Source organism: Sorex fumeus, unplaced genomic scaffold (genome assembly GCF_029834395.1).
Source record: "Sorex fumeus unplaced genomic scaffold, SorFum_2.1 ptg000100l, whole genome shotgun sequence".
NCBI lineage: Eukaryota > Metazoa > Chordata > Mammalia > Eulipotyphla > Soricidae > Sorex > Sorex fumeus.
The window spans coordinates 6,822,524-7,110,881 of NW_026606157.1; the positions used below are offsets into that span (position 1 = coordinate 6,822,524).

General features: G+C 43.3%; 2 protein-coding genes across 2 annotated transcripts; one reads left to right on the plus strand and one right to left on the minus strand.

Moving 5' to 3' along the window:
• Positions 1–53,857: 53,857 nt before the first annotated feature.
• Positions 53,858–228,163, minus strand: ST8SIA1 (ST8 alpha-N-acetyl-neuraminide alpha-2,8-sialyltransferase 1). Its single transcript, XM_056134579.1, has 5 exons — positions 227,380–228,163; positions 178,140–178,284; positions 131,193–131,302; positions 125,956–126,048; positions 53,858–54,758 (listed from the first exon to the last, which is right to left on the minus strand). The coding sequence occupies exons 1-5, from the start codon at positions 227,613–227,615 to the stop codon at positions 54,272–54,274; spliced, it is 1,071 nt and encodes a 356-aa protein (XP_055990554.1). The 5' UTR covers positions 227,616–228,163; the 3' UTR covers positions 53,858–54,271.
• On the plus strand, positions 227,827–238,786 carry LOC130042426 (serine/arginine repetitive matrix protein 1-like). Its single transcript, XM_056134599.1, has 6 exons — positions 227,827–228,254; positions 228,811–229,060; positions 233,272–233,389; positions 234,148–234,157; positions 234,306–234,342; positions 238,475–238,786. Exons 1-6 carry the CDS (start codon positions 227,827–227,829, stop codon positions 238,784–238,786), a joined length of 1,155 nt encoding a protein of 384 aa, XP_055990574.1.
• Positions 238,787–288,358: the final 49,572 nt, after the last annotated feature.

Genomic DNA, 288,358 nt, shown 5'->3' on the forward strand with positions numbered 1-288,358 from the left:
TTCATTTTACACAAAGAAACACATTTTTATCTTTTTTTTCTTTTTAGGTCACACTCAGTGATGCTCAGGGGTTCCTCCTGGTTCTGCACTCAAAAATTACTCCTGACAGTGCTTGGGGGACCATCGGGGATGCCAGGGATCGAACTCAGATCGACCGTGTGCAAGGCAAATGTCCTATCACTGCACTATCTCTCCAGTCCCGGAAAACCATTTAAAAGAGATCATACAGTCAGGTGTTATTTACCAACTGAAAACTGTTTGAGAAATGCACCCTTAGGTGGTTTTGTCCCTAAGGTGAACATGATAGTGATAAGGTGAACAAACTGAGATGGTCCCACTTACACACTAGGCTGCATGTGTGTGCCACTGTCTGTGGCTGGAACCACTGTCTGTGGCTTGTTCTTGGCCAAATATTGTTAACCGATGCACACCTGCTTACAAGGACTGTACCAGCAGCTTCTGCAGCTTGAAATGCTCTTCTCTGCTACCATCCGCCTCTAGCTCCCCTGACCCCCCGAACATGCGGGGTTTTCCGTGCAGAATTCCTGCAAGTCTGTGAAGTTCACTCATCTCCCTTTCATTAACTCTCTGAGTCACATGCAGTTGAACTGCTCCTTCCTTTATACATCTCTGAAGTGACACGCACGCTCTTTCTTCTACCGGAGCATTTGCCCAGGTCTCAAGTTGTCCTTGCTCTTTTTTTTCATGCATTCCTTCTCCTTGAAGACAGACTGACTCTTATTTCATTATTTTATTGGGGGTGGGGGGAACCCTGCTGGGGGCCACCCAGGAAGTACTCAGGAATCCTGGATGTGCCAAGCAAATCTCAGACAACTGGGTCTGCCGTACTGGACTTATCTGGGTCTCCAAAGCTGCATCTGACAATGCTCAGGGGACGTTGGGACACAGGAACCTGGGTTCCATTCCTGCATCCCAACGTCCCCTGAGCATTGACTTTGACTGAACATTTTTCCATTGATCAAATGCTGCCTTTGCACAGTTACTCTGTATTTGCATGCAAAAATAAGATTCAGGGGACTGACAGATGGTACAGTGGTTGTGACTACGCAAAGGCAGCATCTGAACAATGGGAAAATGTTCAGTCAAAGTCACAGAGGTGAGAGCTTGTCCCCAGGAAACCGGGAAGGAACCCAGGCCTTGCTTAGATGAGACAAATGAAGACTCAGTGCCAACATTAGAGACAATTATGTACTGCCACCGAAAAGTCGAATTCTGTGTAGAAGATAGTTTGTAAATCTCCCTGAACAGTTTAATTCAGACCCACTTTCCATTTGTTTCACTGCAACATCAATGAGGTAAGCATTCTGTACACTTACGGTTGAAAAAATACTTAGGATTCAAGCATTGCTCTCATTTGCATTATATGTTTTAAATTTAAGACTATGGAGGTTATACTGTTGGTAAGTGTTAAGGATTTATCATTGTAATATTCATATTTGTGACTCACAGAAGTGACATTCATATTATTTTAACAAAATATCTATGTTTGTTCTGATCAAGAAGAGAGATGAGTTTCATGCTGCAGAACAGGATCTCACGGCAATGGCTTCCACTTCTTCGATTCCAGTGTCCAGGCATGAATCCGTACAGTGGAGGCCTTATATATGCTCGTTTATATATGGGGTATATTAAACCTCTGACCCAAGAATCTTACAAGTATCACAAATTACTCTCTAAGCCATCACATAAGTTTAAGGCAAAATGTATTTACAGCAGTACCCTAGAACCTCAGCTTTCCAGAGTGCAGTTACCATGTGAAAATATTACAACCAGATCCTGGGATATCCATACTCACTTCATTTTAATTTTAATGTTTTTAAATCATTTTTCTATGTGATACCAATGCTCTTGGATCTCCAATGGTGTCTAGTTTGTAAATTAAGTGCTCTCACAGCACACGTAAGCAGAAAGAAAGGTGTATGGGGGATGGTTAAGGGCACCTGTGGGGTGCCTTGGATCAGAGCCCTTGCAGGTAAGGGGATGGGAGGTGAGGGGAGGCTGCACTCAGACCGCTAACACATTAAGTATTTGGAGTGTTCTGGAAGCAACATTTAATTCCTCAGGTAGCAACACTTTCCAGCAAAAGAGATGTATGGTTTTATTTGTTCTCAAAACGCATTTGGAGGTAACTATGTGAACTCTTCCACTTGGAAGGACAGCTGGGGTCAGACTCAGAGTCAGGAGAGAACTCAAGTGCCCACGCAAGGCCAAGGGATCTCAAGTCTTAGCTGCAGGGTCCACACTACACACACGTATGGATGCACACATGGCTGGAAATGGCAACTGGCTGTTAGATGTTACATATCCCAGCTACCTCTCAAAACCAAAAATAATACAGACTTGTGATTTCCCACAGATTGATATTGTAAACACAAGGAATTTTTAGAAATTAGGCATAAGCTAAAATTATCTACGGTTTCTGTTAGAACAGAAGAAAGAGTATTCACAAATCAATCATCTTCTATTAATTGAACAAACACTATCATTATCACCAATACAAAGTGTGAAGAGAGCTTTACAATGCTATAGATATTATGCCTACTGCATATATAAACATCTCTATGTCCTCGTGAATAAACCAGAATCCATGAAGTTGAGTTCTAATTTCTCACAGCAAACCCTTTGGCTTGCTAGTTTCAAACTGTGTAATGTCATCACAAGGAGCTTTAAGGTTACTTTTACTTCCCATGGGAAAAATATGAAAAATAAATGTTTTGCAAAATTTATCACTATGTTTACAACACAGAAATTCACCTTTCCAGAGCTGGTTTTGGCAGCACATCTGAGTGTAGATACACAGAAGACACAGAAAGTCATCGCAGGGACCAAGAAAAGACACACGCTTGTCTGAGGAATCTCATCTTTTAAAAACCAATAAACAAAAAGTAATAGATCTTACCAGACTTGGGATAGGACACCAGAAACACATCATCTTCTCTTGCACTGAACGAATCCAGGGAATTCAGAAGTTCTTCTGAAGACACAGTAGGAAAGAGGACACCCTTAAACTCATGGAGAACACTTGTCTGCTTGTGGGATGACATATCTCATCAAATCAAAGAGCGAACCGACTGATTTGTCAAATTCACCTTTACCCAAGACACAGAGCTGTAGAGTCCTGGATTTTAATCCTAACTCAGAGGTGATGTCCTTATATAATTACTGAACTGGCACTCTAACTTGAAGACCATATATCTATATATCTATAAAGAGACATAAACGCACACACACACACACACACACACACACATATATGTATATTGACCGCCTGCAATTCTTCATGAGTAACTCTGAAATCATCATTAAGTCAAAGTCTACTGGGAAAAGTCTTAACTGAATTTTGCTGATAATATGTTACAAAATACTTCCTCTAATTTAATATTAATGATATTACACACAAAACTATAAAGTTGACAGACTATAATTAATATATGAAGGAACTAAAGCTAATCAAATCCTTGGGCCTAATAAGGAAAGACCTTTAAGCAAGGAAGAGATATAATTAATTATACATGGAAGAGATTAGGGGAAAAAACGGACTTCTCCCTGTTCCTATTAATACACGGTATAGAAAGTTGCTAATATTACATTTCAGAACCAGGAAAGGAATGATGTAAGAAGTTGCAAGTTTTTCTGGAAACCAGCAGACAAAGCTGTGAAAAAACCTTACAGGAAATAATTTAGGGATGATAACATAGTAATCAGGAAATACAGGCCAAAAAAGAGATATTGAACTTTGATATACGTGGGAACTTTTCTGTGCAATAAACTCTTGTCTGAGTAATGGCTAGCTTGTGTCACCTATATTGTTAAATTCTGATATGAAGTACCTGATTACTTCAGTAAACCACAGTTGGATGTTTTGTTTGTCTATCAAAAAAAAGGACACCAACGAGGAAATGATACACATTTTAACTGAGTACAAAAAAGTGAAAATCAAATATCAATGAAAGATATAAATAGTACTGTCAGAAATAAAATTTAGAGTGATCACACATATAGAAAAACCTAGACTCTATAAATAAATGATCAGAGCAGAAGCAAATTGAGCATGGTTGGTGGATTGTAAAATCAATTCATGAAATAAATTGTAATTTTGTATCCTAGCAACGCCAACTGAAAAGCGAAATTTGAAAGACAGCACTATTTAAATAATATCAAAAATTCCCTAGAAATATGTCTAACGAATGAAAATTGTTAAAGGTACTGTAAACTGCATCTTGGTCTTGTAGTTGGCGAAGGACAGGCAGGCGTTACGAATACTTTTCCCGGCTTCTGCCACATCTACCAGCACTTCTGCTCTTCTCTCTTTGAGGTCTTCCTTGATCGCATCTCTGCACTGCTTTGCAAGCTCGGACGTTAGCTTGCGGTTGCCTGAGGCATGCGCCAAACCATGCTGGCGAATAAGCTCAAGAGTTTTCGAAGACAGGCATTTTTTTGTGGCTCTCTCTTGGCGTTCCTCGCACAATTATGGAGGTGCTGAACCAGTCGATTGCATTCCTCATCAATGTTGTCAACAATGGCATCTTCCCATGTTGCCACAATAGTGCCAAAGAGCTCCCAGTTGGTGGTCGTTCTGGGAGTTCTCTTTTTGAGCTTTGCAGCGCTTTCTCCCCGCTCTGTGAAGTAGAGTTTTGCACAAAAGAGACAGTGGTCCGATCCCGTTCGGAATTTTGGGACAACAGCGACATCCGTCAGGCAAAACCGTCGATTGAATATGATGTGGTCTATTTCGTTGTGGAATCGTCCACCGGGAGACTCCCATGTCCAACGTTTAGATTCTGCCTTCTGGAACTCTGAATTACCTTGGATGGTCTTGGTCGACTTGATGAACTCAGACAGTCTCTCACCCTGTTCATTCCATTCTAGGCCATGGGTCCCGATGTGAAGTTCTTCGGCTGATCTTCTCAGTCCTATCTTGGCATTAAAATCGCCCACAATGATCTTGTAGAAGGTGTGGTCTTCTTTATAGAACTTCTCGAGCTTCATGTAGAACTTCTCGATTTCTCTTTCACCATAATGAGATGTTGGTGTGTAGACAACGAAGATAGAAACTGCAGGCAGTGAGCCACATCTATTCAAATGTAAACGTCCGATTCGGGTTGCTAGGCATTCGAATGAATCAATGCTCATGGCCAAGTTTGTGTTGACAAGGACACTGACGCCTCCGACACCTCTTTTATCGCATGTTCCGAGGAAAAATTCTTCTCCAGTGTTGAAAAGGCATGGTGAGACTCATGCCTTCTTGTCTCAGTCAGACCAATGATGTCGTACTTGACCTTTCGCGCTTGTACCATCAGGTCCTCGATGGATGCATCTGATGCTAGCATACGTGCATTGAAAGTACAGACGATCATTTTTGTCTTCCTTCATTGTGGCAGCCTAGTTCGGCCTTGAGATTTTATCAGCCTCTCCTTTCTCATCCTTCTCAGTGCTGCCATGTCGGTGAAGCCTTCAGGGTCAGGTTAATGAGACCAGTTGTAGTTACTGGTTTGGCATATCGAATACACAACAAGACCAAGATGACAGCCCTCTGACGTCCTGATGGGTCTATCACATCCTCCAGAACGGCAATGGAGAAGATTATCCATGACTTCTACTCAAATCTCTTTGAAAGCCATGTCCACTTGCCGACATACCAAATTCCACAGGATGGATATGTCGTTCCCAACGTTCTCCCTTCTGAAATCCAACACGCCATTTCGTCAGTAAAGAAGCGAACAGCACCCGGCCCAGACAAGGTCAGACCTGAACACCTAAAGAACTTGCCGTCAGTACTCATCAATACACTGGCTCGGCTCTTCACATGTTACCTGTCTGAACGCAAGGTTCCGTCCCAATGGAAAACCAGCAGGACTGTACTACTGTTCAAGAAGGGAGACATCCATGAAGTTGGCAACTATCGCCCGATCTGCCTATTGTCTGTCATCTACAAGTTGTTCACTCGAGTCGTCCTAAATAGGATTGGCAGAACACTAGATGAAGGATAACCATGTGAGCAAGCCAGGTTCTGCAAAGGATTCAGCACGATCGACCATATCCACATGATAACCAAGCTCATTGAGGTTTCTCGGGAGTTCAAGATGCCGCTCTATCTAACGTTCATTGATTTAAAGAAGGCCTTTGATTCTGTTGAGACGGAAGCGGTCATTGAAGCGCTAGCCAATCAGGGCATTCAAGCCCAATACATTAGGATCCTCCATGAGCTGTATTGCGGATTCACTACTAGGATCTCACCATTCTACAAGGAGGTGATCATTGATGTCAAGAGAGGGGTTCGGCAGGGTGATACCATTTCACCGAAACTCTTCAGTGCCACCCTCGAGAATATCATGCGACGACTGGAATGGGAAGGAATGGGAGTGAACATAGATGGTCAGCAACTACACCACCTCTGCTTTGTTGATGACATTGTTTTAATAACACCAAACATCAGCCAAGCGGCACAAATGCTGGCCGACTTTGACCGTGAGTGTGAAAAGGTAGGACTACAGCTGAATCTTACGAAGACAATGTTTATGAGAAACTGCCTTGTTCCTGACGCCCCATTCGCTCTCAAAAGAATGACCATCTCAGAATGCAACAGCTATGTGTACCTAGGTCGAGAAGTCAACATGACAAATGACCTGGCACCCGAGCTGTGCAGGAGGAAGAGAGCAGCTTGGAATGCCTTCAAGAGTGTCAAAGAAATAGCTAAGAGGATGAAGAACCTCTGGCTCTGGGCACATCTCTTTGATTCCACTGTTCTTCCTGCATTAACATATGCCTCAGAGACCTAGGCCCTACGGAAACAGGATGAGAACGCTATTCGGGTCTCCCAAAGAGGAATTGAAAGAGCTATGCTTGGAATATCCCGTTTCACTCAAATGAGAGAAAGAATCCGGAGTTCCGACATCCATCGACAATCAAGAATCAGGGATGCTCTCTCGTTTGCCAAGGTGTCAAAAATCAGATGGACTGGTCACATAATGAGATTTAAAGATGACCGCTGGACTAGAGCTGTTACTGACTGGATTCCACAGGATGTCAAAAGACCACGTGGCCACCCACCTACCAGATGGTCAGACTTCTTCATGAAGATCATGAATGATCGGTTTGAGGCTCTTCATGTTCCTAGAGCGAACAGACACCATTGGGCTACACTAGCACACGACAGGGACAAATGGAGACATTACTGGCGCCTGCTCAAGCAAACCGACGATTAACGGGAAGTTAAGTGATTAAGTGACTGTAAACTGCATAAGTATTAATAGGACTAGTTAAAGAAGGTCTAAATAATTGGGGAAATATGCAATATTCTTGAATCAGATAATTCAATATCAGAAAATGTAAAAATTCTCCTTATTGATCTGTACATTTAATTTGATCAGATTGCCAACAGGTGTGTGTGTGTGTGTGTGTGTGTGTGTGTGTGTGTGTGTGTGTAAACTGACAAACATTTAAATGCAAAAGACACCAGGTTAGCCAAGGAAACCTTAAAGCAGAATAAAGATATAAGATATAGATGATCAGATTTGAAGATGTTATTTATTTATTTATTTATTTATTTATTTATTTGCTTTTCGGGTCACAGCCGGTGATGCATAGGGGTTTCTCCTGGCTCATGCACTCAGGAACCACTCCTGGCGGTGCTCAGGGGACCATATGGGGTGTGGGGAATCGAACCTGGGTCAGCCGCGTGCAAGGAAAACGCCCTCCTGCTGTGCTATTGCTCCAGCCCTGAAGGTGTACTTTAAACGTGGCCTGAGTCCAGGGCTGTAACTGATGTGACAGAATGGTAGGACAGAGGACGCACACTGAGAAAACCCACTTGATTCAGGATAAAGTAGAAGTCAAAGAGGAAAACAAAGGTCATTAATGAATGGTGTTCCTGCAACTAGATATATTTCAGGGAACAAGAAGTACAATAAACAAAGGAAAAAAATCAAGATAGTTCCTAGAATTTGAAAAGAAAGGAGTCTCTCTTTTCAGAAGGCAAAGGAGAATATCTTCATAATAGAAAGTCAATTAATTTCTTATGCTACCCAAAATTACTACCATTAAAGAAAAACATGTATAATTGGACTTAATTAAACTAAAAGACTCCTTCTAGTAAAAGTAACCACTAAAGGAGCAAAATAAAGTCACGGGCTGGAGGAAAAGACCATAATACATATTGAACACTGTACTCATTTCTAGACCCTTTAAAGAACTCCTATTGATAAGAAAATAGCAACAAAAATAACAAAAGACCTGTAAATAACTTTGAAAAATTGTTCAACATCATCAGTTTTGAAGAAATTTAAATTAAAATTAACCTTTCAAGGGGCCTTCCAGAAAGCTGACCTAAGGACTTCTGTGGACCCTATATTCTCTGATGAAAAACAGCCATGGAGGGTGGTATTTGTTTCTAAAATAAAATAAAACAAAATACATGAAGAAAACAGGTATCACAATCTCAAGAAACATTCATAATAAGCAATACAAAAGAGAGTATGGGGGAGATTGTCTGCCATAGAGGGAGAGGGAGGGGTGCGATGGGGATGGAGGATACTGGGAACCTTGGTAGTGGGAGATGAGCACTGGTGGAGGGTTGGGTGACTTATCATTGTATGACTGAAACTCAGAACTCAGACAGTCTCTCACCCTGTTCGTTCCATTCTAGGCCATGGGTTCCGATGTGAAGTTCTTCAGCTGATCTTCTCGGTCCTATCTTGGCATTAAAATCACCCACAATGATCTTGTAGAAGGTGTGGTCTTCTTTATAGAACTTCTCTAGCTCCATGTAGAACTTCTCGATTTCTCTTTCATCATAATGAGATGTTGGTGCGTAGACAACGAAGATAGAAACTGCAGGCAGTGAGCCACATCTATTCAAATGTAAACGTCCGATTCGGGTTGTTAGGCATTCGAATGAATCAATGCTCTTGGCCAAGTTTGTGTTGACAAGGACACCGACGCCTCCAACACCTCTTTTATCGCATGTTCCGAGGAACAATTCTTCTCCAGTGTCGAAAACGGCATGGTGAGATTCGTGTCTTCTTGTCTCGGTCGAACAATGATGTCGTACTTGATCATTCGCGCTTGTACCATCAGGTCCTCGATGGATGCATCTGATGCTAGCGTACGTGCATTGAAAGTACAGACGATCATTTTTGTCTTCCTTCGTTGTGGCAGCCTAGGTCGGCCTTGAGATTTTGTCGGCCTCTCCTTTCTCATCCTTCTCAGTGCTGCCATGTCGGTGAAGCCTTCAGGGTCAGGTGAATGAGACCAGTTGTAGTTACTGGTTTTGGCATATCGAATACACAGCGGATAGCTTGCCAGGCTCTTCCGTGCGGGCGGAATACTCTCGGTAGCTTGCCAGTCTTTCCGAGAGGTATAGAGGCTTTTGGGGTGACCTCTAATTACCCTTGTAGGTGTTACCATATTTGAACCCTATCAAATATGGTACGACAATTCCAGAAGACGGGTATTTAGTGTCTTATGATGTGTCGCGAGGCCGCTTGCGGCCGCGCGGGTCCGGAAAGCATCCTGGAGTGTGGCGACGGCTGGGTAGTGGAAGTACTGGTAGATGCGGCAGAAGCTGGGAAAAGTATTCGTAATGCCCGCCTGTCCTTCGCCAACTATAAGACCAAGATGACTGCCCTCCGACGTCCTGATGGATCCATCACATCCTCCAGAACGGCAATGGAGAAGATTATCCATGACTTCTACTCAAATCTCTTCTATAGCCATGTCCACTTGCCGACATACCAAATTCCACAGGATGGGTATGTCGTTCCCAACGTTCTCCCTTCCGAAATCCGACACGCCATTTTGTCAGTAAAGAAGCAAACAGCACCCGGCCCAGACAAGGTCAGACCTGAACACCTGAAGAACCTGCCGTCAGTACTCATCAATACACTGGCTCGGCTCTTCACTCGCTACCTGTCTGAATGCAAGGTTCCATCTCAATGGAAAACCAGCAGGACCGTACTACTGTTCAAGAAGGGAGACATCCATGACATTGGCAACTATCGCCCGATCTGCCTATTGTCTGTCATCTACAAGTTGTTCACTCGAGTCATCCTGAATAGGATTGGCAGAACACTAGATGAAGGACAACCATGTGAGCAAGCAGGGTTCCGCAAAGGATTCAGCACCATCGACCATATCCACACGATAACCAAACTCATTGAGGTTTCTCGGGAGTTCAAGATGCCGCTCTGCTTAACGTTCATTGATTTAAAGAAGGCCTTTGATTCTGTTGAGACGGAAGCGGTCATTGAAGCCCTAGCCAATCAGGGCATTCAAGCCCAATACATCAGGATCCTCCGTGAGCTGTATTGCGGATTCACTACCAGGATCTCACCATTCTACAAAGAAGTGATCGTTGATGTCAAGAGAGGGGTGCGGCAGGGTGATACCATTTCACCAAAACTCTTCAGTGCCACCCTCGAGAACATCATGCGACGACTGGAATGGGAAGGAATGGGAGTGAAGATAGATGGTCGGCAACTACACCACCTCCGCTTTGCTGATGACATTGTTTTAATAACACCAAACATCAGCCAAGCGGCACAAATGCTGGCCGATTTTGACCGTGAGTGTGGAAAGGTAGGACTACAGCTGAATCTTACGAAGACAATGTTTATGAGAAACAGCCTTGTTCCTGACGCCCCATTCGCTCTCAATGGAACGACCATCTCCGAATGCAACAGCTATGTGTACCTAGGTCGAGAGGTCAACATGACAAATGACCTGGCACCCGAACTGCGCAGGAGGAAGAGAGCGGCTTGGAACGCCTTCAAGAACGTCGAAGAAATAGCTAAGAGGACGAAGAACCTCCGGCTCCGGGCACATCTCTTTGATTCCACTGTTCTTCCTGCATTAACATATGCCTCAGAGACCTGGGCCCTACGCAAACAAGATGAGAACGCCATTCAGGTCTCCCAAAGAAGAATAGAAAGAGCTATGCTTGGAATATCACGTTTCACTGAAATGAGAGAAAGAATCCGGAGTTCTGACATCCGTCGACGATCAAGGATCAGGGACACTGTCTCATTTGCCAAGGTGTCGAAAATCAGATGGGCTGGTCACGTAATGAGATTTAAAGACGACCGTTGGACTAGAGCTGTTACTGATTGGATTCCACGGGATGTCAAGAGACCGCGTGGCCGCCCACCTACCAGATGGTCAGACTTCTTTGTCAAGGTCATGAACGATCGGTTTGAGGCCCTCCATGTTCCCGGAGCGAACAGATGCCATTGGGCTACACTAGCACGCGACAGGGACAAATGGAGACGTTACTGGCGCCCGCTCGAGCAAATCGACGACTAACGGGAAGTTAAGTGATTAAGTGATTAAGTGACTGAAACTCAAACAGGAAAGCTTCATAACTGTATCTCACAGGGATAAAATAATAATAATAAAAATAATAAAATCAACATTCTGAAAAAAAAAGTAATGTGGAATTCATGCCCAATTCAATCAGCTTATCAATGGCTGAATAAATAGCAGTCCTCCTACATTATTAAAAAAAAAAGTCTATAACAAATGAAGAAACATCTGGGAACATGGGAGCATATTCCTGAGAACAGGAAGTGCACCCCCCACTGCCCCAACCTGGTTAAGCACTGAAGCTCTGAAACTCAAAGGTAGGGCCAGCAGGATGGACCTTCCTCTCCCGGGGATTCTAAGTATCAACCAGGAAAAGACCATGTTCCCAGAAACACCTTCCCGGGATCGCCCTTCGAGGAACTGCCTGGGCAGAACAGCATTACTCAACCCTTGCAGTTCCGCTCTGAAGAGGCTGAGGTCCAGGTGATCTTGCAGGGCGCTGGGCTCTTCTCCTCCCTTCCTGGCTGGAGGCTCTCCTTGTTCAAGACGCTCAGAACACTGTGGGCTCGACTCAGCTTGTTCCTAGGCCGGAAGCTCCACACTAGGACAGACTAAACGAGACCATTTAACTGCATGAAGACTCAGAAGACTGAGAGGGAAGTACCTGACCCAGGGACTCCACATTTCCAACCTGTTTCTGTTAGGATGGAAATTTGTGATCTGTGTCTTTGGTTTTATAATTGACTTACAGAATGTACTTACATTTTTTTCTTTCTCTCTCTCTCTCTCTCTTTTTTTTTTTTACTGAATCACTGTGAGAGAGACACTTACAAAGCTGTTCATGATTAGGTTTTAGTCATACAGTGTTCCAACACCCATCCCTCTACCAGTGTATATTCCCCAGCACCAATGTCCCCAGGTTCCCTCCCATCACCCCCACTCTCTACTCCCCCAGCCTGCTTTATGGTAGGGGCTTTTCTTTCCTTCCCTCCTTCCCCCCTCTCCTTCTCTCTCTCTCTCTCTCTCTCTCTCTCTCTCTCTCTCTCTCTGTCTGTCTCTCCACCCCCCAAACCCTTCCATACTGAAAGGTTGTCATAACCCTTTACTTATTTTTCACACTTAGTTCTTGTCCAATGTGATCACTTTCAGCTGTTATTGTCATACTGTTCGCTTCTCTATAAGATGTACTTTAAAGAGATGATTTGGCTTGTGGGTGGGAAGTTTTAAAAAGATGCTCACTCTGTCTGCACTGGGGATGAAATTCCCTGTTCCAGGCCAAGAAAATGCTGATTTTGGGGAAACTCTCTGTAACCACACGGAGAAAAGGCCATCATGTGTGTGTATTCCCACACTGCTTGAGCGTGAAGCAAAGTGAAGATGAGTTTGCAGTAGTGATTAGAAATGCAGGCTCTTGGACCCCTGTGCTTCGCGTGGGATGAAAGTCCCTTCTCGGAATATAGCCCAGTGGTTGAGTGACTGCATTATATTACATTCGTGGGTGGTTTGTTGCTAAACCAACCTAATATTCATAAATTTGATCATGTCATGTGAGTTTTTATCTGCCTGGTCTCTGTTTTTTTTTCTTTTTGGGTCACACCCGGCAATGCACAGGGGTTACTCCTGGCTCATGCACTCAGGAATTACTCCTGGCAGTGCTCAGGGAACCATATGGGATGCTGGAAATCGAACCCGGATCTGCCGAGTGCAAGGCAAATGCCCTACCCACTGTGCTATCGCTCCAGCCTCTATCTGCCTGGTCTCTGAAACAGAGACTGTGGTGGAATGATTTCCTGGACAGCTTTTTGTGGGCATCTGCTTACCCTGAAGGGTGGGAGTGGGGAAAGGGATGAGGAGCTCATTCCTCTATTCTCTCACTGACCCTGTCACCACCTCCCACCCCTCACAGTCAGCCCACTCCGGTCCCCAATCTCCTGATTTCCTGCAGGCACGTGATGAGAGGGCACCTGGGCACAGGCCTTGCAAAACTCGCCATGCCTGAGGCATGTACTAAATTCCACATCAGGTCGCTAATCCTTAGGGCAGCCCGGAGGGAGCGCAGGATTACTTTTATGTTACAGATGAGTGAACTGAGGCCATTTAAGTAAAGCAGGCTGCCAAGAGACTTCAGACTTCATTTAAGTTCTTTAAAAACAGATGACCCTCGAAGAAGGATCTCAGCTTATTCTTAAGCCATTTGGCTTTATTCACAGGCATGATTTACTTTTGTGATAGCATTATAAAGAATAAAGAAGGATTTTAGATTTCATTTTGAAAAAAAAAATGAGCAGAGAGGGCAGGAAGGGAGGAAAGGAATGGTTTGAGTTAGAAATGGAGGGCTCTCCAATTTCCACAGGAGCTACAGGTGAGAGGCAAGGGACCCTGAGGAGTTGGTAATGTTCCTTGCATTCTCGAGTATCGCTGTGAGTCTGTGAAAATGAGTCTGTGCTCAGGATGGCAGCAGAATGAGATGAATATTGAAACAGTCCTGCTGGTTTCAGACACAGAGAGTTGAGTGTACTCGAGCATCTTCAGAATTTCAGTAACTGGGTTCGAAGAAGAAAACTCCAGGGGAAAAAGCAGAGTGGTCAGTAGAACAATGCAGATCTTTCCTCACTGTTATGGCAACAAGCAACGTGTTCGGATCTTTTACATTTGGCATCAGCATAAGTGGATGGACATTACAAATTCGGATAAGAGAACAGTTGTAATTCCGATGGTTTGCTGCTTTCTCTCTGGAGTGATGTCAATGCTTGAGATAGGATTGTGTGCACCAAGTTTGAATTCAGCTTTGTCTTCGAGGTTGAGGGTTTGGCTGAGATCCTGGGATCATCAAGTTTCAGGGCTACGAAGGCTTCAGGGTCATAATCATATACAGAGGGCAACGGTTCTAACTCTGAGCCTGAGAAAGTTCATTTTATATTTTTAAAGAAAACTAACACAAGAAGCATTTGTTTTTTTTTTTCAATTTTAGAATGCAGTCTATGGATCTACTGAATATGCTTAAAATAGGTTTTATCAAAGAAATTAGAAGACTGAAAAAAATAGAACAAAATCTCTTTCACCATTTTACTACCCCAAGGCATGAGAAGATCCTACATACCTTCTAAAGTTTCTACCTATGAATACTGTAATACATTTAGATTTATCAAATTGCAATTATCTTTGTAATCTGTTTGACAAAACTATAAACATTTATCATTGTACATATGGAAGAGAGTACAATCTTTGGTGCAAGCTTACTTTGTTGCGTTTGAGAGATTTATGTTGTGTAATGATATATATTTGTTTCTAGTTTTTTTCCGCCCTGAGAAACGATTCTTTGAAAGGATGGGCAAAGTATGTGTGTTGGCATTTCTTCAAAGGAGATATACAAAAGAACAATAAGTACATGCAACTGACTCAATCTCTGAACGCTCAGTGAAAAGCAAATCAAACTTCAAATCAGAGTTAACGTCACAGCACTGGGTGGCTAGAAGCTAGCTGGAGAACAAATGTTGGCAACTTCTGGGGAACTAAGAACACCCACACCCAACAACTGCCAGACACCACCAGTGGGCCCATACCATTGTTTTAAAATTTGGCAGTTCCTGGGGCTGGAGCGATAGCACAGCGGGGAGGGCATTTGCCTTGTACGCGGCCGACCCGGGTTCAATTCCCAGCATCCCATATGCTCCCCTGAGCACCGCCAGGAGTAATTCCTGAGTGCAGAGCCAGGACCAACCCCTGTGCATTGCCGGGTGTGACCCAAAAAGCAAAAAAAAAAAAAAAAAAAAAAAGATTGTCAGTTCCTTAAAAATTACCCATCTCTTGGGTAGGGCATTTGTCTTGCATTCAGCCGACCTGGCCAACCCAAGTTCAATTCCTCCGCCCCTCTCAGAGAGCCCGGCAAGCTACCAAGAGTATCTCGCCCGCACGGCAAAGCCTGGCAAGCTCCCCGTGACGTATTCGATATGCCAAACACAGTAATAACAAGTCTCACAATGGAGACGTTACTGGGCCCTCTAGAGCAAATCGATGAACAATGGGAGAACAGTGCGACAGTGCAGACAGTGCTATTAATTTCTATCACTACTGTAACACAGTACTGCAAGAAGAATGTCCTTTGACATACCTAATTGGCACCAGGGGTCACTCCTGGCTCCATGCTCGGAACCATATGTGGTGCTGGGGATCAAATTGGGATCTGGCTGCAAGCAAGGCAAGTACCTTACCTCCTGGCTGATCTCCAAATAGAGAGTCTTAAAGCAACATGAATTTGTTGCATTTTAATTCTGGAGAGCAGAGGTTCTAACACAGGTGTTGCTTGTGTGGGTTCCGGGGAGGGTTTGATTTTGTTTGCCTTTTTCTAATTTCCCCATCGTGAAAGGAGCTTCTAACTAAATTTGTGTCATTTCCCTTCTGCATTTGTGACCACATGACTTTCTTGGTCACTTCCACCCTCTTATTTCCCTTTAATGAAGCCCCTTGGTTAAACTGGGGATTTCCAGATGCTTCAGTATTATTTCCTCATTTTGTTAGGGTCCAGAGTCGACCACCCCTCAAGGACAGAGAACAGAGTTGATAATGTAAATTACATAGCGAGGTTTATTGTTCCAGCTAGCTGGGGTCCAAGTACCCACCCGGCACAGCGGGTTTCAACAAGGACCTTGAGCACTAGATTCAGCAAGTTCTTATACTTTCATTTTAGCAGGTAGGCATTACTCAGACATTTTCTATTACCTATAGAGTACATATTTTTTGGCCTGCATCATCCAGTCCACACCTGACAGTTACATTCCGGAAACCTAATTTCATTCCAGGGATATAATTTTTTTTAATTTAGATTAAATTTATTACAGATTTCATTGTGACAGAAATTAGAATGTAAGTAATGTCTCCCACTTAGTACATCACAGCAAAATACATCTAATGTTTGTTTGTTTTAGTCTTGGTGAGATCAACTTCAAAAACTACTTTTTTTTTTGGTAACATTTTGTTTTAAGAGGGATACTGGAGACCGTGGTAGTGGGAAATGGGCACTGGTGGAGGGATGGGTATTTGATCATTGTATAATTGAAACACAAACACAAAATTTGTAGATCTACAACTGTACCTCATGGTGTCTCACTAATAAAAATTAAAAAATAAAATAAACAATTGAAGAAATAAAAATAAAATAAAGTAAAATAAACACACTGAAAAAAAAAAGAATGACAGTAAACGGAGACCTAATTTTTGACGACCATCTGGTTTTTCCACTTTTCTTGTTCCTGGAAGACGCCTAACTCACGCAGAGGTCACAAAGCCTGATATGACAGTTCTCCTGCTAAGCGGGTCCTAACAATCTCAATTACCTGGAACTGGAGAGATAATAAAGTGGGAAAGGTACTTGCCCCCATGCAGCTGACAGACCCCAGTTCGATCCCTGGCATCAAACATGGTCTTCTGAGCATTGCTGGAAATAAGCCATGAACAACACTTGGTGTGGCTCCAAACCCACCCACCCCACCCCCCAAAAAATAAAGATAGCCTCCTCAAAGTCCTTCTGGTCATACACGGTAACACAGAACCAGTCTCTGTAGATTAGGTTAAATGATAGACCTCTCTTAGGGGCTATCTACTACACCACAAATGGAGTATTATTTAGCAACAAAAGGGAGTTAAGAACTAATACTTGTTTCAACATGAATAAACATGCTATGTAAAAGAAACCACACAAAATCACATATTCTATGCTTTCATTAAAACAGACACTTCAGGCACCTGAGAACTCGTTCCTCACACTTGATCACATCCTCTACGTGTAGGAGGCATGGACTCAATCCCCAGCATCACATGGGCCCCTTGAGCACTGCTGGGAGCAGTCTCCAAGCACAAAGCTGGGAGTAGGCCCTGAGCAGTGCAGGGTATACAGCCTCCAAAACTTAATCACTTAATCACTTAACTTCCCGTTAGTCGTCGATTTGCTCGAGCGGGCGCCAGTAACGTCTCCATTTGTCCCTGTCGTGTGCTAGTGTAGCCCAATGGCATCTGTTCGCTCCGGGAACATGAAGGGCCTCAAACCGATCGTTCATGATCTTCACGAAGAAGTCTGACCATCTGGAAGGTGGGCGGCCATGCGGTCTTTTGACATCCCGTGGAATCCAGTCGGTAACAGCTCTAGTCCAGCGGTCGTCTTTAAATCTCATTACGTGACCAGCCCATCTGATTTTCGACACCTTGGCAAATGAGACAGCGTCCCTGATCCTTGATCGTCGATGGATGTCAGAACTCCGGATTCTTTCTCTCATTTGAGTGAAACGTGATATTCGAAGCATAGCTCTTTCTATTCTTCTTTGGGAGACCTGAAAAGCGTTCTCATCTTGTTTGCATAGGGCCCAGGTCTCTGAGGCATATGTTAATGCAGGAAGAACAGTGGAATCAAAGAGATGTGCCTGGAGCCGGAGGTTCTTCGTCCTCTTAGCTATTTCTTCGACGTTCTTGAAGGCGTTCCAAGCTGCTCTCTTCCTCCTGCACAGCTCGGGTGCCAGGTCATTTGTCATGTTGACCTCTCGACCTAGGTACACATAGCTGTTGCATTTGGAGATGGTCGTTCCATTGAGAGCGAATGGGGCGTCAGGAACAAGGCTGTTTCTCATAAACATTGTCTTCGTAAGATTCAGCTGTAGTCCTACCTTTCCACACTCACGGTCAAAGTTGGCCAGCATTTGTGCCGCTTGGCTGATGTTTGGTGTTATTAAAACAATGTCATCAACAAAGCGGAGGTGGTGTAGTTGCCTACCATCTATCTTCACTCCCATTCCTTCCCATTCCAGTCGTCACATGATGTTCTCGAGGGTGGCACTGAAGAGTTTCGGTGAAATGGTATCACCCTGCCGCACCCCTCTCTTGACGTCAACGATCACTTCTTTGTAGAATGGTGAGATCCTGGTAGTGAATCCGCAATACAGCTCACGGAGGATCCTGATGTATTGGGCTTGAATGCCCTGATTGGCTAGGGCTTCAATGACCGCTTCCGTCTCAACAGAATCAAAGGCCTTCTTTAAATCAATGAACGTTAAACAGAGCGGCATCTTGAACTCCCGAGAAACCTCAATGAGCTTGGTTATCGTGTGGATATGGTCGATGGTGCTGAATCCTTTGCAGAACCCTGCTTGCTCGCACGGTTGTCCTTCATCTAGTGTTCTGCCAATCCTATTTAGGATGACTCGAGTGAACAACTTGTAGATGACAGACAATAGGCAGATCGGGCGATAGTTGCCAATGTCATGGATGTCTCCCTTCTTGAACAGTAGTACGGTCCTGCTGGTTTTCCATTGGGACGGAACCTTGCATTCAGACAGGTAGTGAGTGAAGAGCCGAGCCAGTGTATTGATGAGTACTGACGGCAGGTTCTTCAGGTGTTCAGGTCTGACCTTGTCTGGGTCGGGTGCTGTTTGTTTCTTTACCGACGAAATGGCGTGTCGGATTTTGGAAGGGAGAACGTTGGGAACGACATATCCATCCTGTGGAATTTGGTATGTTGGCAAGTGGACATGGCTATCGAAGAGATTTGAGTAGAAGTCATGGATAATCTTCTCCACTGCCATTCTGAAGGATGTGATGGATCCATCAGGACGTCGGAGGGAAGTCATCTTGGTCTTATAGTTGGTGAAGGACAGGCGGGCCTTACGAATACTTTTCCCGGCTTCTGCCGCATCTACCAGTACTTCTGCTCTTCTCTCTTTGAGGTCTTCCTTGATCGCATCTCTGCACTGCTTTGCGAGCTCAGACGTTAACTTGCGGTTGCCTGAGGCGTGCGCCAAACCACGCTGACGAATTAGCTCAAGAGTTTTCGAAGATAGGCGATTTTTTGTGGCTATCTCTCTCTTGTCTCCAATGGAGACGTTACTGGGCCCGCTCGAGCAAATCTCTCTCTTGGCGTTCCTCGCACATTCATGGAGGTGCTGAACCAGTCGATCGTATTCCTCGTCAATGTTGTCAACAATGGCATCTTCCCATGTTGCCGCAATAGTACCAAAGAGTTCCCAGTTGGTGGTCATTCTGGGAGTTCTCTTTTTGAACTTTGCAGCCCTTTCTCCCCACTCTGTGAAGTAGAATTTTGCATGAAGGAGACGGTTGTCCGATCACGTTCAAAATTTTCAAACCTTCTACAAGATCATTGTGGGTGATTTTAATGCCAAAATAGGACCGAGAAGATCAGCTGAAGAACTTCACATCAGGACCCATGGCCTAGAATGGAACGAACAGGGTGAGAGACTGTCTGAGTTCATCATGTCGACCAAGACCATTCATGGTAACTCACAGTTCCAGAAGGCAGAATCTAAATGATCGACATGGGAGTCTCCCGGTGGACGATTCCACAACGAAATAGACCACATCATATTCAATCGATGGTTTTGCCTGACTGATGTTGCTGCCTCCAAAACAGAAAACAAAAATAAAACAATTTCAGAATACAGCTAGCAAGGTTGGTTGAAAATTTAGGGTGTGTGTGTAACTGGTTTAAGGTTTATTTCTTTGAGGCTATCAAAGTTCTTCCAAAATTTGTTGTGATGGTGCTGAAATGTCCTGTGAAGGTTCTGCTGTGTGGAGCCTGGGGCTGTGCACTCTAAGTGGGGAAGGATGGTGTGTGTGTGGTTCTGCCTATACGAGTTTCCCACGGAAACCAACTTACAGCCGTTCGGCTGGACCTGCCCCCTGCTAGGCAAATGCCAAAATGAGTGGCACGAAGGGGAAGCAAACAGGCTGATCTTCAACCATTGAGGATACATGACCTGTGCCTCTGTTCACGTCCAAGTGGCTCTTCAAGAAAGGTGACATTGTGGATGTAAAGGCGACAGCACGGTTCTGGAGGTTTTCGGCTGCCGGTGTTCTGCTTGGGGCGGGGAGGTAAACTATGAAGTTGTAGGAAAAGCTGGCATCTTGCCTTTTATTACAACATGGATGGAGCCAGACGTTGGTATATGCTTAGCAAACCCTCAGGCAAAGACTTAATGTCCCCAAGGTGACATTTTCATAAATTTTCTTCTACGGAAATATTTTTTGATCATCCTATTAGTCATTTATTTTTTTAATATAATTTATTTCTTTGTTGTTACTGTGTCTGGCATATCGAATACTCTTGGTAGCTTGCCGGGCTCTCCGAGAGGGGCGGAGGAATCGAACTCGGGTCGGCCATGTTGGCTGCTTGTAAGGCGAACGCCCTACCCGCTGTGCTATCGCTCCAGCCCCTCTCGGAGAGCCCGGCAAGCTACCGAGAGTATTCCATATGCCAGACACAGTAACAACAAAGTCTCCAATGGAGACGTTACTGGGCCCGCTCGAGCAAATCGACGATCAACGGGAGGGCCTTTACTTTTACTTTTTAATTTATTTCTTTATTGAATCACTGTGGGAAAAGTTACAGAGCTTTCGGGTTTAGGTCTCAGTCATGTAAGTATCAAACACATTTCCCTTTACCAACACTTATTTTTAACCGCGAACCCCAATAGAACCCCACCTCCCACCCCTCCCAATTCCTGTGAGGCAGATGAGTTCTAGTTAATACTCTATCTACTTTGACTAGATACATTGTTTTGATAGAAGATGCACAATTATTGTTTAGAGTTTATGACCCCCCCCCAATTAGATATGCTGAAACAGCGTTGTGAAATGATTTGCTTTCTACACCTTGGTTTAAGAATAAAATGATGTCGCGGATTTGGATTTCTGCTGTTTTACTTATTAACCCTGGAAGTATTTCTATTAAAAGTTAGATAGTTAAGAGATTGGTTTCTGTGCTCTGGAGTCGTGGCCGTGCCGGAGAGCCGCTCATGGTGGGCAGCTGGCGACCTCGGTCGGGCATGAAGGACGGCCCAGAACGCCTCCCTTCCCATGAGGTCCCTGCCGCCCCCAGCCGCGGCTCAAACCTGCTGTCCACAAGGCTCCCGTGCGGCCGCCATCTTTCTTTCCAGAGAGGAGCGGGCGGGTCGTATTAGTCATTTAGAGGTCACAAGCAATGTAAAATAAATTACTGTTGGCATGCTGTGGGGGCAGGCTTTGAGGTTATTGGGAAAACGAGGACAATGGTGGACGGAAGGTGACAGTAGTGGTGGGATTGGGGTTGGAATATTGAATGCCTTGAACAAACCGTCATGGACAACTTTGCAAAACACGAAGTTTAAATGAAGTAGGGGGATAAAAAAGTAAGTTTGGCTTAGAGTCACTGGGTAACTGAAGAATTGGACATGTGTTTCCATGCCCGGGATTTTGTACCAGAAGGTGAGGGGTATATATAAAAAAATGCAGTGAAGAGCTGGAACACCATAGTACACCAGGGAGGGTAATTGCCTTGCACATGGCTACGCCATGTTCTATCCCTGGCATCCCATATGGTCCCCCGAGCCAACCAGGAGTGATCCCTGAGTGCAAAGCCAGGAAAAAGCCCAGCTGGGTGTGGGTAAAGAACCAAATCAAAGACAAAAATGCAACAACTGTCTACAGAAATACTGAGCTTAGGGAAAGAGGGCATCTGCTTTCTTCTTCCGAGATTCTGGTGAGGGAACTGCATGGTGAGCTCAGGGTCAAACAGGGTGTGGGAAGTAAGGGCACCCGAGGCGAGCGAGCTGAGACCCAGTGGGAAAGGGTCACACGAGTCCCACATCAGAAAGTGCTAAGGGGCATAGATATTCGTGGCCATGGGCCTCAGCACAGCAGCATTTCCCTGTTTTCCTTAAGAACGCTTTCTGGGGTTGGAGCAATAGCACAGCGGGTAGGGAGTTTGCCTTGCACGCGGCCGAACAAGGTTCAATTCCCAGCATCCCATATGGTCCCCCGAGCACTGCCAGGAGTAATTCCTGAGTGCAGAGCCCGAAGTAATCCTTGAGCATCGCCGGGTGCAACCCAAAAAGAAAAAAAAAATCAACACTTTCTGAAGCAAAGTGGCTTTAAGGTGCGTGCTGGGAAACCCACCAATATCGTTTCTTACCTGGGCCAGCTTAACCTCGCAGATGGCTGTACTTTCTCGGGGGCTCCTTCTGCATCAGAGAGACACACACACCAGACTTCCCTTTGGAAAGAGACAAATTACCAGCAAATAACAAGTGGGAGAAGATAACATACAAAGCACACAGCTGGGGGAGTTCCAGAGTGGCTGGGCAGTTTGGCAGAGGGTTCTCTGAGAAGAACCCGTCTATCTGGGTTGAACATGGATGGTTGCTTGAATCGGCGAAAAGCAGCCCACCTCCAGTAGGGAACAGGGGAAGCGGCGAAGGCAGCTTTGACACCACTAACGTGGCCTTCATACCTGGAGGCTTCTCGGTTGATAAGGAGGCAGTGACGGTACATGGAGATTTCTTCTAATCTGCTTACGTTCAGGTACTACTTTTCTCTCATGGAGAGTTTTGTTACCTTTGAAGTATAAGAAGGCTTCTGACAAACACGGAATTACAGGAGCTTGGGGTGTGTGTGTGAGGGGTGACGGGAAGGAACCTGAGGACACTGGTGCTGAGAAATGTACACTGATGGAGGGATGGGTGTGGTTTACTGCACTGTACCTTCATGAGGCTATTATAATTATTGAGGAAAGTGTTTCAGTAGCAAGAACCCAACAAAGATGAATGTAACACTCTAGATGAGTGTGTGTGCATGTGTGCATGTGTGTGGGTGCATGTGTATGTGTATGTGTTTAAGATAAGGCAGGTCTTAAACATCGATTCTGAAATTATGTGATACATCACAGAACTGACAGAGGAACCCAGGTGTGTGGGACCCGGGGCTGAGATCTCCAAGCCTGCACAGTTTGGGACTGGACCTGCCAGTAACTAGACAGTTACACCCACCAACTGCCGTGTTACTCCAACAACGGCCAGGATCCAGAGATTATCACACTCAGCTCCCGGAAGCGCACGGCCGCGTGACATCTTACCATCTCATTCCTACTTTGGACAAACTGGCAGGCTACCAAATGTAACCTGCCCACACGGCAGAGTCTGGCAAACTCCCCGTGGCGTACCCAATATGCCAAATACCAGTAACAATGATGGGTCTCATTCTCCTAACCCTGAAAAAGCCTTGAATATGGCACTTTTAAAAAAAATCTCAGGGCTAGGACGAAGAAGACGTTACTGGCACCTGCTCGAGGCAATCGATGAACAACAGGATGGTTGTGATCCTGATCGTGATCACTCATCTTTATTTTTTTCTTGTGTTTGTGTGTGTGTGTGTGTGTGCGCGCGCGCCTGTGTGTGTGTGCGTGTATCAGCTTCTTTATTCATGTGCTCTTTAGCCCTTTGGCACTTGATTTGTTTCTAGATATTGGCTGTTATAAATAATACTTCAATAAACATTGGACTATAAATAACTTTTTTGAAATATTGTTTTTGGGTCCTGGTGGTAGATGTACTTGGATTGATTCGATGTCTGGACTTTTGCATCACTCATCTTTATTAACCATTAAAGGCCTTTAAGATCAGAAATCTGATTAGGAGCTTTTACATAAATAATACAAAACTAGTGGAAATCTCGTGTAATTACGTTGGGGTTTTTCTTACTAATGTTGTTTATGGCTGTTCTCAAGGGCTGCCTATACCCTTATTTTCTCTGCTCTCAGTGACTTCCACCTCCTGCCCCACATCACTCAGGTGTGACCTTTCTCTCCGCCCAATAAAGAACCCTCTCAGAAGGCAAACAAGCGGTGATTCCTGCCTATGTCAGGGATGTATTTCCTTCCTGAGCTGTTGATTCAGAGAGAGGCTGTTTGCCGATGAGATTCAGCCCTGGAGACTCTCTTGAGGGTGTTTCACCTTCATACCGAAATTGAATTGCTTTTCTTCTTTTAAATCTCACATATGTGTCGATTAATAGCTACCAAGAATCTCATGACAAATACAAAGTACTGCAGCTACTGATTTGAGATCCCAATTACAAATTTCCGTTGAGTTTGCTCTACTGCCTCAGTTTTGGTTGTACACCTCTCTCTCTTTCTCTCTTCCTTCCTTCCTTCCTTCCTTCTTTCCTTCCTTCCTCTCTTTCTCCTGAAATGCAGTGCTCATACCCAATGAATTTAGTGCTAAATGAAACTTCATAGATGCCACTTCATATTCTACCCCCATGGCAGAGGAGATGAGGGGGATCATCCCTTTAACAAAAACCCAACCCCGAGCTTGGGATAGTTCCCTGGGCAAAAATAGCATAGGTCTGACAAACAAAGGGAGAGCAGAATTGCACCCAGGAAAGAAAAGAATAAATTACAGGACAAGGAAAACGTGCTCAGGAAAAAATCAGAATCAAAACAATTTAGGGTCTTCTAGATGTAAGGTGCAACATGAACAAAAATAGAATAGGAAGCTGTCATGATCTACTGAAAGGGTGTCTACCCATTGGCTGTGTGAAATATCCCAGTTTCTGCTCTTAATGTACCCACTGAATTTTGGCATGTTGACTAACAGTTCTTAATGTTTCTGTCAACTTGAATAACTCTTTATGTTGGGAAAGAGTGTGGGAGAGCAATATTGTATTGAATCGGAAAAGATAAGATGGCAGAGGTCAATGACCAGGTCCAATCATTAGAGCCGGAACCCTTGACAAATTATGAAGCCAGGGGAGAAAGAAAGAAAGAAAGAAAGAAAGAAAGAAAGAAAGAAAGAAAGAAAGAAAGAAAGAAAGAAAGAAGTGACGGAGGGAGAGAAGGAGGGAGGGAGGGAGGGAGGGAGGGAGGGAGGGAGGGAGGGAGGGAGGGAGGGAGGGAGGGAGGAAAGAAAGAGAGTACGTTCTTCCCCTTTCCTCCTCTGACAGAGCCCTTTCAACACTTACTCAGAATATGCTCAGTGGGAAAGAAGGACTCACACCTTTTTGAACAGGTACATGAACTCTAATACCCCAAGGTAGAAAGGAGATTTCTAAGGAAGATAATAATCCTTGTCAAAGAAAGTTTATGGAATTTATTTGATAGTAAAGTTAGAATTCAAGAATATGACTCGGTGGGGTTCCTGCTAACTCTACAGTTCTGACACTATCAGAGCTCTTAGTAGGAGAGACTAAGAACAGTCGCAACATAAAGAACATTTTCCTTCAAATCAGGGTAAATTTGGCTTTATTTATAATTGCTATATGTTCAGGTCACCCAGCCTGCAAATACAAATAAGGCTACATTAAAATAAATCTTATTTCTTTCTCTCATCTGTCTTAAGGAAACTACCAGCATCTTCTTCCTCTTCAATACAAATGTGTGCAGGTCTTGATTCCATTTGGATGAAATTCTAGATGACACTGAGCTAATCTACAGTGTAAGAAGGCAGGTTGGTGGTTGCCTGGAGCCCAGATTTGGGGGGAATGTGCTGAAAAAGAGATGAGAAACCCTTCAGATAAGATAACATAGTCTCTCTAAGCAAAAGGTAGTGTCCTGTGAGCTTAAGATTGAGTTCCATTACTGCTTCTGAAGTCGATGTCAATGAAAGTTATTTTTTAAAAACTATATGAAGATAAGTTTCCTCCTTAGTAAGGACACGGCACACCAACCTAACAGAACTACATAAAGTTAAACAAAGTTTTCATTCTAATCCTTTTCTATTTTTTTTTGAGGTAACACGGTCATAACCCTGTGTTTATTGTATGTTCCTGCACCTCCACCACCACTGAAGTGCCAAACAATCTCCATCATTGCCCTATGCCGGCCTCTTCCTTCTGCTACCTCACCCGCTATACAACCACTTGGAAACCTCAAGGGTTGTTGTCCCTGGATACTGTCCATTTCCTTGCTTTGCTTCTTTAAATACCACATATAAGTGAGAGCAACTCGCATTTGTCTCTTTTCCCACTTCTCCTAATAGTCTTTTCTCTAAATCCATCCATGTTATTAAAAAAGGCAAGAATAGGAGAGAATAGTAATAAGACTAAGACCAGTTGCAACATACAGAACATTTTCCTTCAAATCAGGGTAAATTTAGCTTTATTTATAATTGCTATATGTTCAGGTCACCCAGCCTGCAAATACAAATAGGGCTACATTAAAATAAATCTTATTTCTTTCTCTCATCTATCCTAAGGATACTATCAGCATCTTCTTCCTCTTTAATACAAATGTGTGCAGGTCTTGATTCCATTTGAATGAAATTCTAGATGACACTGAGCTAATCTACTTTTCCCACTTCTCCTAATAGTCTTTTCTCTAATCCATCCATGTTATAGAAAAAGGCAAGATTCCATCTTTTCTTACAGCTACAGAATTTCTGCTGTGCATCTATACGACAACTTCTTTATTTACTCATCTTGTCATTGGCTATTCGGGTTGCTGCCAAATGTTGGCTGCCGGAGACAGGACTGCGAACATAGGTGTGCATCTATAGTGTCACGTTAATGTTATTTTTTTTCTTGGGATAGATGCCAAGGAGTGGAATAGTGGGGTCATATGAAAGTTCTACTATGAATTTTCTGAAACTTTGCCATACTGTTTTCATAGAGTATAAACTAGAGCCATTTCCACAACACAAAAGTGAACCTGGGGTCCCTTTTCTCTTCTGCCTAACCAGCATCGGTTGTTTTGTACTGTTTGACATAGGCTATTTTCACAGGAGTGAAGTGATATCTAATTTCCAGTTTTCTTTGCATTTTCCTGATAATTAAGGATGATATACTCCTTTTCTGTTATCTGCTGGCTATCTTGTTTGTCTTCTTGCAGAAAACATCTATTCACAAGATACCATTTTTCACCTGCCACCTGGATGGCAAGTTCAAAAGTCTGACAACACACTCTACTGGTGAGGTCAAGGGTAAATGGGCATTTAGACTGTTTGAGAAATAAACAATGGTTCAATCCTACAGCGGGAAATCTTATGCTTTTTAGTACCAAATTGTCAGAACATGCAGCAGTCTTGCCAAAAACTGCATTAGCTGAATCTAAGCATCCCGGATATTAAACAGATCCAAATTCAGAGACACTGACTTAAATGTTTGAAATATTTCTATTTGAAAGATGAAGATGTCAGAAGAATCATTTCAGAGTTAGATGAGACATGGATTCTGGAATAGGAAAAGAGAAATTGCTATAAAGGGTATTTCTGAGGTAATTGATCAAATTTGAACATGAACTCACATTAGATAATCGTATTATATGAACATTAAATTTCTTAAATCATTTTCATTCTATGGTTATGTTGGAAAATGTCCTTGTTAAGAGATAAATATTGATTACAATGTCTAAAACTTATTCTCCAATGTTTTCATGGTAATCATAAACATAGTGGTTGGAGAGATAAATAAAGCAAATCTGGTCTATGGCAAAACATTCATGTCTGATGATTGACTTTGAGTAAGAGTTGCATGGGAAGCCAATTTTCACAACCTTTTGAGTTCAGTGGTTCTTTGCAATTTTTAAAAAATGGAAATAAAGAAAATAACTTTCTCAGTGGCTTTCCCTTCTAAGAAGGAAATCCAGAGCTAGGAAAGCTGAGAATTCCTGCTTAGTTTTGCTTTGGGATTCTAGAACTGAATAGACCTCTGAACTCCTAGACTTCAAAATGAACTGTACCTCCCATCTAGAGTGATACCTTTCAACCATCATTGTCATAATGGTACCTTATCTATCCCAACTGCCATCTCTTCTTGAGGCAGACTTTCAACTGTGGACAAATGCTCCTGGCCATTTTTTCCCTACTGTCCTTGGGTGTTAGTCTCATACTGTTTATTTATATCCCACAAATGCGTGAAATCATCCATGTCTGTCCCTCTCTTTCAGACTCATTTCCCTCAGCATGATACTCTTCAAGTCTATGCATTTATAAGCAAATTTTATGACTTCATTTTTTAAAGTTTTATTTTTTTTAACTTTTTAATCGAATCACTGTGAGATACATCCTTACAAAGTGTTCATGATTGGATTTCAGTCATACAGTACTCCAACACCCATCCCTCCACCAGTGTAACCAGTGTATATTTCCCCTGTCCCCAGGTTCCCTCTCATCACCCCCAACCCCCGACCCCCTGTCTGCCTCTATGGCAGGCACTTTTCTTCTCTCTCACCTTTTGGGCATGGTTTGACTTCATTTTCCCCCCAAGAGTTGTATAATATTAACATTGTGTAAATGTACAATAGTTTCTTCCCAGTATCCCCCAACACCTTCCTTCCTTCCTCCCTCCCCCCCTTCCTTCCTTCCTTCCTTCCTTCCTTCCTTCCTTCCTTCCTTCCTTCCTTCTTTCCTTCCTTCCTTGGACACTTGGGTTATTTCCAGATTCTGGCTCTTGTGAACGGTGCTGCAATTAAGAGCATGTAATGTGTTCTGAGAGTGGAGAAAAGATGGCCTCTCGGTAACTATCTTGCAAATCATAATACTTGAAAGGAGAGAGAGGGAGAGAGAGAAAGAGAAGGAGAAGGAGGAGGAAGAGGAGGAAGAAGAGGAAGAAGAGGAAGAGAGGGAGAAGGAGAAGGAGGAGGAGAAAGAGAAGGAGAAGGAGGAGAAGGAGGAGGAGGAGGAGGAAAAAGAGAAGGAGAAGGAGAAGGAGGAGAAGAAGGAGAAGGAAGGAAGGAAGGAAGGAAGGAAGGAAGGAAGGAAGGAAGGAAGGAAGGAAGGAAGGAAGGAAGGTGTGGGGGGATACTGGGGGTACTGGCAGTGGGAAATGTACAGTAGTGGAGGGATGGGTGTTGGAACTTTGTATAACTAAAACCTGATAATAAAAGCTTTATAATTGTATCTCATAGTGATTCTGAACAAAAGGTGTGTGTGTGTATGGAGCGGGGGACAACTCTAACTTCTGTTGATCGTGTTGGGGCCAGAAATTAAGTCCTGGCCTCAGACTGGGTGGGACACGGCAGGATGGCATCTGTGCTGGGTGGGGAATGAGGTTGGCACTGCAGTGCCCGTGCGGTTCTGTTCTATTTGCCTCCCCGACACTGAGGGCTGTGAACCTTCTGCCCTTGGTGACAACCTAGAAACCACCAGCGAGCAGGAGGAAGGAAATTCTGGGGGGAAAGAAAGGACTCACAATTCATCTTGGATTTGGGATGGGCGATTTCACTAGTCTACAGGATTCGGGCGTTATATAAGAGACACGGGGGGAATCCCCAAGAAAGAAGACAGGGACTGGAGCTAAAGTCCAGTGGGCAACGTGCCCGCTGGCTTGAGGCTGACCTAGGTTTGATCTTGGCACCCCGTATTGTCTCCTGAGCTCTTCCAGGAGAGATTCCTAATCACAGGACTGTGTGTGCCCCCAAACAAAGATTGAAAAAAAGAAAGAAGAGACAGAGGAAGATTGCATGCTCTTCTCTCCTGGAAGGGAGCATAACATGATGCTCGCCATAACCATGCCACTGGACCCTGTGCCAGGCTTTTTCACTGGGAGCGCCTCAGAGGGGGGCGGGTGAGAGCTCCCCTGCCCCAAGGAATCCAGACCCGGCAGCCAAAAACCTCCAGAACCCAACCACCGCCATGCTCATGACCGCTCCCCCACATGCTTGGGGCGAGCCTCACACAAGAGTGAACCTGTTTCTGGACCGAGTGGCCACATTTGCGGCAACACACATAATAAGATACAACTTACCCATACTCCAAGAGTACCACACCACATCTGATGGGGTTCAAATAGCAGGCAAACAATCATAGAGGGAAATATATATGTATATACATATATTTACAGATATATATATATGTATATATGAAAGTTCACAAGGCTCAACCTTTAACAACATGTTAGTGATATCCTAAAGAAGGTCTTAATGGCCCCTGCCAAAATAGAACAATCTTCACACTCTCCTCTATGGATACTTTTTTGTAGCATTTTCAGCATTTTTTTCATAGCAAACAATACGGAATATATTATTTTGGTTCTGCTTTGGGGCAGGGATTGGGGTTTGGGATGGAAAACATCCCAAATATGATGGCAGAAAGGTGTAATGGTGGTGGGATTGGTGTTTGAATATTAAAATAATCAAATATCGTGAACTACCTTATAAAATTAAAAACAAGGAAGAGACAGAAGGAAAGGAAGAGAGGCTCTGTGAAGAGAGGCAGGAGGGGAGAGGGCAGAGGCCAACTGTGAGGTGCAGCCCCTGCACCCCATCCAGGACCCCCGACTCCTGTGCCCTTCAAGAGATAATCTGGTCTCTTGGGAAGGGCCCGCTAAGGGACATACTTACACCTTTGCCAAGTCAGAGAGAAGGAACTGATCCGGGCGCTGGTTCACTACCCTGCACTTGGGCACATTTCTCTGCTCTAGTTCTCAAGCGTTGCCTCTTGTCTCTCCTCATTTTGAATCTTCTACCATCATCTCTCCCAAGCCAAGTGCCAGTCTCCTTCAGGCCAGGCAATGGCCTGAATGTTCTTTCCCTCAACATGTTCGGCCGGATGTCCAGCAATTGATACCCAAGAATGTTGGGTGAGTGGACAACAACATGACAGAAATGTCAGCCCCTGTGATGCTTTCCTGACAGTCTGTGTTAGAGCTGCCTTGGGTGCACAAAGCAGAGTCTGGGGGTGGGGCTCATAGGTGAAAATTTTTTTCGAGGAAGGAGCCCCAAGTCACTCGCTTCATCCCCATTCTTGCCTTCCTGAGCTTTCTGTTGTAGTCAACCCAGGGGCAGGGCCAGTTTCAGAACCCAGAGCTCGACTCCTGCTCAGATGCCTCCCAGACCCTTTAGCTCTCATCCACTTTTGGAGGGCAGCATGCCTGACTCTAAGAGATGTCCTCTCCCAGGCTGGCACTTCTGAAGTCAAACTGCACCCTACCATTAGCAGATGTCTCTGCTATCCCTCAGAGCTATGCAGTGATCAGAACAAATTTTCTTTCCTAAACACATCTATTTGCAAACTCCACGACAGCAATTCTCAGTGTCCCTTCAGTGGAGTGATGGGCAAAGTTGGTAGCATTTTTGTCATTAAATATCTCTAAGGGTATAAAGGGCTAGACTAACTATTAAATATCAGTAGACACATAAATACACCCGGATAGATAAGTAGACAGTTAGATGGAGCTATTCTTTGCCATTAATGCCTGGAGCTATTGTATATGCAAAAGGTAGAAAGATTATGCAACAGCGTATAACTTGATTTGTGTACACTGATGATATTTTGGGGGGAAATACAAATTCCATATTACACAGCAAAACAACTTCCTTTGCCACAAGAGCCAAGAAGGAAAGATTCTAGAAATCAGGGTTGTGTTCTTTTACTAAGCATCATACAAGCACATTGGTTGTCGCTTGCCACGAAATGTAATCGGATGCAGGGAAAAGAGTCCCTCTGAATGGATGAAAGGAGCTCAAGGTGATGAGCATTGACAGGACCCGTTCCTGAGCTGTGAAATATTATCAATATGACGTTAATACAGCAGCACCTTCCCAATAATGTGTAATAAAGGGAGTTTGCTCTTAATGATACATGATTTGTTTAAGGGAAAAAAATGAAAATAGCAAACTGAAAACTTTAAGGTTTTCAAAGTCATTCATTCACCTCAAAATCATATTTTTATTTTAAAGGTGCTGCTTAACTCAGTGTTAAAGGTGTTCAAGATATCATGATCCCAAACAGGGAAGCATATCACTATGAAAAAATTGTAGAATTACTACTTAAGATTATTTTCGTGCATTTAATTTCACAGCATTCCATGGTCTAAGAGATCTCCAAAAATGAATTGCATCACGATCACGACCATCCTGTTATTCGTCAATTGCCTCGAGCAGGCCCCAGTAATGTGTCCTTTATCCTAGCCCTGAGATTTTTTAAAAAGTGCCATGTTCAAGGCTCTTTCAGAGTTAGGAGAATGAGATCCATCATTGTTACTGGTATTTGGCATATTCGGTACGCCACGGGGAGTTTGCCAGATTCTGCCATGTAGGCAGGCTACATTCGGTAGCCTGCCAGTCTGTCCAAAGTAGGAATGAGATCATAAGATGTCGCGAGGCCACGAATGCGGCCGTGCACTTCCAGGAGTTGGGTTTTATAGTCTCTGAGTCTTGGCCATTGATGGGATTACACGGCGCCAGGGGGCCAGTTGGTAGGTGTGACCCCTGCTTACTGGAATTTGGTGGATCTGGGTGGAGGATGCTCAGCCCCAATCCAACTAGGCTTGGAGATCTCAGTACCGGGACCCGCATGCCTTTGTTCCTCTGCCAGTACCTTCATGTGTGCAGAGAGTGGTCTCAGCATGGTGGTGGCTGATTCTGGAGGTCTTTGGCTGCTGGAGCCCTGGTCAGGGTGGGGAGGGAAACTCAACCCGCTCCCTTCCAAGGGGCCCTGGCAGGAGACTGGCAAAAAAATCACTGTCACCGTCCTCCTGTTGTTCATCGATTTGCTCAAGTGGACCCAGTAACGTCTCCATTTTGAGACTCGTTGTTACTGTGTTTGGCATATTGAATATACTCTTGGTAGCTTGCCGTTCGAACCCAGCTCAGCCGGGCTGGCTGTGTGCAAGGCAAACGCCCTACCGCTGTGCTATCTCTCCAGCGCTTGCCATATACTGGCAAAAAATAAAAGGCAAAAAATAAATGAACAAGTAATGGTTCAATTAATAGTGGAGTGGCTAAAAGTCATGGGGGGATTCATGTTCAACAGCTTTAAGTCATCCAAAAGCAATTTGACTTTTAATGCATTTTGTGCACATGTGACTTAATTAAGTTCGTTGACAAATGGAGCAAACTGAAACAGGCCTGCAGACGAATGGAATAGAATTGAATATTCTGTCACAGACCCCCAAATATATGACCACTTAAACTTTGACAAAGGAGCAAGAAATGTGAAGTGGAACAAGGAAAGCCTCTTTATAAAGTGGTGTTGGGTAAACTGGATAGCTACCTGCAAAAAAATTAAATATGACCTCTGTCTAATACCAGGCACAAAAGTCAGATCAAAGTGGATCAAAGACCTCAATATCGGACATGAATCCATAAGGTACATAAAGGAAAGTGTAGGCAGAACTGTCACAACATTGAAGCTAAAAGCAACTTTGAGGATGAAATAGCACTGACCATGTAAATGGAAGCAAACATAAACAAATGGGACTTACATCAAACTAAGAAGCTAGGCACTTCAAAAGAACCAGTCACCAAAATACAGAAAGAGCCCATAAATAGAAAAGAATATTTACCCAATACCCATCTGATAAGGGATTAATATCCAAGATATACAAGACACTAGTAGAATTGTACAAGAAAAAAACTTCCAACCCCATCAAAAAGAAATGAACAGAAGTTTCCTCAAAAAAGAAATACAAATGGCCAAAAGGTACATGAAAAAATGCTCCACATCGCTAGCCATCAGGGAGATGCAAATCAAAACAACAATGAGATATCATCTCACACCACAGAGACTGGCACACATTCAAAAGAACAAAAGCAACCAGAGCTGGTGTGGATGTGGGGAAAAAGGGATGCTCTTTCACTCTTGGTGGAAATTCCCACTAGTCCAGCCTTTCTGGAAAACAATATGGACAGTCTTTCAAAAACTAGAAATTGTGCTTTCATATGACCCCGCAATACCACTTCTGGGAATATATCCCAAGGATGAAAAAAAAGCACAGTAGAAATGATATCTGTACCTATATGTTCATTGCAGCACTGTTCACAATAGCCAAAATCTGGAAACAACCCAAGTGCCCTAGAACAGATGACTGGTTAGAGAAACTCTGGTACATCTACACAATGGAATACTATGCAGCTGTCAGGAGAGATGAAGTCATGAACTTTGCTTATAAATGGATAGACATGGAGAGTATCATGCTAAGTGAAATGAGTGAGAAAGAGAGGGACAGACAGAAAAGGATTGCACGCATTTGTGGAGTATAAAACAACATAACATGAGACTGACACCTAAGGATAGTAGATACACGGGACAGAGAGATTGCTCCATAGCTGGAAGCCTGCCTCATGAGCAAAGGGGAGAAGGCAACTGAAATAGAGAAGGGATTGCTAAGAAAATGATGGCTTGAAGAACTGGTCTGGATGGGAGATGTGTACAGAAAGTAGATAAAGGACCAAACATGATAACCTCTTAGTATCTGTATTGCAAACCATAATGCCAAAAAGTAGAGAGAGATTATGGGGAATCATGTCTGCCATGGAGGCAGGGGGAGGGTGGGAAAGGAAGGTTATACCAGGGATATTGGTGGTGGGGAATGTGCACTGGTGGAGGGATGGGTGTTTGATCATTCTGTGATTGTAACCCAAACACGTAACTATCTCATGGTGATTCAATAAAATTTTTTTTAAAAAATGGAGCAAACTGAGTGTCTTAACTATTCTTTACTCTTTCATTTCTCTCATATAAATGACAACTCAAGTTATACAACAAACTCCATTTTAGGGACAAGAACATTTATATGATATTAAGTCTGTTTATGAATATAAAGCATTTTAAGCATCTTTCAATAAATCGAATAATTACTTCATAAAATACACGTTTTTGGGGATCAATAGGGTTGTTGTTGTTTTGTTATTGTAGACTGCCTTTTAGAATCCATTTTCTAGTTACTTAATACTAGTCATATAAAAATATAATATGTTGTCCTATAGGGATGTGGTTATTGTACTAAATTTATGGACTACTTTTACAAATTTGTCAAAACTGTAGTAGGCAAATTACAGATAATTTTTGATTTTCTATTATATTCAAAAGAATTTCATTTTCTTCTTTAGTTACTTTTATTTTCATTTTGTACCATCTAGGTTCCAGGGACACATTGAATCATATCACATCCTACTTTCAGGCTTTATTTTTGAAGGCATGCTTCTAATGTTTCACCACTTAGAATGTCTTTTGCTGTACTGTCTTTTAAAAAGATAGTATTAAAAAGGTTTAAGAAAATTATCTTCTACTCTTAATTGAACAGGATTTTTTTAAAAGGATGTGACAAATTTTTTCATCATGAGTTTTCTTCACCTACTGACATACTCATAAGACATTGTTCCTAAAATATCCTGTGATACGTAATATCCTCTCATTGATGCCTCATTGTATTAGGGAATAAATTCAACTTCATCCATCAACAGGATGATAGAATCTTCCTCAACTTGCTATATCTGATAGCATAGCTTCAAGATATATTACATTTACAAAACTCCAATTTGGCAAGTCCATCACAAAGTAGAATTTGTCCTATAACAAAGACTCTGGAACCTTTATTTATTTATTTAATTAAATTCTTTATTTATTTCTATTAGTACCAAATATGTTTATCATGAAACACTGTCACAAACAAACACTGTGCTCCTGTTGTTCGTTGATTTGCTCGAGCGGGCCCAGTAACATCTCCATTTTTGAGACTTGTTGCTACTGGTTTGGCATATTGAATACGTCATGGGTAGCTTGCCAGGCTTTGCCGCACGGGCAAGATACTCTCGGTAGCTTGCTGGGCTCCCCAAGAGGGGCAGAGGAATCGAACCTGGCTCAGCCAGGCTGGCTGCACACAAGGCAAACGCCCTACCTCTGTGCTATCGCTCCAGCCCGGCTCTGGAACCTTTAAATTAGTAGTTGTTGCAGTAACATTTGACCTCTCTTTCACAAAGACAACTTGCCTTAATTTCCTATGCACTGCCTGCGGCTGTATCCACTCCTGAGTGCCTTTCTTTTATTCCTCTAAAGCGTCCATACAGTCACAACCTACTCTTCCTGGTCCAGTTAGTTCCAGCCTAAATCCCGCCTTCTCCTGGATGAATCCAATGTGATTATGTGATGCTTTCACTGTTTAAATTTCTCGATCACTTTATTTTTTTCAGGAGCACAGAAGACTTAAAACAGAAGAAAGGAAAGAGATAAAAATAAGAAAATTGAACTATTAAAGAGAAAACTTATGAGCCACAGAAATAGCCAATTGGCTGAGCACACGACAATGCACAGGTGGGAAGCCAAGATGTGTCCTCAGCACCGTGTGGTCCCTGAGCACTGTCGGGTGTGACCCCAAGGCAATAAGAAATCTTACACCATGCTACCCCCATCCCCACCCAACCCCAGATGATTTTGCAAAGAACAAAACAACTGCTGGACTTTATCAAGGCTTACTATGAGCAAATAAAAATACATAAACTAAAGCATCCAGAAATAAAAGTGTAGATACCACTAGGGATCTTAGATAAACTAAACTGACATTAACAGAATAGCATTAACAATTTGATGCTGAGAAATTAGAAACATGAGACAAACCTGAATTAGTCATTAAAATTCTTTGAAAGGAATACCTGGGTCCAGATGGTTTTACTAAAGAGTTCTATCAACCATTTAGTGAAGAAATTATACAACCCCTAGAAAAACTATTTGGTAAAGTCAAGGAAACTATTTTATGGAGTCAGAGTTACCCCAATATCAAAGCCAAACAAACATATTCCCAGGAAAGTAAACAAACCAATATTCACCACACATTCTAACTAAAATATTGGCAAAACAAAGCAACATAGGAAAGTAGATTTTCCTATAATGATTCAAGGTTGGTTTGATATCTTAAAATGGATTGAAAATATCACACCAATAGATAAAAGAAAATAAAGGTAATTACCTTGATGCACAAAAATGCATGTTACTAGCAAAGTCGTTCATGATAACTTGTGAAACTAAGAATAGAAATCAAACTTCTCCTTCATTTAAAAGGCATATGCAAAATACTACAGTGTGTAATTCACACAAAAGGGGGCACAGTACACAGCGGTGGTGGCTCTATCTCTCCCGCCGCTGCGTTCGGTAGTCTCACCCTTCTCCCATCCCAGGGAGGTGGATGGCGATGGTCAGGCGGAGGAAGGAAATGAGGGCCAGGCTGGTTGGTATTAGTCACAGTTTATTCCAGTCCTCTCTCCATCCACACCAGTCTCTCTTGTCTATCTCTCTCCCCCTATGCCCAATCTACAGTATCATATCTCTCTCCATGAGGAATTGGGGGAACAATTACACATAAGTGCGGTCACAATCAATAGGGGTAGAAATCTTAGCCTCAGGGAAAGCCGCTCCTAGGACAGATCCTTTCTCAGCAGGAGGACCCACCCTAGAGCAGAATCCCAAGGGTGTGTCTCTCCTCTCCTTGTCCGACAAGCATATAAGCATATATAATATAAATCATTTTGTATGGATACAGTAAGAAATATCTTAAACTTATAGAATTGCTCTCCTAGGGCCATCTCGATCTCAGACTACAGTGCTCAGGCCAGATAGTCTTTCCCACCCCTAGCAGGATCCTAGTCTTGTCGTTACCTTGGATCATGACAGCATTTGTCCATGATCAAACTCTTAACTTATAGTTAAGAATCGTGGCACTTTGGCCTGGCCCATTTCGCTGCCAGGGTAGCTCACTGCTTGCCCTGGGTCCATTCAGTCCCTCGTCGGGACCCTGCTTTTGGGGTGTTAGGAACTAAGGGCAACTGAGGCTTAAGTCGAGAAAGATGCCCGGGAGTGAATAATATTCAAGGCCAATCAAATCCTAAATTACAAAGCATGATGTTAACGGTCTTCCTGTATCTATACAAAAAGGATATTGCTTTAAAGTAAGCTGTTCATAAGGCATAAGGAGAGGAGAAAGGCAATATTTCACTCATACATATAAAATCATAGATTTCTGGGAAACTGATCTTACAAATTAACAGAGTCTGATTAAGGGGAAAGCTGATTAACTGGGTAGGGAGGAGAGCATAGGGAAGACTGTTTACAGATAAACACAATGGAATGGAAGTGCCTCAGGAGCACTGTGATGGGTGTAACCAGATGAACCTAAGCTTCTTGTGGAAGAAGGACAAAGCAATGTCACCCTACTCTATAGTGTCTGAAAGATGCCATGTTTAAGACTAGGATCAATGTAAAGATACACATTTCAATTTAAAGTTGTTCTCATAGTTTTGGCCAGCTCTCTGGGATAGGAATAAGAAATTAAAAGTATACTTAGGGAAATAAATAAATGTGTATTTACAGGTCCTCATTCTCCTGACCCTGAAAGAGCCCCCAATATGTCATTGGGCTACACTAGCACGTGACAGGGACGAATGGAGACGTTACTGGCGCCCGCTTGAGCAAATTGATGAATAACGGGGTGATAGTGATAGTGATTTACAGGTACTGTCAAAAGCATCTCCATGGAAAGACATGAACTTTATCAAAATAAATTTTTTGTTTTCAAGAGATATGAAAATGAAGACATGATTAATAATTAATAAAAAATTTTCAAAATATTGTATCTGAAAAAGAATATGTGTAGAAAAATATTTTAAATACAGTAACTCGATAATAAAAGACCACCTAACATCCTAACATGCAATGCAAAATATTTTAACAGCTTTTTAACTAACCATATATCTAATGTATGTCTAATAAGCACAAAAAATACTCAATATAATTAGACAGTAAGAAAATGAAAGTTAAAACTATAAAGGGATCATGAATCACGACCATCCTGTTATTCGTCGATTGCCTCGAGCAGGCCCCAGTAACGTCTCCTTCATCCTAGCCCTGAGATTTTCAAGAAAGTGCTATATTCAAGGCTCTTTAGGAGAATGAGACCCATCATTGTTACTGGTATTTGGCATATTGGGTACCCCACGGGGAGTTTGCCAGACTCTGCCGTGTGGGCAGTTTACATTCGGTAGCCTGCCAGTTTGTCCAAAGAAGGAATGAGATAATAAGATGTCATAATAAGATGTCTGGTTTTTATAGTCTCTGAGTCTTGGCCTTTGATGGGATTACACGGCGCCAAGGGGCCAGTTGGTGGGTGTGACCACCGCCTACTGGAATTTGGAGGATGTGGGTGGAGGATGCTCAGCCCCCATCCGAGTAGGCTTGGAGATCTCAGGCCTGGGACCCGCTTGCCTTTGTTCCTCTGCCCGTACCTTCATGTGTGTGGAGAGTGGTCTCAGCATGGTGGTGACTGGTCCTGGAGGTCTTCGGCTGCCGGAGCCCTGGTTGAGCTGGGAGGACAGCTCAACCCACTCCCCTCCAAGAGGCCCCAGCGAGGACAGCCAGGCGCGGGGGCAGGAGACTGCACTGTTTTCTTCCGGGAGCTGGTTTTTATAGTCTCTGAGTCTTGGCCATTGATGGGATTACCCGTGTAATAAAGGGATATCATAATATATTTCCCAAAATGAATAGTTCTAAAAAGACAAGAATTACAAAGTGGCGTTGAAGATCTAAAGAGTCATACATGTATGATGGGTGGTATAAAATAGTATAACTACTTTGCAAAATAACCTTAGTTTATTTATTTATTTATTTATTTATTTATTTTGCTTTTTGAATCACAAGCCCTACCCATTGTGCTATTGCAACCTTAGTTATTTTTTATTTTTTTATTTTATTTATTTTATTCATTTTTTATTAGTGAGATACCATGAGGTACAGTTGTAGACTTACAAATTTTGTGCTTGGGTTTCAGTTATACAATGATCAGATACCCGTCCCTCCAGCAGTGTGCATTTTCCACCACCACGGGTCCCAGTATCCCTCTCACCCCCCATTCCCCCATCCCACCCTGCCTATGTAGCAGGGCATTCCCCTCTGTTCTCTCTCTCCTTTCGGGTGTTGTGGTTTGCAAAAGAAACATTGAGTGGCAATCATGTTTGGTCTATAGTATACTTTCAGCATGCTTCTCCCATCCTGGGAGGATCCTCCCAACACCCTTTTTTGGGTGCTCCCTTCTCTATCTGAGCTCCCCTTTCCCCTAGCATGTGTGGCTGACCTCCAAGTCATGGAGCAAACCTCCTGGTACTAATCTCGGCCACTCTTGGGTGTTAGTCTCCTATTTTGTTACTTTATGTTCCCCAGATGAATGCAATCCTTCTGTGTCTATCCCTTTCTTTCTGACTCATTTCGCTTAACATGATACTTTCCATGTAGTACTACTTGTATGTAAATTTCATGACTTCATCTTTTCTAACAGCTACATAGTACTCCACTGTGTAGATGTACCAAAGTTTCTTTAACCAGTTATCTGTTGTGGGGCACTCGGGTTTTTTCCAGAATCTGGCTATTATAAAGAGTGCTGCAATGAACAAACAAGTGCAGATGTCACTATACTTTTTTGCCTCTCTGGGATATATTCCCAGGAGTGGTATTGCTGGGTCAAATGGGAATTCAACTTCTAAATTTTTTGAGAATCGTCCATACTGTTTTCCAAAAGGGCTGAACCAGTCAGCATTCCCACCAGCAGTGAAGGAGGCTCCCTTTCTCGCCACATCCATGCCAGCACCAGTGCAACCTTAGTCATTTTTTAATGGAAAGTCTTACCCACATGAACAAGCAATCTCTGCGTGAATGTTTATAGAAACATTATTCAAAGTTGTTAAACACTGAAACCAACACAAATTTCAAACAACCGGGAATTAGCAAAAGAAGGTAAGCGCATATAAGAGGTTACTATTCTGCAATAAAAAGCAACAAACTACTGATGTATGCAATGGAGTTACCTCAAAAACATTATGCAAAATGAAAGAGCCAGAGACTCAAAACCATACAATTTATTATTACATGTATAAAAATAACACTTCTAATACTCGTCCCCCAATGTTTGCTGTTTTCAATTTATAGTCATTACCTGATCCAAACCCAACTCCAGACAACCATGAATTTGCTTTATTCTCTAAAATTTTCTCTTTTTTCAAAATTATTATAAACTGAAAATAGAAAGCTGGAGGAGAACACTATAAATGTTAGAAAATTGGACTCTGGTAATGATTTCCCAACTATTAATTTCATTCAAAGTCTCTAATCTATTTACAATGGCTAAATTGTATGATGAAGACACTATCTCCAAATAAAGCTACTAAAAATTCATTAGCAACCCAATTTTGATGCAACTAAAGTAGAATGTTCCTCCCCTGCCCCAGATCTTGGATGGTCTGTGTATTAAACAGCAGCAGCAATTGGGTGACTAGCAAGTGGCAGAGGAAACTGGGAAAATCATGAGGTGCAACAATGGTTTATGTGGTCTCACACCTCTCTCCCCATCCCAGCAGACACCACTCTTGTGGGAAATCGTTATCTCAAATGGTTAACTCAAGAGCTCACACCATCTTACACATTCTGACAGTATCTAGACCCAGGAACACTAATACTGCTAAATTCAAATCCTCGGCCAAAGTGTGGAAACTCAAAGATGAAGAGAAGGAAGGAAGGAAGGAAGGAAGGAAGGAAGGAAGGAAGGAAGGAAGGGAGGGAGGGAGGGAGGGAGGGAGGGAGGGAGGGAGGGAGAAAGAAAGAAAGAAAGAAAGAAAGAAAGAAAGAAAGAAAGAAAGAAAGAGAGAAAGAGAGAAAGAAAGAAACCCTGAAAGACATTAGAGGATGAAGAAAAGTGAACAGCACACATAACACAATGATAATGGTTTCAGCGAAATCCTCGTCAAACACCAGGCAAGGCAGAAGACAACAGAATGACATGTTTGAAACGCTAAATGTAAAAACTGTCAAGCAAGAATTCTATCTATGGCAAAACACAATTCAGAAGTGAAGATGAACTATAGACATTTGTACACATATAAAAGATGAGAGAATTTTCTGTCAGCACTTAAAACTTAAAACATTTCTTCTGGCTGTAAACGAAGGCTATCAGTGCCACAGGACAGGTTATAAAGCATGAAATGAGGACGTGGAGATAAAGAGGCGAACTGTAGCACTGTAGCACTGTCCTCCCGTTGTTCATCGATTTGCTCAAGTGGGCACCAGTAACTTCTCCATTGTGAGACTTGTTACTGTTTTGGGCATATCGAATATGCCATGGGGAGGGGTACTTTCCAGGCTCTGCCATGCAGGCGGGATACTCTCGGTAGCTTGCCGGGCTCTCCTAGAGGGACGAGGGACGAGGGACGGAGGAATTGAATCCAGGTTGGCCACATGCAAGGCAAACACCCTACCCGCTGTGCTATCATAGAGGCAAACATATATTTTAGTAACCTAATTTCCTTGAAATATGACTGCATATTTAAAGCCACTACAATATTGTGGGGTTTGTAAAATATAGGAACATACGTGATGTTATGACATTTGGACAGTTATTCCAATATACTATAAATGGGAAGCTTATAAGCAACACATTGATTTCTCATATTTCTTTTTTTTTTCTTTTTGGGTCACACCCGGCAATGCACAGGGGTTACTCCTGGCTCATGCACTCAGGAATTACTCCTAACAGTGCTTGGGGGACCATATGGGGTACTGGGAATCAAACCCAGGTTGGTCATGTGCAAGGCAAACACCCTACTCACTGTACTATCACTCCAGCCCCTGTCACATTTCTGTAGGCTGGAAATTCAAGATACAAATGCAGACTTGGCCGAGTTCTGGCGTGAGAGCTCTTGTAGGTTCTAATTCTTTGTGTATCCTCTCATAGTGGAGAGCAGAGAGAAGAAACCCATTCTCTGGTGACCTATGGGTACAACTTCCATGCGGGAATGTTCTACCTTCATGTCCTCATCTATTCCCAATTCCCTCTCAAAAGTCTCGCCTCCTAATAGCATCACATTGGGGGAGAATTTCATCTTCTGGATTTAGGGTTCCTACAGCTGGGAAGCTACAAGGGTCCAGGATCCCCAAGCACCCTGAGGTCCCCAGCACCACTGGCCTGGAGCAGTAAACCATCTGGCCCAGAGAGCTGGGTTGAGTATCACTTCAGTGGTCCCTGGATGCCGTAAGCCCTGCTTGGGAGCCCAAACAGACAAGAAAGGTCTATATCCTGCAAAGGCTCCTGGCTCTGGCGGCAGGAGGAAGTTGAGGTGCTGGGATGGAAGAGGAAAGGCACTGAGTCAAGACAGAGAGCCCCAGTTCTTTAGAGAGACCTGAGGAATTACCGGCAGGTGTGCTGAGCTAAGAATGTGAACAGGTACAGGAGAGGACTGAGTCCTTGCCCACAACTGGTCGAGCAAACCAATACACTGTGGACAAATTTAATGCAGAGCGTCTCCCCATGAGGATGGCCAGACAAGGCCTTTCCTTGCCTCTGGTCAGTTGGGAAGGCTCCGAGAGCTGTGTGCTGGGTGAGAGTTAGATTTCTCGGTGCAATGTAATTCCTAACACAACTGCAGGGAACATCATGCTAAACTACAGAACTGATGGGAGGAAAAGGGCACAGCCTATTCATAGGCTTTCACACTTCTTTTTCTGTAACTGTCAAGAGTGAAAAGAGAATAACAACGAGGACATACTTGACCTAGTAAACACTTTCAGTTCACTGCTGCCTGTGAGGCCAGAATATATGTCCTTCTGAAGTACTCCAGGAAACTGGGCCAGAAATCAAGCTTCAGCGTGTTTCAAAACATTTCAATCATATAGTTTATGTTTTGATTATAACAGAATTCAGTTAGAGATAATAAAAAGTATGTAAATACTGTAGAGATTTGAAAAAGATCTCAAAAACCCAAGGGTTCAGAAAGAATTGAAAGGTAATTAGAATATCTGTCACTGTTCTCCCATTGTTCATCGATTTGCTCGAGCGGGCCCAGTAACGTCTCCATCATGAGATTTCTTGTTACTGTGTTCGGCATATTGAATACATCATAGGTAGCTTGCCAGGCTTTGCTGTGCGGGCGAGATATTCTCGGTAGCTTGCCAGGGTCTCTGAGAGGGGTGAAGGAATCCAACCCGGCTCGGCCAGGCTGGCTGCATGCAAGGCAAATGCCCTACCGCTGTGCTATCACTCCAGCCCAATTAGAATATACTTTCAATTAAACACTAGTAAAAGCTGAATAGATAATTTGTGGGAGCCACTCTTTTATCCCTTGAGGGGTCCCCATAATCAAATATTCCATGAATCAAATATCTGACTATTGTAAATATTGGTCAAGACCCCAAACATACATGTTGTAAAATGGTAACTTCAGTTTCTCTCAAATGGGTCCTTGAAATGAGTCTCTCTTAGACTCTGTCAGGTTTCTGTAAGGCAATATCTTCTAGATCAGTCTATCTCTAATGTTTTACATTATTCCTTCACCAATGGTTTTTAGATATATATCTGTAGACATATAGACTGCTACTCATGTAATAAATAAAGTTGTTTTGCTCTCTAGAAGCAATTTTTGCTGTTTGTTGGGGAGCTATCACTCCTGCTGAGAAAAAATGGTCAACATGTGATCGTGCTATAGAGTAACACTGCTTTCACAGGCATAAGTGCCTTTTCATATTTCTTTTCCTGTAAATGGTGCAATGTAATTTCCCTTGGTCAAAATGGAGGTTTCATGTTGTATATGGCACCAAGATAGTAACTAGAGCATCCCAGGAAATTCAAAGATGGAAGTGCCTGCTGAAGTTTGAGGACAGAAAAAGCAAACCCCAGACACGTCTTCTCCAAGGATCCATGCCGGAGCTTAGTGGTATAATGCATACTTCACATGTATGTAGGGACAAATGCCAGGATCCAAAAGAGAAGAAAAGAAAAGAATGACAACAACAAAGGACTATCAAAGTTCCACTGGGGATAAATGAGTGTACATTCCAGGATCAAATATACTGATAATAAGTTCACTCAGTTAAGGGATTTATCATGCTATTTTCTTCTTAACCTTTAGAACAAAATGCACCGAATGGATACAGTTCTCAGTCACACTTCTAACCAATGAGTCTCAAAACAGTGATTTACCTAGCAAGCAGTGGAATCAAGCTACCTTCTCCCAGTACTGTGGGTTTGAGCAAGAATAGCAAGGGTCTGAGCTGAGTCCTTAGGAAACGAGGCTATACCTAGGGGTCAACAACCCACCTGGTGAGACAGTGATTATATTAGACTCACCAAATCAAATGGGTACTCAGGTCTCATTCTTCTTGGACCTCTTTCCCTCCAGAGATTGGGGTCTTCTTGATCGAGGTTCACCTGGACCAATCAGTAAACTCTTGACTGCCTTGTACTCTTTTCCCCCCAATTTGACCTTTTTATTAAAATAAACATCTCAAGTAAATAAAAGTAAAAGTAAAGGCCCTCCCGTTGATCATCGATTTGCTCGAGCGGGCCCAGTAACATCTCCATTGGAGACTTTGTTGTTACTGTGTCTGGCATATCGAATACATCACGGAGAGCTTGCCAGGCTCTGCCGTGAGGGCGAGATACTCTCGGTAGCTTGCTGGGCTCTCCGAAAGGGGCGGAGAAATCGAACTTGGGTCGGCCATGTTGGCTGCATGCAAGGCAAACGCCCTACCGCTGTGCTATCGCTCCAGCCCAAGTATTTTGCATAAACATTTTTGTTTTGTTTTGGGGTCACATCTAACAGTGCTCAGGGATTATTCATGGATCTGTGCTCAGGGATCACTCCTAACAGGGCTCAGGGGATCATATAAGGTGCCAGGGATTGAATCTGGGCCAGACTCATGCAAGGTAAGTGCCCTACTCCCTGTGCTATCTCTCTGGTCCTCTATAAATATGTTTTTATAGCACAGCGGTAGGGTGTTTGCCTTGCACGCAGCCAACATGGCCGACCCGAGTTCGATTCCTCCGCCCCCTCGGAGAGCCCGGCAAGCTACCGAGAGTATCTCGCCCGCACGGCAGAGCCTGGCAAGCTCCCCGGGACGTATTCGATAAGCCAAACACAGTAACAACAAAATCTCCAATGGAGACGTTACTGGGCCCGCTCGTGCAAATCGATGATCAACGGGAGGGCCTTTACTTTACTTTACTTTCACTTATTTATTTACTTATTAGTGAAACACCATGAGGTACAGTTGTAGATGTACATATTTTTGTGTTTGGGTTTCAGATTGTACTCTAACTTTTGATTGCATCATCATAAAAGTTCCCAAATGTTGAAACTAATCTTTTTTGTGTGTGTGCCATATCTGGTGATGCTCAGGGGCTACTGTCACGAGAGGTCACTCCTGGTGGTGAACAGGGAACTGTGATTGTGGGGAAGGAACCTAAGGCACAGATCCATGGGCAAAGCATTCAAACAAGGTCTTTGAACCATCTCCTCAGTCCTGAGGCTGCTTTTAAATTCGTGTGACCTCAACTTCATCCCATGGTCTCTAGAGCATCACAAAGGATTTTGCAAGATCCAAATCAATCTTGTTGCATCTGTAGTTCCTCACGTTGTCAACTGTCTGACTCTACATCCAAAATAAAGAGTTCAAGCAAAAAGACCATCTGTGACTTATAATTACCCTCTTTTAGGTTGAGGAGTAATTCTTGAGTAATTAATGCCTTGGGATCCTTAATATCTATTTTTGATGCTTAAATTGAAACAAAGTAGAACAGCAGTGTTCAGTAGAATCTAGATTTTTTTTTAAAACTTAATGATAGTTGGTTAAGTCTGTTTTCTCTGAAAAGGTTAGGGTAACCCACGATAGAATTTTTGTTCAACTTCCTCCACCTCCCGACAAATGATTCAGCTAAATACCATGAAGATCTAACATTAAGTATTAGAATGTCCTTTCCTAAAATAGCCACAGCCTAAAAGAATGTCATGTGAGAATGAAGTCAGGAGATTCATCAGATCTCTGAAAGTACCCTGATCAAATTCTGAGGAGAAAAGTCTCAGAAAGGAGGGGCCAAGGTTACTTCCTGGACCAATTACTCCCTCTCGCAGATCTCAGCCAACCCGGGGAAATGGGAGTTTGAAGCAGTTATCTAAATAATTCAGACAAGAAGGCACATTTTGGCTTCTGAAAGTCACCCAGACAAGAAGAATGAGAATATGAATATTTCCTATTTTGTTAGGAATTTACTGAAATATTTCTAGGACACCACGCTGATGTACATTGACTCACTTCCAAAAGGACACATTCCACTGCTTCAAAAAGAAGGCTCATGTACATAATCACATTAAATTAATGCTCAATTTTTTTTCTGATTTACTCTGCCCGACAGAGAGTGCCTTTCACTGTAGATGCGGACCAGGGGTACTCTCATGGTCTATTCATAGCGTTTGTAATTCTGCATTTCTAAAATAATTTTCTCCCCAAGCAGTATGACCTTTCATCTGGAAGGAAAGAAATATGTAGCTGATAAGATACAAAACAAAGGAACAACAGAAAAATTAAACAATTACTGACAGGCATCCAGAAGAAAAAAAAAAGGACTCCACAAGCTATTTTAAAAAATCCTTTTATTCACAGGGTGCATTTCCAAATATACTCCAAGTAAGGGAGGTAGAAATGGAGAGTTACTGAAACCTTCTCACTAACAGCCATAATTACAATGAACACACCAAAGAAGAAGACATGTTTTTACAGCAAACCTCCGCTCACCGCTCTGTCTTTCGACTCTGTGGAAAGAAACAACTCAGCAGTAGCAACAGGCAGAGATATTGGTTTTCAAGTCACACTTGGAAAAGTACCAATTAGCTTTTTCTTCTTACCTGTTACATTTTGTATGAAACTTAAAAAAAAGATGTAGTAGAATTGAAGAGCACAGATTTTTCCCTCTACTTCCTGCCACGACAGAGGGATTTTAGTATAAAGTCACTTCAAAGGCGATTTCAATTTTATAGTCAGATGGAAAATCTGTTTTCAGAACCCCCGTTGCCACAGACTGGCAGTCAGACTCTAAGGCTCACGACTATTTGCTTGTTCTATGATCCCCTTACCTCTAGCCTCTGCAAACTTGATCCTGAAAAAGATGGCATATGTGAGAAAGAACATAAGTGCAGAGTCAAGGAGACAATAGGAGCTTCTCCTGCCTCCGTCTGTGCCGTGCGGTGACCGGAACGCTAGTGACAGTCCAGACTTCTGAAGAATGAGCAAACTTTCCAGCAGGCTACCCTCGTCTGTTTTCTGCTCTCCCACCCCACATCTCGGCTTCTAATACACCCACCTCCCACAAATCACCCAGACTATAAATGGTTCAGATTATGACAGGGTATCTAGTGACCCACCACCCAGAAAGCCATGGGGACTCTTTTTTTTTTCCTCTTTGGGTCACACCCAGAGATACACCGGAGTTACTCCTGGCTCTGCACTCAGAAATTACTCCTGGTGGTGCTCAAGGGACCATATGGGTTGCTGGGAATTGAACTCGGGTCGGCCGCTTGCAAGGTAAAAGCCCTCCCCGCTGTGTTATTGCTCCAGCCCCTGGGGACTCGTTCTTGACATTGAATGAAGAACAGAAATGAACCGATTCCTAGTTTCCTCACAGGCTGGGCTTTGCTGGAAAAAACGGTCTTAATCTTGGCATCCTCCCTGCGGTTCACACCTAAGGAACTCTCAGCGAGAAGGTTGGACTACGTCGACAAAGGATATTTACAGACTTGTATCAGATATTTCCAAGGCCTAGTACTATTGTGAACTTGAATAAAGCGCTCACACTCTAGACATTGATAGCTCTTGCTGATGAGAAAGATATACCGTGGGACAGAAACAGCTTCACAGTGACAGAAGACATGAAAGAGAGACAGCAGGAAGGAAGAGACAAGCCAGAAAAAAGTTAAGGCACCCTCTGCCGTGGTGCTTCCCCGGCTCAGACATCTTTCACTTTGCAGTGGGCATACAGAAGGCAAGGCAGGTGGGCATGAGTGTACGGGACGGACACAGGGGGAAACGCATTGAGGGCCGCCCAAGGCAACATCATAAGTCGCCTAGAGCTTGCTAACTCACCGTGCTGTGCTTAGCACGTGGTAACCTCTCCACAGAGAGGCAGGGTCAAGTGACACTTCTTCCCACTGCCACCTCATTGCAAGTGGAGACTGGAATAACGGTGTTCCTGTGGCAGTAAGTGTCAAGGCGGAGAGGAGGGCTTGGAAGATGAGTGTGTCTGCTCATCCAGGCTCAGACTTGGAGGCAACTGCCCCCTGGGGAGAGAGGGAGGAGGGAGCCATCCATGCGGCCACATCAGACTGCAGAGGGCGAACAGGTGACTCTCGGTCTGCTTCCTGGAGTGTCTTCCTGTCTACACTTCCTCTCCTGTTTTTTCCTCACTAGCCATATCATCGACGTGACTCTTGGTTTCCTTTGACATGTTTTTAAGAGCTTCTATTCCGGGCTGCACTCAAGGACAATGTGCTCTGTGCACTCTTCTGAGTGACAATAAAAGTCTCCACCCAGCAGTTCTGCCCAGTTAAAGCCCTGCTCTGATCTCCCTTCTTTGCAGTCTGGCTACATCTCAACGCCCACAAACACTTCCTGCCCCACTGAATGACAATTTGTTATTCCTTTGACTTTTGCAGAGGAAAACAGACATATCTATTTTCAGACAATCTCCTGATTTTACTCTCCTCTGGGGAGCATACCTGTTTTGTACGCTTATTGATATCATGTGAAGCAAAGGCTTTTCAAATATTTGCAGAAAAATCCCATTATCCCATAATCAATACATCTGGATATCATACAATAAAACTTCCAGATAGCTTTGCATCATTGGTTTTTAGGCCACAGCTTAAGAACAGGATGAGAAAGGATTTTTAGCACAACACAGCAATCAATAAGAACATAAAGGAGGTAAATGTGTGACCCTCAATGAAATATGACTCCCATTTCTGTCACATGAATGCCCATTGGTAATTATAAGCCAATTTACAATAAATGATGTGTTCCTTATTTGTCAGAGAGTGAAGTCAGAATGTTGGCACCAGAAAGAAGGAAGTAAGAAGGAAATGGAAGCCCGTATTTTTGTTTTTTCCTTGCTGCAGTGAGAAGCAGAGACTTCCTGTTTGAGTGAGTTTCCCATTCCCAGAAGCTCATTCAATCTCTCACCTCTGGGATGTATTTTAGAAATTCAAAATCCAAGCACAGGCAGTAGGTAAATCCAATAGTATTTTTGTTTTTGTGAGAGGGAGGAAGAAAAAGGGCTATAGCAATTGTATATTCATCGAAATCTCCTGCCATTTATGGAATACAAATATTGCAGTGTTTAACCCAATATACTGGTGCCCTTACTTAGGGGTTTACAGACTCAAGTCTTCAGGATTCCTACAAGTGAGTCTCCAGGGGTTTCAAAGAAGCCATAGAGAAATTGGTGGACTATTTGCTATCTCCCTAGATTTAAGGACTCAGGAGACCTAGCTGCATGGGGCAAAGCTTCACTTTTCAGAACACAGAACACTGAGGATGACAGTTATGTGAGGGACCAGACCTCTGTCACAGGACACCCAGATCTCAGCCCACACCGAAGCAAAAGGGTTTAAGGCAGCACACAGTATGACATTGCTCTGCGAATTTCCACCCCCGATCTCTAGTTGCATGGCTGACCACTACCCTGTGGTCGGTACCAGGTCAGTGCCTGGAGGCCCTTCTCAGAGCTGTGCTGAGCACAGTAGAACCAGGAAGTGTCCATTCCACTGCCTCCCTCTCCCAGCATAGATGGACCGACAGAGCCAGGCCTGCAGCGATAGGTCCTGCTGACTGAGGGTCTCCATCTGCTTCATCCTTTGCTGCGCTCACCAAAAGCCACAGCATGTGAGCACTGACCTACTCTCCCTGGGAGAGGTGGATAAACAGATTACTTCAGTCATAAAAAGAAAAAGACGAGAGGAAGCGTGTGAGCCTGACTGGGAGAGCTTCAGGTCTTGCCCATGGTGCTGTCTCAAGCCGTGCAAGACAGAATGTTCCATGGATCCCTGGGCTCAGCTGGAGTGACTGCCCGGCCCCAACCCACAGCCCAGGTCTGACACCTATTCCTGCGCGTGCTTGTCCTCAGGTTCCCAGAAAACTTTCTACAACTTCTGTGGAGCTTTACTAGGTACTACTGGGTTCTGTGGGAATGTTTTTTGACACAACACAGTAAGAATTTTCTAGGGCTGTGCATGTGGCTCTGTGGGAGAGAACAGGCCTTGCATTTGTGAGGCCCGGAGACCTATGCCCCCACTGAGTAGCCCCCGAGCACTGCTGGTTGTGGTCACAGCAATGACAGGATTTCCTGTCATGTCCCGTGAGTCCTCACTTACTTTCCTCTGAGGTTTCTCCTAATGAGGATTTGTTGATATTTCTCAAAGCCAGATTTTTAAAACATGAATTAGACTGTTTTTTTTTTTTGAGAGGAGGTTGTAATGGAACAATAGAATGAACATAGCTGCTGACAAGAATGTTACTGATGCGAATTCATACTTGAAAGTATCTCTAATGATTTCAGTAAAGTGTTTGACTAATTAAAAAAATATTAGAGGGGTTGGAGAGATAGTACAGCAGGTAAGGCGCTTGCCTTGCTCGTGGCCTAGCCAGGTTTGATCCCTGGCATCCAAATGGCCTCCTGAGCACCAACAGGAGTGACTCCTGAGTGCAGAGCCAGGAGTAAGCCCTGAGCATCACTGAGTGTAACCCCCAACCCCAAACAAAACAAAATTTAAAAAATCCATGCTCTTCCTGCATGCTCTTGGATGATGAGGATGATTCCAGAAAGGTTCTCACTTGTGAAGACAATACTTGAGTGAGAATAGATGCTCCACACACAGCACACAGCCCACACCTATGTTTACATCCATTTATTTATCTAGCCTCAGACAGAGGTGTTGTTCCTATAATATACTGCCAGGTGCGAAGGCAACATCCTTATCAACTGTTGTCAGATGGCAGAGACATATGTAAGGAAAGAAAACTGGCACCGCCTAAGACTCATTCGGTTTCACGCAGGGCATCGCTCCCTCGGCTCCAGAGATGCTGCAGCTTCTGACCCTGTTCGTAACTGAAAGCTTCATGGATCCCTGGTCCCAATCCACGGATACTAGTAGCATCCTTCACATTGTGGTAATAAAAATGTCTCCAGTCACTGCCAGATGACACCAGGAGAGGGGAGGGGAATACACTAGTTGGAAAATCACTGGATTAGTAAACATTAATTGGGGGAATTTCTGAACTGTCTGTTAGAAGTCACAAATTTACAGACTAAACATTGTACAAATACTCTGGGTAAATCAATCCCTGGAATTAACAAGAAAATAATTCCAGATATCGCTTTCAATGGAATCGCAAAGCTTGAGCTTTATGGAGCTCATGAACTACACCTGAACAAATTTGGCAATTAAAATACTAACCTGACTGACACTTTTTATTAACACTGTACGGTGTTTGCTTATTCTTTTACATTTTTGCTTAAGTGTACGGGCAAAAATATTTTTTCCTTTGTACAGATAATTTCCAAATAATGACTGCTCAAAAGAGAAAATATATTCAGGGCTGTGTTCATGATCTTTCACCCAGATCACTCATATGATAGTCTCGTGACATTTTTGCTGTCATATAGGATCCAAACAGCAAATCAGTTCAACACAGAACTGATAATCTCTAATTCTAAACTTTTTAATTGTTAATATAACCCATGTTAAGTCAGAATTAACTGCTGATTTATATAGTCATCTCAATATTCAATCTTAGAAACTGCCTCTTCAACAATGCATACTTTCCCCCCAAAAGTTTTGTTATCCTGACCCCCACACCCCCTACCTCACACAATTCCATTTCTGGGTCTCACTGCAACAATGTTGGGATAGCTTGTGTTGCGAGGAATTTAACCTGAATCTTCTTACTGAGCTCACCAAGCTATCAGTTTTCACTGATTTGATTTTAAGTTAACCCACCACAAAAATTATACTTACTCTACATGGTATACCAAGCTTCTACCATTGGGGGAAAAATGAAGCTGAACTTCTGGGTACAGTTTACCTCTATTTGGTCATATTTAATAAACGGGAATTCTAGAACCTCCATGGAGCCTTAGGCATCTTTGAGGCACAAGAAGAATAATCACTCCTCCCTTTCCCTTCCACGTGATCACACCGGGCTGCTTCTAATTCCTGTCAGTCATGCTCTTGCAGTGAGTCGAGGCTGAAGTCACAACATTCCTACATCACTTCATTCCTACTAAGAAGGTGTACAGCGACTTGATCAAGTGCCCTGACTGGCAGACACCATGTCTGTGTGACCTAAGGTCAACAAAGAGCCCACTCGAAAAAACAGTGGGGATCGAAATGAACCAAGCAATTCTACTCATTCTGGGGAGCTGCCATGGGGAAAGGCTCATCGTACATGCTGGTCTGGGCGTTATGAGCAGAAAGCTGGACTGTTTTATATTAAGGTGGAGCAGAGAGTACATAATACATTTGTAAGCTCTCGACGCTGGCTGCGGAGTTTTACTGAAGCAGGGCACATGGGTTCAGCTCTTACACTTGCATGGGGACGAGCTTTGTGGAAATGCGCCTGCTTACACATGTGTAGGCACATGCTTCCTCATGGAGGGAAGAAACCAGGCTAGGCAGAAAGGAGAGGTGTCTTCCAGACTGCCTTCCAGACTAAACTCGACGACATTGTGCTTTTACTTCATCTCGACATGGAATCATGAAGACAATTATGCCAATCTGCAAAAGTGATGATACACTCACGCGTGTAATCTTTTTTTTTTGCACTAAATTAATAATGCAAATTAGGCTTTACCTAATGCAGATTTGAACTGAGTTTATGTCCTAAATCATGAAGAGAAGGAAAGTGGCTCATGTTATTCCAGACTAAGAATCAACACAATCTAAATTCAACAATGTTTCACATTATCTAAGGGGACTTGACAGAAGTGGGGGAAGCAATTCTTATTTAACACGTAGAAAGGAGGGGACTATAGATAACATAGACGTGGCTCAACAAATCACAATGATCAGCCATAGCATTTTGTATTCATAGTATTCTGGAAGGGATTTTAAAAATCTACCCCATCGCATACTCACTGCCCCGAAATAGGGCAAAAATAAATATATATTTTAAAACCTATGGTTCTAATGCCAGTCTTAATAAGACAGTTTTTTTTTAAAAAAAAAACAAATTTAATCCAGTTTGTGTTGATGATCAAAATACATTTTGCCTCGCACTGGCATTTCTTGTGATTACGTACTTTGATCAGTCCCTCAGCTACAACAACCAGAGTTCCATCTTGCTTACAAGTGGCACCTTCTAGATCTGAACCATGTAAAAATTCTTTACCATCATCATTTCATCAGCATTTCACTGGCTACGAAGTCAATGTTTTATAAAATAGTTCTTAGGCTGCTGCATTTCTTGCTTGTTCTCCAAGTCAACATGAAAAGTCGAGTTTCCCATTTTCTTCGACCTTGTTTTTTCAAGTGGCCCATGTCAATCCATGAAGCAACTTGACCGTCTCCTTTGGACTCATGTAGAAAATCTAACAAAAATATCCTGGCTCAGTTCTTTCTTCTTCCATTTTATCCCTAGGAAGTGGGCTGGAGCGAGGCATCCCCACACGGACCAAGCTGCATTCGTAGCGCACCGATTTTATGAAGATACCAGAGTTGGAGAAATTCCTCGGGCATGGCGTGGAAGCCAGAGAAGGGCAAGACGTTATCGTAGTAGTGGTGGCTGATGGGCTGCTCGAGCATATTCACAGAGAAGGGCCAGAAGCCGTAGATGGCCACCTCTTCACAGAGGCCCAGAGCTGCGCTCACCAGGAAGAGTCCCGTGGACAGGCGCTTGGCATGGATTCCCCTATTCTTCCAGAATTTTCCAATGCTACGCAGAAAGTTGGGGTTGGCGAACAGCACTGTTTGATTGGCACCAACATCAGACAGTGTATAATAAACCCGGAGGGATGGCTCTGTTCCCGTCTTCATAGAAAAGGCAGGCATGTAGATGTAACTGTGGTTATAAATTTTCATGTTGTCCACAAATGTCTTTCTGGACCACAGTAAGTTCTGAAACCTATTAAAGAGAAAAAAGAGACTCAATGAACGCGAAGAACTTCAAAATCCATTCTGGTTTTTTTTTCTTTCTTATGACACTGATACCTCCCATCATCTCAGCAAGAAACGAGGAAAAACATTTCACATTTACTTAAAATTCTCTTTGTACTTATGAATCATTTCTTATGCAAGTAACCTGGCTTTTCCCCAGTCAATCTTAAACTCAGGATCCCTTGGAATGCTCTAACATTATTCATTTTGTTTTCATTCAGTATTTATTTGTCAGGAATGTAAAATTAGTTTAATACTCATGAATTCGGAGAGGTTGTTGTTTGGGCAGAACTTTGATGAAAGTCACTTGTGTGGTCTGACACAAACTCAGACCTAGTTTCCTCATTTGCAAATCAAAGGAACCACTTTTAAGTACCTTCTTTCTGGGATTCTATGAATATGCAGATTAGCCTATTACTTCTAGAAAATGATACTGAGAAACCCTCATTTAGCTGTTTCAAAAAATCCTTTATTTTTGCTCCTTCATTTTGGATTATACAAAGAGAAGATGCCCCAGTTCAGATGTTATTCATCTGACACTGGTGACATGTATCTTATCTGTCAAGTATTTCAGAATTAAAAATTTAATTGCCTGGCTTTTTGTCTCAAGAAATTTAAGTACAATTTATTCTTTTTTTTAAAACTTTTTTGCTTCTTGGGTCACACCCGGCAATGCACAGGGGTTTCTCCTGGCTCATACACTCAGAAATTACTCCTGGCGGTGCTCAGGGGACCATATGGGACACTGGGAATCGAACCCGGGTCGGCCACGTGCAAGGCAAATGCCCTACCCGCTGTGCTATCTCTCCAGCCCCCCAAGAAATTTAAGTACAATTTAGAATAGAAAACAAAACGGGAAAAAAGGTGGGGACTGGAGTGATAGCACAGCGGTTAGGGCATTTGCCTTGCATGTGGTCGACCCGGGTTCGATTCCAGGCATCCCTGAGCACGGCCAGGAGTAATTCCTGAGTGCAGAGCAAGGAATAGCCCCTGTGAATTCCCAGTGCATTTTCTCAAAAAGAAAAAAAAAACTCCAAGTGAATACAATATGATGCTCTACATATTACACTGATATTTGTTATTTGATTTTTAAAAGAAACTACCATGAAATGTAAATGGAATAATTATTCTGCCTAGGAAGAGGTAGAAGGTTGGCCAAAATGTGCTCAGAAGGGATGGCAGGGAATATCCTCCTTGTGGGGAAGTGGAGAAATGGGAAGAAGAGCCAGCCAACCAGAGGACCCAGCTAACCTGCCAGAACCAGGGACAAGGCAGTGCCCCTGATTACATGGGGCAGGAGAGCTATGCAGTGGTGCTGGTGCTGTGATGGTTTCTCATTTGTTCAGACTTCACTCTGTTCAGGGGGAACAGTCAGAGCAGTCAGCCTTTAGAGCACTTGCTACTTGAATAATAAATATTTTACATTTGTTTCGTAGTTGGTTTGTGTTAAAACAATAACAACAACAACAGAAAAAAACAGCTCACATAGGTTAGGTGAGTTTGAGGTGGAGAGAGAGGCTGATGGTCTGGGGACCAGCTGAAAAGTTGTCAACAAGCTCAAGTGGAGAGCACTCTAGAACTTGTTCTACTAAGGGGAACAGCCTAGCTCAAGTTAGATGAGGGGCAGGAGCAGCTGCTAAGAATGGAATGGAGTCCCCATTAGCAGAGGCAGGTCTGGCCTGTCTCTTCGGCAGGGCTCCATATTAACATGTGCCAGCGTCATTTGGAATACACAGATCCACAGGATTCTATGTGGCCGTCAGCATCAGTTACTGTCTGCCAGGTAAGGTGTGTTTCTCAGTCTAAGGAAGGGCAATGTCTCATTTTCTCTCATTTTCTCCATTGATCCAGCAGTCTGCTTTAGTAAATCTCCCCTGGGTCTGACAATTTGAGACACAATAGCAAGGTTTTTTCTCGTCTTTTATCCTAGCAGCAACCACAAAGACACATAAATTCCTGCTTTCTCATCTCCAAAGCACTCTGCTCAGCCATTCTCTGATTCTTTCCCGTGCCCATGAAGAGCTCCTGCTGTCTTGCTAATACACACATGCTCTCTCCCTCATGCAGACACTTTTGCAGGCAATGTTTACTTCATTTGAACCTTGGTTCTCAACCTGCAGTGAGAACGACTTGGTCTCACAGTTCCTGAATGCTGAGAATGATCTCAGGAGCTCAGTCTTTTATGCAGTTCCCAGGGGACTCTGGTGCAGGTGTCCAGGAAACAGTTCTCAGAAGAGCAAACACTTTGTTCCCTGAATATCCATTTCTTTACATCCTCAACTGGTCCCAATTCTAGGAGGAAGAGGTACTCACTCTTCCCATCTGTGATTGGGAGCAAGGTGATTCTCTTGCTTCAAAGGAATCGTGCTCTGAAGGGGGCTCTCCTGTCTTTGGGACATTCTCTGCCCCCCATCTCTCCAGTCTTCTGACCACGGTTAGGCCTTAATTTGAGCCTTCTGCTATGTGCCTCTGGGTGGATCCCAGAGTCATGTGCTGTCCCTCTCTCTTTTTACCAGCCACATCCTAGAGCAGTCAGTGTACCTGACAGCTTGTCTTTACTGTTTCCACTTGCTCCCACTGTTGTGTGGAACGGCTCCTATGCCACAGGGCCCTGCTGGCTGTGGAGACGGTCTCTGTCGTCCTTGTGGAGAGCAGACTAATGAGAATGACAGCCAATCAAACCTTGGCTATGGAGCTTCTGCACCCAGTCTTCAAGCACAGCGATTATTCTTGGAAAGGGTAGTCTTCCATCTTGAGTTTTATTTGGAAAAGGATACACATCTTACATTTATCATGGCTTGAACTTCACTGACGGCTAAAGAACAAAGCTGTATGTTCCATTTTATTATTTGACCTATTCCATTCTTCAACAAATGACCTTATTTGGAAAGCTAACTTGGGGCCAGGAGATAGCTCATGAGGGTAGAGCACACGAGTCTCCCATGTACGCAGCTCCTAGTCTGACCGCCAGTATCACATCACTGGGCATTGCTTGAATGGTTCTGAGCATTGCAGGCCTGGCCCATGTGGACCCCAGCACCGAGTTTCCCAATGCCCCAACAGTACTGCTGGCGTGAGCACCCAACAGTCAAGACAAATCCTGGATCTGGCCCAGGGCCCGTGAAGCACTCCCCAGGGACGCCCCCCCCCCCCAAAGCAGAATTTCATTAAATCATTGTGGAAAACATGCTACAATTTCAGCTGTATCTTTTTTTTTTAATTTTTATTAGTGAGACACCATGAGGTACAGTTGTAGACTTACAAATTTTTGTGCTTGGATTTCAATTATACAATGATCAAATACCCATCCCTCCACCAGTGCCCATTTCCCACCACCACGGACCCAGTATCCCTCCCACCCCCCCATGCCCCCATCCAACCCTGCCTCTGTGGCAGGGAATTCCCTTTTGTTCTCTCTCTCCTTTTGGGTGTTGTGGTTTGCACAAGAGGCATTGAGTGGCAATCAAGTTTGGTCTATAGTCTACTTTCAGCATGCTTCTCCCATCCTGGGAGGATCCTCCAAACACCCTCCACTTGGTGTTCCCCTTTCTATCTGAATTGTCCTTTCCCCTAGAATACCCGGCTGGCCTCTAAGTTATGGAGTAATCCTCCTGGTGCTGATCTCAGCTATTCTTGGGTATTAATCTCATACTTTGTTACTTTATATCCCCCAGATGAATGCAATCTTTCTATGTCTATCCCTCTCTTTCTGACTCATTTCGCTTAGCATGATACTTTCCATGTTGTACCACTTGTATGTAAAGTTCATGACTTCATCTTTTCTAAGAGCTACATAGTACTCCACTGTGTAGATGTACCAAAGTTTCTTTAACCAGTCATCTGTTCTTGGGCATTCATGTTTTTTCCAAATTCTGGCTATTGTAAAGAGTGATTTCAGCAGTATCTTGATCAAGAATTTGATACGGTAACTTTATATTTTATTGAATGATTACAGAATTATTCTTGAATTGTATGCAAACATCTCTCATTCTTAGGTTCTTGGCAAAGCTCACCTTGAATGTGCAACTATGAGTTTTGCACTAACAGATTCCTTTTTGCTCATAGCACAGCGGGTAGTGCATTTGCCTTGCACGCGGCCAACACGGCCGACCCGAGTTCGATTCCTCCGCCCCTCTCGGAGAGCCCGGCAAGCTACCGAGAGTACTCGATATGCCAGACACAGTAACAACAAAGTCTCCAATGGAGACGTTACTGGGCCCGCTCGAGCAAATCGACGATCAACGGGAGGGCCTTTACCTTTACCTTTTATGCATCATCCGGGTGAAGTTCTGCCTACAAATCAAGACCCTGCTGTAGCGTTTCCTCTTTCCTCCAAAGTCAGCTCTCAACAGTCTTTCTTGCGTGCTTCACCGTAACTCACTATTTGCTTTTTAATTGAATCACTGTGAGATACAAAGCTACAAAGCTGTTTGTGATCAGGTTTCAGTCATACAATTTCCAACACCCATCCCTCCATCAGTGCATCAGTTTACATTTCACACCACCAATGTCCCCCTTTCCCCTCCTCAGCCCCTGCCCCCTGCCTGTCTCTATGGCAGGCACTTTCCTTCTCTCTCTCTCTCTTCTCTCTCTCCCCACCTTTGGGGATTATGGTTTGCAGTACAGGTACTGAGAGGTTATCCTGTTTGTTCCTTTACCTATTGCAGCACACAGTTCTTACCAGAGTGATTATTTCCGATGATCTTTGTCATAGTGGTCCCTTCTCTATCCCAACTGCCTTTTCCCTAAGCATTTGAAGCAGGCTTCCAACCACTGACTGATCCTCCTGGCCCTTGTTTCTACAGTCCTTGGGTACTGATCTCATTATGTAACTCACTATTTCTCCCTTGAAGACACAGGAGAAGTCTTATCCATCTTTAATTTGTATAACCTAATTGTAGAATGTGTAAGAATAAGACTATTAATAATAATTTAAAAAGTCAATCAGCCAATGAATACTTAAAACAATAAATTACATACATAATGAAATAGGCATGAAACATAAAAAATACATCAATAAAACAAGAGCCAAAGGCACAAAAATATAGCAATTTTATAAATTAATTTACGTAATAAGAAAAAGTTGATAAAATTTAAATTAGTTAATAATTCAAGCTCTCTAGATAATTGTTTGGAAATTTGAAGGAGAATAGATTCATGTCCAATAAAAAATTTACCTCAAGGTAAGACAGATAAGTGATTAAAGTCTACATTATAAGAAAAACTAGAGAAAACAATGAAGAACTGAGGCATTTGCAACAACTCTCCAAAGGAAAATATTGACAAAATGGATTAGGTCAACATGTGAAATGTTACAACCATAATCAATGAGCTGGAACACAAAGGGAATAGCTAAAAAAAAACCATTTTCAGCCAATCCAGCCAATGAGCAGCTAATATTGACAAAATCAATCTAAACAGAACAAAATATTGACAAACACACAATGTACCAAGAATTACAATGGATAAGAATGTTAAAATGTTCAACTCCAAGCTGCCAGTGAACAGGATGGTAAAGTTAAGGTGTGCTCTCTGTCCTATAGGAAGCCTTTTGGAATGAGAGAGATGTCTTGAAATTCACCCTGACAAGAGAAGATGAACTCTCGGTGCATGTGGGCTGTCCCTGGAAAATGAGGAGTCTAGTGGGAAAACAGGGTACACAGGAACCTGAGGAGCACTTGCCAACTTCTGCCCAGGCAGGGGACACTGCGGTAGGCCCGGAAGGTTCCTGTTGAGACCAGGGAGAAGCAGGGACATTTTGGCAGGGAGAACTCCAACCCTGCACTGGGTTTTCTCACCGTCAGTGGGAGCCTGCAGGCACCAAGGCACTGCCATGGCATTTACCAATAACGGCATTTGGAACTCACCCCAAGGAAGTCCCCTCCTGCTACTTTCTTAGCTTTCCTGGGCCCTCACAAAGTTTTCCACCGCCAACAAGAACAAACCATCTCTTCCAGAGAGGGACACCCCAAAATGCAGGTCAGAGAACCAGACAGAAGGAGGAAAATAGCGAGGGGACACAGACCATTCAGAAGAAAATCTGCGGAAAAGTTCTATTTCATTTGTTTAGAAATCTGAAAATACACAAATCCACCAACGAGGTAGGAGGCTATAAAAAGAAAAAAGAACATTCAGGTAATTGAGAGAACTACTGGCATTTAAAACATATAATAACAGGTGGCTTCTTATAAGAGAAAAACATACTCCACATATGGCAGGCCTAGAAAGTCACCAGTTAAGAGTCTGGAGAGAGAAAAAGAGTTCCTGAAAGGATGTCTCCACACCATAAAAGAGGTGCCAGGGTAGGCAAACCTGGAAGCACTACCGGAAACTCTAGTTCCAGCGGAAACCTGGGGAATGAGCAGCCGTTGCCGGGAAGGCCTTTGTTTACTGAGGAAACACTGAAAGTCGCATTGGATACTAATACCTAGTGACAGAATTTCCAACTCAGAGGCGAATGGGGCTAGGGGGCCCCAGGAAGGACTGAGCCCTGATGGGACCGTGGCAGAGCTGCCCAGAGAGGTGGATGCATAGGAGGGCAGGTGCTGTGGGAAGGACCTAAGGCAGAGAAGCTCTGAATTTGCACCAGACATTCAAGGATTTAAAAAAAGAAAAGAAAAAACCATAGATGCATTTTAAAATGTAATTAGGCATGCTGCTTTAAAGTGAAGGCCCTCCCGTTGATCGTCGATTTGCTCGAGCGGGCCCAGTAACGTCTCCATTGGAGACTTTGTTGTTACTGTGTCTGGCATATCAAATACTCTCGGTAGCTTGCCGGGCTCTCCGAGAGGGGCGGAGGAATCGAACTTGGGTCGGCCATGTTGGCCGCGTGTAAGGCGAACGCCCTACCTGCTGTGCTATCGCTCCAGCTTTAAAGTGAAATAAGAGGAAAATCAGCTGGAGAAGTCTTGGAACAACATCATTTAGGGGAGCATTGAGTCAGGAAATTGCTGCTTTCTATTTTAAGTGCTGTCATACTATTTGATTTTTTAAAACCACGTACATGCATTATTTTGGTTAAAATAAAAATTAAAAACTGCAATCAGGAAAACAGAGCAATTTATAGTCATCAACTGAATACCACGACCAAAAGTCAATAAGTACTATGTACCAACAAAAGTAGTTTCAAAATACATACAGCAAAGGTCTGAATTCAGATAGACAGGGAAATGCTAATCAAAACAAAATTAGGTATCATCTAATAAACTGAGAACATATATATCAAAGAGCACAGAGACAACCAGTGATGTTTACGAAATGCGGACAGGCAATTTCATCCACTACTGGTGGCAATGTTGTCTTCGATGGAAAATGGCATAGAGGCATCTCAAAAAATTAAGAATAGTTTCCTGCTCATGGATTGGGAGAATTAACATTGTAAAAATGGCAATACTCCCCAAAACAGATTCAATGCGGTCCCTATAAGAATACCCATAACATTTTTCAAAGAAATTGATCAAACACTTCTGAAATTCATATGGAACAATAAACCCCCACGAATAGCTAAAGCAATTATTGGAAAGAAGATGGGAAGCTCCATCTTCTCCAACTTGACACTGCATTATAAAGCAATAGTATTAAAACGGCATGGCATTGGAATAAAGACAGACTTGCAGACCAACGAGTCAGGAATAGAGATAAATATCCTAACACATACCCTCAAGTATATTATCATTTAATCTTCGATAAGAGAGCAAGAAATATGAAGTGAACCTAGGAGAGCCTCTTTAGCAAGTGGTGCTGGGAAAACCGGACAGCTACATGCAAAAAAAATGAATTCAGACCTTTAGCTAATGCCATGCACAAAAGTCAGATCAAAATGGATTAAAGACCTCAAGATTGGACTCAAATTCATAAGGTTAATGGAAGAAAATGTAGGCAAGATTCTCCATGATATTAAGACTAAAAATATCTTCAAAGCTGAAACTCCACTGACCGAAGATAAACAAATGGGACTACATTAAACTGAGAAGCTTCTGTCCCTCAAAAGAAACAATGACCAAGATACAAAGACAGTCTATGGAATGAGAAAGGTTATTCACTAAATACCCTTCTAATAAGGGGTTACTATCAAAGATATACGAGGCATGGGTAGACCTTTAAAAGAAAAAAACAACCAACCCCACCCACGACTTGCCTATAAATGGATGAACATGAAGGATATAATGCTGGGTAAAATGAGTCAGAAGGAGAGGGACAGATATAGAATGACTGCATTCATTTGTGGTATATATATAGTAGACGACTAATGTCCATGGCCAGGGAAAACAGGGGCTAGGAGAACTGGTCAATGGTTGGAACCAACCACAACTGTATGTGGGGCAGAGGGTATGACAATAATAATTGGAAATGATCACACTGGACAAGAACTGAGTGCTAAAAGTAGGTAAAGGGATATACTTGACAACCCTTCAGTGTCTATATTGCAAACCACAATGCCCAAAAGGAGGGGAGAAGAGGAAGGGAGGGAGGAGGAGAGAGAGAAAGGGGGGGGAGGAGAATAAGAAGGAGGAGGAAGAGGAAGAGGAAGAGGAAGAGAAGGAAGACAACGATGATGATGATGATGATGATGATGATGACGACAACGATGACAACGACAACGAAGATGACGAATGATGATGACAACTGCCATAGAGGCAGGCTGGGAAAGGGGGGAGGGCATGATGGGAGGGAACCTGGGGACACTGGTGCCACATTGGTGGAGAGATGGGTGTTGAAACACGTATGTCTGAAACCTAATCATGAACAGCTTTGTAAGGGTCTATCCCACAGTGATTCAATAAAAACAAAATCTTCAAAAAAATTTTTTTAAATAGGCTTCCCATATAAACCTTAAAATCCACTTCTGGGCATCTATTTCCAAGAAGTTAAGATATTAACATGACAAAATAGATGGGAGGGGCATCTGGACAGCTTGGAAACCCCCTTTCCCCAAATTCAAATCGCTGTTTAAAGATACTAAAATTCTGAAAATAAACAAACAAAAATTATTGAACTAATGTGACAAAGGGGTCAGAGCGATAGTCCAGTGGGTAATGGTGTTTTCACTGCATGCCAACAACCTGGGTTCGATTTCTTTCACCTTACATCGTCCTGAGAGCAGGACCATTATAGTCCTGCCAGGAATAATTCCTGAGTGCAGAGACAAGTAACCTTTGAGCACCACCAGGTGTGGCTCCCTGACAACAAACAAAAAAAGAAAAGAAACCAAAATGAGCCAGAGACATCTGCGGTCCTACGTTCACTGCAGCACTATGCACAACAGCTAGAATCTGGAAGACACCGAAGTGCCTGAGAAGAGACGACTGGATAGAGAAACTCTGCTACATAGACATAATGGAATACTACTTGGCCATAAGGAAAGATGAAGTCGTGAAATTTGCTGACAAGCGGATGGGTCTCAGTACTATGCTGAGAGAAAGGAGCCAGTGGGAGAGGGTCAGATCCTGAATGATCCCACGCATGTGTGAGATGCAAAGAAACATAGCAGGGAATCACCCAAAGATAACAGAAATGAAGAGCAGGAGATCTGGTCCTTACCAGGGGAGAGGGGATGTGCCACTGGTCAGGGAAGGGGCCACAACACCACTGATAGAGGGAAGTGGTCACTCTAGACCAGGATAAGGCGCTGAGATGGGGGAATGTGACAGGCATGATGGCCTATCAGTAACAGTATTGTAAAGTGAAGACCCTAAAAGGTGGAAATAAAAGGAAAAAGGAAAAAGAAAAAAAGTGCCTGTCTCTGTGTGTGTGTGGGGGGGGGGGTGGGTGGGTAGGTGGGAGGGAAACCGGGGACACTGGTGGAGGAACGTGGACACTGGTGAAGGGATTGGTGCCGGAACACTGTACCCGGTAAGTCAATCATGAGTAACTTTGCAACTCTGTAATTCATGGCGGTTTGGTGAAAAGCAAATCAACAGGCCAGCAGGCCTGTGTCTCCCCTTCATGAATGGGATCCTGTGCTCACTCCCAGCACCATACCCTCCCTCACCCCCCAGCAATGCCAGGAATGGCCCTGCAACAGGAATGACAGCAGAAGGGCCACACGCTTTCCAGACACCTGACCAGCTGGCAAAAAAAAAAAAAAAAGAATAGGAAAAGATGCTTCACATCATTTGTCTTCAAGGAAATGAAAACGAAAACAGTAATGGGACTCAGATATATATTTAGGAGAATGGCAAAATCCAGGATGCTGAAATCACCCCATGCAGGTGAGGATGTGGAATACCAAGAACTTCACTCACCTCTGCTGGCATTACAAAATGAGTCATTTTGACAGAAAGTTTGGCATTTTTCACAAAATTAAACATACTCTGATCATGTGATCCAGTCATCATGCTCTTTGATATTTACATGAAGGAGTTGAAAATATACTCACACAAACACCCCCAACACACATGCTAATAGTGACTCTATTCAAACTGCCAGACTTGGAAGCAACCACGTTGATGTCCTTCAGTAGATGAATGGATAAAGAAGCCATGTAGTATTCATAAACAGTATCTAATTAAGCACTAAAAATAAACGAGAGACCAGAGAGACAGTCCAGGAGTTAAGGCACGTGCCTTGCATGTGGCCAGCCTGATTTGGTCCCCTACACCACATGCTTGCCTGAGCCTCACAGAAGCTGCAGCCTTGAGGCCGTGAGCCCACTGTGTATGGCCTGGAAGGCGTCTGAGCACTGAAGGGAGGTTGAGTACTTGCCAGTACCACAGGGCCCAAGAAGCACTGTATCCTTGGATTGGACCAAGCCACACTGGCTAAGAACCACTGAGAATGGTTCCAGGGCTCCCAGAAAATAAAATAAAAAGATACGGAGGAACCCAGAATGCATATTACTAAGTGAAAGATGTGTATCAGTCAAAGAAACCAATCTGAAAAGGCAACAAGCTATATATTATCCGGGAAAAAGTGACAGATCAATAAGTAACTACCAGGGGTTCTGAAGAAAGGAAAATAAATTTTGGCAAAGCTCAGAGGACTTTTGGAGCAGTAAGATGCTCTATCTGCTACTAAAATAACAGATTCATGTCAGTACACATTTGACCAAAGAGTGTACAATACCAAGAGAGCACCCTTAGATGAAATAAGGATTCTGGGTGATTTCTATATATATCCTTAAAACCTGAAAATTTTCTTTCTCTTCCTCCTTTGCTTTCCTTCTCTGCATTTCCTAGATCTCTGTCCTGTGTTCACAATCTCTTCTCCAGAAGTCCTTGTGTCCAGTCTCATTGCTTTAAATATCATCCATTGTTGGGCTGGAGAGATAGTACAGCAGGTAGGGCACTAGCTTTGCATGAGACCTACCAGCGTTCAACCCCTGGCATCCCATCTGGTCACTCAAGCCCCAGTAGGAGAGATCCCTGAGCCAGGAGTAAAACCTGAGCACAGTCAGGCATGGCCAAAAAGACAAAACCCAAAACAACACAAACTAAATACCATCCATTGTATATGGGTCCCCCAAACCAAATTTTCAGTGCTGACTTTTAAATGCTGGCCTCATTTAGCCAAGAACTTTACCTACATGTCTTGTGAGTTCTTCAAATTTAATACAAATTAATAAAATAAATCTGAATTCGACTCCCTAATGTGGGGAGAATATGGAGGTGAACATTCCTCTTCCAGCCTCATGTGGGTAACATGTCTCCATTCAACCAACTATTTGGCTCAGAAACCCAATAAAAATCTGAATTACCAACTTTCCCTCATACCACTTATCATTCATCATCAATTTTCCATAAAACTTACCTGAACTTGAAAAATGCTCAACAGATTCTGGAAGGACACTGGTAGTAGGGGTAACAGGTTCTGAGTCATACAAGCCATGGTATTAACACAGACAAAACCACTAGAGACTCAAAACCAAAAGCCACGGACAAGAGTCACAGTAAAATTTGGGGATATGCTATCACCTCAGTTCCAAAATACAGACACAGACTGTGGTCTCAAAATTTATGTTCCACTGTAACAAGCAAGGGATTCAGATGAGGCTCATTTTAACTCTGGGACTGAAAGTAGACAAACTGAAGATAAAAAAAAAAATCACAAAATAGAAAACTAGAGTAAAACAATGATTTCTCTTGTAACAACAGCAAACTGTCCAAACACCTTGAAAAAAAAAACCCTAAAAAATAACACTGATCTTCAATTAAATAAAAAAATTATAAAAAAAACATATTAGTGGATAATGAATACTGAATGATTTATCCCCAAATAAATTTATAGGTTTAATGAAACTTAAAAATTCCACCATTAATTTATAATTTACTTGCTGATCCTAAAATTCACATGGCAGGCAAATCAAAAGCTATTCCGAAGGTAAGTTCAGATAAAGGGACTATCCAATGGGGGAGGGGCCCTCAAGGATATAGCAGAAGCCCTGCCTGCCTGTGTGTGACTGGTTTGACTCCCACATTGCAGTAACAGAATGACCAGGGAAGAGGTCTTATCTCACCAAACACCAACATTAATGATAAATCTAAATACCAGGATGTAGTTAATGAAGAAAAATGCCGAAAGGTTACACTTGGAGCTGAAGCAGCAGTTACCCCTGGGCAGAGGCTATTTGAGGGGGAGGCAGAGTGAGAGGACATGTCAGCCTTATCGGGACATGTTCAGGGCACCATATGCGATTCCAGGGATCAAATCCAGATCAACTGCATGCAAGGCACATGCCCTCCCCGCTGTACTATCTGGCCCCATTATCGGGAATGTTTTCATCCTTTAGAAGTTGAATATATTTATATGGCACAGTGTTAAAAATGTCCTTTTTAAAGGTCAGCCTCCTTAAGAATGGCATAAATGCCAAGCCAAACTCAAATAATGAACGTTTCTCTTTTGCTCTTTTCAATGCAATTTAGGATTTTTTAGTGTATTCTTTTCGGTTTTTACATATTTATACTATCTCTGCTTTATACTATACATTTGAGAGGACAATCACTGTTCGAGTTATCTCAAACATACCATTAAAAAAAGGTCACTTCTTTTAACACAATATTTGATCTGATTTCTTTTCCCTGTAAGAACTTCACTGGAATATTTCCCTTTTTCCTTTCTGTTGAACTGTCTCAGTGGTTTTTCAGTGGCTAACTCACTTCCTCCTATTATTTACCTGCTTCACTAGTACCTGGATCATTTGCCATTCACCCTTGTCGCTGTCACTTCCCTCTCTCTCTCTCTCTCTCTCTCTCTCTCTCTCTCTCTCTCTCTCTCTCTGCCTAGCTGTTTGTTTGCCCAGCTCTTGCTTTGTTTTCCTGTCCTGCATGTTTATTTTGTGCTGCTTTACAATATTTCCCTCCTCCAAACTGTCTCTTCCGTGACAAATTTTACCGGATCACAACAATGCTACACATTCATCTAATCTACTCAGGCAAAATTTTAAAATATGACCCAAGGATGCAATTTTGCCTAATGGGAGCTCTCAATCTAGACTGGGAACATTGCCAAGAGGAGAGACGCTAAGCCAGACCTTCGGAGACACTTTATCTTCAAGTGAATTTCAAGCTTGGGTACAAGTTAAGGACATGAAGGGAGAGGATGAGGGAAAAAACATTTTTGGCAGAAAGAGCTTCGGGATCAAAGGCAGGGAAGTGAGAGAGGAAACCCAAACAATTACACAGAAGGGCCAGAGGAACTAGAAGTGGGGCTAGCTTGCAGCACAGAGGACAGACAAACGCCTTTTCCCTGACTAGAGACTAATTAGCACAATGCGGGAGGGGAGCCCTGTGGGTCTTAAACTGGGGCAGAGGAGGAAGGGGAAACCCACAAAGGCGACTGAGAGAGCAGGTCTGATCTTCCGCAGGACTGGCGTACAGGTTAGTGTCCATTCTAAAGCTATTCTGTACCAGCACAATGTGTATTCCTGCTGTGAGAGAGCTTGTGAAACCAACTCAGAGAAATTAGAAAGAGAATTCAGGAGCTTTAGAAAAGATTCTAGTTCTTGCCTTGCTTTTCCCTCCCGCACTCACAAGTGTAAAGATCCTGAGAATCTTCACATTTTGCCCTTCCCCAAAGCCTCTCCCTTATTTAGGCTTGCAGGAGACTCACCGAGGAAAGAAATCACTGGTCAAGAAACCAAAACCAAGCTGCTTCGCTGTTCTAATCTTACACCGTAAACGTTTTGTCTTAGGAGCCTGCATGCAAGACGGCTGTTTTGACGTGTGCCTGTCACCCTTCACCTGTCTAGCTCGGGGTCAATAAGAAAACTTGATTGAGTAAAACTCTTTTTCTCAATCTGTTGCCATGTCTCTTGACTGATGGACCTTCAAACGGCAGAGGAGTGTGACTAGCAAGTTCCGAATTTGGTGACTTGGACTTCAGGTAACTCCTATCACTATATTTGTAATAAAGTGTAAGAAAGTGGCCTACAGGGAGAGAGAATTCTCCGTTTTGGAGAGGAGAGCTATGGACATGAATCACCCAGAAGAGAAGTTTCACACAAGTCCAAGCTATGTACTTACTGTAACAGGGAGAGGTAGCAAGAATGAACAAAGGATATGCTCATGGGAAAAGGTATGATAAGGAATAAGAAGAGTTTCATTACAGAGAGCTTTTATTTATTTATTTATTTATTTATTTATTTATTTGGGGGAGTGGGTATATTTGGTTGTAGTTTTGTTTTGTTTGGGGACCACACAGTCTGTGCTCAGGGTTTACTCCTGGCTCTGTGCTCAGGGATCACTTCTGGTGGTGCTTAAAGAAACCAGAGGAAGTGCTGGAGATCAAATTATGGTTGGCAGCATGCCAGGCATGCGACTTAGCCCCTTTACGCTCTCTCTGGCTCACAGAAAAAATAATGAAACAGCACTGACCAAGCAAGTGGAAACAGAGAGAAACAAATGGAACTATCTTAAACTAGGAAGCTTCTGCACCTCAAAAGAAACAGTGACCAGAATACAAAGACAGTCTGCAGAATGGGAAAGGATATTCACCCAATACCCCTCTGATAAGGGGTTACTATCAAGGATATACAAGACACTTTACAAGAAGAAAACATCCAATCCCATCAGAAAATGGACTGATGAAATGAGCAGAAACTTTTTCAAAGAAGAAATCTGAAGGGCCAAAAGGCAGACAAAAAAAAAATGTTCTTCATCACTGATCATCAGGGAGATGCAGATCAAAACAACAATGAGGTATCATCTCACATTGCAGAGACTGGCCCACATCCAAAAGAACAAAAGCAACTGATGTTTGCTTGGGTATGGGGAGAAAGGGACTCTCCACTGCTGATGGGAATGCCGACTGGTTCAGCCTTTTTGGAAAACAATATGGACATTTCTCAAAAAACTAGAAATTGAACTCCCATTTGACCCAGCAATATCACTCCTGGTAATATATCCTGGAGATGCAAAAAAATACAGTAGAAATAACATCTGCACTTGTATGTTCATTGCAGCACTTTTTACAATAGCCAGAATCTGGAAAAAGAAACTGAGTTCCCAAGAATAGATGACTAGTTAAAGAAACTGTGGTACATCTACACAATGGAATACCATGCAGCTGTTAGAAAAGATAAAATCATGATATTTGCATATAAGTGAATTGACATGGAGAGTATCATGCTAAGTGAAATGAGTCAGAGAGAGAGAGAGGAACAGACATAGAATGACTGCACTCATTTGTGGAACATAAAGTAACATAATGGGAGACTAACACTTCAGAATAATAGAGATAAGGGCCAGGAGGATTGCTCCACAGCCTTGAAAACTGGCCTCACATGCTGGAGGAAAAGGCAGCTGGGATAGAGAAGGGACCACTCAGTAAATGATATTTGAATGGCTCGCTCAGGATGGGAGATGCATGCTGATAGTAGACTATGGACCAAACATGATGGCCACTTACTAACGCTATTGCAAACCATAACAACCAAAAGGAGAGAGTAAAAGGGAAAGTGCCTGCCACAGAGGCGGGTGGCGGGAGAGGGATACTGGGAACATTGATGGTAGAGAATGGGCACTGGTGGAGGGATGGGTACTCGATCATTGAATGACTGAAACATAATCATGGATGTTTGTAAGTCTGTAACTGTATCTCATTGTGATTCTTTTTTAAAAAAAAAAGAAAAAAAGAGTTGGTGAAGTTTATCAACAGCGGCAAATGCTAAGGAAAGATCACGGGAAATCAAGCCAGAAAATTAGACTTGAAAATTTAGCAACATCCAAGTTAAGAAGCATATGATATTTGTGCAAAATCAATCTGAAGTAGATAGTCAGGCTGGGGGTGGGGTGGGGGGGGTGCTTGGTAATGAAATTCAGGAAGCCAAAAAGAAAAAAAAAAGAAAAATCAAGGGACTTGGGAGTTATCCTGCCATTGGCCGGAAGCCAGTTCAAAATCAAAGCCTAGAACCCACCAGGAGACAATTCAGCAGGAACAAAGATTCCCAATAAGACTCTGAATGAAGGAGACTGCCAGCATTCGAAGTCCTTTTCCTTGGCAGTGTACTTGTACAGAGAGCTCTACTCAGAGAGGCTGAGAAGCACCCTGCAGAAGCAGCTTCCGCTTCTTTCTGGAGCCACCCACATCCACACTCTGACTGTGGACACTTCTTTTACTTTATGAGACTCTCTCCTCTTTCATGTTCTTAGTATGACTGTACTGCTTCACTATCAGTCTTGTCCTGAGATTATTTTCTGGGGGAATACACAAAGAGCCTGGAGCTGAGTGGAGGATGAGACTGACTTCTTCTCCCAAGAAGAGCATACCCGGGCTTCAACCAGAAAATGGGGAGTCCCCGAAAATCAGCAAGAAGAACCAGCAAGAAGAACTCTATGTGAAATGACGGGTCTTGGGTCAAGCCTGGCAGAACCATCGTGTCCTCGCCTTATAGGAGCCTATGCTGACTCTCCCAGGGCTGGCCTCCCAGGACACTGGCATCGTTGTGGAGAACCAGGAAGGAGTAACGTGACATAACACACTACTGCATTTACTTCCTGCAGCTGTGACTCCCCTTTACACTTCAATACTGCACTGGCAACAACTCAACATCAAGATGGAGAATTTCACTGGTATAGGGGTCAGTTTAGGAAAATAGGTAAGGAGCCAGGTGTAAAGCAAAAGTGTTGTGTTGTACATGTCCCACCCAAAGAATTTTAAATTAAAAAACAAAGATAGGAATAGCCAAGCAAACACAACTATGCAGGTAGGTTTGACCGACTACTTTGACACAAAACTGGCTTTGTGTCAAGACACAAAAAATGTCTGGTGAAATCGCAAATCCCTTTGGAGTAGATGAAAGATAATGTAGTTTATGGTGTCTTGCTTCTTTTTGACACGAATGATAATTTGGGATAATAATCTGAAGACTGGGCTGGTGAGACAGCAAAGAACAACTCTGAATCTAGTTCAATTCCTGGCACCACATTATCTCCCCAAATCACTGGGTGTTTTCCCCCCACACACACCAGCAGTGGTCCCAGTAACCACAAGAGCCCTGTGCCCTCAGGCCCTAGCAGCCGGCCCTCCAGTCCAAGTGGTTAAGAAATTCCAGTAGTCCTGATGTACCCCCAGGCCCCCACAAAAGAATCAGATCCACAAATTAAAAAAATATTGACAAATTCTATTTATTACTCATACTTAACCGTGGTTTCCACCATGGTTATCCACATGGTATAACTCTGCAAGAGGGCCAGACCTCTTTTCTGCTGTTGAGAATACTGAAGATCAGTGATTCAGAGTAGGAGAAAGTCAACTCTGAATTTCAGATCAAAGCTCAGTATCACTTTGATTTAAAATCCAATTTTACTGATTAGCTTTAACTAAGTGGAAGAGTATCTCTTTCTGTCCAGCAAGAATTCATTCACCTGTGATTGAATTCTACACCTTCTCACCATCTCAAGAACCTGGTCCTTGTGGTCCTCTGTATTATCACTATCTTAATCATTTCCCTTTTATTAAATCCTTTTCCCCACATGCAGAAAAATCTCCCCAAATGATATGAAGCAACAACAAAAATGTTGCCCAAGGAGCAACTTTAGTTATTTCCTGATATTTTTCCTTCCATACATAGATTCTAACCTCTCATCTTAAGTCTTTCATATCTAGAGTAAAATTTTGTTCATTTTCATTCACTAAGTCCAAGCTTAAATTAGTCACGGAGTAGAAAACGTTATTTTAAGATAGACACCCCAAACCTCCTTGTCAAAAAAGAATTCCCTCTGTTCAGATACAGGGGGTGCTTTGGTTGTTCTGGGTGAAATTCTAAGAGAAGGGGAGCAGAAGGGAATGAAGTGATAACTTAGCCTCTGACACATGTTAGTGTTTGATCAGTATATGGGGGATCAGGGGGAGCCAAAGTGTGAGATGAAGGGGGAAAGAGAATAGAATGCAGATCAATAACAACATCCTGGAGGCCGGAGGCTAGAGGCAATGTAACAAGTGGCATATTCTCAGTAATGGCGTGGTTGCTAAGAACAGAATTCTAACGTTCAAGTATCATACTCACTACTATATACAGTATCTCTCCTCTCTTATCAAATCTATACAATTTTTGACATGTACTTATTGGTTTGGGGATGGTATTCTGGAAAAATCAGGGGAAGGAAACTAATTCACATCTACCTGAGGTGGAGTAGAGATGGGAGCAGTACCAGAGGTAAGACGAGACTGAAGTAAACCAAAGGCTAACAAAGAAAATGGGGAACTGTAATAACCAAGGATGAAGGATCATGTACACTTAGACATATCTAGGTTCCCCAAATTTCTAAGAGCACAAAGAACTGTCTAGCAGAAAGAGGAATTCGAGTATATCTGAGAACACCTACAGGCAGAGGCTGACCTCTACACACATCTAAAATCATACTAATGACTCCTAGTCTGATTCCAGTCCAGCCTCAACACTGCAAAACAGCAAGCCAGAACAGCTTTACAGTTAAGAGTGTAGACTTTGAAGCCCTAACTCCTAGATTTGAATCTCATATCTAAAATTAACAGTGTGAGTTTGGTTAAGTTTCTTTAGATGTATGCGCTTCCATTTCCTCAACAGTTAAATTGCAATTTAGCTGGATCTAGCTCAGATGCAGTTGGTTGATGCACCAGGAGAGAGAAAAGGGGTGGCCACAGAGTGGAAGAGGAACAGGTAGCTACGACAGAGTCACCTCCCTTCTGGCGACTGATCATGATACTGCTGGTGATGCTTATACCCAGGGAGGTCAGAACCGGTCGAGTTTGCATTAGTTGTGTACCGTGTGGGCAGTAAGGTCCCGTTAGCCCCAGTAATGCAATCACGCTTTACCTGAGCCCCACTTGATAAGTACATCTGAGGAGCTGATACCTGCCACCCAGGTTTTGGGGAGCTGTGATTCTCAGACTACGGGAAGGAAGGTTATGCTCTTCGCAGAGAAATCAAGGTCAGTCCCAAACTTTACTTGAGGTCCAGGTCCTTGTGTTTCATCACAGAAAGGATTTTCAGGTGAAGACAAAGAGGAGCGCAAAAGAGTTTTGTTCTAGAGAGAGCACAGCATTCTTCAGAGGGGACTCTTTAGAGGAGAAGACCCTACCATGGAAGAAAGAGATTACGCACTCAAAGGAAGGTGCCAATAAATCCAGAATGGAATGCCCCGAGCTGGTTTGAAAGGCTAATAGTACAGATTTTTTCCCAGACTTCCTTCTGTTTGGACTCAGGGTCATTTCTAGGGAATTGTCAAATAGAAGGATTCCTTATAGTTATGGTAATCTTTCATTCTCTCAGTCCTATTAGTGTATCATTCCTGTATCATTCAATCATCTCCAAATGTGGTCCAGCATTTCTCCTGAGCTGGCAGCAAGAAGAATCCATTTTAGGATGCATCTTTTTTCCAAAAAATTATATGCTTTATGGAATTTTGTCTATTCACATACTCTTTTTGTGTTGTGGCCTGGGAACTTCAATGTTGTGGGGCTCCCCTTCCTACTTGACAGTTGACCTCAACTATAGGAATGAAACAAAGTATTTAGAAATTATCTGATAATAGTAAGCATACAATAGGCATTACAATTTATTATTTTAACCAAAAAGACCACTATTTATTTCCATTTCATTCAAATACTCAACATTTGTTGAGCATCTATTACGTGGTAGGCACTATCACTACAAAAAATATCACAAACTATATATACTATATATACAAAATCTTGGTCTTGTGGGATTTTCATTTGTGTGAGAAGAGAAATGACAAAAAGTAACAAATGACAAATGTGCCTGAAGAAAATAAACTAGAATAATTTGGAAAAGAAAGAATAGAGATGCCTATTCAGATTTGCTAAAACCTTTAGCAGAGGCCTAAATAAAAAGAGGAACAAATCCTAAAGGTAAAAGTGGGCATAGTCCATTCAAAATCTATCACAACAATGGCAGAGCCATCCATCAAGGACTCAAACGCATCATAAACAGATTCTCCCTTTCATGAAACATCCTACTCCAACTGGCCATGAAATTCTCTTGAATCTATACTTTCTTTTTTTAGGTTCTTCCTTCCTTCCTTCCTTCCTTCCTTCCTTCCTTCCTTCCTTCTTTCCTTCCTTCCTTCCTTCCTTTTTTTTTCTTTATTTCTTTCTAATTTTTATTAGTGAAACACCATGAGGTACAGTTGTAGACTTACAAGTTTTTGTGCTTGGGTTTCAGTTATACAATGATCAAGTGCCCATCCCTCCACCAGTGCCCATTTTCTAACACCACGGGTCCCAGTATACCTCCCACCCCCATGCCCCCATCCCACCCTGCCTCTGTGGCAGGGCATTCCCTTTTGTTCTCTCTCTCTCCTTTTGGGTTCTGTGGTTTTCAGGAGAGGCATTGAGTGGCAATCATGTTTGGTCTAGAGTCTACTTTCAGCATGCTTCTCCCATCCTGAAAGGATCCTTCCACACCCTTTATTTGGTGCTCCCTTCTCTATCTGAGCTCCCTTTTCCCCTAGCATGTGTGGCTGGCCTCCAAGCCACGGAGCAAAATTCCTGGTACTAATCTCGGCCACTCTTGGGTGTTAGTCTCCTATTTTGTTACTTTATATTCCCCAGATGAATGCAATATTTCTATGTCTGCCCCTCTCTTTCTGACTCATTTCACACTTAGCATGATACTTTCCATGTAGTACCACTTGTATGTAAATTTTATGACTTCATCTTTTCTAACAGCTATACAGTACTCCATTGTGTAGATGTTCCAAAGTTTCTTTAACCAGTTATCTGTTCTCAGGCACTTGGGTTTTTTCCAGATTTTGGCAATTGTGAACAGTGTAGCAATGAACATAGAAGTGAAGATGTCATTTCGACTGTACTTTTTTGCCTCTCTGGGATATATTCCCAGGAGTGCTATTGCTGGGTCAAATGGGAGCTCAATTTCTAATTTTTGGAGAATCGTCCATACTGTTTTCCAAAAGGGCTGAACCAGTCAGCATTCCCACCAGCAGTGAAGGAGAGACCCTTTCTCGCCACATCCATGTCAACACCGGTTGCTTTTGTTCGTTCGGATGTGGGCCAGTCTCTGTGGTGTGAGATGGTATCTCGTTTTGATCTGCATCTCCCTGATGTAGAGCATTAGTAATGTAGAGCATTTTCTCATGTGCCTTTTAGCCATTCAGATTCTTTTTTGAAAAAGTTTCTGTTCATTTCATCACCCCATTTTTTGATGGGGTTGGATGTTTTCTTCTTGTGGAGTTCAACCAGTACATTGTATATCCTTGATATCAACCCCTTATCAGATGGATATTGGGTGAATATCCTTTTCCATTCTGTAGATTGTCTCTGTATTCTGGTCACTCTATCTTTTGAGGTGCAGAAGCGTCTTAACTTAAGATAGTTCCATTTGTTTCTCTCTGTTTCCACTTGGTTGGTCAGTGGAGTGTCATCTAATCTCTACTGGTTACTAGTTTTAACACATGGTTACTCTACTGGACAAAAACAGTGACATATTGACATGTGTGCACTAAAAGCCTTTTATTCTTCCTCCAGGACATGCAGAAGATTGGCTTCCCAGACTTCCTCATGGTATGCAGATACACGTGATTAGAACCAGTCTTTAGGAGACACTTTTGTATGATACTCCTAGGACTGCAGCATAAAATCTCCGTTCAAATTCCAATAGCCACTCTAGTCCTCCCATATCAGCATAAAGGATCAAGGGAGTTGTGGCCTGAGAAAAATGGTGAAGAAGGTTAGGTCTACAAATGACAGAACCGAACAAAACTTTACCCTTTCGCCATATACCCTCAAATTGTGAGTGAGAAGATTTCACTGCTTTAAATCCTCAAAGTAAGGGTGGTTGGTGACAGTAGTGAAACCACCCTAATTAACGCATTTCCTCAAGGTCACAATTTTATTTCAGATCATCATCACTGATCTGTATTGTTAAGGACACACAACTGATCCTCAATCTTCAAAACATACTTCTTAAAACTCCCAAGTCAGTGTTTTTTTTAATAATATTTCTTTCTTTTTACCTTTTTCCACCTTTTTTTCTTTTTGTGTCATATTCAGTGGTTCTCAGGGGTTACTCCTGGCTCTGCACTCAGCAATTACTCGTGGTGGTGCTTGGGGGACCATCTGGGACACCAAGGATGGAACCTGGGTCAGCCGTGTGTATTGTACTACCCATTGTACTATACTGATCTGGCCCCCAGCAAGTCAGTGTTAAGCCAGAATTTGACCAGAACACCCTCCACCAAGGCAGAGTTCTTCAGTGATCTTTCCTCATCTAAAGTTCAAGCAATCTGGATATTGAAGTTCTTCCAGATATCCAACTATCTACAAGAGAGAGAGAGAGAGAGAGAGAGAGAGAGAGAGAGAGAGAGAGAGAGAGAGATCAAAGAGCAGAGCATGTTTTACATGCACTCGGGCTAGGGTTTGACCACCAGCATCTCATGATCTGCAGGGTACTGCAGGGAGTGAACCCTAGGCAGAGGGCTGGGAGGAGCTCTCAGCACCACCAGCATAGTTCAAAACCCAATACTTGGTGTTCCTCAAGTCAGTTATGTATATCCATGACTCTCCTCTGTCTCATGCAACAGTCCTGGTGGCATGGCTAATTCCTACTAAATTTATCTTAAAAACTTTTTTTAAAACCACCTAAGGTATTTATCACTTGTTATGTGATTGTCTCTTTAATTCTTATAGCTCCTTTATCAAATTCCTTAAGAATATGTTAATACTTCTTTATCTCTGTGTTTCTAAAGCAATGTCTGACAAAGTGTGGATATTTATTGCTGAATGAATAAACACACAAGAAAAGAAAGCAATCTCTAACCACCTTTCTCAAAAAGTGCAATGAAATAATTCTAAGTTATGCTAAAGAAAACATAAAACAAACATTTTTTTCAGGAATACCGAGACAATATTAAAAGATAGTTTTAACTGCCTTGATATATATTTTTTCGCCACACCCAATTCTGTACAGGGATGATTCAAGGCTCATGCTCAGGGATCATTCCTGGTGAGGCTGCAGGGACCATAGGAGGTTGCAGGGATCAAATCTGGGCTGGCTTCATGCAAGGTAAACAACCTACGTGCTATCTTTCTGGCTCCACCTTGACATTTGTTCACTAATTTTGTGCAAATTATTCCCCTACCTTAAACAGAAAAGATACAATTAGGACTTGAACAGCATTCTTAAACATAAGACAGTTATTAGACATTCCTGTAAACAATATGGAAATGTCTGACAAACATCAAACCTCTGTGAATCATATCAGCATTTTGAATGTTAGGAAACATTTAGAAAAATCTTTTTTTTTTGCAAGGCAAATACAATTGTGCTTATTATTTATAGGTATTTTTGTTTTGAGGCCACACCTGGTGGTGTTCAGGGATTCTTTCTGGCTCTTCACTCAAGGATCACCCCTGGCAGTGCTTGGAGAACTATATGGGGTGCTGGAGATTGAACCTGAGTCAATAAGACCAGTGCCTTACCCAATTTATAGCCTCCACTTAGTGGTTTTTTTTTTTTTTATCAGAGTTGGTGTTCTCCCTTTATTCTCTCTCAGAATAGCAATAATATATTTCTCTAAACCTCAATATAAAATTCAAAGCAAAATGAACGTTAGACCATATACTAACTCATTTTCAGATAAAATAAAATGAAGTATATTCTGACCTGTGGAATATCACTGTTTAAGTAAAAAAAAAAAGAAAAGTATTGCAATTTTGGCATAAGACATTTGTATTTTAAAAAGCAGAATGCATTTTAGAAGTTACTGATGTCACCATGTTTGCAACAAAAATTCTAATGCAAATGAAGTTTCCAATGTGGCTTCCAATTACAGAGATTACAGAGAGGGTACTTTCAGCCTCTTCCACAAGCAAATTGCAACCCTGAACAACCTGCTTTATCATCATGCCTCAATTACCTTATCGGAAGTAAATGGAATAATAAAAAGCAACATAATCACCCTCATAACTATTAGTACCACCACTCTCATCACCACCATCATCTTCACTATCACAGCCACCACCATTATTCCCATTTCCAACAACATTATCAGCAATTTCATTTTTTCTCTCCTCTCTGCAAAAGCAAATAAGGCTAAATGATTCTTAAAGAATCCAGAGAAATTAACACTGTCTTGAGGAAGTTAAGATAAAGAGAAAAAGCACTTTCTAGGCAGGGTATTTCTGGCTGTATCACACAGACATTGTGCAGTACTACGGTGACAGTAATAAATGTTACTTGTCATTTTTTTGTTACTTTGTAAAAAAATTTTTTTTTAATAACGAGACTGATAGTCCAAACTGTCAGAGGAAAGAATAAGAAAGAATAATTGCAGAGTTTTTTTTTTAAATAAGGTGAGTTTTATGTAACTTGGTCAGTGATTTATTTACAGCTAAGAGAGAATATCAAAGAATCTCTTATACAATTAAAAAAATAAAGTTAAAAATAAGAGAAGATATTTTTTAAAAATGAAACATTTCAAATGGGTATTATAAAATTCTTCATCTCTATTTTACCATAAAATTTCAGCTTTATCCTCTTTAACAAGTGATGCTGGGAAAACTGGAGAGCTACATGTAAAAAAATAATGAACTCTAACCTCTACCTAATGCCATGCATAAAAATCAGAACAAAATGGATTAAAGACCTCAACATCAGACCTGAATCCATAAGATACACGGAAGAAAACATAGGCAAAATCCTCCACAACACTGAAGCTCAAGGCATCTTCAAAGCAAGTGGAAGCAAAAATTAGCAAATGGGACTACATTAAACTAAGAAGCTTCTGCACCTCAAAAGAAACAGTTACCGAGATACAAAGACAGCCCATGGAATTGAAAAAACTATTTACCTGATACTCATGTGATAAGGGGTTAATATCAAAGATATACAAGGCACTGGTAGAAATTTGCAAGAAAAAAAAAAAACACCCAACTCCATCAAAAAATGGGAAGGATAAATAAACAGAAACTTCCTCAAAAAAGAAATCTGAATGGCCAAAAGGCACATTAAAAAAATTGCTCTACATCACTAATCACCAGGGAGATTAAATCAAAATAACAATGAGATATCATCTCATGCAAACATACAAATGAACAAGAACAACCAGTGCTGGTGTGGATGAAGGGAGAAAGGGACTCTCATTTATTGCTGGTGGGAATGCCAACTGGTCGAACTTTTTTGGAAAACAGTATGGACATTCCTCAAAAATCTAGAATTTGAGCTCCCGTTTGACCCAGCAATACCACTTCTGGGAATATACTAAGGGAGTGCATAGACACACAGCAGAAACACCATCTGCACTTTTATATGTTCATTGCAGCCCTATTCACAATAGCCAGAAGCTGGAAGCAAACTGAATGCCTGAGAATAGACATATGGATAAAGAAACTATGGTACATCTACAGAATGGAATACTACACAGTTGTTAAGGAAAAAATGAGGTCATGAAATCTATCTACAGGTGGACAGACTTGGAGAGTATCATGCTGAATGAAATGAGTCAGAAGGAGAGGGATAGATACAGAATGATTGCATTTTTTTGGTGGGATATTTAAAAAAACAGTATGACACTAATACCCAATGCTAGGGAAAATGGGCCAGGTGGACGGGTCAATGGTTGGCTAATGGTGTGGAAGGTGGAGGGTAGTTAAGATAGGGGAGGATCCATTATGACAATATTAGTTAGAAATAATCATTCTGGACAAAAACTAAGTCTTGAAAGCAGATAAAAGGATATACATGATAACCTTCCAGCTCTGATTTGCAAACCATAATGCCTAAAATGAGAGTGAAAAAGAAAGAGAGTGAGGGAGGGAAGAAAGGTGCCTGCCATAGAAGCAGGCTGGGGTGGGGAGTGGCTTGAAGGGGTAGGAGGGAAACTGGGGACAACGGTGTTGGGAAATTACCATGGTGGAGGGATGGTGTTCGAACAGTGTATGGCTGAAACACAACCATGAACAATTTTGTAATGCTCTATCTCACAGTAATTCAATAAAAAATTTAGCTTTATAACTTATTAGTGGAGCAAGGTGGTTTTATTGAAATAAATTTAGTTAGAAAGATGTGAAGTGAGAGAAAAAACAGAGAACACAGATTTCTCCATTGTTGGAGTACACGGAGCTTAGGTTTATCAGATTGTATCCATCACAGTGCTCCCGAGTCACTCCCATTACTTTGTCTGTCTGTAACCTCTTCTATGCTCTCTTGCCCAACCAATTTGTAAGGTCTCATCCTGCTTAGACACTGAAGCTGTACTGTAAGTTAATATTGTCTTTCTCCTCTTCTTATGTCTTTTGAGCAGTTTATCTTAATGCAATGTCCTTTTGTATAGATACAGGAAGACAATTAATTAACATTATGCTTTATAACTTAGGAATTGATTGGCTTTGAATATTATTCACTCCTGGGCATCTGCCTTCTCAACTTAAGCCTCAGTTGCCCTCACTTCTTAGCACCCCAAGGGCAGGGTCCCGACGTGGGACTGGATGGAACCAGGGCAAGCCGGTAAGTTATGTGCTACCCTGGCATCGCGATGGGCCAGGCCAAGGTGCCACGATTCTTAACTATAAGTTAAGAGTTTGATCATAGGCAAATGATGTCATGATCCAAAAGTAACGACGAGACTAGGGTCCTGCTGCTAGGAATAGGAAAGATATCTTGGCTGAGCACTGCAGTCTGAGATCGAGATGGCCCTAGGAGAGCAATTCTATAAGCTCAAAGTATTTCTTACTGTGTCCATACGAAATGATTAATATTATGTATGCTTATATGTTGTTTGGACAAGGAGAGGAGAAACACGTCCTAGAAGCAGTTTTCTGTGTGTCCTGACTAGCTTGGATGAGACTGCTTTTTTGGAGATGTAGATTCCAAGCTCTAGCAGACTGGTCTTTGTTGTGCTAATCTAAGTGCTTGTAGCTTGTGAAAAGGTGAGGCCAGGATTACTGGCCTGCGGATGTAAGGAAACAATGTATGTTTGCCACCTCAATGTTCTTTCTGTAACTCCTTTTGATGACATCGTTATATTGCGCCCTTTAGAGGTACTATGATCTATATAAGGGAGATTTCAGGGCTCTCTGGGGGGACACGTGCATCAGAGAACCTGGGAAGATGGGGCTGAAGACAGAAGCGGAGAGAACAAAGGCGCACGTGCTTGAGGATTCCTGAGGCCTCCATGACATACATCTCTTCCATGTAATAAACGGCTACTAAGACCAACTAGCTTGGCCTCGTTTCCTTCCTTCGCCTGACCATCACCATCGACCTCCCTGGAGTGGGGAAATGGCCAGACTGCCGGCCTTTTTATTTTTTGTGTGTTTACACACTCCATAAAGGAGAAAAGCAGATGAGATAGATACATGTTTAAGAGAGATCACGGACTTGAAAAAACAAGCCAATATTATAAGTTAAAACAATCAAAACTTTGAGTTTATTTTTAATTGATTTTATTAAATTTAAACTTTCATTTTCATTTCATTTCATCATCCTGTTAATCGTCGATTGCCTCGAGCAGGCCCCAGTAACGTCACTTTCATCCTAGCCCTGACATTATATTCACGGCTCTTTAGGAGAATGAGACCCATCATTGGGTCCCATAATTTAAACTTAGCATGTAATAAAAATTTTACTACACTCGTCTTATTCTAGTATCATATTTATTTAACATTTTAACGTATTTCACTATTCAATCTTTAAGTTTTTTCCAGTTAAATCTAAATCATGCAGAGTTTTCATTTTGTTATATATTCAGAATCAGAATCCTTTTTTTGGACTATTTTCTATTGAAAGGCTAGTACATAACTTTATTTTTTTGTGTAACAAATTCTAACTCAGCAAAAAAATCCAGGAAGGAAAAGAAGGCAGGTGCTTTTCCCCTAGAATCTAGGCTCCCAGGAAGGGCTGTGGTCAACTGGATTGCAGCAGGAGAGTGTGAGAGCAAGAACAGCTGACATCACTCCGGGGACCCTGTGGAAACCTAAGTGAGCTGGCAGACTGCGTGCTGGCTACTAGAAATCAGAGAACAATCAGAGAAGACTTCTTGATGCCAATGTTCTTAACTGAGGGGTGAGGGGTGTAGCTCACACTTCCTTCCACGGCTGAAACCCTGGGTTACATCCCCAGCACCAATGTTCCTCCCACCCACACACAAAAATTGTCATCATGAACTAATTATTTACAAACACCAAAATCCAAGAGAGTGCACTTGATAAGAACGCAAGTAGGAGTAGCTCATTACTCTGCCACTGTCCCTTACTATCACTGCAGGTTGTCCCAAAAGACCCACGACTTACTGCAAACAGTGGTCATAAATATTTGTGTGGTAAATGTATGCCCATACAGAGAGATCTTTTCAGCAGAATCAACTACAAACTCAACTTTCACATTCTAATTCATGTTGAATATGATCATCATTGGAGTAGTAGCGTGTCAAGCTCACCAAATTTGTCCTACTTCTGAAGATCAAATCAGGATTGGTTTGTGTATAATCACATCATGTCAGATCTAAAACTATGAATGGAAAGGCTTTCATGGGAATTAAACACTTAAATTCTACACAATGAGCCTCCAAAACCTTGGAAATGACAATCAACCTTAAAAGCACACATTCAAGAACAAAAGAGGAAAATACAGTGCTGGGTTTCCACCTGAGGTGGGTTTTATTCAAATAGACAATGCATGAGTTGAATAGGTTTTCTTCAAGCTATACTTTCTCCCTCTTTTCAAAAGAAAAATACATATGTGATCATCTTAGAAATAAAGATAAACATAAAAGAATTGTGTCTGCCATAAAGTACAAAACTGATAAATGAATATTAAATGAAAGAAAGAAGAGAAAGCAATAATCACACAATTTCACCATCCATAACTGATCTCCACTATATACCGATTTCCATTTTTCTCACACAACTCACACGTGGAAAAGTCCAGCTTTCCCCCCACCTACAGTGAGCTGTTTTAATTTCATTATAACTGTCTCATTTTTATCAATGGCGGAAAAAAGTCATGGCTTTTGTCAATTAAAAGTGATTCAGCATCAGCCAGAGAAATGGTTCAATGCACATCTTACAAATTTGAAGCACTGTATTAAATACCATCTTTAAAAAAATTAATTCAGTATCTTTTCAAGTGAAAAAGTCTAGGGCAAATATTCCTTTCATTTAGGTGAAGCCAACACCCCCTCTCAGAAGTTCTCTCCTCTTCCTTTTGGAGGGTTAAAAAAATTTTTTTAAGAGGGCTCTTGAGGCTGTTTCTAATGGCTATGTCTTGTCCTTGGGGTCCAGCACCACTGTTTAAAGAACTGTTATCTCTGGCTCTTTGGGATATCACAACTGATAATAATATTCAAGTCTATGTCCTACTCTATCACCCAATAGATAACTCTTCTGTTCCCAGCCTTCGATCCCCTCCCTATCAGTACTTTTGAGTACTTTCGTAGTTACCAACAGAAACTCAGAAATATCATGATTTCCAAAGTACCATGTATAAGCTGTGGTGAAATGCTATTACTTAATGCCTTCCCACACACTCATTAAATGTCATTTGACACCAACATCACTACACCTAAGTAGCGGATCTTCTTAAAGTGTCCTTTCAGACACACACGCTGCTCTTTTACACCGGCCCAGCCTAACTGTTCAGTATGCACCATCATTTGGGGAAGAAGAAAAGGAGTGGGGTTGGAGGGAAAAGAAAGAAAAAAGAGGAGACAAAAGAATAGGAAATGCAGGGACATGAGGATGAGGAAATGAACAAAACAGACTGCCAAAAACAAATGGAAACAACATCAATCTAAAGCTTGTGTGACTGTTTCAGTACTATTCAGTAAAGTCTGGGATACAATCTTCTCTTTTTCTTAGGCTTGCTTTGGCTATCATAGGAGTTTTATGGTTTTGTATACATCTTAAAAGAATTTGTTCCATGTCACTGGAAAATACCATGGAAACTGTATTGCATCTGTAAATTACTTTAGGTAATATGGTCATTATAATAATGTTGACTCCTAAGTGCAGAGTCAGGAATAAGTCCTGAATACCTCCAGGTGCAGGCCCCAAAAACCTCCCGCCACCACACACACACACCAAAAAATGGGGAGGGAACAGAAAATTCCTCAAAGATAATGTAAAAATAATCACTTAATCACTTAACTTCCCGTTAGTCGTCGATTTGCTCGAGCGGGCGCCAGTAACATCTCCATTTGTCCCTGTTGCGTGCTAGTGTAGCCCAATGGCATCTGTTCGCTCTGGGAACATGAAGAGCCTCAAACCGATCGTTCATGATCTTCATGAAGAAGTCTGACCATCTGGTAAGTGGGCGGCCACGTGAACTTTTGACATCCTGTGCAATCCAGTCAGTAACAGCTCTAGTCCAGCGGTCATCTTTAAATCTCATTACGTGACCAGCCCATCTGATTTTTGACACCTTGGGAAATGAAACAGCGTCCCTGATTCTTGATTGTCGACGGATGTCGGAACTCCGGATTCTTTCTCTCATTTGAGTGAAACGTGATATTCCAAGCATAGCTCTTTCTATTCTTCTTTGGGAGACCCGAATAGCGTTCTCATCTTGTTTGCGTAGAGCCCAGGTCTCTGAGGCATATGTTAATGCAGGAAGAACAGTGGAATCAAAGAGATGTGCCCGGAGCCGGAGGTTCTTCATCCTCTTAGCTATTTCTTTGACGTTCTTGAAGGCTTTCCAAGCCACTCTCTTCCTCCTGCGCAGCTCGGGTGCCAGGTCATTTGTCATGTTGACTTCTCGACCTAGGTACACATAGCTGTTGCATTCGGAGATGGTCGTTCCATTGAGAGCGAATGGGGTGTCAGGAACGAGGCTGTTTCTCATAAATATTGTCTTCGTAAGATTCAGCTGTAGTCCTACCTTTCCACACTCACGGTCAAAGTCGGCCAGCATTTGTGCCGCTTGGCTGATGTTTGGTGTTATTAAAACAATGTCATCAGCAAAGCGGAGGTGGTGTAGTTGCCGACCATCTATCTTCACTCCCATTCCTTCCCATTCCAGTCGTCGCATGATGTTCTCGAGGGTGGCACTGAAGAGTTTCGGTGAAATGGTATCACCCTGCCGCACCCCTCTCTTGACATCAACGATCACTTCTTTGTAGAATGGTGAGATCCTGGTAGTGAATCCGCAATACGGCTCACGGAGGATCTTGATGTATTGGGCTTGAATGCCCTGATTGGCTAGGGCTTCAATGACCGCTTCCGTCTCAACAGAATCAAAGGCCTTCTTTAACTCAATGAACGTTAAACAGAGCGGCATCTTGAACTCCCAAGAAACCTTAATGAGTTTGGTTATTGTGTGGATATGGTCGATGGTGCTGAATCCATTGCGGAACCCGGCTTGCTCGCATGGTTGTCCTTCATCTAGTGTTCTGCCAATCCTATTTAGGATGACTCGAGTGAACAACTTGTAGATGACAGACAATAGGCAGATAGGGCGATAGTTGCCAATGTCATGGATGTCTCCTTTCTTGAACAGTAGTATGGTCCTGCTGGTTTTCCATTGGGATGGAACCTTGCATTTAGACAGGTAGCGAGTGAAGAGCCGAGCCAGTGTATTGATGAGTACTGACGGCAAGTTCTTCAGGTGTTCAGGTCTGACCTTGTCTTGGCCAGGTGCTGTTTCTTTACCGACGAAATGGCGTGTCGGATTTCGGAAGGGAGAACGACATATCCATCCTGTGGAATTTGGTATGTCAGCAAGTGGACATGGCTATTGAAGAGATTTGAGTAGAAGTCATGGATAATCTTCTCTATTGCCGTTCTGGAGGATGTGATGGATCCATCAGGACGTCGGAGGGCAGTCATCTTGGTCTTGTAGTTGGCGAAGGACAGGCGGGCATAACGAATACTTTTCCCAGCTTCTGCCGCATCTACCAGTACTTCTGCTCTTCTCTCTTTGAGGTCTTCCTTGATCGCATCTCTGCACTGCTTTGTGAGCTCGGACGTTAGCTTGCGGTTGCCCGAGGCATGTGCCAAACCACGCTGGCGAATTAGCTCAAGAGTTTTTGAAGACAGGCGTTTTTTTTGTGGCTATCTCTCTCTTGGCGTTCCTTGCACATTCATGGATGTGCTGAACCAGTCGATCGTATTCCTCATCAATGTTTTCAACAATGGCATCTTCCCATGTTGCCGCAATAGTGCCAAAGAGTTCCCAGTTGGTGGTCGTTCTGGGAGTTCTCTTTTTGAACTTTGCAGCCCTTTCTCCCCGCTCTGTGAAGTAGAATTTTGCACGAAGGAGACGGTGGTCCAATCCCGTTCAAAATTTTGGGACAACAGCGACATCAGTCAGGCAAAACCTTCGATTGAATATGATGTGGTCTATTTTGTTGTGGAATCGTCCACCGGGAGACTCCCATGTCCAACGTTTAGATTCTGCCTTCTGGAATGTGAGTTACCATGGATGGTCTTGGTCGACATGATGAACTCAGACAGTCTCTCACCCTGTTCGTTCCATTCTAGGCCATGGGTCCCGATGTGAAGTTCTTCAGCTGATCTTCTCGGTCCTATCTTGGCATTAAAATCACCCACGATGATCTTGTAGAAGGTGTGGTCTTCTTTATAGAACTTCTCCAGCTCCATGTAGAACTTCTCGATTTCTCTTTCATCATAATGAGATGTTGGTGCATAGACTACGAAGATAGAAACTGCAGGCAGTGAGCCACATCTATTCAAATGTAAACATCTGATTCGGGTTGTTAGGCATTCGAATGAATCAATGCTCATGGCCAAGTTTGTGTTGACAAGGACACCGACGCCTCCGACACCTCTTTTATCGCATGTTCCGAGGAACAATTCTTCTCCAGTGTTGAAAACGGCATGGTGAGATTCGTGCCTTCTTGTCTCGGTCAGACCAATGATGTCATACTTGATCATTCGCGCTTGTACCATCAGGTCCTCGATGGATGCATCTGATGCTAGCGTACGTGCATTGAAAGTACAGACGATCATTTTTGTCTTCCTTCGTTGTGGCAGCCTAGTTCGGCCTTGAGATTTTGTCGGCCTCTCTTTTCTCATCCTTCTCATGCTGCCATGTCGGTGAAGCCTTCAGGGTCAGGTGAATGAGACCAGTTGTAGTTACTGGTTTTGGCATATCGAATACACAACGGATAGCTTGCCAGGCTCTTCTGTGCGGGCGGAATACTCTCGGTAGCTTGCCAGTCTTTCCGAGAGGGATAGAGGCTTTTGGGGTGACTTCTAATCACCCTTGTAGGTGTTACCATATTTGAGCCCTATCAAATATGGTACGAGAATTCCGGAAGAGGGGTATTTAGTGTCTTATGATGTGTTGCGCAGCCGCTTTGCAGCCGCGTGGGTCCGGAAAGCATCCTGGAGTGTGGCGACGGCTGGGTAGTGGAGGTAGTGTCAAAAATAATCAGCAGGCACATAAAAAAAATTCATCACTCATTATCAAGGAATGCAAATGTAAACAATAAAGAGTTATCATCTCACATCAGTAGGAATAGTTTATATTAAAAAAATCTGGAAACAGTTAAACTCTGGTAGGAATTTAGCAAAAATGAAAATCACATTCATGGCTGATGGGCTGTTGCTTTGTTAGCTTCTTTGGAAAGCAATTTGATGACTTCTCCAAATATTTTTTTAATTTTTATTAGTGAGACACCATGAGGTACAGTTGTAGACTTACAAATTTTTGTGCTTGGGTTTCAATCATACAATGATCAAATACCTATCCCTCCACCAGTGCCCACTTCCCACCACCACAGATCCCAGCATCCCTCCCACCCCCCATCCCCCCCATCCCACTCTGCCTCTGTGGCAGGGCATTCCCTTTTGTTCTCTATTTCTCTTCTTTGGGTCCTGTGGTTTGCTAAAGAGGCAATGAATGACAATCATGTTTGTCTACTTTCATCATGCTTCTCCCATCCTGGGAGGATCCTCCCAACGTCCTTTATTTGGTGCTCCCTTCTCCATCTGAGCTCCCCCCTCCCCTAGCATGTGCGACCAGCCTCCAAGCGATGGAGCAAAATTCCTGGTACTAATCTCGGCCATTCTTGGGCATTAGTCTCCTAATTTTTAAGAAAACAACTTCCACTTGAACCCATAATTCCATTATTGACCTCCTACTCGAAGAACATCACTCTGGAAAGACACACATGCACTGCAAGATTAATCACAACAGCCAAGAACTGGGATCAACGCAAATGTCACAACAGAAGAGTAGCAATATACACGTGGAATTCTATCCAGCTATGAGAAAGGCCAAAATCTGGCAGTTGTGACTTGGTTGGAACTGGGGAGAGTCGTGCTAAATGAAGTGAGATAGAAAAAGACAAACACTGGATTGCTCTTCAAGCCTGTGTTCTCCCTTGAACCTGAATCTTGCTTGCTTGTCTCTTTGCTTGCCCTTTCAAATTCATGTTCCCTCTTGAATATGTACTCCTTTTCCTTCTCCTTACCTCACACCTTTTTGTTTCGCTCCACAAAAAAACTATCCTGCTTGACAGAAACTCAGACACATACACACACACACACACACACACACACACACACACACACACAGCGAGCGAGAGAGAGAGAGAGAGAGAGGTGGCACATGGTCTTCACTTGCCAAGTTAAAGAAACAAAACAAGAGACATTTGCAGAGTTAAAGAGACAAAAGAAGAGGTTAGGCAATTTCCAGGGGAAACCACCTTGCGATATGGATGGTTAATTGAGCTAAGCTCTGAGGATGCTTATGGGGGGGGGGGAGACATGGAACTCTGGGTGGGTACAGTATAGCAGTACTGCAAATATGAAACATAATATTGTACTAATGTAAAAGAACTTGAAAAATTCTAATTGAATCCCCGTGACGTATACAGTCACAAAGTTGTTCATGTTTGAGTTTCAACATGTTTCCCACCACCGATGTCCCCAGTTTCTAAAAAATAATATGCAGAATACTCTTTTAATGTTACAGACTCCAGTCACTGTCACTGTCCTCCCGTTGTTCATCGATTTGCTCGAGCGGGCCCAGTAACGTCTCCAACATGAGACTTGTTGTTACTGTGTTTGGCATATTGAATTTGTCACGAGTAGCTTGCCAGGCTCTCCGAGAGGGGTGGAGGAATCGAACCCGGCACGGCCGGGCTGGCTGCGTGCAAGGCAAATGCCCTACCGCTGTGCTACTGCTCCAGCCCACAGACTCCAGTACCTAAAAGAATTATTTTAAAAGTCGAGTGATATGGAATCTGAGATACAATGTAAGAAAAGGAACAAAAATTCCTTTTACTATCACTAATCCTATCACCAGTCCCATTATCCTCCGCATGAACAATGAGAGGGAAATACCAAGGAGAGAGGAGGTGAGAAGGCACATCTCATTTTCTCCTTCTGACTTCAAAGACTAATTATACACACGTTTTATCTCACCTCCAATTCTTTCAAATCACGAACTGCAAACAACCCCAAAGAAACCTCAGTAGATTGCAAAACCGTTGTGCTAGGTAGAAACAGAACCCAGGAGTTAATTATATTACAGCTGTTGAAAACAGAACATCTATTTTCGCTTCAGATTGTGATTCAAGTGTTAGGGAATTGCATCAGCTTTTAAAGTAAATTGTTTTCCCTACTTACACCTATATTAGGTGCAGGACAAATAGCAATTTCTTCTATTCCGGTCTTCAGCCACTGTCCGCTTATGCTGAAAAGTATTTTGAGCCACAAACTGTATATGTTATCTGAGGCCAACATTGGTTCTTCTTTCACTAAGATGTAGTTAATGTCATTACTTTTACCCACTATTCAAAAGTGGAAACAAAAGTAAAAAAAATTCAATAGTGCATATATTATGGAAGTATTACTAATGGTAGAATAAATTGATAAGTTATATTAAGAATGAATCTGTTGATGGAGTTTAAATGTTACTGTTTTGATTTTATTCAAACACGTTTGTCTACATATACCTTCCACCTTGACCCTGAAGCAGTTTCTAATGATGAGATTAAGAAGTTAAATGAGAGAGAAAACACTGAAGAATTTATGACTTTTGTCACAACTGATCAACGGTAAAAGTTGATTAAAATACTGCTGAAATTTTAATTAGAAATAGTCTATGTCAAGTATCTTTAAAAAACACACACACACCAGTTGAATGAACAGGTTTGAATAAAGAAGATAGCCCTGCCAAGTGTGGGCAATATTTAAGTTGTAAGAGGATATGAATAAAACAATAAAGAGGGTCAATGCTCGTTAACCAGGAAAGACCATCATATATTGTATCTTTGGCTTTAATTTTTCTTTTATTATACTCTTAGTTTATGACTAATAAATAAAATTAGCTTCTACAATAAAAGTAAGCATATTTCAACATATGAAATTAGTTTAAATATTAAAATTATGTAGCTATGATCACTAATTTTATGTCAATATGATTGGGTCATGAGGTGCTTGGACACTTGGTTAAGTATTGGGTAAGTATTATTTCTGCTGACATCTGTGAGAGATTTTTTTCCAGGCAAAACCACCATTTGAACCTCTATTGCAAACCACAACACCCAAAAGGAAAAGACAGAGAGCAAAAGGGAATGCCCCACCACAGAGGTGGGGTAGGGTGGAGGGAACAGGGTGGGAGAGGGGGGAGGGATGCTGGGATCACTGGTGGTGGAAAAAGGGCAACTGGTGGAGGGATGGATACTTGACCATTTTATGACTGAACTGCAAGCACAGAAGTTTGTAGGTCTGTAACTGTACCTCACAGTGATTCACTAATAAAAAAATAAATCAATAAAATAAAAGACAAGTATCTTTAAAAAAAAAAACACCATTTGATTGAATAGGTTTGAATAAAGAGTGCCCTGCCAAATGGCAACATTTAAGTTGTAAGAGGATATGAACAAAACAATAAAGAGGGATAATTCACTCTTTCATGGATTCCTTGCGCTAAAACCTCAGTCTTAGTACTTTGGGGCTGGAATTTATACCATCAGATCTTTGGATTTGTAACAGAATTCATACCACTGGTTTTCCTGGTTGTCAGTCCTTCAGACTGGGATTAGAATGAAACCATCAGCTTTTCAGAGTATTCATTCAGCTTACAGAAAGCAGATCCAGCTTACAGGACCATGAAGCTTCCATAACTGCCTAAGATAATTCTATCTACCCTACTCATCCTATTTGGCTGGAGAATCCTAACTACGTAAGTACAACTATCTGAATATCATGTATAATATATGATATATATACAAATTATAATGTGTATAATTATTCTTGTTTACATACTCTCAGTAGCTTGCCAGGCTCTCCGAGAGGGGTGGAGGAATCGAACTCGGGTCAGCCATGTTGGCTGCGTGCAAGGCAAATGCCCTACCCACTGTGCTATCACTCCACCGTGACGTATTCAATATGCCAAACACAGTAACAAGTCTCACAATGTTACTGGGCCCGCTCAAGCACATCGACGAACAATGGGAGGACCGTGACCGTGACTGTTACATAAGACAAACACATAGATACAACATTTATATCAAAGTCTAAACTGTGGTGCCAATCATATATTAGTAGTCACAATCTAAGGCTGCTGTGAAAAAACTAAATTTAGGGAGAAGTAAAGTCTCTTCTGTTATGTGTTAAATTCTAATATAATTTTTTAAAGAAACAACAATGGATACTTATCTTCTGTTCATTCATTTTACAAATTCCTGCCATCTATTTAATAAAGACTTGCTTGTCTTGAAAGGAGATAATTAAAATTAATTTAGAACATTGTAGAAAATATGAAAAGTATTCTTTCCTAAAAGACAATCTCTCATAGTCTCATGCAAATTTTGAACATACTGGCATATTTCCTTAGAGTGTTTTGTCTCCTGCATATTTTACACAGGTGATCATATGCTAAGTACACTACTTCATACTTTTTGTAAAAATGTTTCACGAATCACGACCATCCTGTTATTCGTCGATTGCCTCGAGCAGGCCCCAGTAACGTCTCCTTCATCCTAGCCCTGAGATTTTCAAGAAAGTGCTATATTCAAGGCTCTTTAGGAGAATGAAACCCATCATTGTTACTGGTATTTGGCATATTGGGTACACCACGGGGAGTTTGCCAGACTCTGCCGTGTGGGCAGGTTACATTCGGTAGCCTGCCAGTTTGTCCAAAGAAGGAATGAGATAATAAGATGTCATAATAAGATGTCTGGTTTTTATAGTCTCTGAGTCTTGGCCGTTGATGGGATTACACGGCACCAGGGGGCCAGTTGGTGGGTGTTTAATAAAAGTATTTTCAAAGTCATATAAAGTCACTAAATATATTTCCTCTAGTTTGGACATTTGGGACGGAGAGTAGATGGACGGGATCACACATCTCCATCCCACCCCCTCTCCCGCTTCCTCTATTAAAAACTTCATTCCCAAGCTTCTTTCTAGTGAGGATGCGGGTTCAGCCAACACGTGTGTCTTGAATTTTGAATTGAGAATTCTGAATTCTAAAAGATAAAGACAGACTGGAGCAGATAGTACAGTAGATATGGCACTTGCCTTGCATGTGGCCAACCTAGATTCAATCCCTGGCACCACATATGATCCCCTAAGTCCTGCCAGGAGTAATTCTGAGCCCAGGGTCAGGCAAAGTCCTGAGCACTGCTGGGTGTGCTTTCCACTCCTCCCCTCCCACACACAAAATAATGAAAGAGAAATACAAGAGGGGTCTTTTATTAGAGTCAGATGGAGGAAGCAGTGGCCTCTGGTTTTTGGATCCAGAAAGTTCTACAGTGTGGCTGGTGGAGCTGTTCTCTGCTCCCAGTGCTCCATTACCCTCCCCACAACTCGAAAATCCATTTGCATGAATCCCTTTCTGCTTAAAGAGCTAGAATGATTTATACTCTCTGCAACAAAAGCTCCACTTGGAATAGTTCTAATTGTTTAAGGTGAGCCTTCATTCTTTAACACCATTCTTAGCTTTGGACTTCACTTCAAGGTTGTTGCTTTTAGAGTGACTCTTAGAAGTGTTATTAATAATATAAAAGGTAAGATCGTTTTTAAGATTCTTGATACGTGTCAATTCTTTTGTTTTTCCAGAAGAAAGGTTGTATTAATTTACTCTACGATGAGATATATATCATAATTATCTTTTATTTTTGCTCCTTTAAAAATAGCTCGCTGCTCAGTATAAGTGTACTTGCTTATTAATATGGCTGATACTTATTCATCCCATGAGCCATTTCCTATTTACTCCATTGTCGTTCCTCCACCTCCCTACCCAATTATCTCCCAACTGTAATAGTGTTCACATCTATTTACATACCATTTATGAATATGTAAAAGATTTGCCCCTTTTTATACCGAATGCACTTTTTCCAACTTACTGTCAGATTTTTTCATTTCGCTCCTGCTTTTGCAAAGAGCAAATGTTAACTTGTTTTAAGTGTAATGTATAAATCATCCATTATTGCTTCTAATAGTAGCATTTCATCTTCAGGGGAAAAGTAAGTATTCACATAATTGCTTTTTTCCTGTGTGGTCTGTTTCTAACATTTTAAGTGGTAATCCTTATACTGGATGAAACAATGATCTCACCAAGTCTATGTCCACCCAGGACCTCTGCAACATTATTCGGAAATAGGGTCTCTGAGATATAATAGGTTAAAACTAGGTGACAGCAGATTAGGATGGTCACCGATACAATGATTGGTGTTCTTATAAAAAGAGAAGATGGACACAGACACACTCAGGGATGTCTGTGACAGACAAATGTCAAGGACAGACGGGTATGATATGTCTATACAAGCCATTGAAGGCCAAACAAAGTTGCTAGTGTGCAACACTAAGGAACGAGAGAGTGGCCTTCACTGATCACTGTGCCTCTGGAGTTGTGAGAGTGATGGCAGTGTGAAGAAACCAATGCACTGAGTATATCACTGACTTTGACTTATGGTTTGGAGTGAAAGTGATGAGGTATTTTCTCGAAGTGTATGTTAATGGGTCTAGCTAGCCCTCGAAGTCTGTGAGAACCAGCCGTGCACATTTCCAAGCTCCTCAAAGATATAGCACAATGGCAGCCTGACCAGCCAGGGGAGAAGTCAGTACACACACCAGCGTGGGTGAACTCTGCCAAATAGTCCTTTTCCCCCTCACTCCCCTCAGTGGATTTGAAACCCACTACCAGCAAGCCACAGCATTTTAAGTCCCCTACTTCAGGACTTCACTATTAATTTCTTAGTTCTGAGTAGTTGGTTCTCAGCCACAGTACATAGATACGTGGCAGACCATATATAGTCAAGTAATTCAAGAAAGGCAGGTGAGATATTTTCTGAGCTCATATATCATATATAAGTGATAACTTGTATGGATAAAATTCTGCTCTTCAAATCTCTGTAGCTGTGGTGTTATTTCTCCTCAAGATTAATGACATGGAGAGGTCTTGAAGCTGCCTGGATTCTTACTCCTTTATACATATCCTGTTTTTCTGACAGATGTTTGTTGGATTTTTCTTTCTTTTGTTCTGGGGCCACACCTGGTGGTGCTCAGGAGATGCTCCTGGCTCTGTGCTCATGAAATCACTCCTAGTCCATTCAGAGGACCATAGGGGATACTGGGGATCGAACCTGGGTAGTAAAACACTGCTTTACTATTGCTCTGGCCCCTGGACTTCTCTCTTTATCCTAGAATATGCCTAAATGTGGGTCTTAATATCCATTTTATCTAGAATGTAGTTAAGTTTCATTGTTTTTCCCCCTCTTTGGACCAGGTACTGTTTCAATTAAGCTTATTCTTTTTCTTACTGATCTTATGATTATTTTATTCTTTCCTACCTCTCCTTCAGTAGCTCTTAAAGTATAGTTGAGAGGTATTTCTCTGCTGCATCATATTTTCCTACCGTTATATCTCTAGAATTTTGTCTCTCTACATTATTTTCTTTCCTAATAGTCCAGAGATCTTTTAATTTTTTTTAAATGGGTCTCAGGAACGTGAACATGAGCCTGGAGTCCAAGGTCACAAAGTTCCGCATTACCTGGTTCTGTGGGGCTTCACTCATGTGAGAGGCTCGGCCCGACCGTCCAGAAAGCTGCCTGGAGCAAACTCTTTGTGTTCCTGGAATGAGCAGATGCCATGGGCTATACCAGCACGCAACAGGGACGAATGGAGACATTACTGGTGCCCGCTTGAGCAAATCGATGATCAACTGGATGACAAGTGATACAAGTGATACAAATATGTCTCACCCCCTGAACTCACAGGAAAGGGCCCACAGCTCAGGCTCCTCCCACTGCTTCTCAGACATCCGCTGCTCTGGGGAAAACAGGCTGGCACTTCAGTTGAACCCAAGTTCCTTTCTCTTTGACTTCATTTTTTTTCTGATGCTTTTCCTTCACACATTTCAAGACGCTACTTCAACTCTTACGGGGCTGGAGAGACATTACAGTGGGCAGGGCATCTGCCTTGCATGCAGCCAACCCAGGTTTGATCCCCGGCATCCCATATAGTCTCCTGCGCCCCGCCAGGAGTGATTCCTGCGTACACAGTCAGGAGTAACCCCTGAGCATTGCCGGATGTGGCCCCCAAACAAAACAAAAAAGATGTTACTTCAACTCTTACAGTGCATAATATGGCCCATACAAACATGAAATCTCTTGGCTAGAATCTTGCCCTTGTTCATTTACGACAAGGCCATGCTGAGTAACACCACAGACTCTTCCAGTTTACGCTGCAAGAACACTTGTGGGGGCTTCCTTTGTGAGCACAGTATCACCTTTATGTCCACAATATCACCTTTCTTGTAGAGCCACATGTGGCCAAAGGAACCAATCTCATGCTTCTTTTCAACAGATCTAGAGGACACACACAAGGTGCCGCACCTCTTCCTGTTTTGATCATTTTGACAATTATTAGAAGATGGCAGTTCCTGCTGAAAGCACTCCCTACATCCTGAAAGCTGATACGTTACAGGCTCTTCTTTCTGCACTCTTAACTCTGCTCCCTGCCTCATGCAGTGAGAAGTGTATTGCTTTCTGTGCACTTGCTAGCTCACAGACAGATCCCCTTCCGCTTCCACTCTCCACCCCTCTGTTCCCTTAAACAGGCTAAGCAGAGTTCAATAATTTGGGGATTTTCTATATCTCTGCCAGAGGGTGTAGGAAAAAAGCTTGAGTCATCATCTTTGCCTCTTTCTTCCCAGATTTCTGTGCTATTCTGGTTCTGCAGGCTTAGTTTAGGACTGTGACTCTCAACTCAACTCCCTCTTCATTGTAGTTAATTAATTCTCTGAAGATCCTGGCATTTGATTTTTTTCTTATTCCTATTTTTCAGTTCTTCTGTAGATTTTTTTTAACCTATGATGATTCAATGAAAAAACGTTGGAATTAGAGCATCTTGCCAAAATGGTACAACTTCAGTTACTTTTTTAAAGACTCTGTGTCAAGCACTCTGTCTGAAGGGCACTGGGAACCAAGAGCCTTTGGAGAGTTCTGCTTTTGAGAGGACCAATGAGGAGCAGGTCATCTATAGCAGGCACTGCCCGTGTGCAGGGGTGCTGAGAGTATGGTCTCAAGAGTAGGGAAAATGCTGAGCTGTGTAAATGGGAGAAAGTGATCAGGGCTAATAGCCCTAGACTTTATTTAGAAATTAATGGGAACTAAAAAGATTGGCACTCATCACGAGGAACAAAAATCAATGTTGACATGGATACAGGGAAAAAGGGACCCTCATTCACTGCTTGTGTTGAATGTTGACTGGTCTAGCCTTTTTGGAAAAAAAGATGGACATTCCAGAAACAAGAAACAGGAGGAGGAAACAGGGTCTCAAGCAGAAAAAATTTCAAGGGAGCAGAAAGCAATAGTGTTAATTGTTGCAGAAATCACACAATAAAAGGACAACTAGTCACAAACGTCAATCTTCTATTCTTTCAACTCATTTTCAAATATTTAATTACTAATGAGAACTATTAATTAACTATGTTCAAAGAAATAAAAACAAAGGTTCTTACACAGTAATGCTAAGCTTTCATCTGAAACCTTTCCATCTGATGAGAATTTCTGTCATAAAATCTTTGGTTTCTAGGGGCTGGAGTGATAGCACAGTGGCTATGGCATTTGCCTTGCACGCGGTCCAACCCGTGTTCAATTCCCAGCATCCCATATGGTCCCCCAAGCACACGGCCAAGAGTAATTCCTGAGTTCATGAACCAGGAGTAACCCCTGTGCATCGCTGGGTGTGACCCAAAAAGCAAAAAATAATAATAATAATAATAATAATAATAATAATAAAATCTTTGGTTTCTGGGATTTTTAGTGTGTTTCAAATGTGAAAATGAGGAAATTTCTTAAGTTTCCAAATGTAAAAATTTATTTTTCAAATATAAGTATTCAAGTGCATAATTATAATACTGCATATTCTTTTCCAAAGACCTATATCTTACTGGAGATCTTAACTTGATGCTACAACTGTTTCCCACCATCACCCCTATCACTAATATCCCTCAACTTCTAGACAAGAGGAAATAAAGAATTTATCAAATCAATGAATATGAGTTAATTGCCCCTGGGAGAAAGGGAATTACATAAAACAACTTGCAAAGAAGGAAACAAAAAGTTGAATTGTAAAGCCAAGGTTATATGAGGAAAAAAATGCATGAAAAGAGAATAAGGAATGACCAGGTATGGGTAAATTTATTTTACGCTAGTGAAACTAGCTTTACTGCTTATACTGAGTTGCTGTGTTCTACAAATAGCAAACCAGTTGGGGAGGGAGTAGCGGCAGCATAGAGATAGTATAGCAGGTATTTTAAATTTAATATTCATATGAGAGTCTCCTGCCTCCGTGCCTGGTTGTCCTCACCGGGGTCCCTTGGAGGAGGGCGGGTTGAGTTTCCCTCTCCGCCCTGAGCAGAGCCCCAACAGCTGAAGACCTCCGGGACCCAGCCAAAGCCATGCTGGACCTCTCTCCACACGCTTGGATAAGGAACCGGCAGAGGAACCCAGGTGTGCAGGACCCGGGGTGAGATCTCCAAGCCTGCTCAGTTCGGGACTGGGCCTCCTCCACCCAGCTCCCCCACCTTCCAGTAGCTAGACAGTTACACCCACCAACTGCCGTTTAACCCCATCAAAGGCCAGGATCCAGAGACTATACAACCAAGCTCCCGAAAGCTTGGACCTCTTATTCTCTAGTTCTCACTCTCAGAGAACCTGGCAGGCTACTGGGAGTATCATAACCCCCGACATGCCTGACTGGGAACACCTGTAAAGGTGATTAGAGGCTGCCCCAAAAGCCTTTATCCATCTCGGAGAGCCTGGCAAGCTACCAAGAGTATCCCGCCCGCACGGCAGAGCCTGACAAGCTACCCGTGGCATATGCGATATGTCAAAAACAGGAACAATGAATGGTTCTCACTCCCCTGACCCCCAATATGTCATCAGGCTACACTTGCACGTGACAGGGACGAATGGAGAGGTTACTGGGCCTGCTCGAGCAAACTGAAGAACAACAGGGTGATGAGATTTATATACATTGGTTAAGCTATGAGTTAGTTATATGAGTCTGGAGATCAAAGAGTAGGTATAGTACAAAATTAGAAGGTATGGAAGCATAGAGAATAAAGACACGAGAATAGAAAACATACTGTTAGAATCAACAAACAGAAAGGAAAAATTAATGGATATATTTCTATCCACTACAATGTCTCTAGGTTTAGGAAATGTGAAAAAGCTATTCACTTGACTTGGAAGTTAAGTGAACACATGAAATAAGAAAAAAAGGATGACAGAATGTACCACAAGATGCTATTTGGTCAAGCAATGCAAGAACTTAGCAGACTACTGTGGCCAAAACTGTAGAGTTACAGAAATAACTCAAGAAAATGTTCCAAACGAGAAGTCATGAACTTATAGACTGAAAAGTTCCACTGGGTGCTAACACAGCAAATGAAAGTAGGCCAGTAACACTGTGAGAGAGTAAGCATCAGAGACTATGCTGTTTCTCAAAGACATACTTCTCATAATTTCTCACCACCACTTCCCTTGGTGCTTTCCTGCCTCCCACTCTTAAAGGATGTTTCCAAATACTGTGTTTGACTGAACAGGACCAATTACAGACTGAAGGGAGAACAAACCAGAGGCCCCCTGAGACACTTCCCGAAGCTTATACCCCCAAGACATCTCTTGTCCTTCAAGAAGAACAACACCCCAAGCCCTCTGAAGAGATTTTTGAAGTGTATCATACTCTACTCTTGTTGACTCACTTCTCACAGTTTTCTTCTAACTTACTTACTTCCCCACTAACCGTCAAGAAACCATTACCCCCAGCCTGAAATGGTTTTGGGAGACAAGAGGTCTACCATCTTCTCAGGCTGATAAGAATATGAACATATCTGTGAGGTTTTTTGTTTTTGTTTATCCTTACACAGACTACCATTTTGAATACAGGCCTTCAGGTGATTAAGTACCCACCTAGGATTTGGTAATGAATTCTGGTGATCCTGATGGGACGGCTGTGCATGAGGTTGACCTGTTCCCCATGGCTCTAAGCCACAGGCCAGGGCTTACCTGTCCATGTCACTGGGAGTAGTACAGATTGCCTTTAGCTGTGCTGTCATCAACTGAAGTCTAGCCAACCCCACAGGGGATGTCTGGGGAAAGCTGAGGGACAGCTGCTAAGACCAATGTGCCTTGGGGACTCTCCCTTTCCTTCCCTTCATGCTAGTGACCCTCAAAGCTATGTTGATACATAAAAAAATGACTTGGAAAATACCAAATCATACATGTTATAGGTAAAATCTCATGCAAGTAAAATGTCTTTTCTATGAATTTCTGGGTCCTTGTCATATCAACCTACTCTTTTCGATTGGCCATACCTCCCTAACATCTACACTGGGTCCCACAAAGGATCTAGATGGGCCTGGAGTAGACTGCAATGTCATTCTGGCTTCAACATAGGAGGGTTTAAGGCTCCAAAAAGAAATCTAACAAAAGAAATCTAGCTATATTAACCATAAGCACTGCCATATGGGAAAGAATCTGATCTGAAGTAAAGTAAAGGCCCTCCCGTTGATCATCGATTTGCTCGAGCGGGCCCAGTAACGTCTCCATTGGAGACTTTGTTGTTACTGTGTCTGGCATATCGAATACTCTCGGTAGCTTGCCGGGCTCTTGGAGAGGGGCGGAGGAATCGAACTCGGGTCGGCCATGTTGGCTGCGTGCAAGGCAAATGCCCTACCGCTGTGCTATCGCTCCAGCCCGATCTGAAGTAGGAAATGTAATTAGCCTCCCATCTTGTCCTTCCCAGACTCAGAAGAACTCTGTGGGCTTAAGAAAATTAAAACAGATTGGCTGAGGCCTGTAGTATGGAGGCCCTAATAGTAATATGTAGTGTGACAGCTTTTCCCTGGGAGAAGCCATCTTGTACCGGGCTGTTACTGTATCTTTAAGATCACCCACAAGATCCTTTTCAACATGCAGCCTTTGCCATACATGAAAAGGACCCAGGCCTGGGCCCTTGTCTACATAATACTCATCAATGGAGACTGACTCTTAAGTAAGTGGCTCCGGAGCCCTGAGAGACCATTTAGAACTTGGTCTTAAAATCCCTTAATGAAAAATTCCAGCAAACTAAAAGAATTCGTAAGATTATAACTGTTCCTCCTATACATGTGCAAAAATAACCAATAAACTTCATTTGATCCAACTTAATTTCTTACTCTAATTATTTGGTATATGGCAGAGCCTGGCAAGCTCCCCGTGGCGTATTTGATATGTCAAAAAACAGTAACAAGTCTCACAATGGAGACGTTACTGGTGCCTGCTCAAGCAAATCGATGAGCAACGGGAGGACAGTGCCACAGTGCTACATATATATGTAGATACATATATGTGTGTGTGTGTGTGTGTGTGTGTGTCCACAGCCAAATTATTTGGTATAATAGAGGTGAAGTAGGGAGAAAAATGTGTTTTCAGTAATATGCATTTTGCAGAACTCAAGATTCCAGTCTACTTATAAAGTAGAATAATCCTGACTTTTTTTAGACTGTCTGGTTATGATTTTCTGAACTAAGTTTCCAATTTTTTTCTTTTTAAGTTATACTGATCGAGTACTTATACTTTCATTTTTTAAAAAGATTATATAAGAGCATATGAACTGGAATAGAGAGCTTGATGTAGACTCCAGAAATAACCACAGTGATTATACTTGGACAAAATTTGCGATGCTTGTCTGCATATCTAAGGACACTGCAACCTAGGAGAACTTGCCATATGAAGATGTCATTATTTATATCTAGGAATAATTCTTGACTAAGAGGTCTCTGAACTCCCAGTAGAATTTTTGGTATACATCCATTTTAATCTTTTGTTTTTATCTCTATAGAACAATTGTTCCAAATTCACTCACAACTCTTTAATTGAATTAGTCTAATACTGGTCCAAGACATTGACTCTAGAAAATAACAGAACCGATTAACCAATTAATTAAGTTATGAAACTTCTGAAGAGTGTGGGACTCTAGGGAGCAAAATTTTTTTCACCATAAAATATGTCATGGGATAAAGGTTACATTCATGGGAGGATGCTGGATGGGAGGAATATTTTCTCCATTAGGTCAGTTTGTCCGATGTCAACATTCCCCCTCATCTAACCCCATTCAGTATAAAATATCCATGCCATTGTAGATGCCCCATTTCTCACAATATTACAACTATGAACACTGACAGTCGAGATTAAAACTAAAAGGAGGAGTAAGGATCACCTGACTGAAACAAATACAGCCTGTTATTTTAAGGGGAATAAGATTGAATCTATAAACCTGTATTTTTTGTTTTGTTTTGAGTTTGGACCTATGTCAGCAGTGTTCAGGGCTTACTCTGGTCTGCACTCAGGGATCACTCCTGGCAGACTCAGGACTCAGGAGGACAATATGTGGTGCTGGAGGTTGAGCCTCGGTCAGCAGCGCACAAAGCTAGTACCATCCACTGTACTATCACTCCGGCTCTTAAACCTACTTTGTTAAACATCAGTGGGAATCTAGTTCATATTAAAATGCATCTTGAGACTAGGGATATTGGAAAACTTCCCCAAAACAGGACTCCCCGCCCCCCCCCCCGCCCTATCTGTTTTTCAACAAAAATGGACAAAGAGTTATTTCTCCCATCACATCAACCTCCTTCATTCAAAATTATCACACTACCCTAATTTCCCAGGAAGCAGTCAGAGAGAATTTGGTACCCACATTTCCACAGAAACGGAAGGCACTGACCAGGGGGAATTGTAAGTAAGCAAGCATTGAAGACTCCATCCTATTCCTCACAAATGTATGCCTTATAATCTCCCATCCCCTTTGCTCTTTCCTTCCTCCCAACAAGAAAATATGTCCTTGAACCTTGTGTAGTTGATATTTAATGAGGTCGAATTATAGGTGGAAATGGGAAAAGGCAAACGAGGCCCTCAGAGAAACTTTCTGATGCTTATCATATCCAAAGAGTCCTCCTCATCAGAGAAGAGCCAATACCAGGTGTTCTGGAAAGATTCCTGAACGTTTCCCGCCTCCTTCCTCCTGCTGACCAACTTCCCACAATTGTCTTGGAACGTTCTTCTCCACATGGTCTATAGAGACTACTTATCCTGAGAGCAAGATGGCATGGAGGGACAACACACCATCTTCTCAGGTTTCTAGTACCTGAATAAAAACTCTCTCTCTCTCTCTCTCTCTTTTGCACAGCTCTGCTTCTTGGGCCTTCAAGTGGCGAGCATCTAAACTTGGGTTCAGTACCAATAAGGTGCAATTTTTCAAAGTATTAAGGATGTGTTGCAGGGAGAGGGAGGAAGATCCACAGAGTAAATGGAATAGCGGTTTGGAATGCAGAGAGTGCTAGAAATCCAGGTTATGAAAAAAAGCTACAATCAGAATGCCATCAATTTTTTTCAAAAGTAACACTGAAACCCAAACACCAGAGGAGAATATTCAAAGTGCTTAAGAAAAGGACTTTCAAACTGGACATAAAATCCTAACCGAACTATGACTCAAGTAAAGAGTAAATAAAGACAATTTCAAACAAGCAAGATCTCAAAACATTTGCTCCCTTGTACCTTCCCCCTGGGAAATATTGGGTAACATGTGCAAAAGATAAGAAAAACAATCCAAGAAGGATAAAACATCTGTGTGAATTTGAAGACATAGTAAAAGTAAAATGCTAAAGGGAGATTCCAGGGTAACTATTTTTCTTTATGCTGTGGAATTACCATTTAAACTAACTGCTACAATTCTGGAAGTTTTATTATAAAAGGGAACACTTACAAAAATACAGATGGAGTAAGTCACACATTAACTTTAGACAAAAGAGATTGGGATCCAGGAACAAGAGCACAGGCATTTCCTCTTCATGAATTCTATTTTCTCAGCAAAGAAGGAAGCAAAGAAGGAACCTGTGAGGAATGGACCGGAGAAGTGTTGGGGCATGAGAGAAGATCTGGTATAATTACTTGAAAATGGAAGAGTGACTAACTAGAGCAGTGCTCTGGGCTTGCCTAGCAATTCGGAATGGCACATGATCGAGTTGGCCAACTCCCATCTCTTTGCACTGATAGACACGGCTAATTGGAGGTGAGGGACATATAGAAAGTGCAGAAATAATTCAGTGAAGGAAAAGAGAATATGAAATATAGACTATGATTCATGAGTCTGTGTGGCTACTAATCAGAGTATGGTCAATTCCATAGGAGATTTTTAAGACGCTTGTCCTTGCTGGTTTTGTGCACAGGTATGTGTCCTATGAAGATCCAGAAATGAAATCGCATAGTAGAAAATTAAGTTAGCAAGATTATAGATCTATAAAAGTTCTGATTAGCAGCAGCGCTGTTACAAATCACACTGAGGAAGTGGCTTGAAGTAGAGATGAGAACTCAGCCTCATTTGGAGGAAATAATATGGAAGATTTAAAGTTCATGACCTCACAGTTGAAAAAAATAAGATAATTTACTGTGATAATTGACTACAACGACGTATGTGATAATAGAAGCAGAACACCTGATTAGGGTTAACTTATCCTGGCAAGGATCAATCACCTTTTATTTTGATAGAAAATTGATAGGAGTTAGTTTAAAGCTAATTTGGTGATGAGAGGATTCAGTTTTACATGGATGAAAAATAACAACCAGAAAATAGAAAATGTGGTGAAATACATTTTAGTAAAAATGTTTCCTGTATTAACACATACAGTGGTTTGTGGTTTACTGTGTTTAAATAGCAATTCTGTCACTTTCTGTGGTGTTCTCTTTTTGAATGTTTATCGAATTTCTAGTTATTTTTTCTGATCTCTTACAATATAGTATCACAAAGGAGTTAAATCAGGAGCTTTACCCAATTATTTCTAGGTAAATCCTCCCTTTACTTTTAAGTGGTAGACTCATTATCTGTCTCTTGGAGTTATCTCTTCTCTTCTGACGAAGCTGGTTGGTAGTTTTTCTTTTTGGTTGTTTTTCTAGTCTTAAGGCCACAACTAGTGATGCTCATGGCAGAGCCTGGCAAGCTACCCGTGATGTATTCAATATGCCAAACACAGTAACAACAAAGTCTCCAATGGAGACGTTACTGGGCCCGCTCGAGCAAATCGATGAACAACGGGAGGACAGTGACAGTGACAGTGATGCTCAGTGGTTACTCCTGGCTCTGAGTGGAGGAATTACTCCTGGCCTCACTAGGGGAGAATATGGGATGACAGGGTTTGAATCCGGGTTGGTCACGCGCACTGCAAGCACCATACCCACTGTATCATCTTGCCCCACTTTTTTTTTTAATGTGTCGCTCTCCTAAAAATACCAAATTTCTTTTATGTTTGTTTGTTGGTATTTGTGGGTGGGCGAGGGCTATACCCAGTAGTACTTGGGGCTTACTCCTGGCTCTATGCTCAGAGGCCACTCTTAGCAGTGCCTAGGGGACCATAGGTGGTGCCACGGATTGGTCACTTGACAAGCAAGAGTCTCACTTTTGGACTATCTCTTTGGTGCCCTCAATTCATTCTTATCTGATCATTTTTATTTCTGAGTTAACTGGTGGACACTGTCTATTTAAAATGAATTCTATTTCATTAAATCTAAGATGGTATCATGTTATTTATCAATAATAACATGAAAAAAACATTGCCAATAAAACCGACTGTGCAATAGTTCAATGAATAACTTTGCACTGGGGACCTCTCGCCTCTGACATGACTTTCATCCATTCTAAGCAACTGGGTGATCTTTTCTACCTTGTTATAGACATAAATTATTTTGTAAACTCTTAACAGCCACTTGTAATACAACTTCATTGTCTTCTGACTAGTTTGTTATTATTTTGTGGCTTTACAAGAAAAGCAGATTTGCTTCCATAATTTTACCACTTTCTTCCCCCCAAATTTCACTTCCACTGAGAAATAAAACGGCACAGGGGTAGCCCTCACTCTGGGTGCTCTTACTTAGTCAATGCTGGATGTGTCTCAGCTTGTAACAGGCCAAGGGTAGCTGTGCAGGTAGCTCATTCTCAATGTTAAAATATAAAACTCTGCATGTACATTTCATGGTCACAAAGTTTGTAATATTTACTTGTTGGCATCCACTCCTTCTACTGACCCCTTCCTTAGGTAGAAGAAGCAGTTCCTATCTGTCTGTAACAAAGTTACGGTTTTCCCTTGTCAATAATTTGCAGCATAGACTGGTTTTTGAAATGTTTGTCCTCCTTGGTGGTTGTGTGATGGTGTATGTCCTACAGAGATCTGGAAATAAAAGCTAATAGTAGAAATTTAAATTAGCAAGACTGCAGATCCACAAAAGGTTCTGATTAACAACAAAAAGATTTCTACTAAATACCACAATTCAGAAATATAAATATGTGGAGATGTTATTACATCTTGATGTAATCCCATCAACAGCCAAGACCCAGAGACTATAAAACCCTGCTCCCGGAAGAGAACAGCTCAGTCTCCTGCCTCCGCGCCTGGCTGTCGCGCGACATCTTATTATCTAGTTCTTACTCTGGACATCCTGGCAGGCTACCGAAAGTATTCTGCCCAGACAGCAGAGTCTAGCAAACTCCCCGTGGCGTATTCCATATGCCAAAACCCAGTAACAATGATGGGTCTCATTCTCCTGACCCTGAAAGAGCCTGGAATGTGGCACTTTTTAAATTCTCAGGGCTAGGACGAAGGAGACATTACTGGGGCCTGCTCGAGGCAATCGATGAACAATGGGATAACAGAGATACAGTGATACAGTTATTACAGTTCAAGTTGGAATGTAAATATGATTCAATAAAAATAGGTAACTTATTTAAAACTGTTTCACTCAACATATAATCAAAACTCCAGTTTCTATGTACAAAACTGAATTCTATTTAATCCATGTCTTTCCTATTCCCCAGCATAATTAAAAATAAAATTTTAAAATAAAGTAATTCTCACAGATTACAGAAATATTCAGCCCCTACTAACAACCACTACCACCTTATCCTTATGCATGAGGACAATTAGTGAAGTTCATTAATAGAGGAACCACATGCAATCACTGACTACTTAATCAACTCCATGAAATGGCTCACAGCTGGATCACTGCCACCTTGCCCCCAGACACAAAGAAGGAGTCCGGTAGAATAATCAGCTCATTTCAGATTTTACATGGAAAGTTGCCCCTCAAAGTTAATCTGGGGCACAAACGCTTCAGCAGTAACAAGATATCTTTGGAAGTTAAGAGGATGTCTCTACAAAAGAGTCATGCAGGCAGTACAAATGGGGCACTCTCCAGGTCTCCGCTGAACCTTCCTGGGGGATTACATTTTTCAGAGTTCTCTCTGCTCATGAAGAGCTATCACTGGGAGCACAAGCCCTACTGCCCCCAGACAGAACAGTCCTTTACCAGTTACACACACGTGCAAACAGCATCATACACAGAAACATAGATGTATCAGAATCTGAACAGAGAGAAAAGGACCGAAGGGAAGGGGCCGAGAGGAAATCGGCTCAGCTACTGAAGAGCAATTTACAGTGACAGTGAACATTTCTACTCCTTTTTCACCAGCCTATGAAAGGTTCACAGATTTTCCTCCTATCCCTCTTGAAGGAGATTTTCACCTCCTCCCCCTTCTTTATCTCTTCTCTTCTGGCCCATCCCAACAGCCGTACTCTACAATTCGGATCCAACAAAAGAACTGACTCCAAGCCCCGAGTCTCTCCCTGGTCCCCGGAAGTTAACAGAAATGACTGTGCAATACACACAACACTCTTTTCAAAGTATCTTGATTTCTTTATCCAATCGTCTGTTCTCGGGCATTTGGGTTGTTTCCAGATTGGGGTTATTGTGGATAGTGCTGCAGTGAACATTGGAGTATACAGATGTCTTTTCTGCATTGTGATTTTGATCCCCTGATGTACATTCCAAGAAGCAGAGTTGCTGGAGCAAATGGGAGCTCAATTCCTAGTGTTCTGAGGAATGGACATATTGTTTTACAGAAAGGTTAGGCAAACTGACACTGCTCTAGATGTAAAGAAGGATCCCTCTGCCCAAACCCCGCATCCACAACAACACTGGTTGTTTTTGTTCTTTTTGTGGTGTGCTTTTACAGTGGAATATCACTTGCCCATAAGAAAAGACGAAATAAAGCAATCTGATGCTACATACATGATCTAAAGAGTATCTTGTCGAGTGAAGTTAGTCAGAGGGAGAGAGACTAACACAGAATTATCTCTCTCATATGTGGGATATGAGAAACACAGTTTGGGAAAAGCCAATGCCCAAAGACAAGAGAAACCAAAGAACATAAGAACCAATCTTCAGTAGCAAGCTCAACACTTTGCCAAGAAGGAGTAGGGGGACCAGACAGGGAAAAGAACACTACGACAGTGGTGGAGAGAAAGGGTCACTTGAGGAGAAGAGGGTACTGAGAGGTGGTAAAGTGTTAAGCATGAAACCCTATCAGTAACAGCAGTGTAAACCACAGCACCTTGTTTATGTTTAAAGTGCACGGCATAGAGGCGGGCTGGTGATTTGGGGGAGGGGGAAACTGGGGACGCTGGTGTGGAACACGGCATACAGGAAATCTAAACATGAGTAACTTTGTAATTCATGGTGACTATGTAATAAAAATGAATAATAATAAAAAGAATCCTGGTGCTGACCACTCTCTTCCTACCATGCAGAATGAGGCTGAGTAACCGTCTAGAGCACACAGTGCCATCCTACCATTTGCAGGAATCTTTGTGCACTTTTTTCCTGCCACTGAAACTGAAACTCATGGACATTCTGCTGATCATGTACCGCAAGAGTGAAAATTTAAAAGGAGGGCTGGTGAGAGGGGAGGTCAGAGAAAGTGAACACAACAGAAAGTCAAATATTTCATAAGTATTGACCCAGGGGTCCCAATAAGATGCGTCGATATAAATCCTGTTTTCGAAAGATTCTTAGTGGCATCCCTACAGGGTTCGAGACAGTGTTTCCTCTCTGGAGTACAGCAGCACAATACCATGAAAATGTAGGCCATTTCAATATTTATTTATTAATCCCTCTAAGAGTGATATCTGATCTGATCAGAACTTCAGGAGCGAAGGAAAGAAGAAACAAGTGGGTACTGCTCCGGGAACCCCCCGGGGTGGGTTCCTTTGCCAGACTCGCTTCCCCTGGTCCCTAAACAAAGGAAGTGGAAAGGTGCAGAGAATATTCTGGCTTTCTGAACCCAGAACCTAAAATCTGGGAACCAATTAACCTGATTTAGATCTGAAAAATTTGTCACAGTTATGTAAGTATCACGCACACATATTGGGGGTTCATTCATCTTATCTCTCCTACTAACAAGGCAGCTGCATTGTCAAAATGAGTTACTATAAGGGGAAAAACATACAATAGCAAAAGTTTGCTTTTATTATGATTTTTTTCCTAATATAAAATTTTGCAACAACTTTGGAAAATGCTGACTATATCCTTAGAGACTGTCTATGCATTTAACTTAATAAATGGAAACACTGGCATTTATACATATTTTTATATAACGTGAAAATTTATTATTCATTAGAAATTCATACACATTATCCCCTTGATGCAGATATATCATAAAATTTACTCTGAAACAATCTGCAGATGATTTGCACATAATTGCAAACGAATGCAAATAATTTGCATTTATCAACTTGTATTTAATCAGCTTTGGCTTTTTGTTTCCTAGTTTTGTTCTGAGCCATTCTTCTGTAGATTTTTGTTGCCATCGTTCCTTCTTTACACTGGACATACTCAGACTTAAGGTGAAGCCACCAGGGACTAAGACTTGGGCTCTTCAGGCAGGGTTCAGTTCCCTTTGAATGGGTAAAGGGTAAGGATCATGGTTGGAGGGCTTTATTTTCTAAAGATGCCCACAAGGACATATCCTGTTACCCACACTCCTCTGACAACACGATTCTGATATGCTGCCCACCAAGTTAGATCTGTCCTTGAGCTCTTTCCTCTCCTGAACCTGGCAGATGAGGGAGCTTTGTGACTGCTCCAAACAACAGAATATGAGGGAACTGACACAATGTCGGAAAAGCTTGGCATACAGTACTCCAAGAGAAAACAGACGTGTAGTGAGTTGCCTTTTTAACTGGGGCCACTGCTCAAAAAAACAGCTCTTCCAGGGGCTGGAGTGATAGCACAGAGAGTAGGGCATTTGCCTTGCACACGGCCGACCCGGGTTCGATTCCCAGCATCCCATATGGTCCCCTGAGCACCGCCGGAGTGATTCCTGACTGCAGAGCCTGGAGTAACCCCTGAGCATCACTGGGTGTGACCCAAAAAGCAAAATAACAAACAAACAAACAAAACCACAGCTCTTCCAATAGTATGGAAGCAGGGTGAACCTGTTTGGATTGAGCAGTGGCCCTTTCAAAACAGAGAAACTCAAAGCCTTACAGGTTTGGTGACAGAACAGCTTGACTTAGGACATATAGTTCCTAGCTCCAGTCCCTGAAGTTTACCCGTGTTTGTTATTAAGAGAAAGACTGGCAAATGGAGAATGTTAACAGACCTCAGGAAAGTTAATGAATGCATGGAACCAATGGGCCCTTTACAACTGGCACTGCCCAATTTGGCTATGATTCCAAAACAGTGGAACATTATTATAATTGACTTAAAAGATTGTTTTTATACCATCCCTTTACGGGAAGAAGATAGAGAAAATTTTGCTTTTACTGTGGATTCCTTGAATAATGAACTTCCCAATAAAATATATCAGTGGACTGTCCTGCAGCAAGGGATGATGAACAGTCCTACAATATGCTAATACTTTGTTAATCAACCATTGGGTGTAATATCACTGTATCACTGTCACTGTCATTCCGTTGTTCATCGATTTACTTGAGTGGGCACCAGTAACAATTCATCCCAGCCCTGAGGTTTTAGCAACCTCTCCTTACTCGTCTTTCCAAATGATTGGAGGCTCTTTCAGGGTCAGGGGAATGAGACCTGTTATTGTTACTATTTTTGGCATATTGAATATGCCATGAGTAGCTTGCCGGACTCTGCCACATTGGATGTAATGAGGGCACAATATCCTGAAGTCAAAATCATTTGTTATATGGATGATATCTTGATCACTGCTGCACCTCAGAACAATTTGCAGAAAGTTTGTGAAGATGTGATTCATGAATTAGAATCTTGTGGTCTAGAAATTGCAGGGCATAAAATTCAGCTTCAGTTTCCTTGGGAATTTGGGGGATAAATAATATGGGAGAGTAAGATGACACCACAGAAAGTCCAAATTTGGAGAGATAATTTGAAAACTTTAAATGACTTTCAAGAATTACTAGGAAATATAAACTGGCTATGGCCTTCTCTGGGCATTCTAACTCATGCCCTGCAAAATCTGTTTCCTACTCTGGAAAGTGACACGTCTCTAAAAAGCCTGAGACAGCTTAACCCCGAAGCTGAACGTGAATTAGACCTGATTGAGGAAATCGTTAGCAAAACTCAACTAGATAGGATAGATTCTTCGGAAGCTTTAAGTTTGATAGTGTTGCATACTTCACATTCTCCCCCTGGAATACTGATACAAGGCAATAATATTGTGGAATGGAGTTTTTTGCCTATCAAGTCTACAAAATTGTTCACTTATATATCTAAAACATCTCAGATAATTCTCAAAGGAAGAAAAAGAACTAGGCATAAATGGGAATGACTCTATTGAAATTGTCTACCATTAACCAACGAACAAATCAAAGCGTTGTGGGAATTTGATGAGGACTGGCAAATTGCTTGCACAAATTATTTAGGTAAAATCCATAACAGGTTTCCAAAACAAGAAGATGTTTCAATTTCTTTCTTAAGTCCACCAATTGGATCTGGCCTAGCATTATAAGAACTGAACCTATTGAATCAGCAGTTACATTTTTTTACAGATACTACCAAGGAAGGAAAGGCTGCTTAAACTGATATGCAAAATAATAAAGTTTTACAAACTCCATATAATTCAGTTCAAAAGAATGAACTGTTTGCAATTATTTCCCTTCTACAAGATTACTCAGAGCCAGTTAATATCGTGACAGGTTTAGTAATATGTGCTGAAGATTCTCACACTTTACATCATCAAAATGCCACTGCCTTAAAAAGACAATATACAAATGTACCTCATGGTGTTTCGCTAATAAAATAAACAAACACTGTCCTCCCATTGTTCATTGATTTGCTCGAGCGGGTCCAGTAATGTCTCCATTTTTTTTTGAGACTTGTTGTTACTGTGTTTGGCATATTGAATACATCACGGGTAGCTTGCCAGGCTCTGCTCGAGGGGGCCCAGTAACGTCTCCATTGTGAGACTTGTTGTTACTGTGTTCGGCATATCAAATACATCCGGGGGAGCTTGTCAGGCTTTGCCATGTGGGCGAGATACTCTCAGTAGCTGGCAGGGCTCTCCAAGAGGGGTGGAGGAATTGAACCCGGCTCGCCTGGGCTAGCTGCATGCAAGGCAAATGCCCTACCACTGTGCTATAGCTCCATAAATAAATAATAAAGATGTAGATTTAAGCAAAATAAATAAATAAATAAATAAATAAAAAGACAATATACTCTTACCTGGAAACAAGCTAGAGCCACCTTTAGGCAATGTACTACTTGTCAAGCAATTAATACAGCTCATATGCCTCTGGGGACTAATCCTTGAGGCATGATGCCTGTTGAAATCTGGCAAATGGATGTAACTATTGTTCCTATTGAACAAAAGTATGTTCATCAATCTACAGACACTTATTCTCATTTCCTATGGTCTACTTCGAGAAAGCAGGAGCAGGAATTACCCATTTACTAGAGGCCTTTGCAGTCATGGGTGTCCCTAAAACCATCAACACTAATAACACACCCATCTACTCTTCTGCCAAAATGCGTGCCTTTTTTTCTGCCTATAATGTCACGCATATTACTGGTATTCCTTACAATAGTACAGGACAAGCGATAATCGAGAGAGCTAATCGCTCCCTGAAAGAGATGTTGCTTAAACAAAAAGGGGGAGTATCTATGGATACTCTAAAACAACAGATTTCTCGAGCCTTATTTACTTTAATTTTTTTAAATAATGTCAAGAACAAGGTCATACCAGTAGAAAAACATGGGGAAAATCACTCATGTCAAAAGAATTTACTTTCCCCAATTGCAAAAAGCACCGAAAAACCCAGACACACAAAAAGAAAGGTCCTGTATAAAGACATGACTTCTGGTGAATGGATACTGGGAATAGCGGAAAGGTGGGGGCGAGGTTTCTCTTTTATCTCCACAAAGAACACTTCTGGTGCCCTACAAAAAAAAGCTTAAACTTCTCCATGAATTCCAACAAGAGAAGACAAATGAGACAGCTGCAAAAAGGGATGAAGAAACTCCGGATTAATCATCAGGACCTGGACCAAAACAAATCTCCCCGACACGGACGCTTTCCGACTACACAGCAAGCAACAACACTGATCTGGGGAAACATCAAAGCCCTGACCAGCCGTGCTGAGGAGGTTTTACACACACCAACACACAGAAAACCCCCGAGGCTCTCTTCCTAGCCTTCATATCTCTCCTGACATTGCAGGTAAATGCCTCCCCCCAAAGTCTAACATACTGGGCTTACATTCCAAACCCCTTTTACTGAGGGGCGTCTCCTGGTAGGACAAAGTAATACCTGTTTATAATAATGAAATCTCTTGGCTGCCTGGCCTGCATGATAATTGTGGGCTGCTCAAGCCTGAGGAAGAAGGGACCATTTTTCCTGAATATGAGACAGGGGTTGAAGGAACATCTATCTGCATTGGAGCAGGGAACCATTGCCTACAATTGGTCAAACAATCCTGGCCGATATCATATTTTTCAAATGATGAGCCTAAACAACATAGTCTATCAAGGCTAACAACTGGGAGCTTTAGAACCTTTGGATCAACTTGCACATCCAGCCCAGCCATACCTCTGTGTAAAGCAGAGATTACAAATGACTTGCACCATTGGGTTTCCTGGAAAAACTGTAGGGGATCGCATGCATATCTGTATATTTATGATCCCATTAAAGTTATAGATTGGAGCCCTAAAAGTTATGTTTTTCAGATGAATGAGAAAAGAATTTAAAAAGGGCGTGATTTGGGGCTGGAGAGAGAGCACAGCGGGTAGGGCGTTTGCCTTGCACTCGGCCAACCCAGGTTCGATTCCCAGCATTCCATATGGTCGCCTGAGCACCACCAGGAGTAACTCCTGAGTGCAGAGCCAGGAGTAACCCCTGTGCATCGCCAGGTGTGACCCAAAAAGCAAAAAAAAACAAAAGGCGTGATTTGGTGATACAAGAATAACCGATATGTGGAAGGAGGGTCACGACTCCCTTTATTGGGCAGATGAGGGATTTGCCATCCCCCCAGAACCCTCCCAGCCAGGTTTTGCAAAACAAATTCATCTTCGGAAAATTGGCTCAGCTCTACCTGAACTCATCTCTTGGCAGGGTGGCCAAAGTAAGAATAGTACTATGGATGTGATATATTTTGACAAGGACTCAACCTGCCCTGTCTTAGCTTGTGTACCTCTTCCTTCTGTGATCTTGAAAGGGAAAATTAATTGGGATAGGCATGAAGGAGTTATTTCTTGCAGAAATTGTTCTATGAATACTTGTATTAATCCTTCTATGAAACTCCTAGAAGGAGAGAGTTTATATTTTCTCAGAGCCCGAGTAGGTGTCTGGATGCCAGTGACTCTTCCTCAACCATGGGAAGAGAACCCAACAATGGGAGCACTTCACCAGCTTGTCCATCTCTCCCGACGGACTAAGAGATTCCTGGGTCTGCTCATCACTGCTATTATAGGGATCATCACAGTGACGGCAATGGCAACGGAGGGCAGTGTGGCCCTGTACACAGACAGTCGAATTCATTCAAAAGTGGCATGAGAATTTTGAAAAATTATGGACTGCTCAAAGACATATTGACTCTGAACTGCAGGCTGAATTAGCTGATGTTACACAAACTGTTATTTTGCTTGGAGACCAGTTAGCTAGTCTCCGCCGATAAATGTCTCTGAAATATGATTGGAATACTACTTCGTTTTGTATAACCCCTGTACCATATAATGAAACTGAGTTTCCTTGGGATAAGGTTAAGAAACATCTTTTAACACATAAAAATATTACAGCTAAGATTCTGGACTTGCAAAGTAAAATACACGGTACCTTTAAAGACCATCTTCCTAACTTGGGACCTCCAAAAATATAGCAAGGAATTTCTCATGGTCTAAGCTCCCTCAACCCTGTATCTAGCATCAAGAAATTGATGGGGGAATCTGTAGGAATGGGTGTTCTGCTACTTGTATTGACCATTATGTGTTTGATGTTTTATTGGGAGTTTAAGCAGTACAAAACTAGAAGCCAGCGTAAAGAGGGGGCCCAATTTGCTATGACGGCTAAAATTTGCCCTAAACAAAAAAGGGGAAGATGTTGGTGCTAAGCCAGGACATTAGGATGAGCCTCTGCACACTGCCCTGCAAGCAGGAAGCAGAACCGAGGCCCCACTTCTCACTAAGTGGGCCACCTAAAAACTTGTGAGTCCGATGACCTGGAGAAGTACAGCATGCTCTCCTACGCCCGCCTAGTCATACATTATCTTGGCAGTACAAGGCAGCAACTTCCCCCTCTTATACATCCTTAATCTGGATTGACCTTCAAGTATCAGTATGAGCCTTCTCTTTGCCCTGTGTGTAACCAACCACAAGAATGTGTCCAGTTCTATATCTTCCTCTAATGCTTTTAATCATAACAACATAGCTTTGACAAGACAATGAATATCCCGATATTCCTTTGATGAATGCTTATACTATAACTGTTTGTACTCTCGTTAGTCTTTCTCTGTGATGAAATCATTAGGCTATAACAGATAAAAAATAGAATAAAAGGAGGCCTTTGGCAGTCGGTAGAGACAGATTGAGCCTTGGCCCTCTGCATTCTTTCCATTCCTCTCATGTGTCTTGTCTCCATGCCTCCGACCAATTGATCAATCACTTCATGCAACACACAAAGTCACTTCTGATGTGGAAGTTCAAAATGCCATGAACTTCTACTGGGTTTTGTTAGGTGCTAGCTCTGAGGGACGTCAGCTACACCAGAGTTCTTCCACTTATTTACACTTGTGGGCTGGCCCTGTTCTGCCAATCAGTCCACAATCAAAATTGTAAAGTTGTAATGAGGGTGGCAGACCAGTGGTTTTCTGCCTTCTAGCACCTGTGGACTAGCACTTGTCAGCGGGTCTATGGTTGAAGAACACTGAGCGACACAGGCTAGCCTGCAGCAGCTCACAAGGAGAGCTCTGAGACCAAACGGAGAAAGAGGGTGGCCCGGCCGGGGGGGCGGGGGGGAGGCTGCTCCAGCCTTCATCAACTCCATCGTACTCCAGCCACCATCTCACAAGTGTATCCTGCATTTCTGACCACAGAAACTGAAAGCCACAAGGAGAGCTGGTGCTGCTGTGGAAGACAGCAGAGTGGGTTGCTGCAGAGCACCGAGTAACTGGGATGCGAGTTCTTTCTTCAGCATGTAGAGCTGTGTTACAGTATTTTCGCTGTATCTTCTGCTCTGACAGCACCTCCTATATAAAGATGACGTCTAATTATTCCTATTTATGCAGATGACGGGGCTGGAGTGATAGCACAGCGGTAGGGTGTTTGCCTTGCACATAGCCAATATGGCCAACCCGAGTTCGATTTCTCTGCCCCTCTCGGAGAGCCCAGCAAGCCACCGAGAGTATCTCGCCCGCACGGCAGAGCCTGGCAAGCTCCCCGTGATGGATTCGATATGGCAAACACAGTAACAAGGGTCACAATGGAGACATTACTGGGCCCGCTCGAGCAAATCGATGAACAACGGGAGGACCGTGACCGTGACCGTGATACAGATGACGTTGTTTAGGCTTAGTCATGGACTTATCAATTTCTTTGCAGATGTTCCCTCCAAAGTAATTCTCCTTTTCTGAGAGGCAATTCTTTAGAATTTCTTTCAGAGAAGGCCCTGGATGTTAAGTCATCTCTATGACCATATTTCTGAAACTGTTTTGGATTCTGAAAACAATTTCTCATCCGCTTACTGGAAATTTCTGTATCAATAACTTCTTCCTGGCACTTTGAAGATACTTTGCCGCTGCTTTTGACTCCGACTCATACTGCTGAGAACTGCCTGCTTTTGTTCTGCCCTCCTTTCTAGCACCCTTTCTCTCAGGCAGCTTTTAAAAGTTTCGATTTTACTAAAATGGCCTAGATTTATACTTTACAAAAATTTCATTGATCGCGTTTGACATTGTTTATAGTTCCTGTACTTATGACTCCATTAATCTTTTTAACATTAATATTTTTCCTCTGACCAGGGTTCCAGACCCTGCCACCACTATCCCACGAGCCTTTCTCACTTTTCCCACCTTCTCCTTTCTCTGTACTGTTGAACATGTCTCATAGGATACTGTTTCTATTGGGGATTATCTAATCCCTTTGTTTCTTTACATGCCACATGTAAGATCACCTGGTATTTATCTTTTACTTTCTGATTCGCAACACTCCAATTCCATTCCCGTTGCAGCAAAATGCAAAATTTTATCTTTCTTCATAAATGAACAGTATTCCATTACACACATCATTAAGAAATCCACTCACCTGAGTTGGGCACCTGAGCTATTTCTAGATCCTGGCTACTGTGATGAACAGAGGTGTACAGGTGTCTCTTTAGATTAATGTTTTTGTACCCTTGGGGTAGATACCCAGGAGTGGAGCACAGGATCAGAAGGAAATTTCAGCAGTGTCTAAGTTGTTTTCCCCAGAAGCAGAGCCAGATCACAGAACCACCAGTGGTGAGGGAGAGTTCCCTTTCCACCACAACCCCACCAGCACTTAGCATTTCCGGTCTTTGACATACTGACTTTACTCGCTGGTGTGAGGTGATTTCCCATCATTTTGATCTGCATTTCCTTGATAATCAATTATGATAAACATATTTTTGTATGTTACATATTTTCTGCACATGCCTGTTGGCATGTGTATGTCTTCTCTGAGAAAATGTCTGTTAACATCCCCTCTCCATTTTTATTATGGCTGTTTTGTTGAGCCTTCAGACTACTTTACATCTCTTGGATATTAGTCCTTTATCTGATGTATTGTGTACGAATATTTTCTCCCAATCAGTTAGCTATCTTTTTATTTTAGGTCTCATTTCTTTCACAGTGAAGAAGTTTTATAGTTGGATGTAGTCTTCATTGTTCCTGCTTTTGTTTTCTCTGCCAATGAGGTTGTATCACTGAAGATTCATTCCTCTGAGGCCAAGATCTTGGAGGATCTTGCTTATGTGTTCTTCAATATACTTATGGTGGCAGATTTTATATTAACCTTTTATTATTTGTGGGGGTGAGTGATGGATTGGAGACATACCTGCCAGTGCTCAGGACTTACTCCTGGCTTTGTACTCAGGGATCACTCCCAGCAATGATCAGGGGACCATATCTGATATCAGAGATGAAACTTGGGTTGGCTGCATACAGGGCAAGAGCTTTACCCCCTTACTATACAGCCCTTTCTGCCAGTCTTCTGGGAAAGAGATTACCCTGGCTCTGCCTGGTATTGAGGAATTGCAAAATAAACAGCAGCCAAGCAGCAGGCTTGGGTTTTAAGAGAAAAGAGAAAAGAGACCTGATATGACCTGCTCGCTCATTCCTACATCTCGACCTCCATGTGTCACACGGAGACACACATTCAGATTTTCCTGCTGATCTGGGGGCTGCAAACATAATTATTTCAAAATTTTGACCCTGAACAATCACTTGTTCAATTATATATTGAACTCTTGTTAAGGGCAAGTGGGCAACTGAGTTCAAAGCTACTGAAAAACTGAAAACTAAAATGTCAGAACTCTCATCATGCTACTCTTACAAACCATGCTCCTGTAAAATCCATCCAGGGTCAGTGAATTTTTAAACTTTTTACCAGTGTTAAAGCCATGATACAACCTCATTGGCAGAGAAAACAAAAGCAGGAACAATGAAGACTACATCCAACTAAAAAGCTTCTTCACTGTGAAAGAAATGAGACCTAAAATAAAAAGATAGATAACTGATTGGGAGAAAATATTTGTACACAATACATCTCCCTGCCCTGAGCAGAGCCCCGGCAGCTGAAGACCTCCGGTTCCAGTCACAACCATGCTTAAGACCACTCTCCACATGTTCGGACGAGCCTCACATATGAAGGAACTGGCAGAGGAACCCAGGTGTGCAGGACCCAGAGCTTAGATCTCCAAGCCTGCTCGGATCGGGACTGGGCCTCCTCCACCCAGATCCCCCATCTTCCAGTATGTAAGCGTTACACCCACCAAATGCCCCCAGTGCCGTGTAATCCCATCAATGGCCAAGACCCAGAGACTATAAAACCCAGCTCCCGGAAGCGCACGGCCGCATTTGCAGCCGTGTGACATCTTATTATCTAGTCCTTACTCTGGAGAACCTGGCAGGCTACTGAAAGTATCCTGCCCGCACAGCAGAGTCTGGCAAACTCCCCGTGGGTATATGCAATATGACAAAAACGAGTAACAGTGATGGGTCTCATTCTCCTGACCCTGAAAGAGCCTCGGATGTGGCACTTTCTAAAATCTCAGGGCTAGGACAAAGGAGACATTACTGGTGCCTGCTCAAGGAAATCGATGAACAACAGGATGACAGTGATACAGACAGAGAAAGCCATGGTAATTCTAGCTTTAAAAAAATTCCTGAATGGAGCCAGGGAGCTGGCTCAAAGGGCGGGGCTCATGTTTTGTATGCAGGAGGGCCAGATCTGACCGCCAGAGGCACACATTTCCCAAGCACTATGGGAGTGGCCCCTGAGCACTGTCAAGTCTGCCTTCCAGATTTAAAGAAATCAGTCAGTAATGTTTAAAAACTACAAGTACACACATACACCCACATCCATGGAATTTAAAGGAGGCACAGCCATGTTCATGTGCCTCTAGGGCCAGTCTCAGCGATTCTCAGGAAACTAAGCTAGCAATTCATTGTGAGGGCTGGAAGATGCAGTGCCACTTGGGTCCTGAGGTGGCACAGATTACCAGCATCTGCCAGAGGTGCTTCGGGGCCTCTGGAATCACACCTGGAAGTATCTGTGGTATCCCTAAACCCCCTCCACAGAGCCCAAAACCACAGGCATGTCTGTTGACTGGGAGTAACTTCACAGTTTGAAACATGTCTCATTCAACTCTACCCCAGAGTTGATTCAAAAATTAATTTTTGAATGAGCACTTCTGTAAACTTGTTTCCTGTAAAACTCATGTTTCTCTCTTCCTTTACCATAAATTTCCAAATTCCCAACTTCTTCACATACCATAAAACTCGTTTACTCAAAACTCTTCTAACAGTCTAAATGATTACCTCACTTGCAAATCTTATTTTCATAATCTTCACTTTTCCACTTTACAGAAGAAAAACATGCCCCCTGTTATCCCAGCTGATACAACAATGCACTGTCTCAGAGTAAAAAAACTGTCCCAGAGTGTAAAAACCACAAAGCCATCAAAAAAAAATTTCAAGATATAGATTCTGAGGAATAAAATAGATCTTTATAAGAAACAGAAACATGCTGAATCCTATCTTATCCAAGGGACAAACTTTTGGCAACTCCTCTCTGTTATTTATACAGAACAATTAGAATTCAGAAGTGAGATCATAATTTGGGGTCATGTTTTAGCATTTACTTGAATTAGAAGGTAGTCAGCCTTTTTCTGACAAGTCAATTCAATGAATTAATCTGACAATAAGAATTGTATATTATGAGGGCATGTAAATGATACTTCTAATATTCTGACAATAAAAGGTAAAAGGTAAAGGCCCTCCCGTTGATCGTCGATTTGCTCGAGCGGGCCCAGTAACATCTCCATTGGAGACTTTGTTGTTACTGTGTCTGGCATATCGAATACTCTCGGTAGCTTGCCGGGCTCTCCGAGAGGGGCGGAGGAATCAAACTCGGGTCGGCCATGTTGGCCGCTTGTAAGGCGAACGCCCTACCCGCTGTGCTATCGCTCCAGCCCATTCTGACAATATATTTAAAATATATGTTCTCTCTGGGTTTTATAAATTATAAAACCCAGCTCCCAGAAGAGAACAGCACAGAATCTTCTGCCCCTGCGCCCGGCTGTCCTCACCAGGGCCTTTTGGAGGGGGGCGGGTTGAGTCTCCCTCCTCCCCCTCCCCAGCAGAGCCCGGCAGTCGAAGATCTCCAGAACCAGCCACAACTATGCTGAGACCACTTTCCACACGCATGAAGGTACCAGCATGCGGGTCCTGGGCTGAGATCTCCAAGCTTGCTCGGATCGGGGCTGAGCATCCTCCACCCAGATCCTCCATCTTCCAGTAGGTAGGGGTCACACCCACCATCTGACCCCCAGCGCTGTGTAATCCCATCAACAGCCAAGACCCAGAGACTATAAAACCCAGCTTTTGGAAGCTTCCGACATCTTTATTATCTCATTCTTACTTTGGACAACCTGGCAGGCTACCGAATGTAACCTGCCTATACTGCAGAGTCTGGCAAACTCCCCGTGGCGTACCCAATATGCCAAACACCAGTAACAATGATGGGTCCCATTCTCCTAACCCTGAAAGAGCCTTGAATATGGCACTTTTTAAAATCTCAGGACTAGGGCGAAGGAGACATTACTGGTGCTGGCTCGGGGCAATCGACGAACAACAGGATGATCGTGATCGTGATATGTTCCCTCTAAAATGAACTGAATGTATATACCACAAAACAGCTTAACAATACTTCCAAATTAGAAAACTTTGAAATTATCAAAGAATCAATAACAGATTTCAAAGGGCATCTGAACAAATATGCTAGAAGCAGAATGCTGATAAAGGGCAACTAACCCATAGAATAAGTCCAGCAACAAAAGGAAGAAGACAACCGCCATCAATATGAAGATCCAGATTCTCCTGCTACGTTAGAACCACCTGTCCTCTCCAATCCCATGAAAATGCCGCCAAAAGACAATTGTGACTTGACAGCAAAGCCCTAGACAGCTTTTAAAAACCTTGTGTCCTGGGCACCCTAATTCATCTTGTTCTGGATTCTGTCAAAAAGAATACACTTCCTACCCACTCAACAAGGTGAGTTAAGAGGGCAGCTCTCACATTAAGTGTTCTTATCCTCAAAGTCAGGGAGAAGGAAACTTCTGGAGGTGATGAATATGTTTACTACCTTAATTGTGGTGCCAGTTATCACAAATAGTGACTCGAGCCCAAACTCATCAGAAACTTGTATGCTTTAAACATGCGCAGGCTTTGTATTTTTAGTGACATCCTATATATCCCCATAAGTGTGCTTAAACAAATGCACTCTTCTTAGAAAGAATCCCTAGACCAAAATGGAAAACAAACGTGATTGGGGGCTTCCACATGTCAACAAGCCATTCTCAGGGACCAGGTACTCGCCCCACCCCCCAAGATCACCCTACACCCGAGGGAATCTGACCAACCAGCTATACATCAGAGGTTGCGACAACTCGACCTCAGGTTAACCTGCTAAACCAGCTCACAGAACTCAGAAAATCCATTTATTCACTAGATCAGCACTTTATTAAAGGATGTAACTCAGGAACAGCCAGACAGAGATGTATGGGGCAGGGTCTGGGGAGATGACACAGACCTTCCACGCCCTCTCTGGGAGACTCTGCCCAGTTCTTTGTTTGCCAACTTGGAAACTCCCACCCTCATCCCAATAACTTGCCATCTGCAAGTGAACTTGATTTCCATTTTATCTCTTTTCCAGTGAAGGCCTAGGGGTAGAACTTCCAACCTTCCGAGAGAGAGAGAGAGAGAGAGAGAGAGAGAGAGAGAGAGAGAGAGAGAGAAAATTCTGACTTTGGAATCAAATGTTGTTTCTATAAGAAATCAGCTTTAGGTGCTTCCAAAGTCACCTCATTCACATCACAAACGACACCTTTATTATTCTCAACACTGAGAAAATTCTAAGGATTTAGGGAACTGTGATCATTTACTATGAATAAAGACCAAATATGCCTATGTTTTCCCTTAGAAATCACAGTATCAGCTGGGACTGGAGCAATAATATAGTGGGTTGGGTGCTTGCCTTGCATGTGGCTGACCTGAGTTCAATCCCCAGCATACCAAAGGGTCCCCAGGCACTGCCACAAGTAATGTAATCCCTAAGAACAAAGCCAAAAGTACGCCCCGAGCACAGTATGGTTTCCCCCAAAACAAACAAACAAATAAAAAATAACCGCAGTATCACAAGTCTAAATAATTTATCATAAGCAAGAGTATATCCATCTCCTTCTTACTATGAATTTCTTCTAAATACATCAAGAAATGTTACCTCCTCTAATCTTATTTTTGCTACCATAAATATGTTTCTCTCACATACAGACATATACTTTTTGCCTCTCATAAATATATTTATTTATTCAAACTTGTTTTATCTTGATACTGATACATTTTCTAAGAGAATTTTGTAGTGAAAACTCCTAGTGCCTTTAAATCTCAAAGAAATATTTTAATAAGAATCAAGACTTTGGAGAACATCTATGAGAATTCATGAAACTTATCATCTCTACTATACATCTTTGCTCAATAAATTTATTTTTCAGTCACACCAAAGTTCAAGACACTGCAAAAATCTTGGGTTTGCATGGTTTTGAAATGACGCTACAAGGAATGAATGAAGTTATCAAATAGAATAATCCATATAGAAAGAGTCTCTCCCATTTTAAAAAATAATTTCTAAACTGTAAAATATGAATATGTACCTATTGCTCCAGCCCATGCATATGTATGATATGTGTAATTATCTTAAATAACTTTTTTCATTAAAAATTCATTTATGGAATTGTTCTATTACTTGTTAATCCATGCTCTGTTTTGTGTTTGTTTGTTTGGGGTCACACCCAGTGGTGATCAGGACTTACTCCTGGCTCTGTGTTCAGGGGTCACTCCTGGCAGAGCTAGTGGAACTATATAGGGTGCCAGAGATCAAACTGGGTCAGCAGCATGCAGGGCAAGTGCCCTATCCTCTGTACTATTGCTCTGGTCCTCTAAAGCATTTAAACCTTAACATTTATAAAAGTGCCGTGTAATCCCATCAACGGCCAAGACCCAGAGACTATAAAACCCAGCTTCCGGAAGCACGCGGCCACATTTGCAGCCGTGCGAGATCTTATTATCTAGTTCTTACTTATTATCTAGTTAAACCGAAAGTATCCTGCCCACAGCTGAGTCTGGCAAACTCCCCATGGCGTATTCAATATGCCAAAACCCAGTAACAATGATGGGTCTCATTCTCCTCACCCTGAAAGAGTCTCAAATGTGGCACTTTCTATAATCTCAGGGCTAGGACGAAGGAGATGTTACTGGTGTCTGCTCGAGGAAACTGATGAACAACAGGATGACAATGATACAGTGATTTATAAAAGTATTTGGAATATAGAAATAAAAAAATTTTATTGCGTTGGGTAAAGGGAAACAATCATATTAATGAGACACAAGCTCTAAATAGTAGCTGCACAGGGGAGTGTAAAGACGGTGGCAGGCTTCTCTTCCCACAGAGACCGAGTCCCTGTCTACAACGTACAATCCATGGAGAAACAGCTGAGAGCTCGGTGGACGGCTTTATCAACTAGAGACTCACACCCCAGAATGTCCCACAGCAGCTGCCAAGATTTCTAGAACTGATACTAGAGCAAGAATTTTCCATCTGTTTTCTCAACTGATTGAATGCAATGAAACATCTTATAATATCATATGACTGTCTATTTCTGTGCATTCTGGCGATGCTTCATTTTCATGTGCATACATATATGTATATACATATATATGCTGATTATCAGTGAATCATTGCATTCTGGGAATGCCATTATTTTCATATCCATATACATAAACACATATACATATATGTGCATGTATGTATGCAGTGGATCATTCTATTCTTTTTTTCTTACCTATTAACAAAACTGATATTCATTCCATTCACCTATCAATGCCAATCAATGAGTTGTGAGTGAAACCAATAAATCTGCAAGTAGTATTAATGAGTAAGCAGGACACTGTGCTGCTTTCGTGAGCAAAACAATGGGTCCTTGTGTTTTCTCTCCTCTCTCTACAGAAAATAAACAGAATTCCAGAGCAAGCCGGAAATAGTGTTTGGATCTCCATAATTGTATTCATTTATTTAAAATTCCCTCCATCATACTTCCTGGCTGTACAGATGACTTTGTTTCCCAAATGGAACTGTGCTCACTGTCTTTAAGACACTAAATATTACAAAGTGTTTTCTCTTTCACTCTTCCCAAACTTAAGTGATAAAGTGATAAACCCTTACCTTTGTCGAATTATGCTGGGGTTAGCCGTCACTAAGTGACTTTTGGATCCAACATCTTTGGTGTATTCACTTGACAAGGGCGGGAGATTGCATCTAAAAAAAAAAAAGAACAAGAACAAACATTTTAGAGTGGCTTACCTAGGTATTAAATTGAAGCAGGCATGATGGATTGGAAGTTTACTAAGTCTAGCTCAGTTCATAAGTAACTTCTTATTACCTCTCCCCGGGGTTTAATAGACATTCGCTGACTAACTTTCAGCAATTTCAAAATGCTATCATAAAAATTTGTTTTGGAAGAAATATAAAGACAGCCAGAAAGGTAAACGAGCTACAAAAGAAAAGAAATAAAACTAAAATGAATTCATCCCATTCAAAATATTTGTTGAAGTGATGGGACCAGCAGAAATTAGAACTCAAGAGTGTGGTTTCTAAAAACAGTGACAACCAGGGACCCCAAGATGTCCTAAGGGGCCACAGATGAAAAGAACATAGATGGAGGGCACGTCACAAGAGCAGGGGGCCAAGCAGTAGGACAGGGCGAACTCAGGAAGGAAATTAGGTCAAAAGAGGTTGAGAAGCATTGGCCTAGAGGACAAAGGATCCACCATGTTTTCTGCATATCCACATACCCCAAACCACAGAGAGAATTAAATTTGCTCTTTTTTACATTTTCCTTTCCCAAGTTCTAAGGACATATTCAGGGCAAATTCTCAGAGGAGAAATTAGGACAAGATCATAATATGAAAATGGAAACTCTACATTTTATTTGGCGTTTTCATTAATAATAATAAATGCACATTGAATTTTAATTATATGCTATTTACATTACATTATATTCTTGAACTTTTGAATTCTCTTATGCAGATGACCAACGTACGTGTTAACTACGGTGAAGGCATAATGACTGTCATGTAGAGAATTGCAATAATTATCCACCATCCCAGTTCAGCCAAGGAAAAGAGCACAGGTAATATTTCTCTGGGGACAGAAATGGCTACCCTTTCCTTCCTTCACACAATCACCCTCACTCTGGCTGTTTCCCTTGGCTACAATGTTTCCTAAGTCTTTATAAAGGAAAATATGGCCAATCCAAATCCTATGGCTTTCTGCCAGCAGACATTGGGCAAGTAAATTCATCAACCTGGCCTCAGTTTCCCCAGTAGGCAAAATAAGAGTTATGGCTTTTCTTCTCTAACGAGGTACTTGTATGATTAAAAGGAGAAATGCAAGAAAAATTCTCACCTTGATAACAGCACAAAAGTTCAAGAATATAATGTAATGTAAATAGCATATAATTACAATTCAACGTACATTTATTATTATTTATGAAAACTCCAAATAAAATCTAGAGTTTCCATTTTCATATTATGATCATGTCCTAATTTCTCCTCTGAGAGTATCTCTCTCTTCAGTCCTACCACTTCAGGGCATATCTAACTCTTTATTTTTCCAACAAGCAAAATGATCGTTTGCGGAGAAAGGTATCTTCCAGATAGCCAGGGCCTTGTGAGTTTCCCAGGTGAGTTTTTATGATTATCATAAATAATTTCTTCTTCATAAATTATTTTTAAATTTACTATCATAACAAGTCTCAATGGAGACGTTACTGGGCCCGCTAGAGCAAACTGATGAACGGGAGGACAGTGACAGTGACAGTGATTATCATATTAATTTTCCTAAAGCGACACTGTAGTAAAACGTGATGTAAGTTTCATATGTGCACCACTATATCTCTCAACTGTGAAATCTTCCTACAAATCTTCCCCAGGGCACAGACCTCTCCCTGCATCCACTCAGCTGATCAGCCGAGGCTCCCCAATGCGGTTTCACATGTACCCTATGACTCATATCAGACCGTTTCAGAGCATCCTGGGTAGAAACTCATCTCTGTTGATTTGGAATCTTCCTTTCACCTATACTCTGGTAATGAGCTACTGAAGCTTAATTGGTAAGCCAATGAGTGACTTAACCGTCTGCATTGAGACCAAACACAAGGGGGTAGGGTGGGAATCCCAGGCAGAGCAAGTTGTAAGCTTAACCTTGAGAGGCCTGCAGTGTGGGGAGGCACCGGATCTCATGTGGTTCTGAGGATCCTCTTGAGGAGGTGAGCTGAACCCCAAATACCACACTCGCCCAGAAGTGGCACTGACAGTCTTGTGATTTAACTGATCTTGGCAGAGATAAAGCTGGTGCACAGGAAAAGACCAAGGCTAAATACTGAACATTTGGCACCTAAAAGGCTTTGATCTTTTTTTTAACCTGAAAATTTTAGTTTATTCTTTTTTTTCCTCCTATTTTCTTTATTTCAACATAGTTTTTTTTCCCATTTATGTCCTTTTTTTTTATTAGTGAATCACCGTGAGGCACAGTTACAGACTAACAAACTTCCATGCTTGCATTTCAGTCATACAATGGTCGAGTATCCATCCCTCCACCAGTGCCCTTTTTCCAGCACCAATGGTCCCAGCATCCCTCTCACCATCCCCACCCATCCTCCCTCCCCCCACTCCGCCTCTGTGGTAGGGTAAAAGAGTTCTGATCTTGATCCATTGTAAAATGGAAATGAACCAAGCTATATTCAAACCTAAACTCTGATATTGTCAGTTGAGTAGACTCATCCTGTTTTCACCTTTATTCAATGAAATTAAGTTGGCTTTCATGGTTCAATACTTTGTTTACCATGTGGTTCATGGAGGGAAATTCATGGCTCTTAAATCATGGAGCCATTCATACTTAGAACCCAAAAGTAAGAGTTCAAGAAAAACAGGTGAATAATGACTGCCAAATAAAGGCTTACACCACTTCAGGGCTGGAATGATAGTCCAGTGGACAGGGCATTTGTCCTGCATGTAGCTGACCCGGGTTTAGTCCCAGGCATCATATATGAACACGCTGACTACTGCCAGGAGTGATCCCTGAGCTCAGAGCTAGAAGCCCTGAATACTGCTGGGTATAGCCATAAAACACTTGATCACACTTGATCACTTAACTTCCCGTTAATCATCGATTTGCTCGAGCGGGCGCCAATAATGTCTCCATTCGTCCCTGTCACATGCTAGTATAGCCCAATGGAATCTGTTTGTTCTAGGAACACGAAGAGCCTCAAATCGAGGTTCTTTTTTTGTTTGTTTTTGTGTGGCCATAAAACAAAACAAAACAAAAAAGAGATGTTACAGGTATTTTTCAATGCATCTGCATTTCTGGGGGAAAAAATGACATGTTTTAGTATTAAAATCTGCCCGAATGGGCTGGAGCACTAATATAGCAGGTAAGGCACTTGCCTTATATGCAGCTGACCTGAGTTTGGTCCCTGGCACCCCAGAGGGTCCTCTGAATCCACCAGATCTGAACCCTGAGCACAGAGCTAGGAGTAACCCCTGAGCACTACCGAGTGTGCCCCCCCAAACAAAAAAAAAAACAGAACAAAAATATGTCTTAAGTTCTGAGTAAACTTTCTCTTCAAGTGTACAGGTGTCCCCTGCAGTGTTTCCTTTCCCAGAAAGTGGGGGGCACAACAGAGCTTCCTCCTGGCTCTACACTTAGGGACCACTGCTAGTGGGGCTTAGCGAGGGCCGGTGGACTCTGGGCTGCCTCGGCCCAGCCCCTCCTAGGCCTTGACTCATTCCTTGTGGAAATGAACACTGGAGCACTGTTGCACAGTCCTCCCGTTGTTCGCCGATTTGCTCGAGCAGGCCCAGTACCGTCTCAATTGTGAGACTTGTTGTTACTGTGTTTGGCATATCGAATACATCATGGGTAGCTTGCCAGGCTTTGCTGTGCAAGCTAGATACGCTAGGTAGTTTGCCAGGCTCCCTGAGAGGGGCCGAGGAAGTGAACCTGGGTCCTGGGTCAGCCAGGCCGGCTGCATGCAAGGCAAACACCCTATGGGTGTGCTATTGCTCCAGGCAATCTATTAAAAAAAAAGTTCTTTATTTAATTTTTTTTTTATTTTTAGGTCACACCTGGAGATGCTCAGGGGTTACTCCTGGCTCTGCACTCAGGAATTATCCCTGGCAGTGCTGGGGAACCATATGGGATGCTGGGAATGGGCACTGGTGGAGGGATGGGTGTTTGATCATTGTACAACTGAAACCCAAGCACAAAATTTGTAAATCTACAACTGTACCTCATGGTGTTTCACTAACAAAAAACTTTTAAAAATATGTAAATGATGGAGAATGGGCACTGGTGGAGGGATGGGTACTGGATCATTGTATAACTGAAACCCAAGCACAAAAACTTGTAAGTTACAACTGTACCTCATGGTGTTTCACTAATAAAAATTTTTAAAAAACTGAGATCAGTAGCAAATCCTTTCCCTCCTTGGCTCAGCTTTCAGCCTCAGCTTTCTCAGCGACGGGCCTTCTAACACCTGGTTGGCAGTCATTTCCATTTCAGTGAGACCATGCTCCCTCCTTGGCTCAATCTTCCCGAGAGCCGCAAAGTAATCCCAGACTTCTGTTTCACAACCCTCAGAGAAGCTAACCTCTGAGCATCCTTAGAAAAGCTGAAAATGGAAATCCAAGCTCAGCCGCACTCTGGCCTCTTCTCTGCTCCTGTACTCTTCGGCGGACTGCATCCTTCTCCCTTCTCCACATAATCCCAAACCTGCATGTGTCCCCTCATTCCTGTCCTCTGTGTCATCATCACCAGAAGTGAGGCGGGTGCCGCCCAGTCAGACAGCTCCTACCCTTGGCTGGAAGCGCCTTCTCATTCCTTTAATGCCAAAGTCTGCAGAAGTCTCTGGTTGACCCTGGGACTCTCTGAAGCTTCCTCTTTACTCAAAACTCACCCCTGCTTTGCTCTCCTACTTCTTCCTAGACACGCACAGCTCAAATCCCTTGCTACCTACAGATGCTTTTGTGAGAAATTTATAAAAAAGAGTAGCATGAAGTGAATAAATTAAATGTGTTTTCATAAAGTTAGTCCTTTTTCAAAAAAAAAAAAGTTTTTGGCCTGAAAGGGTCATCTGAAATAAAACGAGTGTTTCCATTTTTTTTTGGGGGGGGGGGACATTCTCCAAGATCTAAGCTCTGTACTTCCTCAGGCTTGTTCCTTTGTGCCCCCACAAGCCCCCGCCAAAACCCACTACCAAACTCACTTGTGTGTGAACTTGGAAGGAATAAGGAGCTGCTACAAACGATTAATCCCAAGTGAGTGGTTTCCAAAGGCCCCGGGCTCTTGGGAGGGGTGAGGGAAGGAGAGGGGGCGAGGCCCAGCCAGGGGTGCGCTCTTACCGCATGACAAAATCGGCTTCATCTATTTGCCGGCCACAGCCACTGTTCTTCAGAATCCCACCATTCCCCACCACAGCACATTTCTTCAAGGGCAGCTGGAATGGGGTTGCCTAGCAACAGAAAACAAGGCGGGTTTTCACTGAAGAGAATAGACAAGTGCTCACAAAATCGTTGTTACAGTCCAGCCCTTGGCTGAATTTGCTTGAAGTCTGAGCAGAGTAAAAAGAGACAGGAAGCTGCTAAGAGGTTTGTAAGGAATGAACTAGCCTCTTCTTTGAAAATTAAAACAAATTAAGGCTTGACATGTATTTAAATATATAGATTTCTTTTTCTGTGTCAAATGGACCATGCAACCAGCAGAAAATGTCCTCCAGAAAAACAAAAATCTTCGAGCTAATCCCAGATTTATTATTTTGTATGGACATACTGCCAGAGCCTGGACCCCAAATCTCACACATGCAAACACACACTCAACCACTGAGTCACATTCCCATCCCCAGAGAATTCATTTTAAAGGCCCTCAGCTGGGAACAAACTCAAATCTATTCCATTCCCCCCACTGGAATACAATCAATTTCATTCACTCATTTATATACTCGGTCACTCAACTAACGAGTGCTGTCCTACGCTACATGTTGGGGACAAACACGAAAGCACAGATTTCACGGGTGAACACAGATTCTCATGTAACATTCTAACACGATGCTGGAATCTCCCGTCTGCCCACATGCTTGAAGCTGTGCTGGATCCCAGGGAACGGCGATGAGATGATGCCAGTCAGGAACGCTCTCTCTCTCACTCGAAGCAAAACTTAAAGTGCAGGATTTTGCCAAGCAGAGAATGCAGTATAAATAAGGCACAGGCGCTGCTGAGGGCAAATCTATGTTTATAAGCCAATGAACACCTCAGTGGTCTGTCTGGAACTCCAGAGGCGCCAGCGGTAACGGTGCAGGAGCAGACAGCCCGTGACCTTCGCCAACTGCACAACACACGGTAAAGAAAACGCTCAGTGTGCCCGAGCGTTCCCTGAAGGGCTATTTATAGAACCAGGGACAAGCACAGTCTGAGGTAGCCCTGAGGATAAAATGTGTCATTCCCTCTCTTTTCCTTGAGTCAGCAAGAGTCACCAAGCTCAGAATTTCCTGCCTGTTAAAACAATGCAGAGTCGCTGGAATTCTCTGAGTAAAGACCTTGCATCTGTGTAACGTGGAGCGGGGGAAACTCTATGGTATTGAGCGGGCCATGCTAGCCCAAACCTGCAGCAAATGATAAGTACTATCACCAAAAAACTCAGTGGAATAAGTACATGAATATCAGTGGAATAAGTACATGAATATATGTCACGGGGACCAGACATAGGCATAAAGTAATTAAACCGTGAAAGAAAAAAAAGATTCCAGGAGTCCATGAGGCCACTGGTTGCTGAAGAGAATTTCACTTCCTTTGGAGAGCTTTCCAAAGCAGAGCTTTGAAAATATAGCCGATGAAGACACGGCATTTAGGGGTAATGTGTGGGCATTTGCCAACATGAGTACAAGCAATTCAGGCCCATAAGCCCCACAGCAAAGACAGGCAAAAACAAACCCTGCCAGATGCCCAGGATGACCCAGAATATCCATGACATCTTTCTGCAGTCCCTCTGGACAGAAGGACGTGAACTCAACCCTAGAAACACACTTGTCAGATCTAGAATTCAGTAGGTGTGACTCCATTCACCGCCCAAGCTGGCTGCTCACTTATTCCACAAGGGGACTAAGTGCAATGAGAGCCAGGTACTGTCCTGGGTGATAGGGACCAACGCATGATCCTGCCACCCAGGGATTCTACTGAGGAACTGAATGACAGAGAGAGGCACAAACCATCAGCCTGTCGGGTGGGGACATGGCTGTGGAGAGAAATAAATTGGGGGCAGACTCTGGCACTAAGGATCAGGACAGGTTTGGAAGGGGGATGGCCACTTCCCCAAGATGGTCAGGGCACAACTCCTGACAGGCACACACACAAGTCCCTGCAGGAGCTGCAGCAGTGTGTGTGTGAGTGTGTGTGTGTGTGTGTGTGTGTGTGCACCAGGAGGAACCACAATGCAAAGATGGGAAAGGGAACACTTCAGGACTCTGAGAGGGAGGCAAAGATTCGCTGTGTCTGCAGCTCAACTAAGCAGAGAAGTAGGAGAGACTTGAGAACTAGCCAGTGAGAGAATACACCAGAGTCACTGTCACTGTCACTGTCCTCCCACTGTTCATCAATCTGCAGGCACCAGTAATGTCTCCATTGTGAGAGTTGTTGTTACTGTTTTTGGCATATGGAATACGTCACGGGGAGCTAGCCAGGCTTTGCCATGCGGATGGGATACTCTCGGTAGCTTGCCAGGCTTTCTGAGAGGGGCAGAGGAATCGAACCCAGGTCTACTGCGTGAAAGGCAAATGCCCTACCCACTATGCTATTGCTCCAGCCCAGTGAGAGAATGGAAAACCCATTTCCTGGGGTCTTGCGAGGTATTACAAAGACATTGTTTTTCCTCAAGAGGAGACTCGAGTCAATGTAGGATGAGCAAAGGAATGACATTATGTCAGGCTGGCTTAGTCAGTGCCAATACCTCAATACGCTGTACAATGTCATGGGGAGAAGACACTGGCCCAGCTGTGTCAGTCTCCGCTACCAACTGACTAGAGGTTTTGTGGCTTGGCCTGTGATGATATCAGTGGGGCTAGTGAGAACAAAGTAGATTCTGCAGATTTGTAGGTGAAAAAGATGACTCAGGATGCTGAAGGAAGGGTAAGACGGCAAAAAGACGAGTCAGAAATGACGCCCAAGATCTGGCTTCAACGGTTACTGGAATGGGGAAGGTTACAAGAGGCACAGGTCTGGAGCTCAACTTTATATTTGTAAAATACAAGATGCCCAGTATACATTTAAGTGGCAACTAACTGCCCAGCAGCACCTGAATAGACGAGAATGTAGCAAGGAAACTTGTATTTCCTGGAGCTACGAAGGTGGATGCGATCAGCAGACAAAGGGTCCTTAAACTCAGGAGACTAGATGGTGAGTGAAGACAGAAAGGGAGAGGCGGAAGTCTGAATCCCATATCACTCCAACCAGAAGAACAGAAAATGGCAAAGAGACAAAAACGGTGTAGTTGATGAGCAAACTGGAAACTGAGTTTTAAAGAAAGGTGTACAGAAGGAGAGAAATACACATGGAGTCCAAAAGCACTGTGGTAACAGATTAAGTAGGCACATACTTAAAACTGGGCCAGATTTAGCAGCACAGAGATGGCTGGTTACCTAAACTAGGACACGTTTTGTCGAGTAGTGCTGACAGAAGCCTGACTAGTTCAGTGAGTTCTACGTCCCTATTCTTTGCCTATTTGTATGCAGTTTATTTTTAAAGGTGGTTCACTCATCCCCCCAACTAATATTTCTATCAATCACAATCACAACCATCCTGTTATTCGTTGATTGCCTCGAGCAGGCCCCAGTAACGTCTCCTTCGTCCTAGCCCTGAGATATTTTAGAAAGTGCCATATTCAAGGCTCTTTCAGAGTTAGGAGAATGAGACCCATCATTGTTACTGGTATTTGGCATATTGGGTACACCACGGGGAGTTTGCCAGACTCTGCCGTGTGGGCAGGTTACATTCGGTGGCTTGCCAGTTTGTCCAAAGTAGGAATGAGATGATAAGATGTCGCACGGCCACGAATGCGGCTGCACGCTTCCAGGAACTGGGTTTTATAGTCTCTGAGTTTTGGCCGTTGAGGGGATTACACGGCGCCAGGGGGCCAGTTGGTGGGTGTGACCCCCGCCTACTGGAATTTGGAGGATCTGGGTGGAGGATGCTCAGCCCCGATCTGAGTAAGCTTGGAGATATCAGCCCTGGGACCCGCGTGGCTTTGTTCCTCTGCCGGTACCTTCATGTGTGCGGAGAGTGGTCTCAGCATGGTGGTGGCTGGTTCTGGAGGTCTTTGGCTGCCGGAGCCCTGGTCGGGGCAGGGAGGAAAACTCAACCTGCTCCCCTCCAAGAGGTCCCGATGAGGACAGCCAGGTGCGGGGGCAGGAGACTCTGCGCTGTTCTCTTCCGGGAGCTGGGTTTTATAGTCTCTGAGTCTTGGCCGTTGATGGGATTACACGGCTGTCAGGGGGCCAGTTGGTGGGTGTGACCCCCGCCTACTGGAATTTGGAGGATCTGGGTGGAGGATGCTCTTCCCCGATCTTAGTAGGCTTGGAGATCTCAGCCCCGGGACCCACGTGGCTTTGTTCCTCTGCCGGTACCTTCATGTGTGCGGAGAGTGGTCTCAGTAAACTAATATTTACTAGTGTGATTTTGAAAACTAATATTTACTAGTGTGATTTTGAAAAATCCAATTTTAATTTGGCTTGTTGTCAGAATTTCTGGGTAGTGTGCAATTTTCTGTTTTGCTTTGGGGACCCTGGGGGCGCTCTGGGTTGACCACTAGCTCTGTGCTTCGGGTTACTTGCAGCTGTGCTCGGGAAACGAAAGATAGGGGGATCAGGTCTCGTGAATGCAAAGAACCGTTATGCTCTTTTCAGCTAGAGTGAGTTCCATTTTTTGAAATTTTTCATTTTTCAAATTGAGTCACTGTGACAGAGAACTGTAAAGCTGTCCATGATTGCATTTCAGTCATACAGTGTCCTGACACCCATCCCTCCACCAGTGTTATTTCCCAGCACCAGTGTCTCCAGTTCCCCTCCCACCCCTTCAAGCCACCCCCCACCTCTTCCTGCCACCACTCCCCACACCCCTTCCTGCCTCTGGCAGACACCTCTCTTCTCTCCGGAGTGAGGTTCTTGAAACCGATTAACTGGCAACACCAGGTTTTCAAGTAAAATTCTGAGGCCCCTCAAAACAGATCTGGGAACAGCAGCAGCAACAGGTACCTGGTGCAAACTTCCAGAGCACAGGAAAATGTTTACATAGGGGATGGAGGTGGGAGTAGGGGGCGGAGAACAGGGCAGGCAGTGGGACCTGCTTTTCTACTTCTTGTCCCTGAAATGGGGATCCACCCACCCATCCATCCTCCTTTCCTCTCATTCCTGTCCCTTTCCTAGCAGAGTTCACTAACTTTTTCAAGAAACTCAGGTTCCGAGCGTTTCCCCTGTTGGGAGCATACAACACACAAAGGACTTTTCATTGTCTATTCCACAAGAATGTTATAATTTGGCAAGAAGCATTTTTCACTAGCCTTTCTCTTCAAATGTATCTCCAAGCACAGATGCAAGAAAATGTCTACTGGTCTCAATACACTCCTGCTAACCTTAAAAATGTGTCTCCTTTCAAATACAAGTGAAAATGTGTTTCAAATGTTTCTCCTGCACTGGTGCAAGAAAATATCTACTGATCTTAGTACTACTCCTGCTAACGGAAAAATTATTGCTCTGGGGACTGGAGAGATAGTACAGAAGCCCCAAGAACTGTCAGCATCACCCTCAAACAGGCAAAACAAAAATCCACTATATATTAAAGGATGGATTAGGCAGACTAATTATGGTGATGAATTCAAAACATTGTTGAACCACTAATGCATCCCATGGATCCTGGCCCAAAATTCTGCACCAATCACTGTTCTATGTATTAATAACCATCTTCCTAAGACCTGGATTATATTATATTAAAACCATCTGGACTCAGGTTTTGTTTTTCTAACCCCTAAACATTCAACGCCTCCATGGGAAATCAGACCTGACAGTTACTATCCCATCTGTCTCTCAGGGTGGCTACGAGAATTAAAACAAGGTGAGGTATAAACAGAAAACTCTAAAATTCTATGTTGTGCCATCAATTCATTGCTGTACCCTGAAATTTTTTTTATTCTCTGGGGGGAAGTCCTACTTTGCCCTTATAACATATAGTCTTTTTTTGTGAATAAGATAATTTTGATTTCAAAGATTTACTCCTGGTTCTGTGCTCAAAGGTCATTCTTGGCAGTGCTCGAGAAATCATATGCAGGGCCAGGTATCAAACCAGGTTCGGCTGCATGCAAGGCTCTGTACTAACCGCTGGAGTATCTCTTCAGGCCCATTTTATTGTCTGATACGTTTGCAGTGATTCTTCACTATACACCGCCAAAGTGTCACTAATGCTCCACTCCTTTCCCAAGGCTCTTTCTCTCCAATTCTCCTCTTCGCCACACAGAGTAGTGGGTTCTGCAATTCCCATCAAAATTCCCAAGACAATCTTCAATGCACTGTAGCGCTGTAGCGCTGTCCGCCTGTTCTTCGTGGATTTGCTCCAGCGGGCACCAGTAATGTCTCTATTGTGAGACTTGTTACTATTTTTGGCACATCGAATACGCCACGGGGAGCTTGCCAGGCTCTGCCGTGCAGGCGGGATACTCTCGGTAGCTTGCCAGGCTCTCCGAGAGGGACAGAGGAATCGAACCCGGCTCAGCGGTGTGCAAGGCAAACGCCCTACCTGCTGTGCTATCGCTCCAGCCCAATCTTCAATGCATAGAACAAAAACATCAAAAATGTATATGGAACCATGAAACTCCCAGACTGACCAATGCAATTCCGAGAAATAAAAAGATGGAAGGAATTAAAATCCTTGATCTTAAACTATACCTCAAAGCTAGAGCAATCAACACTGCATGGTACTGGACTAAAGACTAAAACTGATGAAATGAAATTGAGAGCTGGACATGAACTCTTTGGAACTCTTGGATGTATGTATGGACTGTTAATCCACAACAATCTCCACTTGCTTAATGAAGTGAAAAAGGAAAGCCTGTCCAAGAGACAGTGTTGAGAGAGAGGGCGTGCACCCTATCTCATACCATGTACAAAGGTTGATTCAAAATGCACTGAAAACCTCAGTTTCCAACTTGAATCTATTAAATACACCAAGCAGAACAGAATTCTCCATGATACTGACTTCAGAAGAAACTTCAATGAGATGACCCCATTCTCTCTCTCTCTCTCTCTCTCTCTCTCTCTCTCCTCTCTCTCTCTCTCTCTCTCTCTCTCTCTCTCTCACACACACACACACACACACACAGTAGAAATAAACAAATGGAGTCATGTCAAACTTGTTACAAGCAGTTGTGGGGAGGAAAAAAAAGAAAGAGACAGACCAGACTTGACATATGGATAGCAAAGAAGTGCCTTGGGTACTGAGTGCAGTAACTTTGTACATTAAAACTTTGTATATAAAAACCACAAAATTACCACTATTGTAGCCACAATGGGCTGGAATGATAGTACAGGGGTAAGGCGTTTGCCTTGCACTTGGCAGACCCAGGTGCAATTCCTCCATGCCTCTGCCTCTCGGGGAGCCTGTCTAGCTACCGAGAGTATCTCAACCGCATGGCAAAGCCTGGTAAGTTCCCCGTGGCGTATTCGATATGCCAAGAACAATAACAACAAGTCTCACAATTTGTTTTGAGACATTACAGGTGTCTGCTCGAGCAAACTGATAAACAACGGGAGGACAGTGCAGTGCAGTGAAGTAGCCATAATAACTGAACTATTATAAAAAATTTTTTTAAAGAGAAAGGGAAGGAAAGGTTGTTGAGATATCTTCTAGAAAATCAGGGCTATTTAAAAAACATGAATTAGGGTTGTTGGTGAAACACAGGGTAAAAAAACAATTATAGGTTAGAAGACTTTTTGGAAATGAACTATAAATTAAAACTGTGGAAATATTTCTGGGTTATAATATGACTTCTGGGAGAATTGTACTGAAATTTGAAGAAAATAAGATGAGAGACAGTACAGAGGGTAAGACACTTGCCTTGCATGCAGCCAACCTGAATTCGATTTTTGACAATGTATATGGTCCTGCGAACACCATCAAGAGTGGCCCTGAGTACTGAGCCAGGAGCAACGCTTAGCCCTTAGCACTGCTAGATGTGTCCCAAAAGCAAAAAAAAATTTAAAAATGAGTGCATGGAACATTATTTTACCAGTGTGATCCCCAAAGCCAGATAATTCACTTCTTCTGTTCTCCTAAGACAAAAACCTAGTATCCTCAGAGAACGAACGAAGAACCAGTAACCTCAGTCACTGGCACAAGGACAACTTGTGCTTCTCATCTTCCATACCACAGACACAAATAGATGTCTGGAGTGATAATTACATTATCTCAGAGCAATTGAGTTAATACCATTAATCTTTCATTGTTTCAGAATTTGAGCCTGTATTGGGAGGTGGTAAGGAGGCAGTAGATGGAAAAAAAGAAAATTATGAACTATTTGGTAGATATATAACTGGATCAAACAATGCTAAGAAAACTGTTTTCACAGAAATACGCATCAATGGGTAAGCTTCTGATCAAGAAAGGGCACCTCCAATCAAAAATTAAGTTACAATGACTTTAATAATAATAATAACACCTTTGAGGCATGTGTATAATGTATAAAATTAATAATGATGTAAAATTAAAATGAAAGAATAAAATACCCCATAAAATCAATATTCAACAAAGGCAGAGATGAGAGGACAGGCTGTAATGTCCCTTCATCCAAGTTATACAGCTGGGCTGGAGAGAGAGTTCGGTGGGTGAGGCACTTGTATTGTGCATAGCCAACCCCTGATTGATCCCTATTGCCACATAATGTCCCTGAGTACTGCCAAGAATGATCCCTGAGCACAGAGCCAGCAGGAAGCCCTGAGCACAGCCAGGCCTAGCTCCAAAACCAAGATAAACACAGAGAAAAAACCCAAGTCATACCAAATTAAAAAAAAAAGTCTTAAATTTACACTGAATGAGATCATCACAAAGCCTAAAGGTTTGAGATCCAGAAGCAATCCACTAGGATTCTCCCTATAGTGGACCCCAGCTAGAAACAACCTAAGCCCTGAACAAAAATAGGAGACTCTAACAACTATGAGAATTAAGGAATGCACCGAATAAGATTAGGTAGACTGGTAGTCAACTAAATATATTTAATTTCCAGAATTTATCTGAGCCACTCGTTTTTTTTAAAATTTTTATTAGTGAAATACCATGAGGTACAGTTGTAGACTTACACATTTTTGTGCTTGGGTTTCAATTATACAATGATCAAATACTCATCCCTCCACCAGTGCCCTTTCTCCACCACCACTAATCCCAGTATCCCTCCCACCCCCCACCCCCCCCCATCCCACCCTGCCTCTATGCCAGGGCACTCCCTTTTGTTCTCTCTCTCCTTTTGGGTGTTGTGTTTTGCAAAAGAGGAATTGAGTGGCAGTCATGTTCGGTCTATAGTCTACTCTCAGCATGCATCTCCCATCCTGGGAGGATCCTCCCAACACCTTTATTTGGTGCTCCCTTCTCTATCTGAGCTGCCCTTTCCCCTAGCACGTGTGGCTGGCCTCCAAGCCATGGAGTAAACCTCCTGGTTCTAATCTCGAGCCACTCATTTTTCAATGCTCTCTCACTTTTCGAAAATGGCAACAAAGGGATTCTCTTGTCTTACATTTAATACAGGAGGTGTGAGATTACTAGTATAGCTCTCTTCATACTTCACTGACGTAATACAAGTTGTTCAGACCCTCCCATGTATTCTTGCACCTACCATGTTCTTGATTCTACCGCTTTCTGTACCTCTATTACTTGTAACCTACATTCCTTGCCCTATTGCTTTTACATTTGCAGGCATTCTGGGGCAATGCCATAAATATTTCTGAATATCACTTCAGACAATTTTGCTGATTTTGTTACACATGTAACTTTATGCTGATATTCTAACTCAAAATGGATTTCACACTTTGCAATTCAAAAGGAAGGTTTTGTTTTATTAGTTGGTTGGTTTTACCCTACAAGTCTCTCTAAACACTTCTTGAAAAGAATGGAAAAAAGTTTTCCTTACCCTGCCTGTATGTTTTTTTTTTGTTTGTTTGTTTGCTTGTTTGTTTTTTTGCTTCTTTTAAAATAATTTTTATTAGTGAAACACCATGAGGTACAGTTGTAGACTTACAAATTTTTGTGCTTGGATTTCGGTTATACAATGATCAAGTACCCATCCCTCCACCAGTGCCCATTCTCCACCACCATGGATCCCAGTATCCCTCCCATCCCCATCCCCTGCCTCTGTGGCATGGCACTCCCTTTTGTTCTCTCTCTCCTTTTGGGTGTGGTGGTCTGCAAAAGAGGCATTGAGTGGCAATCATGTTCGGTCCATAGTCTACTTTCAACATGCATCTCCCATGTTTTTTTTGCTTTTTGGGTCACACCCGGTGATATAAAGGGGTTACTTGTGGCTCATGCACTCAGGAATTACTTCTAGCGGTGCTCAGGGGACCATATGGGATGCTGGGAATCGAACCCCAGTTGGCCACATGCAAGGCAAATGCCCTACCTGCTGTGCTATCGCCTGTATTTAAGCTAGAAAAGTTTCCATACCATTTGGTACTTAGAACACCATCAGGAGCGACTATTACAAGAAGAATCATTGCCAATGTTACTGATGGGGCTTAAGACTCAATAGAAAAAAAGAGATTTTGACACGCAACCCTTCAAAGTAGCCTAAAAGACTGTCACTATATGTCACTGTTATTAGTTCCAATATCTCAACATAGGCTTGCCCTTATTGATGGAATTGTCAAGTTTTTGTCCATAAGCACATGAACTCACATATCTAATTACAATCTAACTCATTCATTTCTGTCTACCCTCACCCACACATCCACATGGTCTCCCACACATAATTATGCTTCACCCACACACATAATTTAATTTCTCGCCCATATGTTAATTATATGCTCAACCTAGGCATCTAAATACACCCCCTGCCTCACATCTAATTATAGCCCCCACTTATGAATGTAATTACACTATTCAACCACCAATCTAATTATGCCCTCCATGACATATTTAATTGCACTGCCCTGCTCAAGGACCTTATTACCTTCTAATCAGTGCATCAATTAAGCCCCCCACCCTACACCAATATTAATCAGTTGCAACTCTCTGTACCCCATTTTATTATTTCAATGAAGAATTGTCAATTTCCCACAAATGAATTATTAGCAAGCATGGCGTCAGCAAAACAGGCAAAATAATAACAGGATGCATCAGAATCAAAAGCAGTCTTGGTTCTTTCAAGTAAAACAGAAAATACAGATTTACCTTTTTATTCATTTAGCTAGCTCTTTGGAATTCCAAATTTTCATTGTTTACAAAAAGGAAGCAGCCAATGTTCGACCACTTCACGTAGATAGACATCAAAGTACAGTGTAGAAAATAAAAGCAGCCAAAGATAACCCTCACGAATATCCAGAATTTATACAGAAATATGGTAATAAATTCATTTCTTGAACAAATTTTGATGATAAAATATTTTGATGATAAAAATTTTTGATAGTATATTTATGGCCTGAACCACTGAGTGGCTGGATGGGTCATAAAATAAACCCAAGTGCTATTGCTTACAAGATGTGAACTGTGATGAGTAACACAGGCTTGAAGGAAAACACTGGAAAACAATCTTAGAGGTAAACAGTGCCCTAAAAAAGGCTAGCCAGCCATACTTAAGTGACCTTCTACTAAGAAAAGTAGTAGAAGACAGAATGGACAATATATAATTACTAAAGATCTATATAGCAGCTTTATGCTCAATTTATATGCACCAAATGAAGTTGTGCAAGAATTTTTAAAACAAACGTTAATAGACCTGAAAAAAACACAATGAAAACAGAATGTAGTAGGGAATTTCAACACCTGCCACCACCACTGGACTGACTAAGCAGTAGATTAATAAGGAAACATCAGCCTTCAAGGAATAAATGGAAGAGTTGGGTTTCACAGACATGCGTAAGGGCTCTCTGCTCACAACCTGAGAATGCTTTCTTCTCCACTGCAAATGGGACATACTCCAAGTCAGATCACAACCTGATCACATACTGGGACATGAAGTGAGTGGTCATAAAATTCATGAAGATAGAAATCATAGCAATTGTGTTTTTTTAAAGACCACAATACAATGAAGGCAAAAGTAAACCATAAAAAAAAGAAAGACAGTGATTCATTAAAAATAAAAATTAAAGAAAAATTAAAATTAAAAAATCACAAATATTTGTAAACTAAGCAACCTACTATTGCATAACCATTGTGTCTAAGATAAAAATCAAAGAGTAAGATTCCTTAAAATAAATGACAATAAAGGCACAAGGCACCAGAACATATGAGGCAGAGCAAAAGCCATACTCAGCGAGAAGTTCATAGCAAAACAGGTGTTTTTAGGAAATAAGAAATGGCTCATCCTTGCGCGTGTGTGTGTGAGTGTGCGTGGGGGGGGGGGTGGAAGGTGGGGTATAGGCGAATAGGGCCTCCAAACCATGTTCAGAAGATGTAGGGGTCATTCCAGATGATACTCACTGAGCCAGGCCAAATGGTTCAATGCTAGGATTAGTAATGTAATGCTAATGCAGTGGTAATGTGGGCTACCAGAATCACACCAGTTTGGTGCTCAGGGGCTCCCTGGGACACATCCAGTGGTGCTCAACTGATCGTGAGTTGCTGTGGATGAACTTGGGTCCTCACACATGCAAGGTATGCAAGGTATATCCTCCAGTCCTTTGACCCATCTCTTTAAAAGCTAACTTCACATCAAAAACAAAACAACCCTAGATAAAGACCAGGTAAAGAAATACAAATGAAGTTCAAAGTATAAGAAAACAAATAATAAAGATCAGGGCAGGAATCAGTAGACTAGAAACACTGTAGCACTGTCCTCCTGTTGTTCATTGATATGCTGGAGCAGGCACCAGGAACATCTCCATTGTGAGACTTGTTACTGTTTTTGGCATATCGAATACATCACGGACAGCTTGCCAGGCTTTGCCATGCAGGCAGAATTCTCTCGGTAGCTTGCCAGGTTCTCTGAGAGGGGCAGAGGAATCGAACATGGGTCAGCCACATGCAAGGCAAACGCCCTACCCGCTATGCTATCGCTCCAGCCCAGACTAGAAATATAAAAAATAAAAATTAAAAAGATAATGAAACAAAGAAATGGCTTTTAAAAACCAAACTGACAAACCCTTAGCTAGATTCATTAAGGGAAATAAAGAGAGAAAACTCTATCATAAGATCATAAATGAACGGGGAGAAGTTACACAAACATCACAGAATCTAAACAATCATATGAGATTTCTGTGAACGACTTTTAGCCATTACATTAAAGAAACTAGAAGAAATAGATACATTTTTAGAATCATATAACCTGTCAAGACTGAATTCTGGAGTAAAAAGCCTACAGACTAATTACTACTACAGAAATCCGAAGAGCAATCAAAAGCACACACCCCTACCCCAGGTCCAGAGAAGAACAGTGAGTTCTTCCAAACCTTCAAAGGGGATATCCTTCTTAAACTTTTCCAGGAACTCTCTCAGTTTCTATGGGCCAACCTAATGCCCAGAACAGACAGACACTACTAAGAAAGAAAAATCACAGACCAATATACAGATACAAAGCTCCTTAGAAAATATCGGCAAATTCAAAGGTTCATACACCATGATTAAGTGCGATTTATTGCAAGGATGGTTCAATACATAAATAAATGTGATATACCACATCAGCAAAAGGAAAGGAAAAAAATCATATGATCACTTAGGTATATGTTAAAAAAGCTTTCAATAGCCATTTATGACTAAAAAAGTATTCTCAATAAAATGAGAACAGAAGGAACTTACCTCTACCTAGTAAAGGCCATACATAACAAAACCACAGTATTGTTGTTATTGTTGTTTTTGATGTTAACTATTTTTTTAAGTTGAATCACTGTTAGATACAGTTACAAGCTTTCATGTTTGGGTTACAATCACACAATGATCAAACACCCATCCCTCCACAAGTGCACATTCCCCACCGACAATATACCCGGAATACCCCTCCCCCCTTTCCAACCCTCCCCTGCCTCCATGGCAGACAATCTCCCCCATACATTCTCTCTGCTTTTGGGCATTATGGTTTGCAATACAATACTGAGAGGTTATCATGAATAAAACCACATTTTAACATCATATTCAATGACGAAAACCTAAAAGTCTTTCCTCTAAGATCAGGAACACAGCAATGATATTTCATCTCTCACCAGTATTATTCAACACAGAATTGGAATTCCAAGCCACATATAGGGATCCAAATCAAAAAGAATCAAACTATCATTATTTGAATGTGGCATATTATGCATAGAAATCTCTAAAGATGTGACCAAGAAATTCCTAGAAACAACAAACCTATATACAATAAAATGACAGACTACAAAATCAACACACAAAAATCTGTTGTAATTTCATATGTAACAGATGTAGGAGAAAGAAAATAATAACTTCACTTAAAATTGTGCAGAACAAAAAATTAAGTACCTAGGAATCAAGTTAACAATGGAGGTGAGAAACTTATTTATTAGTAGCTATAAACCATTTCTAAAATTATTCCATGTTCCACGTTCATGGATTGAAATAATCAACACTGTAAAAATTACCACACTACTATAATAAGATTTCAATACCAGTTCCACTGGTATTCAAGCACAGAGAACAAATGTTACTAAAATTTGTATGAAACCATAAAACTCTTAGGGGTTAGGAGGAGGAAAAGGAAGAGGAGCAGGGTGGGAGAGAGGTGGAGAGAGAAAATGAGAGGGAGAGAGAGGGAAAGAGAGAGAAAGAGAGAGGGAGAGGGAGGGAGAGAGGGGAGAGACAGAGCAAGAGAGAGAGAGAGAGAGAGAGATTATATTGTTTGACTGGAAATTAAAACCATAGAGTTATATTAGCCAAAACAAAGTGGTACTAAAATAAAATCAGATTGCCCAGAAGTAAACTCTCAAACATATGAACAGTTAGTTTATACCAAAGAAGCTAGAGGTATATTACGTGGAGGAATAAAAACCTCTTCTAAAAAATGGTGCTGGGGAAACTGTCTACCTACACGCAAAAAAAGAAAAAAGAAAAAGAAAATGAATTGAACCACTACTTCACATCACACAAAAAAACCAATTCAAAACGGATTCAAGACTTGATGCGATGCTGGAATTCATAAATATGTAAAGTAAAATGGAGGCAGAACTCTCTATGATAATGACTTCAGACATGCCTTCAAGTATGACACTATTGACAAAGGAGAAGCAAAAATAAATGGGAACAAGCCAAATACAAACCTTCTGCAGCAAAAAAAGAAAGCTATAATAAAGACACCTACTGAGTGGGAAGAAATACCTGTATACCAAAACATCTGACAGAGAATTAATGTCAAGATACATAACGCACTTGTCAAACTCAACAACAAAATTCAAGCAGTCCCATCAGAAAAAGAAAGGAGAGGGCTGGGGACAGAGCACAGCGGAAGGGCAGTTGCCTTTCCCGTGGCAGGCCTAGTCCAGTGAACCACATAAGGTCTCCCAAGTCTTTATTTCATCTTATTTCATCTTTTTTAAAAATTTTTATTAGTGAGACACCATGAGGTCCACATCCACAAGAACAAAAGCAACCGGTGCTGGCGCGGATGTGGCGAGAAAGGGACTCTCCTTCACTGCTGGTGGGAATGCCGACTGGTTCAGTCCTTTTGGAAAACAGTATGGACGATTCTCAAAAAATTAGAAATTGAGCTCCCATTTGACCCAGAAATACCACTCCTGGGAATATATCCCAGAGAGGCAAAAAAGTATAGTTGAAGTGACATCTGCACTTGTTTGTTCACTGCAGTACTCATTACAATAGGCAGAAACTCGAAGAAACCTGAGTGCCCGAAAACAGATGACTGGCTAAAGAAACTTTGGCACATTTACACAATGGAGTACTATGTAGCTGTTAGAAAAGATAAACTAATGAAATTTACATACAAGTGGTACTACATGGAAAGTATCATGTTAAGCGAAATGACTCAGAAAGAAAGAGATAGACATATAAAGATTGCATTCATCTGGGGAACATAAAGTAACAAAATAGGAGACTAACACCCAAGAATGGCCGAGATTAGTACCAGGAATTTTGCTCCATGGCTTGGAGGCCAGCCACACATGCTAGGGGAAAAGGGAGCTCAGATAGAGAAGGGAGCACCAAATAAAGGGTGTTGGGAGGATCTTCCCAGGATGGGAGAAGCATGCTGAAGGTCTCCCAAGTATTGCCAGGAATGATCTCTAAACAGGAGTAATCCCTGAGCACAGCCATCTGTGGTCCCCAAACCAGAGCAAACAAAACACGAAAGGAATACACGTAGGTAGATGGCCCAACAGCCTACTAGAAAGTGTTCATCATCACTGATCATCAGGGAAATCAAAATCAAAATAGCAGTGAATGTTAATTTACACCTGTGAGAATGAGCTATATCAAAAAAGTCAGAAACAATGCAAGGGGGAACGTGGTGGACAGGGATGTAATCTGAATCAGCCTCTAAGAAAAGCATTTATGGATCCCTCTCAAAAAAAAATAGGCCTATCAAATAATCCAGTAATTTCACACCTTAGTATCTATCCCAGGAACACAAAACCATTAATTCAAAAGATAGATGTACAACTATATTCACTACCGCTCTATTTCAACAGGTAAAATCAAGAAATAGGCCAAGAGTCTCAGGGAAGAAAAGTGGCTAAAAGAGTTGTATTTGCAGTCAGAGCAATAGTACAGCACTTGTACTATTAGTACAAGTACACTTGAATTTTTTAAATTTTTGAATTTAAAAAGTTTTATTGCGTATCAAGAGTTTCAATAGTATTAATATTTTTGTGTTAAGTATACAACATACTGTACCATACACCCCCATCAGAGAGCCGTTATTCTTTTCCACTGTCCCTTGATCCTTCTTGTTGACCTCATATCCACTCTCAACTCATCCTGTACAAGAGTACAAGGCACTTGCCTGCCACAACGTCAACGCAGATTCAATCCCTGGCACCCCACCTGGTCGTCCAAGACCTACTAGGAGGTGATCTCTAACACAGAGCCAGGAAAAATTCCTGAGCACCGCTGAGTGTGACCCAAATACAAAAACCTAACCAAAAACAAAATAGCATTAAGTTTTAGTATATACACACAATGGAATGTTGTTGAGCTATAAAAAAAAACTATGGAATCTTGCATTTTGACAACTTGATGGATATAGAACGTTAAGTGAAGTGCATCAGATGAAGTACAAATACCACATGATCTGGTCCATATGTGGAATACTAAGAAACAAAAAAGGGAATAACCAATGGCCAACTCAAACAAATCCAGCCAACAGAAGTGAACCCATCAAGCAGGATGACTTGAGAGTGGCTATGAGGTCAACAAGAAGGGTCAAGGGACAGTGGAAAAGAATAACGGCACTCTGGGGGAGGGGGGGAGGTGTATAGTACAGTACGTTGTATACTTAATACAAAAATATTCATACTATTGAAACTCATGATACCCAATAAAACTTTTTAAATCAAAAATTTATTTGTTTTCTCTGCGTGTGTAATCATTTTACGATGAAAATATCTAGTAATTAGCTATTTTATTTCAGAGACAAATGATTCTTACATTTATTTAATTATTGAGCCATAAAAACACTACCCAGATCTTCTCCTAGAGGCCTAAGTACTAATATTTTCGTTTCCGTACCAGTGGAGAAAGTCTAACCAGTTGAGGAAGTTCAATTACATGAAAACAAATTTCCTGACAGCTGCTGCTGACATCTGTATTTCCCATTCCACCAATAAAATTGCAGTTTTAAAAAGATAAAATTAAGTATTAATATTCTTTCAACACAGCATGAACTTCTGGTAATTGAATGATGTGAATATTTAAGTACTGGGAGCAATTTCCCTGTTAAAATTCATTCAATGCACTGTTTAAAAAATACTTACACATAAGCATTCTAAGGACAATTATGTATTCTTCACATAAAATCTGCCACTCTGAATATACTCTGGAAGCCAAAGATAACATTAGCTACTATGATCGTTCATCAAATTTATTAAAAATGTCATCATTAATTCCCATTAATGGATATTTCTTACCAATTCTGTTGCCTGCCCCCCGACCCTCTGCCCAAAGCAGAAAGAAAGATTGTCTAATGCTTTGGGCCAGAGGTTGACCATATTATAATAAGGCCTCAAATTGGTTCATGGTAGAAAGCCTGCTTCAAGTGCTGGGGGAGAGGGCAATTGGGATAGAGAAGGGACCACTATGACAAAAGATAGCTGGAAATGGTAGCTCTGGATTAGAACTGCATCCTGAAAGGAGGTAAAGGAACAAACATGATAACTTCTCAGTTTCTGCACAGCAAACCGTAATGCCCAAAAGGGGAGAGAGAGAGAAAGAGAGACAGAGACAGAGACAGAGAGACATAGACAGATTGAGGGATGGGGGAAAACTGGGAAACCGGTGGTGGGAAATGTACACTGGTGGAAGGATGGGTGGAGGAACATTATATGACTGAAACCTGATCATGAACAGCCTTATAACTGTGTCAGCTGTGGACAGCAACTTCCTGCCAAGGAGTCAGCTCTAGAACTAGAGCCCCCCCCCACACACACACCCGAATACTCACCCAAGGCATCCTCCAAGAGCTAGTGCGGGCTAGACCCCAGGGCCTGCGTCTGCTCTCTGGGAACAAAGGTACTCTCCTCATTTGACTGTTATAAGGATTACACGAATGACACCTGCCTCAAGGTGTCTGAGCACTGAGCACGGATAATTGATTTATTTGTTACTTGGTTTTTGGCTATTTCCATTTTGGTGGGGGAAGTGGATGCGAGATCCTTTATGTAGTTCCGTTTACAAGGTAAGACCAAGACAAATGAAAGGTCATCTTGGGTGCCTTTTATACCCCCAGCCCCCATCCTGATTCAGTGGCTGCCAAAACAAGAAGGGGCGAGGTCACACCACAAGGTGCTGTGGTCGGCCTGGAAGAAAAGAAAGAGGAACCTTTCATTTCACGGTCTGACTGACAACCTTGTCCTCCTAGGGCTGGGTTGAACTCACTTTTTGAGGCTTGTGTTTCATAGTCAGACCCCAAACCGATGCTGATTTGAATCCTTTCATAATGTTTTTGTGAATATTCATTCAGAAATCCTCCACTGTGGTGCTAGAAGACGGAAGTGCTACTGGAGACATCACTGGTTTTAGATCATTCCAGACTTTTACTGAAAGATCATCAAAATTCCAGTGGTGATGGGCCCCGCTGATAAAACAGTGAGACACCTTAGAGTTGGAATCCAACTCCCCAGTGGAGAGTTGGTCGATCTTATCTATAGAGGATAGAAACTGTTTCCTCCCACGACAGCTGTGAGGTCACCTGCTGTGGCATCAGTGCACAGTCATCTCGGCATAATTCATTTTGTATTCAGCCAGAATGTTCTTCACAGCTGCAGCATCCAGCTGGCTCTGAGGCAAAAGGCTGTGGAATTATTGCTTCCCGGATCCTTTCTCTGAAAGCCAATGTTAGGGGATTTGCTCTTTAGGTGACCCCCAGAGTCTCCCAGCTCATTTCCAACGATCCCTCTATGTTCCACGGGCATCAGAATATCTGGAACCATCAGGATAGAGTCACAGGTCTGGGCCACTGAAATGACTTGACGGCCTCTACCTTCCCCATTCTTGGCACCCTCGGGGACAGCTGGAGCTGGATCTTGGCCCCACTGTACTTGATGACACCAGCAACAGTGGCCAGACTGGTGAACTCGGAATACACCACTGCCAAACTTCTGGGCAATGTGAACTTCACTACAGATGCAGAACTCACACGCCCCATCTGGCAATCTGGGCACTGCTTATCCTGGCCACATCAAACCCTTCTCCTAGCCCGCCACTACCACAACCCCCACCAACACCACCTTTGGGGGTAATGAGTTCTCTGAAACTTGGCCAGATGAATCCTAAGCAGCCGCAGATAGTGAGTTGAGGCTTGCTCGTGAGTCTGGGCCATCTCAGCTTCTAAATCCAGCACCTGGCTAAGGTGCTACTCAAGGGGGATGGACGGGAGGCTCAGTGACCTCCACACTGCCAGTCTCCTGTCACTTGCACATGCCAGACATCCCGCTCCATTTACTGGTAATGGCCCACTACTTACTCAGCATCATCGCCTAGAAATCCTGGAATCCTTTTCTTCATTCTTTCTCAGTATCCGGGTAATGCATACCTTTGTGGATGCTCTTCTAGTCTCTTTCCACCTCTATTGTAAATATACCCCCCGAAAGTGGGGAATGGGGACAGAGAGCACAGCGGGTAGGTGCTTGCCTTGCATGAGGTAGACCCAGATTTGATCCTCAGCATCCCATATGATTTCCTGATCACAGTCAGGAGTGATTCCTGAGTACAGAGTCAGGAGTAAGCCCTCAGCATCACTGGGAGTGACCCAAAACCATAAATAATAAATGAAAGAGAAAAAAAAGGAAGAAAATAAATCAACTACTGATAATAGTTGTTTCTAGTTCTTGTCCAGCATTCATTCTATACTCTTATATACTGGTTATTCTTCTAAAAAAAAAAGGTGCTGTCATTAAATGTTTGCCCATGGACAAATGCACCAAATTTATACATTAAATGTATGACTCCTTGCTATCAATTATACCTCAGTAACACTGTAAACTAAACACATAAATGTATTCAGGTATCCATTCATCCCTATATCTATATGTATACCTGAATACATATATGCATGTGTACATATATGTGTGTGTGTGTGTGTGTGTGTGTGTATATATATATATATATATATATAGTGTGTGTGTGTGTGTGTATGTGTGTGTGCTTGTGTATGAGTGATTAAAAAAGCAAAGGCTAGTACAAAAGTAGTTCACTCTTCCATTAAAAAGGCACCATGTCTCCCTCTGGTCCACAGAAAAAAATTACTTGGGAGTCTTCACTGAGGCCCTCAGAATCCACCAAACTGTAAACTCTCAGTTTGTAATTTCATCCAACACATAATCTATGCTCATATCCAACATTCTCTCCACTCTGCTTTACTATTCCATGCTTTCAACACAGCCTGTTTTCCCCTGAATTTACTTGAGGCTGCTGCAATTTCTCTTATCCTTTCCCTGCTTCTTTCGCCCCCAAATGAACTTCCACCCTTAAGATCTGTAAAGCCTCTTCAGGTATGGTGTCCAACAAGATCTCCCTCAGGTTTAAGGAAGGCTCAAAAATTGAAGGTCAGAGGCATTTCAGAATTCATTTGTACTCTATGAGTCATGAGAATTATGCACTAAAAAAGCTGTGAACAGTGGCTTGTAAATATGCATGAAATTGAATCAAATCCTATCTTCAATTCTTCAGAGACTTTAAAACTTATTATTGTTGATGTTGTTTTGTCTGACAATGAAGTCTTCTGTGACTTTTTAAACAATAGAAAATAATTCAAAAACAACAATAGAGAAACAAAAAAAGAAATTTCTGTTTGAAGTAGAGGTAGGCCATTTCCCTGATGTGATGAAAAGAAGTTCTTTCTTTCTTTTGAAAGTGACATGCTCAGACCTTGGATGGTACCAATCACCACTACTCTTATCAAGTTCATTTCTACCACCATCCCCCCTCCTACAATCCCCCCCCGAAATGAAAATCTACAAGCTTCATGCAGCTTTGGTTAAGAACATTAAGCAAGTATTTCTTGAGTGCTGACCAACACACACACACACACACACACACACACACACACACACCTATTATTTAAAAGATGCTGGACAAGAACAGATGACTGGTTAAAGAAACTTTGGTACATCTACACAATGGAGTACTATGTAGCTCTTAGAAAAGATGAAGTCATGAAATTTACATACAAGTGGTACAATATGGAAAGTATCATGCTAAGCGAAATGAGTCAGAAAGAGAGGGATAGACATAGAAAGATTGCATTCATCTGGGGGATATAAAGTAACAAAGTATGAGATTAATACCCAAGAATAGCTGAGATCAGCACCAGGAGGATTACTCCATAACTTAGAGGCCAGCCGGGTATCCTAGAGGAAAGGGCTATTCAGATAGAGAAGGGAGCACCAAATAAAGGATGTTTGGAGGATCCTCCCAGGAGGGGAGATGCATGTCGAAAGTAGACTATGGACTGAACATGTTTGCCACTCAATGCCTCTTTTGCAGACCACAACACCCAAAAGGAGAGAGAGAACACAGGGGATTGCCCTGCCACAGAGACGGGGGGATGGGGGGATGGGGGTGGGAGGGATATTATCCATGGTGGTGGAAAATGGGCACTGGTGGAGGGATGGGTATCTGATCATTGTATAATTGAAACCAAAGCACAAAAAATTGTAAATCTACAACTTTAAAAAAAATAAAATAAAATAAAGGGAAAAAAAAAAAAAAAAAAGATGCTGGGGCCAAACTTCCACCCTTACCTCGATCTCTATTCCACTAAAAAAGATGTGAACTGTAGTGCTGCTCTGATTTTTAACTACAGTGTGCAGTTACTCAGTAGTCTAGCAGATTGCTATTGTTACTCCAATTTCACTGCTTAAGCACCGAAACCAGCAGGACCAAGGCCAGTTGTCATGGACTATTTAGTCAATAAATCTGAAAAATAAAAGTCTGTTATATAGCTACTCCATTACAAACTATAGTGTGTTCTCTTTATGAATAACTGGATCTCACTTCTTTATTCCCCAGCTTTGTGAAACGTATCTCCTACTGTTCCTCGGGCAAGAAAGGAAGCTTTCAAGTATCTCCTCTTCCCAACACTTTTCCTTTAATCGTTGCCAAGGACTTTCCCATCCAAGCCTCCAATCAGCTGAAACGTAATACCTCTAAATTTTGCATTCACACTCCTCTACTTTTGTTCATTTTACTCCACCTACTGGGACCATCTTCTCCCCTCTTTTAATAGTGCAAATATCAGAGCAAACAAACAAACTGTCCTCCCATTGTTCATCGATTTGCTCGAGTGGGCCCAGTAACATCTCCATTTTGAGACTTGTTGTTACTGTGTTTGGCAAGTTGAATCCAGACTTTGCCGTGGGGGCGAGATACTCTTAGTAGCTTGCCGGGCTCTCCGAGAGGGGCGGAGGAATCAAACCCAGCTCGGCCAGGCTGGCTGCGTGCAAGGCAAACGCCCTACCACTGCGCTATTGCTCCAGTCCGAATAAATAAACAGCAAAGATATAAATTATTTTCTTCATCATCTATTCATTTTTGGGTCTCTCAACATTGCTCAGGGAAGTCCACAAGAGCCAACTTGGTTGGAAGTGCAGTGCTAGGAGAGAAGCATGCAGTGCTATCCAAGCCCCGTGGCTCGGGAGACCACCAGACCCATCCCAACAGTGCTCCGGGTCTCCAGGGCCACACCTGGTAATGCTGCAGAGGCTTTTTTTTTGTGTTGCTGGGAACCTAACCCAAGTCAGGCTCATGCAAGGCATGTGACTCAGTGGTCGAACATATGTCTCACATGAGTTTGACCCATCAGCACTAAAACCAAATTAGAAAATAAAATGAAGGTACACATTCCTAGTCCCCACCCATTTCAGTCTTCTTGAAATAGTAGATGGAAATTCTCTACATGACTGACATGTGCAATAAATAAAAATTTGTAAATCACAAGAACCTATGGGCACTCAATAGAGCCCAAGTTCCTTCTTACCCAGAACTTTGCTTCACCAAGTTCATCTTTTGGGACATGCATTTACAATCCTGCCAGCGGCCATCAAAAAACAAAAAGCTACAACCCAGTAGACCTACTGCTGGCCTCACTAAGCAGACTCTAGACACTCGGCACTCACACCCCTTGCCAGTCACCATTCAGTGTATACACCCATATTCAACACCTACGTTATATCTACGCCATGTCTTGTCACCCTTAATGTCTTCAGACATTTAGGACTAATTGCAGTAAGTATGGCGGTGCATTCAATGATTGACAGCATTACCCAGAAATACCAGGAATCTATCTAAGCAAATAAAGCAAATTTGTTAACTTTCAAACAATGGGTATAAATGTTTAGGAAATAGCTAAATGGTACAATAAACTACAAGAGTCTTGTGCATAGAAGCTACAAAGCCTGGTAAGAAGAAAGATGGTAACAGCAAGTCCTACGGATGGTGGTAAACAGAGGACAGATCACCAACCCCGATGACCAGGAACTGGCCATACCCTGCTGGGCCCTTGACCTGGAGTTGCCAGAGTCCCCACACCCTAGAATGATACTAACATCTGAACTTTTAAAAATCGAACCCAGGACTAGTATTTCCCAGGGCCACAAGGACTGAATTAAATCTCGCACAACTAGGTCTGGACTCGTATTTAAGTCACATCCCCAGCTCTAAAAATTAAGACTGATATATGAAGGGCAGAAGCGATAGCACAGCGGTAGGGCTTTTGCCTTGCTTGCAGCCAGCCTGGCCGAGCCGGGTTCGATTCCTTCGCCCCTCTCTGAGAGCCCGGCAAGCTACTGAGAGTATCTTGCCCGCCTGGCAAGCTACCCGTGACATATTCAATATGCCAAACACAGTAACAATAAGTCTCAAAACGGAGACGTTACTGGGCCCGCTTGAGCAAATCGATAAACAATGGGAGGACAGTGTTTGTTTTTGTTTGATATATGAAATCCTCTAGCTTTTAATGCTGATGATTAAGTTCAGAAAAGAAATTATTGTGGTTTCAGAGGCTAGGGGAGGGAGAACTGGGAAGCTGGTTTGGGTTTGATCTTTGTTCTGCAATACTAGGACTAAGATTCAGGGCCTTACACATGCAAGCATGCTACGCTCCCGTCCAACATCTCCAACCCTCAAATGACCTTTTTCTTAAAACATCAAGACCAAACAAAATATGTTGGTAATCAGATTTGAATACTTCTACTTTAGGTCCTAGACAGGCCTGCCCAGAGCTGCATCTACTAAAAAGGAGAATGCTAGAGATGAGTGTGCATCTACATTTTCAAATAGGATGGAGAAAAAGATCTATTTCAGGACGCCTCTGGACACAGATTGGGAATGACGAGCTTCTCTTTGCTAGGCCAAATGATATAATGGATCTTTTTTTTTAAAGACTGCTTGTGAAAAACATAAGATTCTAAGAAACAAAGAGTAATGCAGAACATCTTTTTGAAGTCTTCCCACTCTCTGTTCAAAATAACATTAAGTCATAGATAATACCCTCCAGAGATTTCTCAGCCCTGTGCAGAGTCCTGGAGCCTCTTATCCGAAAAACGTGTCTGCACTCTAACCAGAATGTGATTATACTGGGGATGCATGGGGGCGTGGGGGGGGGGGGGGGCCTGGTGCAAATGGACATCCCAAGTAGTCCTTAGGTAATCCCTGGATAATTACCTGTCACTTCTTGTGACAGCTGGCCCAGATGATGAGATCAGTACTCAGGCCTTATGAGATCATCTTTCTCTGACTGTTACATAAGTGCATCCTGAATACTATGGACATCCTCCCATCATTATTTTAATGACAGCATACTATCTGATTGAATTGATGGCTCATAATTTAGCCAATTCTTCACCATGAGTACTGCAGACGGTTCTCAATTTCTCACTATCATAAACATCGCTGAATGGCAGAAAATTCAGGAAGGCGGATGGGGAAGAGGGAATGAGTCCATTTATTCTCTCCATAGATATGGACTTTCAAGTCAGCCCAATATGTAGCTAGCACTGTTCTCTCTGAACAGCCACACCGCTCCAATGTGGAGAATCCCCCCTTCCATCACTACCTAGCATGCAGAAACCACTTTACTTCTCCATCATATCCTTAGGAAAGCCACTTCATGTGGCTCAGATTTGCTCGAGCAGGCCCAGTAACATCTCCATTGTGAGACTTCTTGTTACCATGTTTGGCATATTGAATATTCTCGGTAGCTTGCCAGGCTCTCCGAGAGGGGTGGAGGAATCGAACCCGGCTCGGCCGGGCTGGCTGCGCACAAGGCAAACACCCTACTGCTGCGGTATCGCTCAAGCCCATGGGTCAGATAATAAGCAGGTATTTAAGGTTATTTTACACATTGCTAAATTACTCAGCAGACCATTCATACCAGGTTTAGCTGTCAATGGCAGGCTGGGGGTACCCATGTCCCAAGCACCTTGACTGGGAAGAACTTGGGTCATACCGGTAAAATGGGAAGCCCCCCATTATATATAGCTGACGACTACAGTTATTTCTGCTGTCCCAGTGCAAACTTTGCTATGCTGTCATCATCCTATAGCAAACTACTAAACCTAAAAACAGAGATGGTGCCCATTAAATGACTAGGTCCACAGTTATGTTTGATTCTAGCAGGCCCGCGCTCAAATATGACTTGGAATCACAACATAGAGCCAGCTTCTAACTGAGAAATTATAGGCACTTAACGTATTCTCGATCTCAGCTTCTACCTATAAAGCACAGTCAGTGTCAGCCTTCAACACTGGGATTATAGAATAATGCCTGGACAATGTCAGTTCTTAGCTAACTACCTACAGATTTACACACAAATCCGAATCAGTTACAGAACTAGAATCACCTGATTTTCTAAGCAATTTTCTCATATGATTTCATTAATATTTCTTAGATATTTTACCTAAAAAGTTATGCCAAGAAATTACATCAATTTAAAGAAACTTATTCTTTCTAATCTAAAATAAAAACATAAAATTGGAACAAATGTGTTCAATTTAATTTTTTTTACAAACAGAACTATTTCAATAAAAAAAACTTCTGTAGGAGTGAGCATCAGTTCACTGCTTTGTTTGTATATGTTTTGTCATTTTCATATTTAGTAAACCAAAATATCTTTGAAATACTGTTCAAGGACAACCCCGTCCTATTTTTGCCCCGTATCTGCCACCCACCCCATATAATAATCATGAATTCCCAGAGCCAATGCCTGCTGGCATGCAAACTTCTATCCCTTTCTCCACATAAACATAGGCCCTCAGGAAGTGAAATTTTTTACTATTCCATCAACAGAGGCTTTGGGACACCGTTATTATTATTTTTTTCTGTTCCCTTATTTAACTTAATGAAGAAAAAAAAGAGAAAGGAAGGTTGATAAGGTGATTGATAAGGAGCATGATATGAAGATTTTCACAGCTGGAATAATGTGACGTGCCCTGAGCCTAAAGCCAATCAACAGAAAGGCTGCGAGTATCACCCTCAGCAGTTCTCAAGCCCACCTTAACTGAAGGAAACTGAGCAGGCTGGCAGAACAAGAAGATTACAAATCTTGCACCCATAATTTCGACACCTACCGCGTCTGAACTGCTCCTCAGTCACTTTCTAAATCACACACCATGGGAATGATCCCCAGTCACGAGAATACATGGTGAGTCGCAGAGATTCTTATGCCTTTTGAATTTACTCCCCCGTGTGACTTTGCGATGGTGCCAGCCACTGTCAGGTGCAGCTTCCTCGTCTATAAAATGGAGTAATAAACTAAACCACCGCCACGGCAGAGTTGAGATAGCTGGATAATAAGTTGTTAAGAATGCCAAGGCTGGGTTGAGAAAGCCTCTGCCATGCATTCAAACAACCCAGGTTCAATCTTCAGCCCCGCACACGGTTCCTGAAACCCCACCAAAAGTGATCCCTGAACTCAGAACCAGGAGCGAGTTTTGAGCATAGCTGGGTGTGGCCCCCAATTTGCTTCTGAATGCTGAGGCTGGAGGGGTTGCAGAGATAGTACAGCGGTTAAAGCTCTTGCCTTACATGCACATGATCCCAGTTCAGTCCCCGACACCGCATTATGTTCCCCTGAGCACCACTACAAATGATCCCTGGATCCGATGTGAGCTCAGAGTACTGAGAGATATGGCTCCCAAGCACCCCCAAAACGCGAAGGCTGAGTATGACTCAGTAAATACTATTAATACCCTTAAGGTCTACAAGTTCCAATAAATGCCCTGTTTTTGTCTTTTCATTTATAAACCTTTCCCAGTGCCCTTCCCCCCATTTCCGAACACGATGAACCCACCACTGTTCTGCTCGCATATTTCCTCAACCACAGGGAAGCCAAGACAATTTCTGAAAGGCTGATCTAAAGCCCGAAGCTGCTTCCTTCAGACACTCTCATTTTAAAAGCATAACATTGTCTACGGTGTTTTCCTGCCAGTGTTTTACTGCCACTATTTTAATTTATATGATAATAGCATGCACTTCCCCTCCAAGTTCATCCTCACTTCATCCACCTGCCCTGCAGTTCATAAACCGTTACAAATCCTCACCCCTATCTATTTATTTCTCTCAGCTCAAACCTGCATCTTCCTTCCCTGTCTCTCGATCTGTTCCTCAGACGAGGGTCAGTAACGAAATTATAAACTGCACTGGGCATTTACGGACTGGCATTTACTTCCAGTTTTGACTTGTTATGCTCTTCCTTTTCAATGTTGCAGAGCACGCTGATATTCCATTATCTGGCGGCTTTCCTTGAAATGTGATTACAACCTGAAGAAGTCTTAGGAGATTACTTCTCTGTGGCCTTGAATAATTTCCAGCGAAGTCTCAATGCTTCCAAGTCAAAGGCTGATTCGTCTACTTGCCCACACTACCTACGAGTCTAGTGTCCTTAATCTGAATGAAATCATCTTTCCTGGTTTGATTTCCAAGGGATTAAAAAAAATATTCCTGTTTCTGGCAAAAGGTTGCTTGGGAGCTCCACCAATTGGCCTGTTTCCTAAACATTCTGGCTTCACTATGCTATGGAGAGAGGGGGAAATGTTCTTCTCCGCAGATGAGCCAAGATAACTGGAAAGAAAGCAGGGACGCAGTATGTTCATTCAAAGGAAGGTGGTAATATAATAGCTGTAATTTCAAAACACAAACCTCCCATTTGGGGGGAAACTGGTTAAGGCCCTGGTTGGAAGGCAAGAGAGCAGCCACCCCCCACCCCCACGGCCCTGAGCCTGGGTGCCAGCCTGTTCAGTGAGCGGGCAAGGGTTTGCCTCCTCTGTGCTCCATCACTGCTTCTGCCATTTGGTCTCCTCTGGACAGACAGTAGAGAATGGCCATGGTGTCATCGGATCCACTTGGACATCTTCAAAAAGACTTACCATGGCTCCGCTGTGGACCAGCCCCGTGTGAGGCAAGGACCACTCAAGGGCAAACCCAGCTTTGTCAGAGGAGCTCACTGTCCCGCTGTGCGACCTCCTCTCCACTGTCCCTAAAGGCTCTCAGACTGACAGTCACTCAGAAGCTGCTCAAGTGGAACGCTCCCAGTGACGTCTTCCTCTCTGCTCTGGAAAATGCACTCCAAGTCTTTGTATTCATTCCCAAACAGTTTGTGAGAGAAACAAACACACAAACATAGTTTGTGAAGTCTGCCAGGACTATAAGTGATGCTTTTCTGCCGCAAAACCAAGATCTCAATTCATTCCTCCGTTCCACTGAAATTAAGGAATGCTGTGTCACAGGCAGGCACTGTGTTCACAGCTAAGACCCCGCTGCTCCTAGACCCTCCTCCCAAACCCCATGAAACACTCCCTGGGGAGACACCAAGCTACTGAGAGGATCTTAAATCAAATATTGCCAACAGAGGTAGGTGGCGCTTGGAAGAAGGGTCTCCTTACCGCCCCTTCCTCCCCCCCCTCCCCCGCCCCCGCCCAAGGCCTCAACTTCCTGAACCAGGTAGAGGGGGCAGGACTCTTCCCGGAAGGGTCAGTGTGTTGAAAAGCTCTGTGTGAAGATAAAGCAGCTTCTTGAGGACTGGGAGGCAGTCAAAAAGCAAAATGCCATGCAGAGTCAAGGACAGGAGACAGCACTAGGAACGGAGGCTCTTGTGTGGGCAGAGACCAGACTGGTGAGCTGGTTCCATCCTGAAATCGACAGGATGCTAATGGATGGTCAGAGGCAACAGAGGACCATCTGATTTGCATTTCAGGAGGATAACTCAGGCTGCAATATGGAAATGAACTGGAAACAAGATTAGACACAAGGCCAGTGAGGGCCTAGTGTGGAATCAGTCTTCTGGAACTGGACGGTGGAGGCGATGGTGGGAAACACAAAGCAGGTATGAGACGGGAAAAGAAATGATCTTCACAGTCCTCTACGTGTCCTCAAGGCTCACTTTAAAATTCTCCTTGTGTATGGGCTTTTGCTTGGAGGGGTTCTTTCCTCCCTCCACGGCGCTGGGAATTGAACTTAGCACCTCACCTTAACGTGTGCTTGAAAGTAAGACCAGAGGAAAAGAATGCTAAGTCTCCCAGGGAGACTGGTCCCTGGGGTCTTCTCAGAATGGGGGCAGGCAGATTCCCCCACCCAATCCCACCAGAAGACCCAATGCCCGCATTTTCCAGCATAAAAACAGGCCAGCTCCACACCTTAACAGCATCAAGCCACCAAGACACCAAATCATTTAAGCTCCTGGAATACAGCAGATGTGGCTGTATGACACTCCAAATTCCATAGTACTGACAATCCAGTGGAAGCACAGAAAATCTGATGGGGAAGCTGTCTAGAAGCCCACCAAGCTCCACGGGCAGAACAATAACACAGAGGACTCCCTAATACTAATAGGCTCAGTAAACCCTCAGACATTAATGACTTTGGTTACACCATTGTAAAATATAACAAGTATTGCAAATTAACTTTTATTGACCTATTTCTTGATAATCCCTAGTTGTAACTGCACTGCACTGTCCTCCCATTGTTCATCGATTTTGCTTGAGTGGGCCCAGTAACGTCTCCATTGTGAGACTTGTTGTTACTGTGTTTGGCATATCGGATACATCACGGGGAGCTTGCCCAGCTTTGCCATGTGGTGAGATACTCTCAGTAGCTTGCTGTGCCATATTCAGGCCTGGTGAGGAGCCGCCATCAAGGGCAGCAACCAAAATTTGGGAAAAAAAAAAAACAGAGTGCCTGAGAACAGATGACTGATTAAATAAACTTTGGTACATCTATACAATGGAGTACTATGCAGCTGTTAGAAAAGACAAAGTCATGAAATTTACATTCAAATGGTACTACATGGAAAGTATCATGCTAAGTGAAATGAGTCAGAAAGAGAGGGACAGACATAGAAAAACTGCATTCATCTGGGGAATATAAAATAACAAAATAGGAGACCAACATCCTAGAATTGTTGAGATAAGTTACAGGAGGTTTACTCCATGGCTTGAAGGCCAGCCGCACATGCTATGGGAAAGGGCAGCTTAAACAGAGAAGGAAACACCAAGCAAAGGGTGTTGGGAGGATTCTCCCAGGATGGGAGGTGCATGCTGAAAGTAGACTATAGACCGAACATATTTGTCACTCAATGCCTCTCTTGCAAACCTTAGCAGCCAAAAGGCAAGAACAAAAGGGAATGCCCTGCCACAGAGGCAGGATGGAATGGGGGTATGGGAGGGGCGGGAGGGTTACTGGAACCATTGGTGGTGGAGAATGGGCACTGGTGGAGGGATGGGTACTCGATCATTGTATGACCAAAATCCAAGTACAAAAACTTGTAAGGTCAACAACTGTACCACATGGTGCTTCACTAATAAAAAAATAAAATAAAATAAAAAAAAGAGCAGCGACCTCGTGAATGGAAACCACACAAACAAATCACTGGTGTTCAAGAGCACCTGAGCATCCACTTGTTAGCAGGAGAAAGGAGAGAGAACTTAAATTTAATCCGCAGGTATAGCTTTGGCAGAAGGACCTGGGAAAGTTCCCAGAAATGATAACGCTTTAGAAGAGGAGGGGGAGGAGTCCTCTGGCCAGCACAGGTGACAGGGGTGAGGAAACGAGAAAACACACCTTATTGGAAAACGCACAAGGCTCTTGGTCATCACGGCCTAAGCCCCTCTTCCCTAGTTCTCTTAGAGACCGCGCTGCATGACCCCCTATCAAAGCCGACCTCTACTCTGCCTACGGAAGGCAGAAGGGGCTCACTCGGCCAACACTGGCTCTCTGAGTTCCAGAAAAGACAGTGCCTCCAGGTCAGTCCCATGAAAATCAACAGCGCTGGGACTGAAGGGACATGAGCTCTGGATCCCAGGCCCGGAGAGAGAGCAGGCTGATGTGTTTAGTCCTGATGGCAGACTGTCAGCACTGCATCCGCAGTGTCCCCAAGCTGCCGATCACGGCTCCACAGGCTGAGCGAAGGCTCTGTCATATTTCACCCCAGTGTGACTCACACCACAAGGGACTGGGGATTCCTAACTGAAATTCCTCTCATCTCAGGGTCCCTCTCCTGGAGACTAAAGAGGGCATCTAGAACCTCATCGTTTGGTTTTTGTTTGTTTTTTGTTTTGTTTTGTTTCTTGGCTTTTTGGGTCACACCCGGCGATGCATAGGGGTTACTCCTGGCTCATGCACTCAGGAATTACGCCTGGTGGTGCCCGGGGGACCATATGGGATGCTGGGAATCGGACCCGAGTCGGCCTCATGCAAAGCAAACGGTCTACCTGCTGTGCTATCACTCCAGACCCCTCATCGTTTTTAACCCCGAAGAGCCATAGGAGAATGAGCTGGCTGTTCCCAGCCTGCCCACGTGGCTTTTCTCCAGCTAACAGTGCCGCTGTCTGCTGCCTGGCTCAAAACAGACTCAAGATATATCTGCGTGGAAGAGAAACTAGGTAAAGGCAAAGGTAAAGGCCCTCCCGTTGATCATCGATTTGCTCGAGCGGGCCCAGTAACTGAATCCTACAAAACAGGAGTCCAGCTCAAGTAAGGAGAGGATTACAGTGTTGAGACCCAAGACAATGAAGGGAGCAAAAGAGCAGGATGGGAGTGAGGTTAGATTAATTTTAAACCTCTCAAAGGCAAGGAACGTGCAGAACGCTAAAGACCCACAGGAAGAGGCTCTGGGTCTATAAAATTCACTGTGATTTCCCTTGGAGTCAGCATAGTAGTAACTGTTCAATAAATACATGGCAAGTGAGGGAGTGGAACATTTCATTAGAGTCATTAGAATTTGAGGAAGCACAGTTTGGCTGGCGGCATTTATTTAGGAGGCAAGTTTAAAAAACAAGGAAAGGGGCCAGCGAGAAAGCATAGCAGGTAGGGCACTTACTTTGTTCTGATCCCATCCATGGCTGATCCCCCGAACTCCATATGGTCCCTAAGGATCACCAAAAGTGATCCGTGAGTGCAGAGCTAGGCATAAGCCTTAAGTACCATGCTGGATATGGCCCAAACCCAAGTTTAACTAGTTAAAAATGAGAACAGAAATTTCTAATTTCAACTCATTTTATTTTATAGACTCTTGGCTTAGCTCTGTGGCACAAATAAAATTTCCCCTGCATCCATAAATACCTATGACTTAAAAGAAATCCTCTAGCAGTTCCATCTCACATATCTGGCACTCACTGTTGTTAAAGACCCTGTAAGCTACTGTTTATGCCAGCCTAGAACAAGAAAAGCAATGAGCAATGTGCAAGTTGTGGCTCCAAAATTAATAATTCTCTATATTAACTATACTATAATAATCTATATATTATATAGAGTAAAATATATATTATATATAATATATAGAGTATATGTAGTATATAGAGTATACAGACTATATATAGAATAATAATAATAATAATACTCCATATATTAACTATACTATCATATATATATTAGCTATACTATTATCTGAGTAATAGATTAGACTCAAAATGCCTACGAAATCAGAATAGACTGAAATCTAGGAGAGTAAAGTTTGAACAAGATGATAAGATAATAATATCTATTTTTGTAAGAAGCTATTAGTCAGTGATATTGGTAGCAGAGCTATTAGAGCAAAGAGCTATTAGTAGCAGATTTATCAATCAGGTAAAAAGATTGCTGAATAAACTTAACTTACAATTCCATTTTTCTCAGCACTTCTTTTTTTTCTTTTAACACTTTCTTTTAAAGGGTTAAAAATGTGAGTCTGGGGTAGGCAGAAAAAAAGTACACTAGCAAAAAGAATCCTCAATTGGTTATCCTCAAAGAGCACTTCCCCCCCTTCCAGCCAGCAGACCATGACCCATACAATCTAGCTTGACTCTCTCCACCGTACATACCCTCGCATCTATTTTGCAGAGAAGCTTCTAGTTGTTTCATTAACAGTTTCCTCAGACTCTTTACCTCACACGGTACAGCTTCCCCTTACTCAGGCTCCTCAGAACTAGATAAGGGTATAGCATTTCTAGCTGTTCTATCTGAAAAATTCAGCCTGCACAGGCAAATTCTCGGCCTCCTGAGAAGAGGCACATTCAACTGCAACTGGCGGAGTCACTGCAAGAGTTAGCCTGAGCCCGAGGGGAAGTGGGTCGCTCTGGGCCTGATTTGGAGAGGTGTTCCCCCAAAGCTGTAGGAATCACCAACAGGCTATTATGCAGTTCCCAGTCTTAGCTGAGGAGAGTGACTCTAGGAACCTGGCGTCCATCTGATTTTCAAAACTGTTCAGATTGCCCTTCGAGATTCCTGGTTCCAGCTCATCCCTACCTCCTGAACTCTACATCAGCCTCATTCTCGAAAACAGTCCCTCCTAGTGACCTCAATGCTCAGGAGACCTCTGTTGTTCCCTGGAGTCCTGACCCTGATGAAAGTATCAATTCCCAAGTCTCTAGGAGGGAGGGACCCTGCACTTTTATAAGAAAATAAAGTACCTCTGGTTACTTCCAGCAGCTAAAACTTCCAGCTTAGAGGTTAGGAACTTGGAAGTCAACTGTTGCTTCATCTGGATGGCTGGGCAAAGTTCCATCCTCTACAGATTTTAGCAATACTCTGTTATCTTTTTTTTACTGTCAATGCCAAATATGGTGAGACTCTGAAAACCCTTTTCTGGCCTATTGGCCAGAGTTTCACAGCTAAGTTCATGCCCCAATCATCACCCCAGTCCACCCCTGCCCCATTCTTTTAGGAATGTTTACATAGCAGTTCTGAACTGTCCAGAAAACAGGGTAGAACGAGTCAATTTCCTGTAAGATCTGAATATTAGAGGCCAAATCCATGAGAAAGATAGTGGGCTGATCTGACGAGAAACTACACTCGTTCTTATCTTTTTATTCCCCACCCAAAGTAATCAAGTCAGAGAAAGAAAATACTGTGTTGATATGGTTCCCTTCTATTAACTCATCAAATATGGCTGAATTCATTTACTAGGTCTCAAATAGAGTTTAGTGCAAATAAATGTGTCAGTCGCAGAAATGAAACAGAGGTCTCCTCTGTTTCATATGCAAACAAATGCTCGTAACTAAACCAAAATAGCATGGAATTTTTTCCTATACCTAAATTCTGCCATTAAGAATCACGGTGAATAAAATGACTCAATATGTACACAATTTTTTTTTTTCTGCAAAACAGCCCATCATGTCACCAAAGCGAAAAAGAAACTGAGATGTTAACACTCCCTCAGACCCTTGAGATGTGACAGGGCTCAGTGGTGATTGGTGTCGTGAGGTCTTGGCCATTAGCCCCTGAATGTTACAAGCCTGAACCATCATCAGCTTTGGTACTAAATTTTACACACTGTCAACTAGTTTTCAAAGGGTCTACAAGATGAAAGGACAGACCATTTCTTCCATTTTCATTCAGTCCTCAACCAGAGACAACCTGTGAATTCTGATGAGAAGGTCTTAAGTGTTCATTTTTTTTTTTTTGCTTTTTGGGTGACACCCGATGATGCACAGGGGTTCCTCCTGGCTCTTCACTCAGGAATTATTTCTGGCGGTGCTCGGGGGACCCTATGGGATGCTGAGGATCAAACCCGGGTCTGCTTCATGCAAGGCAAACGCCCTACCCGCTATACTATCACTCCAGCCCCAGTGTTCATTATTTCTAAGTTTGAAAGATAAGCCATCTTCCAGTCTACTCCGAGGCACCACCGTCCAATTTCATGGCCTATCATTTGCTTTTCTTTCCCGAGAACACAGCAGAGATTTGAAAACCCAGTACCAGTCATCTCAGTTTACCAAAGTTTGAGGAAGAGATGATGTTATCCTATTGCCTACATACACAATCTTAATTCACTGAAAACTAGCAACTCTCGCAGTCTATCTGTCACTGTCACTGTCTTCCCGTTGTTCATCGATTTGCTTGAGCGGGCCAGTAACGTCTCCATTGGAGACTTTGTTGTTACTGTGTCTGGCATATCGAATACGTCACGGGGAGCTTGCCAGGCTCTGCTGTGCGGGCAAGATACTCTGGGTAGCTTGCCGGGCTCTCCAAGAGGGGCGGAGGAATTGAACTTGGGTCGGCCATGTTGGCTGCGTGCAAGGCAAACACCCTACCACTGTGCTATCGCTCACAGTCTATATCCAACTTTATAATTACTTTCTAGCTATAACAATATAAGCATGTTGTTGAGTTTGTGGTAGTATTCTTCCTTTCTATTTAAGTCACGATCACAATCACGACCATCCTGTTGTTTGTCGATTGCCTCGAGCAGGCCCCAGTAACGTCTCTGTCGTCCTAGCCCTGAGATTTTAAAAAAGTGCCATATTCAAGGCTCTTTCAGGGTTACGAGAATGAGACCCATCATTGTTACTGGTATTTGGCATATTGGGTACACCACGGGGAGTTTGCCAGACTCTGCCATGTGGGCAGGTTACATTCAGTAGCCTTCCAGGTTGTCCAAAGTAGGAATGAGATAATAATATTATCTTATTCTACTTATATATTTTTTTAATTTCTAAATCCCAGCTATTTTTTCACCTTAACTGGTCTGAAAATTTTTTCATCTTTTTTGGGGGGGTGGGGGTGGGAGGAAGGGGGCAATCAGGAGACACACCTGGCTGCCTGTGCTCAGGGCTTCCTTTTGACTCTGTGACCAGAGATCATTCCTGGAGAGGTTGGAGGGACCATTTGGAGTACTGGGGATCAAAGCTGGATTGGCAACGTGAAAGGCAGGTACCCTTTATTTTCTAGTATTTTTTAATTCCTAGAATTACCAGAATGCCAAAGAAGTGATTAAATGTCATGCAGTATATAACAAGCAGTAACTTACAATTAAATGTTTTTCTACTGCATTCATTTTTATAAAGCACTTCTACATTCATAATCTTAGTTTCACCTTATTTCTCATGTTGATGCTAGGATACGAAAACGGAGTATTGTTAGTTCTAACCTGAAATTAAGGAATTTTGGTTGAGACTGGTATGTGGGTTGGTTGGGATAATGTTATTTAAAAGAAAATAGCTAGACCCTGTATCTTCAGATTCCATTCCCTACAAATTTCTTTAACATTAATGTTTAGCCAAGAATGATAGGCTAAATGCCATGAACCATTTAATGGTGGCAGAACCATGTTTTGAATTTCGAAAATCAAAAAGGAGTATGTGGAGAATAATTGTGCTTCCCCTCTGAGAGCCTGAATTTCTCCACATAAAAATCAAAATAATGTAACTGATCTTATTTACCTCCTCAATGTGGGCCACAGGGGAGTTTAGAAGCAAAGGTACTGAGCATTATGGAGGAAATTGCTGCCCCATAGGAGGTCCTAAAGCCTGTATGTCTACGCTGGTTTTTTTCCCCTCTTAAGTCTTCTCAAAAGGAATATCCCTATTTCTTCTAAGAGAATTCAAATAAGGGAGGTAACATAAAATAAAACGCCCTAACATGGCTCCAAAGATTGATGCCTATGAACAAATAATTCACTAGAAACCATGCTTTTATTAAAGACACAACAAACAAACACAAACACTGTCCTCCCGTTGTTCATCGATTTGCTCGAGTGGGCCCAGTAACGTCTCCATTGTGAGACTTGTTGTTACTGTGTTTGGCATACTGAATACTCTCGGTAGCTTGCCGGGCTTTCCAAAAGAGGCGGAGGAATCCTTTCTCCTGTTCGGGTTGTGCTCCTTTTTTTGGTCCTTCTCCAAGCTCTTAAGCTGTGAGGTTAGGTTACTTATGTGTGCTCGCTCCTCCTTCCTGAGGAATGCTTGTAGAGCTATAAACTTTCCTCTTAACACAGCCTTTGCTGTGTCCCATAAGTTTTGGTAACTCGTGTTCTCATTTTCATTCGTTTCTAGGAATCTTTTGATTTCCTCTTTGATTTCCTGTCTAATCCACTCGTTGTTCAATAGTGCACTGTTTAATTTCCAGGTGTTTGATTTAGTTTTCTGTTTTTGTGTGTGATTTACTTCTAATTTCAGCGCATTGTGGTCTGAGAAGATTGTTGATACAATCTCTATCTTCTTAATTTTATGGAGGCATGTTTTGTGGCTCAGCATGTGGTCTATCTTGGAGAATGTTCCATGGACGCTTGAGAAGAATGTGTATTCAGCTTTTTGTGGATGAAGTGTCCTATATATATCTACTAAGTCCCGTTCTTCCATTGTTTCCCTCAAATGAAGTATGTCCTTGCTAAGCTTGAGTCTGGTTGATCTATCAAGAGGTGACAAAGCAGTGTTGAAGTCTCCCACTAGTATTGTGTTGCTATTGATGTCTTTTTCCAAATCTATGAGAAGTTGTTTTAAGTACTTTGCTGGTCTCTCATTAGGTGCATATACATTTATTATTGTAAGTTCTTCCTGTTGTACAGATCCTTTGATCACTAAGAAATGGCCTTCACTGTCTCTTATGACCTTCCTCACTCTGAAATCGATGTGGTCTGATATAAGGATGGCTACCCCAGCTTTTTTATGGGAGCTGTTTGCCTGTAGGATTGTTTTCCAGCCTTTGACTCTGAGTCTGTGTTTGCTTTGACTATTGAGATGCGTTTCTTGCAGGCAGCAGAATGTTGGGTTCAATTTTCTAATCCATCCTGCCACTCTATGTCTTTTAATTGGTGCGTTTAGCCCATTGACATTGAGAGAGATTATTGTTATGGGATTTTGTAACACCATGTACAAAAGTAAGATCAAAATGGATTAAAGACCTCAACATCAGACCAGAAACCATAAGGTACATTGAAGATAAAGTTGGCAAAACCCTCCATGACATTGAAGCTAATGGTATCTTCAAAGATGCCATGCCACTGGCCGAGGAAGTGAAAACAGAGATAGATAAATGGGACTATCTTAAACTAAGAAGCTTCTGCACCTCCAAAGAAACAGTGACCAAAATACAAAGACAGTCTACAGAATGGGAAAGGATATTTGCCGAATACACATCTGACAAGGGGTTGATATCCAGGATATACAAAATACTGGTTAAACTCCACAAGAAGAAAACATCCAACCCCATCCAAAAATGGGGCAATGAAATGAACAGAAACTTTCTCAAAGAAGAAATCCGAATGGCAAAAAAGCACATGAGAAAATGCTCTACATCATTAATCATCAGAGAGATGCAGATCAAAACCACAATGAGATACCATCTCACACCTCAGAGACTGGCCCACATTCAAAAGAACAAAAGCAACCAATGCTGGCGCGGATGTGGTGAGAAAGGGACACTCCTTCACTGTTGGTGGGAATGTCCACTGGTTCAGCCCTTCTGGACAACAGTATGGACGATTCTCAAAAAATTAGAAATTGAGCTCCCATTTGACTCAGCAATACCACTCCTGGGAATATATCCCAGAGAGGCAAAAATGTATAGTCGAAGTGACATCTGCACTTGTTTGTTCATTGCAGCACTCTTTACAATAGCCAGAAACTGGAAGAAACCTGAATGCCCAAGAACAGATGACTGGTTAAAGAAACTTTGGTACATCTACACAATGGAGTACTATGTAGCTGTTAGAAAAGATGAAGTCATGAAATTTACATACAAGTGGTACAATATGGAAAGTATCATGCTAAGCGAAATGAGTCAGAAAGAGAGGGATAGACATAGAAAGATTGCATTCATCTGGGGGATATAAAGTAACAAAGTATGAGATTAATACCCAAGAATAGCTGAGATCAGCACCAGGAGGATTACTCCATAACTTAGAGGCCAGCCGGGTATCCTAGAGGAAAGGGCAGTTCAGATAGAGAAGGGAGCACCAAATAAAGGATGTTTGGAGGATCCTCCCAGGAGGGGAGATGCATGTGGAAAGTAGACTATGGACTGAACATGTTTGCCACTCAATGCCTCTTTTGCAGACCACAACACCCAAACGGAGAGAGAGAACACAGGGGATTGCCCTGCCACAGAGGCAGGGGGGGATGGGGGGATGGGGGTGGGAGGGATATTATCCATGGTGGTGAAAAACGGGCACTGGTGGAGGGATGGGTATCTGATCATTGTATAATTGAAACCCAAGCACAAAAAAAATTGTAAATCTACAACTGTAAAATAAATAAATAAATAAATAAATAAATAAACCAAACCAAGAGGCGGAGGAATCGAACCCGGCTTGCCGGGCTGGCTGCGTGCGAGGCAAATGCCCTACCGCTGTGCTCTCGCTCCAGCCCACACAAACAGAATAATAAATAATAAGACTTTTAGAATCCAGCAGGCCAGGTTTCACATCCCAGCCCTTTCACTAGTGAACTCGGAGACCTATGACAAGTTCTGTGAGGCTCTCAGCCTCACTTTCATCCACAAGATAAAGCCAGTAACAGCAAGGATTGCTGAAGTGCAGAGAGAGAAAACTGTGAAGACACTGCGGCCATGAGTAGAGGCAAGCAGAGCACTCTGCCTTCAGCAGAATGACGACATTTGCCAGCCTCTCCCGGGGGACACGCCCAGGGGGTCGCTTTCACCCACATTCCCAACTCTGCTGGGATCTCAGACCCAATGTGGACAGTTCCTCAACCATTTGTAGAAGTTCAGGCAGGACAACAGCAGTGTGGGACTTTGAAGCTACAGGTGGCCCTCACGCAACCCGGAACCACCCGCCTGCAAACTCCTGTCACTTGAGGGGAATGGGCACCTATTTGGGTGAGTTTCTATAGGGTTTCTCTTCCAGAACATCCAAATACAAGCCCGACTTTATGAACCTAATGGACTGGCAAAGATCTATGCCTGGTACACACTCGTCCTTTAGTTCCCTACTGGTCAAATAGTGCATGTCTGGGAAAATGATGGCAACACAGTGCCTCTGAGAAGCAGAGCAGGGAGCTATCAAGTGCTGATCATGCCTGCTTCACTGTGGACGGACTCAGGGGGTTTCAGGAACTTGAAGGACTCTACTAAGCACATTACTGTGACGCGCAAGCAGGGAAATGCTTACTTTCATTCTGACAAAACTACTTCAAACCATCCTGCTGGGTGTCCCAAAGGGCCAGAGCTTTCTGGGGACAGTGGCGGGGAACAAATCAGGAAGCTTCAGTTGACCAGAGTTGCTGAGAAGACAAGTCCATCTGGGGTAGGGTCATGATGCATTAGTTGTTCTCTATATATGTCCTTGGGCAAATAATCAGAGGGAAGGCAACTTGTCCAGTGCGTGATTTATATCACAGGACAGTTCAGCACAATGGAAGAGAACAGTGAGCCAACCATGTTTTTATTACATCAAAAGGAAACATTTTTCCAATTACATCATCACGGTTGTGGCTTCTAACATTCCTGCTACTCTCTCATTCATTTCCAAGAAAATTTATGCTCTGAGTTTAAATATGTTTAGATTAAAAAATTTATTCAGTAATATTACTAAGCAAGAGATGATACAAGTTTAAAAGGGATTGTCCTTGGCGAAGCAGAAAGGAGATTAAAACAAACCCAAGGATAGGTGCATTCTTCAAATGTGAAGGCAATGGCCATCACACTGTCCCCTACAACACACACACATTATATCCGTGGTTAAAATCTGGCTCTTCTCAATAGGCCTATGAAAAAATGTTCACCATCACGTTTAAGGAAATGCCAATCAAAACAACGATGAGATATCATCTCACGCCAGTGACAATGGCATATGCTGAAAAGACTGGAAACATTTAGTGTTAGAGGGGATGTAGTAATAAGAGACCCTTATTCAGTGTTGATGGAACATTGTCTGTTAAGCCTCTAAGGAAAGCAATACAAATATTTCACCTAAAAGTAAGAACAGAATTCCCATATAAATCAGTGATTCTGCTTGGATCTACTCAGAAACACAAAATCATTCATTCAGAAGATACATGCACACCTCTCTATTTATTGCAGCATGGGGTACAAAAACCAGGATATGGAAACAATCCAATTATCCAATGGCAGATGAACGGATGCAGTATTCCACTGTGATATAAATATATAACTGAATACTATTCAGTGAGATACACAAACAGTAGCAGGCCCTACGTAGTGGGCCCTACGCAAACAGGATGAGAACGCTATTCGGGTCTCCCAAAGAAGAATCGAAAGAGTTATGCTTGGAATATCACGTTTCACTCAAATGAGAGAAAGAATCCGGAGTTCTGACATCCGTCAACGATCAAGAATCAGAAACGCTGTCTCGTTTGCCAAGGTGTCAAAAATCAGATGGGCTGGTCACGTAATGAGATTTAAAGACGACCGCTGGACTAGAGCTGTTACCGACTGGATTCCACGGGATGTCAAAAGACCGCATGGCCACCCACCTACCAGATGGTCAGACTTCTTCATCAAGATCATGAACGACCAGTTTGAGGCTCTTCATGTTCCCAGAGCGAACAGACGCCATTGGGCTACACTAGCACGCAACAGGGACAAATGGAGACATTACTGGCACCCGCTCGAGCAAATCGACGATTAACGGGAAGTCAAGTGATCAAGTGTGACTATTTAGTGAGCAGCAAATTGGATGGAACTTGAGGATATCAAGTTGAATGAAGACAGAAAGAGAACAAATACCTGGGCTGGAGAGATGAACAGTGAATAGAGCACTTGTCTTGCTAGCAGTCAACCAGGGTTAAATCCCTGGCACTCCAAATGGTCCCCGGAGCCCTGCCTGGAGTGATCCTTACTGCAGAGCCAGTAGTAAGTGCTGAGAACATCCAGGTATGACCCCCATACAAACAAAAAAGAAGAAATGCTGGACAATCTCACTCATTTGCAGTATATATATAAAAAAAACAAGTCACTACAATAGAAGGTTTTCCTTGTCTTAGATTATAAGACTGAGAATTCCAAGTGAGGGGAGTTGGTGTCAGAAAATTATGAAGTGTGTGTGTGGGGGGGGGTGTTGGAGAAATAGTACAGTGGGCAGGGCATTGCCTTGCTCACAAATGACCCAGGTTCAATCCCTGCATCCCATATGGTCCTCCAAGCACCATCAGAAATAATTCTAGAGTGCAGAGCCAGAAGTAAGTAAGCTCTGAGCATTACCAAGTGTGACCCCAGAAAACAAATAATAATAATAATAATAATAATAATAATAATAACTATTATTTTTTAAAAAGAAACAACATAATGAGGTAAGGGCTGGCGTGATAGCATAGTGGGTAAGGCACTTGCCTTGCATGTGACAGGTCCGGGTTCGATTCCCAGCACCACATTTGATCTCTGAAGCCCCACCCAGAATGATCGTTGAGCATAGAGCCAGGAGGAAGCTCAGAGCACACTAGGTATGGCCCAAAACCAAACAAAGAAAATGATGAGGTAAACTGGATACAGCATAAAGTAGAGAGTCTTGGGCACTTTGCTGGGGGTGAGGTGAATAACTCTCTCTGCATATATCTATCAAAAGCATCTATCAACCGTTATATATTTTAAAATTTTTATTGAATCACCATGAGATAGTCACAAAGCTTTCATGACTGAGTTTTAATCATACAATGATCAAACACCCTGTGCTAACATTATTGTATAAAAACGTAATAAAATGTTTATGCGCTGGCAGTTAATTGACACCCTTTAATTTTGGGGAGAAAGATACTCCTTCTTAGGGGGTTGGGCACAATATTGAGAAGAATGAGGAAGTGGGAGAGTGGGAAGTGGGAATTAGACAACAACAATGAAATTTTTATTAAAGTTTTCAAAAAGAGATTACTAAAACTTTGGGTGGGGTTAGGAAGGGGCCTTGAGGCAGTGGTGGAGTGTGGTGTCAGTGTGGCGTCTCCACACTGACACAGGGGTGGGGAGGTGATGTTCTATTATTAACGATGCAGTGAATCATTGCGCCTAAAGGAAAACGGGAAGATACTCTTAAAAAATGGAAAACTTTGGCTCTTCCTGGCTAACAACATTCCATAAAGATTTCACCAAAATTACCTCCAGCGTGATCTGGAAACCCCCACATCAAATCATCCTGCCTGATGTCCTCTGGCTCGAGCAAGGATAATTAGATGGTGCAGCCCGGGGGGGGGGGGGGTGGCACACTCATACTTGGGGAGCAGTCGACAATCCCACACAACTAGATGTGAGTGACAATCACTGTAAGAGGCAAAAGACTCTCAGACCTCAAAAGCCTTGCATGGTGAAATTAGGACAGAAGGCAGGAATATGTCTATCCACAGTTATATCGATAATGGTATGTAAGGCCAAGTGAAATCAATTTGATCATATAGCTATAAGAAGCTGTGGGTAGAGTGAGTTAGAAGCAACTCTGTAATTACAGTGGTTCCATTTGGCATCGCAAAATACACAGTGACTCAACAGGACCCCTGTGGGAGTATAGAGCCCTGATTTAGGGCCTGCTAGCTTTCCAAAACACTTTGAATTACAACTTGGAAACAACAGTTCATAAAAGCAGACAAAGGAATAATGAGAACAATAATGACAGTGAACATACATGGAGTACTTAGGAGAAACTGCAATATATAAAGCAGTTTATGTTGAAAATAATAAATAAAAAGCCAATGTATTGAGATATACCATTAAAGGAATAATGTGAGGTTATCCATCTGTGTTAGTGCGATTTGACATCATGAAGGAGGGATGCTTTGTTCAACTGACAATATTGGGCTACGTCCCTTCACCTGTATTTCTGCCTAATGGGCACCCATGACTTCCTTCCCATAGTGACATAAACAAAGGATGTCAATTAACTGCCAGCACAGCTTCCCGGTAACAAGCAAGAAGAGTCCAGTGTGAAATAATGATTAGGTGATGGCAAAAGGATACAGCCCTGGATCAGTCTGTGATTAAAACAGATTTTCCAGGATTTGAATGAGCTAATTAATCATTTGAGAACATCAGCAGTAAAATACACATATGCCTTCATTTTTAAAAAAATCTATTCTTTAAATTGGTTCAGCAAAGACTGTGCACACATCTACCATCATGTAATGAGCTCTAAAACACAGGGTTGTCTGTTCTCATTCAGGCATAGTTCCTTGGCCGTGCAACACACAAAACACAGAACTGATGAGCACACTCTCTAAAAAGGCACTGTCTGCTCCTGCTCCAACTGACAGATGAGAGGGGAAACTGGTTTGTATTCTCAATCATCTCTTTTCTCCACATCTACATTCCAGCGCAAAGTCAGAAGTCGGTTGGCATGATTGAAAGCTCTCATCTACAGAAAACCCTATTTGAGATTCCTTTTGTAATGCGGATATGTGGTGCGCTGCTAAAGGAGCCTGTTGCCTTGTCTTCTTCGTCTCAGAGTGAGCTGCTCACAGTGTCTGTACAGGAGGACACAGCAGACTGGCCCGCTCAAGCCCTGTCCACCCGGCTTCCGAGCTTCCTATTGAAGTCTGGTAGTTCAACGTGATTCTATTCTGGACCTCCGTGCAACGAGTGCTCCAGACACAAATGAATCTTACTCTTCATGTGCACTTGCGGGAGCCTGGGGAGGAGGCTCTGAGATGACAGGAATCCATCATCCTGGCCCTGCTCTGCCTGGTGGGAGGTAGGTGGTGTCATGCCAAAGACAATGGCAGTGGGGGCATCCCAACCCCTAAACCAGTCACTGCAGAACTCAGAACTCCCACAGCCACCACCTAACTCCCACTTCCTCATTCTTCTCAATATTGTGCCCAACCCCCTAAGAAGGAGTATCTTTCTCCCCAAAACTCTCCCGGAGAAATTCTGTTCTCAATCTTTGACCCTATCGAGTACAACTTCGTCCTTCACTCCCTGTGCTGAAGAAGCCACATTGGCAGGACAACACAAACACTTACACACGTGGCTCTGCAGCCTGTGACAGACAGGGACAGGCCGCAGAGCCTTGTGTGTAAGTGTGGAGACTGCCCTGATCTCGGCCAGACTCCACCAGGCAGGAGGAGAGGGGAGAAAGTCTCCAGAGTCATCGAGGCTTGCAAAGGATGGAGACAAAATTCAATCTCACACGATTTTTAATCATTTCCTGTGACATAAGAAAGGATCCAAGGGGCCGGTGAAAGGACAGAGAGAAACCAGAGAGGTTCTCATAAGGACTTCAACTCTGTGATGCCTAAAAATAAACTAATCAGTACACTTGAGTTGGGCTGGAGCGATAGCACAGCGGGTAGGGCGTTCGCCTTACAAGCGGCCAACATGGCCGACCCGAGTTCGATTCCTCCGCCCCTCTCGGAGAGCCCGGCAAGCTACCGAGAGTATTTGATATGCCAGACACAGTAACAACAAAGTCTCCAATGGAGACGTTACTGGGCCCGCTCGAGCAAATCGACGATCAACGGGAGGGCCTTTACCTTTACCTTTACACTTGAGTTTGACTAACACACCTCAGGAGGAACTAGCAAGCTTTATCGAAAGGTTCCACCTCAGCCTCCACTACACAGCACGACTGTGAATTCTGCACCATCTTTGGGCAGATCAGAAGAGACGAAACCTTGGGAAAGTCACTCCCCGTTTCTCAATTTCTCCCCAACAGGAATTTCACCTGGAACTCCTCCTCTCCTCTAACCCGGGCTCCTTGGAAACAACAGATTTCCTTTCCCCCTACTCCCTAACGTGCTGAAACTGATATATTTCAGTAAAATGTTTTATTTCAGCTCTAGGGAAACTAAGAAGAGAAACGCTAAGTGAGGCTTGATGGAGACCACTTCTAAAGTGTCTGAATTCTTTCCCTCCACCTCCCCCTCTGACTCCACAGAGGGTAAGATTGAAGAGCTCTAAGAAGCAAATTGTGACCATCTGGTCCCTATTCCCTGAGAGCAACGTCAGTCCCAATCACAGATCTTTACGACCATTCCAAGCCAACCTCAAAACACTGGAATTCCCCAATTGTCTAATTATGCCCGGCTTGCTTCCTCCGATCTCATCTGACTGGAATCAGAAGGCTGCAAGGATCGTTACTTGATAACATCCTATTCCTTCTGCCCTGGAAGCAGACTGTTAGTGGTTCCTTCACCAAAAGAAGGCAGCTACTGAAAAAAAACTTACAATCAGGCAAAGAAGCCAGATGAACAGAATTAGATCTCCACAGTGGGGTAAACTCAATGATCTTTTCCTATGACATCAGGACACACACAAAAAAAAAACACTATATTGAAAGACAACAAGTGCTCTACTAACCTGCGGGAAGAGAGAATAGGTTGAATTGTCAATGGTGAATGAGTACAAAAACTCCCCATCGTACCACAAGCTCTTCCCCATGGGGGAATTCGCTTTAGTCATAGCAAAGAGATGGGCGGGGTCGCAGCAGTCCTCCATCTGTTTCCTAGGAGAGAAAATAGGGACAGAAAAGAACAGCAGGTGAAGTGAGCAGCAGACTCATTCACTTGTCATCCCCGCAGAGACGTGCAGCCTTCCCTCAGCACCCGCTCACAAAAGCCTCTGGGTCTCCAGGGTGATTAGACTACTATTAATTCACTCTCCCCGCCATCAGAATTCATGACTGGCAGATCTCATATAAAAAAAAAAAAAACTTTAAGAAAAATGCAGCAGCTCTCAGATGCATTTAAAATACATCCAGTGGTGAGAATAATTATGGTAATCGCGAATTGTTTTTTTGCCCAGAAAAGATTTGGACAGATTTCTAACTCTGGAGACTGCTGAGCATGGTTGGCTCTGGCGGAAATACATCGTTACGGTGTTTTAACAATGGGGGTTTCGTTCAGTGATAAGTCGTTTTGCAGGAGCTTTTCGGTACAGGGAATCGAGAGAGAAGCACTAGAGATGGTGCAGGGTAAGGTGTGCAGCAGTTAGGGTGCATGCCAGGGACCACTGGGCCCTCTAGCCTCCCTGGGGGCAGCTCTGGAGCCCCCCCACAGACACACCACTGGGTATGAGTGGAGGGCCCTGAACACCACTAGACAGGCCTGAGTAATCCCTGACACCACAGTACCCAGCACCCAGCACTGCACCCTAGCAATAAACTGCCGGCATAGTAGCCGAAGTATCACAGGAAGTGGCCCCTGTACACGCTGAGCACCAATTGGGAGCAACACACACACACACACACATTTCTCCGGATGCCTCCCCACCCCAAAGTGCTCCCTGTGGCCTACCCCTCAGAGGTTTCAACAGTAAGGAGGACCCAAGTGGCTCAGGGACTTCACCCGTATCATTACTAATTTTGACCATTGCACCTCTTTCCACTTATCCATTTGAATCCATTCCTTCCTGCTCTCTTGAACTTCATAAAGTGGCTTGAATAGACAATCATGTTTTTAGAGGGAAGATATCCATGTTATAAAAGCAATCTTACACACTACACTGGTATCCTTCTGAAACAGAACTAAACATGCCTTAAACCCTCTTTAAGAATGAGGAAGAGCTCCAGCTTCAGAACCAATTTCGGTGAGACGCCAGCAGCTGAGTTCACAATCACAATCACAATGACAACCATCCTGTTATTCGTCTATTGCCTTGAGCAGGCCCCAGTAATGTCTCCTTCATCCTAACCCTGAGATTTTTTTAAAAAGTGCCATATTTAAGGCTCTTTCAGAGTTAGGAGAATGAGACCCTTCATTGTTACTGGTATTTGGCATATTGGGTACGCCACGGGGAGTTTGCCAGACTCTGCCGTGTGGGCAGGTTACATTCGGTAGCCTGCCAGTTTGTCCAAAGTAGGAATGAGATGATAAGATGTCGTGCGGCCGCGAATGCGGCCGTGCGCTTCCGGGAGTTGGGTTTTATAGTGTCTGAGTCTTGGCCGTTGATGGGATCACACGGCGCCAGGGGGCCAGTTGGTGGGTGTGACCCCCGCCTACTGGAATTTGGAGGATCTGGGTGGAGGATGCTCAGCCCCGATCCGAGTAGGCTTGGAGATCTCGACCCCGGAACCCACGTGCCTTCGTTCCCCTGCCGGTACCTCCATGTGTGCAGAGAGTGGTCTCAGCATGGTGGTGGCTGGTTCTGGAGGTCTTCGGCTGCAGAGCTCTGGTCGGGGCAGGGAGGAAAACTCAACTCGCTCCCCTCCAAGGGGCCCCGGAGAGGAGAGCCAGGCGCGGGGGGCAGGAGGCTCTGCGCTGTTCTCTTCCGGGAGCTGGGTTTTATAGTCTCTGAGTCTTGGCCGCTGATGGGATTACATGGCGCCAGGGGGCCAGTTGGTGGGTGTCACCCCCGCCTACTGGAATTTGGAGGATCTGGGTGGAGGATGCTCAGCCCCGATCCGAGTAGCAGCTGAGTTATCCCAGAAAAACTGGTCCACCACCAGGCCAAGACCTCTAGACCTAGGTAGGATGGGGACAGACCAAGTCCCTGCCCTGCCCTGCCCAAGGCTGAGTGCTCCACCAACATCCAGCTCCCGCAATCACCAGAGCAAAGGCCCAGCTTCAGGACTGATCTCAGAGAGGTCAGAGAGACACCAGCAGTGGACTGTCCCAGCAACAGAGCCTCTGGAGGGAACAGCTGTATATCCGCACGATACCCCAAATTTCACAGAGCGACAGCCCAGGAAAAACAAGAAAATTAGATGGGGAAACTGAGCAGAAACTGACTAAGCTCAATGAGTGAAAACAGTAACACAGAAGGTCCAGCTCACACCCAACAGCACAGGAAATCCTCGGGTCATGATTTTAGCAACACTATTATTAGACATATGTTGCAATAAGGAATAGGAGCAAATTAATTAGTGTCTGCTAAGGGAGCAGGTTAGGGGGGACATTGGTGGAGGTAAGGGCACATTGGTGGTGGGATTGATGTTGGAATATTGGATATGTGATACAACTTTGTATAGCACGGTGTTTAAAGATTTTTTTTAAAATATAGGCAAATGAAACTTAAAAAGGAGCAGGGGAGGGCTTAGAGGCAGGTATGAGCCTATAAGTTGATCTCTGGCACCAGCACACACACCAGGTGGGGTCCCAGTAGCACTGCTATTGTGATCTGAGTGCCACAGTCAAGTGTGAAACTCACAGGGAATACCACAACCAAAATGTACAAGCCAAGTGTACGATGACCCCATCATCACAGTAACAGGAATGAAGGGAAGAGAAAGAGAGCAGGGAAGAAAAGAACAATCAGAGGCAGGACTCTAAACTTTGGGTGCTGATGGAACCAAAACCACATCTTGGGTCACTTGATCACTTGATCACTTGATATCCCGTTATTCATCGATTTGCTCGAGCAGGCGCCAGTAACGTCTCCATTCATCCCTGTCATATGATAGCATAGCCCAATGGCATCTGCTTGTTCTAGGAACACGAAAAGCCTCAAACCGATCGTTCAGCATCTTGACGAAGAAGTCTGACCATATCATAGGTGGGCGGCCACGCGATATTTGACGTCCTGTGGAATCCAGTTGGTAATGGCTCTAGTCCAGTGGTCTTCTCCAAATCTCATTACGCGTTTAGCCCATCTGATTTTCGATGACTTGGCAAACAAGACAGCATCCCTGATTCTTGACCATCGATGGAGGTCGGAACTCCGAAATCTTTCTCTCATTTGAGTGAAGCATGATACTCCAAGCATAGCTTTTTCGATTCCTCTTTGGGAGACCCAAATAGCGTTTTCATCCTGTTTACATAGGGCCCAGGTCTCTGAGGCGTATGTTAATGCAGGAAGAACAGTGGAATCAAAGAGATGTGCCCAGAACCAGAGGTTTTTTGTCCTCTTAACTATTTCTTCGATGCTCTTGAAGGCGATCCAAGCCACTCTCTTCCTCCTGCACAACTCAGGTGCCAGGTCATTCGTTATGTTGACTTCTCAACCTAGGTACACATAACTGTTACATTCGGAGGTGGTCGTTCCATTGAGAGCAAATGGAACGTCAGGAACAAGACTGCTTCTCATGAACATTATCTTTGTGAGATTCAGCTGTAGTCCGACCTTTCCACACTCATGGTCGAAGTCAGTCAGCATTTGTGCCGCTTGGCTGATGTTTGGTGTTATTAGAACAATGTCATCAGCAAAGCGGAGGTGGTGTAATTGCTGACCATCTATCTTCACTCTCATTCCTTCTCATTCCCGTCATTGCATGACGTTCTTAAGGGTGGCACTGAAGAGCTTCGGTGAAATAGTTCCTTCAGGGTCAGGGGAATGAGACCCACTGTATTTACTGGATTTAGCATATCGAATATGCCACGCATAGCTTGCCAGGTTCTGCCATGCGGGTGGGATACTCTCGGTAGCCTGAAAACACAAATAAACTTTACAGGTGTTCCTATTCAGGCAAATGTGCTGGTATGATACTCTCAGTAGCCTGCCAGGTTCTCTGAGAGCGAGAACTAGAGAATAAGAAGTCGTGCAGCCGCTTCTGGGAGCTTGGTGTTATAGTCTCTGGTTTTTTGGATCACACCCAGCGATGCACAGGAGTTCATGCACTCAGGAATTACTCCTGGCGGTGCTCAGAGGACCATATGGGATGCTGGAAATCAAACCTAGGTCAGCTGCCCTCAAGGCAAATGCCCTACCCGCTGTGCTATTGCTCCAGCCCCAGTGTTATAGTCTCTGGATCTTGGCCGTTGATGGGGTTACATGGCAGTTGGTGGGTGTAACTGTCTAGCTACTGGAACATGGGGGGAGCTGGGTGGAGGAGGCTCAGTCCTGAAGTGAGCAGACTTGGAGATCTCAGCCCCGGGTCCCACACACCTGGGTTCTTCTGCCGGTTCCTTCATGCGTGAGGCTCATCCAAGCGTGTGGAGTGTGGTCTCAGCATGACTTTGGCTGGGTCCCGGAGGTCTTCAGCTGTTGGGGCTCTGCTTGGGGCAGAAAGGGAAACTCAACCCGCCTCCTCCGAGGGGCCCTGGTGAGGACAGCCAGGCACGGGGACAGGAGACTCTGCTTTGTTCTCTTCCGGGAGCTTGGTGTTATAGTCTCTGGATCCTGGCCGTTGATGGAGTTACACAATTAAAAAAGTATGGCCATGTACCAAATTACTTTTCCCTCATATCTACTATTTACTTCCAACCCGACGGTGACCATAGCTCACACCCCCAAATCAAGTCAAACCTGTCCTTAAGTACAAAGTGCTACTGGAAATTCAGAATGGAAAAACCTGCCACAACTCTATTGTACCACCACAGGGTTTGTCTACTGCCTAGGAGTTTACATAGTACATGTTCTTTCTTTACTGCCTCAAACAAACCAGGACAGAATGAATTCTCTTGTCCTTGGAAACAATAGCTTGGACTACACAAAACTTCCTCAAGTTCATTAGTTTAGTAAATATTTGCCAAATTAGTAACAAAATGTATATTGAAAGGAATCAAGCTTCCATCCCTTCCTACAAATTCACTGTGTCTCAGGCAACCAAATCTTGAGAGGGAAAAAAAACACATATTGGACAGAAAACAGAAGGGTCATGTATGCAAGTATCCATACGGGACTTTTTTATTTATGATCAGCCTTCAAAGTTTGCTCCATCCTCAATGCATCACCTTCCTCTGTAGGGCCTGTCTCAGAAAACTGGCTGAAGAGGATACCACAGATGTGAAAATGTGTCCACTCTTCAAACATAGGAGAGGCCCACACAAGTTCACCATTCATTTAGGCAGCAGCAGAAGCAGCAAAATAGTCTTGGAGATTGTTCTACCAACGATAGAGGCAGAACCTATAGTGGTGGTCAAAGTAGTAGCAGCCTCAGTGGAAGTGCAGATGAATTTGACTCAGTTCTTACCTAGCATGGTGCTAAGACCTGTGGATTCCAAGTTGAATTAAAAATGAACCTGTCTTCAGGCAACACGTGCAAAAAGATGACAACCAACAAGGAAGTCATTCCTCAGTACAAAGAACGACTGGAGAGACCAGTGGTCAGGATTCGGGGAGGCTTTCACCGTCTAAGATCTGCATCTGAATGAAGCCAGCTGGAGGACAAGAGTCCAGTAATTCCAGACAGAAAAGCATCAGCCAGGGCATGGGACTAATGATGCATTCCCTCTTGGCGAACACAACACAAAGGCTACATCTGCCACCTCTAAGGAACTGTTGAGCGTAATGAGAGTTTCACCTCCACCCAACCTACAGTGTTCCTGAAGGGATGATCTATATCAGCTTTTAGAATCCATAACAAATTCGGCTCCCAACACATTCCTCATTCTCTCCCCTGACTCTGTACTTCTCTTTTGTGCCAAACAATAAAATCACAGATTAAAAAAAGCAGAGGCAAATCTATTTTTATATTGTTTAATTGTGCAGATTACTGCTTCAGTGGGGGTTGAGCTGAATACAGGAGTTAAAATTCAGATGCTTTTTCATAGTTGAATTCCAGCTCTATCAGTGTCAAGAGATACTATAGTTACCTCCCTATGGTACGTAATTAGGAGGCCGGTAAGTCACTTGCTGAAAACTCACCAGGCTCTTGTCATAGATTTTTGTTCTCACTATCCAAAATTCACATTGAAGAAGCGAATTTTTTAGTTTTCGCCTATGGAGACCAGAAGACTGATGCTTCTGCTCAATACTTTCAGTTGGAGCAAATCCAGGAATTAGAAGATTTGCTGAGGGATAAATTCTAAGTTCCTTCTATTATGTAGCAAACATTAGTTTGACTCAAGGCAGTATCCCTTTAGGGTTGCAGCTCATAGCACAGACTACAGGAGCAGTCTGGTGGTGCTACTAAATTCTAGTTCAAATTCTCACATTTTGACTCAAAATATTTAAGACGGCTTCTGAACTAGTATTTTACCCCAAAAAGTTTTCTATTTCAGTGATAGCTGATTTCAGTCAATTATTGGTTTTAACATTTGGCTGTGGACCAAAACATGTATGCAATGCATTTCCTTCAGGCAGCTAACTCAGTAGTCCCGATTGTAAACAGGACTAAGCTGTTTTTAGGCTACTGTATGCTAACTCCTGTATGAATGTCAGAGTCTCAAACTCACTGATGAAGAGTACCCATTTTCCACTTAAGAGGACGGTTTTGAATGAACTAATATATATACACCACACTTCACGTCTGAGATGGTCTTGGTCAGGATTCATTTCAGGGACCATAAAAGAGGGGGTTACTTCACATTAAGTATCTGGTGACCTACAGAGAAATCCAAGAAGTTGATTTTCAAAAACTACATCGCATATTTCACAGGGATTATGAAAGCTTGGGCTTGCTCATCGCATCTCACAGCCCCCCAAAAGACTGTATCTTTGCTTTAAATCTTGAAGCTGTTTTAAAAGTCAGGGTCACTGGTGACCAAGAGTCCAGGACTAAGAATGTGAGCCATCAGGAGCTACTCTGAGGAACTACAGTTGCGTTAGCTCATGACCCCTTCTCTGCACACAGGTAATCCCACTGCACTCAGTCGCATCACATCATTACGATTCCAGTGATCCCACTCACTGGAAGGTCCAGATTTGCATTCAATTGGTTTTTCTGTAGTATTCTCTTGAAATGTGTTGAGGAAAACTATTTTCACCAGATTACTGCTTCAAATAGTGTTTCCTACAGACATAATAAAATGTCTTCTCCAAGATTAATCTTCTTTGAATAATTTGCCACGACTACAAAAAGCAGCTTTTATGTACTCCTTAAGCTAGCAAATAATCTTTTTATTTAAGAGCATCTTGCTCTTTTCTTTTGAAATGGCTGTATAATAAAGGGAAAGTATACAAAAGAAAGGTAGATTAGTGCCATGTGAATTGCATTTCTCTGAAAACACACAGAGCAAAATCAAAGAAAAAAACTCTGGGAACACAAATTTATCAAGGATGCTTTGGCTTTCCCAAGTACATAGTTCTTTGTAAGGTACTTAACAAGTACATATGATTACTTGAATTAAAGAACATATTTTTCCAGGAAGGATTTTAATGACTGCTTAGCTTCAGTCTTTCTACTTATCCTCACTGGTTTTAGAAGGTAGGAAGCTTCTAAGATTATTCTTTGAGAATCTTCTGATTACTTTTTATAATCAGAAGTGATTTTATGCAACAAATATTTACTGAGCACATTCATTATGCCCGCACGGTAGAGCCTGGCAAGCTACCCGTGGCGTATTCAATATGACAAAAACAGTAACAATAACGGGTGTCATTCCCCTGACCCTGAAAGAGCCTCTAATACGGCAGCGTTGGGAAGGACAAGTAAGGAGAGGCTGCCAAAATCTCAGGGCTGGGATGAAGGCAGACGTTACTGGCACTCGCTCGAGTAAATCGATGAACAACCGATGACAGTGATACAGTGATTCATTGTGCCCAGCACTACTCTAGGCACAAGAACACAAAGCTGGGGTGATGTAAAACCAATTCTCTAAAATTCTAATGGAAAGCCTGGTAAGCTCCCCGTGACGTATTCGATATGCCAAACACAGTAACAACAAAGTCTCCAATGGAGACGTTACTGGGCCCACTCAAGCAAATCGATGATCAACGGGAGGGCCTTTACTTTACTTTTTTTTTACTTTCTAATGGAAAGAAAAGCCTGACAAGATAAAACAGGTGGGCAAGGGAGGGGAAGGGCCTCACTGGGTGAGTAGCTTTTGAGAAAAAACCAGAGGTGAGAAGTAAGTCACATGATATCTGAGAGAAGAGCAAACCGGAAACGCTAAAGGTCCTAAGGCAGGAATGTACTGGCATGTTCAAAGAATAAGAGAAGCCAGGGAAGTTGGGGAAAAAATACTGACAGACCTGTCAAAGGGACAGTATCATGCAGCTGTGTACATGTATGTGGCTTTTTCTAGAGGTGAAAAAAAGCACAATCTGCCCTTGCCAATGACTCTGTATGTGGCATAATTCAGAAACCCTCAAAAACAAACCCACATGGAGAGTGCCATGCAGAGTGAAATGAGTCAGAGCGCCAGGGACAGGCATAGAATGATTATACTCATTTGCGGGATATAAAAGAACATAGTATGAGACTAATACTCAAGGACACCAGAAACAAGGACCAGGAGGACTGGTCCACTGTTGGAAGCTTGCCATAAGTGGAGGAAGGGCAGTTAGGATAGAGAAGGAATCACGAATAGACAAGGATAGACAATGATAGTTGGAAATGATCACTCTGGATAAGAACTGAGTGCTGAAGATTGGGACAAATATGATAAAAATCATTATGCCCGAAAGGAAAGAGAGAGACAGAGAGACAGAGAGAGAAAGGAAGAAGAAAAGTACCTACCATAGAGACAGGTTGGGGGATGGGGGGAAACTGGGGACATTGGTGGTGGCAAATGTACACTGGTGAAAGGAATGGTATTGGAACACTGTATGGCTGAAAACCAATCATGAAGAACTTTGTTTTTTGGGGGGGTTTTTTTGGGGGTTTTTTTTGGGTTTTTTTTTTTGCTTTTTGGGTCACACCCAGCAATGCACAGGGGTTACTCCTGGTTCTGCTCTCAGGAATTACCCCTCGCAGTGCAGTGCTCAGAGGACCATATGGGATGCTGGGAATCGAACCTGGGTTGGCCGCATGCAAGGCAAACGCCCTACCCTCTGTGCTATTGCTCCAGCCCCAAGAATTTTGTAACTGTGTATCTCACATGATTCAATTTACAAATTTTAAATTAAAAAAAATCCAACTCCTGGGCAGAAGAGATAGCATAGCAGGTAAGGAGCTTGCCTTACACAGAGCCAACACGGCATCCTAGTGGGTCTCCTGAGAACCACCAGGAGTGACTCATTGGTACAGAGCCAGAAGCAGCCCTTGAGTATAACAAGGTATGACCCCAAAATAAAAAAAAAAAAAAAAAAATTCCAGCTCCAAAATCCAGGGAAATACATCTGCATCCGCAAAGAAAACAGAGATGGCAAACAGGTGTGCATTTACTGGAGCATTCAGTGGCCAGAACCATTCCCCTGGCCAGCCCACAGCAACAGATGGACGAAGTACTGGGACCCCAGGCTGGCTGGTTATCAGTTTATTTCTCTCTCCTCCCCATCATACTCCGATCTCTCCCCTTACAGCACAGACATAGTCGTAGTTTTGGTCATAGTCTCAGTCACCATAGTCCCCTCATATTTGTCTCCTCATAGTCCTCCTAGTGGTCGTCTAGTTCCCTCTTTCCCCTTTCAGCATAATTATACAGAAATCATGAAGGGTGGGGGTACACATAGGTGGGGTTGATCACTGTCATAACAACAAACAGAGGTCAAGCCCTTCCTTCAGGGGAAGTTCCAGGAGATTACCTGTAGGACAAAATCTCATCTGAGAGTTCAGCACTCCAGATTACTAGATCTGCTCAAAGATGGGATCACCTAGATCAATTCCATCTAGGATGTATTGCTGTCTCCTTTCCTCAGCTAGTAACTAATCATAGTAAGTTTACTTCTTATAATATTCCTAGTCATCTTGTATGAACATAAGAAGATATATTAAGCTTAAAGTTTGGCTCTCCCTGGGGACATCTTGTTATATATCCCAGACTACAGTCCTCAGGCCAAGTTACTCTTTCCTAACCCCAACAGGGTTCTTACTCAGTTACTTCTTTTTGTGTTCTGACAGCCTTTGTTCCGCGACCATGCTCTTAACTTATTATACTGATGGTGCTTAGCTCGTCTCCTTTCGATGCCAGGTAGCTTACAGTGACTTGGGTCCATCTAGTCCCTTAGTTGGGACCCTCCTTTTTTGGGGGGGAGGTGTTAGGAAGTAAGGGCAACTGAGGCTTAAGTCAAGTAAATATGATGAATGTCCAGGAGTAAGTATTATTTGGAGTCAATTAAGCCTCATGTTACAAAAGCATAGCATAAACTGTCTTCCTGTGTCAATACAAGAAGGACATCACTAAACAAACCATGCAAATGACATAAAGGAAAGAAAAGGTAATATAGAATTATTAGTGCCTACTGGAATTGGGTGTGCCTCAGGGGCACTGTTATGGGAGTAACTCAATAAACCTAAGCTCCCTGTTGGAGCAGCAAAGACAACTCAATGTTATCCAACAAACAGGCATATGAAAAAAGTGCTTACCATCACTAATTATCAGAGAAACTCAAATCAAATAACGATGAGCTGTTACCTCACATCAATGAGAATGGCATAAAAAGGGACACCTGCCACACCCCAAACAACCAGTATTATGGGGATCAGTGTGAAAGGAACTCTCATTCACTGCTGAAGGGGATGTTGTGTAGTTCAGCCTTTCTGGAAAACGGTAGAGACTTATCAAGAAATTACAAATATGACCATTGGACCCATCAATTCCACACCTTGACATCTATTTCAAGAACTCAAAAATACTAATTTGAAATGTTATATACAGATCTATATCTACTGCACAGCCTCTTTGTAGTAGCCAAAATGTCTAACAACAGTTGCTTGGATCAAGAAATTATCACACTCTTGGGGTTATGGTGCCACCAGCAGGTCAATCTGTACCTGTGAGGTGAGTGCATCATCAGCCTGATGGCACCTTCAGACATCCAGATACCCCAAAATTGCTGCTGTGACTTTGGCCAGAAAAAAAACTTGGGGCAAAGTTTACCAAGAAAGTAAATGGCCAAAAGTTAGGTATGTGGGAGACACACCCACAAACCACCTCCATCTCTGCTGTATAATTGGAGGCATGGCCTCTCTGGTTCCTGATCAAACTGCTTAACGGCCATGATCCCAGAGACTCAGAAACAAATTGCGGAACCCAGCAGCTTTTGGCAGAAAACCTACAGTCCCTGCAGTAGGTTACCGGCACTGGGCCACCCCAGTTGGGAATAGGTTTTGTGCCTTGGCCTGTTCCCCTTGGCGGCAAGTGGCTGCCATCCACCAGAGGCCATTGGACAGTCAGGTTTGGGTCCGCAGTGACGAGACATGCTGGGCCTCACGGGATGGGTATGGAGCCAGCCCTTTTCCTCCCACCCCAACGAGACCCCGAGTCGACACCAACAAACGGCCTCTCTGGCTCCTGATCAAGCTGTTTAATGGCCATGATCCCAGAGACTCAGAAACAAATCTTGAAACCCAGCGGCTTTTGGCAGAAATGTATCCGGACCCCGCAGTAGGTTACTGTTGCCAGGCCACCCCAGGGGGGAAAGGGTGCTGTCCCTCCACCTGCTCCCCCTTGGTAGCTCAGTTGCCGCCATCCACCAGGGGCCACTGGGACAGTCAGGTTTGGGCCCGCAGTGATGAGACATGCGGGGCCTCGCGGGATGGGGGTGGAGCCGGCCCTTTCCTCCCTGTCCCAACAAGACCCCGAGTAGTGGTCCACAAACAGCCTTTCTGGCTTCTCATCAAACTGCATAACGGCCATGATCCAAGAGACTCAGGAACAAATCTCAGAACCCAGCAGGTTTTAGCAGAAATCCCTCCAGATTTTATTGTTAAAAATTTCGGAATTTCAAAATCGCACGGCCACTACTGCAGTCACGTGACATCACATGTTATTCATAACCAGCAATAGAAAACAAATTGTCTACTATTGCCTTTTCAGCAAATTTGAGTGTTGGGGTAAATCCCAAATAATAATGGTGGGTCTGGTGTCAAAATATTGAATGTAGTCAAAGTAGAGAGAGAATAATGTGGAAATCTTCTGCCCCACAGGTGTGTGTGAGTTGGGGGTATACTGGGGTTTTGGGGGATGGAGAATGGGCACTGGTGAAGGTACGGGTGTTTCACTGTATGACCGAGACTTAAACCCAAAAGCTTTGTAACTGCTCTCACGATGATTCAATACATTAAATTATGAAAAATGAAAAAAAGTAAGGTGGAGTTAATGCCCAATTCAATTAGATAATCAGTGGCTGAATAGAAAGCAGTACTCCTACATAAAAAAAAAAGAAATTATCACACTCTCACACACACGTGCGCACACGTGCATACTAATCAGCCATAAGAAAAGATGGAATCCTACCTTTTGCTACAGAAGGATGGCTAGTGCCATATAAAGTGAAATAAATCAGAGGGAGAGGTACAAATGACACTCTTACTCATATACTCATGGTATGGGGGTGGAGCATATAGCATATAAATAAAGACAAGGGAATAGACAATGTCTAATGAAAGCAAAACCTATGACTGTAAAAATGAGAAAACTGAGATTAGTAAATGTGGGGGAGTGGAAAGGGTGTTTGGGGGCTGGGAAGGAAGTGAAGAAAGAATGTGGTAGAGGGCCTTTGGCAAGCAAATTAAGTGAAAAAAGGATGTGGTAGAGTGTAGGATAACACTGTTTTGTCCTTCCTCAGGTCACACTCATCCCAGTGCTCCCGAGTCACTCCCATTCCTCTGTTTATCTGTAAACTCTTCTCTGTGCTCTCCTCCCCAGCCAGTTACTCACCTTTTCTCCCTAATCAGATTCTGACAGCTTGTAAGATCAGATACTTCTAAGGACACTGAACTTGTATTGTAAGTTATGTCTTTTGCATAGTTTACCTTAAAGCAATGCCCTTTCTGTATGGACACAGGAAGACAGTTAATATTATGCTCTGTAACTTGGGAGTTGATTGACTCTGAATAATATTTACTCCTAGGCATTTGCTTTCTTGACTCAGCTGCCCTTAGTTCCTAGCACCTCAAAAGCAGGGTCCCAACGAGGGACTGAATGGACCCAGGGCAAACTGTGAGCTACCATGGCATGGAAATGGGCCAGGCCAAAGCGCCACGATACTCAACTCTAAGTTGAGGGCATGATCATGGACAAATGCTGTCATGATTCAAAAGGCAGAGACTAGGACCTTCTGGGGCTAGGAACACTAATCTGGCCTGAGGACTGTGGAATGTATAGTGAGATGTTCTCAGGAAAAACCAAACTGTAAGTTTATATCTCTTACTGTGCTCATACAGAATGACATTGCTAGAAATATTAGAAGTAGACTTACTACAACTATTTAAGTAGATTACTAGCTGAGGAAAGAACACACCCTTGTTGGTATCCCACCCTTGAGCAGATCTCCTAGTAATCTGGAGTAATCTCTTTAGATGAGATTTTATCCTTGAGTTGATCTACTGGAGGAGTGGTTTTACCTCTCTTTGTTGATTTGTTGATGTTCAACCCACCTTTGTGTCACCACCCTACATGATTGCTATATAAACTAAGACTATAAGATTAGAAGGAGCTGGGGCTCCAGAGATCCAGAGTCAGAGTGAGAGGGGCTCAGACTTGAGAGAGAAAAGCAGAAGGGGAGTGAACCTTCATCTGCCCCTGGCCAATAGACCATCCTGATCCAGGCCACACACAGCGGCTCAAGTGCACCGAACGTGGGCAGTGAGATAGAGCCATCCAGAGAGTCCGCGAACACACAACCTTCAGCGTGCTAAGATTTTACAGTAGAGGGCCTTTGGCACTTTGGTGGTGGTGGAGGTGTATACTGCAAAAGCATTAATGTCAGTACTACTGAAACCATGCTGCCTCAATAACAATAAAGTATTTAAAGAAGAAAAGAGAATTCACTCTGAAAAGCCTGGATAGGAGAGGTACAAATGACAATATTACTCATATATGGCATATAAATAAATACCACAAGGGAATGGACAATGTCTAGTGAAAGCAAAACCTTTGACTGTAAAAATGAGAGAAGTGAGATTAGAAAATGTGGGGGAGGGGAAATGATGTTTGGGTGCTGGGAAGGAAGTGAAGAAAGAATGTGTAGAGGGCAAGCAAAATAAGTGAAAAAAGGATGTGGTAGAGGGCCTTTGGGACTTTGGTGGTGGTGGAGGTGTATACTGCAAAAGCATTAATGTCAGTACTACTGAAACTATGCTGCCTCAATAACAATAAAGTATTTAAAAAAGAAAAGAGAATTCACTCTAAAAAGCCTGGCTAGGAAGGAGGGAAAAGGCCTTCTCATAGAGAGATGGCTGGGCGGTCATCAGTGACAATATACTACTCTGAAAATGAGGTCCAGATCAAAGCACCAGCCTCATAACCCAATGGACTGTAAACTTGTGCCCAAGTGGCAAATCTGCTTTAATAACAGGGCAATTTCTCCGCTATCCAAGTCTACACAGCGGGGAGGGATGCAGCAGGGGTTTCTCTAAGCAATCATGGTCCACGATGCTCCTGCAGAGCTCTGGAAGGAAGGCATTTTGTACTGAATCTGAGCACTCTATTCAGAAACATTCTTTCGTGTCCTGCTGACACCTGGGTCTGAGATTACCTCTGTAAAAGTTAGTGGAAGGCAAAGAGAATGAAAAGATAGTGGGGTGAGGGGGGAACATAGCATAAGGATTTTGCAACCTATAATGATTTTTCCAAATAGGGAACTCAGCCAAGGAACAAGATGGTCCAGGGAGTGGTAAACTGAGCAGAAAGCCTAGAAGTTAAGAGCCTTGAATTCAATCAAGCTCAATCTACTGCAGCAGGACTACAGCACCTGTCCAGAAAAATTTCCAGCCCATAAAGATCTCTCTCTCTCTCTTGCCATATGACTTATGCTATACTTCTGATATTTTCGTGAGTAATTTCCAGTACTTCAATAGATTCAAAACTATTTTCTGGGGGGAAAAAACCTTGGCTTTTGTGCTCTGATCCATTTCCACACTACAGAATTCTGTGTAACAACACACCAGGATTCTCAATGTTCTCAACAGAATATTTAACTGTGCTACCTGCCTTTCTAAAATGTGTCTTCTCTTTACTTAGCACAGAATATCAGTGTTTTACGTCGACAACAGCCTCTAATTTATTTCCCACGAAGTGGGTGAGTAAAGCAACAGGTATCAAGAAAGAAGGAAGCTGGAGTCTTTATATCTTGTCTCTGCATTAAGTCAAATCACCCACAAGTTAGCTATCTGCATGACATAAAGCAACTATTTCTAAAAGCCTGCCCTATAAACTTTCATAGATGTGAACAGACATATTTATTCTCCAGGTCAAATGTTTCAACATAGCTTACTACCAACGTATGAAAACAATCAGGCAGTCATGTCATGGCATCCATTCCTTTCCTTGTTGCTAAGTTTGCTGGTGTCTGACCATAATTTTGATTTGTTTTGTGAATACAAGAACTGCATCTTGAGAGAAATTATGGAGATACAGAAATAGTTACAACAATGGGAGTGTAATGGTTAAGGAGAAGTTCAAGGTTTGAAACAGAAACAGAAATAGATGTGTTTAAAAACTGAAAGCACTGAGAAAGTAAAAGGTATCACTAATGTTGATGGACTGAATCATCTGACAATGGGTGAAAAAAAAACAACTGGGCAAAAGTTGGAAATTGATAGATTAAATTGATGGATGATAGATTAAATTGATGGCCGTGTAATCCCATCAACGGCCAAGACTCAGAGACTATAAAATCCAGCTCCCGGACGAGAACAGTGCAGTCTTCTGCCCTCTCGCGCCTGGCGGTTCCTCGCCGGGGCCCCTTGGAGGGGAGCAGGTTGAGCTTTCCTCCCCGCCCCGACCAGGGCTCCGGCAGCCGAAGACCTCCAGGACCAGCCACCACCATGCTGAGACCACTCTCCGCACACATGAAGGTACTGGCAGAGGGACAAATCCATGCAGGTTCCGGGGCCGAGATCTCCAAGCCTACTCGGATTGGAGTCGAGCATCCTCCACCCAGATCCTCCAAATTCCAGTAGGTGGGGGTCACACCCACCACCTGGCCCCCTGGCGCCGTGTAATCCCATCAACGGCCAAGACTCAGAGACTATAAAATCCAGGTCACAGAACTGTGCGGCCGCGAATGATATCTTATCAGGACATCTTTTTATGACATCTTATTATCTCATTCCTACTTTGGACAAACTTTCAGGCTATGGAATGTAGCCTGCCCACAGGGCAGAGTCTGGCAAACTCCCCGTGGCGTACCAAATATGCCAAATACCAGTAACAATGATGGGTCTCATTCTCCTAAAGAGCCTTGAATATAATCTCAGGGCTAGGATGAAGGAGACGTTACTGGGGCCTGCTCGGGGCAATCGACGAATAACAGGATGATGAAATGATGAAAAAAAAATGATAGATGAAATTGATAGATGAAAAGGAAATTTTTGTGAATAAAGGATAAAGGAAAGCTAAAATCTAAAAGCCAGAAAAACTTACTAGGAGGTAGCCAATGTTTAGAGATGAGTAAGACTGCTCAGAACCAGGGGAAGTATAAAAATGTTTGGGCTTTTTACTAAGATAAAGTGTAGTTGTAAGATGCCTGTAAACCCAATGCTAGTCCACTGCTGGTGAAACATGCAGACTGTGATAAGTGTCCTTATAATTACGGGAAAGAACACTTGTAGATGGAAAAACTGAGGTAAGGAGTAAATTGCTAAGGAATTCCTCACATAGGAGGAGATCATTCAGGAAAGTGAATAGTTACTTCAAAATCATTTCAAGCAGACAAAGCCTAACCATTTTGGGGAAATTTACCTAAATGGCTATATACCAAAAGGCAGAAAGAGCTTTCACCATAGACTCTTCAATGGAAATATATCTGGAGCACAATGTGAAATTTCTCTTGGTCATTTTGAACTTAAAAAACAACTCTTGGGGCTGGGATGTAGCTCAGTAGTAGACCACATGCTTCACTCATACAAAATCCTAGGTTTGATCTCTGGTATGTCAAAAGAAAAAGCTATTTTTGGTTATATTTTGGTTTGGTTTGGGTTTTGGTTTCTGAGTTTTTTGCTTTTTTTTTTTTTTTTGGCTATAAGGGATTGAAGGCAGGACCTCGGGGTCTCACACATTCATGACATGTGCTTTATCACTGGGCCATACTCCCAGCTCCCTGGCTCTTCTTTCTTTTCTATTTTTCTTCATGAAATTCTTATTATCTAATCTTTGCATGCTTGTCTTTTTCAGCTTATCTTTCTATTTGAAAGGAATGATTTCCTAAACATTATTTTACAAATCCATCTACTGACCTTTTCGATTTCAATATCAGAATTTTAATATTTAAAAGCTCTTTGTTGGGGCCGAAGAGATGATATGGCAGGTAGGGCACTTGCCGTGTCTGTGGCCAACCTGGTTTGAGTCCCAGTATCTCATACAGTCCTCGAGCACCGCCAAGAATAATTCCTGAATGCAGAGCTAGAAGTACACCTGGAGTATCACCAGGTGTGGCCCAAAAACTAGAAAACAAAAATAAAAAGCTATATTATCTTCCAATGGTTATTTTCATACCTTCCTAAGGCTCGCAAGTGTGATATTTTCTTTGTGAGAAACACAAGTCTAGTTTATTATTTTGCTTCTTGCATTGTCTCTTCCCGTGGGAAATAAATTTCAACTACTTTATTTTGGTCTCTTTAGTGCAAGTGATGTTCTAGAAATATTTAAAGAGCCATAGCTGTCTTTTCACATATAAGAGTGAGGTATTCAGCAGCTGCAGTCAAGCCCTTCGTGCTGGGGTGATTACCCAGTGCCGGACCTCATCAGACGATGAGTCTATAGGAACCCCATCATTTCCTGGCAGGACACCCAGATGTCAGCGCAGCAGCCTCTTCTCTTGAACGTTAGGCAATCTCCCACAGAAAACCCCCATTTCTTGATAAGGAAGATGCCTAGCCAAGAGCACTCTTGGAGATAGGTAGAAAGAGTGGCTGAGGTCTCACTCTATGGTACACAGCCTTTCCCTTCGTTCCTGTGGTTTCAGCTGATGCTCCAAGTTCAGTCTCCCTGTTTCATCTATCTTCTGACTGACAGACAAAGAGCAACTCTTTGTGAGAATTCTACAAAATATTTCCAACCAGTCCTCCTAATATTAGAGCCAACTGAACTCATGCCCAGTTACTGAGTCTTAGAATTCTGCAACAGGGACTCCTGTCATTCCTAGAGGATTTCCTGCTGTTGAAAGTCCCTGAAAGCTGACACTACTAAGTTGGGTTAGACCAAACCCCCCCCAAAAAAAGACTTTTTCGACTTTTTCTTTCACTCTGTTGAAGAAACTGCTTTGCAAAATCAGTGAACTGGTTACAGCTCTTTTGCAGGAAGAAAGGACAAGCATAACATTTACTCAGACACTTCCCCACTTGTTCCTGTTTGCCTCTTACCTTCCGAACAGCCAGAACAGTCGAAAGCCTATTACTATGTTTTAGGGAGAAAACAAACAGAAAACACAGCATCACTCTGCAATCCCTAGATGACCTGTTATTCCTCAAGATCCTTACCCTGTTTGTCCTGAAACAGGACTCCCAATGTTCAAAAACTAGGCAAGACAGAAGTCACACACCCCCCTCCTCCTAATTTTCCCCGTAATGGAACAATTTGAGCGTGGCCCTGCCTTCACGGGCACTCTGGACTGCTACAAAGCTTTCCTTTTCCCCTTCTGGCAAAAACCAGTGGTGTGTTTGGCGTCAGTGGTCCCGGCCAGCTGCAGGTAATGTTCATCCTGGCCCTCTGCTCCGAAAGACTCAAGGTGTCTACTGGACAACTGATCTGGTTTCACCTCACACAGTAGCAAGTCGTCCAGGTGCTCCTGAGCTACAAGACGTTCACAACTTACGTCTACTTCACTCTGGTTGTGCTGGCCGAGCCTGTGGGGATACCTGTGCTTCCACTTGGCAGATCCATACCACTAACCTGGGCTCCACCTCTGCCACCTCTCTGTCCCTCTCTGTTCTCTCCCCAACACGAGGGCTGCACACAGCCTCCTCTCCTCATGATCCCCTCGCTCCTAAAGAAATCCAGAACCCAACTGCAGTGAAAAAGCTGAGTTTGGGCTAAAAACACTCAAGAATGTGGATTTCTATTCTCTCTCAGTCAAATATCACTGGGCTACATGCTTGTCATCCGCCCTGAATTTCTGATGTCTTTTTTCCTTGCTATTCCCTCTTTTGTATTTGTCATTTTTATGAGCTTATTCCTATTTCAAGAGAGTTCAGAAAACCTGAAGCCAAGTGGTCTTACACTTTCCAAGTTTAACCTCTTTAACTGGGATTTTTTTTTAACCTTTTTTAACTGAATCACCATAAAATACACCATTACAAAGTTGTTCATGTCTGAGTTTCAGTCACACAACATTCCAATACCTTCACCAGTGCACAATTCCCACCACCAGTGTATCCAGTTTTTCTATACCCCACCAGACACCTCTTTCTCTCTCTCTCCTCTCTCTCCCTTCCCCCTCCCTCTCTCTGTCCCTCTCCCCCCCCCCTTTTCTCATTTTCCTTTTAGGTACTATAGTTTGTAATATTGTAACTGAAAGTGTATCACACATAAAGGGAAATTTTTGTGGCAACTGATTTCAAGAAATGAACATAAGAATTACAGACATTAGAGATCCAGTTTTCATCTTACATGTTTCTATGCCTTATTAGTGCCATAAACTTTTTAAAAACTTTTGCTAGTTTAAATTTAATTTCAAGATATTAAAAATTAAGAGGTAAAACTAGATGCCAAAAAAGTAAACAGATGTGCATTATAGAAGAATCTAGAAATTATGTTCATGATAAAGAAAAATTAAATTTAAAATGTAATATAAACCACAGGGAGAAATACTATTAACATACCCTTACTATCATCTAGATGCTATATTTATACATATTCAAAACTGATACTAATCAATACTCCCTGGCCTCAAGCATCATCAATGTAATCTTATTAAATAAATCCTTAAGTATTACTCATAAAAATAGTTCTATTTTGGGAACAGAGTGATAGTACAGGGGGTAGGGTACTTGCTTTGCATAAGGTCAACTCAGGTTCAATCCTTGGCATTTCTTATGGTCCACAAAGCCTGCCAGGAGCAATCCCTGAGTAGGGAGTCAGAAGACAAACCCTGAGCATAGCTGAATGTGTCCTACCTCTCCCCCAGCTCCCCCCCCCCCCCGCAAAAAAAAACCCACTTCTATTTAACCTAAACTTGAAAAAATATTCCCTTAATTTTCCATCTCTTTAATATATGAGGGTCAGGGATATAGTTTAGCAGCAGGGGTACGTACACCTCACATGAAAGGTACCCTGGGCTTGCTTCTCCACACAATTCCCCCAAATGAGACATGATAAAAGATTTATGGAGAATTTTACAAACTGTACATTATTACTGCCACTATTTCTGAATTAGCCTTTCACTGGGCCTTCAGTTAATCCCCTGCATAAAATTTGTCCTCTGTAAGATCTTCACAGACCTCCAACTGCCCAGATCAAATAAATGGCCTTTCCCCAGTTAGTTACTCAACCTGAACACTCTTGACATTTGGCACTCTTGAAAATGTATTTATTCTTGCCAGTTCCTCCACCTGGAATAGCCAACACACCTAACCTCCTCCTCTTGCACTGCTTGTTTTCTTTCCTAAGAAAACATCACTTCTCCCCATTTCTTACATATGTGCTTGCCCTAAGCCTCCAACTCTGGTTTTATCATAACTTTTTATTGCAATGATAAAGAACTGAGTCAACCACTTATTAGTTGTTTTCCTGGGATGAGAGTATCTCCTAAAGCTATCAGACTTAAAAGTGAACCCTGAGGAGATGACAAAATTGAAGAGCATGGCGGAGATGTGATGGGGTAAGTGGACGAAGAAGAACACAGAGGGGAAAGGAAATAAATAAGAATAACAATAATATTCCATGCGCAAGACACTATGCCAGATCTTATTCCTTGTCACGATCACGATCACAACCATCCTGTTATTCGTTGATCACCTCGAGCAGGCCCCAGTAACGTCTCCTTCGTCCTAGCCCTGAGATATTTTTTTAAAAAGTGCCATATTCAAGTCTCTTTCAGAATTAGGAGAATGAGACCCATCATTGTTACTGGTATCTGGCATATTGGGTACGCCATGGGGAGTTTGCCAGACTCTGCCGTGTGGGCAGGTTACATTCGGTAGCCTGCCAGTTTGTCCAAAGTAGGAAAGAGATAATAAGATGTCGCGCGGCCACGAATGCGGCTGCGAGCTTCCAGGAGCTGGGTTTTATAGTCTCTGAGTCTTGGCCGTTGATGGGATTACACGGCGCCAGGGGGCCAGTTGGTGGGTGTCACCCCCGCCTACTGGAATTTGGAGGATCTGGGTGGAGGATGCTCAGCCCCAATCCGAGTATTCCTTGTCAAATACACTAAGTAGTCCTTCACTCAATCCGATGAAGCAGGTACCTTTTCTTCTGGCAGGAGCTGAGGTGGGTAGTGTTAGCCACCCAGGGAAGTGCTTATAGGCCATTCTGGCTCTGTGCTCATGAGAGACTCAGAGTAACTATATACCATGCCAGGTATTATAACTGGGTTGGGCAGTATATAAGTAAAGGAAGTACATGGTTTAATGTACTTTCAGCCCCAGTAAGGTACTTCTAATTTCTCCTTCTAGAGGTGAAACAGCACCCCGCTCCCTCAACCTGACTACAATCCAGGTCACTTGGTAAAGAAGGCAGCATGCTGTGATGAGAAGAACAGAGGTCATAGGGTCACAGGGCTTAAACTGTCATTCTGTCAACCACCTAAAACCACCTGTGTGAAACCACCTGCTGAATCCCCCTTAAGCTCTGGTTTTCAGTTTTCTCATTTATAAAATGTGGGGGGAAATTACTTGATAGCAATCTTAAAGAGACTGCAAATAAACTTTTAAGCTTATCCATGAAGCAGACATACATCGTACGATTATTATAATTCTGAATCTACAAATACAAGCTATTTTCATAACAGATGAGATTGCTATCAGAGGCAAAAGAAGAGAAGATTTCCCAAAGAGAGGCTAACGTTTCTTCCAAGGTGCTAACATGCATAGCACAATTTAGAGAAGAGTTCTCAGAAATTGTCTATCCAGGACCTCTCTGTGAGAAAGACAAAGACGCATGTATCCCTCTGACAGAACAACAAATAATTCCTGTGAAATAATCCAGGAAGTGAGTCAGTCATTTCATGGGTTGGGAAACGCTCAATCCCCTCCCTCCTTCTGCCCTGAAATCATTTATGTCCAAATGAGAATACTTATATCAACATTGAATCTCCTGAGAAGCTGCAGTATCCTTTCATGGCATGTTGGTTTGACAAATTTTATCAAGGAGGAAAAAGTAGAATATATTTTTGAAAGGAAACATAATGAAAAGGTGAAACATCATAAGCCTGAGTGGATTAAGAAAGATCGGACTTAAAAAAAAGTTGCATCATTTCCATATGTACTTTATAGTCTATCCGATATTACTATTACCGTAAAAATAAATTAAAATGTGATCACCAAGATCGGAAACCAAAAGTGAACAAGCGAAAAGAAAAAGGCATGCTGACGAGAGTGGAGAGAAGCATTAGCGCGCCTGGAAGAGCTGCAGACAACAGCTGCAGACAGCTCCCAGACACTATCATAATGGAGAACATAATTAGTTTTCCTCAACAAAGAAAAACAGAGGCGCCAAAGAGGTCAAAGCCCATAAATTAACTGAAGTCAGGGACTGTTTGTGTTTGTGTTGTTTGAATAACTCCTCTGTGCTTGCAAAGTCAGGCCACGGACAACACAAAAGGTTTTCCAAAGGACATCAAGGCAGCCTGGGTACTCATTCACTCATGCATTCATTCACTCATCTCTGAAATACATATTACCTGCTGAGAGTACGTAACCAACATTATACTGAGCTTTGGGTAGGAGGGTGAATAAGACACTTTTGCCTGTCAGAATCTCTTAGTCTTGCAGCAAGCGTCAACAGCAACCCCAGCAACGCAGGAGGAAGGGGATGCAGAGAATACTTAGGGGAGAACACAGAGTGATGCGTAGAGTAGAAGAGAATAGGTGGAGGAGACAGTCGATGATTTTCTATGGCCAGCATGCAAACAGAAGTGAGGAATTAAGAGGCTTTAGTCAGACAAGGCCAACGGCTGAGTGGTCTGAGAAACCCAGAGAATTCTTGCGGTACAAAACAGCAAGTGCAAAGGTACAAAGTTCCCAAGCACCCAGGTTTGCCCAGTTTTTCAGCAGTGTCCTTCAAACTGAGGAAAATGCAGGCAAATATAAAGCTTTTAACTTGGTGACCTATTTTTTCCTATTTTTTCCCAAAGATCATACCCTCTTTGCATTTCGAAATTAACATTTTAAATTCCTTAATGAAATGGTGGTATTTTATAATTGCCTTACTTGCCAAAACACAAAATTATCAATCCTATCCGTTTATTACTAATTTATATGGTAATTTTCTGGTCTATTACATTTAAACTTGGGAAAGCCTGAGCATGATTAACAGAGCCACAGTCCCTGGCATGATCGGAAGGCAGAATATTCACAAGTAAATATGCGGCAGGAAGTTATGTAGGAGATTAAAGTCAGGATTTAGGCAAGGACCAGATAAAAGGTTTTACGTGGCTGGTTAAGAGGTTTAGACTTTATTGAGGAACCAGCAAGCGTGATGTTGAGTCGTTTCATACTTGCTCTGTTTGTATGTAAAAGGCAAGTGCTGGTAACCTCCCAACCTACCGGGACTAATGGGCTAGAATTAAATCAGGATCAGCTGGTAAGATATTCTAGAAATCATAGTATAACTTCAAAGGCAAAAATTTCATATAAGGTTCTTGTCATGTTGTATTCAACATATTAACTAAGCCAGCTCTTGAAATCTTTCTTCTGCCATCACTTGTCAGTTTCCTGGTCCAACAAAAGTCTCAGTGACAGGTCATGAAATGATAACTGTACAGACACTTCCTGGGTTCTAAGATCAATAGATTCTGATCCATTTGTGAGCAAGGACCGCTACTAAAAATTCATTTAAGTTTGAAGACTAAAAATTTGTATTTCAGTGCAAGCCTCTACACTGCTTATGTTTATTAGGAATTATCCAGTGTTTTCTAAGAGCCCTGGCTTCTACACCAGTCTTGGCTGTCTGCTAATGCTTCCACTGTGCCCGACACATGCAGTTGGGAAACTTTCACAATTGTCAGAGAAAACATGTTTTATCAGCACATCATCAGTACTGTGGGGAACTGGCTGTGATTTTATAACTGCTGCTGCTCTGGTTTATGAATATAAACCACTTTAGCCATTATTAGATGAACCAAAAGGCAGACTGCGTATTAGGTAAACCAACCAAGAAGAGGTATCACAGAAATGAGAAAACAATTAAAAAAAAATAACAATTTGATACTTCAACAGAATCAGTCATTGTGGGGAAGTTTAGAAACTCGGAAAAATCAAGTATATTGTATTCCTAATACCTACGTTCTCTCAAAGTTTTGATCAGAACTTTGGATTAATCCAGCAATGATTCTTATGTGCTAGTCACAATGCAGATTAATTTTTTATACTCACACAAGCTCATGCTATAAATTTTGAAGAACTTTGACATATCTAGATGAATTATAATTTAATTTTGAATCAATAAATGTACTATAGTAGGAATAGCTCATGGTTTAGCAGGCTTTGGAAGCAAGTGATCATGAATTTGATTTCTGTGGTATTTCGTACCACATATAAGACCTAGGATATGTACCATAAATTTTCTAAGTTTCCGTTTTCTCAAGTGGAAAGTGGAAATAAGGTTATCTATAACATACACTAGCGAAAATAACTAAGTAAGATCATATAAATCCTTCCACATGAAACACTGTATCCATAGCTATTATTATTAACAATAATCGTCAATATAAAACAATACTAGAAAAATATTAGAACAAGAAAAACTCCGTGTATCATATCTACCAAACAGACCTATCTGTCAACAAAGAAAATAAGAAAAGCACAAAACAACTGCTAAAGCAGTAACTGCCACATGGAAACTATCAGGGAGAGAAAATGGGATAATAATATCCAGGGGAGTTGAAAATGAGAAACAAAAGGACTCCAGCCTGTGCCAAAGTGCCTAGGTAACCCTTGGCCCACAAATGTCACTTTATTTCAGTGAATCTGGACAGCTAAGTCAAATGCCCCAACATTCAATAAAAAACTTGATCAGTGAATGGACACTTAACCTCTCAGTAGTGATAAATTTATGTATAAACTCGATTTACTCATGATTATGGTACTTAAACCTCTCACGCCAGTGCTTTTCTGTGTGGAACAGACTAGGAATGTCTCTAAGCTACGGGCATGTGCTGTCAGCGGGAAGGTGACCGCAGCCATATGGGCCAACCAAGCAGAGGCCACATACCTGGCACCAAGAGATATGCTCTGCTGGTGCCTTGATACCTACTCCATGCAAATTCAAGTATTTTCCTTCTTTAAGTAAATGCCAAATCCACCAACTTTAGTTGTGTTTTCTCCATGTGTGCATGCCTCCACGTGTGAATAGATACACATACGTTCTAGGTACACCTGGAATTAAGCACCTTGTGGTCTATATGTAAGAAAGGGGAAAGGGAACAAGTATGCCAGGGAGTCTGCATCTCCCACTTCCCTGTACCCCTCCTCTGCCACCAGAGCACTCACTGCACAAAAGGTCATAACAGGACCGAGCTAAGTGGCTGATGCAGAACTGCCAAGTCTTGCACCCTCTGTTTCCCTGCCTCTGTGCACACTGGCTCCAGCATTTGCTGCAGTTCCTTAGCCATCAGGCTCCTCCAATAGTTCTTCTGTTACGGATGACTAAACAAAGAAACTATCGTACACCTACACAATGGAACACTACGCAGCTGCCAGGAAAAATGAAGTCATGAAAATTGCTTATAAATGGATGGACCCGAAGAGTATCATGCTGAGTGAAATGCGTCAGAGGGGGGGAGAGAGAGACATAGACTGATAGCACTCATTTGTGGGGTATAAAAAAATATATATGGGGTTAATACCCAAGGGCAGTAGAAACGAGGGCTAGGAGAACTGGTCCGTGGTTGGAAGCTTGCCACAAATGCGGGTAGTGGGATGAGGTTAGGACAGAGAAAAGACCACTATGACAATAATCATTGGAAATGATCACTCTGGACAAGAACTGAGTGTTGAAAGGATGTAAGGGATATACATAATAACCTTTCAGTACCTGTATTGCAAACCATAAAGTCCAAAAGGAAAAGAGTGTGCACTCACACACAAGCAATTGAGAGAGAGAGAGAGAGAGAGAGAGAGAGAGAGAGAGAGAGAGAAGAGAGTCTGCCATAGAGCAGCCTGGGTGAGGGGATGGCAAGAGGCATTCATGGTGAGAAATGTACACTGGTGAAGGGAAAAGCAGAACACTGTATGACTGAAACCCAATCATGAACAACTTTCTAATTGTGTATCTCAGAGTGACTCAATTGAAAAAAAAAGTTCCGTTATCAAAGAGGAAGAAGGAAGCCCATCAAGAACATCTCCTAACAGAGGTTTTGAATCCCCTCCACTTGTACCCATTGGTGATAACTGTGACTTCTCACAAACAATTCAAGACACACAAAAGAGATATGGGAAGTTAACTTTATGGGAACACACTAACAATCCCATCTAACAAATGGGAAAAAGATTAAATTTTAAAAATTAAATGATGACTGGTTCAACTGACCAGATAAAACTTGACAAAGCCAGATTCTATGACAGAGAAAAAGACTACAAGGCTATAATGCTAATTTTGCCTACCAATCCAGGTTTATTTACCAGGGGAACTGTGGGGGTAGGGACAGACAAGCCCAGCAATGTTCAGGACTTACTCCTGAAGAGTGGGGGGCCACATATGGTGCCACAGATCAAGCCCTGGACAGGCACAAGCCCAGCAAGCACCTTACCTGCTGTACTACCATCTCTCAGCCCCACCAATCCAATTTTGAATACTATTCACCCTTGAGACTCCAAATTTTAATTTTTATGTGTCTTCCTTTCCTTCCAAGAACATTCTGGAATCCAGAGGGCTTTCTTGCTGAGTCTTATAGATCTCCTCACACTATACTTTCCTATTGTCTGCTCTTTAAATCTAACTCTGGACAGGATGTCTCTTACTTGACATCCCCGCTGCACTGATCTGCCCCATGGCACTACCAGATTCATTCTCCTCATCAGAGTTAGCAAGTCACTTCCGCTTCTTAGAACTTCTAAGTACTTTTTGAGCCCCTCAGGAGCCTCATCTTAACTTTAGCTAAGGGATTTCTCACATTTGTACAATTTTGCTAAAAACCCAAACTTACAAGAGAACATTGTTTCTCGTACTCATCCAAGTGCAGAATGTACCGATATTCCTCTGCATATTCAAATCCCATTCACCTTCAAAGAGAGTCCAATGATCTTCTTTATTTCTCTGCAAGTCCACTACTTAGTTATGTGACCCACGTCTACAAGCAAGTGAAAGACATGCTCATCCTTTCTATTGTTTTTTTTTTCAATTCTCTCAGACCATCACATCAGAGGTCCATCAATGCTATGTTGAATAAAAGATGTGCTAAGAGAGTTACATATTCTTTCACGTTGAATATGAATAAGTTTCTGTTTTTCTCATTTTTCCAATGCATATCTATTTTCATCCCAACCACCTAACATGGACCCAAGCTTCAGTAACAAAAATTAACTTAGAGTAACTAATCTTTCCTGACGATTTATGCAGATAAAATATGGCAAAATCATCTTATAAACTTTAAGCCAACTGCTGTCTCTACGATTTTCTGAGCTGAACTTTTATTTTGCCTCTTACTTTACCATCTTCCCCACAAAAATCCAAACTATCTTCCTACCCTCCCTCCTGAGCTTCCTTTTAAAATAATGATATTTCCAGAAACCCAATTCCTTTCAATCTTGCGCAGTAAGCTGTTTCCTGTCAAACTCAGGACCCTATGGGAATAAGATCAAGAAAACTGACCAAGAAAACTGACCAAGAATCCTTGAAGTACTGAGACAATTAAGGACTTCTGAACAACCTGGAAAAGATAATTTAGGGAAATATTTCAGAAAACCTAGGCGGGAAAGATAGTGTTGCCTCCTAGCACAAAATGGATGCCTGATCTGCTGCCTCCCCGACACTCACATTATGGGCAACTTCTTGATATCAACAATACGGCCTCAGTTCTGGGAAATGTCCCAGCTTATAAAAGTTTATCTAGAGCGTACCCTCGGTTTAGCATGTCCTCTGTGGTTATGTCTAAGCCTGATGTGGCAGCCACTACCTTGAGATACATGTAAAGGTTACGAGGGCCGGGGGGCTATCAGCCAACTGACAGTGCGTGACTCATCCCACCCCTCTGCTTGCCCCTTCCCCTTTCCTGCCTGACTTGGAGGGGGGATAAACACCTGTGGGGTGAAACAATAAACAGAGATCCTTCACCATCTCCTGCATGACGGAGCCCTGTGTGTCTCGAGTGTTGCTTTCACCCTGACGGCCTTCCCCTGGCTCGGCCCCGCAGCGCCGGACGCGGCAGATAGTACAGGGGTTAGTGTGTAAGCTTTACAAGCTAGTCAACCCCAGTTCCATCCCTGGCATCTCATTATAGTCCTCAGCACACTTAGTGACGACTAAGCACGAGCCAGGAGTAAGCCCTGAGCACTGATGGATATGCCCCCCCCCCCCAACACACACACACATATTCAGGACCACCCATTCTCCACCAGAATTCTCCTATGAACAAGAGGCAACACAGTAAGATGAAATCCATGGTCTTTAAAGCCATATAACTTTAATAATACCTTGCTTCTAATAGTCATTATGGCATAGTCAAAATAGTTCGATGAAGTGGGGGGAAGGAAGGGGAAGGGAGGAAAGAAGAAAAGGAAGGAAGAGAAGGACGATGAGAGGGAAGAAAGTAAGGTTCCGATACTTTCTGCAGTCCTCAGAGACAGTGCTATAAAGGTGAGCCCTGAAGTCAGAGAATCCTGGGTTTACCTCTAGCTCAGCCTCTTACAGCATCTCTAAACCCCACTTTCTTTATATGCCAAAATATGGTCACAGTCACAGAGCAAGCAAGAAACTGATGAAAGGAATCTGTTGAACAACTACAAAAACCATACCCAGGAAAGAACACAGATTACAAGGAGCAAACACCAGAAAAGAGAACAAATTATTACGGATAAAGTTACATAAATATATAAGCTCATATCATATGGAAAACTCAGGAGGGAAAATTAAATAAAGGTAAGTAAGGTAAGATTTAAATCCAGCCAACTTCAAACTTAACTATAAATAAAAAAAAGAATAATTCACTGAAATATAACCTACAATCACCTAGAAACAACTATGAAAACATGCTGGATGAAATTTTAGAAGCACCAAAATTTACAATATCTAGGAGAAATCTCTATTAAAGTGTACATAAATATTGTGTTTAGGTAAATCAAATAAGAATTGGATATACAAGTAAGATCTTATTCTTGGATCAGAAGTTTCAATTTTGCAATCATATGTAAACTGTGAAATTCAGATAAAAATTCAAAGTGATTAATAATATGAAAGAATCAGAAATGAATTTTTTATGAAGAAGCAATGCCCCTGTGAGGTATTAAAATTTGCTTTCAGCTGCACAGTAAGTGGGGCAGTATAAATTAGAACTAATGGACATATACGGGAAAAGAGTAGGACTCCCAAAATAAACTCCCACACACAGGATTATCAAGCCTGGCTAAATCTGGCATTTCAAATCAATAAGTGGAGGCAAGGTTTTTTATTAAAAAAAAAATAGTAACAACACTACCAACATGGAGGAAAGACTGGCTGTCTCATAATACTAAAACGAATCACAGATAGATCTAAAATAGATGTGTTAAAAGTCATAAAAATACCAGATGCATATATACCTGCAGCTGCAGCATAAGGTTACAAAGATTTAAAAGCTTTAAAAGAAAAGGTTGATGAACTTGATTGCCTGATTATTTCTTCTGTCTTTACAGGGGAAAGGTTCTTTAAACACAAGCAAAATCAAAAGGCAAATTGGGAACATTTTCTGTAACAGATACAGAATTACACGGCTTTAACAAAATACATTTTAAATATTGAAAATAAAAAGACAAGTTGGAGAAGAAAGTAGGAAAAAGACAAGGGAGTGCTTGTCATAGGAAAAGAAATCCTCAGGGATTATAACAAAAAGTATTTTTTTTTAATTGTGTAAGTATTTAAAAGTAAAATGAAGTTTGGCCTCACCAATCATGAAAATTATAATTTCACCGATCTGGGCAAAAATGTTTCAGGTTACTATTAAGTAGGAAAGAGGACAACAGTCTCTTGGTCATAAAACAGATGACTGCAACTGAAAAACAATCCATAAATATCAGTCTAAAATTAAATGTGTTACTTCATAACCATGAAATTTTCCTTCTAAAATGTTATCCTGTGGAGATAATTGAAGAAGGGGGGAGGGGGAATTGTTTCCAAGATGTTCATTTAGCCATTTCTGGTTAAAAAAAAAAGAATGAATGGAAAGAAAAGCACACAGAGTGGAGATCTTCCTTTTAATGAGACAGCACTGCCTTGCTCTATACATACAAAGGTAACTATTGACGAAGGTGTTCAAAGTGTAAAGAAGAACACTGATAAAGCCATATATTAATTGACTATTACATAATAAAAATGTGCTATCTACAGCTATAAGACAAATTAATCCAAAGTGTTTCAGCTTCAAAAACATCTGGAAAGGAATTTTACTCCATGGCTTGGAGGCCAACCACACATGCTAGGGGAAAAGGGAACTCAGATAGAGAAGGGGGACACCAAATAAAGGGTGTTGGGAGGATCCTCCCAGGATGGGAGAAGCATGCTGAAAGTAGACTATAGATGAAACATGACTGCCACTCAATTCCTCTTTTGCAAACCACAGCACCCTAAAGGAGAGAGAGAACAAAAGGGAACGCCCTGCCACAGAGGCAGGGTGGGATGGGGGAGATTGGGTGTGGGGGGAGGGATACTGGGACCTGTGGTGGTGGGAACTGGGCACTGGTGGAGGGATAGGTATTTGATCATTGTATAATTGAAACCCAAGCACAACAATTTGTAAGTCTAGAACTGTACCTCATGGTGTCTCACTATTAAAAATTTTTAAAAAAAACATCTGGAAAGATAGAAATCAAAACCTCAACATTCTTCATCTGTAGGGAATGAGACAGAGCAGACATTTATGTTTGCTTAATACACACTTGTATAATGCTTTAACTTTACCAACGAAAAAGTGCTACTTTACTTAGAAAAAAATTAAAACCTGAAAATACTTATTAGCTTTCCATGTTATTCTTTAGAATAACTTAAACAATTGTCACATAAATTCAATTTCAGAGACAATTATTCACCCCGGGGATCTCAGCAATGAAGAGGAAGAGTAACATGCCCTTATCAGTTGTCAAAGAAAAGTCTCCACAGGGTGATCCTTTGGCAGCTGTTTCGAATAGATGTACAAGTTTTACTACCTCTGACCAGAGCACAGTTGAGATCATTTACAGTTGACATCATTTAAAGCTGACAGATATAAATTTGAATTAATTAAGTAGGATACAGCAGCCAGATGGGTGCGAGAGCCAAATAATCCCTAAAATTAAAGAAGCAAAAAAGGAGACCTCTCTCTCTCTGACTTGAGACACTGCTTTTATTTTCAGCATTCTTGAGAAGGTGGTTTTAAAAAAAAAAAGGCTTTAGATAGTAATAGTGAAATACAGAAGTGTTAATTCACCCTCACACCCTGAAATGTCACCATTTAGATCTCCTCCATTGTGTTAAGACATCTGTCAGTTTCTCAGAAAATTAAACATACTCTTAGCATGGGAACCAGCAGCCATGCTCCTTGATATTCATACAAAGGAGTGGAAACGTTCATAGCAGCTCTATTCAGAACTGCCAATGCTTGGAAGCAACTGAATGAAGGCCTTCAGTAAGTGAATGAATAAACTGTCTCTTAGTCAACAGAATATAATTTAGCAGTAAAATTCATTACATTATCAAGTCATGAAAAAGACATGGAGGAGGTGCATTCTGGGTCACCATATCTGAGATGTGTACTCTCTCTCTCTCTCTCTCTCTCTCTCTCTCTCTCTCTCCCCACCCTCTCCCTCTCCCTCCCCTCTCTTCTCTTTACACACACACACACACACACATACACGCACACACACATTATTTCTCTAAATAAAGCAACTTTTACTTAAAAAAAGACATGAAGTAATCTTAAACACACATAAGTGAAAAAAAGTTCATCTGAAAAGGCAATACCGTATATATATGATTCCATCTACATAATATTCTGGAAAAGGTAAAGCTATGAAAATACAACACATTAGTGGCTGGAGACTAAGGAGCTATTGTAGGAGTTGGGGCACATCCCTTGCATGCATAAGGACCCGAGTTCGATCCCCAGCAACACATGTTCCAGGCCCACTCAGTACTGTTGGGTGCAGCCCGACAGCCTATATATTCCTCTTAATTTGGATGTGACCACAAAACTGTTCCTCCAAATTACATCTTAAATAAAACGGGAAAGTTCCTATAAGCCTGGAGTGGGGGTTAAGAAAGAGGAAGACAAAAAAATAGGAACCAAAGACAACCTGTGGATGCCAAGAGCAGCCTTCAGCTGGCAGTGTTGCGGGGAAGAAAGGTCCCTAATTTCCTGCTCAATTCTAGCAGGTCTAGTCATCAAAACCAATGAACACAAAACCAATTAACCGAAGAAAAAGACTAATACAAATTCCTGCCCAGAAAGATCCATGAACATGAGACCTACAGAAATGACTGGCACATTTCTTTGTAGAAATTTTTTTAGACATTGCTGAGAGGAAAAGAAAAGTTTTTAGATTAGTCAAGCACCAGCAACTCATTGCACTCAAGGCTATTTCGGGTCTAAATTAAACTTCCTGGCTAAAGGTACCTCTCCTCCTCTCTTAGAAGGAAGGGAAATCCCTCTCCCTTTTTGCAAAGAAGTGTTACACTGTTCTCTTGTACCAGCTGTTTCTTACATAACTTTAGTTCCAAATACCCAAAATGCCAGGGGAGTGTTTTGCAGCAGCCTGCTCTGAATCCCATCATCCCTTGCTGCCAAGGAGATGGCAACCTTTGCTATACAACCAAAAGAAAGTGAATTTTGCCAGCAACCATCTAGATTAGGAAGGAAATGGGCCCTTCCCTAGCATCTCCAGAAAGGAAGGCTACCTGGGCCCATTTTCACTCTTACCCGAGACCCATGTTCAACTTCTATCACAAGGAAAGATAAAGCATTTGGTGCTGTTGTCCCTACCTCCCTGCCAGAAAAACAAAAAGATTCTCTTATGGCGCTGTTATGACAACAGTAAAAAGTATTTTAAAGAGGCTCCGACATATAGTAAGACTCATTAAAACGCTTGTTCTCAGTGCCACCTACAATCTAAATGGCCTTGGGCAAATAATTACTCACTTTGTAAAATAAGGATAACTCCCTCGGAGTATTTGTGAACATTAAATGATAACATGGCGTAAAGTGCTTAAAACAGTGCCTGGCATATGGCAGACACACAAAAAAACACATAACTCTAGTACTAAAAATATCAGTATTGTCTGAAAAATGGAACTGAATTTAAATTCAAGGCTTAGATTGATACAGACTTATGAAAGCATCCAGCACTGTTCTTGCACACAATTCGGTTCAAAAATGTCAATTAAATATGAGCTTACTTTTCCATATTGCCTATTTTCCAGAGCAGTCTGTCTTTTTTTCCTTTCCACTTCTGGTGATCAAACCTAGGGCCCACACTGAGCTAAAATCCTAGTCCCCACATTTCTATTTTAAAAATCCAAAAAGAAGGGCTGGAGAGATGGCACAGCGGGTAGGGTGTTTACCTTGCACGCAGCTGACCCGGGTTCAATTCCCGGCATCCCATATGGTCCCCGGAGCACCGCCAGGAGTAATTCCTGAGTACATGAGCCAGGAGTAACCCCTGTGCATCACTGGGTGTGACCCAAAAAGCAAAAAAATAAAAAATCCAAAAAGAATGTCTGGTTTCTTGGATTGCTTATAAGCTACAAATCTTGAAATCACATTTGAATAAAAGAAATATTCTGGTTTCTTATCTGCTCTTTCCTTTTGTAACAGTTTATTCAGTGTGATTTTATGCTGGAATTATGGTTTTAAGTTCAAAGCTGGAGACAAGGGTGCCTGGTACCCCATATTTTAAACGGGGAGGAGCATTGGACACAAGCCCAGGCCCCTTCTCGGTACTGGGGAGACCCACATCCTTCAACTTAACCACTTCATCTCCAGTACCACAAGCAGTGCCAGGCACTTGGGAGCCCTTTATATGTTGAAGTTGGGGTAAATAAATGAATTGCTATTGACTATTTTCAGCATGGATTCTTCTTCATCTTAAGCAATAAATTAACTCCCTCTGGAAGCTATTCATACAGACTCCCCAAATCAGTCTGTCAAGAAAATCCAATGTTTTCATTCAGGCCGTAAAACTTATTACGCACTTACTCTGGCTATGATGTGGAACGAGAGACAAATATAAACAAAGATTTAATCACTGACCCTAAAGTATCAGTGTAACACTGAGTATGTTTGGCTACATCAAAAAGCTGATGAAATTTCGACATGACAGAAGACGCAGGAAGTGTCCTCCAACACTCAACCTCCCCCAAATGACCCAATTGTTAAACAAGGGATGACTGGGTCATGCTCTGAGAACTGCATCTTTATGATCCTCTCACTCTGACAGCAGCATACAGTGAAATACCTCCTGCACACCCAGACTATAGTACAGCCCAGTGATTTTTGAATCACTGGTCTACCAAACATTGCTAATCTGCAGGAGTGACAAAGCTGAGAATCACGCTGGTCTATTGGGACCACAATCCCTTGCATGGCCCATCACTGACCAAACAAGTGACATCGACCTTATGAGCTCTTTATGCCCTCTACTGAACCCTCACCCTCCACTCACATGGGTATGATCTGTTCCAAATTCAAGCCCCAGGCTTTTAATTGTCGTCATCGTCATCATTGTTGTTGTTGTTGTTTGCTTTTGGGGTCACACCCAGCTATGCACAGGGGTTACTCCTGGCTTTGCACTCAGGAATTACTTCTGGTGTTGCTCGGGGACCATATGGGATGCTGGGAATCGAACCCAGATTGGACGCGTGGAAGGCAAATGCCCTTCCTGCTATACTATCACTCCAGCCCCCAGACTTTTAATTTCAGTAAACAAGAAAAGAATTCTTAAAATAATCCTGAACAAAATACAATTGTTTTACATAGATTTTTTTTCTCTCTGCTTAAAATCTCCACATTCTCATGAAGCATAAGTTATTTTCCTTTTAAAATTAGTTTTTTTTTAATTCTCTAGAAAAATTATGTAAATAGTACCATAAAGTCATTTCCTTTTGAGAGGTGGGGGAGCTTCCAAGCTTGGTGCACTGGGCCAATGTTCAGTTCAATGTGAAGTACCAAGGAAAAGGAAGATGCATCTCACTCCCTGCAGTGCCAGGAGTCACCTGGGCTACCCTGGAGTGTACCAAGGCCTCCAGGGCACAAGGGACAAAGCCTGGAGGATCACATGGTACCAGAAATCCAACTAGGTTGGCTGAATACATACACCTTAGCTCCTGAACTATCTCTTCCAAATCACTGCTTTTCACTGTAGCAATGCAGCACTGTCCTCCCACTGTAGGCCCAGTAACATCTCCATTGTGAGACTTGTTGTTACTGTGTTTGGCATATCAATACCTTAGTTGCCAGGCTTTGATACTCTCGGTAGGGCTCTTCTGCTGATGAGAAAGTAGATCAGCTACAAAATAAACTATTTAGCATCTGCCTGTGGGGCAGGCTTGAGTGGTGGTGGGAAACTTCGAAATAATGGTGGTGGGATTGGTGCTGAAATACTAAGTGTAAACAATCACTGCTTTTTACATGGAGCTGAAAAGCCTCCCGGGTTACTCAATGGATTGTAAGAGAGACAGTAACAATGACAAAAAAGGTACACTGAGTAAATTCCTCCTTGCTAGGCCTCTGCAAAGCTCAGTCAATGAGGGAACTGTATGAATCCAGTTATATGGACTCTTTCCCAGTTGTTTGATCCCTTTGGTGAATTTTCTCCTGCAGGGTATTTCATCATTTAAAGCTAACAATCACTTTTTATCCAAATTTAATCCACACTGAGGTAGAAAAAGCCTTCAGTCTGCTTGGCTAAAGTCAAAGATTTTGTATGAATACCAGAGAAACCAGTTATAAAAATTAACGGGGGGGGGGGGGGGGGGGAAGGGGGTAATGCCATGAAACTATTTTTAGAAATTTATATTTAAAAAATAAATCTTTAAGATGTATGCCCAAGGACATTCATCACAGCGATATTTATAATGATGAGAGATTACAACATGAATATCTAATGATGGTGGATTGATTAAATAATGGATTAATTGAGGGATTAACTATTCTGACAAAGGAAAAATTTTAGTCATTACAAAGGGGTGATGTAGTTCTACATACATTGTTACTATAAAAATAGTTGCAATATACTGTTATATTTCTGGTACTTTTGTTTTATACACACAGAGAAGCGCTGAAAGGTCCTGAAGAATAAGCGCCAAACTATCAACAACATTAAAGGTTAAGTAATTAAATCATTCTTTGCAATTTTAATGCCGTGGACTGAATCGGGGTCAGTCATCTGCAATTTAAGTGCCTTAACCTCTGTCCCACCTCTCTGAGAGCCCCAAATCAGCCATTCCCAAAGGAAAACAGTGCTGCTCTTATTTAAATGTCAACCTCAGGGGCAGGGTGGTAGCACAGCAGGTAGAGTATTTGCCTTGTAAGCAGCAGACTCCTGTTCGATCCCTGGCATCCTATATGTTCCCCCAAGCATTGCCCGGAGTAATTCCTGAGTGCAGAGCCGGGAGTAAATCCAGACTATTGCCAGATGTGTCCCCAAAGCCAAAATTGATAAATGTCAACCTTAAGAAAACAGAGCTCTTTAAAAGACCTTTTGATTTTCCCATGCTCAGTATTTATCAAACCTATATGAATAATTAAAGAAAAAACATAACATGCAATTTTTAGCATCATTTTTAAGGATGTCATTAAAGAAAGTAATTTGCGTCAATAGTGTAACATTAAATAAGAAACCGGAAAGTAAATATTTTTTATTTTCTTTCTGTGTTTTTCTTTGGGGGTGGGGAGCATGTCTGGCAATGCTCAGGGGTTACTCCAAGCTCTACATTCAGGAATTATTCCTGGCAGTGATCAGGGGACCATATGGGATGCCGGGTCAGCTGCATGCAAGGCAAGTTCCCCACCAGTTGTACTATCTATCTGGTCCCAAGAGTAAGCATTTTAAAACAAAAAATCATAAAGAAATTTACTGTAAGCATGTTAGTTGAGAATTATATACGAAATTATAAGGATACAATTTTGAGTAAATAAAAGATAGAAAAAATCATATGATAGAAAATTTAGTATGCAAAACTTACGCAAAAATGTACAAAAGAAAATGTTCACAATTAGTATGTCTAGGAGAAGGAATTAGGAGTCTTTTTCCATTTTTTGCCACATTTGCAATTTTTCTACAGTAAATATAACTTCAAAGATCAGACAAATAAAACTATAAAATCTTAAATAGGCAGGAGGGATATAAAATAATGATTATATCTGTAGCATCAATATTTATTTCTTTTTCTTTTTTTTTAATTTTTATTAGTGAAACACCATGAGGTACAGTTGTAGACTTACAAATTTTTGTGCTTGGGTTTCAGTTATACAATGATCGAGTACCCATCCCTCCACCAGCGCCCATCCTCCACCACCACTAATCCCAGTATCCCTCCCACCCCCCATCCCTCCCATCCCACCCTGCCTCTCTGGCAGGGAATTCCCTTTTGTTCTATTTCTCCTATTGGGTGTTGTGGTTTGCAAAAGAGGCACTGAGTGGCAATCATATTCAGTCTATAGTCTACTTTCAGCATGCATCTCCCATCCCGGGAGGATTCTTCCAATAGGATCAATATTTAAACAAGAACTTTGTTCCAAAAAAATCTTTTCCATTACAACTACTTAGAAATCTGGTAAGCTCTTTGTATCTTTCACTAACGGAGAATGTGTATCTCTGAATTCAGCTCCCTCTTGGCACCTAATTAAAAGAGTGACAAAACTCCATGGTTTGGGCTGCTTTTCTCTTATGCAACCCCATAGCTAGAAGATAGTCTAACAGAAAGGTAGAAAATAATCATTTTGCAACTCAGCAAAATTATCCGAAACAGACCAACTATAATCCTCAGTTTCTTACTGAGGCTATAAATGGCATTATACTGGGCATTACAATATCAATTCTATAAAGCAGGAACAAAGCTAAACTTTCATGATAGTATCCCAGCACCTAACGGGTAGACCCTAGGCATCTGTTAAATGTTGAATGAATGAATAAATGAACAGGTGATTTAGGACTGAACTCTGTTCTCAGAATAATGCTGGGTATGTTATGGGCTTGTTCATTCTGATACTAGGAAATAGGTATATTACAAGATCATATATTATATTGTTACATATTCTTTTATTGAAGGTACAAGTCAGGAGCATATAATGTATCCCAGAAAGCAACTTTTCTCAACATTATTACTTAATAAGTAGCGAGAATTCATCATCTCACCCTCTCAAAGTATTTCCACCCACAGTTAGGACTCAGAAAGATCAAGGAAATTTTTCAAGGTCACACAGTTAACAAATGACAGAACTAAGATCAAAACTTAATTATTGGGGATCCCAAAGTCTGAGCTCAATATAGGTGAGAACCAGTTTCTCATCAGCTCTCCCTGTCAGATGAATGGAGCTATGAATTCAACACTAGTCAGCTGAATTATCACCATAAACCTGTGAGATGAGTTAACATTTTAAAACTTTTTTACACGACAAACCAAAAGAATAGAGAAGCGAATCAACTTGCCCAAAGTCACATAGCTCCTATCAGAGTCAAAATGAAATGAAGAGCTCAGAGGTTGGGACTGTAGTAAAGATATATGATTACCGTTTACTTCCAAGACAATACACAACTCAGTCAAGACAAACTGGATATACTCTACAGCGATATGTTCAACAGATCCAATGAGTTCCCTGAACACTTCTTTCCAAGGTGAAGACCAACTGGCTCCCAACTGGAAGGAAAAAAAGGGGGGGGTGGCAATACTGCACTTGAATATTGAAGGTACTCTAACCGCTTCCATTTGCCAGACAAAAAGACAACAGATACAAGTATCTAAATATTTTTAAGTTATAATCATATCAGCATACAGATAAAATATGACATCAGGGCAGGGAGAAAGGTCAAGTGGTTAGGACTCAAAGATCTTCTTTCATGCCCAAGTGTAGGATAAGACCGTTTTTGTCCTTCCTGCATAGCCTCAGGTGGTTTAGGTTTATTGGGTTGCTCCCATCACAGTGCTCCCATTCCTCTGAGTTTATTTGTAACTTCTTTCTTTGTGCTCTGTGTGCTTTCTTTGTAAATAATGTTTTTTTCTCTTCTCCCTAAGTCCTTTGCATAGTTTATTCAATGTCTTTTTTTGTATGGACACAAGAAGACACTATATGCTATGATTTTTGTGATGTGACTCTCAGTGATATTTTCCTCCTGGGCATCTGTTCTCTCACCTAAGCCTCAGCTGCCTTTACTTCCTAGCACCCCCAAAGAGCAGGGTCCGGACGAGGGACTGGATGGAACCACGGCAAGCAGTAAACTATGTGCTACCCTGGCATCGAGATGGGCCTGGCCAAAGTGCCATAATGCTTAACTGTAAGTTAAGAGCTTGGTCATGGACAAAGGCTGTCATGATCCAAAAAGTAGTAAATAGATTCAGACCCTGCTAGGGTTAGGAAAGATTAATCTGGCATGGAGCTCTGTAGTCTGAATCTGTGGCAAGATGTTCCCTGGAGAGCAGCCCTACAAGCCTCAATGTATCTCTTACTATGTCAATACAAAAATAACTAGTATTAAGATGCTGATAGAGTTATTGGACTGGGGAAAGGAGAAAAACACCTTAAGAGGTATTTTGCCTGGGGCAGTCCTGAAGGGCTTTGGAATACCTCTTCGGTGGTGTTCCCTTTGAACTTGGTGGGCCCTCAGGAAGGGCTTTCTTATGTTGATTTGGCTACCAGACTGGGTTCAGTGTCAGCCCAGAGTGCTAAGGGGTTGGAGAGACCAGAGAGCTGGGGAGTGAGAAAGAGCAGGGCTGCGAGATGGAATGTGGAGAGACTAGCAAGAGGGACAGAGAGAGAAGGATGTAGAAGAAAAATACAGGAGCAGGCCCGTGGAGAGAGAGAGCCCAGGCCCCGAGATGGAGCGCGGAGAGGTGAGCAGGAGAGACAGGAGGAGACAAGAATGAGGGGAGTGTGAGACTAGAATGGGGGATCAGAGAGACTGGGGCAGGCGCATGGGAGAATGAAATCAATGGCATCTGATCAATCAAATGGCTTGGCCCTCCTCTCCTCCACCTTCGGCCCCATGGCCCGGCTGCCCCGGCTGGGGGTGCGGCCCAGGCCCACTCCGAACATGAGTGGCTAGGGGAAGAGCCGCCGGGGTCCCCCGCAGCCGCCCCTGGAAAATTTATACACCCAAGGCCCTGGGTCTGATCCCCAACACCGGATGGTCTCAAGCACTGCTGGTCACGACCCCGATGACCTCCACGATAGCACAGAACAGCCGGCCTGAGCACCAAGTCATCACATGAGCATTCTGAGCTGAGAATCACTGTGTGGCCCCACGCCTCCCACCCTCAACAATGAGGGAGCCTCCAATTTTTTTTTTTTAAGTTATTTATTTCTTAGACAAACCTACATGCGATACAATCCTACATGCCAAGTTCAAATGTAGTTTTCTCAAACTCCAAGAAGTTTGGTAGCAGAGTAAGGTCCCATCCCATGGACACAGAACACCCTTTGGGGCCCTTCTGTCCAAATCCCAGGCCCTTCTGGTCCTTCCTCCTGCAGAGAGCTGTTTATGTCATCGCGCGGGCCAGAGCACACACAGCAGCCTTGGGATGAGGGGCAGGGGAATAGCATCCCACTGGCGGGCTGTGGGAACAGGCTGGGGTGATTTGGAGAACCTGAAGAGTGCCTCCTGGTGCCTGGCTTAGGAGGATAGATGAAGGGGACAGAGTGGAACTGCCCAAGGAGCGTCTCTGTCCAGGATCAAAGAGAAGCACTGAGGAGTGCCCCAGACAGCTCTCAACGGAGACGAAGAACTACTCTAGGAAACAGTCTAAAATAATTCTAAACAAAATACAATTGTTTTACATAGATTTTTTTCCCTTCCCCCTTCTCCTCCCTATCTAAGACCCATTACTCATCAAGCTACCGTTCCTTCACCCTTCTTCGAGGGCATCTTTTCCAACTCAGAGAGACACCTCCTTTGTCTAAACAAAGCCTTTCCAGTTTGTGGTTTCCAAATTTCCTTATGCCAAATGGCGTGATCTTTGCAGGACTCTGAAAAGCCCTGTGCCTGGGCTGGGCTGGTTGGCTTCTCTAAAGCGAGTCTCCCCCATCCAGGAGCAAGCGCCATAGTGCGTAGCCAGGGTGAGAAGAACAACCAAGTGTGCAACCATGGTGCCAGCAAGAGTGACCCCTCATCACCGAAACGACAGCAGCAGCCAAGGGGCCAGGGCAAAGGGATGAAATTAACACAGTGCCTTTAAAACGAAGAAATGAAGAAATAAGGCAAAGGTTGTCCAACCCAGAGCAGTTCTGGTCCCCAGGGCTTTCTGCTCAAACTAGGGTGCTGCCAAACATTCTCTAATGTCCAAGACCTTGGCGACAAAGAACCATGTAGCCCACACGGAGACATCGGAGGAGCTGCACAGAGCAGGAACTCTGACCACAGAGATAATGCCACTAACTCACTGGCTGCCCACACTGCCAAGCCGCACTGGGCCTCCCCTCCTTACACAGCCATGGACCGGCTATCCACACCCACACATTCGGACACCATCCATTCACATAGTAAGGCAACCAAAATGAGAGCGCCAGCAACTGAGCTCAGCTCTGGGGATGAAAATAGGAATGACACAGCAGAAAATTCTGGCTGGTACTTTTACCACAACATGAAAAATGTACCTGTCACTGCCAGATAATTGGATCATTACCTGTTTATTCTGCCTTTCCTTATTTGTCAGTACATTTCAAGAGAGTACAAATTTTGTTACAGTTCCAGTAACTTCTACAGTTAACCGTGGTAGTGGTAGACACATGGTTGTAAATATTTTTGACAAGTGAGTGGAAGGCAATACTATGTGTGCCTTATTTAAAATTCTAAAAAGATAAACTGCACACAGTCTTGGGGAGGGGGGATGAAAGTTAACCTGGATTAAGCACTAATCACGGCCATAGTAACAGTCCTCCCATTGTTCATCGATTTGCTCGAGCAGGCCCAGTAACATCTCCATCGTGAGACTTGTTGTTACTGTGTTTGGCATATTGAATACGTGACGGGTAGCTTGCCAGGCTTTGCCGTGCGGGTGAGATACGGGTGAGATGCGGGTGAGATACTCTCGGTAGCTTGCCAGGCTCTCCGAGAGGGGCGGAGGAATCAACCCGGCTCAGCCAGTCCGGCTGCACGCAAGGCAAACGCCCTACCGCTGTGCTATCGCTCCAGCCCCAAGCACTAACCATATGCCAGAAACAGTTCTAAGTATTTCAATGCTCAGTATATTCTAAACAAGTCTACAGGAAATGACCTTTCACTGAGGAGGAAACGGCCAAGAGGCTGACTTGCTCAGGAGCACCTGGCTACTGCAGTGATGAGATCAGAGTGTGAGCACAGCTAAGTTCTGCACTCTTGCACTTCACCACTACAGTGTCTGTGAGAGATGAGGAGGATCTGACCTTAAAGGAGGTTTTCCAGGCAGATACACATCCAATCAGCCTAACCTGGCTTAAACAGAAGGCTGCACCTACCTCTCATCCTCTCCAACCCTACCCCTACCTTTCAGGCCTACCTTGCCCTGTTTTTTTTTTCTTCAAATTTTGGGAAGCACCCAGAAGTGCTCAAGATTCAGGGATCACCCCTAGCAGTGTTCCAGGGACCATGAGTAGCGCCGGGAACTGAACCTGGGTCACTTATGTACAGGGCAAATGTCCCAACCCCCTCTGTGCCACCAAGGCAGGGATGGGACCACCTAAAACTTCTGGTATCTTTATCTTCAAAAATAGGGGCAGGAAAGAAGTCACACAAAATTTAAAAAGTCCATGAAGTAGTGTTATCAGAAATTAGGGAAGGGGAGAGAAACACGACTGCTTACAATAGTGATCACTGCACAGTGACAAACAGGATTTTTAAAGCATTCTGGAGTGTAAAACTACCACCTGACCTACCAGTCCAAGTGGATGTAAATGGGTCTTAGCGAACACACAGCCAGTCCCCTGGAACACTTGCTTCTGCGCCTCCTAGGAGCCACGTATAATCCCACTCCGGGATTCTGACTGGGACAGCACCACCTCCCATCCTGCTTCATTGGCACAGTCTCCACTGGCACGTAGCACAGAGGAAGTGCATCGGGCAACCACCACATCTCCCCACTTTGCCTTCTGCTGTTCTACCTGCCTGGAACATGCTTCTGCTATTCCTCCGCCACTATGAGCCTACTTTTCCATCCCCCAAGGCTTGAACAAGCACCATCACACCTCGGATCTCCCACGTTTCTGAAAAACTATCTGGTACATTCTGTGAACTTGCCAGTATTTCTACTGTCGGTCTGGTCCGCATGTGGCAAAGACCTTGTGGGTAATTTCTGTACACTATCATGTACCTTTCATTACAAACCTGTAAAAAATTATTATAAAATATTGGAGCGATAGCACAGTGGTAGGGCGTTTGCCTTGCACGCAGCCAACATGGCCGACCCGAGTTCGATTCCTCCGTCCCTCTTGGAGAGCCTGGCAAGCTCCCCGTGACGTATTCGATATTCGATATGCCAAACACAGTAACAACGAAGTCTCCAATGGAGCCGTTACTGGGCCCTCTCGAGCAAATCGATGATCAACGGGAGGGCCTTTACTTACTTTACTATTTTATGAAATGGATCTGGAACCGAAGGGCAAGTCAGAATAATCACACAAGCAGTTGGTGGGAACTCCAGAATTCCAACCCTGTTCTGGTGTTCTAACAGCTCCTGGTTTCCCGTTCTGTTGTTTTACTGTTTGTTGCCTTTCTTTGATGGCCTTGTCTCCAGTTGGTTATTTAATTATAAATACATGAGTCTGACACATGGGAATTAAGTAAATCCCCTGGATGGTGGGAACCAGAAGCCAGGGGCTAAGCAAGTTTATGTTTATAAAAGTGGATAATACTGTATCTGTTCATACATGTTTCTAAGTGAAAAACAATACATTTAAAATGTAGCACAGTCAAAAAAAAAATGTAGCACAGTCTTGGGTAGGCATTTGTCTTGCAAGTGGCTGACCCGAGTTCAATTCCCAGCATCCCATATGGTGCCCCGAGCACCACCAGGAGTGATTCCAGAGTGCAGAGCCAGGAGTAACCCTGTGCATCGCCAGGTGTGGCCCAAAAAGACAAAAAAATGTAGCACAGTCAGTGCCAGATAGATAAGCACTTAAAAATTTTGTTGTTTTTGTTGTTGATCCAAAAATGAAACTGTGAGTTGAAGTTTGCTTCAGAGGAGTAAGTGAAATAAACTCGTGAGATCACAAGAGAAAAAACAAAGCCCCTTTGGATATTGTTTCAATTATTTCTAATTGCTTGACTGTTCAATCATAAAGAAGAGTTGCAAAGAAACTTTCTTAAGCTGCTGTGATAGGGCCAACTGATTTAACTTTCTTATACCATGTGGATGCTGGAAAAACTCCCTAGCAGTTCAAAACTCTTGCAGCTTTGATACTTCCTTACTTTATTTATAAGGCAGCAACTGTCAAAGTTCCCTTTGAGAATTTAAGTTCTGGAGGAGCACTGTCCTCCCATTGTTCATCGATTTGCTTGAGCAGGCACCAGTAACGTCTCCATTGTGAGACTTGTTACTGTTTGGGGCATATGAATACGCCGGGGAGCTTGCCAGCCTCTGCAGTGCAGGCAGGATACCCTCGGTAGCTTGCTCTCCGAGAGGGATGGAGGAATCGAACCCAGGTCAGCTGCGTGCAAGGCAAATGCCCTACCCGTTGTGCTATCGCTCCAGCCCAAGTTCTGGAGTAGAAAAAGAAAATCATGAAAGCACAAAGAGCAAAACGCCCTGGGAATTTTAGTATTTATAAATAGAGTGAACCATTTTCTTCTGTCCTCGTACCATCTGAATGTACTTTAAGTCACACAATTTCTTCACTTGTCTTGCCAGTAGCTCCCAAGTAGGAGGTGAAGCTGTCTCTGAGGAATCTGTCCATTCTGCTCACCACTGTCCCAGAGTTAAATGACATCCAGTGTGATTCTGTCAGTCATGAAACAGTGGCTGGGTGGCTGCAACTATTTGTATGCCTGCATGCACTATACCGCATGCATCCATCTCTAGACAAAAGCGCACTTTGGACATCCATGTATGTGTATTTGTGCATTAACTATTGCAGTTCAGAAAACACAGATACCCATTTGACAAAATTGTGTCTCCGTAACGTCCTAAAGGCTCTGGCTGATCTCATACTTAACAAAGACACAATACTACCCACAGGCTAACTGACAAGATGTCTGAAAATAATAAATTTTATCCCAGTAAACAAGAAATGATGGGTCTCATTCTCCTAAAGAGCCTTGAATATAATCTCAGGGCTAGGATGAAGGAGACGTTACTGGGGCCTGCTCGAGGCAATCGACGAATAACAGGATGATTTGTGATTTTGTGATTTGTGAAACAAGAAATTTAATTTAAATCATGAGACATTTTTACTGTCTTTTAAAAAATCTCCCATTACAAGGACAAATGCCAGATGATCTCTCTCCTATGTGGTATACAAAGAAACCAAGCAGGGCTGAAGTGATAGCACAGCGGGTTGGGCGTTTGCCTTGCACGTGGCCAACCCAGGTTTGATTCCCAGCATCCCATATGGTCCTGAGCACCACCAGGAGTAATTCCTAAGTGCCAAACCAGGAATAACCCCTGCGCATCGCCGGGTGTGACCCAAGAAGCAAAAAAAAGACAGAGAGAAAAACCAAGCAAGGGCATGGACACCAGAACTGAGGGTACCAAACAGTGGGTGGGCACTGAGGAACGCATGAGGAAGACACCAAGGAAGTGCAGTGTCCTGGGCTCATCGGTGTTGGTGGAACTGCAGCAACTTTGTATACCAAAAATATGAATATTAATACTGTCATTATGTTACCTCACATACAATCCTTTTAAGTAATAAAATAACCCTACCCGTTCCTATTTATTAATGTGTGCTGTCAGGGGAGCGAGACCAGAATATGAGCCATTAATGTTCCTCTGCGAATTTGGCGGATGACATTACCCCCCTCCCCCAATTTTTGTTTGTTTTAAGGTTTTGGGGTCACACCGAGCTTTTTTCAGGGCTTGCTTCTGCTCAGAGTTCAGAGATCATTCCTGCCTGGTGAGTTTACGGGGGGAGGTGGGGAGGTGACAATGACCACAGACCACAGACCAGGTGCCAGGAATCAAATCTCAGACTGCAAGGCAAGCACCCTACCCCACGGTACTTCTCTCTGGTCCTAGAATTACACATTCTTATGGGCTAGTCTGATAAAGGTTACATCACAACGTGCACAGAAAACATCATTTATAACAGTTCTAATAACACCATCCAGTGCATGCACCAGGGTGTTTGGGGTTTGTTATTTCTTAATGCTAACCCTGCAAGGCAGATGCTATTATCGCCATATATAAATAAGGAAACTAGGGCTTCAGATTTAGCTCAGCAGTAGAGTTCGTGCTTTAGGTGTGATCCCCAACACACACACACACACACACACACACACACACACACACACACACACAACTCAAAGAGATAAAGCAACTTGTCAGAAAAAATGTCATTCATCTAGTCATGGCAGAGTCAAACTGAAAATTCGGGATCCTAACTCTGAAGCCTAAACTCCTCAATCAACAATGGTGCCTCTCACAATGTTACAGACACTGAGTCGGAGGGATATGTGTTTTGGCAGCCTTTACAGCATTATGGATTTTAATAAGTAATTCTCAGCATAAAGAGACGAAACCACATGACAGCCAACATGCTGAAGACTCCACGCTCCAGAAAGCAAGGCAAAAGTGTCTCCGCCATAGGATGCATGTTTCACCTGACTATATCCTCCCCATGAAAATATGTCATTTAACAGGTTTTTCCTACCTCCTATACTAAAAAGAAAAAAGTGGTGGGGGCGGAGGGTGATCTAAGACCAACAGCAAGTTCATGGCTCATTTTCTTACTGTTTGAAATGAAAGCGCTTTTTGCTTTTAGATAAAAGAATTGTGGGGTGCTACTTTGTTTTTTTCCCCAAAGAGTCTGAGTCCAAAAGTCAATACCATGAAGGTGAAAGAAAATTAGTATCTACTTTTAAAGGGAATGGAGTTATTTTTAAATTTAATGATAGTATAATTTGAAAGAGTCTTCCCTCCCAGTTGAAAGAATTCAGCTGCTTTCCTCTGAACGCACTGGTTGTTTTCTCCCTGACCTCCTTTCCTTGAGCAGGTCTGAGAAGGGAGACCATATGTTTTTAAAGTTTTATCCTAGGAACTGGAGTGATAGCACAGCGGGTAGGGCTTTTTCCTTGCACAGGGCCAACCCGGGTTCGATTCCCAGCATCTCATATGGTCCCCTGAGCACCGCCAGGAGTGATTCCTGAGGGCAGAGCCAGGAATAACCCCTGTGCATCGCCAGGTGTGACCCAAAAAGAAAAAAAAAAGTTTTATCCTATAGGAACATTTGTATCTAACAGAAGTGAAAAGTGTTTCACTTGGCTCTTACCTGCACCATAGACTGTTGGAACTGGCACTATCAGAGCAAAGAGAAGGGGTCTCCATCCCGACCACTAGAATCACAGAAAGCCAAAATCCAGTCCTTGGGACACACAAACGGGCAACTAGCAATGGCGGCTGGAGTGGCGATGTCCCTATGTGTCCCCTCATTAAGCCCCAGAAGAGAGAGGAGGGGGTTCTGCCTGCCAGAAACTTATTTTTAGACACTTAAACTAAAACCCCCAGAAAGGAGGCGAAACAACAATCTCCGAGTACCTCTGCGCAGAGTTCTTTCTGATTTCCACCCTGGTTTTAAGTTTTTTATTTCCTGACTTCAAGAAAGTGCTTGCCTAAAGCATGTTTCCCGCCCCTCACAAGGCCGTCTACACACGCTAAGCCGGGCATAAGAGCTGGGCAGTTTGGGAGCTTGGGGTGATGAGAAGCACAGCTTCCATCCCTGCAAGGTGCATGACCTTGGGGAAGGAACATCCTCCGGCAGACTCCCCGTCTGCTTGGAGGAGGAAATGGTCCAGAGGCTGAGATCCCAGATCTCTTGGTGGGACATCCATAAATCACCTGGTTCCATATGCGGCCCTAGAGGGGTACCCACATCTACAAAGCTCCAGACTTGCTCACCACTCTCTCATTCTTAACCATGTCCCTGCGGGGCAGAGGGGTGGGGGGGAGGGAGTCTCCTTCCTGCTTCTGGTTCTCTAAGGCGGCAGAGGTTTCCCAGGACCCAAGAGTCATCCCACATTCTTAGGAAGAGCGAGGCACAAAGTTAGCCTGGCTCCCCACCCCCCCCCCCCACCCCCGCCAAAGCCTTGAGCACATCTTGGGTTTGCGAAGATGCAAAGGCTTTCGCACATCTGTGGGGGTGAATGACAAGGGTCCCCAGCTTCAGATGTAGGTTGGGGATGGCACTTGAAGGGCAAGGGCACCAGGGGCGGGGGTGGGGGCGGGGGGCAAGGTGAGCCGGGCAAGGAAAGGCCAAGGGCAGGGGCTCCGGACGGACGGACGGACGGACGAACGTGTACCTGAAGACTCTGGCGGCCGTCTGGTTCCTCCGCCACGCAGTGCCCTGTTGCAGCACCCCCCGCACGATCTCCTTCTCGTCGGGCAGCCGGTAGACCGGGAAGATGTAGAGCCAGCAGAGCACCACGACGCAGAGGGCACTGGCGCCCACGGGCAGCCGGGTCCGGGGCCACTTCCACGCCAGCACTGCCATGGCCCCTCTGGACTGGTGTCGCCAGGCCCGCCCGCAGGGGCTCATCGCCACCCCGGGGGTCCCGGGCGGGGAGGCGAGGCCAGAGTCTCAGCGCAGTCCCGGGGGGCCCACGGCCGGCCCCCCATGCACACGCACCTTCCCCCGCTCGCCGGGCTCGCGCGCTCGCTCCCCCGGCCTCCGGGGCTCGGGCGGTCCGCGTGAGAAAATCTTTGCAGCAACTTTTTCCCGGGGTTCGCCGCGGAGAAGTGTCGGGGGGATGCGGCGGCCGCGGGGGTCGGCGTCGGGCGCCGGGGGTGGGGCAGGGGGTCCGGGGCGGGCTCGGCGGCTCAGCCCGGCCTGGGCTCCGGGGCGCGCATCTCCCCGTCCGCGTCCAGGGACGCTCCCGCGCCCTTGGCCGCCGCTCCCGCCTCCCTCCCGCGCCGCGGCGCCCGGGCCAGCTCCGCGCCCGCCCCACACGCTCCCCGCGCCGCGCCGAGTCCGCGGAAATTTCCACGCGGCCCCGAGCGGAAGCGTCAGCCCGGCCGACCCCGCGCCCCCCGGCCCGGCCCGGGCCCGCGGGAAGTCGCCCGCATCAGTTCCTCCAGCCGCGGCGCCCCGGCAACGGCCGGCCCCGCGCCGAGCCGCGCCGCGACGGCTGGACAATGAACGGCCGGGCTGTCACCCTGCAGCAGCGAGCCCCGGGAGGCGGGCGGAGAGACGGGTCCCTCCCCGCGCCCCCACCCGCGGCTCCCCCCAACTCCCGGCGCGCACGCGCACGCGGACACGCGCGCGCGCACCACGGCGCTCACCGCGCCGCGCGTGCACAGGGAAAGGTGTGTGTGTGTGCGCGTGTGTGCGTGTGTGTGTCTGTGTACAGCCGTGTGTGTGTGCGCGCGCGCACGCGCTCCCCCCGTCCTCCGCCTCCACCCTGCAGGGAAAGGCGCTGCCGCATCCAGATGTGCAGACAGCTGCTGCCTGAGCGCTTGCCCGCCCGGAGCCCAGGCCGTGCGACGCCGAGGCGGCCTCCCAGCCCGCCTTCGCGGACGGGGGTGGGTGCGAGGGGAAGGGTCTGTCCTGAGTTGTCGGTCTGACTCCGCCAATAAGCTGGGGACGGGGTTGACCTTGGAAACGCGCCACCCCAGCCCCGGGCCCGCCCGCCCGCCCGCCCGGCCGGGGAAGCCGCTACGAAGTCATTCCCCACGCCCCGGCGGCCGGCACGGCTCGGGTACCGCCTAGCGGTCGCCCGTGCCGTTGGCTGCAGGCGGCTGCCAGCAGAACGTGGTGCAGCAGGGACAAAGGAAGCCGGCGGCTGCGGGGGTCGGCTTAGTCATCGGGAAGCCAAATCTGAAGCCCCGTGCGGGACCCACCGGGCTGCGGAGTCCAGCTCCACCTGCAGCGGGGCAAGGCCGCCCCGGCGACCTCCCCTCCCCACTGCGCGGGGCCACCGGGAGAAACTGATGAGGAAGTTCGCGGCAGAAACGCCCAACTCCCGCGCCCCCTCTTCCAACACGGCTTTGGACAATGCCCGCTGGCCCGCCTGCACAGCCCAGAAACCTCTCTTGCTTAGGTCGATCAGGAGAGACAGAAACAGGACGGGCCCAAGTTCTAGACTTACACCATACCATTTACATTGAAAGGCCTGTTTACTTGCTCAGTTGCCCAATGTGTATCCACCTTTCAAACAAATTGCGCGGTATGCCATAAGACAAGGAAAAAAGAAACTGTGTTAAGAGGTGAAGCAAAAGCATATGACCCAAGGAATCAAAATTACCAGGTAATTTAAAAATCACACTGAACTGTTAAAGGCTCTAATGAAGATAGCTAATATAGATGAAAATTCTAAGACATAATTAAGTCTTAGGTGGGTGGATGTGAGAGTGGCAGAGTCCATGCTTCGCATACTGAAGGCCCTGGGCTTGCCCACCGCACTGTGCATATTTCCCTGAGTACTGCCCGTGTGACTCAGTGCCTCACCCTGAGCACACCAGGCTGAGCAGCACCAGGGAACGGATCTCAAACCGACAATGAAAAGGAAACTAAAATGTGGAAGATCCAAACTACTATAATAAAAATGAAGAATGCCTCTGATGGACACTCATCACTGGCTGGGTATGGAAAAGGAAAAAACAAGCATGAAAACAAGTGTGGGGCAATTTCAAAAGGTATTAACTAGTATATAATGAAATGCCAGGGGAAAATGAGAGAAAAGAATAAAAAGAACAGTGAGATAGCTGATGGCTTTCCAAAAGTAGTGCCAGTACAAAGAATGTTCAATCTCAGAGAATATCTAGCCAGAAGAAAAAGGAAAAAAGAAATACAAACTACAGATGTACTTATCCATCATGTTCAAACAACAGAACCAATGTTGAAAACAAAATCTTAAGTTGGCAGGAGAAAGTCTTACCTTATTTTTTTGTTTAGAATTACAACAACAAAGTGAGAGAGAAATGGCATTTTTCCAGACAAAAACTGACTAGATGATTCACAAGTTGACCAACCCTATAACAAGCAGAATGTTAAGTTTTCAGAGAGAACGAATGGCGTAGAATGGTCAGAAACTCAGAGTATAAAGAGACAAGAAAGGGGAACAGAAGGAATGAATGGAAATACAATAAAACTTTTATTATTCCTAATTTACAACGTAACTGTTTAAAGCAGTAATAGTAATAACTCATAGGATTTTTGTTAAGTAATAAAATAAGCTATTCTTAAGGTGGAGAGAAGAGAATGAGTAATAGTTATAAAAGGACTGGTTCAAGAGTTGCACTAAATACCCGAAGAGAATAAAGTGACAAAAGACAAGAAAACATGAAAGATGTATATAGGAAGTGTGTGTGTATAAAGGTGGGCTGGAGTGATAGCACAGCGATAGGGCATTTGCCTTGTGCACAGCCAGCCTGGCCGAGCCGGGTGGAGAACCCGACAAGCTACCAAGAGTAACTTGCCGCATGGCAAAGCCTGGCAAGTTACCCGTGACGTATCCCATATGCCAAACACAGTAACAGCAAGTCTCAAAAAGTTACTGGGCCCCCTCGAGCAAATCAATGAACAACGGGAGGACAGTGTTTTTTTGACAGTGTATAAAGGTGGACACACATATACCTCTATACACCTTTAAAACTTGGTGTATAAAGGAAGATTACACTTCCCTCCATGTAGAATGTATTTTTGAGGTGACCTAAGAATTCCAGTCACAGACCAGTTGGAATATCAAAATTTTGTATACTAAAATATAACCCTTTAGACTCTAAGACCAAATTAATAGTAACAGGGTGAAAAAGGGAAGAGTGGTAGAAAAATAAAGTAAAATGCATGGTGAAGGATGGAACTGGACTTTTTATGGTGAATTCAATAATATGCAGAGATGATGATTATTATGACTTACATATAAAACTTATATAATGCAACGAAGCAGATTTTCTTTAATGTTATATGCTGACACATCATTTGAAACTATGATTTTGGTAGAAAATGGCTATTTTGGTATACAGCAAATTCTGTCATTTTTTAAAAGTTCATATTCATTAAGAATAAGAAAAAGAAGAAGTAACAGAAGCTAACACTGAGACACTAAAAGTGGCACTTAAAATATATAAATCCATGAGAGAGCAGCACCATGAGATACAATATATTATCATTTATGTATTATATATTGTTATAATTTTATATATCATTTTAATGTAATTGTTATCAAGGGACTTGCCTTGATCCCCCCCAACCCACCAGAAGTGACCCTCCAGCACTGCCAGTTATGCCCCATTTCCCCTAAAAAGAAAACTACTTTAGGAAAAAAATTATAGTTTCTTAACTCTAAGCAACAGAACTAAGGGAGACCCAGGATATTATTATTTATATTCAGAAATTGATTAATAAAAATGTGTCAATAGTTTTTACATTTAAAAGAATATAGAACTAGTTAACATTATATATGGCAAATATTAGTCTTCACTTTAAGATAATTCTAAGACTCTAGGTTATGAGTGAAAGAATGAAGCATTAGATTTATCCCATCTATTCAATACTGAGTTCAACCAACTCTGTTTTTTCCTGCTACTATCTTAATTCTATTCCTAATTTTCTTTTATTCACTAACACACTTTGCATCACCCTTTCACCCATCCATCCGTGTATTACTGACATATTTGTCAAAGAAACTTAATTGTAACATCCTGCAGCGAAACAGGGCAGCCATTCACCCAGAGATGTGGCTCTATGTAAGGCAGGATGTGCCAGTGTTGCCAACCCCTAGCGTCAATCAGATTCCTACACACAAACAATTGCCTCCACGTCATTATACTCCATTTTCTTATGCTTGCTTCGTTTATATCAACTCCTTCACAAGACGTCATCTCTGCATGCCACCCCCAGATCTTCCTCATCCTCAAAATTTTTTAAAGTGTTGTTCCCCTCCACACAACATTCGAGGCTCTGGTCATCTCTTCCCAAGTGGTTTTATGCCAGTATCTACCTAAGCTTCATTTAGCAATGTGTGAAGAACTATTGTAACCAGAATTATTATAACGAAGTTTCCATTTTCACTTTACATATTTGAATTACATCACCTGTTTTCTCCACTAGATTTTAACTATATAAGAGCAGGGACAAATCAAAAACAAAGACTATATTTTAAAGTCAAACCTATATACTAGCTGTAAAAATATGCTTTAATCTCCATCCTTTTTAGCATCAACCAGACTCGTGCATACTATTAGAGTTGAATAAAACTGTACACAGTTACTGTGCCTACCCATAATTACTGCTAGCACTTCATAAAACAGGCTAATTTATACAAAGTGCCCAAAACTTTATCCAGACAAATCTGTATTCCAAAATTCACACTCAAAGGTAACTCTCTCCTCTTGCACATTCAAATACAGACTAAAAGTATCCAAATGCAAATTTGTATTAACCCCTGTTTCCATGGCCAATGGTGGCCATGTATTTTTCTGCCATGTACTCCATTTCATGAGACCCTGCAGAAATGAAGGAACAGTTCACCTGGAACAATATACTGATCTTTGTCCAAAAGTCAGCATGTCCACCAAATCAAATTCTATCTATAGTGGATCACACAATCATCTCATCTTCCCAGGTGACACATTTCTCTCTTGTCTCCTAAAATCTGAGGATTATGTTTGAGATCTTTAAGTTATTTTCAGTTATAAAATCATATCTCTCTCTCACACACACACATACACACAGTCTAGCATTAGAATTAAAACGGTAAACTCAGCCAGAATGATAAACAAATAAAACAGTTCTTTATTTGTGTGATGGTTCAATTTATCTGTCAATTTGACATCTCATGAAGTACCTCAATTAGACCTCATTTCTTGGTGTGACTGAGTGGCTGTTTATAGAGGAGACTGGAATATGTCTCTGAATTCAATAATGAAGTTGGCCATCCCAGATGTGGGCAGGCATCACGCATACTACTGAAAATCTAAATAGAACAAAAAGCAGATGCAGGAGGAATGTGTCCTTTTTGTCTTTCTCCTTGCCTGCTTCAACTGAGACACTTGTTTTCTGCCATTGTACTGGAGATTATAGCACCACCTCCCTTAGCTGTCAAGTCTCCAGACTTGGACTGGAATAATATCACCAGTTTTCTGGGTTCCCAAGCTTGCAGGGGATTTCTTAGCCCCCATAGCGATGTGAGCCAATTACATATAATAAGTCTATTTCTTATTCATACGTGTTTCTGTTTGGTTCTGTTTCCCAGGAAAAATCTAATCCAAGTTATAAAATAAAAATTGGAGCAGGTGAAGCCAAAGAGGTCAACATGGAGACTGCACTCCCGCCCCAGTACCCGGCCCGCCCAGTCAGTGACTGGCACACAGGTATGTACATGAAGGGACCAACAGAACCTGCCCTGATGGCTCTGCTCTAAAACACCTCTTGCGTGTAGATAATAGATCTGAAAAGATCAAAACTGGCTGAAGATATTAATTATTCTTTCAGATCTACTAACAGAACTGAGAAAGTCCTGTATAACACAACAGACAGAAAGCGCTCATTCCAGTGTTCCTCAGACTTTAAAGTGCATATGATTTACCTGGGTGCTTAAAGTCAAAGGTCTGCAGTAAGGAAGCATCTGCTGCACTATATGGCAATGTGATCCCTAGTTTGTCAGAAGCCCAAAAATGGGTGCCATAGAGAACATTACTGCTTCCTTCCCTGTGGTACAGTGGGTGTGGAGGACACAAATCAAAGAACACACTCGTGACTTTTTGCCACTGCTTAGGGTGACCAGTTTTCCCACCAATGTCCCCTTTTAGCCCAAGCCTCCATTAAGCCTGAACATGGTTTCTGGAGAATACCACAATACATTACATGAAACCTCTAAAGGTTCATACCTTGCCCCCAAGTGTTAGCAAGCCTGATACTCATCACCTTAAAAATAGGCAATCCCCTTTATCTTACTTCTTCGTCATCTTTCCATAACAACTACTACATCTGCGGCAGCCCATTTACTTTCTTTATCTAGTCTGCAAGAACCATCTTATGGCAAGGCTGCCAAAGAGCTGTCTCCTCTTTTCTCCACATAACAAGGCCAATTCCGTTACCAATACTCACAATCTCCTCTTGATATATGCAGCTAGTGTCAGGTAAGCCACAGCAGATGTCGCCATTGAAAATTTGCAGTTTGAATGAAAGCTAGGAATTGTGTTAGGCTAGACCTATGCGACAACTTGGTGCTGTTCATTTTGAATGACCTATAAAACTTGTCATAATTTTTCTATCTGAAGTTTATAGGATGAATGACCGGGATATCGTGACAGTGACCATGTCAGTGAGCAGTCCTAGAGGGCAGAGTGCTTAGACGGCTATCTCTCTCTGCGCATTCACATCTGATGGTACCAAAAGAGCAAAAGAGATCTGATCTACAGAGCAAGCAGCAATGAAACAAATAATCTCCCAGGAGACATCCTCCATCAGTTGCTTCAAGGGGCTGTCTTCTGGGCTTGCAGCAAAGCACAGGATCATTTACATAAAGTGGCCAAATCCTCCAGGAAGAAAACCCCGAATCCTCCAGTCTAATGGCAGGCTTCTGACAAGAACTGCTAAAGAATCAATACAACAAACACAACCAACGTAACGTCATCAAGATTGCAGGCACAATGTGCTCTTAGTCAAGTCAGTCATCCCATGGTTCTGATTGATACCTTGTCTCTAACTTTCCCAAGTACATTCTTTGGGTGAATCTTATAGTATGGCTTCAAGCCAGTTCTCTATTTTAGGGGAAAACAAATCTGTCTGGGGGCTTTGCCTAGCGCTGGCCATGACTCAGCAACACATCGATTGCTTGAAGATGCTCAAGAAAAAGTGACGGCGTCCTTTCTTAGCATCAAAGCTCCCCCCTCCCCCGACCCCCCAATTACATAAACCCGATCCATCTGCCTGTTTCTACTTGTTTCTATTTCTTACTTGGTTTACGCCTTCCTGGGGGCTCTCGGACCAATCACAGAGTAGGCATTAGCCGGAGCCAAGTTCTGCTGAGATCGTCTCTGTCCTCAACCAGGAAACAGAACTCAAGGAAGAAAGGTTACGGATGATGCAACGTGGGCCAGAGGAGAGCACAAGGGTTAAGGCACTTGCCTTCTGTGTGGCTGACCCTGATTTGATTACGCTGCACTTGGTTCCCAGAGCATCACTAGGTGCAACTCCTGAGTTCAGAGCCAGGAGTAATCCTCAACCAACTCTGGAAATGCCCCTACCCCCTGCAAGGAAAAACCAATAACAAAATTAAGAGCAAAGGACGACGTGACTAGTACTAATAGGCAGTAGGACAGATCTTACAGTCAGGCCTCGCATAGGCATGTGACGTGCTACCTCTGGGGGCCATAATGGGTGTTGGGGATCGAACCTGGGTTGGCTGCCCTGCGTGCAGTACTGTCTGTTGCTTGCTCCCGCCCTGCCTTCAGTTCTGAGCATCCCGCAAAGCTGCGTCTGCGACTACATTCAGCTTTCTATGATGCCGGGAGTGAAACGGGGCAGGCAGGCACCGACACCATCATCTCATCCCCAACTTGGGAACCTGAACCATTTAACACAAGAAGCTCATTTTGTTTTGTTGGTTTTTTTTTTTTTTGAAAAAGTTTTACATCTTATATTAAAAGAGCATACTGGGGGGATGATTAGTTTGTAACAGGTATCAAAATAAAAATCAAAACAATTTTTATTTTAAACCAAAAAAGAACCACGGAGGCCTTTCTCCTAAGGGGCAGCTACCCTCCCCTTTCTTTCTTTCTTTTTTTCCTTTTTTTTTTTTCAATTTTTATTAGTGAAACACCATGAGGCACACTTTGTTTTTAACCGGGCGCCAAACCCAAGCATCAGAGCGTTCAGCTCTAAGTTGCCACCGCTTGGGGCTCCTGCGTTGACACTCTGGTCAGGAGACGCAAACCTTTATGGGCCCACATACAGGGCTCGCCACCATGCTACAAAACCATGTCTGTGAAAGATTTTGTGAGTAAAAAAAAAAAATGGTGCCAAGCGAAGGAGAAATTTTCACGAATGACTATGGAAACATTCTGAACACACCCGAACGCATGTCGGCCCTCTCGCCCCACCCCTGCCCGTTCAGCTACTGAATCCCGTTAGAACCGAAGGGCCTCCTCCGCTTTCAGACTGGACCCAAGTGCAGCCACTTTAGTTGTCAGCAGCCAGGCTACTCGTCTGTGTGATCACGGAAGAGACAGTGGATGGGCATGAGCCCGAGACCACCCCTCGGGAAACGGAACAGAACAAACAGAATCGAGGCAATGCTTGCAGACGGTGCCGGCCAATCAGAAAAATAAAGGAGGACTCTAGTGGTTGGCCAGGTAAGGACAGAACAGCACGAAGGGGCACCCAGAGGTGGCCCTGACCAATCAGCTCACAGGTGAGCGGGGGAGAAAGAGCAGTGTGGTTTTAGGGCACTTAAACACCCTTTCTGGCAGTGGGTGGGGGTCGTGCTCTCTGTTTGTCTCTCTGTCTCTTTCTCCCTCTTACTCTCCCTCTCTCTCTCTGCCTCTGTGCGTTTCTGTCTCTTTCTGTGTCTCTCTGTCTCTCTCTCTCCTTCCCTCTCTTTCTCGCTCTGCCTCTCTCCCCCTCCCTCACTCTCTCCCTCTCTTCCTCTTTGTTGTCTCTCAGTCTCTGTCTCTCTCCCTCTCTCTCACTCTCTGTGTCAGTCTCTCTCTGTCTGTCTCTCTCTCCCTCTCTCTCAATCTCTGTCTCTCTCCCTCTCTGTGTCTCTCAGTCCCTGTCTGTCTGTCTCTCCCTCTGTCTCTCAGTCTCCGTCTGTCTCTCTCACTCTCTGTCTGTCTCTGTCTCTCTCTCCCTCTCTTTGTCTCTCAGTCTCTGTCTCCCTCTCTCTCGCTTTTTGTCTCTCAGTCTGTCTCTCTTCCTCGTTCTCCCCCTCTCCCTATCTCTCAGTCTCTGTCTCTCTCCCTGTCTCTCAGTCTCTGTCTCTCTCCCTCTCTCTCTCACTCTGTCAGTCTCTGTCAGTCTCTGTCTCTCAATTTCTGTCTCTCTCCCTCTCTCTCCCTCTTTGTCTCTCAGTCTCTGTCTCTCTCCCTCTCTCTCTGTTTCTGTCTCTCTCCCTCTCTGTCTCTCAGTCTGTCTCTCAGTCTCTGTCTCTGTCCCTCTCTCTCCCTCTCTGTCTCTCAGTCTCTGTCTCTCTCCCTCTCTCTCAGTTTCTGTCTCTCTCCCTCTCTGTCTCTCAGTCTGTCTCTCTGTCTCTGTCTCTCTCTCCCTCTCTTTTTCTCTCAGTTTCTGTCTGTCTCTCTCCCTCTCTCAATCTCTGTCTCTCTCTCCCTCTCTGTCTCTCAGTCTCTGTCTCTCTCCCTCTTTCTCCCTCTTTGTCTCTCAGTCTCTGTCTCTCTCCCTCTGTCTCTCAGTCTCTGTCTCTCTCCCTCTCTCTCCCCCCTCGCTGTCTCTCAGTCTCTGTCTCTCTCCCTCTCTGTGTCTCTCAGTCTCTGTCTCTCTCCCTCTTTCTCCCTCTTTGTCTCTCAGTCTCTGTCTCTCTCCCTCTGTCTCTCAGTCTCTGTCTCTCTCCCTCTCTCTCCCCCCTCGCTGTCTCTCAGTCTCTGTCTCTCTCCCTCTCTGTGTCTCTCAGTCTCTGTCTCTCTCCCTCTCTCTCTCTCTCCCTCTCTTTGTCTCTCAGTTTCTGTCTGTCTCTCTCCTTCTCTCAATCTCTGTCTCTCTCTTCCCCTCTCTGTCTCTCAGTCTCTGTATCTCTCCCTCTCTGTCTCTCAGTCTCTGTCTCTCTCCCTCTCTGTCTCTCTCCCTCTCTGTCTCTCTCCCTCTCTCTCTCACTGTCAGTCTCTGTCTTTCTCTGCCTCTTTGTCTCTCAGTTTCTGTCTCTCTCCCTCTCTCACTCTGTCAGTCTCTGTCAGTCTCTGTCTCTCAATTTCTGTCTCTCTCCCTCTCTCTCCCTCTTTGTCTCTCAGTCTCTGTCTCTCTCCCTCTCTCTCAGTTTCTGTCTCTCTCCCTCTCTGTCTCTCAGTCTGTCTCTCAGTCTCTGTCTCTGTCCCTCTCTCTCCCTCTTTGTCTCTCAGTCTCTGTCTCTCTACCTCTCTCTCAGTTTCTGTCTCTCTCCCTCTCTGTCTCTCAGTCTGTCTCTCTGTCTCTGTCTCTCTCTCCCTCTCTTTTTCTCTCAGTTTCTGTCTCTCTCCCTCTCTCAATCTCTGTCTCTCTCTCCCTCTCTGTCTCTCAGTCTCTGTCTCTCTCCCTTTTTCTCCCTCTTTGTCTCTCAGTCTCTGTATCTCTCCCTCTCTGTCTCTCAGTCTCTGTCTCTCTCCCTCTCTGTCGCTCTCCCTCTCTCTCTCTCACTGTCAGTCTCTGTCTTTCTCTGCCTCTTTGTCTCTCAGTCTCTGTCTGTCTCTCTCCCTCTCTCTCCCTGTGTCTCTCTGTCTCTGTCTCCCCCCCCCCAACTCTTGCAGGGGTCTCGTGTTCGAACCCCCAACCTCCGGGTCCCCAGGAGGCAGCGGAGCCCAGGCCCCGGCTCCCCCGCACCCTCGCGGCGTCCCAGCAGCAGCGCAGCGCGGGCCGAGGCGCCACCTCCAGGGGCCGATTCACCGGCCACAGCCACCTCTCACGCCTCGCGAGACTCTGCGCGGCGCCCGAAAAGCGTTTCTCTCACCTGGCGCGAGTTCTTCCCAGGCCCCGCAGGCGAGCCTCGACTCCCGCCACCCACGTGCCGGCCCTGCGCCACTTCCGGGGAAAGCGGAAGTCCCCTCAGCAGCTTCCGGTAAGCGAGGCCTCGCGCGGCCTTGGGTCTCTGAGCCCTGGTCTCGGGAGACTCACTCTGAGACCCGGTCTCGGGGACTGGAGCCCCTCAAGGCCCCCCACCCCACGTGTGGCCCCTTCCCAACCCTGAATGCGTGGAATTTAAAATGGAAGAAATGTGTAGTTTTCTCTAATAATAATTTTTAGGAATACTATATAAATGTATTTATAAATGCATTTCATAAATAATATATGTATCGTTTTCTTTACAGTAGTATAAAGTTTGTATCTGGGAAAAAAATGGAATTAAATGTTAAATACCAGAAATAAATGTCAGGATTCCTGGGTGCCCAAGAACAGATGACTGGTTAAAGAAACTTTGGTACATCTACACAATGGAGTACTATGTAGCTGTTAGAAAAGATGAAGTCATGAAATTTACATACAAGTGGTACAACATGGAAAGTATCATGCTAAGCGAAATGAGTCAGAAAGAGAGGGATAGACATAGAAAGATTGCATTCATCTGGGGGATATAAAGTAACAAAGTAAGAGATTAATACCCAAGAATAGCTGAGATCAGCACCAGGAGGATTACTCCATAACTTAGAGGCCAGCCGGGTATCCTAGAGGAAAGGGCAGTTCAGATAGAGAAGGGAGCACCAAATAAAGGGTGTTTGGAGGATCCTCCCAGGAGGGGAGATGCATGTCGAAAGTAGACTATGGACTGAACATGTTTGCCACTCAATGCCTCTTTTGCAGACCACAACACCCAAACGGAGAGAGAGAAAACAGGGGATTGCCCTGCCACAGAGACGGGGGATGGGGGGATGGGGGTGGGAGGGATATTATCCATGGTGCTGGAAAATGGGCACTGGTGGAGGGATGGGTATTTGATCATTGTATAATTGAAACCCAAGCACAAAAAATTGTAAATCTACAACTGTACCTCATGGTGTTTCACTAATAAAAATTAAAAATAAGATAAAAATTGTATAATAAAAAAAGTCAGGGTTCCTCCACAGGATTGCTAGGAAAGGCTCCCCTCAAACAGCTGGTTTTGTAGATTAGAGCACTTGGGGCCTGCCCCTTCCTTACAGCATCCCAATAATATTGTACTGAAGAAGGAAGGAAGTTGGGAGAGCAAACAGTTGTCAGAGAAGAGGATCCTCAGGTCTCCTCCAGATTATGGTCCTTCCTGATGTCTAGAGCTGTGTCTGAGAGCCAGCCTTCAGTGGCCAGGCCAATTAGCGGAATTCCCTTAGACACCTCATCTAACCAGATGTAGCCATTCTCTGACTCCCATTACTCATCTTCAGGTGATAATAACAGTAGAACCAGCCTAAATTGAGTGATTTTTAAAAAACTTGTCCCAGTGCATGAATGAAAGGTAGCATCAATATGAGATTTTTAACACTGAAACCTTCACTAACCTTTATGACAGGCAGGGTTAGGGTTTTGTTATGTTTGGGGTACTATTTTTTTTTAATTTAGAAACCTAACCTTGAAAAATTAAAAATGAAATTGGCCAAATAATTTATCCTTGACTTTGCGAATTATAATAGAAACATCTTCTCCCTTTTAAAGGGGAAGCATTTTATTTATAGCATCCTTATTTCAGCTAGCAAAATTAATAAAGATGTTAGTGCATTCCACATAAAGAAATATTCAGGGATGAAAATAAAGCTTTTTTGAAGTTATGTTTTGTGCAAGACTTCTATTCCCATTGAACTAGTGTGAGTTTGTAAACATTATACAGCTTTCAGGCAGACAGACTTTGGCATCAGCATCAGTACAGGAGGCTCATCACCAGAGGTCTAACTTCCCTGTATCACCACACAGTTGAGTGCAACAAGAAAGCTAATAAAATGCTTTTTGGGATAATAATCCTAACAGGTAACAATGCTTCAGGAATTATTGAAATTTTTTTTTGTAATTTTTATTTTGATCCTGCTTTTATTTTTAAACCATACTCAGAAGTGCTCAGGAGTTAGTCCAGACATGGTGCACAGGGGACTATTCAGTTCTGACATTGGACAAGGCCTCCCCCAGGAAAAAGCATGCATACCAGCCCTTTGATCTATCTCCCCCCAGCCCAGGAGTTATTTTAAATGCTTTATGCATGTTGGTTTTCTTAAAACTCTCTGTGAAATGTCCAACTGTTATTTAAATCACTTTGTGTGACTTACCAAGGAATGTATTTGCTGGGGGGAGGAAAGGGTTCAGGCCAAGAGACACATTCCTTATCTTCTTTTTTAAAAAATCATATCTTAAACTTGTTAAATAACAAGTACCCATTATATATTTGAAAATAATAAAAATTAATTGTGATAGAAGTTAGTTTTGCTTCAATGCTGCTTCCTAAATTCTTGTTCTTAACTAACTCTTCCTAATGTATACTAAAATCTCTCTCCTCAGAGGCAAGTCTTGAATTATATTCCAAGAAAAATTCGTTGTTTTAAAGCAGAGTTTTTGAAGTGTTTCTCTGTTTAAACTAGATATTTAATGGATTCCTGCAACTTTCATTGCCAAGTACACAGAATATAATTTCTTTTTTTAAGACTTTGTTTTACATTATCTAGGCCAACTGAAATAAAATGTTATTTGGATTATCTATCTTTAAGACATTTACAAGTTGCTCTGTTTTCAGAGAGATCTATCTTGCAAAATTTAAAAATGGCACTAAAAGCAAATAAAACAGTGAAAGTTGCTATTTTATCATTTATTATTCTGTTGTTATTTTAAGTATTTTTATCCATTTTATATTTTAAACATTATTCTGGTTAGGATGGTGTCATAAACTAGAATAAAAACAATTTTGCATCATACCCAAGCTTCATTGACATTCAAGCAGTGAAGAAAAATAATATTGTGTAAATTAGTTTGAGATCTTGATTTGAAGCCATAGCTTCTGTGGCTTCTGAATTGTTTAGCAGAGATGAGGTTTGAACTGATACTTTTCTACACTCTGTTATAAGAGGACAGACCAATGGGACAGAAAAATAGTAAAGCAGGTCTGTTATTTGCCTTGTACATATCTGACCTGCATTTGATACCCAGCATTCCATATGGTCACTTAACCCCATCAGTAGTGATCCCTGAGTGCAGAACCAGCAGCAAGTCCTGAGCACTATTGGGTGTGCCAAAAGAACTAAAATTGATTATTAAACTTATCAATTTTAATAGTGGAGGTTGTTATCTTATCCATTTCAACTCTAGAATTGTATCAAACAGTCATGGCTTTTGTCTGCATTTAAATAAAAATTTTTAGATAAAATTTTTTTATAAAGAAATGTCACTTAGCCTAGAAATGTGACTCAAGGATAGTCTCTCTCCTGTGAGTTTTATTTCTGACACTAACCCCACACTGCAGGGTGCAATTCCCAGCAGCACTGTCATTGTGATCCCCAGTACAAACGGGAGATCTGTGGCATACCACAAGTCATACTGTGACCTTTGCAGCCAAGTGTGTCACCATACATGCCCTAGGCAATAGCAGCAGAAAGAGAAAAAAATGGCTTAATTTGAAAATATAAGATGCTCTAAATGTATTCTTGCAAATCTACATGATTTAAAAGGCTGTATCAGATGTCTTTCATGATTTGACTCCATTGGCAATAATAATGACTAAAGTAAACAAATGGGACTATATTAATTTTGAAAGTTTCTGCATAGCAAAAGAAACTCTGAAAAAAGTAACACTACTTAGTGGGAGATACATCAATTGCATCAGCTAAAGAACTAATATTGAAGATATATAAAGCACTCACAGAGCTCAACAGCACAAAAACCCAATAATCCCATCAAGAAAGGGAAAAGGAGATGAACAGATATCTTCCAAAAGGAAACAAGTAGATGGCCAGTAGGCATATGAAAAGGTGTTCCGTGGTACTTATTAGGGAAATGTGCATTAAATGACAATGAGATACTTCACACCAGTGAGAATAACATATGTTAAAAAAAATTTTTTTAAACAAAAACTGAAAGGAACTGAAAGGAACTGAAAGGTATCATGTTAAGAGAAATAAGACAGAGATAAAGACAAATACTTGATAATCTCACTCATTGTGGATACACAAACAAGAAAATAGACGTTATTAAGTAATTACAATCCCTTTGTCTTGGATTATAAAACAGATCACCACACATTGGAAGTGAGGAGAGGGAATGAAGATGGGACCAGAGGTAACTAATGTAGACAGTCATAAATCTTGGTCATACACCCAAGTCATAAGTCTTGGGTGATGGTGAGGTGCAGTAGCTTTGTACACCAATACTTTAAACTTTAACACTGTTGTAACCATGTGGTATAAACTAATTATAATTAAAATTTGTATAAGCAAAGACTGGAAGAGATCGGAAAAAAATAGCAAAATTTGCGAATTCAAGACAGGAGGATGTGCATGTTAAATCTTTTCAAATTTTCTTTCTTAAATCCCCCAAAAGCATTGTACAGGTTAGATCTAGTCCCTATAAGGATACTTTGCAAAGAAATAGATTAAACAAAAAAAAAGAAATAGATTAAACATTCCTGAATTTTATCTGGAACAATAAACACCCCTAAATAGCTAAATCAATCCTTGTGAGAAATAAGATTGGGAAGCATCACTTTCCCCAACTTCAAACTATACTACAAAGCAGTAGTACGTAAAACATGGAATAATGCCAGACCCTCAGATCAATGGAATATAGTTAAATATCCTGAGATAGAACCTCAGATATATGACCAGATAATCTTCTATAAAAGAGCCACAAAAATATGGAATGGAGCAAGAAAACCTCTTCAATAACTGGTACTGGGAAAACTGTTCATTTACATGCAAAAAAAAAAATTCAGACCTCTTTCTAATGCCATGCATAAAAGTCAAATCAGAATGGATTAAATACCTTAATATCAGACCTGAATTCATAAGGTACATGGAGGAAAACACGTAGAATGCTCTGTGACATTGAAGCTAAAGGCATCTTCAAGGATGAATCACCGCCGACCAAGCAACTGGAAGCAAATATAAACAAATGGGACTACATTAAACTAAGAAGCTTCTACAGTTCAAGGAAATGATGACAAGAATACAAAGACAGACCAGGGAATGGGAAAAAATATTTACCCAACACCCATATGATCAGGAGTTAATGTCAAAGATATATAAGGCACTGGTAGAACTTTACAAAAAAAAGACATCCAGTCCCATCAAAAAAAAATGGTGAGAAAAAATGAACCAAAGTTTCCTTCCTCAGAGAAGAAATATGAATGGCCAAAGGCACATGAAAAAAATGTTCTGCATCACTAACCATCAAGAAGATGCAAATCAAAACAACAATGAGATATCATCTCATGCCACAGAGACTGGAATCTTAAAAAGAACAAAAACAACCAGTGCTGGTGCTAATGCAGGGATAATTTGTTCATTCTCTGAGGAACTCTCATTCATTGCTGATGGTAATGCGAACTTTTCCAGTCTTTTTAGAAAACAATATGGGCATTCCTCAAAACACTAGAAATTAAGTTTCCACGGGACCCAGCAATACCACTCCTGGAAATATAACCTAGGGGCACAAAAAAACAATGTAGAAAAAATCATCTGCACTCCTATGTCCAGAATCTGGAAACAACCCAAATGCCAGAGTATAGATGAGTGAATAAATAAACTATGGTACATCTACACAATGGTATACTATGCAGCCATTAGGAAAATAAACCCATGAAATTTACTTATACATGGGTGAGTATAGAGTACCAGGCTGAATGAAATGAGTTGGAGAGGGGCAGACATAGAATGATCTCATTCATTTGCTCGAGCGGGCCCAGTAACGTCTCCATTGGAGACTTTGTTGTTACTGTGTCTGGCATTCATTTGCAGACACTAAAAAATAATAATGACACTAATACCCAAATACAGTAATAATATGAAACTAGTACCCAAAAACAAGGACCAGGAGGACTGATCCATGGTAGGAAGCTTGCCACAAGTCATGGGGTATGGAGTTAGGACAGAGAAGGGACCACTATGACAATGGTAAAGGTAAAGGTAAAGGCCCTCCCGTTGATCGTCGATTTGCTCGAGCGGGCCCAGTAACGTCTCCATTGGAGACTTTGTTGTTACTGTGTCTGGCATATCGAATACTCTCGGTAGCTTGCCGGGCTCTCCGAGAGGGGCGGAGGAATCGAACTCGGGTCGGCCATGTTGGCCGCTTGTAAGGCGAACGCCCTAACCGCTGTGCTATCGCTCCAGCCAATGATAATTGGAAATGATCACTCCGGACAAGAACTGAGTGTTGAAAGGAGGTAAAATGATATGGATGATAATCATTCAGTAACATTATTGTCAATGTAAAAGAAAATGGGGGAGAAAGAGAGAGAGAGAGAGAGAGAGAGAGAGAGAGAGAGAGAGAGAGAAAGAGAGAGAGAGAGTATGTCTGCCCTAGAGGCAGGCTGGAGGGTTGGAGAGAGGCAGGAGATGAAGGGGTAGCAATTGGAACATTGTATGATTGAAACTCAATCAGGAGCAACTTTGTAACAGTGTATCTCCTGGTGATTCCATTTTTTAAAAAAGAAGTTTTTTTCTTTCTTAGAAAAGAAAATATGAAAATGAGATTAATAGTCACCCTGGAGTAGGATTGTTGCAATGATTAAACAAGTGGACACTTGCACCAAGTAAATGCTTAAATACTACGTTAATCACTTAAGCACTTAACTTCCCGTTAGTCGTCGATTTGCTCGAGCGAGCGCCAGTAACGTCTCTATTTGTCCCTGTCGCGTGCCAGTGTAGCCCAATGGCATCTGTTCGCTCTGGGAACATGAAGAGCCTCAAACCGATCGTTCATGATCTTGATGAAGAAGTCTGACCATCTGGTAGATGGGCGGCCACGCGGTCTTTTGACATCCCGTGGGATCCAGTTGGTAACAGCTCTAGTCCAGCGGTCGTCTCTAAATCTCATTACGTGACCAGCCCATCTGATTTCGACACGTTGGCAAATGAGACAACGTTCCTGATTCTTGATCGTCAACAGATGTCGGAACTCCGGATTCTTTCTCTCATTTGAGTGAAACGTGATATTCCAAGCATAGCTCTTTCAATTCCTCTTTGGGAGACCCGAATAGCGTTCTCATCCTGTTTGCGTAGGGCGCAGGTCTCTGAGGCATATGTTAATGCAGGAAGAACAGTGGAATCAAAGAGATGTTCCTGGAGCCGGAGGTTCTTCATCCTCTTAGCTATTTCTTCGACGTTCTTGAAGGCGTTCCAAGCCGCTCTCTTCCTCCTGCGCAGCTCGGGTGCCAGGTCATTTGTCATGTTGACTTCTCGACCTAGGTACACATAGCTTTTGCATTCAGAGATGGTCGTTCTGTTGAGAGTGAATGGGGCATCAGGAACGAGGCTGTTTCTCATAAACATTGTCTTCGTAAGATTCAGCTGTAGTCCTACCTTTCCACACTCACGGTCAAAGTCGGCCAGCATTTGTGCCGCTTGGCTGATGTTTGGTGTTATTAAAACAATGTCATCAGCAAAGCAGAGGTGGTGTAGTTGCCGACCATCTATCTTCACTCCCATTCCTTCCCATTCCAGTCGTCGCATGATGTTCTCGAGGGTGGCACTGAAGAGTTTCAGTGAAATGGTATCACCCTGCCGAATCCCTCTCTTGACATCAATGATTACTTCTTTGTAGAATGGTGAGATCCTGATAGTGAATCCACAATACAGCTCACGGAGGATCTTGATGTATTGGGCTTGTATGCCCTGATTGGCTAGGGCTTCAATGACCGCTTCCGTCTCAACAGAATCAAAGGCCTTCTTTAAATCAATGAACGTTAAACAGAGTGGCTTCTTGAACTCCCAAGAAACCTCAATGAGCTTGGTTTTCATGTGGATATGGTCGATGGTGCTGAATCCTTTGCGGAACCCTGCTTGCTCACATGGTTGTCCTTCATCTAGTGTTCTGCCAATCCTATTTAGGATGACTCGAGTGAACAACTTGTAGATGACAGACAATAGGCAGATCGGGCGATAGTTGCCAATGTCATGGATGTCTCCCTTCTTGAACAGTAGTACAGTCCTGCTGGTTTTCCACTGGGATGGAACCTTGCATTCAGACAGGTAGCGTGTGAAGAGCCGAGCCAGTGTATTGATGAGTACTGACGGCAGGTTCTTCAGGTGTTCAGGTCTGACCTTGTCTGGGCCCGGTGCTGTTCGTTTCTTTACTGATGAAATGGCGTGTCGGATTTCAGAAGGGAGAACATTGGGAACGACATATCCATCCTGTGGAATTTGGTATGTCAGCAAGTGGACATGGCTATCGAAGAGATTTGAGTAGAAGTCATGGATAATCTTCTCCATTGCCGTTCTGGAGGATGTGATGGATCCATCAGGACGTCGGAGGGCAGTCATCTTGGTCTTGTAGTTGGCGAAGGACAGGCGGGCGTAACGAATACTTTCCCCAGCTTCTGCCGCATCTACCAGTACTCCTGCTCTTCTCTCTTCGAGGTCTTCCTTGATCGCATCTCTGCACTGCTTGGCAGAGATGCATATAATACTACGTTATATGTGGAATATCACATCTTAAATGCTTTATGAACTGGTTCATTGTAAGTATTTTGAGTTTTGGAGGGCATTTTTTGTCTTGTTTCGTTTTCTTGGTGATGGGAGGTGGGGGACACCTGGCAATGTTCAGGGGTTACTCCTGACTCTGAACTCAGGAATCACTCTTGTTGAACTCAGGGAAACACACGGATGCTGGGTATCAAACCCAGGGCATCAACCCCAGGTGTGTAAGGCAAGTGCCTTACCTGCTGTACTATCTCTCAGTGCCTGTAAGTTTTGATAAATTTTTCTAAAATTGCTTATTGTAAAATTTTGGGCATAGAGATATGTAGTTGTTAAGTGTAATAAATATAAAAAGATAAAGATAAGATAAAGGCCCTCCCGTTGATCGTCGATTTGCTCGAGCGGGCCCAGTAACGTCTCCATTGGAGACTTTGTTGTTACTGTGTCTGGCATATCGAATACTCTCGGTAGCTTGCCGGGCTCTCCGAGAGGGGCGGAGGAATCGAACTCGGGTTGGCCATGTTGGCTGCGTGTAAGGCGAACGCCCTACCCGCTGTGCTATCGTTCCAAAGTCAAGTAAAAATATAACTTAAGTGATAAAAGCAACTCCTACATCCACAAACAGAAAACCAAGTACTGAACAGGATCACTGGTGAATCCACTGAGAAAAATAAAAGAATTAGCACCAATCCAATGGGACAGAAATCTGCTAGAAGGATCCGCCACTAACCATGGATAAAGTAATTTAAATCAAGGAGAACTACAGTTTGGAACATCACTTTGGAAAATAGATGGTGATTTCTTAGCGTTAAATCTCCTGCTAGCAGCTCACTGTTAGTTTCTGAAAGAAGGATGCCCACCATGAACTGTAAAATAATCTATGTCATTTTATTTGTGTTTTCCCAAACCTGGAAACAATTTTGAACATTCCAACTGACTAGTGGATCAAGAAAATTGTGGTTCAGCGGTTGGAAAGATAGTACAGCAGATAAGGTGCTTAATCCTTTACAAATTCTTCCCCAAAAAAAACAGAACAGGAAAGAACACTTCTATCTCACTGCATGAAAACAGTGCGCTAACAACATCAGATAAATATGTCACAAGGAAACAACAGACTATGTCACTATTAATGTAGGTGCAAGAATCTTCAGGACCAAGAAGAACGGCAGCAGTGCCCAAGCATTGAACCATCTGGCCCAGTTGGATGAATATTACTGGGAAAGGCAGCTGGTCCCCCTGAGCACTGGTTGGGAGGACACACCCCAAAAGAATCTTCAATAAGATACTACCAAATTGAATCAATGTAGCACTGTTTTCCCATTGTTCATCAATTTGCTCGAGCTGGCTCAGTAATGTCTCCATTGTGAGACATGTTGTTACTGTTTTTGGCATATTGAATACGTCACAGGTAGCTTGCCAGGCTTTGCTGTGTGGGCGAGATACTCTCGGTAGCTTACAGGCTCTCCGAGAGGTGCGGAGGAATTGAACCGGGGCCAGCCGGGCCAGCCCTGTGCAAGGCAAATGCCCTACCACTGTGCTATTGCTCCAGCCCTTATCTTCAATAAAATACTACCAAATTGAATCAATAACATATAAATAAATAACCATCACATTTAAATAGATACATAAAAAGACATGCACATCACTGATGATTTGAGAAGTTCAAAGAAGACTTAACAAAGGAAAATCAGTATAAAACACCACATTAATGAAATAAAGGACAAAATTGCAGAATTATCTCAAAAATCTCGTAAACCATTTTACAACATCTTTTTATTTAAAAAAAACACAATAAAGCAAGAATAAAAGGGAACTATCTTACCCCGATAATCTACAGAAGTCAGAGAGATAGTATAGAGCGTAGAGTGTTTGCCTTGCACATGACCTGCCTGGGTTGGATCCCTGGCCTCCCTTGTGGTACCCTGAGCACCACTAGGAATAATTCCTGAGTGCAGAGCCAGGAGGAACCCCTGAGCATCACTGGGTGTGATCTCCAAACATACAAAAAGATAATCTACAAAAGCCTTTCAGTCAGTATAACTACATATATGTATATAATACATCAAAAACAAGTTTTAAATGTAAATGCTCCTGTTTCCAGAGCAACAAAATATACCTACTATATGTGAAAGTTAACATATCAACAGTCAGAATAGAAAATTTTAACATGTGTTCCTTAGTAGCTGATAGAATTTATACTGAAAATACATAACTCGTGCACCCTGCAAATCTCCTTAATAGAACTGTAACCGTGCACCCACATGGTAAAACACATCCATTCAAATACAGATGAACTATTTACAAAAATTCCCTAGGGTTGGCCCTACTAAACAGCTCATCTGACTTCTAAGATTCAAAGTCATATGATACACTGTAACCATAATTCAGTGAACCCAAGAAATCAGAAATATACTTAAACTGAAATGCCATGCTTAGAAATAAAGACGCGTGCTTTTTAACTGCACTGAAGTTTAGTAAATCAATGTAAATAGATCACAATGAAAGTAAAGCTACTTACTGAAAATGGAGGAGAAATAAGTAGTAATAATAAAAGAAGAAAGCAAATGAAAGATGTACACAGAACAAAGGTTGTAAATAATGGTAAGTGGGGTGGGGGAGAGTTGAGAGTAATTTTAGAATCTATAAAAGCATACATAACAGGAACTGAGTAATGGACCAAATATACTATCTCATCTTAATGTTAAAACTCAACATAATAAAGAATCCATTACTATTTCCTAACAAAGACAATATATAGCTGTCTTTTGCGTCACTGGTCTATCAGAATAGAATCAGCAGGAAAACTGAAAACAAGTTGATGAGATAGAAGGGAGAAATATCTGATGAAGATAGAGGGTATACTAGACCATCATAAAAAGGAAAACGAGGGTACCAAAGTGATAGTACAGTGGGTAAGGCCTTGCACACAGCCGGCCCGGGTTCAATCTCTGGCATCCCATTTGGTTTCCAGAGCCAAGGTGGATTTGAGATGGGAAAACAGAAGAAATCAAAAATATGTAACAAATTGCTTGATGAGTTTCTAAGTAACACAAAGTCCATTCATTGTGCATAACGGTGCAATTACTAGCTGTGACCTGTAGCGACATGCCAAGAGATGTATGGAATTCGAACTGAAGACAAAGTCAAAATGAGGCATGATAAGAGGCAAAGAGAGCAGCAATCAATCAAGCATAGACCTGCATTTAGAATTTGTTGAGTAGAAAAGAAGTAATCATTGATGTCAAGAGAGGGATTCGGCAGGGTGATACCATTTCACTGAAACTCTTCAGTGCCACCCTCGAGAACATCATGCGATGACTGGAATGGGAAGGAATGGGAGTGAAGATAGATGGTCGGCAACTACACCACCTCCGCTTTGCTGATGACATTGTTTTAATAACACCAAACATCAGCCAAGCGGCACAAATGCTGGCCGACTTTGACCGTGAGTGTGGAAAGGTAGGACTACAGCTGAATCTTACGAAGACAATGTTTATGAGAAACAGCCTAATTCCTGACACTCCATTCGCTCTCAACGGAAAGACCATCTCTGAATGCAACAGTTAAGTGTACCTAGGTCGAGAAGTCACTTGATCACTTGATCACTTGACTTCCCGTTAATCATCAATTTGCTCAAGGGGGCGCCAGTAACGTCTCCATTTGTCCCTGTCGCGTGCTAGTGTAGCCCAATGGAGATTGTTCACTCTAGGAACATGAAGAGCCTCAAACCAATAGTTCATGATCTTGATGAAGAAGTCTGACCATCTGGTAGGTGGGCGGCCACGCGGTCTTTTGAGATCCCGTGGAATACAGTCTGTAACAACTCTAGTCCAGTGGTCATCTTTAAATCTCATTACGTGACCAGCCTATCTGATTTTTAACACCTTGGCAAACGAGACAGCGTCCCTGATTCTTGATCGTCAACGGAGGTCGGCACTCCAGATTCTTTCTCTCATTTGAGTGAAATGTGATATTCCAAGCATAGCTCTTTCAATTCCTCTTTGGGAGACCTGAATAGCGTTCTCATCCTATTTGCGTAGGGCCCAGGTCTCCGAGGCATATGTTAATGCAGGAAGAACAGTGGAATCAAAGAGATGTACCCAGAGCTGGAGGTTCTTCGTCCTCTTAGCTATTTCTTTGACGCTCTTGAAAGCGTTCCAAGCTGCTCTCTTCCTCCTGCGCCCAGGTCATTTGTCATGTTGACTTCTCAACCTAGCTACGCATAGTGGTTGCATTCGGAGATGGTTGTTCCGTTGAGAGCGAATGGGGCGTCAGGAACGAGGCATTTTCTCATAAACATTGTCTTCATAAGATTCAGCTGTAATCCGACCTTTCCACACTCACGGTCAAAGTCGGTCAGCATTTGTGCCACTTGGCTGATGTTTGGTGTTATTAAAACAATGTCATCAGCAAAGCAGAGGTGGTGTAGTTGCCAACCATCTATCTTCACTCCCATTCCTTCCCATTCCAGTCGTCGCATGATGTTCTCGAGGGTGGCACTGAAGAGTTTCAGTGAAATGGTATCACCTTGCCGAACCCCTCTCTTGACATAGATAATTACTTCTTTGTAGAATGCTGAGATCCTGGTAGTGAATCAGCAATACAGCTCACGGAGGATCTTGATGTATTGAGCTTGAATGCCCTGATTGGCTAGGGCTTCAATGACCGCTTCCGTCTCAACAGAATCAAAGGCCTTCTTTAAATCAATGAACGTTAGACAGAGCGGTATCTTGAACTCCCGAGAAACCTCAATGAGCTTGGTCATCGTGTGGATATGGTCAATGGTGCTGAATCCTTTGCGGAACCCGGGTTGCTCGCATGGTTGTCCTTCATCTGGTGTTCTGCCAATCCTATTTAGGATGACTCGAATGAACAACTTGTATATGACAGACAATAGGCAGATTAGGCGATAGTTGCCAATGTCATGGATGTCTCCCTTCTTGAACAGTAATACAGTTCTGCTGGTTTTCCATTGGGACGGAAACTTGCATTCAGACAGGTAGCATGTGAAGAGCTGAGCCAGTGTATTGATGAGTACTGACGGCAGGTTCTTCAGGTGTTCAGGTCTGACATTGTCTGGGCCAGGTGCTGTTCGTTTCTTTACTGACAAAATGGCATGTTGGTTTTCGGAAGGGAAAACATTGGGAACAACATATCCATCCTGTGGAATTTGGTATGTCAGCAAGTGAACATGGCTATCGAAGAGATTTGAGTAGAAGTCATGGATAATCTTCTCCATTGCCGTTCCGGAGGATGTGATGGATCCATCAGGACGTTGGAGGGCAGTCATCTTGGTCTTGTAGTTGGCGAAGGACAGGCGGGCGTTACGAATACTTTTCCCAGCTTCTGCCGCATCTACCAGCACTTCTGCTCTTCTCTCTTTGAGGTCTTCCTTGATCGCATCTCTGCACTGCTTTGCAAGCTCGGACATTTGCTTGCAGTTGCATGAGGCATGCACCAAACCACGTTGGCGAATAAGCTCAAGAGTTTTCGAAGACAGGCTTTTTTTTGTGGCTATCTCTCTCTTGGCGTTCCTCACACAATCATGGAGGTGCTGAACCAGTTGATTGTATTCCTCATCAATGTTGTCAACAATGGCATCTTCCCATGTTGCTGCAATAGTGCCAAAGAGCTCCCAGTTGGTGGTCGTTCTGGGAGTTCTCTTTTTAAACTTTGCAGCCCTTCCTCCCCACTCTGTGAAGTAGAATTTTGCATGAAGGAGACGGTGGTTTGATCCCGTTCGGAATTTTGGGACAACAGCGACATCGGTCAGGCAAAACCGTCGATTGAATATGATGTGGTCTATTTCATTGTGGAATCGTCCACCGGGAGACTCCCATGTCCAACGTTTAGATTCAGCCTTCTGGAACTGTGAGTTACCATGGATGGTCTTGGTCGACATGATGAACTCAGACAGTCTCTCACCCTGTTCGTTCCATTCTAGGCCATGGGTCCCAATGTGAAGTTCTTCTGCTGGTCTTGGCATTAAAATCACCCACAATGATCTTGTAGAAGGTGTGGTCTTCTTTATAGAACTTCTCCAGCTCCATGTAGACCTTCTCAATTTCTCCTTTATCATAATTAGATGTTGGTGCATAGACAACGAAGATAGAAACTGCCGGCAGTGAGCCACATCTATTCAAATGTAAACATCTGATTCGGGTTGTTAGGCATTCGAATGAATCAATGCTCATGGCCAAGTTTGTGTTGACAAGGACACCGACGCCTCCGACACCTCTTTTATCACATGTTCCGAGGAGAAATTCTTCTCCAGTGTCGAAAACGGCATGGTGAGATTCGTGCCTTCTTGTCTCGGTCAGACCAATGTCGTACTTGATCTTTCACGCTTGTACCATCAGGTCCTCGATGGATGCATATGATGCTCGAGTATGTGCATTGAAAGTACAGATGATCATTTTTGTCTTCCTTCGTTGTGGCAGCCTAGGTCGGCCTTGAGATTTTATCGGCCTCTCCTTTCTCATCCTTCTCAGTGCTGCCGTGTTGGTGAAGCCTTCAGGGTGAGGTGAATGAGATCCATTGTAATTACTGGTTTTGGCATATCGAATACACAACGGATAGCTTGCCAGGCTCTGCCGTGCGGGCGGAATACTCTCGGTAGCTTGCCAGTCTTTCTGAAAGGGATAGAGGCTTTTGGGGTGACCTCTAATTGCCCTGGTAGGTGTTACCATATTTGAACCCTATCAAATATGGTACGGCAATTCCGGAAGATGGGTATTTAGTGTCTTATGATGTGTCTCGCGGTCGCGAAGCGGCCTTGAGGGTTTGGAGAGTGTCCTGGAGTGTGGCGGCAGCTGGGTAGTGGATGTAGTGTTGGGAAGGTAGGTCGAGAAGTCAACATGACAAATGGCCTGGCATCCAAGCTGCGCAGGAGGAAAAGAGCAGCTTGGAACGCCTTCAAGAACGTCGAAGAAATAGCTAAGAGGATGAAGAACCTCCAGCTCCGGGCACATCTCTTTGATTCCACTGTTCTTCCTGCATTAGCATACGCCTCAGAGACCTGGGCCCTACGCAAACAGGATGAGAATGCTATTCGGGTCTCCCAAAGAGGAATTGAAAGAGCTATGTTTGGAATATTACGTTTCACTCAAATGAGAGAAAGAATCCGGAGTTCCGACATCCATCGACGATCAAGAATCAGGGACGCTGTCTCATTTGCCAAGGTGTCAAAAATCAGATGGGCTGGTCACGTAATGAGATTTAAAGACGACTGCTGGACTAGAGCTGTTACCGACAGATTCCACGGGATGTCAAGAGACCGCGTGGCCGCCCACCTACCAGATGGTCAGACTTCTTCGTCAAGACCATGAACGATCGGTTTGAGGCTCTTTGTGTTCCCAGAGCGAACAGATGCCATTGGGCTACACTGGCACGCAACAGGGACAAATGGAGACGTTACTGGCGCCCGCTCGAGCGAATTGACAATTAACAGGAAGTCAAGTGAACAAGTGACCAAGTGAGTAGAAAAATACTCCCTGTGTCAGATTAGCCAGTTTAAAAGGTTCACAAGGGATGAGTTTTGTTTCAGCAGGCAATGCTTTTAGTAGATGGCACTTAGTAACTTCTATCTCTTAGAGTGGAAGACCCCATAGAACGCACACTACGTAAAAATAAACAAACATAGGGGCTGGGGAATATGGAGACTTAAGAACAAAAGTAAAAATTCTAGAATTTTCTGGCTGGAGCGACAGTACAGTGGGTAGGGTGTTTGCCTTGCATATGGCCAACTCCAGCTCGATCCCAGAATCCCATACGGTCCCCTGAGCACCACCAGGAGTAATTTTTGAGTGCAAAGCCATGAGTAACCCTGTGCATTGCCAGGTGTGACCCAAAAAGCAAAAAAAAAAAAAAAATTCTAGAATTTTCAATTGCCATCAACTTTGAATTTTCCCACAGTATAGCAGGATATAATTTTGAAAGCAGTGTATATGTGAGGAACTCAGTGAGCCTTTCTGAAAGGGACAGGGGAAGAGAAGCAGGAATTCCATAACTAACTCCACAATTGGGGAAATAAAGACATAGTAAGTAGAAATGTTATTTAAAACCCGAAATAAAGGGTCAGAGAGATAGCACGGCAGATATATAAGATGCTTGCCTTTATGCAGTCAACTTGGGTTTGATCCCTGAGCACAGAGCCAAGAGTAAGCTCTGAGCACAACTGGATGTAGAAAAAAAAAGCTGGGGGTGGAGGGAGGCCTGAAATGAAAATCAAAGAAGTACATAGCCACCCTCTGACTTCACATTACACCAGGAAAATATCAAGGCCCGCTGAGGATGAGGAAGACCGGCTGAGTCTCCATTTGAAACCCAAGTGGAGACTGGGGGCGCCTGAGGAATCAGGAGCACTTCCTTTGGGAAATTGAGTCACAGTGGCCTTGAACTTATCGGTCCACGAGAAGGTGAAAGCCACTGTACCAGGGCCCACACTCAGAAAATAGAAACACAGACAACTGGAATGTTCTGGTGGGGGCAAAATTAGAGATCGACAAAAGACCTACTAACTGACAAAGGCCAGAATTAGATCATGTGATTGGAAACCTTCCAGAGGCCTTCTGGGAAAACTGTCTTGACTTTTTAAAAGATAAGAAAAGATAGCCCCCACGGAAAAGTATTTTGCCATTAGTGAATATGATCCTTGCTGCTACTGGAGAAAGTTTACAAATGGCTCCAGTAAAGCTATACGACTGGACCAGAGCTATAGGCTTCAGTCCAGTTCTATAGCTTTCATGTCTGAGAACTTCTTGTTTAAAACAAATGTATAAAAGCAAGAATGTTATGAGCTGATTGAAAGATGTTGGAAACATTTTAAGTAGAATAAAATCCAAAATAGCATGTTTGGAATGATTGCCTTGTGTAAAACAAAGATATATGCTACATGCTCTATAATATGTGTGGAATTATTATCTAGAAACAAAAGAACCTATTAAATTTGGCTCTTGTTGCTTGGTGTAGACTGTTGCTTTATAATACTCCACTAATGTTTGAGTATCTTTACCATAAGGATGTATTTTTTTTCTTTTTTCCTGGTACTGCTTTATTGGTGGCAGTTAAGAAAAGAAGTAGGGGAAAATATGGTGACTTATGGTCAGGGAGGAGATGAATGGGAGAACAGAATAATGAGAGAGGAAAGAGGTTGTAGTGAATAAAAAAACAAAGGTTCTGATGAATAGCATGAATCTGGAGTCAGAGGCAGGATGATGGCATAAATTTGGGCAAGACTTGCACTGTCACTTACTGAAGCTTCAGTTTCAGTCACAGTCAAACTCAAGTTATTGCCGTTATGTTTTGCGACAATGAATGAAGAAGGAAAAAAAATTCTAGGTGGCACGGACTCCACATGTATCAGCTCCCAGCTGGCTGAGAAAGCCTTTGTGTGCAAAATCTTGGCTCCAAAATCATGGAATGCCCATCTGCATTGTCTGCCATGAGATGGATTTTGTGCTCCAAGAGGCAAGACTCACATGTCATTAATTACACCAGATGGTGGTAGGAGACTTAATAGACAACAGAAATCTGTTGAGAAAACAAATATCAACAAACCACTTAAGGAAATAACATGCATCCATAGATCACTGCTGACATCACTAGTTTTGCCGTCACAGGTACCAGTCGCTGAACTTGGTTGGATAGTCAAATTTAAGCCACAGCAGCAACAGGAAACACACAAGAGAGAGGCACCAACATGGTGAGCAATCATACAGAAGACGCAAACGGATCTTGGGGAATCCATCCCTTTTACAGAAACCAGAAGCAGGTCTGCACTTTGCCCACAAAGATAAGGGGAGCCATTGTCTAGTCTCTCAAGGCCAACATAATCATGAGAACTGACCAAGTAAAGACTGGCCTCGATCTAATCAGCAAGATGTTGCAACAATATTCAAGGTGCATGCTGGATCAGGCAAGAAATAAATCTCTACTGTGCTAAGCCATTGAGAAATTTTGATTTCCACATTAATCTGTCCATTCTACCTTATACATGGCACTACACATGTACTACTTAATACATACCCAAGAGATGAGCTCATCCCAGAAATTCAGTGGTAATTCTTCTTGTCTTCCTCCGACCTTGTGTGTTATTTTCTTTATAGCTTATGATCATCAAAGGACAAAAATTTTATTTTTTAATTTAATTTTTTTAAGTTTTTCACAATAATTTACTACATTGAATATTGCATCACTAATCCCTACAACATTACGTCATTCTACTACCATTATTTCGAATTTTGGTGTGACCATTCAAACCCACCCCCAAAGCATGTATGAAATAAGTTATTTTGTGTTACTTGTTATGAATAATCCACTAGAAATGATCCAAAAAACTTTCCTTGGAGGAAGGTGTATGAAGATTGTTGTATCTCACCCTGGAACCATTAAGTCCTTGCGTAAGAAATTACTAACAAGTTACAGGTTGCCTCTTGTGTGCTAATACATATATATGCATATATTTAAATATATGGATATACATATTTATTGGGGCCAGAGTATAGTAGTATAGCTAATACATATATATGCATATATATTTAAATATATAGATATATATATATTGGGGCCAGAGTATAGCATAGTAGGTAGGGTGCTTGTCTTGCACGCGGCTGACCTGGGTTTGATTCTTCCGCCCCTCTCAGAGAGCCTGGCAAGCTACCTAGAGTATTCCACCTACATGGCAAAGCCTGGCAAGCTACCCGTGACGTATTCAATATGCCAAACACAGTAACAAGTCTCACAATGGAGACGTGACTGGTGCCCACCCGAGAAAATTGATGAACAATGGGAGGACAGTGCTAAGGTCAGTGCTATATATATCTCTATTGAGATAGGTTGTCCTCTATATTACACTTCATTAGATGTGATGTGCTACTCATGGTACATCAGTGGGGCGGAGTATGAGATGTCACTCAGGAATTCTAAAATTTTAAATAGGGTGATATAGCTCGAGTTAAATTTTCAACTGGATGGTGACTTGGGGTGTGGAGGCAGGAGGCATCTCTGCAGCATGTTTCACTTGTGAGATTTATTTGTGAGTCTCTGTATCATGGCTGTTAAAGAGCTTATGTGGTGCCAGAGGCAGTTTATGGGCATAACCACCAGACTGGGAAGAACAGGGAGATGGGGGGAGGTGGCCTATTCCTGACTCCATGAGAGCCTGGAGATTTTGGTCACAAAATCCATATACCTGAGTTTTGCATCAGATTCATTTCATGGACGGGGCTAGTCCCGAGCCTGTGGAGATTGGTCGTGAGCATGGTGGCAATTGGGTTCTGGAGGTTTTTGGTTGCTGGGGCTACATAGGCAGAGTCTCCTGCCCCTGCGCCTGGCTGTCCTCCAAGGGGCCCCCATGAGGACAGCCAGGCGCAGGGGCAGGAGACTCTGCCTATGTAATATACACATAGCTATATTACATAGAAATGACATCTCAGCCTCCCCATAAGAAATGTAGGATCATAAGATTACATTCTAATCAATGACCTGGGGTCGAACTTGCTAATGTCACTTCCAGAACCTAGAAGCTACCTCCTCTAATTGTGAAATTATCCCGCCCTTCTTAAGTAGGTGCTTATGATCCCTAGATCTCTAGGGTTTGGACTCTTATTTGTGTGTGTTTGGGGCAGGAGGTGCTCACAAGTAGTGCTCCAAGCCTGCACAGTTGGGGACTGGGCCTCCTCCACCCAGATGCCCCATCTTCTAGTAGCTAGACCAACTGTCCCTGCCATGCAATCCTACCAATGGCCAATATCCAGAGATTATAAAACAAAGCTCCCAAAAGCATTCATGGCCACAAGACCTCTTATTATCTAGTTCTCACTCTCAGAGAACCCAGCAGGCTACTGAAAGTCTCCTGCTCACATATATGCCTGACTGGGAACACCTGTAAAGGTGATTAGAAGCTGCCCCAAAAGCCTCCATCCCTCTCAGAGAGCCCAGCAAGCTACCGAGAGTATCCCACCCACATGGCAGAGCCTAGCAAGCTACCCGTGGCGTACTCGATATGCCAAAAAACAGTAACAATGACATTCCTCATTCCCCTGACCCTGAAAGAGCCCCCAATATGCCATTGTCGACACTAGCACGTGACAGGGATGAATGGAGACATTACTGGTGCCCGCTCAAGCAAATTGATAAACAACGGGTGATAGTGATAGTGATAGCTATGTGCCCATGCAAAAGAAGGCAGGGTGGCATCCTTGCTATAGTCCATGGTGCCAGTGTGACCATGAAAAATAGGAAATTACTGTTGGAATTGTACCAAGCAAAATGAATAAACAACATGAATTCTTATACATGAATTCTTATACATTCTCAGGCTAAGCAGAAAAATGAAGGTAATGCATTTGCTATTTTTCTAGAAAAGTAAGACCTCTTACCCCTGATCTGAGTCTCTTAGCCCACCAAGTCCAGCTGTGAACATGTAATCACACTTGCCATTGAAGGTAACTTAGAGGCTCTCAGTCTTGAAGTCTCTTTGCGTTCCACTTTACTTCAGGATTACTCAGACCTTCAAAGGGTCTCCCTTTGAGAGAAATAATGCCTGGTGTGGAGGCAGGAGACGGAGATTTGGGTTTCAGGACACTCGTGGTGACTTCTATGTGGTGCTCCTGGCTCTCCATCACACCGAGGGGCTGGTTCTCATCCTGCTGGGACATGGGTTATTTGTTCTGGCATCTGCAGATTCCACAGGAGCGAAAATTTCTGATCTCTTCTCTTGTCCAATCAAAGCTCAATACTGATTGTTCATTGGTTCTAAGATCCTGGCCTTGATTTGGTAGTGGGGAACTCATTCTCTCCTGTCAAAAGTCTCTGTTCCATTTTGTCACCTGGGATGCACCTTGTTTGGTGTTCTTCCATGGAGGTACTTGAAATCCCAGCTGCAACACAGGAAATAAGGAAAAAGGATTTTTTTTTCCCTGAACACAGGCCTCATCCGCAGGTTTGAACTCAAGTGAAGACTGTGTCACGGATCAAACCACACCTCATTTTCCTATAGCACAGCGGGTAGGGCGTTCGCCTTACAAGCGGCCAACATGGCCGACCCGAGTTCGATTCCTCCGCCCCTCTCGGAGAGCCCGGCAAGCTACCGAGAGTATTCGATATGCCAGACACAGTAACAACAAAGTCTCCAATGGAGACGTTACTGGGCCCGCTCGAGCAAATCGACGATCAACGGGAGGGCCTTTACCTTTACCTTTACCTTTTCCACTTACACAGGTTTTCTTTATCCACTCTTGACCTCTATGTCACATCCTCTATTCCCCCTCTTCCTCTGAAGTTCACACCTCCAACTTAAAGGAGTTGGGCAGTGTAGTGATCCTTTTCCCTCTCTGCAAGACCTTCTTTCTCGGGAACTGGCATTTGCAAGACTTCTGAATGCATCTGGGCAGTAAAGAGCACCAAGGCAAGTGCTCCGCCTTCTTCTGAAACACAGAACCTCCCTGGTTCACTGCATGCAAAGTCCTGAGAGAGCGTGATGGGTAGAAAAGGAAATAGGTGTCTTCGCCATTTCAAATGCGAATTGAATTCCCACTCCTCAAGGAAACTGCTGCTGCATTGATCATGGCCCCTTCCCACACTCTGCAGAAGTGAGTGTAACAAACATTACCACGTGGTATTTGGAGACATCAGAACTTCCCTTCTTGGGACCACGCCATATCCTAAATGACATTCAAATTCGATCTTCTTCCACAATCAGTTCCCAGACGTGGTTTTTCCTGTGCAGCATCGATTCACACCCATTATCTCAAAGAGTCATGTGGGACACTTCCATGCAGCTATTTTATGCTGAGAAACAAAAATCCCTGTCTCCTGAAGTACTAAGTTGCTTGTGTCGGTATGACAATTCAAAGGGCAAGTTTTTTCATTGGTCATGACACATTTCAAAGGGGCTTCTGAAACAAGCCAGTGTTCTGTGCTTAGAAGCCTGCCTCTGAAGGTCAGAAAAACACAAACAGAAAATTTGGAAGGACTCGAGGCTTGCAGTCCTGACCTTGTCCATGAAGAACTGCTCTTCACCACTCACTCAGTGAGGCAGTCACCCAGGACAGCAGTGCCCTGACTCCGGGGGGGCTTAGGTTCCAGCCAGTCTTGGGTGAGAGGAAGGGGCAGGCCAACAACACACAGAGTCCCCCTCTCCCCCCGCCCCCAAGAAAGGGAGGTGCTGGGGAGTATCTGCAGTGGTAGTTGAGGCTCCAACAACCTCCTAACTCTCTTTCTGTTCAGTGGAGGTTGGCTTGGCCTGAAATCGCGAGCAATCCTTTGTGGTTATTCATGCTGGAAACATTTTCTGACAGTTACCTCATATCAGCGTGGGGATGCTCCGCGTTACCGTTTTAAATTTAGAAGTCCTCATTCCCGTTCTGGGGATGGTATCACATGGCCTGGCATTTGACCTGCTGTCGCAATTTGAGGCAATACTCTCCCTGACTAAGTCCAGCTGTGGCAAACCCCCTTTGCTCTGATTGCCGACCTGAATACCCAGAGGGTGGGAGAAGCCACCGGTGTGGCCAGGCCAGCTGTGAACCCCTAAGTGCAGAGGAGAGAATCGCAGGGGTGGAGAGGTGGAGGTCCAAGGTACAAAATGAATCCTCCGGGATCCCCATCAAGTGCCAGTCCTTACCGAGAAGCAGCCCTGCCCTGCAAGTGTTGACAGCACAAGTCGGCAGGAAGTGAAACTTAAATGAAGTTTGGAATAACACAAGACTTGTTCTGTTATAAATAAATAAATAAATAAATAAATAAGGAGCTTGGATTCTCAGTTCAGGTGATAGAGCACATGCCTAGCTCATGTGAGTCCCTGAGTTTTCTTTTTTAAATTTTTTTTTTATTGAATCACCGTGAGCTACACTTACAAAGCTTTCACGTTTGAGTTTCAATAATACAATGATCAAACACCCATTCCTCAACCAGTGTACATTTTCCACCACCAATGTCCCCAGAATCCCTACCCCACCCAACCCAGGTCCTACCCCTCCGCCTGCCACTATGGAAGACAGTTTCCCCCATACTCTCTACTTATGGGAATTATGGCTTGCAATACAGATAATGAGAGAGGCCCTGAGTTTTCAACCCCCATCTCTGCAAATTCCCACCCCCACCCCCCACTCCGCAGCCAGCACTGAACTGGCAGGTACCACTACCCAGCTGAGTATGGCCAGGAAGGGCCATACAGAAATAAGAAAGAGAACCAGATTAAACTGCTGTGAGCAACAAGCTTCTCATCACAGGAAGTTGTTAAATTAGCTGTCGAGGCTTATTATTAAAATATGAGCTTAAGCTGTTTACAATAGCCAGAATCTGGAAAAAACCTGAATGCCCGAGAACAGATAACTGGTTAAAGAAACTTTGCTATGTCTACACAATGGAGTACTATGTAGCTGTTAGAAAAGATGAAGTCATGAAATTTACATACAAGTGGTACTACAAGGAAGGAATCATGCTAAGTGAAATGAGTCAGAAAAAGAGGGACAGATATAGAAAGATTGCATTCATCTGGGGAACATAAAGTAACAAAATAGGAGACTAACGCCCAAGAATAGCCGAGATAAGTACCAGGAAGTTTACTCCGTGGCTTGGAGGCCAGCCGCACATGCTAGGGGAAAAGGCAGTTCAGACAGAGAAGAGAGCACCAAATAAAGGATGTTGGGAGGATCCTCCCAGGATGGGAGATGCATAGGCTGAACATGATTGCCACTCAACCTGTTTTGCAAACCACAGCACCCAAAAAGAGAGAGAACAAAGGGGAATGCCCTGCCACAGAGGCAGGGATGGGGAGGATGGGGGGTGGGAGGGATGCTGGGATCAGTGGTGGTGGAGAGTGGGCACTGGTGGAGGAATGGGTACTCGATTATTGTATAACTGAAACTCTAGCACAAAAAATTGTAAGCCTACAACTGTACCTCATGGTGTTTCACTAATAAAAATTTTTTAAAAATATATGAGCTTAAGGGATAGAAAGATGGTCCAGCGGGTAGGTATGGGCACTGCAGGTCGCTGAACCACATAGGGTCCGCTGAGTTCTGCCAGGAGTGATCCCTGAGTGTAGAGCCGAGAGTAAGCCCTGAGCACTGCTGGATGTGGCTCTCAAACAAACAACCCCCTGTGAAATGAACTTAGATTTCTTCTTAACGCACATTTTATAGTTCTACAGTGTTTTGGAATCTAACCTAAGAGCAAAAAGATAAAAGGAGGAGGAGAAAACTGCCATTCAAAAAAAGAACACAGTTGTGTTCTTCAGAATGGAGATATCACAATTAGGATATGCACTTACTGACTCACACAGTCGTTTCGAGTTTTCGTGTTTAAGCTCAGCAAACACAAATATCAACACATCAGCTTCCACCCAGAGTTTCAGAGATGTTACTTTAATGGTAGCCAGTGAAATACCATTTTTTTCCATGTGAGGATTTTTTCCCCCATGTCTGTTGAGCAATGACAATAATTTCTATTTTAGCAACTTCCAGTGATCTGAAGTGAAATAGAAGCCAGTGTGCGTCTTTTTTTTCATTGTGTTTCAGTCAAACAATGTTCAAGTACCCATCCCTCCACCAGTGCCCATTCCCCAACCCCAATGTTCCCAATACCCCTCCCCCGACCCCTACCTTACCCACCTCCTGCCTCTGTGGCAGGCACAATCCCTCTTACTCTCTCTGTCCTTTGGGGTGTGATGATTTGCAATACAGGTAGCAAGCATCCCTCATGTTTGGTCCAGAGTCTACTTTCAACGTGCATCTACTATCCCGAGTTTGCCCTCCAAGCATCACTTATTTAATCAATGTGCATCTTTCTTTTGAAATAATTATAAATATCTGAAATGCCACTGACTCAGGAGAACCCCGGATCCCTCTAGTCCCCTCTCCTCTCACCTCAGTCTCCCTCAACTCCTAGCAACTTACCTCCCCTTCCTTGACACTTTCCTGATGTACCTTGGATGGCATCAGTAATTTCTTGTTCTTACTGTTTCGGAAACTAAGACCGCTATCCTAGGGAAGATGGATCTGTTAATTCTGTCCTATTGGTTGTCCTTTTCTTGGGACAGGAGAGGAAGCAATATAAAAGAATAATGAAATCCAAACAGAAGCAGCCTTGGGTCACTCATGATGGTCAAGAAGAACCAGAGAACTCTCTAGCCCTTTCAGCAATAGCGATTTCAGAGAGTCCAAATTGAAATGATCATTTAGCTCTGTTAACCATGTGACTCTGCAAAATAATTCTCTTCTCAGTATTACCTAGAGCACATGCAGTGAACTCGGGGGACTGAGTCCCCTCCCGTGGGTTGCTCTTTTGGTGAATGAAGAAAGCCCTTTGGGGACTGTCCGGATCTATTCAGCACGAACTTCTGCTGGGGTGTGTTCACGTGGGGACAAGGGGCAACAAGAATGACACCGCTGCTCTCTCTTCTATCACAAATTCAGAAGATTTATTTTTCCGATTGAATAATGTGTTTTTAATGTCTCTCCTTTAAAAAAAAAGTGATGCGAACATTCAGTCATTAACAACCTTTACTTCTGGGTGACTTCACTGGTCTGACTTCCTTTGACATAATAAACTGCGGTTACGAGGGCAGCTAGCGTTTCATTTTTCTTTCTAGAGAACATCCGAAGACAAATCACAGGAGCCAGTCCATGTGGCCGGTGGACAGCCCATAAATCCTGTAGTCATTTCATAGTGAGAGGCTGGCAGCCCTGGGCCAACAGTGACTATCTGCCCCAGGGTGGCACCATGTCCATCCCCTCCGTGCGGTCCCTCCTGTTTGGTCTGCAGGGAAACTAGTCCCTACTTTCCTGCAAGAACTGCACATCCCCTTCCGGTGATTGCATGTTCTGTCCAGCTCTCCATCAGCAAATGGAGACAATTATTATGGGGCTCGCTGGCTTTCTCTGCACCCTTCTGTCAGCTCCAAACCCCATCATATATTTTCTCGGTAGATTATAAGATTTATATCCTAAGGTTTACAAGCCCACAGATTTAACACTCAGAAGACTGCAAAAGCCAGGAGTTATTTCAAAGCACGGTCCATAAATAATAATAAATGCTAAGGGGAGTGAATGCTAATGTGATGAGCTTGGTCCATCCGTCCCCCCACAAAAAAATTAGAAAAGCTAGATTAAGCAAATATATTCTAAGAAACGTTTGTATGCGATTGAAAATAACTTCTATGTGAAATGTGATAATGTCCAATTAGGCAGGATATTTTAAAACTGGTCATTTAAAACTCCCAACTTATTTGGTTTCTAGGTCAATCCTTTTATTCAACGGCTTAGCATTTTCTTTGCTAAAGGAAGAACTTGGAATGTGCGACACCTCGCTAGTTTTCCAATATAATCCTGGGTGGCAGTGACAGAAATAATAGCCGTTGAAGAACCAGCCTCTCAATATCTCCCTTGGTACCTGGACACAGGACTGGCCCCATTGCACAGAGTAGGCCTACAGGTGCTCCGCCTTCTGAGTGGAGGGTGTGACAGAAACATTTTCATCCTGCTACTTGTGTGCTGGAGCGATAGCACAGCGGTAGGGCGTTCGCCTTACAAGCGGCTAACATGGCCGACCCGAGTTCGATTCCTCCACCCCTCTCGGAGAGCCCGGCAAGCTACCGAGAGTATTCGATATGCCAGACACAGTAACAACAAAGTCTCCAATGGAGACGTTACTGGGCCCGCTCGAGTAAATCGACGATCAACGGGAGGGCCTTTACCTTTACCTTTACCTTACTTGTGTGCAAGTGGGAGAGTAATTACTTTGATGACTAGTACAGGAGGAATGTGTGGTGGGAAAGTATAGCCAAGGGAGGCAAGAAAGGAGAGAGCTTCCAGTGGAAAGAAGAAGGAGAACATGGCCTCTTGGGCTACTGAGGTCTAAACACAATGGGTAAGAGATTTGTGGGGTCATTGCACACATCCATGGGTTAGACCACCCCACTCAGGGTGGGATCACACTTTCAGGGAGGGATGGAGATAAAGGTGAGATTTCAGTGAGTGGCCGAGTAAGTGGCAAGTGAGAACGTAAATTCAGCAAAACCTACTTTCTCAAGTTGATGATGAAAGGTGTAGTCACAAAAGGCAGACAGGGTAGACTTCTTAGAAGTGCTACCAAGAAGGAGATCAAGAACAAGAAGTGAGACGTCCACACCCCACAACCGCTGCCATGTAAGCTCATCAACTGGTCCAACTTTACACGCTCATGATTAATCTCAGCAGAGATCAAGCAAGCCGCAAAAATTCATGGGTATGCGTGTCTTCTGGCTGAGAACTCTGTGGTACCATCAGGAGAAGGGGAACCAAGTCCCTGCCTGGCTGAAACCCCAGCAACCAAATTTACACGCCCTCCCCCCAGCTGTTGCCATGCCAACAAGATTTCACTGCCTCAAGGTTAATCTCTGCAGAGACACCAAACTGCTAAAAATTCCAGGTGCACCAGTCTCCAGGCTGAGAACTCTGGAGTTTTCTCTGAGTGGGGGCAGGTGACCTCTCTCCACCTCCCCCCGCCCCCGCCCCATTTCCAGAAGCCCTGGCAGCCACACCCGTAGCCCAAAACTGCAGTCATGTAAACTCAAGGGCCCAGTTTAGTATCCTAGAATTTCTGGAGCACATTTGCGGCTGTTGGACACCTTCAGATTCTAAAATGCTGGCATCGCAGTATAATCCTGGGTGGCAGTGTACTAGCAGTCAAAGTAATTAATCTCCCACCAGATTAGATGGGAGAGTAACACAGAAGCCAACTAAACCCATTAAATACAAAAGGCTCAACTAGCAACGAGCAGTTAGTAAACCCTCAAAGATTTCATGACCCCGTGGCGAGATAACAATTTTTACAAATTTTCTTTAACGGAGGTATTTCCGGATAATCCCAGTAGCCACTGAGCTGTAACAAGTATTATAAAATAAATTTTTTGCCTGCTAATTACTAAGGCAAAGTTTGGCTGGGAAAATGGGAACAAAGGAGATGGGAAGGTCACACTGGTGGTGGGATTGGAGTTTGAAGATTAATGGACTGTAACAAATGCATCATGAGCAATTTTGTAAACCACAGTGTTTATAGGGGAGGAAAAAAGAAAGTTTAACAAGGAAAGAACAAAGAGAAAAGTTGAAAATACTTAATAACAGACTAGAGTTGGGAAGAGTTGAGAAATTAGGAAGGTCTCTAAGATACCCTTCCACATATAAGTGCATTTCCTCTGTGAGAGGAGAGAACAGAAAGGACTTGAAATAGTTACAGGGAAGCAGAGGAGAGCCAAGAGATCAGGGAATTGAACTAAGTATTGCTCATTCTGCAATGGTGATTATGACAACTGTGATGGCTCTGAGATTATTCCAACTCCAATTTCCAAGAAATGGGTAGATGGCTAGAATTGTCCAGGACTGGGATCTTGTTGCTCTTATAGGCTGGGGTGGCAAAGAGACATTGGGCTCACCTAGTTACACACTCATGAAAGCCAATTGCTTGAAGTATGTATTTACATGTATGTATGTATGTATGTAATGTATGTATGTATGTATGTGTCTATATATACATACATCCTACTGGTTCTGACTCTCCAGTAGAAACCCTGACACACTAACTTTCAGCATCATAAATAAGTGGTAGAGTCATGGTCCTGATCTGATCTGGGTGGTCTGAACCCACTACCTCTATTCCCTCTTCTGTTATTCATGGCTTAATTGCATATGGAGTTGTGGATGCTATAGGAAAAGGCAAGAAGAAAGTGAAATGAAATGCAAAGGAAAATAAATACAGTATAAAGAGGTTCACTGAATGTAAGTAAACCTAAAGTAAAGGGAATAAAGAATTGTTTCTACAGGAGAGATTTTGAGTTATGTTAGGAAATAAAAATGAAGAATTTGGATTCGCTTAGAAGAGGAAGAATTCCAAGTGTAGTGTAGGATACATGCCAAAGCCCAAAGTTGCTCATGGAGAATCTGGCTGCTTGCAAGCTTCAAAAATGGAATTTAATGAGCAAAGAAGATAACATCCGTGTTGGTTATTTATTAACAGCTGCTTAATAAACCAATGGCAGAAATCAACCAAATGGCTGAAATCAACTGCTCTGTTACTGGTCAGGTAGTAATCTGGCTGTCAGGGTGAGTGGCCTATTATGCACTGTGGCTGCATCTAAACTATTTGAGCTTCCTCAAAACACTGTGATAAGATTTCAAGACCAAGTATTGGGAGTAGGGGTTTCCGGATTATTTCATCAGTGTCACCAACCAACCACACTGACTCATTTCCTTTGTCAATTATCAAGGTTATCAAGTTATCAGGTTACCAAGAGTCTGATAACCTAAAATCAAGGAATATAAGAGTTTTTCAAGTTTCTAGAAACAAGATAGAAATCATATTTCCTGTCGTGTGTGTGTGTGTGTGTGTGTGTGTGTGTGTGTGTGTAACAACAGAAATCAAAGGAGAAAAAAATAAGGGTACTTTAGCACCTCAATTAAGGAAGGAGTATGGCTGGAGTTGTAGTGCCATCCTGGGTTCAACCCCTGGCACTGCAGGTCTGCCACCCAGTGTCCTATTAGTCTCAGGGCACTGTGGGTGTGACCCTCTCCCAAATTATATACACGCATGTGCATATACAACATGCACATTTATGTCGATAAATTTTGAACTCATAAATATTAACCTCTATGCGAGGAAAGCATTGATGAACACGAGACACCATACCTCTTTTCCAGTAGCAAAAGCAGAGGAAATATGGATGCTGTAACAGAGCAGTAGGAGATGACCAGAGAGAGGAAGGGACAATTCATTTGGAGTCTTGCAGGAGTTGAATTGTGTCCTGACGATAATGAGGAATGGGTGGTGTGGGGCAGTTTAATGGAAAATGCCTAATGGAAAGAGTTCTGTGTTCTAGATTGGCATCTGCAATCGTTTCCTGTTTTGCTTTTTTTAAAAAAAATTCAGGGTCCAGAGCGATAATACAGCAGATAGAGCATTTGCCTGGTATGCGACTGACCCGGATTTAATCCCATGAGTCCCCAAGCATCACCAGAAGTAATTCCTTAGTGTAGAAGCCAGGAGTAACCCCTTGAGCATCGCTGGGTGTGTCCATTCAGGCCTGAGAAAAAGTACAGAAGATTCTCTACCTTGCACCATAGCATTGTTAGAACCATTCTTAGTTCTATCCCCAGCACTACTTACGGGTTCCCCAAGCCCTGCCAGACATGACCCCTGAGCACAGAGCCAAGAGTAAGCTCTGAGTACAGCTGGGTATGGCCCCAACCCCCACCCCTCAAATAAACCAAAAAAAAACCTAAATAAATTTTCATTCTAAGTGAAGGAATTCAGTAAGGTGCAAGACCTTTCAAATTGCAATCGAGACTTCCAACCTAAAAAGCAGAAAGGTTCTGGCCAGCACTAGTGAGAAAATCTCCACAGTCAGATGGCATTCCCCTACTGCCTTCCCCTACAGGAAGGGAGGCGACCTTGTTTGAAATAAAATTTGGAGGAGGAGGGTGAGGAAGGAGATGGGCCATAGTGGCAGTGCTCAGAGCTTACTCCTGACTGCTCAGGTATCACTCCTGGTGGACTCAGGACCAAATGGAGTGCCAAAGCTCCATGTGCAAGGCAAGTGCTTTACCCACTGTACTATCACTCTGAGACCACTCTCCACACGTCCGAACAAGCCTCATGCATGAAGGAACTGGCAGAGGAACCTAGGCAGGTGGGTCCCGGGGCTGAGATCTCCAAGCCTGCTCGGATTGAGACTGGGCCTTCTCCACCCAGATCCCCCATCTTCCAGTAGATAGGCATCATACCCACCAGCTGCCACTGGCTCCAGGTTGGTCCCATCAACAGCCAAGAACCAAAAACTATAAAACCCAGCTCCTGGAAGCACGCGCGGCAAATGCGAATGCGGCCACGCGACATCTTACTATCTCGTTCTTACTTTGGAGAACCTGGCAGGCTACTGAAAGTATCCTGCCTGCACAGCAGAGTCTGGCAAACTTCCCGTGTCGTACTCAATATGCCAAATACCAGTAACAATGATGGGTTTCATTCTCTTAACCCTGAAAGAGCATTGAATATGGCTCTTTTAAAATCTCAGGGCTAGGAAGAAGGAGACGTTACTGGTGCCTGCTCGAGGCAATCCACGAACAACAGGGTGATCGTGATCGTGACTATTACTCCAGTCTCCAAAACAATCTTTTTCTGGTTTCACCCCTTCTGCCTTCAATTTTGGACAGCTCCTCGCAGCTTTTCTCTGTCTGCTATATGGCATGTTGCCCAAAGCATGAATAGCTTTAATAAGATGCAGAACCTGCAGTCGGGTTAGGAATGGAGTCTTGGTGGAGCCTGGTATGAAAGACTCCATTTGGGACTTGCCATTAATGGTTGTAGTTGTTTAACTTTTCTCTGTGCATGCTCTGTGTTTGATATTTCAGGTTTTGGAAAGCATACTTAAGACTCGTTTTGAAATAAAACTGTATCAAAGAATAAACCCAGTGTGCAGAGGATGAGAGTGGGGTAGAACTCCCCTCCAAGCATGTATTTTCACGGATGCTTTGGAGGACTTCCATGGCAGGGGAGCAGGACATTTAGCAAAATCACTGTCATTGTCTCGACATTGTCTCGACAGTCTTGCCTGTAACTGGTAAGGCAATCACTCTATCACTCTGAGACCACTCTCCACACGTCCGAACAAGCCTCATGCATGAAGGAACTGGCAGAGGAACCTAGGCAGGTGGGTCCCGGGGCTGAGATCTCCAAGCCTGCTCGGATTGAGACTGGGCCTTCTCCACCCAGATCCCCAGCCCTTCACTGGCAGGAAGATCTCTTAGCACTTCTGGGCTAGGGCAGTTTCGTAAGCAAAGAACATGGACATATTAACAGTTGATTCAGTACATCACTTACTCTCTTCCATTTTCATTGCTTAATCATTTATCATTTATCCTTGCTATCATTTGATATTTTAAGTTGTGTAAAATTCTTTCTTAGTCAAGTTTCCCTAGCTTAATGCTCCTTTTAAACTTTCCTGAAAGGCGGTTGCAAGAGCTCATAATATAAATCAGCACATTTGCGGTTTCAAATGAGAAGCAATTAGGTTTTCATAATACAGGATTCTGGTATACAATGAATAATGCATCTAGAAATGTTTAACCTGCACCATTAGTCTGAACATCTAAGACTTTACAGTTTCAGAGGAGAAAATACCTCCTGTATATCTTTCCAGGCATTTTCTTTTTTTAGAATTTTTATTAGTGAAACACCATGAGGTACAGTTGTAGATTTACAAATTTTTGTGCTTGGGTTTCAATTATACAATGATCAAACACCCATCCCTCCACCAGTGTCCAGGCATTTTCAATGACTGCAGAAATACCAATAGCTAAGTACTCATAGTATTAACAAATCATAGTTGTTATTCTAGATCAACAAATTATATAGTTGGATTATAGTATTAACAAAAAATCTGGCAGCGGACTTAGCAAATTTTATATTACAAATGGATGTAATATGGTCCTAGCAGGCAGGATCTAAGAGGTATTCCTGAAGAGGTCTTTGAAGGCTTAAATGAACTTCTGAATCTTCTGTATTCACTTCAAACATGAGAAGATTCTCATACACTGTGAGGCAGGAGTTCCCATGAAAGGCCTGAAAGAAATTTCCATCAGCTTCTGTCTGTGTCATGAAGCAAGATGTAGCTTGCTCCTGAGGCTACACATTATAATAAATTATGTTCTAGTTTACAATAAACTACGTCCCGGCAATGCACAGAGGTTACTCCTGGCTCATGTACTCAGGAATTACTACTGGCGATGCTCAGGGGACCATATGGGATGTTGGGAATCGAACCTGGGTTGGCCGCTTGCAAGGCAAACGCCCTACCTGCTACGCTATTACTCCAGCCCCTGTGTTCTGTTAAAAAAAAAAAAACTGTGAGAATTTCACGACTAATGTACAGCACTGTTTCTCTTTAGCTCATAACCTGAGTGAAGAAGTGGGTCAAAAGCAGTTCACTACATCAGCAAAATCCTTTCAGTAATAGAATGCACGAGAATCCCAGTCCCAGTGCTCCTCAGTGTAGCGCCATTCTTTCCCCTGAGCTGCTGGAGGTCTTGTCTTCCAGACAGAGCCACTGAAAACAGAGACTCGTAGCCAGAGATTTGGGGAGCCACGCCACACACCTGTGCTGGGTGGAGTGTGTGCGCACAGACAAATTCTCCAGAAAGTTGGTACCATCTCAGGAGTGGCCCCAGTGTGATCTGAAATGTGCCCTCTTTGCAGAGGACAAGGAGACAGGAGACAGGGGCATACCTCTCTGTTCTGACAAGCAGCAGTTTTGTTTTTGAGTGGAGGCCTTCATCCAATGGTGCTCAGGGCTGACTCCCGGCTCTGCACTCAGGGGACCACTCCTAGTGGTGCTCAGGGGACCACATGGGCTTCGGGGGACCGAACCTGGGTGGGTGATGCCCTAAGTAAGTGCCCTCTCCCCTGTACTATTTCTGGGGCCCCAGCAACGGTGTTCAGGAACAGGGGAGCCCAGTCAGAAAACTACAAGACTTTTCCACAATTCCCACCACCAACAACCAAATCAGAAAATTTTTGTAGAGACTTTGGAATGGGACCATGGATGCAGTCCAGTTAGTCTCAACAACTCAGGACACATGACACATGTTCTTAGGACTGTGTCCTTGGAATTGCTGCAAACACACATTTCTGGGGAGGGTGCGCCAGGGGCCAGGGGGCTTTCTATTTCCTGGGTCCAGCTCCTCCCTCATCAGTTTGGTGGACATCTTCTTGATGACCTTCACGAACAGTAGGTCATAAAATTGCTCCCCAGATCTGTAAGCATGACTTCAGACTTTATAAAAGAGAAATTCTGTACTTCTTATGCAGGGCTGGAGCGATAGCACAGCGGTAGGGTGTTTGCCTTGCACGCAGCCAACATGGCCGACCCGAGTTCGATTCTTCCACCCCTCTCGGAGAGCCCGGCAAGCTACCGAGAGTATCTCGCCCGCACGGCAGAGCCTGGCAAGCTCCCCGTGACGTATTCGATATGCCAAACACAGTAACAACAATGTCTCCCATGGAGACGTTACTGGGCCTGCTCGAGCAAATCAATGAACAACGGGAGAGCCTTTACCTTTACCTTTATACAGATAGATCTTTCTTACTTGACCACCAAGGTATTTTAATTTCTGTCCACGGGGTCACCCACTGCCCAGTCAGATATTCCCATGTTGGCCAACGTCTGTCATGGCTATAGTGACATATGCTCATTGTACCCAGGTTTTTGGGTCATTGCGTGAATGGACACAGAGTCAGAGAGACAGTAATGCAATGCAAAGGAGTTTTATTCCAGTTAACTGGAGTCAACGATCTCAGCCACAACACGGTCTCTTGATAGCGACCCCGACTTCCAAGTGCAAGCAGTTGGTACAGGTTCCCAGGTTGAGCAAGCACTATGACACCAGGGATCAAGCAACAGGTGTCAGCAATTAGTCAGCATCTGATAACAGTTAGTTTCGGGTTGTTCCCAAAGAATGGACATAGTGACCCCTCACGGCCAGTCAGATGATCTAGCAGTTCCTTCTTTGGGCAAGTTACTCAACTGGGAGTTTACCAGAAATTCCAAATTCGGTTTCTGAAAGCAGAACCTTAGGCCTACTCAAAACTGAATGTTCACTGTGGCCTGTCATAGCTGCAGCCTGGCTCTAGGTTTGCTTTCGGGTACCTAACAAGCTCTGATGTGACAGAGTCCACAGGCCACATCTCCCAGCCTCATGCTCGGTATACACCTTCCACCAACCTGAGTGGCCTCCCTGGAGTCCGGGTACTCTTTGGATCTCTTTGGATTCGTTCTGTTGACTTTTGGCCATACCTGCTGATGCTCAGAGGCCATGCTTGCCATGGTCCTGCAGTCACTCGTGGTCACTCGGGAATCAAACCTGGGATTCTCACTGGGAAGCACGCGCACAGCCCTCAGAACCATCTCTCTGGTTCCCCTCAGGTTACTTTCTAATAGTCCGTTTGCCTTAACCTCTAGGCAGTCACTTAGAAAGTGTCCACAAACTTCCTCAGCAAAAAGGTCTTGGAAGAATTCTGGTCTAATATCTTAATTCTCTAAATATGGGAAATGTGGGGCCAGAGATATAGGACAGTGGGTAGAGCCCTTGTCTTACATGTGGCCAACCTGGGTTCGATCTCTGGCATCTCTTATGGTCCTCCATGATTGAGGAGTGATCTCCGAGCACAGAACTAGGAGTAGAGTCTAAGCGTTGCCAGGTGTGGCCCAAAAACAAAGGGAAAAAAATATGGTGCAAGGGATGACTGACTAGATCGAGGAGACAGAAACACAGTCATGTATTCAGATATTAAAAAATTACTTCCAAGCTCCTGGAATAGAACAGCGCAGTCTTCTGCCCCCACACCTGGCTGTCCTCACTGGGGCCCCTTGGAGCGGGGCGGGTTGAGTTTCCCTTCCCACCCCGAGCAGAGCCCCGGCAGCTGAAGACCTCTGGAACAAGCCACAGCCATGCTTAAGACAACTCTCTACATGTTTGGACGAGCCTCACGCATGAAGGAACCGGCAGAGGAACACAGGTATGCGGGACCCAAAGCTGAGATCTCCATGCCTGCTCGGATCGGGACTAGGCCTCCTCCACCCAGATCCCTCATCTTCCAGTAGGTAGGCATTACACCCACCAACTGCTCCCAGTGCTGTGTTATCCCATCAACGGCCAAGACCCGGAGACTATAAAACCAAACTCCCGAAAGCGTGTGACATCTTATTATCTAGTTCTTACTCTTAGAGAACCCGGCAGGCTACCAAGACTATCCTGCCCGCATGGCAGAGTCTGGCAAACTCCCCATGGCGTATTGATACGCCAAACCAAGTAACAATGATGGGTCTCATTCCCCTGACCCTGAAAGAGCCTCCAATGTGGCACTTGCTAAAATCTTAGGGCCAGGACAAAGGAGACGTTACTGGTGCCTGCTCGAGGAAATCGATCAACAATAGGATGACAGTGATACAGTGATACTATAGCTTAGCTCCAACCCCTGCCCTCTTTTTTTTTTTTTTGCAATTTTAGGGTATGGAATTTTTTTTATATCCTGAAGTCTCTTGAAATCAGGGTCCCTGTCCAGCAGCTTGCCCTGCTCTTGAACATCAAAGGTGACAGCGTGGACGTCACCATGCAGGAAGAAAATCTCAAACAGGCACGGCAATCATTAAAAAATATTGTTTGGTCAATGCTTTTAATGGCTGAGACATGATGTTATGTGGAAAATAGTGTATATTGGCAATTTTCCGTTGACAATTAGTATTGAAGGGTTGGGCACAATCCAGGAATAGCTTAATCTAGTTTTTGCTGATGCTTTTATGTTTAGACGGAGATATATGATCAATTTAGTGTCTTTCCAAATAAATCTAAAAAAGCTCACCAGTGCATCAAAAAAAGGCCGCATTGGGCAAAAGGCACGGTCCCACAACTTTCACACATATGAGAAATAATGGCATAGCATCCAAGCGCCATCACCTTAGATTCAGCGAGCTGTGATGTATTCCTGCCACCAAGAACCTGGGGAGTCCACAGTGGTCTTCGATAGTAGTACGAGGCTAATCCAAGAGGAAACTGTATCAAGAGAGGGGGGTGTCCTGTGGAGAGTCAGTGTGAGGTGACAGGTGACTTCCTGGGCAGATGAAGCTTCTCACCTCAGGGCACAGGTGGCTGTAAGCAGAAGATGCAACGGCTCTGGCGAGGGCAGAGGATAGGCGTGGGGTAGCCCTTGGCCACCAGTGCCCAGCCCACATCACAGCAGGTTGTGAGATGATCAGCGGTCACACTTTCTTGCACATTTTACCTCCTATTCGGATTCTGTCTCAGGGTCCACGTGGTCTTCAGAGCAGATGATGTCTCTGGATGTTTTCAGTGGAAACGGACGTGTGTAAGGTGGGCAGCAAACCACAGCCAACTCAGAGGCAGGAAGGCGTGTCTGAGGGCGGGCACTGAAAACGGTCATGGGATCCTTTCTTTCCTCATCAAAAATTTTGCTAAAGTTTTAGACTTCCTAATGAGAAATAAAACAACTGGCACGGAAGGATATCAGTGTGGGGTTTGGGCAAAGGAAAAATGGACTTGACTGGCTTTTGATTCGTGTTCTGACTGAATGGTGTTTAGATAGCAAGTCTAAAAAGGATGTTTATAAAGGGGTTAACTAGAAGATTCTTGACCAGTGGTCTTAATTCTAAAATATCACAGGGTGGGTTTCCAAGAAAGTGTGCCTATATAAAAAAAATATGTTGTAAAATATTCTAAAGTATTAGGATCAAAGAATACAATGACAATGAGGATAGATTGAAACTCATGTAGCATGATATTAAAAAATAATGTGCTACTCGTCCTTCACGCCCTACCGAGGTCATGAGTTGCCCCCTACAAGTGGATCTCTGGCACGGCCATGGCTTCAGAGGCAAAAAGACTTAATCCAGAGTCCGGCAGCTTGTGGCAGAAAAGTGAATGGACCATGGATTAAATTCCAGCGCCATGCTTCCCTGGGAAGGAAAGGGTGTTGTTCCTTTCTGCCTTTCTCCGCCCGCCCCCCCTGCCCCCCCCCCAGCGGTGATGGGGCAACTGCAGTCTCATGGGAAGGGGGGTAGTACCGGATCGTCCTTCACACCCTACCGAGGTCACGAGTTGCCCCCCACGAGCGGCTCTCCAGCACGGCCATGGCTTCAGGGGCAAAAGGACTTAGTCCAGAGCCTGGCAGCTTGCGGCAGAAAAGTGAATGGACCATGCGCTAAACTCCAGCACCATGCCTCCCTGGGAGGGAAAGGGTGTTGCTCCCTTCCGCCTTTCTCCCCCCCCCCCCACCCCCCACCACCCTGCAGCAAGGTGGCCACCGCCTCAGAGCTGATAGGAAAGCCAGGTATGAGCTGGCGGTGATAAGAACAACTGGTGATGGGAAGGGGGGCGGTACCGGCTCGTCCTTCACGCCCCACCGAGGTCCTGAGTTACCCCCCACGAGCGGCTCTCTGGCACAGCCATAACGCCAGACGCACAGAAACCAATCTCTAAATTATCTGGCTCTTTGCAGAAATCCAAAACTGCGTGGCCGCAATAGCAGCTGCGCAACATTAAATGATTCTCATACCAGCTATAGAAAACAAAGTATTTCACAATGCCTTTGCAGCAATTCTGATTGTTGGGGGGTTGGGGGGGGAGAAATTCTAAACAATAATGGTGCATCTTTTGTTGAAATAATGAACGTGATCAATGTAAAGAAGAATTAAGCGGAAATCATCTGCCTCACAGGCATTGGGAGGGGTGGGAGGGGGGTAAAATGGGGTTTTTGGTGGTGAAAAATGAGTACCAGTGAAGGAGAGGTGTTTGATCATTGTATGACCAAGATTTAAACCTGAAAGCTTAGTAACTTTTCCCACAGTGATTCAATAAATAAATATAAGAAGAAAAATAAATAAAAAATACAGCTATGAAAAAAAATTAAAATTAAAGGTGGAGTTCATGCCCAAATCAATCAGCTAATCGGTGGCTGAATAAATAGCAGTACTCCTACATAAAAAAATATATATGCCACATAAATGATGCTAAATTTTTTTAAATATGTAAATTGCCTTAGTCTTAAAAGTATATCTTTTAACAATAACATTTTGATTTTTTATGAAATAAGACTAGAAGTGTCTGGTGATGCAGCTCGGTGAGAGCTTTGTGTGTGCCTTGCATGTTGAAGCCCTGGGTTTGACCCTGACTTATTGGAAGGGAGTAGGGACAGCGTTGGGACCCAGTGGTAGAGCACTACTTACCTTGCAGGCGAGAGGCCCTGAGTTCAAACCCAGCACTGATTAAAAAGCCGGACAAAGAACTGAAAAGCCACCCTTCACTCTATGTGTAATAAAGATTAGCTGTGCCCTCGTTACACACAAATCACTCTCTACTGGTGACAGCATGACCTTTCTTACTACGCCCAGGCCAGGGGAGGCAATGCCAAAGCACCGGCCCACTGAGGGCAAGGCGGAACTGCTGTCTGAACTGCTCCCAGCCTCCGACCTCTGGGCCACGTTGAGAACAAGGCCTTCCCGGACAAGACCAAGGAGACCAGCAGGATCAGGAGTCAAACGCTCTAGCTCCTTCTACCCTGAGCCACCTGCAGCTTTCACTCCCAGTTACTGGCAAACGCGGTACCTAAGCATAGAAGGAAAACCTTGTGTTTGAGGAAGCCATTACCCAGTGGTACTCAGGGCTTACTCCTAGCCGTGTTCAGGGATCACGGCTCATGGGGCTCTGAGGGCCATGTGGGGTGCTGGGGACCAAACCCAGGCCAGATGTGTCCAAGACAAGCGGACTTGTACTGACCTTAGAGGAAAATCTTAAAGACCAGTGAGTATTTCTTTTTCTTTGTTCTTTTTGTTGGTTTTGGGGTCACACCTGGTGCTGCACAGAGGTTGGTTCTTCACTCACGACTCACGCCTGGTGGATCAGAGGACCGTATGGGATGCCAGGAATTGAACCTGGTCGGCCGTGTGCAAGGCAAGTTCCCCACCCGCTGTGCTCTTGTTCCAGTCTCCACAGTAAGTATTTCCTTTCAGGGGGAGGGTCTGGGAGGAGGGGAGAGTCAGGCAGAGCTCAAGGGGTCCAGGGGACGCTCCTGGTGGGTCAGTGCCAGGACTTTAGGATGCAGCAGTGCTCGGGCCCTACAGTGTCCCCCAGGCGGGCTTGTGCCAACGATGTTTGTGGCGATGGAGATGGACCCAGAGTGGGGCACATGCATGGCCAGTACACGTGGTCCTGTAGGCCAGGATTTATTTATTTATTTATTTATTTATTTATTTATTTTATTTTATTTTTGGGTCACACCCGGCATTGTGGGCTGGAGCAATAGCACAGCAGTAGGGCGTTTGCTTTGTGCGCAGCCAGCCTGGCCAAGCCGGGTTCAATTCCTCTGGCCCTCTCAGAGAGCCCGGCAAGCTACCGAGAGTATCTCGCCCGCACGGCAAAGCCTGGCAAGCTCCCCGTGACGTATTTGATATGCCAAACACAGTAATAAGTCTTACAATGGAGACATTACTGGGCCCACTCAAGCAAATCGATGAACAATGGGAGGACAGTGACAGTGACCTGGCAATGCACAAGGGTTACTCCTGGCTCTGCACTCAGGAATTACTCCGGCGGTGCTCAGGGGACCATGTGGGATGCTGGGACTCGAACCTGGGTTGGCCGCATGCAAGGCAAACGCCCTACACACTGTGCTGTCACTCCAGCCCCGGGCCAGGATTTCTAACGCCAGTATGGCACCAACAAGGGCAGAGGGCTTTAGTTCAATTCTGAGAAGCCCGTCATTCAAGCTCAGGCAGACAAGACGAAGGAAATGCTTTATCAGTTTCAGAGGAGGAGGAGGTGGAGGAGGAAGAACAGGTGTCTGTCAGCAGGGCCCTTTTCTAAACGAGGGGCCAGCCAAACCAGTGGGAATAACCCATCTAACACCAACCCTCCTCTGGGAAAATCTCTGGTGTCTGTCTCTCGCAGGGATGTTCCAGTCTCCTGCCAGCCTAGCCTCTCATCTCTAGTCATTTCTGTGAAAATCTTATCTGTGACGCTACTCTGCAGCTTGTGTGCCCACAAAAAAAGGGGAAAAAAATCTAGCAGAGTCAGATCATTATTCATGCTGAACTTCAATTGCCACTTTCGCAACAGATCTAATCACTTCCTCCAAATAATCTCAAAATAATTTCCTGTAAAGAAAGAAATACTAGGAGGCATAATAAGTTTTCCAATTGACCATACTTAGAAAACCACCACAATGAAAGCGCGATTTAATAATAGACTAGAGAAAAGTGTTCAAATCCACGGTAGCTGCGGGTCGTAGCAGTTTACTTTTCACTGATAATATTTCCTAGGTAACAGTGTGTGAAACATGATGAAACGACTATTTAGCAATGAGAGAGAAGCCTGCACCTTATCAAAAGCTCTGAATCGTTTGCATGATACACACATCATCAAACTCAATCGGTGGATGTAGATTTAAGTATTTAAGAATTCGGTATTTTGAAAGTGCTTCTCAATTGATATTTAGTGGTTTTGTTTTTAATATTTTGGGCAAATTTACAATTACTAAAGCAGTTTCAACTGCATTGTCTTTTTTTTGGAAACTCACAAGGAAGTTATAAATTAGGACTCAGAATATTCTGTTTATTTGGAAATGCTTGTCAATTGACATCAGCATTTTGTAATAAAATTGTATTATGTTACAATTAATGCATTTTCAAATTCATTTGTTTTTTTGTTTGTCTGTTTGTTGTTTTGGGGTCCTATCTAGCCAGTGTCCAGGTTTTGTGCTTACGGATCATTCCAGGTGATACTTGGCAGACCATATGGGGTGCTGGGGATCAAACCTGGGTTGTACAAGGCAAGTGCCTTATACCCTCAACTATCTCTCCAGTCCTTCCCCTCTTTTTTAAAAAAAAAACTCTTTTGAAATTGTAAATGAGAGTTTAGAATATTCCATTGTCAGGGGACTGGAGAGATAGTACAGCAGGTAAATCACTTGCCTTGCATGCAGCTGACCTGGCTTCAATCCCCAACTTCTGTAGGGTCCCCTAAGCACCGCCAGAGGTGATTCCCTGAGTGCAGAGCCAGGAGTAACCCCTGAGCATCACCGGGTATTCCGCACACCTGCCCTGCAAAAAAAAATATGCATATATATATATATATAATTTTCAAGTGGAAAGATAAAACAGTCGGATTCCCCTGGTCCGCACCAGTTCCGGGGCCGAGACCTCCACGCCTACTCGAATTGGAGTCGAGCATCTTCCACCCAGATCCTCCAAATTCCAGTAGGCAGGGGTCACACCCACCACCTGGCCCCCTGGCCCCGTGTAATCCCATCAGCGGCCAAGACTCAGAGACTATAAAATCCAGATCCCGGAACCGCGCGGCCGCGACATCTTATCAGGACATCTTTTTATGACATCTTATTACCTCATTCCTACTTTGGACAAACTTGCAGGCTATCGAATGTAGCCTGCCCACAGGGCAGAGTCTGGCAAACTCCCCGTGGCCTACCAAATATGCCAAATACCAGTAACAATGATGGGTCTCATTCTCCTAAAGAGCCGTGAATATAATCTCAGGGCTAGGATGAAAGAGACGTTACTGGGGCCTGCTCGAGGCAATCGACGATTAACAGGATGATGAAATGAAATGAAATGAAATGAAAAGATAAGTGTGTTGTGGCTGGAGCGATAGTACAGTGGGTAGAGCGTTTGCCTTGCACGCGGCCGACCCGGGTTCGATCCCCGGCATCCCATTTGGTGCCCAGGAGTAATTCCTGAGGGCAGAGCCCAGGAGGAACCCCTGTGCATCACCGGGTGTGACCCCCAAAAGCAAAAAATAACAAAACAAAAAACAAACAAGCAAACAAAAAAGTTAAGTTAAACAGCCGAGCAAAGCAGACTTGTAAGAGAATATCTGGTACATAAGCTTATTTTTATCTTCTGTCCCCCTAACTGTCTGAAAATTTGCTTATTTACCAATCCCTGGGTGTCTGACCCTCTGCAAAGAAGTGATCTTAGGAGAATATAGTGACCCAGAGTCTGGAGAGATGGCAAAGGGGTTCAGCCATGTCTGTCAACCTCAGTTCGATCCCCGCACGGTGCATAGTCCTCTGGCATTGCCAGACGCAAGGCCAGGGTGGTCCAGGGGGTCCCCAGCTCTGCAAGGCCTGAGCAGCGCCATCCACTGCAGAGCTGGAGACCCCCTGGACCACCCCGGCCTTGCGTCTGGCAATGCCAGGGGACTGTGCACTGTGGCTATACAGGTCTTTGAGGAGACACACTAAAACGGTAAATAAATACACACATCCATATGTACATCTATGCACGAGTGAGCCTAGAATCATGACGTCTATAAACTGCATCAAGAATGAAGGGGAAAAAGGTTCAGGTGTAACCCAAGGACTGAGTTCATGTTTTGCATATATGAGACCCTGATTCCATCCCCAGTACCACACACACACACAACACACAACACACACACACACACACACACACACACACACACACACACACACACACACCACAAACCCGGTCAAAATAAAGGCAGACACATTTGCAAATACACGCAGAACCTGAGTAAATCCAATTTCTAACAAATACACTGGAGCCGCAAGATGGAAAACAAATCGAGAAGAGAGGAACATTTTCTGGAAAGTTCTACTAAACTGAAAGCAGAAATGCGCATTAGTGATTTAAGGATAAACAAACCTTTTTTTTAAAAAAAAGGAAAAATAAATAAAAATCTCAGGTGCTCGGCCCACCGCTTCTCCCTTTCATTTGGGACCATCTAGTGACTTTGTGCAAGGTATCTGGGGAGGCTGGACCATCGCTCAGCCTGGTCTGCAGGCCTTTGGCTCTTGAGAATACCCCTCCCAGTGCCCCCCCACCCCACCGTGTCTGCTAATAAAACTCCTCGCAACCCTTCTCCGTCATCACAGTGCGGTTTGGGCCTCCTGGGCCTCACCGCATCTGTCTCTCCATCACTTCAGAACATGCCTACAAGGGGTTAAGAGTTGAAGATTTAAGTGCTGTTTTCTGTAGAGGGGCCACTGTGGGCCTTGCTGGGGTGGGCTGGGAGGACGGCAGTGTGGCCTCCTTGCTCAGGCTGACTCAGGCCTTCTCTCTCTCTCCCCAACCCCGATGCTTCAGTTCTGAAATCTCCATTTTCGAGCTCCTAAGGGAAAAAAAAATCCAAGGAACTGGAATAGTAAAAATAATTTGGAGATGAAACAGTTGTGAGATTCACATCCTTTGATGCCTGGACCGTGCAGAGCCTACGGCATGGAGCAGCGGCTCATCAGACACGCGCTGAATGGTCACCAGAGCCCAGGTCAGCCCAAGGGACGAAAGTGCGTCTGCTCGGCCGTTAGACGCAAAACCTCCCAGTAAACAGAATCAACAACACGGAGCCGTGACTCACGTTACATACAAAATGTAACTGGAAATGATCATTATCTTACAGCAAAGCCAAAACGGTGACTGTGTAATCTTCATGCTTCTAGGGAAACCCGCGGCTCTCTCTAGCCACCTGTGTTCCATGGTCTTGGTCCGCCAACCCACCTGGGACCGCCGATGCCATGGGCAGATGAAGGAAACAAGGGCCAGGCTGGTTGGTGATCAGTTACCGTTTATTCCATTCTCCCCACACGCCTGCCCCAGTCTCTCTGAGCATCCCATTCTAGTCTTACACTGACCCTCATTCCCGTCTCCTCCTGTCTTTCCTGCTCATCTCTCTGGGCTCCGACTCGACTCACTGCCCTGGTCCCTCTCTAGTCTCTCTCCAACTCCCCTGCATTGGTGGTAGCAGAATCAACATATCAAAGCCCTTCCTGATCGCTGATCAGGCTCATGGGCAGAAATCAGTCAGTCACAGTCCTCCCGTTGTTCATTGATTTTGCTCGAGCGGGCCCAGTAACGTCTCCATCGTGAGACTTGATGTTACTGTGTTTGGCATATCGAATACATCACAGTGGCTCACCAGGCTCTGCCGTGCGGGCGAGATACTCTCGGTAGCTTGCCGGGCTCTCCGAGAGGGGCGGAGGAATCGAACTCGGGTCGGCCATGTTGGCTGCGTGCAAGGCAAATGCCCTACCGCTGTGCTATCACTCCAGCCCAATGGGCAGAAATAACATCTAGAAGTTCATCTCCTCTCTTTAGTCCAATAACTTAATTAACATCGTAATTAACATCTTAATTCTACTTCTTGATATCAGTTATTTTGTACAGACATAGTAAGAGATACATTAGGCTGGTAGGGAGGCTCTCCTGGGGACATCTCACTATAGATCTCAGACTACAGTGCTCAGGTCAGATTAATCTTTCCTGACCCTAGCAAGGTCCTAATCTAGATGTTACTTTTTGGATCATGACAGAATTTGGCCATGACCATGCTCTTAATTTATAGTTGAGTATCGTGGCGCTTTGGCCTGGCCCATTTTGATGCCAGGGTAGCTCACAGCTTGCCTTGGGCCCATCCAGTCCCTCGTCGGGACCCGGCTTTTGGGGTGCTAGGAAGTAAGGGCAACTGAGGCTTAAGTCGAGAGAACAGATGCCCAGGAGTGAATATCATTTGGAGTCAGTTAACTTCCAAGTTGCAAAAGCATAGCATGGACGGTCTTCTTGTGTCTATACAAAAAAGGACATTGCTCTGAATTAACTGTGCAAAGGACTTAAGGAGAAGAGAAAAAGCAACATTTAACATGTTAACAGTCTGATTCAGAGTCTGATTAGGAGATAAAGGTGATTGACCCATTGGGGAAGCAGAGCACAAAGAAAGAGGTTACAGATAAACACAAGGGAATGGGAGCACTGTGATGGGAGTAATCCAACAAACTCAAACTCCCTGTGGCAAGGCAGAAAGGACAAACCAATGTTATCCTCCAGGTGACCTTTCTAGTAAATCTTTTCGATGCTTTTGGCAAACTTTTCGTAGAATACAGTTAAGTGCAGGCAGAGAGAAAAAGCTCAGGAGGGGCGTGGCTTGCATGCAGCTAGGCCGGCTAGGTCCACAGGGCCACGGGGCTCCCTCCAGGCAGGGTCCTGGGGATCCCCCAATTCCCCCCACCCCCCACAGCACCACCTCCTTGCTCTGAGCTGCTGCCCTGTTGGCCAACAGCCTCCAGGGGGCACTCCCAGGCCTCCTGAGCATTGTTTGGAAGAATCCCGCCTCTCAATAAAAGACCCAAAAGCAACCTAAAAGACAAAGGGCAGAATCAGTGTTAGACTTCATCAAAATTTAGAAACTTCTGTGTTCAAAAGACGGTGTTTCCAAAAGGAGAGAGAGAACAAAAGGGAATGCCCTGCCACAGAGGCAGGGTGGGATGGGAGGGGATGGGGGGGGAGGGATACTGGGATCCATGGTGGTGGGAAATGGGCACTGGTGGAGGGATGGGTACTCGATCATTGTATAATCAAAACCCACACACAAAAATGTGTAAGTCTACAACTGTACCTCTTGGTTTATCAGTCATAAATTTTTTTTAAAATAAAATAAAAAGACAGTGTTTGCAAAACAAGCCACAAGCAGAGATAAAATATTTGCAGAATAGATTTTTAATTTGGGGGGAGGCGGGGGGGGGTTATGCCTAGCTGTTCTCAGGGGTGGCTGCTGAAGAGCTCAGGAGGCCATATGGGGTGCCGGGGGTCGAGCCAGGGTCCGCAGAGAGAGAGGCAGGGACTCTATTCTCTGTACCGTCTTCTGCACACATCTTTTTCTTTTTTTCGCTTTAATCTTTTATTTTATTTTAATTATATATATTTTTGTTTTTGCTTTTTGGGTCACACCTGGCAATGCACAGGGGTTACTCCTGGCTCTGCGTTCAGGAGTTACTCCTGGCGGTGCTCAGGGGACCATATGGGATGCTGGGAATTGAACCCGGGTTGACCGCATGCAAGGCAAACGCCCTACCCGCTATGCTATTGCTCCAGCCCCTCTTTTTTTTTTTTTAATTTTTATTAGTAAAATACCATGAGGAACAGTTGTAGACTTACAAATTTTTGTGCTTGGGTTTCAGTATATATCGAGTACCCATCCTTCCATCAGTGCTCATTCTCTACCACCAATGATTCCAGTATCCCTCCCACTCTCCCCATCCCCCCATCCCACCCTGCCTCTGTGGCAGGGCATTCCCTTTTGTTCTCTTTCCTTTTGGGTGCTGTGGTTTTCAAAAGAGGCATTGAGTGGCAATCATGTTCCGTCTATAGTTTACCTTCAACATGCATCTCCCATCCTGGGAGGATCCTCCCAACACCCTTTTTTGGTGCTCCCTCCTCTATCTGAGCTTCCTTTTCCCCTAACATGTGTGGTTGGCCTCCAAGCCATGGAGCGAAACTCCTGGTATTTATCTCGACTATTTTTTTGGGCTGAAGCGATAGCACAGCGGTAGGGCATTTGCCTTGCATGCAGCCAACATGGCCAAGCACAGCGGTAGGGCATTTGCCTTGCACGCAGCCAACATGGCCAACCCGAGTTCGATTCCTCCGCCCCTCTCAGAGAGCCCGGCAAGCTACGGAGAGTATCTCGCCTGCAGGGCAGAGCCTGGCAAGCTACCTGTGATATATCCGATATGCCAAACACAGTAACAACAGTCTCCAATGGAGACGTTACTGGGCCCGCTCGAGCAAATCGATGAACAACGGGAGGACCTTTACCTTTACTTTTTTGTGTTGGTCTCCTATTTTGTTACCTTATATATCCCATCAACGGCCAAGACTCAGAGACTAAAAAATCCAGCTCCCGGACGAGAACAGTGCAGTCTTCTGCCCCCGCGCCTGGCTGTTCCTCGCCGGGGTCCCTTGGAGGGGAGCGGGTTGAGCTTTCCTCCCCGCCCCGACCAGGGCCCCGGCAGCCGAAGACCTCCAGGACCAGCCACCACCATGCTGAGACCACTCTCCGCACACCTGAAGGTACTGGCAGAGGGACAAAGCCACGCGGGTTCCGGGGCCGAGACCTCCAAGCCTACTCGAATTGGAGTCGAGCATCCTCCACCCAGATCCTCCAAATTCCAGTAGGCGGGGGTCACACCCACCACCTGGCCCCCTGGCGCCGTGTAATCCCATCAGCGGCCAAGACTCAGAGACTATAAAATCCAGATCCCGGACGAGAACAGTGCAGTCTCTGCCCCCGCGCCTGGCTGTTCCTCGCCGGGGCCCCTTGGAGGGGAGCGGGTTGAGCTTTCCTCCCCGCCCCGACCAGGGCCCCGGCAGCCGAAGACCTCCAGGACCAGCCACCACCATGCTGAGACCACTCTCCGCACACCTGAAGGTACCGGCAGAGGGACAAAGCCACGTGGGTTCTGGGGCCGAGATCTCCAAGCCTACTCGCATTGGAGTTGAGCATCCTCCACCCAGATCCTCCAAATTCCAGTAGGCGGGGGTCACACCCACCACCTGGCCCCCTGGCGCCGTGTAATCCCATCAACGGCCATGACTCAGAGACTATAAAATCCAGCTCCCGGAACTGCGCGGCCGCGACATCTTATCAGGACATCTTTTTATGACATCTTATTATCTCATTCCTACTTTGGACAAACTGGCAGGCTACCGAATGTAGCCTGCCCACAGGGCAGAGTCTGGCAAACTCCCCGTGGCGTACCCAATATGCCAAATACCAGTAACAATGATGGGTCTCATTCTCCTAAAGAGCCTTGAATATAGTCTCAGGGCTAGGATGAAAGAGACGTTACTGGGGCCTGCTCGAGGCAATCGACGAATAACAGGATGATGAAATGAAAATGAATATTCCCAGATGAACGCAATCTTTCTAACACATCTTATTTTTCAAAAACTGATACTGAAGACCCAAGAGAGAGGGCTGGGGAATACGGGGCTGGCCCTGCATATGGCCGGGCCTGGTTCTATTCCTGGCACTATGTGTGTATGTGAGTACCATCCGCTGTGACCGCCGAACCCAGGACTGGGAGCTAGCAAAACTTTGGGCATTTCTAAGAAACACTGTTCGGCTGGGTTAAGCAGTAGGGATTGAAAGTGTACTTTTCTACAGTATGGACGATTCTCAAAAAATTAGAAATTGAGCTCCCATTTGACCCAGCAATACCACTCCTGGGAATATATCCCAGAGAGGCAAAAATGTATAGTCGAAGTGACATCTGCACTTGTTTGTTCATTGCAGCACTCTTGACAATAGCCAAAAACTGGAAGAAACCTGAATGCCCAAGAACAGATGACTGGTTAAAGAAACTTTGGTACATCTACACAATGGAGTACTATGTAGCTGTTAGAAAAGATGAAGTCATGAAATTTACATACAAGTGGTACAATATGGAAAGTATCATACTAAGCGAAATGAGTCAGAAAGAGAGGGATAGACATAGAAAGATTGCATTCATCTGGGGGATATAAAGTAACAAAGTATGAGATTAATACCCAAGAATAGCTGAGATCAGCACCAGGAGGATTACTCCATAACTTAGAGGCCAGCCGGGTATCCTAGAGGAAAGGGCAGTTCAGATAGAGAAGGGAGCACCAAATAAAGGGTGTTTGGAGGATCCTCCCAGGAGGGGAGATGCATGTCGAAAGTA

Bases quoted from the DNA above. Each gene is read 5' to 3' on its own strand.
- ST8SIA1 (XM_056134579.1), bottom strand. From the start codon at position 227,615: ATGAGCCCCTGCGGGCGGGCCTGGCGACACCAGTCCAGAGGGGCCATG. The intron at 178,285-227,379 runs GTACACGTTCGT...TTTCTCTCCTAG, and splicing joins ACGGCCGCCAGAGTCTTCAG to GAAACAGATGGAGGACTGCT. The intron at 131,303-178,139 runs GTTAGTAGAGCA...TTCTGTTGCTAG, and splicing joins CCTATTCTCTCTTCCCGCAG to GCAACCCCATTCCAGCTGCC.
- LOC130042426 (XM_056134599.1), top strand. From the start codon at position 227,827: ATGCGGCGGCCGCGGGGGTCGGCGTCGGGCGCCGGGGGTGGGGCAGGG. The intron at 228,255-228,810 runs GCGGGCGGAGAG...CGTTGGCTGCAG, and splicing joins GCAGCAGCGAGCCCCGGGAG to GCGGCTGCCAGCAGAACGTG. The intron at 229,061-233,271 runs GCTTTGGACAAT...TCTGTTTCCCAG, and splicing joins GCGCCCCCTCTTCCAACACG to GAAAAATCTAATCCAAGTTA.